At 40.0% G+C, this 278,167-nt stretch overlaps 1 protein-coding gene, 1 long non-coding RNA gene and 2 other non-coding genes across 5 annotated transcripts; 2 read left to right on the forward strand and 2 right to left on the reverse strand.

The window, feature by feature from the left end:
* The first annotated feature begins 27,003 nt into the window (after positions 1 to 27,003).
* LOC126184666 (protein phosphatase 1H) lies at positions 27,004 to 209,457 on the forward strand. 2 transcript variants are annotated; one of them, XM_049927147.1, is made up of 8 exons: positions 27,004 to 27,312; positions 60,982 to 61,195; positions 104,068 to 104,223; positions 140,110 to 140,307; positions 145,791 to 145,973; positions 160,619 to 160,726; positions 175,819 to 175,976; positions 205,423 to 209,457. In XM_049927147.1, exons 1-8 carry the CDS (start codon positions 27,062 to 27,064, stop codon positions 206,336 to 206,338), a joined length of 2,184 nt encoding a protein of 727 aa, XP_049783104.1. In that variant the 5' UTR covers positions 27,004 to 27,061; the 3' UTR covers positions 206,339 to 209,457. The 2 variants fall into 2 exon arrangements, with proteins under 2 accessions (XP_049783104.1, XP_049783105.1); XM_049927148.1 differs by having other exon boundaries at positions 175,819 to 175,970; positions 205,423 to 209,456.
* Trnaa-agc (transfer RNA alanine (anticodon AGC)) lies at positions 73,047 to 73,119 on the forward strand. Its single transcript has one exon. It is a non-coding gene; the product is annotated as a tRNA-Ala (tRNA).
* Positions 209,458 to 219,587: 10,130 nt separating the features above from the next.
* Positions 219,588 to 241,114, reverse strand: LOC126183681 (uncharacterized). Its single transcript, XR_007536790.1, has 3 exons — positions 241,008 to 241,114; positions 222,437 to 222,572; positions 219,588 to 222,359 (listed from the first exon to the last, which is right to left on the reverse strand). It is a non-coding gene; the product is annotated as an uncharacterized LOC126183681 (long non-coding RNA).
* On the reverse strand, positions 233,827 to 233,901 carry Trnal-caa (transfer RNA leucine (anticodon CAA)). Its single transcript has one exon. It is a non-coding gene; the product is annotated as a tRNA-Leu (tRNA).
* Positions 241,115 to 278,167: the final 37,053 nt, after the last annotated feature.

The raw sequence follows: 278,167 nt of genomic DNA on the forward strand, positions 1-278,167 counted from the left end.
GCTGTCTGCAGAGCAAGTTGCAGTTATACACATATCCTACTGGACTTCTTCGTGAATAAGTTGTAGCTTACGTCATTGAATCAGTGAGTTTCGGCTATTTCTACAGTTATTTGACAGTAATTCAAGTTGCTTGGTAATTTACTAATGCATGGAACGCAAAAATACGGCAATTATTTCGTTGGTAATTCATGTTGCTTGGTAATTTACTAATGAATGAAATGCAAAAATATGACCATTATTTCGTTAATTATGTAGAAAAGTAATTAAAAACAAACATTATGTGTACGACACATACACTCCTGGAAATGGAAAAAAGAACACATTGACACCGGTGTGTCAGACCCACCATACTTGCTCCGGACACTGCGAGAGGGCTGTACAAGCAATGATCACACGCACGGCACAGCAGACACGCCAGGGATGCAGTGTAGTATCGGCATAGGAGCGAGAGAGAGAGCTGAGGAGCGAGAGAGACCGCACAGCACTTCTCTGCGCTGGACTGCCCTGCGGTCAGATCCAACATAAACAAAATAACAGAGGAAGCGCACCTCTGTAAAAACAGGTCCATGAGCGGTAAAACAAGCAAACCATTTACTGTTTAGGTAACAACTAGTGTTCGTGTGGCACAAAGCTACAGAAAACAATATCCTAAACAAGAATCGAAGAATAACTTAGTAGTTTTCTGACCCACAGGCACATGCACACTCGTCATAGGTACCATAGGCATCTTCTGAAATATATATGTTTCTTAAATGAACTATTAATAAATATTCAATTTTAGAAATAATTTTATATAAGGGATATAGAGTCTCATTCTTACTGTTAATAATTACATGTTAATATTTTCTGTTGTACTTCATGCTACGGCTTTTTGTATCCCTTTTCACAGTTTAGAAATCAGATGCTCAGTTTGCTATTTTGTACGTAATAATTTTAACTAACCAAGTTTGAAAATTATTAAAAAATAAAATTAAGGTTATAAAGCTCTTTAATTCTTACAGTCAACATTGTTAAAGAAGACAATTAACATTTTACACGTTTTTCTTTTTCGAGGAAACGATTTTGTCTAGGTTTGGTAAACATTCCATGATACAGTTCTCCTCAAAGGATTTGTCAAATTTTTATCGCCAAGTAATGAACGGTTCTTAGTTTTAGCAAGGTTTAAAAGAGAAAAAGCGCTCACAAATATACGTGGAACCAAACACTGAGAGTACTTTGGCCGCATGCTTGTGCAAAAGATGATATTTCTCTCATGGAAGACAGCTGTAAAAGTCATCCAGAGTTTTACACATAAGAAAGCGGTCCTTCAGGCGGATATCACACTGCAGGTCAATCAGCTCTAGTTGAAGCACTAGTGAGACGTCCTCTGCCCAAAGGGAAAATGGGCTAACAAATATACCTAAGGCCGGCTGAAGCTCACTTATCTCCAAAAATTTATTTTCAAAGTGTTCTTGTTATTTGCAAATGATTTGAACGTAATCTGAAGAATCCACATCTTCTTTGGCGGTTTGTAGTGCAGGAAAGTGTCCACAATTTTTCTCGCACAACTGTTTTTCCCACAAAATAAGTTTTTTTTAAATGCTTCAATCGTCTGTACTAAATCAACAACAGAGTGATTTTCGCCCTGGAGTGAAATGTTCAAAGTATTTAAATGACAAGTAACGTCACTCAAAAAAGCCAAATGCGCCACCCACTTAGGATCACAGAGTAATTCTTCTACACGTCCTTTCATTTCCAAAAAAAAGTATTTTTTTCGCCCCTCACGGAGAAAAACTGATGAAGCATCTTTCCTCTGCTTAGCCATCTTACTTGGCGTGGTAGGGAATGTCCGGGTATTCCGTTTCGATATCAGCCAGAGATTCTTTAAACTGGCAATGTGTGAGTCCATGCAATCGCAGATAATTAACCATTCGAAGAACTGTGTCCATAACATTTTTTATGTTGACAATATTCCACAAAGTGCCTCCTGGTGTATCAGACAATGGGCTGCCGCGAATAAGGAACAGCCAACTTCAGCCATTCTTGACCTGACGTAACTCAGAAATCCAATGTGTATCCCTCGTAGCGCAGGGACTCCATCCATTGTTACACTGGTCAGGCGTTCCCATTTTAAACCCACTGCCTCGAACACGTTTTCCACGGCTAGAAAAATATCCAAACCGTGATTGTGTCTTTTAATGGTATAAGGTCGAGAAATTCTTTTGTGACACGCAGATTGTCGTCGACACCTCGAATGAATATGACGAGCTGAGATATGTCCGCAACGTCCGCGGACTCATCAAGAGCGAGAGAAAATGAAGTTTGCCGTTCTCTCCATTAATTACTGCTCCATATCAGAGGACATATCTTCGACTCGGCGAGCAACAGTTTGAGGCGAAAGAGCTAGTTTTTCAAATTTTTCCGTGAGGTCTGTTGGACAAATACAAGCCGCCGAGTCAACCAGGCAATCCTTGATGAGATTCCCTGCCGAAAAGGGTTTCCATGCTTTCACAATTCTCAGCGAGCATTTGTAACTTGCGCGCAAATTTTGCCCACCTGTTTCTTGCTCCTACCATGGCAAAAAAGAACATACAATTAATTTTGTACAATCCTGTTTTTTAAAACACTTTTATCATTTCAACAATTAATTGTTTCATTCATTGAAACTCAAATAAAAAACTAACAAAAAATTTAGGTTTTAGGTGCGTTCTCCCCCTGTTCCTCTGAAAAGCGGCCTTAGACGCTAGCAAGGACAGCGAAATGTGGTCGTAAAATAATTTTATATCTGTTAGAATATTTGCGTTTTAATTAATTGAAAACATAGATCAAACTACAACATATGTTTTCCCATCCATAAAAACACAAATATACAAAAACAAAGAATGACTCTTAATGACACTTTGCTGCCCGACAGAGCGTTTGTGACGGCTTTTCAGAAAGCGACAAAAAATACTACTCCTGAAACTTTTTCATATGTCTGTGCGACGCATTTTAATGCAACCCAGATATAAAAATTAACCGAAAACTAATGTTCCTTGTTGCTGACAATCTGATACTCGACAACTGGTACATTACTAAGTGACATATCACATTATAAAATATAGTTTTATTTATCATCTTTATAAATAATAAAGAGTCATATGATAGGAAACACTTACTTCACTGTAATGCTGCTTGAAATTTTCTTTCAGATCTTCAAGCTTTGACTGGCGTTCCTCTTGGGACAAATTTTCGAATTGATATTTGTGACAAGCATTAAAGTGCCATTCAATCGAGTACTTTTTTAAATACATGAGGTTCCGATGACATACTACACATTTGGCATGATTTTCGACAGCAGTACAAAGGAAATTATTTTCCCACTCGGGTTTCACTAGAGTGGATGCGCCGCTGCTCTTTCATTTTGTCTGCTGCTGTTGACCATCCATCTCGATCCACAGTAGCCTTACATCTGTTGACTAATGGCTCTGTGTCGCTTTTGACTGCTGTTCGTGCGGCGGTCTGTCGTCCTTACGAAGCGTGCGTACAGCTTCATGGCGAGGCTCGGCGGGCGGTCCGCACAGCCAGCTAAGCGACATGGTTCGGCCACTGCGACAACACGAATTCGCCCGGGGCGCTGGCCGCAGGCGATCGCGGGCGCTACCGCCCCAAGGGTACAGTTTGGACGAGCTTGGTCTAACCGATAGCATGGCTTCGTCGTGTTCGTCTCGGGAATCCACAAGCACAGTTTGTTGCATCACTCACGAGACTGCACGCTATCTGAACAGGGAGACAGAGACAACAGACATCACTGACAAGCCGAGTTTGGCGTTGGTACAAGAGGACGAGGACAATTTGGAGGATGAGGATAGACTGGTGACCGATGAAAGCAAGAAGGATACAGGAAAAACGAAAAGGATTGTGAGGGGAATAATAGTCAGTGTGCCGACTGTTAACTCATTTTCCATCCTGAGAAACGAGGAAGCAGATGGAAAGGTTAAATACAGGTAGCAAAACGGAAAAAGGAGTGAGTACCACTGACAATAGCCTATCTGACATAGGGGATCGCCTTTCTGATCAATGAATTGCAGGGAGTTCTGAAAGGGCGACTTATGTAGGCCTACTACTCCATCTTACTCTTGTTTTTACCATACACCAGCCTTTTACACACTGCTTTGCCCACATGCATGTATGACACGTATGTTTTAGACATCTCCTCTGCCCTGCTCTCTCTGTCCATCTCCTCCTCCCCTTTCTCTCTCTGAACATCTCCTCCTCCCCGCACTGTACATCTCCTCCTCCCCGTCTCTCTGTCCATCCCCTCCTACCCCTCTCTATTATCCATCTTCTCCTCCTCCTCCCTCTACCCACCTCCTCCTCCCCACTCTCCTCCTGCCTCCTATCTCTGTTCCTCCCCTGCTTCTTCCCTCTCTGTGTCCATCCCCTCCTGACACACTCCCTCTGTTACCATCGTCTCCTGATCCTTCTATCAGTCCATCTCATCCTCTGTCCATTACAAACATCCCCCAGCCATGCCTTCTTGCATATAAAGCCTAAGGGCCTATAAAGCCTAAAGCAAAGGGCCTATGACAATACAGACTGATAAAGCAGATCGATACTGCTGCCACAACACGTCGTTCATGCAGGGAAACCATCAAGTCAGAGGCTTGAAAAATGCTCTACTGCCACAGACATGTAGGCTGCCCTGCAAAGCAGGTCGACCAGGCAGACCCATAGTACTGAAACACAACATGCAGCAGTATTCTAAAATAGGACAGACAGGTGTAGTGTAACCATTCTCCTTAGTAGATCTGTTAAAATTTCTAAGTGTTCTGCCAATAAAACGCATTCTTTGGTTAGCCTTCCCCACAACATTTTCTATGAGTTCCTTCCAGTTTAAGTTGTTTGCAATCCTAATACCTAGGTATTTAGTGGAATTTACGGCTTTTAGATTACACAGATTTATCATGTAACCGAAGTTTAACGGATTTCTTTTAGTGGTCATGTGGATGACCTCACACTTTTCGTTATTTAGGGTCAATTGCCAATTTTCGCACTATATAGATATATTTTCTAAATCGTTATGCAATTTGTTTTGATCTTTGTTAGTAGATAAACGACAGTGTCATCTGCAGATAACCTAAGACGACTGCTCAGATTGTCTCCCAAATCGTTTATATAGATAGAGAACAGCAAAGGACCTATAACAGTACCCTGGAAAATGCCAGAAATCATTTCTGTTTTACTTGATGACTTTCCATCAGTTACTACGAACTGTAACCTCTCCAAGAGGAAATCAGGAATGCAGTCACATAACTAAGGCGATATTCCATAAGCACGCAATTTCACTACAAACCACTTCCATCGTGCAGTGTCAAAAGCCTTCCGGAAATCCAGAAATACGGTATCAATCTAAAATCCCTTGTCGATAGCATTCAACACTTCATGCGAGTAAAGAGATAATTGTGTTTCACAACAATGTTTTCTAAATCCATGTTGACTGTATGTCAATAGACCGTTTTCTTCGAGATAATTAATAATGTTTGAACACAATGTAAGTTCCATAATCCTGCTACATATTGACATTAATGATATGGGCCTGTAATTTAGTGGATTACTCCTACTAACTTTCTAGAATATTGGTGTGACCTGTGCAACTTTCCAGTCTTTGGGTACAGATCTTTTATAGAGCAAACAGTTGTATATGATTGTTAAGTATTGAGCCAGTTCATCAGCATACTCTGTAAACTTGCTTTTATTGAGTGAATCAAGTTGCTTCACTACTCTGAGGTAATTTATTTCTACGTTACTCATGTTCTGTTCTTGATTCGAATTCTGGAATATTTACTTTGTCTTCTTTCATGAAGGCATTTCGGAAGACTGTATTTAGTAACTCTGCTTTGGCAGCACAGTCTTCAAAAATATCTGCATTGCTGTTGTGCAGAGAATGAATAGATTGTGTCTTGTCACTAGCATACTTCACATACACGCAGAATCTCATTGGATTTTCTGCCAGGTTCCTAGACCGAGTTTCGTTGCGGAAACTATTATAAGCATCATGCATTGAAGTCCACACTAAATTTCGAGCCTCTGTTAAAGATCATCAATCTTGGGGATTTTGCATATGTTTAAATTTGGCATGTTTGTTTCGTTGTTTCTGCATTGGTGTTCTGACCCATTTTGTGTACCGAAGAGGATCAGCTCCATCATTTACTCATTTATTTGGTATAAACCTCTTTAGTTGCTGCCGATACTATTTCTTTGAGTTCAAGCCACATCTGGTCTATACTTATATTGTTAATTTGGAAGTAGTGGAGATTGTCTCTTAGGAAGGTGTCAAGTGAATTTTTCTATGCTTTTCTGAAAAATATATATTTCGTTTATTTTTGAAGGATTTGGGGGTTACAATATCTAATCTCACTACAACAACCCTGTGTTCACAGATCCCTGTATCCGTTATTAATTCAGGATTATTTGTTGCTAAGAGGTCGAGTGTGTTTTCACAACCGTTTAGTATTCGAGTGGACGCATCAATTAATTGCTCAAAATAATTGACAGAGGATGTGTTTAGCACAAGTTTGGATGATGTTTTGTTCATACCTCCACTTTTAAACATGTACTTTTGCCAACATATCGAGGTTAAATTAAAGTTACCATCAACTATAATCACATGAGTAAGGTGAAAATATAATAATTTAAAAAATAATGAAATTTCACATAGTTGAGAGGGTATGAAAAAATGCGTGTGCTATATCTGTTACATTAGCCCTTTTTAGATGCTTTTTGTAAATGTCCTTGGATTAAATATTTCATTCATATCACTGTATACATTTACTAAAAGCAGCAAAAAAGGACAAATGGAACAGATACATCACATGCATTTTTTCATACCACTCAACTATGTGAAATTATATTTTTTTCTAAATTGTTATATTTTCATTTAGAAGGCTTTCAAATTAATCTGGTATTGGAGTAAAATAAAATGAGTTAAAAGAAATAAGTACACTACTGACCATTAAAACTGCTGCACCATGAAGATGACGTGCTACAGACGCGAAATTTAACCGACAGGAAGAAGATGCTGTGATATGTAAACGATTAGCTTTTCAGAGCATTCACACATGGTTGGCGCCGGTGGCGACACCTACAACGTGCTGACATGAGGAAAGTTTCCAACCGATTTCTCATACACAAACAGCAGCTGACTGGCGTTGCCTGGTGAAACCTTGTTGTGATGCCTCGTGTAAGGAGGAGAAATGCGCACCATGACGTTTCCGACTTTGATAAAGGTCGGATTGTAGCTTATCGCGATTGCGGTTTACCGTATCGCGACATTGCTGCTCACGTTGGTCGAGATCCAATGACTGTTAGCAGAATATGGAATCGGTGGTTTCAGGAGGGTAATACGGAACGCCGTGATGGATCCCAATGTCCTCCTATCACTAGCAGTCGAGATGACAGGCATCTTATCCGCATGGTTGTAACGGGTCGAGCAGCCATGTCTCGATCCCTGAGTCAACAGATGGGGACGTTTGCAAGACAACAACCATCTGCACGAACAGTTCGACAACGTTTGCAGCAGCATGGACTATCAGCTCGAAGACCATGGCTGCGATTACCCTTGACACTGCATCACAGACAGGAACGCCTGCGATGGTGTACTCAACGACAAACCTGGATGCACGAATGGCAAAACGTCATTTTTTCGGATGAATCCAGGTTCTGTTTACAGCTTCATGATGGTCGCATCCGTATTTGGCTACATCGCAGTGAACGCACATTGGAAGCGTGCATTCTTCATCGCCATACTGGCGTATCACCCACCGTGACGGTATGGGATGCCGTTGGTTACACGTCTCGATCACCTCTTGTTCACACTTTGAACAGTGGACGTTACATTTCAGATGTGTTACGACCCGTGGCTCTAACCTTCATTCGATCCCTGCGAAACCCTACATTTCAGCACGATAATGCACGACCGCATGTTGTAGGTCCTGTACAGGCCTTTCTGGATACAGAATATGTTCGACTACTGTCCTGGCCAGCACATTCTCCAGATCTCTCACCAATTGAAATCGTCTGGTCGTTGGTGGCCGAGCAACTGGCTCGTCACAATACACCAGTCACTACTCTTGATGAACTGTGGGATCATGTTGAAGCTGCATGGGTAGCTGTACCTGTACACGCCATCCAACCACTGTTTGACTCAATGCCCAGGCGCATCGAGGCCGTTATTACGGCCAGAGGTGATTGTTCTGGGTACTGATTTCTCAGTATCTATGCACCGAAATTGCGTGAAAATGTAATCACATGTCAGTTCTAGTATAATATATTTGTCCAATGAATACCTATTTATCATCTGCATTTCTTCTTGGTGTAGCAATTGTAATTGCCAGTAGTCCATATTCATCTTACCAGTTATCTGAGTTCACTAGAAATGGTTTGTGCTTTTCAAATGCCACAAAATATTTTATAAAGATATTTTACTAATGTAATATCGCGCTAAACAGAATAAGCAAATTATCTATCTATCAGCATTTCCACCCCCCCAATGAACCATGGACCTTGCTGTTGGTGGGGAGGCTTGCTTGCCTCAACGATACAGATAGCCGTACCATAGGTACAACCACAACGGAGGGGTATCTGTTGAGAGGCCAGACAAACGTGTGGTTCCTGAAAAGGGGCAGCAGCCTTTTCAGTAGTTGCAAGGCAACAGTCTGGGTGATTGACTGATCTGGCCTTGTAACAATAACCAAAACGGCCTTGCTGTGCTGGTACTGCGAACGGCTGAAATCAAGGGAAAACTACGGCTGTGATTTTTCCCGAGGGCATGCAGCTTTACTGTATGATTAAATGATGATGGCGTCCTCTTGGGTAAAAAATTCCGGAGGTAAAATAGTCCCTCATTCGGATCTCCGGGCGGGGACTACTCAAAAGGATGTCGTTATCAGGAGAAAGAAAACTGGCGTTCTACGGATCGGAGCGTGGAATGTCAGATCCCTTAATCGGGCAGGTAGGTTAGAAAATTTAAAAAGGGAAATGGATAGGTTAAAGTTAGATATAGTGGGAATTAGTGACGTCCGGTGGCAGGAGGGACAAGACTTCTGGTCAGGTGACTACAGGGTTATAAACACAAAGTCAAATAGGGGTAATGCAGGAGTAGGTTTAATAATGAATAGGAAAATAGGAATGCGGGTAAGCTACTACAAACAGCATATTGAACGCATTATTGTGGCCAAGATAGATACGAAGCACACACCTACTACAGTAGTACAAGTTTATATGCCAACTAGCTCTGCAGATGACGAAGAAATTGAAGATATGTATGATGAAATAAAAGAAATTATTCAGATAGTGAAGGGAGACGAAAATGTGAATATGGATTGGGGCTAAGAAATGAAAGAGGAAGCCGCCTGGTAGAATTTTGCACAGAGCATAACTTAATCATAGCTAACACTTGGTTTAAGAATCATGAAAGAAGGTTGTATACATGGAAGAAGCTTGGAGATACTAATAGGTATCAGATAGATTATATAATGGTAAGACAGAGATTTAGGAACCAGGTTTTAAATTGTAAGACATTTCCAGGGGCAGATGTGGACTCTGACCACAATCTATTGGTTATGACCTGTAGATTAAAACTGAAGAAACTGCAAGAAGGTGTGAATTTAAGGAGATGAGACCTGGATAAACTGACTAAACCAGAGGTTGTACAGAGTTTCAGGGAGAGCATAAGGGAACAATTGACAGGAATGGGGGAAAGAAATACAGTAGAAGAAGAATGGGTAGCTTTGAGGGAGGAAGTAGTGAAGGCAGCAGAGGATCAAGTCGGTAAAAAGACGAGGGCTAGTAGAAATCCTTGGGTAACAGAAGAAATATTGAATTTAATTGATGAAAGGAGAAAATATAAAAATGCAGGAAATGAAGCAGGCGAAAAGGAATACAAACGTCTCAAAAATGAGATCGACAGGAAGTGCAAAATAGCTAAGCAGGGATGGCTAGAGGACAAATGTAAGGATGTAGAGGCTTATCTCACTAGGGGTAAGATAGATACAGCCTACAGGAAAATTAAAGAGACCTTTGGAGATAAGAGAACCACTTGTATGAACATCAAGAGCTCAGATGGACACCCAGTTCTAAGCAAAGAAGGGAAAGCAGAAAGGTGGAAGGAGTATATAGAGGCTCTACACAAGGGCGATGTACTTGAGGACAATATTATGGAAATGGAAGAGGATGTAGATGAAGATGAAATGGGAGATAGGATACTGCGTGAAGAGTTTGACAGAGCACTGAAAGACCTGAGTCGAAACAAGCCCCCTGGAGTAGACAACATTCCATTGGAACTACTGACAGCCTTGGGAGAGCCAGTCCTGACAAAGCTCTACCATCTGGTGAGCAAGATGTATGAAACAGGCGAAATACTCTCAGACTTCAAGAAGAATATAATAATCCCAATCCCAAAGAAAGCAGGTGTTGACAGATGGGAACATTACCAAACAATCAGTTTAATAAACCACAGCTGCAAAATACTAACACGAATTCTTTACAGACGAATGGAAAAACTAGTAGAAGCCGACCTCGGGGAAGATCAGTTTGGATTCCATAGAAATACTGGAACACGTGAGGCAATACTGACCTTACGACTTATCTTAGAAGAAAGATTAAGGAAAGGCAAACCTACATTACTAGCATTTGTAGACTTAGAGAAAGCTTTTGACAATGTTGATTGCAATACTCTCTTTCAAATTCTAAAAGTGGCAGGGAGCGAAAGGCTATTTACAATTTTTACAGAAACTAGATGGCAGTTATAAGAGTCGAAGGACATGAAAGGGAAGCAGTGGTTGGGAAGGGAGTGAGACAGGGTTGTAGCCTCTCCCCAATGTTATTCAATCTGTATATTGAGCAAGCAGTAAAGAAAACAAAAGAAAAATTCAGAGTAGGTATTAAAATCCATGGAGAAGAAATAAAAACTTTAAGGTTCGCCGATGACATGGTAATTCTGTCAGAGACAGCAAAGGACTTGGAAGAGCAGTTGAACGGAATGGATGGTGTCTTGAAGGGAGGATATAAGATGAACATCAACAAAAGTAAAACGTGGATAATGGAATGTAGTCGAATTAAGTCGGGTGATATTGAGGGTATTAGATTAGGAAATAAGACACTTAAAGTAGTAAAGGAGTTTTGCTATTTGGGGAGCAAAATAACTGATGATGATCGAAGTAGAAAGGATATAAAATGTAGACTGGCAATGGCAAGGAAAGCGTTTCTCAAGAAGAGAAATTTGTTAACATCGAGTATAGATTTAAGTGTCAGGAAGTCATTTCTGAAAGTATTTGTATGGAGTGTAGCCATGTATGGAAGTGAAACATGGACGGTAAATAGTTTGGATAAGAAGAGAATAGAAGCTTTCGAAATGTGGTGCTACAGAAGAATGCTGAAGATTAGACGGGTAGATCACATAACTAATGAGGAAGTATTGAATAGTTTTGGGGAGAAGAGAAGTTTGTGGCACAACTTGACTAGAAGAAGGGATCGGTTGGTAGGACATGTTCTGAGGCATCAAGGGATCACCAATTTAGTATTGGAGGGCAGCGTGGAGGGTAAAAATCGTAGGGGGAGACCAAGAGATGAATACACTTAGCAGATTCAGAAGGATGTAGGTTGCAGTAGGTACTGGGAGATGAAGAAGCTTGCACAGGATAGAGTAGTATGGAAAGCTGCATCAAACCAGTCTCAGGACTGAAGACCACAACAACAACAACAAGCATTTCCAGGAAATGTCGACATTCAACAACGAGAATGAGGTAAAGTCAGAGCAGCTCTGATTTATTCGCCACACTAGTAATTGGTGGGTTAGTCAGTTGCTGTTGCAACAGCTCCGTCCCACCTACTGGTTGGCATCAGGTCTGTTGTTTTTCGGCAGCATGCTGTCTCATGAAAAATTAATAAGGAAGTGCCCTTCGCTATGGATGTGGTTAAATTGTTGAATCAATGACGGAAATTGACCGTAGGATTGTATTAATTCAGCTCCACATACTGTATAATTCTCCATAAAAGTTCTAAAAATGTCAACAACATTCTAGGTACAACATATAATACTCCAAATCATGACCACTTGAAAGTATTATAGGATTCTATGCTGATATGTAACTTACTACTGATTTGTGCGCTTTGCATTGTTAATGCAATGTATAATGAATTCATTTGAAGCTAAACCCAATACTGAAATGCTAAAGCCAAATCCTAATAAACATCAACAGAATGGGAGGGACCATCAGATGACATCACCATCAAATGGTGGATTGACTACACTAGACATAATGTCAATACAACGTTGATTCCTTTAGCCTACTACTGAATAATGGAAGTGATATGATGAGATACCATCCGTGACACAAAAGATCGGAGTGTAGTGTCAGAGCTAAGGGACTAACAACAATAAAGTTTATTATCCCGAAAAGGCAGCGTCATAGATCATGTTCTTGATTAATTTTGAATGGCATATTGCTGACAAGTGAAACAATATTTTAAAACATCGACATTAATTTGATAGTGTAAATACATATAAACAACCACAGCAAAAAAATTGTAATAGAATAGGTAGAGCTTGTTTCTACACAGCGTATAAAGTCATAAACAACTGTTTTTCTCCTTTAATAGAGCTGAGTTTTTCACCTAAAAAAGTTTATTGAACGAAAATTGTGTCATCAATTTTTGTTCTTATTTATACACAATGTAGGAGTGAACTCCATTCAGTTGTTGTAAGATCTAAATCATTTTTCGCTTACAGATATCTGGTCTTTTTTTATGGAAGAACATATGATGGAAAAAATATGCAAATCATCATGGAACATTCGCAGTTCGTCACGAGCACAAAGCAAAATAAGGTTACGAAGTTGCAAAAGCACAGAACCCACTACCGAGACTTTAGTGAGCTTGGCGAATATCGCTTAATTTTAGAAGTTAGTGGACGACGACACATTTCTCCCCACTAGCATCAACATTACAAGTTTCTGTCAAAGAAATTTTGACAGTGAAATCCCGTTCTGATCCATCCCGTTTCATACTACTGTTATTCTGCCACTGAAATACATGGGACACTCAATAAGTAATGCAATACTTTTTTTCCTGAAGGTGGTTGGTTTTATTTACGGTTATAATCTAACAAGTTATTCCCTACTTTTTGGCTACAAAACCCGATTTTTTAACATAATCACCATTCAATGGGATGGCGTTATGCTACCTTACTGGGAGGGTCTGTATGCCCCCATGGTTCCACTTTGCTGGTCGACATAAGAACCAAAGTCCTGCTGCATTAATAACCTCACCATCATTCACGTACTGCTTTTCATAGAGGATGTCGTTCATTGGGCCAAACAGATGAAACTCAGAAGGCGGGAGATCCAGGCTGTAGGTTGGATGAGAAAAAACAGTCCAATGAAATTACAGCTGAGTTTAGCCAGCCTGCACATAGGAGATTGGACAGGTTTGCACAACCATGTTGTGATGATGGCAGATGCCTTGCCCAACGACTCATCATGCTTTTGTTCACTGACAGGTCTCTGTAAACATTCTGCAATCGCCTATGAATATCTGAAATGTTATCGTTTTCCGTCAAATAAAACCCGATGACAGCTCTGTGCCTGAAAGTCACCTCTATTACATACGCAATTTTTAAGGGAACATATAACGCCGCCAACAATTGGAATTTCATGAAATTATAGCTACTGAAGCGGGAATAGTTCACGATGTCACGCAATAAAAATTCTACATGTTTCAACTGAAATTGGCTGAGAAAAGAAAAGTGTTGCATTACATACAGAACGCCCATTGTACATTATGGCATGTTTTGATTTGAATTTCTGTTCTGTCAAGTACAGATCTGTCTTTAGCAGGATTAGATATGAGCAGCGACTGTATTTATCTCTTCGACCTAGTACATGCCACAGACTTTGAATAACAATTCAGAAATGTTCATCTATGTTTGGGGATGATCATTTCATGGTTCAAACGTGAATCCCATTTGTTAACACTGTTACTCTAATGTTTACATATAACTGTGGCCTGGTATATAAATAAGTAGTTTTCTTGAGATCTGTGTCTTTGATGATCTTAGGCTTTTGTCAATAATAAATAATAAGTTTACCATTGTGGCAACTACATCATTAAACAATTAAACCGAGCGAGGTGGCGCAGTGGTTAGCACACTGGACTCGCATTCGGGAGGACGATGGTTCAACCCCGCGTCCGGCCATCCTGATTTAGGTTTTCCGTGATTTCCCTAAATCACTCAAGGCAAATGCCAGGATGGTTCCTCTGAAAGGGCATGGCCGACTTCCTTCCCTGTCCTTCCCTAATGCTATGAAACTGATGACCTCGCTGTTTGGTCTCTTCCCCCAAACAATCCAATCCAATCCAATTCCTGAGAAATTTATCTATGCTGCTGGGATAGGTGATGGATGATGTTCATGAGTTGATGAACAGACAAGAGGCCCTACTGGGTAATAGCAAGCAGATGATAGATTTAAGCACATTACTTAACACTTATGTGAGGCAGATACGATGCCAAACACTTTTTTCCTTAAATGTATTTTCAATTCCCCATCTGGGGCGGGCTTGGAGAAGCATAGACGCTGCTCTTCAGCCTAGAGACGTTACAAGTGTGCTGGAGGACATTTAAAACAATAAAAAGGAGAAAACATGGTAGAGCATAGATGTAAAAAAGGGGGAACATAATGGAAGAAACTATACAAAAATTGTGGCTGTAAAATAGAGATAAAAAACAAAAAAGTGTTTTACACAAAAAACCACACACTGTAAGAATTAAAAGGCACAAAGCCGAGTATGGCCAGAGCATAAAAAGTCGGAGGGCTATTAAAATACTCATGCGATGGTTGGTGCAGCACAGAAAAACCAAGGACAACAAAACTATATACAAGTCAAGCACATGATTAAAAGTCACATCCCTTAAAGACACTGTAGAACTGTACCAAACACAACACTGATGCAGCACAATCGAGGATGAATAAAACAAACTGAAAGTATCTGCCAGGGGTGGGGATATGAAGGAGAAGGGGATAGAAGGGAAGGGGATGTGCTAGAAGGGGGAGAATAGAGGGTGATGTGGATGGGGGATGCGGTGGGGCACACCGAAGGTGGACGGGAAGGGAAGGATGGGAGAGGAAAACTGCTGATCAGGGAGTACAAAGACTCAGGGGGAAGGAGGAAAAACAGATCAGGACACAGTAGGGGATGGGAAAAGGGGCCTGGGGAGAGGGGGAAACAAGGCCGAGCTACAGTTGGTAAGAAAGGTAGATGCCATGTCAAAGTTCATCATCTGGAAGGTGGAGGTGCTGGAAATTGCCTTTATGAAGGATATGGAGGTAGTGGAGGTGGAGAGAGGGTGGGATACACTAATAGAGGTGCGGCAATGGGCAGGGGTGGAGAGGAAGGAGGAAGGAGGACACCAGGGGGTGGGGGATCAAGACTGCAGACAGTGTAAAAGATGTAGATGTGTTGGAGGAAATGGATGAGTTGCAGAAGGGGATGAGATTGTGCAGGAGATGTGATGGGGACAGGAGGTGGATATGGAAGGCAAGGTAGAGTGTGTGGCGTTCAAGTATCAATTCTTAATTTATAGATTTCTCCTACTATACAGAAAAAAATTGTTGAGAATTTTTTGTATATGTGAAATTGTTATGAATTAATGATTTCACATGTTATTTTCTCTACAAAAGTTCCTTGTATATACTATGAGATCCAACTTTTTGAAACTTATCTTTATGAAATACTTCAGTATTTTTATAGTAACAATTTGACTACACTGTCTGCTGTTGGTCAATAAAGGTTAGAAATATTGGCAAGAAAGTAAATAAATTCTTTCATAATAATTTTTCTCAGGCTTTCATTTAGTGACTTCTATATCGTGATATTTATTACCATCATTTTCAGATACTATTTTGATTGTATTACCTTTTAATTAAACTTTTGCACCTTGAAAAAATTGAAAATCCCAACCACTTATTGATTCCAAATATCTGTCTTCCAAATCACATTAAACTCATTATTTCACTCCATACGGAATTATTTTCCATAAGTAGAACTTATAAGCAAAGAAGGGAAGGCAGAAAGGTGGAAGGAGTATATAGAGGGTCTATACAAGGGCGATGTACTTGAGGACAATATTATGGAAATGGAAGAGGATGTAGATGAAGACGAAATGGGAGATAAGATACTGCGTGAAGAGTTTGACAGAGCACTGAAAGACCTGAGTCGAAACAAGGCCCCGGGAGTAGACAACATTCCATTTGAACTATTGATGGCCTCGGGAGAGCCAGTCATGACAAAACTCTACCATCTGGTGAGCACGATGTATGAGACAGGCGAAATACCCTCAGACTTCAAGAAGAATATAATAATTCCAATCCCAAAGAAAGCAGGTGTTGACAGATGTGAAAATTACCGAACTATCAGTTTAATAAGTCACAGCTGCAAAATACTAACGCGAATTCTTTACAGACGAATGGAAAAACTGGTAGAAGCCGACCTCGGGGAAGATCAGTTTGGATTCCGTAGAAATATTGGAACACGTGAGGCAATACTGACCTTACGACTTATCTTAGAAGAAAGATTAAGAAAAGGCAAACCTACGTTTCTAGCATTTGTAGACTTAGAGAAAGCTTTTGACAATGTTGACTGGAATACTCTCTTTCAAATTCTGAAGGTGGCAGGGGTAAAATACAGGGAGCGAAAGGCTATTTACAGTTTGTACAGAAACCAGATGGCAGTTATAAGAGTCGAGGGGCATGAAAGGGAAGCAGTGGTTGGGAAAGGAGTAAGACAGGGTTGTAGCCTCTCCCCGATGTTATTCAATCTGTATATTGAGCAAGCAGTAAAGGAAACAAAAGAAAAATTCGGAGTAGGTATTAAAATTCATGGAGAAGAAGTAAAAACCTTGAGGTTCGCCGATGACATTGTAATTCTGTCAGAGACAGCAAAGTACTTGGAAGACCAGTTGAACGGAATGGACAGTGTCTTGAAAGGAGGATATAAGATGAACATCAACAAAAGCAAAACGAGGATAATGGAATGTAGTCAAATTAAGTCGGGTGATGCTGAGGGAATTAGATTAGGAAATGAGACACTTAAAGTAGTAAAGGAGTTTTGCTATTTAGGGAGTAAAATAACCGATGATGGTCGAAGTAGAGAGGATATAAAATGTAGACTGGCAATGGCAAGGAAAGCGTTTCTCAAGAAGAGGAATTTGTTAACATCGAGTATAGATTTAAGTGTCAGGAAGTCGTTTCTGAAAGTATTTGTATGGAGTGTAGCCATGTATGGAAGTGAAACATGGACGATAACTAGTTTGGACAAGAAGAGAATAGAAGCTTTCGAAATGTGGTGCTACAGAAGAATGCTGAAGATAAGGTGGGTAGATCACGTAACTAATGAGGAGGTATTGAATAGGATTGGGGAGAAGAGAAGTTTGTGGCACAACTTGACTAGAAGAAGGGATCGGTTGGTAGGACATGTTTTGAGGCATCAAGGGATCACAAATTTAGCATTGGAGGGCAGTGTGGAGGGTAAAAATCGTAGGGGGAGACCAAGAGATGAATACACTAAGCAGATTCAGAAGGATGTAGGTTGCAGTAGATACTGGGAGATGAAGAAGCTTGCACAGGATAGAGTAGCATGGAGAGCTGCATCAAACCAGTCTCAGGACTGAAGACCACAACAACAACAACAAGTAGAACTTCCATTTTACACAGAAAAAATTAATAAAGATCATATAAATTTATTTAGTCATTCATATCATTAATTGTATATCAATTATTTAATTATGTAAAGCCGATAATGGAATTTATTTACTTTAGATTCGAAAATATACCTTCTATCATCATGTGCACTTAATATTTCTGGGTATGGCTGTCAGTTGTCCATCTTTAGCAGCATGGTCTCAAACATAGGATAAATGACAAATGTATCTGAATTTGCTGATAATTTTGAAATTAGAGATGAACCATTTTTTCTGGTAATTCTACTTTTGATACTTTGCTAACTGAACAGTTCGATGCGTAAGCATCCAATTTTTCCATATTGTTAAAACAGAGAAACATCTCATATGAATAAATTTCATGCTTAATGCTTTATATTTAAATCGCAGTTATATATATTTCAGTATCATCAAACACTCTTATCAATATTCTGAACCCATTTTATTTTTTACAGCATGTTTAATATCTACCTTCGATTTTTCTCAACATGCAGAAGCTTCAGTAAATTACTAATTTTATAAGCTTACATTTTTGCTATAAGATCACAAAATACTTCCATTATTTTTCTGTTGCATTTGCCCTTCATTATGCCTATAACTTATGGTGTAATTACTTTCTTTTGGATAATCAGTTGTATCAAATTTTTCACACATTGTCTTCATATCTTCATAAATATCTTCAGTTTCTATATTGTATGCATCAATGTCCATAAATGTAATTTCAATTTTTTCTACATATTTTTTATTGATAACACTATAGCAACAATCGTACATCAATCTTTAGGTAAATCAAGTATAGTCATATTAATATAAATTATCTTATTAAAATTAATTTTTGCTTTTTGTGTGTGTATTGCATCTAAATTCCCATTAAGTATTGTTTCTCCTTTAAAATCTGGTTTTGCTATATGTTTTTCACACTTATTTTCGTATAAAACTAATTTTGTATGTCTCTATTTCTAATGTCAGTTGTTTTTCCCAATACTGTGTTGTTCATCAACTTGTAGAGATCTTATTCGAAATCATTCTTTGCTTTTTTCTGGTCAGATTTTTAAAACTGTAAATTTCTGCTGTTTTCATTTCTAGAGATAGCTATTGTTAAAGATTTTTAATTAAACCACATAGTTTGTCAGTCATTGTAGTCAAAAATTTACTTTCTTTCTTCATATGGCAAACATTGCCTCATACCACAGTTATGTAGTTGTTTACATCTAAATATGCTAGATAATTTTATATCTTTTTAGATCATTTTCTTTTAAATATATGTTTTTGCTTTGATGTATCTATTACAACATTCAGATCCACAACCTCTTATACCACATATAATCGTAGCAACATACACTCTTTTCAATTGCCAGATCGATTAAACTTTCTGTAAAGAATTTTCTGATGTTTATTTTTTTTTTCTTTTTCAAACCCAATGAAAATTTGTCAAGAAATGAAGTCATAGACCTAAATATATCAATAAAATCTTCAAGTTTTCTGTTTTCTTGGTAAAAATGATGTATCTGTTTTTCATTATAAAGATGCTTTTTTATGAACAAATGTAAGTCATATCCAGATAAATTATGCAAATAAATGTTTACAAATGTCGGATTTTTTTAGTTTTAAGTTTCATGTTTTCCATTGTTGACTGATATATTTTCCAGCTAAATCATCATAGTGATGGACTTTTTTGTTTCTTGTGAATAATGGCATCCACACATTGAGTAACTTTTAGATTTTGCATATCTTGGTTGTTTTTCAGGTGTTATTGGTTTCATTATTTCAGTTTCAGAATAAATTCTTCCAAGGTGTTCAAACTCTTTTTTCACATGTATAATTAGATTTTATGACAGTTTGGTCCTCAATACAGAACTGGATCTTTATACTGTCCATTTATAGAGCTGATATAGTAACAAAAACGATTCGTCCATATTTTTGATACGTCATTGTATAAGAAGCTTCTTAGTTTGACTGGCAGTTCTCCATCTTTAAAAGCAAAGTTTCAGACTCAGTATAAATGACGAAATGGACTTTCTAAATTTGCAGACAATTTGATAACTTAGAGAAAGAGAATTTTTCTGCCTATTCTACTTTTAATACTTTACTAACTGAACAGTTTGATATGTGAGTAACCAATTCATCCTTTGTTAAAACGGAGGAAACACATATCACAAATAAATTGATCTGCTGCGTGTTTTGTAATTGGACTTGAAAGAAGTCTAGCTAAATATTTTACCTAACAATAGCATGAATGCAATTCTAAGTCTGCTCAAGCTGACACTTGTTTTCGTTACCTTTAAAATACAGGGTGATTCAAAAAGAATGCCACAATTTTAGGAATTTAAAACTCTGCAACGACAAAAGGCAGAGCTAAGCACTATCTGTCAGCGAATTAAGGGAGCTATAAAGTTTAATTTAGTTGTACATTTGTTCGCTTGAGGCGCTGTTGACTAGGCGTCAGCGTCAGTTGATGCTAAGATGGCGACCGCTCAACAGAATGCTTTTTGTGTTATTGAGTACGGCAGAAGTGAATCGACGACAGTTGTTCAGCGTGCATTTCGAACGAAGTATGGTGTTAAAGCTCCTGATAGGTGGTGTATTAAACGATGGTATAAACAGTTTACAGAGAATGGGTGTTTGTGCAAAGGGAAAAGTTCTGGACGGCCGAGAACGAGTGATGAAAATGTAGCACGCATCCAGCAAGCATTTGTTCGCAGCCCAGGAAAATCGACTCGCAGAGCTAGCAGAGAGCTGCAAATTCCACAATCGACTGTATGGAGAGTCCTACGAAAAAGGTTAGTTATGAAACCTGAACGTCAACTACCCGAGGCGATGGATCGGCCGCCAGGCAGCCCGTGACAGAACACTTCATCACTGGCCTCCAAGAAGCCCTGATCTTACCCCTGCGATTTTTTCTTATGGGGTTATGTTAAGGATATGGTGTTTCGGCCACCTCTCGCAGCCACCATTGATGATTTGAAACGAGAAATAACAGCAGATATCCAAACTGTTACGCCTGATATGCTAGAGAGAGTGTGGAACGAGTTGGAGTATCGGGTTGATATTGCTCGAGTGTCTGGAGGGGGCCACATTGAACATCTCTGAACTTGTTTTTGAGTGAAAAAAACCTTTTTAAATACTCTTTGTAATGATGTATAACAGAAGGTTATATTATGTTTCTTTCATTAAATACACATTTTTAAAGTTGTGGTACTCTTTTTGAATCACACTGTATAATAAATTTACACGTGTCTTTCTTACATTTAAATATTTTTAGTAAATTTAGAAGAAACTGTAAAATTTACTTTCAACAGGCAATGAATTTTTTAACTTTCTTTCTCTATTTTCATAATGTTTGATTTGATACATTCAACTAGAAACAAGTAAAGTAAGGTTGATCTCTATAGTTGTAGTTTGTAATCCATCTGCAAATGCTTTATCAACTAGATGATTACTAATTGTTTTTCAGTTTTTTTGTTTCCCAAATAAATTGGTAGAAATGGAAATATTTCTTTCAATCATTAAATTTTTCACGTTTGAAAATTCTATCACATCTTCAGTTTTTAGGTTTTACTGGATATTATGAAATTTAATAAGAAATGGAATCTTTTCTTAATACACTATACCAAGTAAGTTTTTTTCTTCTACTGTTATCATTTAGTGCAGCAGCTGTTAATTGTTCCATTTTTCATCTTTAGTCATGAGAATTTAATTTTAAGTAGAAGTTGTAAATGGTAAATTAAACTGGCCATATTTCCTATTCTAGGTATATATTCTATTCTCTTTTATATGTAGTTTTACATTTGTCTTTTGATGACAGATTTGAATAAGAACAATCTAAATCTTTATTTCCTAAGACCCAAAACATTTTCGTGTTGTGTTATCGCCCTGAAGGGCTCTAGGAACTTCGTTGTAGACCAAGGCTGCTTCAGCTGCCACTCATTTCTATCACACTCAGTTTGTTGCTCGTCGTTTTTCATTCACAAGAATATATTAAAAGATTTATGACTCATAATTCGTTTTAATTCTTCACATAATAATACGATGAATAATTTTTTCCCATGTACACTAGTAATGCATTTACTATTTTTACAGTTTTGTATGATGTCCCATTAAACATCTTCTACATAGTTTCTAATAAGAATTTGTTATGTATTTCTGTAAAATGGAGTTATCAGTTGACTTTTAAGTTTCATGAGTTTAAGAAGTTTTGGATTTAATCTCCTACACTTCAAAAAAGAAAATAATAAGCTAAGGAAACGAAAAAATTATAAAGCAGTAAACTCTTTTTATTATGGTAGGGTGTTTTTTAATACAGCTATTGTCTCAGGAACTGATGTAAATGGGTTTATGCAGTTTATGCCACTTTAGTTGCAACGACTAATGCATTCACTACATGGTGGAACTGTTATTTTCAAAAATACCAATAGTAGGATTACCTGCATCTATATACACTGAAAATGTCATCACATATTTGTATGGATGTGAATTTTCAGGAGATGAAAGCTTATGGAGGATGTTGTTTCGAGTCATCAACTTTTGAGTTAACTTAAGAAGGTGTTGTTTGAAGCATAGTGAATGGTCTAGGATGACACCAAGAAATTTTGGTTCCAATTATGACGAAGAATTCTGCCTCTGAAACTTACTTCCAATTTTACGTTCGCCAACTGATTATTTTCATGATGAAACAAAAGTAAAGCATAGTGAGCTAACATTATTGCTTTATTCCAGATTAATGCAGTGTTTGGATCACCAATAATTTATTAGCCACATCATCCTTTGATTTGTGCCAATTTATGATAAAATTCACAACTTAGAAATAACTATAACTGAATAAAATTATAATTTGATTCAATACAATGACGCTACTGTGACAGTTATTTTAGAATATTTTTAATAAATTCTTTCCTTTATAAATGAAAAAATTGAAAGGTATCTAAAAATAACCTACATGTTCCTAACAAAGATACAGAGGTTGACATCCATACTGGTGATGTTTCAATCTTTCCAAATTATGCTCAGCTGTACGTGAGCGTAAGTACTGTTCAAGTTAATGGCAGAGATTATCTAGCATATCAAAGCAAATCCAATAAAAAGCTAAATGATAATTCTGTAGCAAAGCTATTCGACTTGTAAACATAGAGAAAGAAAATAATATTTTATCTAGAATTGAACACCATTTTATTTCATCATCAGTTTTGCCGCATTTGTCTTGATCTCTCGCTGATAAAATAACCATAGAAGGTCATACACTTAACAACAATAGTATAAAAAAGGAAAAATATAGTACTTTATTTGTCAGATATGCATGGTGGATTTTTTTAAAGATTATAAATAAGAATATGACATAAATTTAATTTTCACTTGGTGTTTCAATAAAATTGATTCTTAGATGGGCCAATTACAATGAAGCTGGAGTTGAAATAGAAGATGCTCTTCCAACTGAAGGGAAATTATGGTAGCAAACATGGAAATTATTGTCAAATATGAATCTAATTCTGAGTTAGAACAATGAGAAATTGTATTGGAAAACCCTAAATTACGAATATTTTTCTATGAGTTCCATACTATAGAAGTATTTCCATTGAGTAATAAGAAAAAAAATAGTGTTGAGCCAAATATCTCAAATTACTATAATTCACTGAAATCTGATACGTCATTTTTTATACTTTTGTGTTTGAGACTAATAGTAAAATAACCAGATAAAATGAAAATGTTAACCTACATACACTGTGTATAGAACATGGTAGAAATGAAGAATTTCACCAAGAAATGTGCAATTTAGACCCACCAAATAATTAGTTGAATGCTTATGATGCTTTAAGTAAATTTAAATGTTACACAACTAAGAAGAGATGATGGTATAAGTCCATATAATTTCATAACAAATCTATCCTATCTATGTGATTAACATGACATGTGGAGAAAAGTCATAGCTACAAAAAAACCTACCATGATTTCAATGAGAAAATACCAATTGATACACTTGCCTACATAGTTATATACAGAAATAAAAATCTTACATATGATGTACAAAATACAACAGTAATTAAGAATTTTTAATTAATTGATGTACTTTAACATATTTTAGTAAATGGATTTTATTGAAGTACAGATGCAGTCCAAAGACTGCTCAGTTATCACTTATCGAAATAAGACCTCATTAGAACACATTAGCGTAGCTCCTGCTGAATGTGGTGTTACAGTCAGCACACAAGCGATGAGACACAGCGTCGCTGAAGTAGTGATGATGTGGGAATTTCCCCATATGACCATTTCATGAGTGTACGGTGAATATCAGGAATCCAATAAAACATCAGATCCCTGACATCACTCTAGCTGGAAAAAGATCCTGCAAGAACGATACCAACGACAGCTGAAGAGAATCTTTGAACGTCACAGAAGTGCAACAATTCAGCAAATTGCTGCAGATCCCAATGTTGGGTGGAGAACAAGTGTCAGCGTCTGAGTCATTCAATGAGACATCATCAATATGGGCCTTTGGAGCCAAAGGCCCACTCGTGTGCACTTGATGACTGCACGACACAAAGCTATATGCCTCGCCTGCGCCTATCGACACCAACATTGGACTGTTGATTACTCGAAACATGTTGGCTGGTCGGGCGCATCTCGTTTCACATTGTATCGAGGGGATGGACGTGTGTGGGTATGGAAACCAGCTCATGAATCCATGGACCCTGTATGTCAGCAGGGTACTGTTCAAGCTGGTGGAGGCTCTGTTATGGTATGGGGCGTATGCAGTTGGAGTGATATGGGTCCTTTGATATGTCTAGATACGACTCTGACAGGTGACAAGTACGTCTGATTACCTGTATCTATTCATATGCATTGTTCATTCTGACGGACATGGGCAATTCCAGGAGGACAATGTGACACCCCACACATCTAGAATTGTTACAGAGTGGCCCCAGGAACACTCTTCTGAATTTGAAAACTTCCACTGGCCACCAAACTTCCCAGACATGAACATTACCGACCATATCTGGGGTACCTTGCAATGTACTGTTCAGAAGACGTCTCCAACCTCTCTTACGGATTTATGGGCAGCGCTGCATGATTCATGTCGCCAATCATCTCCATCACTACCTCATACATTAATCGAGTCCTTGCCACATCATGTTGCAGCACTTCTGCATTCTGGTGTGGGCCTTACAAGATATTAAACAGGTGCACCAGCTTCTTTAGGCCTTCAATGTGTATATATATATATATATAAAATTTCGAACACAGCTACATTAGCCATACTCTCCTATATGCACTGACTGAAGCGAATGATCATACCAGTGATTAATATAACGCTATGTTTGGAGAGAGCTAGTCATTTGGTAAAACGATCTTCAACCCTGGCTATGTTCTTAATAACAGCACAAGTGAATGAAGAGCTTCAGTTAATTCTGAAGTTAATCTTCATATAGTGGTGTACATAGGATCAGAGGAGTCTGAAACATGTATAAGTTGTGTGGGCTGCCATGAAAGACTGTGATTAAATTTAAATTTTACTATTAAATCTTCTTCAGAAGCTAAACAACACAGTCTATTATAAATCTTCTAAAAAATTAGTGTGTTGGCAGTAAATGTTTTATATAACATTACTGAGTATTGAGGAAGAAGTTATTGAGGAGCTGAATGATGAGTTTAAAAATGCTTTGCCAGACAAATATTTGAATGGTTGGGATTTTCAGTATTTTGAAGATGGAAATGTAAAACTAAGATACAAAGGAAAGAAAAAGGTATGTGAAAATAATGATTATGAAGTTCTTGATTTAGAATTTTTAGTTTAATTTTTTACAGTGTTTTTACTATGAGAAAATCGCGATTATACGTATTGTTAGCGATTATTCTGTTCTTTGGTTCCTAAGTTCCTAAGCTGCAATGCTGGAACTTGCTGCATCGTCACTAACGTCTCCATGTAAAAGCCAAGTTTATTTTATCGTGAGTCTGGTATCAATGCTATTCTCAAAGGAGCAGTGGTGGCTACATTCGCTGCTTATAAAGTTTCAACTATTGCTATCGCTGCATACGAAAGCGCAGCTTAGATACTTCGTTGTAAGATCACTGAAATCCTGAGTATTGGTTTCTCTTCGTTTGACATACTCAGACCAGAAGTGGCGGTTACTTTATTAATTGTTGAGCCTTCTACACGATTGCAGAGGACGAGGAATCATGTTTCGAAAGTGGAAACGCGCATTAACGCACGCGTTTGGGCCACATGGCGATGAAGCTCGAATCGCTGAAATTCGACGTGCAAGAAGAGCAGCAGAAGAAGCTGAACTTAGAAAACCTTTAAAACATAGGTATCGAAGACCGCGTTTCTTAGACATTGGAACTCATGAAGATTTATTAACCTGCCAAGACCATGATGTACGCCCAGTCATATCACCTCGAATTGGTATTTTGATATGGCATTCCGGATACGCAGAGTAAGTAAAAGAATGTAAAATATTAATAATCTTTTTCGTGTGTTCGTTTGCTAGACATCTTAGTTCGCATTTCGATGTTTTTCGTTACGTTGAATTATGCAATGTTTTATTCAAGATGCAGTTTTTAGGAAATTTTCACTCGTAAGCAACTTACAGAAAACGGGTATTGTATGATCCCGCGCAAATTGTGGCGTGCCTTATTCATGTTTCAACCCTAACAAAAATTTATTTCCCTTGTAACTAAAACTTTGTTATCTCTCTTTGTTTTTTATTTGAATGTAAAATTCAACAAACATCGAAATAATTTATTTTATTATGTCCAAACTATAACGTCAGTATCACCGTCGTGTTAGTAATGGTTACGGGTAACTTTTTCTGACGTTGCATGACTGTCTTTGGACTTCAATTAAAGAAATAAGTTACGTCATTTAAAATCTTTTGATTGTACTTTATTCAGGCATACGATTTTTTTCTCCTCATAGTAAGTTTTAACTTAACTAACTAATAGAATCATATTCTATAGATTTTTAATTCTATGGACGTATTTTTGTTCAGTGGTTGCGGTTATGAATAATAGGAACTGGTAACATTTTTTTATATTTTTTTTAACAGGAAGTATAGGGCAAAGGTGTTTGTGCTCTTGCATGTGTAGCATGTAACACGTCCATATCACAAGAACTTTCTTTTTCATGCTGTATTTTCAAGTTAAGTACTTTTGAATTTTTTTGTGATTGTTTTTTATTTATATTCGTTCGAATGAACTTAACAATGCCGTTGTCCTATTGTTCTGAAGGTCTTTGGTGCGTTGCTCAGTTGTCTTATGTTTATATTTGTAGAGTCTTTGGGTGAGTGTTGTGTGATTTGAGTGTTGTGTTTGACATTAGTGAGCTAACAGTAGTGAAAAATGTTTAATAAACTGAAAGTTGCCGTTTTTAACGCTGTAAGTGGCACTGGCGATATAGATCAGGGTGCACAGCTAGGAATTGCAGACAAAGGACCAGATTTCGAGAAACCGCTTAAATTCAAATATAAGCGCCCCTTTTTTCTAAGTTTTACTTCTGACGAAGAGGTCCAGGTTTCTGCAGATCATCATTCGAGACCCATCATAGTACCACGAGACACCTCGCGTTTGCCTTGGCACAGTGGATATGCGGAGTAAGTATAACAAATAAGACTTCGCCATATAAGTACACAAGTAGTTGGTGTACTTGCCATTCACTCCCCGCTTGTAAGTGAAAATCTTGTTGAATGCACATGTATTGCCTTATTCCATACCTTTCTTGTACAGTTCACATTCAGTAGTTTTACTTTGCAAAGAGATCCTAAATAAAACTCTGCGAAATTAGCCACGTTCTCGCCCTCTTGTATGCTCTCGTCATGGTATCAATCAAAAAGTTTATATTTGCAGTCGTGTAGTTGATACTGATGAAATGTGAAGTATTTCAGAACTGGAGTCTGTAACGTATATGATCTGGGTGACAGGTAACACTATAGAACAGTTCTTTGTGAATCTGGAATTGACTTTTCTATGTAACTGAGGATCTCCCACGCCAGTCCAGATTTGTGATTTCCTTGTTTCTGAATTTCTTTTATGGGGTGTCTGTTTACATAATGCGCATGTTTGCTGTAGGCGTATGTAGCTTACTCTTAATATGACACTCTATTTTGCTACAGTTCCTGTCTTTGTCTTCAGTTCACTGGCTCATTTTTTTTTTTTTTTTTTTTTTTTTTTTTAAATGCTGTAACAATGAATTGCTTTAACAAAAATGCTTGATGATAGGGAGGTCAATGTAGATGCTGCTGTAAAAATTGATGATCAATCTTGTAGCGCATATTATAGTATTGTATTATGTGAATGCTGCTAAAAAAAAGTGGTTGCTGGTATGTTTCCAAAAAGCCGTATTCTATACTCCCATATTTCTGCCGTTGTTTGTTAATTTTGTTTAGTATAGTAACCGTCAGCAAGTTCTACCTCGAAGTTTTAAATATGTGTCATATAGCTAAGATAAGCTGGTCGTGTCACCCATTAACAATACAACAATGATAGTTCCACCCAAATTTGAGAGCTGATTTGGATTGCGATGATGCTACTAGGACAGTAAATTTATGTGTATGGAGTGATGTCATTCCTTTATAAATTGAGGTTCTGACTTGAGTTACATGGCTTGCTTGGTTAGTGATATTTATGCTGCATTGTCTAAGAAAGACAGGATTGTATGTCCCAGGCTGCCACACATTTTAAACTTGATACATTTAATCACCTTATTTTGTTATTTATGCTTTTAAGGGATTAGTTGTTTTTTGGTTTGATTGGTGTAATTACTCTTCTTTTTTGTTGTAGAGTTATTTGTCTTATTTTCACTGTGTTAAACTAATGTAGAGGTGTGTTCATTTTCCGTGAAGTGTTGTTTACAATATATTAACTGATTTGTCGGTTAAGTTGTGTATATTGATTCCCTTGTTCTTCTTATTCAATAATTGAGATTAGCTTCACCCATTCCATAGCTGTTAACCATTTTTCTTGTAGACTTTATGTTCTGTTATTAATTTTTGTGATTCTGGTTGTCTGTGAAATACCCATTCTATTCACAGTTTCGAAGAAACACCAATGACTCAGTTGAAGACTTTCTGTCCAGCAGATTCTAGGTGGTGATTTATGGGCTAGTGTCTGATAACTCTCCAATCTCCCTGAATTTTATGTAGTGGTGACGGACCATTATGTAGTGTAACTCCAGCACTAGTTTATATTGGAAGATAACAGTGGAGCAAACATCTGTGAATGTGAAATAGAACTTGTGATAACAGACTGATCTGAGACCAACTAAACCCACAGATATCTGGTGTTAGCTTCATTGTATGTCATAATGGTGTTGGGGTGTGTGATGTGTATAAATAGAACACTGATAATAATATTTTGCATCCATATTGCTTTTTGGGATGTAGATTGTGGTGACAGACTGATCTGTTGCATTGTACGTCTTGCAGGTAAGGTTCATAAGTGACATTGTGGTTGTGATTTGGCGAAGCCAACGAATGTGTGTGCGAAATGTTAGTTGAGGTGATATGCTGATCTGTTGCATTATGCTTTGTGAGTTGCCAAAGCATTATCAAAGGCTTCAATTTATCCCTTATCTCTGCAGTAGCCTGATGTCATGTTTAATAAACTTCTGGGAAAACTATGGAAATTGAAGATGGCGGAACAACTGAATTTCAGAATCACTGTTTATTTTTTATTTATTGTTTTAATCATGGTACTAGAGAGGTGGATTTTTGAAGATAAGAGATCAATTTTTATTATCAGAAGTAATAACACATTCACTCTTAATCATACATGCATTGGCATTGCCAGCATCTGCTCATGGGTGGCCCATTGTAAACTTCAGCCAAATTCCTTGTGGTAAAAAATAAAACTGCAAGGCCGTTAAAGATACATTGCATTACATAATAAACAAATCTCCAATGGGTATTTTTGGCATATGTCGGGCTCCAAGTATGAAAAAGGAAGGGGGGGTGGTGGTAGGGAGAGCACAACATAATTCTTACTAGCAGACACAATCTTGTGTATATCTCAGTCAAATTTATGGAGCAAGATGGAACAGCAGTTAAGAGTGGAATTGTGTTCAGTAATGATAGGCTTCATATCCACCTCCGGCTAGCATTATCTAGCTTTTCTACGGCTACTTAAACAAGGCCACACAAATTTTTATTGTTTACATATACTTGAACATTCAGAAGTAATGCTGTGTGCTGGTTAACCAGGGTTTCCGGGGGTATTTTAAGCCAAGTGCTGGTTTGCTTCCTGTTAAAGGGACACATTCAGCTTCCTTTCCAAATCAGAGATCCATCTACAGGATGTTAAACACTAACCTTCCTTTCCTCCTGAGGTTGATGTATGTGTTGTGTTTGATGTTGCCGTTCTTTGGGGGCAACGGAAGCGACCGATTCCACCTGTCTGCTTTAACCATGGCGTAAGGGTGTTGTTGGGTGTGACGTCATTACGATGTGGAGTGTATGAGTCGGTTGTGTTTGTAGATGTCATCTTGTTGTGTTTTTATTGTGTATTGAACGTGTTTTAATTTACTTAGGGATGTTTGGCTCTTGAATTTTTGAGGTGTCGTGGTTTTGGTTTTGTTTTTCGTAGTTGTAGATGGTAGTTTTTTCGTATCAATAGTTATGGTTGACCTATATAGGTCAAGGGAAGTGTCTGATTCTTGCAGATTTTGTAATTATTTTATTTTTATTTTATTTATTTATTTTTTATGTTTTTTTGGGATCATGATATGTCTTTTTTCCCGCTATATTTAGCTTGACCCCTCCCTAAAACCCTCAATTTTACGCGGCTGCCCCGTTAGTTTGATTGTATTTTTGGAGGGAGATGTTATTGTCTTATTTATGCATATTTTTGTGTTTTTTGCCGCATGTATGTAGTGGCATCATAGGCGCCATATTGGAGACGCTTAGAATAGCCATTTCCACCATATTGATGATGTCATGGGTGAAAGCAGGCAGGTGGAATCGGACACTTTGGTAATCCCGTTCTGTGTATTTATTTGTGGTAGAATTCCAGGCATTAAGGAAGCGTTCGATTCCACCTGTTTGCTTTGATCCATGATGTCATCAGGGTGGCAGCCACCCCTATTTCCAACATATGGCAACCATAACATCACTACATACGCATGTGAAAAAAACTAAAAATGACAAGACAATATTTGACACCAGCAATAAAATGAAACCAACAGGCCAACCACAGGAAGTAAGGGGTTGAGGACAAGGTCAAGCTAAATATAGGACATCTTCAACTTTTGTAGTCCTGTCTTCCTCAGTTGTGCGTAATATTATAGTATATTGTTAGTCTTTACTTGTTGACCATCTAACTGCAACTGAAACACAATTTTTGTGCCATACGTGTTTCGCCTTTATTCTCTGCAAGGCATTTTCAGTGGCCTGGAATATGTATGTATTTTTGCTATTTGGTTTACATATTGGGGCAGTGTATACATAGGTTATAAACAGTTCTGGTGGCTGGTTTTCTTATGGGGTAGTAATATTTAAAATTCTACTTACAGGTTCCGTGGGTGATTTTGTACGTGTTGTGTTTTAGTTCTGTTTGTGGCACTGTTGTTCTTCTTATAACTGCCATTTTGGGTTTTGTTTTCCACACTTCACATCACTAGGAACTGAACACTTGTTTCAATACTGTGTTTTGGTTTGTGTTGCCAGCTGTCAGATGTTACTGTCGAAGATCGAATGTTAGTGCCCCATAGATGCCAGATCCCTCTGTGCAGTAGGATTGTGAGTCAATGTTTGTGGATGTTGTTCCATCCCCACTGGTGACAGGCAATGATCATGCTGCATGACAGGTCCACCTGTCCTGCAGTGACGTGTTCATTTGGTGGTATTGTAATGGGTACTACTGTCACCTACTTTCACTACAACACCTTATTTCTTCTTCTTCTTCTTCTTCTTCTTCTTCTTCTTCTTCTACAGTGTGCATTGCTCTCGGAGAAATGCACCTCACTGATGACCATTCTCCAATGCTCTGTGGATATTGTGCATTCTGTCAGAATCTTGCTGGTCTTGGGAGGGATATAGATGTCATCAGTGAATGAATTCCACTTCACACCTTGTTGGAGGCAATAACGGCGTGAGTGCAAGCCAACCGCGGTGGCCACGCGGTTTAGGCGCTGCAGTCCGGAACCGCGCGACTGCTACGGTCGCAGGTTCGAATCCTGCCTCGGGCATGGCTGTGTGTGATGTCCTTAGGTTAGTTAGGTTTAAGTAGTTCTAAGTTCTAGGGGACTGATGACCTCAGATGTTAAGTCCCATAGTGCTCAGAGCCTCGTGAGTGCAAACAACCTCAGTGATTACCATTTGCAGTGTTTACCAACCTCCAGGCAGGCCACTTCCTTATGTTGAATTGACCACATTAATCCAACAACTCCTTCCACCCACCCAACATCTCCTTCTTCCTACTGGGGGACTTCAACCTGTACCACCCCTTATGGGGAATACCATTTTGGCTAGTAGTGGCCTTCTAATTCATCAGCTTGTTACAGACCATGATCTGCGCCTATTCAGTGATGGTTCTCCTGCCCACTTCAGGGCTGCCCGTGACACCTTTTCAGGTATAGGTCTAATGATCTCTTCCCCCAATTGTGTGGCCTTACTACATTGATCACTACAAGATAACCTTTGTGACAGTGACCTTGCTGCCACCAGACAAATCGGCTACTGTGTTGGGCACTTCCCATGACAAAAAATTGCAATAGCTATTCAGGATCACTGATGAGCCCTGCAGCGATTGAAATGACATCCTTCCCAAACCAACCTTATCACTTGTAATCAACTTCATGCTAAGTCTTCCTATGTAATCAGATACATTAAGAAGGAATGCTTGGAGTTCTCTGTCTTCTCCCTGGGAAAGTATGCCTCTTCATTTCTGGTATGGGCCACCAACGTTGAACAGTTGTTCTGGGTCTTGTCCTACAGGGTGGTCTTTGTATCGACTCATCAGTTCTTGCAGAACACCTTGCGAACCACTTAGGGACATTAGCAGCATCCTCTTCCTGTCCAGCTACTTTTCTACTGCAGATGCAAAAAGTTGAAAACATCCCCATACATTTCGCTGCCCATCAAGCTGAATCATATAATGAACCCTTCATTGACAGGGAATTACTTCAGACATTTGCCCTGTCCCATGACAGCCATATGGCATGATTAAATTCATGATCAGATCATCCAACACATGAATGTTCCCCAAAGACACCATCTCCTGAGGGTCTTAAACCACATTTGGCCCTCAGGTGTCTTCCCCTCGCAATGGCGAGATAGCATAGTTGTCCCAGTCCTTAAGCCAGACAAGAATCCAATGTATCTCGGCAGTTGTAGGCCTATTAGCTTGATCAACATACTCTGTGTGTTGTTGTTGTGGTCTTCAGTACAGAGACTGGTTTGATGCAGCTCTCCATGGTACCCTATCCTGCGCAAGCTGCTTCATCTTGAAGTACCTGCTGCAACCTACATCCTTCTGAATCTGCTTAGTGTATTGATCTCTTGGTCTCCCTCTATGATTCTTACCCTCCCCGCTGCCCTCCAATACTAAGTTGGTGATCCCTTGATGCCTCAGAACGTGTCCTACCAACTGATCCCTTCTTCTACTCAAGTTGTGCCACAAATTCCTCTTCTCCCCAATTCTATTTCATATCTCCTCATTAGTTACATGATCTATCCATCTAATCTTCAGCATTCTTCTGTAGCGTCTTGTCTAAACTCTTTATCGTCCATGTTTCACTTCCATATGTGCCTACACTCCATATAAATACTTTCAGAAAAGACTTCCTGACTATACTTGATGTTAACAAATCTCTCTCCTTCAGAAACGCTTTCCTTGCCATTGTCAGTCTACATTTCATATCCTCTCTACTTCGACAATCATCAGTTATTTTTCTCCCCAAATAGCAAAACTCATCTACTACTGTAAGTGTCTCATTTCCTAATCTAATTACCTCCGTATCACCTGATTTAATTTGGCTACATTCCATGATCATTGTTTTGCTTTTGCTGATGTTCATCTTCTATCCTCCTTTATAGACACTGTCCATTCTGTTCAGCTACTCTTCCAGTTACTTTGCTGTCTCTGACAGAATAACAGTGTCATTGGCAAACCTCAAAGTCTTAATTTTTTCTCTGTGGATTTTAATTCCTACTCCAAATTTTTCTTTTGTTTCCTTTACTGCTTGCTCAATAGACAGAATGAATAACATCGGGGATAGGCTGCAACCATGTCTCACTCCCTTCCCAACAACTGCTTCCCTTCCATGCCCCTCGACTCTTATAACTACCATCCGGTTTCTGTACAAAATGTAAATAGCCTTTCGTTCCCTGCATTTGACCCCTGCCACCTTCAAAATTTGAAGTCAACATTGTCAAAAGCTTTCTCTAAGTCCACAAATTCTATAAATATAGATTTGCCTTTCCGTAACCTATCTTCTAAGGTAAGTTGTAGGGTCAGTATTGCCTCACATGTTCCTACATTTCTCCAGAATTCAAACTTGTCTTCCCCGAGGTTGCCTTCTACCAGTTTTTCCATTTGCCTGTAAAGAATTTCTGTTAGTGTATTGCAACCGTGACTTATTAAACTGATAGTTCGGTAATGTTCACAATTGTCAGTACCTGCTTTCTTTAGAATTGGAATAATTATAGTCCGTTTGAAGTCTAAGGGTATTTCAATTGTCTCATACACCTTGCTCACTAGATGGAAGAGTTTTGTCATGGCTGGCTCTCCCAAGGCTATGAATAGTTCTAATGGAATGTTGTCTACTCCTGAGGCCTTGTTTCGACTCAGGTCTTTCAGTGCTCTTTCTAACTCGTCACGCAGTGTCATATCTCCTATTTCATCTTCATCTACGTCCTCTTCCATTTCCATAATATTTCTCTCCAGTACATCGCCCTTTTATATAGACCCTGTATGTACCCCTTCCACCACTCTGCTTTCCCTCCTTTGCTTACAAGGGAACCTCCCCATCGCACCCCCCTCAGTTTTAGTCATAAGTTGGCACAGTGGGTAGGCCTTGAAAAACTGAACACAGATCAATCGAGAAAACAGGAAGAAGTTGTGTGGAACTATGAAAAAAATAAGCAAAATATACAAACTGAGTTCTCTTTGCGCTAGATAGGCAACATCAAGGATCGTGTGAGCTCAGGAGCGCAATGGTCCCATGGTTAGCGTGAGCAGCTGCGGAACGAGATGTCCTTGGTTCAAGTCTTCCCCGAGTGAGAAGTTTAATTTTTTATTTTCAGACAATTATTATATGTCCGTCCGATGCGAGGTAACTGCTCTGTAGTATGGGGACACTACACCTAAACAAACATCGAAACACACGTCGTCAGTCGACTACAGCGCCCGGAAGAGAGAGTATTCCTGCTAACGAGGCTCCCTGGCTGGCAGTTGACTGTTCGCTACTTTGGACAAGAGTGCATTAAATACGTGAGGTGTATTCTGTGGGCAATATGAATCCAGCAAATATAGCTCGCGACTTCAATAACAAGGTCAATGAATATTTTCCGAACTTTAAGGAATTGGAAAGTTCCTTAAGGGATCAAACGATTGTCGAATATTTGTATGATTATTTCCTATATTTGTTGATAAACAGTACGTGTGGTGATGACGATACCTTGCTGATTGCTGCGGGGCTGTATGTACCAGATGATGAGATTGTTGACGATCTGTACGAAGAACACAAAGAGGAAATACTATGACTTCAATCTGATGGTATTTCTTTGGCTTACTTGAAGGAAATTCTCCAATACAGGTTACTGTCCAAACCAATTAAAAGGCACAAATATAGATTATGGAGTGAAGTAACAAATAAATTTAAGAAATTTAAAGGGTGGAGGAAAAAAGCACAATTAAACATTGCAAAGATGTCGTGGAATGAGGTGGAACCCGAAGACAGAAGTTCAGTGAACTAGAAAACTATATATACTGACAATTTGTTAAAGCCAGAAATGAAGTAAGTGCAGTGCATAATACAGACCTACAGATTTGGGGATTGCATTATGCTAAACAAATCTGCCTGGACTTCAAGGCTTCATCTCATTGGCTTGTCACGTTCAAAAGAAAATACAAAATTACGAGTAGGAATATTACGAAATATGTAAGCTAGAACTATGCGAATAAACTGGAAGAACTTTTGGAGTGTTCCAAGATGTTTGTTACAGAAACTAATGTCAGATTCCAACAGTATGAAGACACATATATTATCAACACACATCAGTCCAGTTTTAACTATGAAATGAAATCGACCCACACGTTATCGTTAGTTGGAGAAAGCGACACGGAATGTAATGTAGACCAGCTGCATGCCACTTCATATAGTTATACCATACAATATGCTCTGGACAAAGCAGGATTTTTTACCTGCATTTTATTTATGTTTGCAGGAAAAAAATGGTGTATTTGGATTGCAAGTTCAGCAACAGGTGAATAGGGTATTTGCGCAAACGCCGAATGTCATTGTGAATTGCAGTGCGTCAGGAAAAATGGAGAAAAGACTAGTGAAAGACTTTAATGAAGTGTGATTGCTCGTTACGCGGACACAGATTTTGCCTTACTCCTTGACAGCTATACAGGACAGAAGGCTCAAGCATTGTACAATTTTAGTGTGGTAGTAGATGTGATTACCATTCCTCCAGGTTGTACACCTCTTGTGCAACCGTTAGATGTGTGTGGTTTTCGCCAAGTGAAATACTTTGTGAAAAGATTCTATGATTTTGCAAAGCAGCACAGGAACACAGAGCAGTATTGTTTACGTGATCGTGTGTCAATTATCAAAGTTCAGGCACTCACACATAATCAACTTCACTCTCCAAAATTCCAGGACATGTTCAGATTTGCTTGGACATATGCAGGATTTGACGGTCTACACACGGAAAAATTTGAAAACGTTAAAAACATATGTTTTGACAGAGCACAGGGAAAACTGTGCGACTGTGAAATTGTTGCATTCATTTGTTGCAGTTTATGTGACAAACTCTTATGTTTTCATCACTTTTTTGGGAGTGATTGTCACATCCACAAGGAAACCTAAATTGGGCAAGGTAGAAGAATCTTTTTACACATTCGCCAAATGTACAAGTTAGGTGGGTGGACAACATATTCCTGTCATGTGACGCACATGCCGTCACCAGTGTCGTATAGAATATATCAGATGTGTTTTCCTGTGGGGAATTGGTTGGCCTATGACCTTGCAATCAAATGTTTTCGGTTCCCATTGGAGAGGCACGTCCTTTCGTCTACTAATCGCACGGTTTTGTGGTGCGGTCGCAAAACACAGACAGTAAACTTATTATAGTGAACAGAGACGTCAATGAACGAATGGCCAGATCATAACTTTGCAAAAATAAAGTAAGTAAACTTTTCACTCGAGGGAAGACTTGAACCAAGGACCTCTCGTTCCGCAGCTGCTCACGCTAACCACGGGACCACGGCGCTCCTGAGCTCACACTCTCCTTGGTGTTGCCTATCTTGCGCATGGACTACTCAGTTTGTATATTTTGCTTATTTTTTTCGTAGTTCCGCGTAACTTCTTCCTGTTTTCTCGATTGATATGTGTTCAGTTTTTCAATTCCTATCCACTGTGCCAACTTATAACTAAATCTGGGGGGGGGGGGGGTTGCAATGGGGAGGTTCCCTCGTTAGAACTGGTTTTCCATCTGAGCTCTTGATATTCAAACAAGTGGTTCTCTTTTCTCCAAAAGTCTCAATAATTTTCCTGTAGGCAGTACCCCTAGTGATATATGCCTCTACATCCTTTCATTTGTCTTCTAGCCATCCCTGCTTAGCCATTTTGCACTTCCTGACAATCTCATTTTTGAGACAATTGTGTTCCTTTTTGCCTGCTTCATTTTCTGCATTTTTATATTTTCTCCCATCATCAATTAAATTCAGTATGTCTTCTGTTACCCAAGAATTTCTACTAGCCCTCATCTTTTTACTTACTTGATCCTCTGCTGCCTTCACTATTTCATATCTCAAAGCTACCCATTCTTCTTGTACTCTATTTCTTTCCCCCGTTCTTGTCAAGAGTTCACATCTGCCCCTGGAAATGTCTTATAATTTAAAACCTGGTTCCTAAATCTCTGTCTTACCATTATATAATCTATCTGAAACCTTCCTGTGTCTCCTGGCTTCTTCCATGTATACAACATTCTTTCATGATTCTTCAACCAAGTGTTAGCTATGAGTAAGTTGTGCTCTGTGCAAAACTACCAGGCAGCTTCCTCTGTCATTCCTTACCCCCATTCCATATTCACCTTCTACTTTTCCTTCTCTTCCTTTTCCTAATATTGAATTCCAATCTCCCATGACTATTAAATTTTCATCTCCCCTCACTATCTGAATGATTTCTTTTATCTCATCATACATTTCTTCAATCTCTTCGTCATCTGCGGAGGTAATTGGCATATAAACTTGTACTACTGTGGTAGGCATGGGTTTCGTGTCTATCTTGGCTACAATAATGCGTTCACTATGCTATTGATAGTAGCTTACCTGTGCTCCTATTTTTTAATTCATTATTAAACCTACTCCTGCATTACCCCTATTTGATTCTGTATTTATAGCCCTGTATTCACCTCACTAAAAGTCTTGTTCCTCTTGCCACCGAACTTCAGTAATCCCCACTATGTCTAACTTTAACTTATCCATTTCCCTTTTTAAATTTTCTAACCTACCTGCCCGATAAAGCGATCATTTCACGCTCCAATCTGTAGAATGCCAGTTTTGTTTCTCCTGACAACGACGTCCTTCTGAGTAGTCCCTGCCTGGAGATCCGATTGGGAGACTGTTTTACCTCCGGAATATATTACCCAAGTACTCTGTAAGGCACTTGAAATGATGGTTGCCAGCAAGTTATGCTGGGTTCTCGAATCTCAGTGCCTTTTGTCTTCCTGTCAGTGTGGTTTCCAGGAGGGATGATCCACAACTGACCATGTGCTCAGCTTGGAAGCAGCAATATGACAGGCTTCATCTAAACGCCAACACCGTATCCCAATCTTTTTTCCACCTGCATAAGGTGGACAACACTGCTTAGTGTAATCACGCTTCATTTACCTTCCATGAATGGGGTTTTCAAGGCCCCCTACCGATTTTTATGCATATCAGTTTTTTATCCTACCGTTTGTTCCTGGGTCGAGTCGACACTTCACTCAGCTCCCCACAGGTTCAAGAGAATGGCATCCCACAAGGTTCTGTGTTGAGTGTCACACTCTTCCTCATCTCTGTCAATGGGCTAGTGATCTCTTTTGGGCCACTGGTCACCCCTGAGTTGTACGTTGACAATTTCTGCATGTGGTACAGCTCCAACTCGATAGCCTTTGCTGAACACCATCTCCAAGATGCCATTCAGTGGTCCTCTGCATGGGCTCTTTCCCATGGTTTACAATTATCTCCTATAAAAACACAGCTCATGCATTCCTGCTGTCATACCACGGCCCATCCTGACTTGGAACTCTAATTAGGCACCCAGCACCTGGAAATTGTAGCACGTTCTTGGGCCTGCTTGTTAACAGAAAGCTAACTTGGCTGCTCCATATTCATCACCTGATGGCTAGCTTCATGTGGAAGCATAATGCTCTCTGCTTCCTTGCCCACACATCTTGGGGTACAGACTGTGTTACTCTCATCCATATTTACTGAGCCATGGTTTTGACCTCATTGGACTATGGTTGCCAGGTTTATGGCTCGGTTCCTCCTTCAGCTTTGAAACTTCTTGACCCAGTCCACCTTTGTGGTGTGTGTCTGGCCACTGGTGCCTTTCAAACGAATCCTGTAGGCAGTCTCCTGCCAAAGCAGACATCTTCCCTCTTCATATACAATGGTATCAGCTGTTGGTATCCTATATAATAGCCATTCGACAGTTCCTTGGTCATCCCATGTATTATGTTCTTTTTGTGTGTGAGGGGTGTCACCCTCCTGAAACCCGCCCTCATGTAAGATTACTCCCCATGTTTTCTCATGCACTCCACCTTTTATGGCGCCTAGGCCACAGATTATGACCAGTCTCTCCCAAGGTACTAAAGTCTTGGTTGTCCCCATGACCTTTCAGCATCTGTTACGTCAAGTCCTTCAAGAGTTCCAGGGTGCTATCATCTTTTACACCAATGACTCTAAAACTGTGAATCAGATGGGATATGCTTTTACATCTCCTGCTGGTATGGAACACCACTTGCTATCAGGAACATGTCGTGTTTTGGCATAACTGACAGGCTGTAACAGAGCCCTCCATTTTATTAAATGGGCCTCCCTGGAATGTGTTCTGACTCAATCAGCAGTCTCCAGGTTATTGACCAATGCTATTTTTGCCACCCTTTGGGCTCCGCTATTGAAGACTTTCTCACATACCTCCATTGTGCTACATGCTCAGTTGTCTTTCTCTGGCTCCCAAGTCATGTTTGTATTCCAGGCAATGAATTGACCGATTTTGTGGCTAGAGGAGTACTTACTCACTCCCTGTTTGCTTTGCTTATCCCAGGTGCAGATTTGCAGGTTCACATGAGATCTCTGCTCGCTTGGAAATGGAACATCATCTGGTGGGGTACAGCCTCATCTAATAAACTCTGCACAGTCAAGGAGACTACTGCAGCATGTCGGTCTTCCTTCTGCTTGTCCCAGAATGAATCCCGACTCCTATGTTATCCCCACATTGTTCATACCAATTTAACCATGGTTTTATTTAGTGTAACAAGGCACCCCACATTGTGGTTGTGAGGGTTACAGACAATAGCGCATATCTTGGTGAAATACCCTCTCCTTTTGGCCCTCTGTGCTAAGTATGGACTTGTGGACTCATTGCCTCTAATATTGATGGACACTTCAAGATGGTTGACCAGGTTTTCAATTTTCTCTGTGAAAGTGGTTTTTATTCTCAGTGATAAGGTTTTAGTGTACCTCCAGAGCAGGGGTAGCGTGGTTGGGACGAGGTGTCTGCTGCTGCGTGCTGGGTGGCGGGGGGAGGGTGATTCCCAACTTTACCTTCTTGACCAGGCTAGTCTTTCATCCCTCTTTTACTTTGTACTAATTGCTTTTAGATTCAGTTTTTCCCTCTTTCTGCTGCATCCAATTTTTTATTCTAGGGGTCACACTCTTTTGAATAGTGAGTGCGCTTGACTGTAATGTATCAGGGGTGGAATTTTTCTTGGCACATGTGGAGCCCCGGTGAGCCCAGGTGCTGACTGCCTTATTGTGTCCATTTTGTTTTTATTATTGACAGTACCAAAGATATCTATTACAGTTTTAGCCTTATGTGTTTTACTGTTATGAATCTCCCAACTAGATCAGAAAACATTCTCAGTGAACGTCTTTACTTTACTTCTGGATGAACCACTCATGAATCAACAGAGTGATAACATTGTCGTTTTGTCTCCTCCCCCCCCCCCCCCCCCCCATTCAACCAACCAACCAATGATTAATAATTTATGTAAATAATCTCGTTGATTGTGTGAAATGTGTTGGCAGTGTTTTCTGAGAAATTAACACTTGTTCTTATTATAAATAAATGTAACATATTGCTCATAAAGATACATTAGTGTTTGATTGCGTGATTAGCAATAAGTTTCTGGAAACAGTTCTGAGCAGAAAATATGTTCAAGTATGTGTCAGAAATATTTATTAGTGGAACAGCCATATAAAACTAGTTCTAGGAATAGCAAATGTCAGACTGACTTTCATTGGAAAAACTCCAAGGAAATGTAATTCCCCCATGAAAGAGGTTTTGATTGGCTCTCCTCAATAACCTGTGGCAATAACTGGAGGTAGTGGAGGGGTGTCAGCTGCTAGACAAAAGGCATGCAGAAGTTAGCATTCCTATGCAGTATCAAGTATGAGATAAGATTTCTGCTGTCTCAATAAAAAAATAAAAAAAAAAAACGGGCAAATTAGCAATCTCTGATATTAGTCACTGACTTTAGTTTATAGAAGTTATAAAATCACAAATAGAGCAATCCTTGAAAATTGATCAAAATAATTAAAATACTAGAGAAAAGGAATAAGAGAATATATCAAATGATTTGTATTAGTGCTAAATGTATGAGGGGTGAAAACAAGAAGAAATAACTTTTCGGCCACAAAATGTAACAGGCCTGTGTTGTATGATCAGTAGATATGGCAGAAAAAATATACATGACCCTAGGAAAACAAGCCAGTTACACTATTAGTGGAGGTACTGATGTTGTTGTTGTTGTTGTTGTTGTTGTTGTGGTCTTCAGTCCTGCGACTGGTTTGATGCAGCTCTCCATGCTACTCTATCCTGTGCAAGGTTCTTCATCTCCCATAACCTACTGCAGCCTACATCCTTCTGAATTTGCTTAGTGTATTCATCTCTTTGTCTCCCTCTACGATTTTTACCCTCCACACTGCCCACCAGTACTAAATTGGTGATCGCTTGATGCCTCAGAACAAGTCCTACCAACCGATCCCTTCTTCTAGTCAAGTTGTGCCACAAACTCTTCTACTCCCCAATTCTATTCAATACCTCTTCATTAGTTATGTGATCTACCCATCTGATCTTCAGCATTCTTCTGTAGCACCACCTTTCGAAAGCTTCTATTCTCATCTTGTCTAAACTATTTATCGTCCACGTTTCACTTTCATGCATGGCTACACTCCATACAAATACTTAAAGAAACGAATTCCTGACATTTAAATCTATACTCGATGTTAACAAATTTTTCTTCTTCAGAAACGCTTTCCTTGCCATTGCCAGTCTACATTTTATATCCTCTCTAATTCGATCATCATCAGTTATTTTGCTCCCCAAATAGCAAAATTCCTTTACTACTTTAAGTGTCTCATTTCCTAATCTAATTCCCTCAGCATCACTCGATTTAATTCGACTACATTACATTATTCTTGTTTTGCTTTTGTTGATGTTCATCTTATATCCTCCTTTCAAGACACTGTCCATTCTGTTCAACTGCTCTTCCAAGTCCCTTGCTGTCTCTGACAGAATTACAATGTCATCAGCGAACCTCAAAGTTTTTATTTCTTCTCCATGAAATTTAATACCTATTCCGAACTTTTCTTTTGTTTCCTTTATTGCTTGCTCAATATACAGATTGAATAACATTGGGGATAGGCTGCAACCCTGTCTCACTCCCTTCCCAACCACTGCTTCCCTTTCATGACCCTCGACTCTTATAACTGCAATCTGGTTTCAGTACAAATTATAAATATCCTTTCGCTCCCTGTATTTTACCCCTGCCACCTTCAGAATTTGAAAGAGAGTATTGCAATCAACATTGTCAAAAGCTTTCTCTAAGTCTACAAATGGTAGAAACATAGGTTTTCCTTTCCTTAATCTTTCTTCTAAGGTAAGTCGTAGGGTCAGTATTGCTTCACGTGTTCCAACATTTCTATGGAATCCAAACTGATCTTCCCCGAGGTCGTCTTCTACCAGTTTTCCCATTCGTATGTAAAGAATTCGCGTTAGTATTTTGCAGCTGTGACTTATTAAACTGATAGTTCGGTAATTTTCACATCTGTCAACACCGTTTTGTTTTGGGATTGGAATTATTATATTCTTCTTGAAGTCTGAGGGTATTTTGCCTGTCTCATACATTTTGTTCACCAGATGGTAGACTTTTGTCAGGACTGGCTCTCCCAAGGCTGTCAGTAGTGCTAATGGAATGTTGTCTACTCCGGGGGGGCTTGTTTCAACTCAGGTCTTTCAGTGCTCTGTCAAACTCTTCACGCAGTATCATATCTCCCATTTCATCTTCATCTACATCCTCTTCCATTTCTATAACATTGCCCTCAAGTACATCGCCCTTGTATAGGCCCTCTATATACTCCTTCCACCTTTCTGCTTTCCCTTCTTTGCTCAGAACTGGGTTTCCATCTGAGCTCTTGATATTCATACAAGTGGTTCTCTTTTCTCCAAAGGTCTCTTTAATTTTCCTGTAGGCAGTATCTATCTTACCCCGAGTGAGATAAGCCTCTACATCCTTACATTTGTCCTCTAGCCATCCCTGCTTAGCCATTTTGCACTTCCTGTCGATCTCATTTTTGAGACGTTTGTATTCCTTTTCGCCTGCTTCATTTACTGCATTTTTATATTTTCTCCTTTCATCAATTAAATTCAGTATCTCTTGTGTTACCCAATGATTTCTACTAGCCCTCGTCTTTTTACCTACTTGATCCTCTGCTGCCTTCACTACTTCATCCCTCAAAGCTACCCATTCTTCTTCTACTGTATTTATTTCCCTCATTCCTGTGAATTGTTCCCTTATGCTCTCCCTGAAACTCTGTACAACCTCTGGTTTAGTCAGTTTATCCAGGTCCCATCTCCTTAAATTCCCACCTTTTTGCAGTTTCTTCAGTTTTAATCTACAGTTCATAACCAATAGATCGTGGTCAGAATCCACATCTGCACCTAGAAATGTCTTACAATTTAAAACCTGGTTCCTAAATCTCTGTCTTACCATTATGTAATCTATCTGATACCTTTTAGTATCTCCAGGGTTCTTCCATGTATACAACCTTCTTTCATGATTCTTGAACCTAGTGTTAGCTATGATTAAGTTATGCTCTGCACAAAATTCTACCAGGCGGCTTCCTCTTTCATTTCTTAGCCCCAATCCATATTCACTTACTATGTTTCCTTCTCTCCCTTTTCCTACTGTCGAATTCCAGTCACCCATGAGTATTAAATTTTTGTCTCCCTTCACTACCTGAATAATTTCTTTTATGTCATCACACAGTTCATCAACTTCTTCATCGTCTGCAGAGCTAGTTGGCATATAAACTTGCACTACTGTGGTAGGCGTGGGCTTCATATCTATCTTGGCGACAATTATGCGTTCACTATCCTGTGTGTCGGCCCCAACCCCTGCCCCCCCCCCCCCCCCCGCCTGCCCCCCCACCCCATGAACCATGGACCTTGCCGTTGGTGGAGAGGCTTGCGTGCCTCAACGGTACAGATAGCCGTACCATAGGTGCAACCACAAGGGAGGGGTATCTGTTGAGAGGCCAGACAAACGTAACACTAACCAAAATGGCCTTGCTGTTCTGGTACTGCGAAAGGCTGAAAGCAAGGGGAAGCTACAGCCGTAATTTTTCCCGAGGGCATGCAGCTTTACTGTATGTTTAAATGATGATGGCGCCCTTTGGGTAAAATATTCCGGAGGTAAAATAGTTCCCGATTCAGATCTCCGGCGGGGACTACTCAAGAGGACATCGTTATCAGGAAAAAGACAACTGGCGTTCTACGGATCGGAGTGTGGAATGTCAGATCCCTTAATCGGGCAGGTAGGTTAGAAAATTTAAAAAGGGAAATGGATAGGTTAAAGTTAGATATAGTGGGAATTAGTGAAGTTCGGTGGCAGGAGGAACAAGACTTTTGGTCAGGTGAATACAGGGTTATAAATACAAAATCAAATAGGGGTAATGCAGGAGTAGGTTTAATAATGAATAAAAAAATAGGAGTACGGGTAAGCTACTACAAACAACATAGTGAACGCATTATTGTGGCCAAGATAGACACAAAGCCCACGCCTACTACAGTAGTACAAGTTTATATGCCAACTAGCTCTGCAGATGATGAAGAAATTGATGAAATGTATGATGAGATAAAAGAAATTATTCAGGTAGTGAAGGAAGACGAAAATTTAATACTCATGGGTGACTGGAATTCGATAGTAGGAAAAGGGAGAGAAGGAAACATAGTAGGTGAATATGGGAGATATGGTACTGCATGAAGAGTTTGACAGAGCACTGAAAGACCTGAGTCGAAACAAGCCCCCCGGAGTAGACAACATTCCATTAGCACTACTGACAGCCTTGGGAGAGCCAGTCCTGACAAAAGTCTACCATCTGGTGAACAAAATGTATGAGACAGGCAAAATACCCTCAGACTTCAAGAAGAATATAATAATTCCAATCCCAAAACAAACCGGTGTTGACAGATGTGAAAATTACCGAACTATCAGTTTAATAAGTCACAGCTGCAAAATACTAACGCGAATTCTTTACATACGAATGGGAAAACTGGTGAAGCTGACCTCGGGGAAGATCAGTTTGGATTCCATAGAAATGTTGGAACACGTGAAGCAATACTGACCTTACGACTTACCTTAGAAGAAAGATTAAGGAAAGGAAAACCTATGTTTCTACCATTTGTAGACTTAGAGAAAGCTTTTGACAATGTTGATTGCAATACTCTCTTTCAAATTCTGAAGGTGGCAGGGGTAAAATACAGGGAGCGAAAGGATATTTATAATTTGTACTGAAACCAGATTGCAGTTATAAGAGTCGAGGGTCATGAAAGGGAAGCAGTGGTTGGGAAGGGAGTGAGACAGGGTTGCAGCCTATCCCCAATGTTATTCAATCTGTATATTGAGCAAGCAATAAAGGAAACAAAAGAAAAGTTCGGAATAGGTATTAAATTTCATGGAGAAGAAATAAAAACTTTGAGGTTCGCTGATGACATTGTAATTCTGTCAGAGACAGCAAGGGACTTGGAAGAGCAGTTGAACAGAATGGACAGTGTCTTGAAAGGAGGATATAAGATGAACATCAACAAAAGCAAAACAAGAATAATGTAATGTAGTCGAATTAAGTTGAGTGATGCTGAGGGAATTAGATTAGGAAATGAGACACTTAAAGTAGTAAAGGAGTTTTGCTATTTGGGGAGCAAAATAACTGATGATGGTCGAATTAGAGAGGATATAAAATGTAGACTGGCAATGGCAAGGAAACCGTTTCTGAGGAAGAAATATTTGTTAACATCGAGTATAGATTTAAATGACAGGAATTCATTTCTTAAGGTATTTGTATGGAGTGTAGCCATGTATGGAAGTGAAACGTGGACGGTAAATAGTTTAGACAAGATGAGAATAGAAGCTTTCGAAAGGTGGTGATACAGATGAATGCTGAAGATTAGACAGGTAGATCACATAACTAATGAGGAGGTATTGAATAGAACTGAGCAGAAGAGGAGCTTGTGGCACAACTTGACTAGAAGAAGGGATCAGTTGGTAGGACATTCTGAGACATTTAGGGATCTTCTATTTAATATTGGAGGGCAGCGTGGAGGGTAAAAATCATAGAGGGAGACGAAGAGATGAATACACTAAGCAGATTCAGAAGGATGTAGGCTGCAGTAGGTACTGGGAGATGAAGAAGATTGCACAGGATAGAGTAGCATGGAGAGCTGCATCAAACCAGTCTCTGGACTGAAGACCACAACAACAACAAGCTGTTTGTAGTAGCTCACCCGTACTCCTATTTTTTTTATTCATTATTAAACCTACTCCTGCATTACCCCTATTTGATTTTGTATTTATAACCCTGTATTCACCTGACCAAAAGTCTTGTTCCTCCTGCCACCGAACTTCACTTATTCCCACTGTATCTAACTTTAACCTATCCATTTCCCTGTTTAAATTTTCTAACCTACCTGCCCGATTAAGGAATCTGACATTCCACGTTCCGATCTGTAGAATGCCAGTTTTCTTTCTCCTGATAAAAACGTCCTCTTGAGTAGTCCCCACCCGGAGATCCGAATGGGGGACTATTTTGCCTCTGGAATATTTTACCCAAGAGGATGCCATCATCATTTAACCATACAGTAGGTAAGGCTGCATGCCCTCGGGAACAATTACGGCTGTAGCTTCCCCTTGCTTTCAGCCTTTCGCAGTACCAGAACAGCAAGGCCGTTTTGGTTAGTGTTACAAGACCAGATCAGTCATTCATCCAGACTGTTGCCCCTGCAACTACTGAAAAGGCTGCTGCCCCTCTTCAGGAACCACACGTTTGTCTGGCCTCTCAACAGATACCCCTCCGTTGTGGTTGCACCTACGATACGGCTATCTGTATCATTGAGGCACGCAAGCCTCCCCACCAACGGCAAGGTCCATGGTTTTTTTTTTTGGGGGGGGGGGGGGGGTTCTGAATCTTCAAAGGATGGAAATTTGTAACACTGGTTGAAATATGTTTAACAATGTGAGACTATGGTATCAAAGGATATAAGGAGATGAAGGGGCACACAACATTTAAGTTTGAACATCAATGATGAACAAGAAAAGCCCAGTTCATTTTTACATGTACACCATCACTGTGGGATATTTGGAGGAGATTTTAACAGTCCAACATCAGCCTGGGAAAATTAAAGTTGTAAAAGTTACAAAAGAGACAAGACTCTTCAAAATTGATCCACAACTTTCTCCAAAAGCAAAATAAGACAAACAGTTAAGAAACAGCCCATGGCGGAAAGTAAATTAATTTTTTGGTTATGAATAGTCCAGACTTCTTTGGGACTGTTTATGTAGTGAATGGGATCAGTGACTATGTTGCAGTTGTAAAAATGCCTGGCAAGGGACAAGGAGCTGTGTAAAGAAGCAAGAAAAACCTCCATATTCAGTAAGCTGGATACACAGACGATCTTGCCATATCTCAACTAGAACAAGAGTTAGAAATGTGAAGTTTTCACATTCAACTTGCAGAGATACTATAGCAACAGATCGTACAATTAGTTAGTCACACAAAGCATAAAGTGCACATAATATATAATCTCTCACTAATTACAAGGGTGTGTTGAAAAATAATTCTTCCAAATTTTTTGTGTGAAACCTCTTAAAGCTTTTTAAATAAAACAAATTTATAAATATTATACACCTTTATTCTTCATGTCTGTATACTTATTTCTCAAAATAGTCACCCTAGTGACAAACAGATTTCTCCCAACGAGAGACAGTTTGTTGTTACTGTCACAGTAGAATGTTTGACTTCATTGATGGACCCATAACCTTGCCTTTGCTTGCAGTGTTTCATCACTATAAAAATGAAATCCTCGAAGGTGTTCTTAAGTTTTGGAAACAGATGAAAATGGGATGGGGCCAAGTAGTGATTGCATGGAGGATGATCGATGACAGTGAACCGAAGGCGTCAGATTGTTGCAGATGTCACAGAGCTCGTGTGGTGTGGCATTGTCATGCTGAAGGAGGGGGACGTTCCATGTTTGGACAAACTCTTCAAATTTGAATCTCAATTACGGCGCCCTGTTTCTCATCTACGGTTGTAGTTATGTTACACGCCTCCACGTGACACACTACAGTTCGGAGCTCTATTGTAGCAGAGGGCTGCAGATGTGTAGGCATGAAGAATAAATATGTGGAATGTTAGTAATGTTTGTTTTATTTAAAAAGCTTTAAGAGTTTTCACATAAAAAGTTTGAAAGCATTACTTTTCAGCATGCCCTCGTAAAACAGTATGTTGGGTGTGATAAAATATTATGTAAGAAGCCTGTGAAGGGTAAATTGCAAAGTCCTCTCAGAGAATACACACCCTAAGACATTTTAATAGTATTTTGAGGATGTCTGTAGCACATTGTCCAGATCGGCGAGGTTGGTGACCAATGGATGAAAATCCACTGATGAGCCAAAACATTAGCATCCTCTAAGTCTTGTAAATAACTGTTTAGGCGTTAAGTACTCTTACATCAGCTTCACGATACACACACTGATGGACCAGAACTTAATGACCACTGCCCACCATGAGGTTGAATGCTACCTGGTGACTTTGTTGGAACATGCTGTGGTAAGCAGCATATGTAAGTTGAGTAGCGATGAATCCGGAATTGTTCAATTAACAATAGGGCTGTAAATGTGGAAAAGCTCTGACATGTGTGACTTTCACAAAGGGCAAAGGTTGCGAACGAGCACCTCAGAAGGGACAAATCTAGTCACCAGATTATGTGTTACTGTCCTGACCATGTATGGCATGTGGTTGAAAGATTTTGAAATGACAAGTAGACGAAAAGGTGTCGGACATCCATGCCTCATCAAAGAATGTGGTGCTTGGAGACTTGGCCACTGTGTAAAACAGGCTAGATGCCAGATGATCTGTGTCTGATCTGATGATAAAGTATAGTGCAGCTGCATGCACAGATGTTTCAGAGTGCACAATTCAGTGCGTATTGTTGAATACAGGACTCTGCAGCAGATGAGATGTGTTCCCATGTTGGCCCAGTGTCAACAATTTTGATGCATTGGACACAGGATCATCAAGAATGATCCTTGGATCAATGTAAATGTGTCACCTGGTCAGGTGAGTCATGTTTGTTGTTACACTATGTCAGTGGCTGTTTCCTGATGCCTTCATGAAAGCAAATGGCTGCACAAAACATCCATGCCACCATGGACATAGGCTAGTGGATGCAATAGGCTACTGTGGATATTCACCTAGGCCTCGATGGGACTTGTGCTAGTAATCGAAGGCCTCATGACAGCTGTTGACTTCATGGATATTGTTGTGAGCCTCCTGCAGCCCTTCATGCTTGATTTCTTCCGTGATGACAATGGCATCTTACTGCAGGGTAACTACTCATGTCACAATGCCAGAATCGTGCTACAGTGGGTTGAGAGCATCATGATAATGAACTCATGTTGATGTCTGGGTCACCAAATTCACCTTATGTGAAGACAATGGTACACACACAAGACACCATTGGGCACCGGCTCTGCACCCACTGATCAGTGCCATGCAGAGCAAGATGAAGCAAAGAAGGTGGCATATTTGCCCTATGCTGGTTTTGTTTCTGCCAGAAATAGCAGGATCCTCTGTAAACACAATATTAGGTGTGTTTTCTGTCCACCCAGCAAGATCGGGGGCTGGTGGGAAATGTTAAGGACGACCTGGGTTTACGGAAACCAGGGATTTATAATATATCTTGCCAATGTGGCATGTCCTACATTGACCAGATGACAAGAACAGTAGATATCAGGTGCAAGGAACATCAGAGGCACACCTGATTAAGACAGGCAGCAAAATCAGCCACTGCTGAACACTGTCTAGAGCTAGGTCATGCAATGAATTATGAAGAAACCAAGTTTCTAGCACAGACGCCTATGTTTTGGGACATTGCTATTAGGGAGTCAATAGAAATAAAAGTGACCGATAATCTCATTAACCGTGACACGGGGTACCAGCTAAATAGAGCCTGGGATCCTGCTCTGGAATTGTTGAAGAAGCAACGGGGACAGGTGCAGCACTCCACAAATAGAAGAACTGAAGGCGTGGACATGGAGAACGATCCCCATACAGAGATCCAGGCACACCAGACTGAAGATGGAATGCCCAGGGTTGGGTCTGATGGGCGCGGAATGCAGAGGGAACATCTAGAATCTCAGTGGACCGAAAATGGAATGACAATGCTCCATCAGATCACAGTGAGCGGGAGAGGACCACAGGGGGAATGCCTGGTACCACATATGGGATTCCTAACGCACCAGACCGAAGGTGGAACACCCAGGAGTATGTCTGGCGGGCACGAACTGCAAAGAGAGCACCCAGGACTGCAGCGGACAGAAATGGGAATGGCAATGCTTCAGAAGATCACAGTGAGTCAGTGCGGACCCCAGAGGGAGCGCCTGGTGAAGGGGGAAGGCCACAGGCATAAATACTGGACCAGGTCCACTCGAGGAGTAGTCTCAGGTCGCACCTGATGAAGGTAACAAGCTACATTACCGAAATATCGTGCAAGTATGATGCTGATATCTGGCAGAACACCTGACAACCCAAGATGTCATTAGATTGCTGGGAAAGCCTAAAGAATTACATCCTCATTGTGTTTTGAATCTTCCACAAATAAGAGTGGGAAATCATTTTATGTCTAAAAGGTTTAGTGATTTTTCTGACATGTATTCTCTGTAATAAACATACCTAGTGGCACACTAGAGAGATCTGAAGATATGACCTCTCATAGAATGCAGCGTTTTAAAACATTCTGTCGCAGACATGGTGAGCGTAATGAACATACCTGTTCCATTTTTATGGACTCTTTGTGTGATCCTGTCTTGATATTACTTGATGAATGGGAGTTCTAGGTTCTCACATCAGAAAATATTTCTTTCTGTCTCCCAAGAGAGAATTGGGCGTTTTAGTACCACTGTTGTCCATATCCCATACAGAAACAAAGTCTTCATCTTTGTGGAACCTATTGACAATGTATGTTACAGAACATCACGCTTTTTTTTTTTTTTTTTTTGTAAGTGTGTTGTGTCAGTCTTAAGAATCCCCAATATATGCCACTTATAGCTCACTTCCAGAATAAAAGTATTCTTGAGCATGAATTAAGTTGTTCTAAAATATTATGAAAATGTGTTAAGGAAAAAAAAAGATCACTGTGTCATTGGTGCAATTTTTGGACAACATTCCAATTGTAAAAGCAACTTCAGAACAGCTTCTGCAGGATGTTATGAATGTGTGCCTTCCATGATCAGTTCTGATCAATTTTCATTTCCAGATATTGGGTGTCTTCTGCTTCACTAATTGTGTTGCCATTAAGGAAGAGATTGTCAGGGTGAAAAGTATTGTCCCTGGAAGACTAGATTTTTTTTAATTGCAGTTCAGATTTAGCATATTAGCTGTGAATCATGAGTTGCTTCCCTCCAGAATATTATTCAGTTCCTGAGCTGAATATATAACAAACAAACTGATTTTTTTAAAAAAATCTATAGAGTTATCAGCCACAGTTTAAGAAGGGTTATTAATGTATTATGGGAAAAGAAGCAGCCATCCTATGGAATTCCTATGGAATACTGAGGTACACCCCATGTTGCAGTACTGCGGTGTGGCAGTTTAAAGAAATCTTCTGATTTATTCTGCCTGGGTAATACAGAAAGCAACTGAATGCATTACTTCCTGAGAGTTAAGATTTGTATATCAGTTACTGTGGTCTACACAACCACATGCCCCCCCTGCAGGTCCGGGGTAAGAATAGGCCTGAGGTATTCCTGCCTGTCGTAAGAGGCGACTGAAAGGAGTTTCAACCATTTTGGCCTTCAGTGTGATGGTCCCCATTGGGGTTTGACCTCCATTTTTCAAAATTCTACAGAAGTACCAGCCTTTTGGGGAAGGACACCTTACGTGGTGTATCACCGATCCTCAGTGCACTAAGACCTTGGCACTCATCATCGTAACGGCGTCGTAACTGCACCCACTGTTCATCAATTTGGGCCTAAACACCTGATGGGCTGCACAAGTTACGCCCATAGTGCGTCCCCATCTGCACCTACGATCATGATGGACTTTCCATGGCACTCGAAATCCAGCACGGTAGCCAGCCTGTTGTGGTGGGATCCTCATGTACCCTCTAGGTTATAGCCCCCTGACAACACAGGGATCATACTGGCGATACCTGAGCTGCACCCTCCCCACGTAAGCCATCTACCTGGTGGGGCATCAGGACTCCCGGCATCAGTCATCCTGCCTGGTGGCTCTTGCTGAGGCTGGGTGGCGCCCGTGGGGAGAGCCCCTGGTCGGAGTGGGTGGTATCGGGGCGGACGTTTCGCAGCTGAAATGTCAACATGCATCACGTCGCTCTGCAGCCGCATCTTCTAAGAGGAAAGGTTCTGTCTCTGTCTCTGGTTCTGGTTCTGGTACTTTTGCCTTTGCCCCTTGGCCACTCCCTGGAAGGAAGGACAGGCCCGCCGGCTTGGGGCAAAATACTTCCCCCGCTATTTAGTCTGTTCTCGGACCGATGGGGGGGACGTTCGCCACCTCCGAACCCATGTTCTTTGTACAGCATATCGAGGATATCTTCGGAGAAATCGAGGCTCTTAGTAAAATGCGTGAATGCCCACACCTACTACAGTAGTACAAGTTTATATGCCAACTAGCTCTGCAGATGACGAAGAAATTGAAGAAATGTATGATGAAATAAAAGAAATTATTCAGATAGTGCAGGGAGACGAAAATTTAATAGTCATGGGTGACTGGAATTCGGTAGTAGGAAAAGGGAGAGAAGGAAATGTAGTAGGTGAATATGGATTGGGGGTAAGACATGAAAGAGAAAGCCACCTGGTAGAATTTTGCACAGAGCACAACTTAATCATAGCTAACACTAGGTTCAAGAATCATAAAAGAAGGTTGTATACATGGAAGAACCCTGGAGATACTAAAAGGTATCAGATAGATTATATAATGGTAAGACAGAGATTTAGGAACCAGGTTTTAAATTGTAAGACATTTCCAGGGGCAGATGTGGACTCTAGCCACAATCTTTTGGTTATGAACTGTAGATTAAAACTGAAGAAACTGCAAAAAGGTGGGAATTTAAGGAGATGGGACCTGGATAAACTGACTAAACCAGAGGTTGTACAGAGTTTCAGGGAGAGCATAAGGAAACAATTCACAGGAATGAGGGAAATAAATACAGTAGAAGAAGAATGGGTAGCTTTGAGGGATGAAGTAGTGAAGGCAGCAGAGGATCAAGTAGGTAAAAAGACGAGGGCTAGTAGAAATCATTGGGTAACACAAGAGATACTGAATTTAATTGATGAAAGGAGAAAATATAAAAATGCAGTAAATGAAGCAGGCGAAAAGGAATACAAACGTCTCAAAAATGAGATCGACGGGAAGTGCAAAATGGCTAAGCAGGGATGGCTAGAGGACAAATGTAAGGATGTAGAGGCTTATCTCACTCGGGGTAAGATAGATACTGCCTACAGGAAAATTAAAGAGACCTTTGGAGAAAAGAGAACCACTTGTATGAATATCAAGAGCTCAGATGGAAACCCAGTTCTGAGCAAAGAAGGGAAAGCAGAAAGGTGGAAGGAGTATATAGAGGGTCTACACAAGGGGGATATACTTGACGACAATATTATGGAAATGGAAGAGGATGTAGATGAAGATGAAATGGGAGATATGGTACTGCGTGAAGAGTTTGACAGAGCACTGAAAGCCCTGAGTCGAAACAAGCCCCCCGGAGTAGACAACATTCCATTGGAACTACTGACAGCCTTGGGAGAGCCAGTCCTGACAAAAGTCTACCATCTGGTGAGCAAAATGTATGAGACAGGCGAAATACCCTCAGACTTCAAGAAGAATATAATAATTCCAATCCCAAAACAAACCGGCGTTGACAGATGTGAAAATTACCGAACTATCAGTTTAATAAGTCACAGCTGCAAAATACTAACACGAATTCTTTACATACGAATGGGAAAACTGGTAGAAGCCGACCTTGGGGAAGATCAGTTTGGATTCCATAGAAATGTTGGAACACGTGAAGCAATACTGACCCTACGACTTACCTTAGAAGAAACCTATGTTTCTACCATTTGTAGACTTAGAGAAAGCTTTTGGCAATGTTGATTGCAATACTCTCTTTCAAATTCTGAAGGTGGCAGGGGTAAAATACAGGGAGCGAAAGGCTATTTATAATTTGTACTGAAACCAGATTGCAGTTACAAGAGTCGAGGGACATGAAAGGGAAGCAGTGGTTGGGAAGGGAGTGAGACAGGGTTGTAGCCTTTCCCCGATGTTATTCAATCTGTATATTGAGCAAGCAGTGAAGGGAACAAAAGAAAAATTCGGAGTAGGCATTAAAATCCAAGGAGATTGCTGGCAGGTGCTCAGCTGGCCTGTCGTCAGCGGAAGATGCTGCCCCTCCTGCGCAACCCAGGAATGTGGCCTCAGCTGGCGATGACTCGTTGGAACAGGATCCGCCTCCTGACAGTTGTAGCGGTGTTCCCTCGAAATCTGGCCCTCCGCAGCCGCCGAGGTGACCAGCTCTTCACCCATTTCGTTCCCCCTTTCTCTGATTCGCGATGGCTCTGTTACTTTGGAACATAAGAGGTATTCGATCTAATCGGGAGGAATTACAACTACTCCTCCACCTGCACTGTCCGCTCGTCATTGGTCTCCAGGAAACGAAGTTACGCCCAACTGACCGTATTGTTTTTACCCACTATACCTCCGAGCGATCTGTCCTAACCCCTTTGGACGGTATTCCAGCTCATGGTGGGGTCATGTTGCTCGTTCGGGATTATGTCTATTACCATCCCATCCCATTGACCACCCCACTCCAAGCAGTAGCTGTCCGTATTACTCTTTCTGTCTTTACTTTTTCTGTTTGTACTGTCTACACTCCATCGTCATCCGCAGTTAGTCAGGCTGATTGCTGAGATTCCTCCGCCGTTTTTATTGTTTGGCGACTTCAATGCCCATCATCTCCTTTGGGGCTCTCCTGCATCCTGTCAGAGAGGCTCCTTCTTGGTGGATGTTTTCAACCATCTCAATCTTGTCTGCCTCAATACTGGCGCCCCGACTTTCCTCTCGGACTCTACTCATACATACTCCCACTTGACCCTCTCGTTCTGTTCTACCACTCTTGCCCGTTGGTTCGAATGGTATGTCATTTCTGACACCTTTCCCCTGTGTCGTTAGTCTCCTGCACCACACCCTATCCCCACGTCCCTCGAGCTGGAACATACTGAAAGCTGACTGGGGACTTTACTCCTCCCTGGTGACCATTCCGGACCAAGAGTTTCTCAGCTGTGACAGTCAGGTTGAATACCTCACGTCTGTTATCATCACTGCTGCCGAACGTTCCATTCCTCGTACTACCTCTTCTTCATGTCGCGTTTCAGTCCCCTGGTGGAATGAGGCTTGCAGAGACACTATTTGTGCTCGACGACGTGCTTTACGCACCTTTCGCCGCCATCCTACGCTGGCGAAATGTATTAATTATAAACGACTTTGAGCACAATGTCGTCAAGTCATCAAAGACAGCAAAAAAGCTTGTTGGGCCTCTTTCACAAGCTCCTTTAACAGTTTTACTCCCTCTTCTGTCATTGGGATGGCCTGCGCCGGCTGTTGGGCATTAAGGCCCACTCCACGATACCTGGCCTGACTTCAGGTAATGAGGTACTTGTGGACCTTGTGGATGTCTCCAATGCCTTCGGCCACTTTTTCGCGGAGGTTTGAAGCTCTGTCCATTACCACCCTGCCTTCCTTCCCAGAAAAGAGGCAGAAGAGGCTCGGCGACCTTCCTTCCTCTCGCTGAAGCTGGAAGATTATAATGCCCCCTTTACCATGCGGGAACTCGACCGTGCACTTGCACTGTCCCGGTCCTCTGTTACGGGGCTAGATGCCAGTCACATTTAGATGCTGACACACCTTTCTCCGGCAGGCAAATGCTTTCTTCTTCGTACCTATAATCGCGTCTGGACCGAAGGTCAGGTCCCCATGCGTTGGCGTGAGGCCGTCGTTGTTCCCATACCCAAACCTGGGAAGGATAGACACCTTCCTTCTATTTACCACCCCATTTCTCTTACAAGCTGTGTCTGTAAGGTGATGGAGCGCATGGTTAACGCTTGGTTGGTTTGGATTCTTGAATCTCGATGGCTACTTATCAATGTTCAATGCGGCTTTCGTCGACACCGCTCCGCTGTTGACCACCTTCATGAACAACTTTTTGCGAAAGCACCAAATGGTAGCTGTGTTCTTCGATTTGGAGAAGGCCTACGATACCTGTTGGAGAGGAGGTATCCTCCGCACTATGCGCAGGTGGGGCCTACGTGGTCGCCTGCCCCTTTTTATTGATTCATTTTTAACAGATCAAATGTTTAGGGTACATGTGGTTCCGTATTGTCCGACGTCTTCCTCCAGGAGAACGGAGTGCCTCAGGGCTCCGTATTGAGCGTAGCCCTTTTTGCCATAGCAATCAATCCAATTATGGATTGCATTCCACCTAACGTCTCTGGCTCTCTTATTGTCTATGACTTCGCGATCTACTGCAGTGCCCAGAGAACATGCCTCCTGGAGCGCTGCCTTCAGCGTTGTCTTGACGGCCTGTACTCATGGAGTGTGGCTAATGGCTTCCGGTTCTCTGAAGAGAAGACGGTTTGCATCAACTTTTGGCGATATAAAGCGTTCCTTTCACCATCCTTACATCTCGGTCCCGTTGTTCTCCCATTCGTGGAGACAATGAAGTTTTTAGTGCTCACACTGGACAGGAAACTTTGTTGGTCTTCGCATGTCTCTTATTTGGCTGCCCGTTGTACACATTCCCTTAATGTCCTCCGTGTTCTTAGTGGTTCATCTTGGGGAGCGGATCGCACTGTCCTGCTTCGCTTATTATATTGGTCCATAGTCCAATCAAAGCTGGATTATGGGAGCCTCGTCTGCTCGACCATCCCTCTTACACCGCCTCAACTCCATCCATCATCGGGGGTTACGTCTTGCAACCGGAGCATTCTATACTAGTCCCGTCGAGAGTCTTTATGCTGAAGCTGCCGAATTACCATTGACCTACCGGCACATCGTACTGCTTTGTTGGTATGCCTGCCGGCTGTTGTCAATGCCCGACCACCCCTCTTATCAGTCCTTCTTCGACGATTCTCTCGACCGTCAGTATGGGTTGTATGTGTCTGCCCTGCTGCCCCCTGGAGTCCGCTTCCGTTGCCTGCTTCGACAATTGGATTTTGCCCTCCCTACCACCTTCAGAGAGGGTGAGAGCCCGACACCACCTTGGCCCCAGGCTCCGGTTCACATTCATCTTGACCCCTGCACGCTCCCGAATGAGGGTACTCCGGATGCAGTGTATTGCTCACGGTTTGTCGAACTTCGTGCGCGACTCGCCAGTAACACCTTTATTTACACTGATGGCTCCAAAAGTGACGATGGTGTCGGCTGTACCTTTGTCATCGGGGACGTCACCTTTAAATACCGGCTCCTTGACCAATGTTCCAGCTTTACGGCTGTGCTTTTTGCTCTCTATCAGGCCGTTCAGTATGTCCGCCGCCACCGCCATTCTCCGTATGTACTCTGCTCTGATTCACTCAGTGCTCTTCAGAGCCTTGGAACTCCATATTCGGTCCATCCCTTGGTGCAACGGTTCCAGCAATCCCTCCATTCTTTTGCTGATGATGGCTCTCCTGTTCCCTTCATGTGGATTCCAGGCCATGTAGGAGTGCCTGGGAATGAGGCTGCTGATGCTGCGGCCAAGGCTGCAGTCCTCCTGCCTCGGTCAGCCTCCCTTTGTGTCCCATCGTCTGACATTAGTGGGGTTGTTTGTAAGAGGTTTGTGTCATTATGGTGGGATACTTGGTCGTCACTTCAAGAAAATAAGCTCCGGGCCATAAAACTGTTCCCAACAGCTTGACAGCCTCTTCCTGACCATCTCGGCGAGAGGAGGTCATTTTGGCCAGGTTGCGGATTGGGCATTGCCGGTTTAGCCACAGCTACCTGATATCCGGTGACCCTGCCCCGCAGTGCCCTTGTGGTCATGCATTGACAGTGCGCCATGTTTTATTGTCGTGTCCCCGTTTTAATCAATCTCGTGTTGTCCTGTCTCTGCCATCTACCTTACAGGAAATTTTAGCTGATGATGCTCGAGCAGCTGCTCGTGTTCTTCGTTTTATTACTTTGACGGACTTGTCCAAAGACATCTAGCTCTTTTAATTATTTTATCTGACTTTCTGGTGCCCCCCCCTCCCCCCCCCCCCGCCCCCCTTGAGTTTTACCAGATTATATGTGCACTTACATTTGTGACTAGGCATTAATGACCTTCGTAGTTGAGCGCCCTAACACCCCCCCCCCCCAAAAAAAAAAAAAAAAAAAAAAAAAAAAAAAAAAAAAAAAAAAAAAAAACCATGGCTTTAAGTCACAAAGGATATCCAAAAGCCATCTCTTTTCTCAGTACATTAAACTATCTTGAGGAAGGAGACATATTCACTCAGTTGCTAAGTTTAACTTAATGGAAACCTTTTAGTCAGCACTCATATAGTTGCTTGTTATTCTCTTAATACCATTACAACTGTTTTACATTCCATACCGAGTGGGGTGGCGCAGTGGTTAGACACTGGACTCGCATTCGGGAGGACGACGATTCAATCCCGCGTCCGGCCATCCTGATTTAGGTTTTCCGTGATTTCCTCAAATCACTCCAGGCAAATACCGGGATGGTTCCTCTGAAAGGGCACGGCCGACTTCCTTCCCTAATCCGATGAGACCGATGACCACGCTGTCTGGTCTCCTTCCCCAAACCAACCAACCAACCATATCTTCAACATGTCAAAGCTTTCATAAGCCACAAACTAATACACATTCCCAGTCAGTGAATCCTATAAGTAATCACACACTTTGTGTTACATTTGTTAATACATTTTCTTCACTTTAGGTGTTTAAACAGTTACATGTGCATTTTATTTTATTACAAACATTTTTCCTGCATTCACTGCCTATTGCAAATTGCCATTATTACTTCCAAACTAATTTAATTTAGTGACGGAGAGAATGGAGAAGTCTGCCCTGCAGCATAAGTGTTGTGTTTGGTCAAACTGCTGGTGGTTAGCAAATTATGTGATAACAGTTCTTTTAATGCTAAATATTATTTAATACAGCCAGTAGTCAGCACTTCACATTGTCACCACTGTGATGTACACTAAGTAAATAAATGTAATTTATTCTGAATAAGTGTATAGAAAGAAACCTTTGATGTTTGACTTCACCATTCTCAATCAATTGCTGGAAACAATCAAAGTTTGTGAAGTACCTAAAAATATTTATTCAGACTGCTTAAAAGTGAAATGATCACATAAAACTAACTACAGGAATGGTAGATGTAATATATAAGAAATTATCAGCCTTGATTGCGGTAATGAAACCAACCTATACCTAGGTTTCAGCCCAAATAATTGAGCCTTCTTCAGAAGACATACCTGAATCTACAATTTGTCTAAGAGGGCATGGTCTGGAAATAAAACTAGACCATGCCTTCTTTGACAAATTATAGATTCAGGTATATCTCCTGAAGGAGGCTCAATTGTTTCGGCTGAAACCTAGGTAAAGGTTGGTTTCATTACCGCAGTTGAGGCTGATAGTTTGTTATATATTAGATTATCATGATTGCTGTCTGGGCTGCAATGTTGAAAGTACAAAAATGGTAGATGTGATTGAGATATGTTGAAGGAATCCTAAGGAAAGGTAATTCATCCCCACAAAAGAGAGCTTATAAAATCCTCATTCAGCCACTTCTTGAGTATTACTCATCAGTTTGGGAGTGTTATTGTGTAGGATTAACTGCAAAGACAGAAAAGATTCAAAGTACTGCTGTGCATTTCGTAACAGTTGCATTTAGTCTGTGCAAAAGCATCATGGAGAGGTTTGCTGCTAAAATTTAGAGTACACATTTCAGGAAGAGTCAAGGAACACATCACTTCGTACCACTAATGTCACATGAAATGACCATGACAGTGAAATGAGAAAAAAAAATTGCTGGTACAGTGGCTTACTGACAGTTGTTCTAGCTGCCCATTATTCATGAATGGAGCAGGAGGAAGTGAAAATCATAATGGTACATGATGTATCATCCCTCTAGACACTAAAAGTTGGCTTGCACAGTTGAATGTAATCTATATACTTGCAGTTGAATATGTTCAAATTTTTACTCTTTCTTGACTGTTTGTACACAAATTCCCTAATTGTAATTATCTGTGGATTATTATTAAATTGGCATGGTATGCTCCCTTTTTTTTTTCCAGAGCGGTAAATGCGGGGAAATCAACGTGGAATGAAGACCAGGCATTCCTAGAAAGACGAGAGCTGCGCAGGGCAGGAGAGTCCTCAAAAGCCTTAGCCACATCATCTATTGGAAATGAGATGTCCCTGCCCTACGTATATTTCGGCTTGTTTGATGGCCATGCTGGGTTTGGAGCATCAGTAGCTGCAGCAAATCAGCTACATCATCTGTTATACGTAAGTTTTATTTTGCCGAGAGGTTAGGTGTCTGAACTTGTGTTACTTATTTTTAATCTCTAAAATAATTTAGATTTTAAAAAGTTTAAAAGTATTTGTGCTAACTGCTGATTTGTGTAAATTTTGTGTGGTACTTTTTTATTTTGTTTGATCTTGGTGGTAGTAGCTGTGAAAAAGTTTGTGAGCAACTTTTCCATATAGTGGTAAAGCTGCAGAATGAAATGCAGCCTCATGACATTTTTGGTGAAATACGAGGGTTGGAACTTTAGTAGTGGCAACAATTTATTTACAGCTCGTACAAAATAGATACGTGTTTCAAAGTTTTACTGACCTTCAGAGTAGTCACCAGCATTGTGTATAACCCATTGCCAGTGATGTGGAAGTCGTAGGATGCTCTTAGCAGTGCCAGTTGTGTTGACAGTTTGAACGGCGCGTTCTGTTGACTGACGAATTTGTAGCAGTTCTGAGGTGAATGCCATGAATTGTTTCCTTCAGTTTAGAAATTGAGTTGAACTTACGAGGGCTTAAGTCAGGCGAGTGCAGTAGGTGGTATAACACTTAGCAGCCCCATCAGTCAGACAAATCAGTAACAGCTTGCATTGTACGTGCTTGAGCATTGTCCTGCAAAATGATGGGCAGGTCCTGCAGGAAGTGTCATCACTTCTGTCTCTCAGCTGCTCGTTTCTGGAACACAACCTATGACCAGCCGAGAGACAGAAGTGATGACACTTTCTGCAGGACCTGACCCTCATTTTGCAGGACAATGCTCAAGCACGTACAGTGCAAGCTGTTACCGATTTGTTTGACTGATGGGGTTGCTAAGTGCTATACCACCTACTGCACTTCCCTGACTTAAGCCCTTGTGAGTTCAACTCAATTTCTAAACTAAAGGAAACACTTCACAGCATTAATTTCAGAACTGCTAAAAATTCGTCAGGCAATAGACCGCGCCGCTCGAAGTGTCAACACAACTGGCACTGCTAAGAGTATCCTACGACTTCCACATCACTGGCAATGGGTTATACACAATGCTGGTGTCTACTTTGGAGGTCAGTAAAACTTGGAAACCCATATCTATTTTGTATGAGCTGTAAATAAATAGTTGCCACTATTAAAGTTCCAATCCTCGTATTTTCTACTAGATAAAAAATAATCAGAATTTTTTTGACAACAACATAATAAAAGTGACTAGTGACTGGTTGTGATGGTATATTAATACCTAAAATTAAATTGAAACTTCCTGGCAGATTAAAACTGTGTGCCCGACCAAGACTCGAACTCGGGACCTTTGCCTTTCGCGGGCAAGTGCTCTACCAACTGAGCTACCGAAGCACGACTCACGCCCGGTACTCACAGCTTTACTTCTGCCAGTACCTCGTCTCCTACCTTCCAAACTTTACAGAAGCTCTCCTGCGAACCTTGCAGAACTAGCACTCCTGAAAGAAAGGATATTGCGGAGACATGGCTTAGCCACAGCCTGGGGGATGTTTCCAGAATGAGATTTTCACTCTGCAGCGGAGTGTGCGCTGATATGAAACTTCCTGGCAGATTAAAACTGTGTGCCCGACCGAGACTCGAACTCGGGACCTTTGCCTTTCGCGGGCAAGTGCTCTACCAACTGAGCTAGGAGTAGGAAGGTAGGAGACGAGGTACTGGCAGAAGTAAAGCTATGAGTACCGGGTGTGAGTCGTGCTTCGGTAGCTCAGTTGGTAGAGCACTTGCCCGCGAAAGGCAAAGGTCCCGAGTTCGAGTCTCGGTCGGGCACACAGTTTTAATCTGCCAGGAAGTTTCATATCAGCTACACTCCGCTGCAGAGTGAAAATCTCATTCTGGAAACATCCCCCAGGCTGTGGCTAAGCCATGTCTCCACAATATCCTTTCTTTCAGGAGTGCTAGTTCTGCAAGGTTCGCAGGAGAGCTTCTGTAAAGTTTGGAAGGTAGGAGACGAGGTACTGGCAGAAGTAAAGCTGTGAGTACCGGGCGTGAGTCGTGCTTCGGTAGCTCAGTAGGTAGAGCACTTGCCCGCGAAAGGCAAAGGTCCCGAGTTCGAGTCTCGGTCGGGCACACAGTTTTAATCTGCCAGGAAGTTTCATATCAGCGCACACTCCGCTGCAGAGTGAAAATCTCATTCTAAAATTAAATTGTTTCACTACCCCAAGATCTATTATGATAAAGTGCCATTGTTTCAAAATTTTCAGGGAATTTTCTTGCAAAATTACATGAGAAAGCAAATATAATTTCTTACATAGATATGGATTGTGTAAAAATAATGGCTGTTGTGATGCAGAAATAACAACTGGCCGCTTATTATAGTTGTAGCTTGCAGAACAGTAAGTTACTTTTTCTGTTACTTAAGGGAAAGAGGAATAAAGGTAAAAGTGTTGGAGGGTGCAAGGCTAGCCAGAATCTCAGGTCAAAATATACCTACTTATTGATACATACTAATGTTATACAGCCAAATGAGAGGGTGTAACATCAAAAGAAGTTAATTATCTAAGTCTTTAGTACTGAATATTGGTGAAGTGATTATGATACATGAGATAACTATGAAGAAATAATTCGTCAGAGAGGGGATAAATAACGAAGACAGCTGCTAAACGAAAAACATAACATTTCGGCATATGTATTGGGTAGGGGCCGTCCGCACACTAACCTCGATGTGTTTGTTGGTAACACCTCTCGCAAACAGTCATGGGAAGTTTAGGTGGTGGAACAGCTGATTTTCATAGCCAGTCATGTAATGATATTTTTCATTTCAGTTGTGGGAAACTACTAAGTGTTTAATGATACAACCCCCCTCAACATACTAGGTTTAGAGTGTGATCAGACTGAATTTTTGGAGAGAAACACTTCATAAGCTAGGACACATACACACAAATATGTAATAAATAACTTAAGACTGACTTCATTTTCTTCTCTCTGTTTACTTGTGTCTACAGTCCTCTGTGTGTATGGGAGGGAGGGGAAGTAAGCAAGTAAACAGAAAGTAATGGAAAATCAAACTATCAATTTCCAGGCTAACATAGACCTCCAGCTACGTTACAGATATGAGTCTTTTACCTCGACCATAATTTAACTGTAACATTTGTTGGCTTCGCCAACTTGCAATCAAATTGTCACCTTTCATCCTAACCTAGACCTTGGTCTACACTACAGATCAGTCTGTCACTGCAACATAGATTATGCTAAATATTTTTTATTCCAGTCTTTGATCACAATATCAATTCCTTTGATGATGACCGGTTTCAGTCAGTAATGACCATCTTCCGATCTACAATATAAAAATATATACACCTAGTGGGAAGTCTGTCTTTCAACACAATACAACATTACATATCACAATATACTATCATATAACCAGGGAAATACACAGATAAAATATGGTAAAGTGTATCTCTTCTACACAACATCCTAATGTGGTAAGGCCATAATGGCATCGTTAAAACATATAAATATACTCAGCATGGCATCGTCTCATAGATCTAAAATATGGTGTAAAATAGGCCACATCGTCCACACAGTCATTTTGCAACTGGCTACTGAAGTGCAGTAGCTGCCAGAAATCTGTTTGCCTACATCCTTCATAGATGTCGCTACTGTGGGCTTAGATGTAGTCATCATTTACGTAAGAAACATAATCTAATAAAAACACGTTAGGTAAAATACATGTAGCAGACTTTTAAATATCGATAACTGTTATAGAAACCAAATGTGACTCAGTAAAAGACGAATACAGTTACCCATATAAAATTATTAAAAGGAAATATATAAAGATAATAGGTCTGACACTTTGTTGGTGAATTTATGGTCAAAAATAAAATATACATAATACATTGTCTGTAGCAACCTATAGAAAGATAAGACGTCTATATGACTAAATAACTGAAGAAAAGACAGATCAATGATCAGCACCCTCTGTTGGGTTGGCCACCCAGATGTTACATAGGCATGCAGTGATTATAAGAACTTAACCACTAAAGGGCTTTTCAGACATTGTTATATGTCTCCCACAGAAAACCTTTATACAACATATTAATAGTCAATAAATAAAATTATATAGTGTGGCCATACAATCCATGAATAGGTAGGATATAATCAGTTACAGGATTAGAGCGATGAATGTATGGAAGTAAGGCAAATGCATACTGTTCTCAACATAAACCACCAAACAAGGCTAGGTATAAATACATGAGGCATTAAATGATTATCGTAGTATGTTATCAAACAAAGCAAAATAGTCGTTGGGCACAAAATCACTTTGTCCATTGAGTACCCTAGTGGGCTCATGCTTTTTGGCCTTGTAAATCTCCAACAAGTCGAGAGCGCGACCCTTCTCTGCCCTGTGTAGAATACGCATACAAGATTAGTACTGCAGAATACACAAAGCCCTGTGTAGAATACGCATACAAGATTAGTACTGCAGAATACACAAAATTAATAGAACTTTTAGAATTTGCATTAACTTATAACTATTTTACCTTCAGTGGCAAAATATATCAACAAAAAGATGCTCTTGGGATGGGTAACAGTTTGGCTGGTAAGTTAGCAGACATTTTTATGAACGACTTAGAATGTAAGTTCTTTGCTAAGTTACCACGACTGAAAGGCAAGACATATATATTATAAACGTAATGTCGATGACATCTTGTTACTGTTAGAGGGGGCAAGAACGAGGTTACCCCATTTGCTCAAGCCGTAGACAGCATGCACCAAAAAATAGTGTTTACTACAGAAATGGAAGAAATTTGCTCCATTAACTATTTAGACCTTATTATTAAGAAGTTTGGTAACAGACATCAATTTTCGATTTTCAGAAAGCCTACATGTACAGACACTATTATCGGTGTCAGTTTATGGCATCCGCCATGATTTAAAAGGGCCTTTTTCACCTCTATGATCCACCGACTCTTTCGATTACCATTGGCCAACAATGAAACATGCTAAGAACTTAGTATATTAATGCAAATTGCAGTAGCCAACGGTTTGTCAGCAAATGATGTTACACACCCATACAATAGGATAAATAAACAGAAAGTAAATAGTAGGCAGACCCGCAATCATCCAGAAAAAAGAAATAATAAAGAAAACATGAAAACTATTCCAATGAAATTTTACGGAAAAATGTCCCAACAAATAGAAAAGTGTTTCAGTAAATCTAAGGTTAGATGTAGTTTTCAAGTTAACAACACTCTGAAACTCCATGTAAAACATAATTTGAGTAATGATTCTGATGAATTTGATGGTTCTGGGGTTTACAAGATCGTTTGTAGTAGTTGTGGCAAATTTTATATTGGTTAAACTGGCCGTTCTTTTAAAATAAGATTCAGGGAGCATTTTCAGGCACGTAACAAAACTGCATTGGGAATGCATTTGGCAGAAACTGGCCACACTGTAGGCAATATTGAGAGTTGTATGTGTATTCTACACAGGGCAGAGAAGGGTCATGCTCTCGACTTGTTGGAGATTCAAAAGGCCAAAAAGCATGATCCCACTAGGGTACTCAATGGACAAAGTGATTTTGTGCCAAATGGCTGCTTTGCTTTGTTTGATAACAAACTACGATAACCATTTAATGCCTTGCGTATTTATACCCAGCCTTGCTTGGTGATTTATGTTGAGAACAGTATGCATAGGTAATTTATAGGTCGATACAGGCAATGTATTACGTATATTTTATTTTTGATCGTAAATTCACCATAAAAGTGTCAGACCTATTATCTTTATATATTTCCTTTTAATAATTTTATATGGGTAACTGTATTCGTCTTTTACTGTGTCACATTTGGGTTCTGTAACAGTTATCGATATTTAAAAGTCTGCTACATGTATTTACCTAATGTGTTTTTATCAGATTATGTTTCTTACATAAATGATGACTACATCTAAGCTCACAGTAGCAAGGGTGTAGGGAAACAGATTTCTGGTAACTACTGCACTTCAGTAGCCAGTTGCAAAATGACTGTGTGGACGATGTGGCCTCTTCTACACCATATTTTAGATCTATGTGACGATGCCATGCTGAGTATATTTATATGTTTTAACGATGCCATTATGGCCTTACCACACTAGGACATGGTGTAAAAGAGGTCCACTTTACCATATTTTATCTGTATATTTCCCTGGTTATATGATAGTATTGTGATATGTAATGTTGTGTTGTGTTGAAAGACAGACTGCCCACTAGGTGTATATATTTTTATATTGTAGATCGGAAGATGGTCATTACTGACTGAAACCGGTCATCTTCAAAGGAATTGATATTGTGATCAAAGACTGGAATAAAAAACATTTGACATTAATGGATCACTGTTCATATTCGCAACTATGTCACAGCTGATGATAGATTATGCTTTTGAGAAAAAGAAAAAGAAAAAAAAACATAGATAATAGTTCAACACAGACATTGTAAGAGTGTTGCATAAATCAATAAAATAAGCTCTTGTATGCAACAAAAGGGGAAAATAGAAAAAGAGCAGTCCACATAAGGTGAGTAATCTATATCATTTTGTCACTACAACAAAGATCTGTATATTTCAGACAAACTGTAACACCGATAAATACACATGCCTGTATATATATATATATATATATATTCCATGTCGATTTTCCTGCATTGACAACTCTGGGAAAGGAAAAAAAAGGGAACATACCATGCCAATTTAATAATAATCCACAGATTATTACAATTAGGGAATTTGTGTACAAACAGTTAAAGAAAGAGTAAAAATTTGAACATATTCAACTGCATGTATATAGATTACATTTAACTGCACGAGCCAACTTTTGGAACCACAATAAACTATTAACACCAATCCTAACTCTAAAGAACATGACAAAATTGAAATAGTTAAGCAAGTTAAGATATTTAAAAGAATTAAGGATCCAGAGAAGATGGTATAATTGCAGAATTACTAAAATCAGCTGGCCTAACACTACACAAGAGATCACTCAACTAATAGGACGTATCTGGCAATCTGAAAAAATACCTGAGGACTGGAAAACTGCCCTAATACCTCCATTGCATAAAAAAAGGGGATAGAACCAATGTTAATAATTACCGAGGAATCTCTCTCCCCCCAGTCACATACAGAATTCTCACGCAATGTTTACTTGATTGAGCCCAAGAACAGTTAGAACCTAAAATTGGTGAATACCAAGCAGACTTTAGACCTTATAGATCTTGTCCGGAACAAATTCTTAATTTAAAACTAATCCTTAGGCACCAAAGGATTTCTGGAAACAATATTGAATGTACAGTCTTGGACATAAAAACTGACTGCCAGCTGGCACCCACAGAGACTAAGTCCGAGTCGTTCACTTAAGGTGGGCAACATAACCAACAGACCCTGACAAAACTAGGTCCGGCAATCTGCACAATCTGGCAACACTGTAAAATGTGGAAGTGGCGGGAGGAAGTGTTGTCTACTTCAGATATGTTGTGTTGTGTGAGCCCCTGGTGTAGTGGTAATCGTCATGCATTCTAAACTTACAGTCACGTGTTCGTGTTGAACTGTATTTTTCTTTTCTTTTCTTTTTTTTTCTTTTTTTTTCCATGTTTCGGCCCTCATCTAAAGTTATGAGTCTGATTGAACATCGAAGCTAATTCGTTTCACATTCTACCCACCAATAATTACAAATATTTCCAGAAACAATTCCTCAGGACAGCTTCTGGCTGTGTCGCAATCAGAATAGCTTACGCTCAAGCGTTTCCTTGTGCTGCAGTGGCTACCAGCCACTGGCCAGATGCCACCCACCACCCGCAATCAGGTGCCGCCCATGTGAATGTGGCATGCACTGTCCTTGTATGTCCCTACTGTCATTTTCGAATATAAAGTTCTAGTTATCATCTCGCAGTGAAGCATTGGATTTTGCATACTTGAAAATCATGAACTACAGTTAAGCGTTGTAAAATTGGGTTGCAGGTGGTAAAAGGTGTAACATCTTCAACACAACATTTACTTTTTGTGTAATAGGGGGGTGAATGCAGAGGAGGCAGCTCGAAAGATTTGAATTGTGTGTGGAACAACTGCTTTTGTTTCAACAAAAATTGTTCTGGCATGAATGATTTTCCACATTAAAGATATTTCAGCTACTGATATAAGTGATGGATTACCATTTAACCATCATGTGACATTTGCATTCAACAGGAAAGCTTCAAAAGTCTGGTGTAGTAGTAGTCCATGCTCTAATTCAAAACAACAAAAATCAACGGAGTGACTGTTATTGCAGTTTTGCTTGAACGTCATCAGGTCACTCATTGAACATTCCTATGTAATACTGTTACTGGTGACGAGTTATGATGCCTTTATCATCATCTTCCTAAGAAGAAATGAAAGACTGAGCCGTCCCAAAAGACGTAAACTTGAGCAGAGAGTAGTGTGAACATAATATTTTCTATCTGAAAGCTCCAAGAGTGTGTTTTGCTTTTCCCCAAGGGTGTGTCCATCACAGCTGGAATTTGTTGTCAACAATTGAGACAAAACTACATCACGTGTGCTACTGCATGATAACGCACTCTGTTGATTTGAGAAACAAAACTTTCCAAGAGATTGTTAGGGAAGTCATCTTTCGGGCACTTATATTGATAGGAAAGTCATATCTCAGGTACTTATCCCTCTGATTGTATACTTGTAAACTTTTGCCTTTCCCACTCTTGATCAGTCAACTGTCAAGGCAGTTCATTTCTAGATGAAAATGCTCTTGAAGCTACACTGGTGTTATGACACTGTTAGAACCAGTAGGTTTCTGCAGGCGTAGAATTTGTTAACTACTTTAGCATTGTCAGATTGTTTTAGATGTTGTGAAAGAATATACTGTTGCTGATTAACTTCTCTTTTTTGATTACTCTTGTGTTCAATAAACTAATGGAAAATGCAATTAAAATACTCACTGTACTAATCCAAATTAGATTCAACTTACTACAGAAACATCATGATGGCAGTCTACCTTGTCTGTAAGACGAATGTGCCTATTTTAACATGAAATAGTAGGATATTACTGACTTTTGACTTTGAAAAGGTCTGTATTTACTTCATGTCCTGTATTATACTCAAGTATTATGTAAATATGGCAGTTCATAGCTACAATTATGTATTTACAACAACAAGAAATATGTCGACAGAAAACAAAAGTGGCATAATGACTTTTGCAGTACCATTAGGTTTTCGCTCTGACACTAAGGGGTACTGAAAGTAGCAAGACGAAGTTTGCTCGAGCATTGTTTTATGATTCCCTTATTTAGCTTCTATCTGCCTGCTACAAAAGAATTAAAATTATTGCCTTCTGTGAGTCTCAAAAGGCAAACGAAAGCAGCCTGCACCTGGTAGGCAAGCACGTTACCTCGGAGTTAGTGAAGATGTGCGGCGTCTGTGTCTACTTATTGACCCAGTAGGGCCCAGTAGCCGCTACGACAGATAACTCACGACATAAGGGCCGAGACTAAGTGGTATTTCCTGTGTGAAAAAAATTTCGTGTACTCTAAAGTATTAACTGATATACTTATATCACATCTCAAGAGAAAATCACTCATGTTTTTCAATTGAAATGACACAATAATATCAAGTGAATTTAGCAGGATAGTTCTGTGCCATCAAGGAAGTAACTCGTCGGTCACAGTTACCAAACATATTCTGCATTGTTGCCAAGTTTCAGTTATACTACCAGGAAGGATACCAGCTGATGTGTTCTGTGAGTGACCCCGGAAGTGACTATAGCTTCGTCGCAAAGTTGTGGGTGGCAAGGGCCGGAACATCCTCATTATATGTCAGTGAGTCTTATTCGCATTTCTGTAACTAGGTTTAGGGGCTTGAGTGTAATTACTTGTAATACATCAATATACTGTGTGCAAACGAAATGTCATAAATGAATAACTGTGACAATTATTTGTGTATTACTGTCTTAATCGGACCAAGGCCTTGAAAGCATATTCACCAGACACAATTAACAATTTTGGAGCTTCTCCAGTGGTTGAGTTGGCAACGTATCTTTGCTATACAATATTATTATTGAGATCACTGTCATTGGCACACCGGCCAGAAGACATTCATGAACGACTTCTTGTTGTCAGCTTTTCTGACGGATATTCTGCCGTTGCTCGAAACGTGAAGACGTAAATGTGAATTCGAATATTCTACATGGCGAATATGTGATGTTTCTATTCTTCCAGCTCTAACATTCGAAAAATAGTTACAATAAGTGGCAGAAAAGTGCCTGTGAACCTACAATTACTAATGCAGTCATAATTATTGGAATCTGATAAACTCCATCTGTCATCTGATAATTGTGAAAAAACTACTTTTTCATCAGCACAGCACCACAGTATGAACTCAAGGGTTTCCTAGGATTCCTATACTTAATTTCATTTTGATAGTTTTCAATGAGAGTACAGGAGGAGCAAAACCATCTGACTTGAAATATAATTTTCTAGCAGGATTTGAATCTTTGGCTACAGTTGCAGTAGCACATCCAGTGAGGTACCAAGAATGCTGTAGTATAGGCTAGGGTAGAAAGAAGCAGGTTTCCCACAAAGTAAATGATGAGAGACACTGTAATTAACATATAAAGTAACCATCTCACAAATGTAAATTTTCCAAATCGCTATCATCTATCATGTATTAAACATCAATTGTTCAGAAAATTACAACTATATCCAGTCAAATGAGTAGGTTAATGCAGCTCCAGTCTGTCACTATCACTGAGTTGTCAAACATTTTCCGAATAGCACTTAAGACAGAAATATGTGTGTGTGTGTGTGTGTGTGTGTGTGTGTGTGTGTGTGTGTGTGTGTGTTCTTTTGGACATGTATGAAAGAACAGACACAAGAATCGAAACAGACAGCCTTGTTAATCAAAGGAGGAATATTAGACATTTTAGCAGGTGGTAGTCTAGAAGAATTCCATATAATTGTGTCCGCTTTTTATTGAGTACAGAGATGTCTGAAATAACAGACACCACACATACATGCATGTACAGGGTGTTTCAAGAGTAATAGTAGACATTTTAGCAGGTGGGAGTATAGACAAATTGCATAAAAAATTCCATATAAATGTGTCCTCTTTTTATTGAGTACAGAGATACAGCTGTTAGTATGTAACCCTAACAAACTCGAATCAAAGGCAAATGGCGTTCAAAGATGATTTTCAAAAATTCCCCCACCAACTTCCATGCACTTTTGACTTGTCTTGATAACACCACGTGTAGCTCTTCCGAGATCTTCTTTGTGTTCTTTTATGAGAGCTGCACTATTCATAATCCGAATGATCAAATCAACTCATGGGTTTACTTTTTCTTTGTAGCCTTCACCTTTCAACCATTTCCACAGGCAAAAATCCAAAGAGATAAGGTCCGGGGACCTTGGTGGCCAAGAAAAGTGCCCACATCTACTGATCCATTTTCCAGGAAATGTTAGGTTTGCATGATGTGTCACCTGACGACTAGAATGTGCAGGATCCCTATCATACTGAAGGAACATATGCATTCTTGTAGACAAAGGAACCTCTTCCAGTAATACTGGAAACTCATTTTCAAGGAAGTGTAGACAACAGGGTCCTGTAAGGACCAGTAAATGAAATGAAAATGCATTGAACACAGCTATATATACTCAATAAAAATTGGACATATGTTATATGTCATTTTTCTGCAATTTGTTTATACTACCACCGCCTACAATAGTTACTATTCCTCCTGAAGCATCTTGTATAATTATTCAGGTCTCGATGGGCCAGAGTATCTGTGAGCGAGTGGAATAATGGACAGGGAAGGGGGCGTACCGCATATGTGGTATGCAGGAAAGATGAGAATTTATGTCTGATGAGGAACGTGTGTAGATAGGTCCTGCAGGAAGGTTGGCTGTTGTCCCGATAGTGCAATGGTCAGCACTTCTGCCTAGCAAGCAGGAGGTCCAGGTTCGAACCCTGGTTGGACACGAATTTTCACCCAATGCCGTTGCTGTATTTCAACGCCCTGTGACAGTGTGGATGTCTGTCCTTTAATATTTAAGATACAATTGGTTTTTGAGCCAATACAGGTGATTTGTGAACATTTATCTGACCATCAATGAAACGGGACTTCAGTGGCATCCATTCCCTAGTCATTGCTTTGTGATGGCGCTAACCCATGTCATATACATGCCAATCAGATTGCAATGCATATTTAGTCAAATAACGAATGGCCAGTATACAAATATTTGTGAATAGTAGAAGCAGGATTGCAGTGAACTGATCACTTAACCAAGTGCAACAAAAGAGTACTTGGGTAGTGACTCATTTCAGCTGCATAGCTGACAGTAATATTTCTCATGCCATGTACTGCAGAATTAATGTAATACCCACACGATGATCTCTGTATTGACACTTTATCATTAGCAGCTCGTGAATGGAGTACTAAGTTCATTAAATCAGATTACTCAAGCTGATGCCAAATAAAGAGAAGCGACGACGCCACCACACTATCTTTACTTAGGTAGTCGGTGCTAGATTTTGTGCCCCACCATTAACGTTACTGTAAGCAGTTGGACAGCATAACACCAGCACATCCACTGACAACCTGTACCATCCCCCCAGGGGGTCCACAACTCTTTTGTGGATACGTGCGTGGCGAGCACGGGGCCCCGAGCTATTGCAGCCTTCCTTCTTTCCAGGGCTGCATTTCCTTCCCCTTCCCCTCCTTTCCTCTCCTTGCTCCTTCCCCCTCGCCCTCTCCTCTCCCTCTCTTGGTGTCCTTTCTTATGTTGGCCCCTGCTATCCTCCTGGTAATGTTGGTTTTGCAATTTAGCTTTGTTGCGTAATCACCTCCTCCTTTTGGCACTCCCTGGTCCCCCTCTGGGGTTTGACCTCCATTACTAAATTTCTTTTCCGTAGTGTGAGCCATTTGGGGAAGAGCACCTTACCTAGTGTCTCTGACGTGTGCCCTCCTAGTTCATTCCACCTTTCCTTTCACGTCGTCGTCTGATGCTAGGGTGCATAGCCAGCACGGTAGCCAGCCCGTGTGGTGGGGTTGCTATGTACCCTTTTGGTTGAGCCCCCTGAACACACAGGGATCACACTTCTCCTCATGCAAGCCTTGGAGTGGTTGCTCGTCATCCTGGAGCCCTGGAGCATCGGAACTCCTGGCAATGGCCACCGTGCCAGACAGCCCTTGCTGTGGCTGGGTGGCGCCCGTGAGGAGAGCCGCTGATCGGAGTGGGTGGTATCAGGGCGGACGCTATGGAAATGAAATGCATACGGGTCCAGAACTGCGGCCATTCTTCTGCGGCCGTCTCTCTGCGTGGAACTGGTTCTTCTAGTGCTGCTTCTCCTGCCCCTTCGGCCTTCCCTTCCATGGCTACCCTCGGGGAAGAGGATCAGGCCCGTTGGCTAGGGGCAAAGCCTTTCCCCCACTATCTGGTTTGCACCAGGACTGATGGGGATACTTTCACCAATACCAAACCTTTATTCTTTGTGGAACACATTGAAGACAAGTTTGGCGAAGTGGACTCGCTGAGCAAGATGTGGTCGGGTTCGTTGCTGATCAAAACTGCTTCAGCTGCCCAGTCTGCGGCCCTTCGTGTCTGTACCCATCTTGGCACAATTCCTGTGTCCATTACCCCCCACCAGTCTCTAAATATGGTTCAAGGTGTGATTTTTCACAGGGACCTCATCCTTCAAACTGATGAGGAACTTCGGGACAATCTCAGATGGCGGGGTGTTCACTTTGTTCGGCATGTTCAGAAGGGTCCTAAGGATAATCACGTTGATACTGGTGTCTTTATCCTGGCCTTTGAAGGGGATACCCTCCCTGAGAAAGTAAAGATCATGGTTTATCGATGTGATGTGAAGCCGTACATCCCACCTCCTATGAGGTGTTTTAAGTGCTTTCATTTTGGACACGTGTCATCCCGCTGTTCGCAGGCCCCTCTCTGTGGTGATTGTGGACGTTCACTCCATGAGTGGAGTTGCTGTGTTCCCCCTCCTGTGTGTGTTAATTGTCATGGCAATCATTCTCCACGTTCACCAGATTGCCCAGTATATAAGAAGGAAAAGAAGATACAGGAGACTAAGTCTCTTGATCGTTTAACCTACACAGAGGCTCATAAGAAGTACACACGTCTTCGCCTTGTGTCCATGATGTCTAGTTATGCTTTAGTTACATCTTCACCCCTTCCTTACCCAAATCCCGGACCCCTCTCCTCCCCCCCTCCCCTGCGGCTCCCACACCTTCTCCTCTGGGTGCTGCTCCCCCTCCCCAGCCGGAGAAGTGTCCCACTCCTTCGGCGTCTGCTGGTCAAGGGCACCCCTCCCGGGATGCCCCTTCCTGGCACCTTCCAGGCCAAAGGTCTGCTGCCACGCGACGACCGCGAGAACCACAGTCTGTCGGCCCCCAGGTCGCCCGATCTCTTTCTGTTCTCGATCTTCCTGCGGCTGGCTTCTTTATGCCACACAGCCCTCCTCGTTCTCAACCAGGAAAGAAGAAGAAACATAAGTCCCGGGACAAAGAGCCTCTGGTGTCACCAGCTTCACCGCCAGATTCTGACCTGTCGTTCATGGATGTCGCCCCCTCCTTGTCGGTGACGGGTGGTGACCTGGCGGTATGACTGGCTTTAGCCTGTTCAACCCCCATTTAAATCATCATTTTGTGGTTATCCAATGGAATTGTAATGGATACTACCGTCACCTTCCGGAATTGAAATCCCTTATTTCGTCTTACTCTGCAGCTTGTGTGGTTCTACAGGAATCTCATTTTACTGATGATTACTCACCAACCCTCTGTGGGTTCCGTGTTTTCTGTCAAAATTTGGTCGGACCCCTGTGGGCTTCTGGTGGCGTTTGTACGCTGGTCCATACAGACATTGCTAGCACGTGAATTCCTCTTCAAACTACATTGGAAGCAGTTTCTGTTAGGGTCCACCTGGACTCTGAGGTCATGGTTTGCAATCTTTATCTCCCTCCTGAGAGGACTCTTACACCTGTTGCCTTAACTGCCCTTCTTCAGCAACTTCCTCCTCCCTTCCTCCTTCTCAGGGATTTTAATGCTCATCATCCCTTGTGGGGCAGTGCATTTCCATTTAGACGAATTCTTCTCTTAGATCAGTTTATTACAGACCACGACTTGTGCCTTCTTAATGATGGCTCCCCTACTCATTTCAATGCCGGTCATGGTACCTTTTCTGCCATTGATCTTTCTCTTTCTTCTCTCTCTCCTCCCTTCACTACACTGGTCACCACACGACGACCTTTTGATAGTGACCATTTCCTGTTGGTTCTCTCTCTCCCTTCCCGCTCTCCGATAGACAGGTTACCTCGTTGGTCTTTCCAACGCGCTGATTGGCCTCTATACACTGCACAGGTCGTGTTTTCTCTCTCTTTGTCGGGTCGTATTGATGACGTCCTACGTGACATGTCTGACGCGATTGTTCGCGCTGCTAGCCTTGCTGTACCGCGCTCTTCTGGACCATTTCGTCGCCGGCAAGTCCCGTGGTGGAGTATGGCCATTGCCATTGCCATCGCCATCCGTGATCGCCGTTGAGCTTTGCGACACCTTAAGAGGCACCCATCCATCGCCAGCCTTATTACCTTTAAGCACCTTCGCGCTAAAGCCCGTTATTTAATCAAACAGAGCAAACAGATGTGTTGGGAACGGTTTGTTTCTTCCCTCGGTTCTACTGTCCCTATGTCACGGGTATGGGCTACACTTCGCTCTCTTCAAGGTTGCCATCGGCAGTCCACCCTCCCAGGCCTTCACGTCACAGATGGCCTTTGTACGGACCCGTTGATTCTCGGGGAACATCTTGCGACCCATTTTGCAATGGCATCAGCATCAGCCTCCTATCCGGCTGCTTTCCTTCACCGGAAACAGCGGGCCGAAGCTTCCGCCTTATGTTTTACCCCTTGTCAGTCAGAATCTTACAACGAACCTTTTACTGAATGGGAATTTCTTTCTGCACTTTCTTCTTCTCATGATACTGCCCCTGGCCCAGACTCCATTCATAACCAACTGCTTCAACATCTTAGTGCTCCACAACGGCAACATCATCTCCGGGTGTTTAATCGTATCTGGCTCCAGGGTGACTTCCCTTCTCAGTGGAGGGATAGCATTGTGGTTCCTGTCCTTAAGCCTGGTAAGAACCCTCTATTTGTTGACAGCTATTGGCTAATTAGTCTGACTAATGTTGTTTGTAATTTACTTGAATGGATGGTAGCCCGTCGGTTCAATTCGGTCCTCGAATCTCGGGATCTATTGTCCCCTTACCAGTGTGGCTACCGAGAGGGACGGTCTCCGATCGGTCATTTACTTCGCTTGGAATCCGCAGTTTGGCAGGCTTTTTCCCAGCGCCGCCATTTGGTTGCAGTATTTTTTGACCTTCGCAAGGCCTATGACACAGCCTGGCGCCATCACATCTTACTTACACTTCATCAGCGGGGTCTTCGGGGCCCACTCCCAATTTTTATCTGCCAGTTCCTGTTCCATCGGTCATTCAGGGTTCATGTTGGTACTGTTTTTAGTTCTCCACGGACCCAGGAGACAGGCATCCCACAGGGTTCTGTCTTGAGTGTACTTCTTTTCTTCATTACTATCAATGGACTTGTGGCCTCTGTCAGTCCTTTGGTCGCCCCTGCCTTGTATGTGGATGATTTCTGCATTTGGGTTAGTTCCTCTTCGATGGCCTCTGCAGAGTGGCAGCTCCAGGTAGCTATACGGCGTGCCTGTGCATGGACCCTCTCACACGGGTTTCAATTATCTGCTGTAAAATTGAGAGTGGTCCACTTCTGTCACCGTACTACGATCCACCCTGATCCAGAGCTCTATCTTGATGCACAACGATTGACTGTGGTCCCACAGTTTCATTTCCTGGGTCTTCTTTTCTACAACAAGCTCACTTGGCTGCTCCATATCAGACTTCTGAAGGTACGATCTTTCCGTAAACTCAATGTCCTTCGCTTCCTTGCCCACTCCTCTTGGGGTGCGGACCGCTCCCTCCTTCTCCGTCTTTATCGTGCTCTAGTTCTGTCTCACTTGGACTATGGTTGTCAAGTTTATGGCTCGGCTGCTCCTTCCACACTGCACATACTGGATCCAGTCCACCATCGTGGTATCCATTTGGCCACTGGTGCCTTCCCTACTAGCCCTGTTGATAGTCTCCTGGTTGAAGCTGGGATCTCCCCCCCCCCCCCCCCCCCTTTCTGTTCGGCGGTCCCAGCTTCTGGTGTCTTATGCACTCGCTGTCCATTCCTCTCCTACTCATCCTTCCTATTCTATCCTGTTCCCAGACCGTGGACGTCGCCCACCCGATTCCCGCCCTCGAGCGGGTTTACCGGTTGGGGTCCGCCTTCCGTCTCTTTGCTGTGATTTTCAGCTTCCTTCTTTGTCCTGTCTTCCTTGCTCCCTCCCCTCCACACCCTCTTGGTTAGTTCCTCGGCCTCGAATTCGGATGGATCTTCGCCGAGGTCTGAAAGATTCCATCCCCCCCGATGGTGTTCCGTTTCTTTCTCCGCCGAATTTTATGGGAGGTTCGGGATGCTTTTGTTTTTTACACTGATGGCTCTAAATCTGCTGATCATGTGGGGTATGCCTTCACATCCTCTGTTGGAACGGAAAATCATCTGCTGCCACCTACATGTGGGGTGTTTACAGCAGAATTGACGGAAATTTCCCAGGCCCTTACCTTTATTAAACAACCGCGTTTTGCTATGTACGGACTCAATGAGTGGCCTTCTGGGTATTGATCTGTGTTTTTCGCGCCATCCATTGATCTCTGCCATCCATGACCATCTCGCTGATATTCACCGTGCTGCTTGTTCCGTTGACTTCCTTTGGGTCCCTGGCCATGTTGGTATCCCAGGTAATGAGCTCGCTGATTGTTTGGCTGGGGGAGCTGTCACTTACCCCCCGTTTTCTGTAACCCCTCCTGCAGCTGATTTACGGCTTCACATCAAATCCCAGTTCGCACAATCATGGGCCAACTCTTGGAGGCTACTCCCCTGTCTAATAAACTTCGTGCGATTAAGGTAACACCAGGCCCGTGGCGTTCTTCCTTTTGCCTCTCCTGAAAGGACTCAATCACACTGTGTCGTCTCCGCATTGGCCATACCAGGTTGACCCATGGTTTTATTTTGCATGATGAGCCACTCCCACTTTGTGGTTGTGGAGCCTTCCAGTCAGTAGCCCACATTTTGGTTGAATGCCCCCTTCTTTTGGCTCTGCGTGCTCAGTACAGATTCCCCCGCACTTTACCTTTGATGTTGGCTGACGATTCCCGGATGGTCTCCCTGGTTCTCGGTTTCCTCCGGGAAAGTGGTTTTTATTCTCAGTTTTAAGGTTTTTAATCTCTCTCAGGTGTTGGGGCAGGGCAGTGAGTGTTGGTGTTTTTCTCTCTCTCTCTCTTTTTTTTTTTTTTTATTAAAGGATTGGTTAGTCTCCTTTTCCCATACGTACTTCTACATTCTAGCGGTTGCACCTTTTAAGCCGCAGGTGGTCTTGCCTCTGCTGCTTCAGCATAGCGTTGGGTTCGTTCTCTTGCTGACTTCCCTCATATTGTTTTTACCATTGACAACATGACTGCCCTTTTACATTTTTAGCCTTTTGCCTTTTATTGTTCTGACTTTTCTGAGATGTCGCACTAGCGGAATGGACCACATTTGAAACAAGGGACTGATGACCTTGCTGTTTGGTCCCTTAAACCCCAACCAACCAATTTGTACCATTATCATCACACAGTTGTTACTCACAGTGATTACAAGTTGCTGATGTTTGTCAAGAATAGCGAAAAGTGCCTCATGAATGTGAAGTTCCATTTGCATTACGCAGAGAATGGAGAGAATACTAAATAACAGTAAAAGGTTACCCAGCGAAGGGAAGAGTCCACATATTGTCTCAAGTTCTTGCAGTTTGATATTAATGTAGTTCCTGATGGTTTCACACTAACGGGTTCTTCTGGCTATTGGAATATTCATATGGGAACACTCAACTATCTTAATAACACCTCATTTTGGATTGAATATGACTCAGGAAGCGACATTAATTTGACGTTTCAGTCTGTCTCCTGATGACTTACTGAATGAAGTCTGAAGAGCACTCACAGTTATGTTACCTGCTCCTGTCTGTGATGCAGCGCCAAGGGTAACCACAGCCACGGTCTCCGAGCTGATAGTCCATGCTGCTGCAAACGTTGTCGAACTGTTTGTGCAGATGGTTGTTGTCTTGCAAACGTCCCCATCTGTTGACTCAGGGATCGAGACGTCGCTGCACAATCCGCTACAGCCATGTGGATAAGCTGCCTGTCATGTCAACTGCTAGTGATACAAGGCCGTTGAGACCCAGCACGGCGTTCCATATTACCCTCCTGAACCCACTGATTCCATATTCTGCTAACAGTCATTGGATCTCGAACAACGCGAGCAGCAATGTCGCGACATGATAAACCTCAATCGCGATAGGCTACAATCCCACATTTATCAAAGTCGGAAACGTGCTGGTACGTATTTCTCCTCCTTACACGAGGCATCACGACAATGTTTCACCAGGCGATGCTGGTCAACTGCTGTTTGGGTATGAGAAATCTTTTGAAAACTTTCCTCATGTCAGCACGTTGTAGATGTCGCCACTGGCGCCAACCTTGTGTGAAAACTCTGAAAAGCTAATCATTTGCATATCACAGCATCTTCTTCCTGTCGGTTAAATTTCGCATCTGTAGCACGTCATCTTCATGGTGTATCAATTTTAATGGCCGGTAGTGTATTTCCTTGTGTGTTACCACTGCGTGTGTGAGAGCTCTCCAGTTAATTTTTTTGTGTTGGATAAATTACTTTGTGAAAAGGTTCCTATTTTATTGGGATTCGAATAGAGTGGACATTTCATCACTGGTTAATATTCTGATGACTAATGACATGACACCCGTTCCAATTACTCCATGGCACCTGTGAGTAGAATCTCATTTTGGTTACTATAAGAACATTAAGGCGGTGATGTCCGTTCGCTGCAGTCAGAGCCAAGATGATTTGTTTATGGCAAAGCATCTGCTGCAGTGTCCACGCTCAGACAACATATAGAAATCACGGTGGCAATGTGCACTGCTAATCGCTGCACTTGTTGCGAGCTGCGACAAGCGTGCACTGTCTCTGCTAATGATATTATGGAGTTAACACATCTTACTTAATGTAATATGCAAGACATGGGTTGGGTAAAAATTCAGTTTTTAGCAATTAGCTATTGCATTAAAATACTTTACAATTATCTTTGATGCAATATTTATTGTTGCTTGTCTCTCTAATGTTAATAGTATTGATTCAGATTGTGCGTGGACACGAGAAAACACACACACACACACACACACACACACACACACACACACACACACACACACACACACACAGAGAGAGAGAGAGAGAGAGAGAGAGAGAGTCATTGTTTCCAGTGATAGTGACAACTGCTGTGTGTTGTACAAATTCTAGCTGTGCGGGGCACACCTTTGGGGAAAAATTCATAGTGAAAAACACTTTTGAGCACTCGCTCCACACACAGTTCAAACCTTTCGAGCTGCCGCCTCTGCATTCATCCCTGTATCATACAAAAAGTAAATGTTGTGTTGAAGATGTTACACCTTTTACCACCTGCGACCCAATTTTACGACGCTTAACTGTAGTTCATGATTTTCAAGTATGCAAAATCCAATGCTTAACTGCAAGATGATAACTAGTACTTTAAATTCGAAAATGACAGTTCAGACATACACTGACAGCGTCACGCTGCATTCGCCTGGGCGGTGCCCGATTTCAGGTGGCAAGTGGTGGCCGGTAGCTGCTGCAGTAAGAGGAAACACTTGAGCGTAAGCTATTCTGATCGCGGCACAGCCACAAGCTGTCCTGTGGAATTGTTTCTGGAAGTATTTGTTATTACTGGTGAGTAGAATGTGGAACGAATTATCTTTGATGTTCAATCAATCTCATAACTTTAGATGAGGGCCAAAATGTGGAAAAAAAAAAGAAAAGAAATATGGTTGGATGCAAACACGTGACTGTAAGTTTAGAATGCATGACAATTACTACTAGACCACGTGCTCACACACCACGAGAACATCTTGGAAGTAGACAACACTTCCTCCTGCCACTTCTCCATCTTACAGTGTTGCTAGAATGTGCATATATCAAGGGCGATCGGTTTTATTGGCCATCTTAAGTGAACAATTCAGACGTAGTCTCTGTGGCCGCCAGCTGGCGGTCAGTTTTTATATCTAAGACTGTACATTTGTGGATTTTAAAAAGGCCTATGACTCAGTCAATCGTGAATCTCTTTTTTCCAGATTTTAAAGGAGCAAGGGCTAGATAATAAAACTCTAACACTGATTAAGGAAATGTTAACAACACTAGCTCAAAAGTTAAATTCATGGGAGAAATTTCTGAACCATTTGATATAAAGACTGGTGTTAGACAGGAAGATGGATTCTCCTCATTAATGTTTAACTGTGTTCTGGAAAAGGTAATTACAGAATGACGAGAGCAAAAGTCAAGTAAAAATGTAGAGCAATCAATCAAGTTAGGCAGAAGTAATATTAGAATAGATTGACTTGCTTTTCCATATGATTGGGAAATTTTAACTAAGGATATTACCACAGCTCAAAAACAAATTGAAATTCTTAAAGGAGTCGTGGAAAAAGTAGGACTACAAATATTATTCGAAAAAACAGAATATATGATATTCAACAAACAAGCACCAACATCTTTGAACACAAAATATGGAAAAATAAAAAAAAAAGGTTTCTCAGTTTAAATACTTTGTGGAAATCATACAAGAAAACGGTCTGGAAAAAGCTACCAACAAAGATCAACAGTCAAAAAATGGCAGTTGCATTCAGATTAACACAAAATATTATTCTAAAAAATCAGTTTCTAAATTTAGTAAACTTAGGCATTACAGCACTGTAATCAAACCTGAATATCTTTATGGAGCAGACACATTAATTTTAAGTAGAAAGAGGGATATTGAAGAAATTCAAAAGAAAGATTATTAGGAAAATATTAGCCCCCAAAATTACTGATGGAGAAACTTACAGGCTGAGAAGTGATAAGGAAATAGAAGAATACGCAGACATATATGGTGACATGAGAAAACTAAGACTTAAATTTTATGGGCACATTAAAAGAATCGCACCCACTAGGTTGATAAAACAAATAGCAGAATTCTACAAAAACGGAAGTACGACCAAAACTGATCCAGTTAAATGGATTGCTGCGATTAAGGAGGATCTTAAAGTAGCTGGTATAACTCAGGCAGACATTACAGACAGAAAAACATTTGGGCAAAAGATATTTGCTAGGAAAGTTGGTCAGAGGGAAATTAGAAAAGAGACTGGAACACCATGGTCTAATGAAAGAAAGAAACTTCATTCTGAAAGGATGAAACAAATTTGGACCGAAAAAAGTAACATTGATGGATTGCACCTTGCATAGTCCTATTGGGCCCATACGTGAACAATAATGGTAATAATAATAATAATAATAATAATAATAATAATAATCAGACATTTTGTGTACTGTAAATAACTTGTGGGAAACTTGTTGGTATATCAGATTATTTTGTCAACTGTATAAAAAGAAACACACATGAGAAATAACAAAATAGGATTGATTCTGTGACATTATCTTTCAACAAGATAACACAAGACTGCATTCTGCCAACGCTGTTCTGACCTATCTCAGTACAGAGTTTGTTTGACAACTGCCCCGACCTGGACATTTTCCAGAACTCTTACCCACTGAAGACTTCTGGTTACACTTTGCCAAGAGACTGGCGTGTAACAACAGCCAGCCACTACAATTTATTATCTCTGGCACAGAATGGAAGCAGCATGACGTGACATCCAAGTTCACCTTGAAGCTCAGCCAAGCTAGAGCCATTGTTGCTGCCAGTAGTGGCAGTCCTAAATTTTGCACCCTATACACCCGTAAATCACTTACAGATTTAATCATGGATTCTTCTCATTATACTGTACAAGCAAAATTAGTAAAAATTCATTTATTTGCTACTTTTACTGGTGTTCCAGATTTAATAGGCGTGAGTGTAGTTGATACACATGCTTATTTTTATTTTCTTTTGGCATCATTTTATGCTATGCCAATAATGTTGTTATTGTTGTGGTCTTCAGTCCAGAGACTGGTTTGATGCAGCTCTCCATGCTACTCTAACCTGTGCAAGGTTCTTCATCTCCCAGTACCTACTGCAACCTACATCCTTCTGAATCTGTTTAGTGAATTCATTTCTTGGTCTCCCTCTGCGATTTTTACCCTCCGTGCTGCCCTCCAGTACTAAATTGGTAATCCCTTGATGCCTCAGAACATGTCCCACCAACCGATCCCTCCTTCTAGTCAAGTTGTGCCACAAATTTCTCTTCTCTCCAGTTCTATTCAATACCCCCTCATTAGTTATGTGATCTACCCATCTAATCTTCAGCATTTTTCTGTAGCACCACATTTCGAAATCTTCTATTCTCTTCTTGTCTAAACTATTTATCGTCCATGTTTCACTTCCATACATGGCTACACTCCATACAAATACTTTCAGAAATGACTTCCTGACACTTAAATCTATACTCGATGTTAACAAATTTCTCTTCTTCAGAAATGCTTTCCTTGCCATTGCCAGTCTGCATTTTATATCCTCTCTACTTCGCCCATCATCGGTTATTTTGCTCTCCAAATAGCAATACTCATTTACTACTTTAAGTGTCTCATTTCCTAATCTAATTCCCACAGCATCATACAATTCCATTATTCTCGTTTTGCTTTTGTTGACGTTCATCTTGTATCCTCCTTTCAAGACCATGTCCATTCCGTTCAGCTGCTCTTCCATGTCCTTTGCTATCTCTGACAGAATTACAATGTCATAAGCGAACCTCAAAGTTTTTATTTCTTTTCCATAGATTTTAATTCCTACTCCAAATTTTTCTTTTGTTTCCTTTACTGCTTGCTCAATATACAAATTGAATAACATCAGGGATAGGCTACAACCCTGTCTCACTCCCTTCCCAACCACTGCTACCCTTTCATGTCCCTTGACTCCTATAACTGCCATCTGGTTTCTGTAGAAATTGTAAATAGCCTTTTGCTCCCTGTATTTTACCCCTGCCACTTTCAGAATTTGAAAGAGAGTGCTCCAGTCAACATTGTCAAAAGCTTTCTCTAAGTGTACAAATGCTAGAAACGTAGATTTGCCTTTCCTTAATCTAGCTTCTAAGATAAGTCATAGGGTCAGTATTGCCTCACGTGTTCCAATATTTCTACGGAATCCAAACTGATCTTCCCCGAGGTCGGCTTCTACCAGTTTTTCCATTCGTCTGTAAAGAATTCGCGTTAGTATTTTGCATCCGTGACTTATTAAACTTATTGTTTAGTAATTTTCACAGCTGTCAGCATCTGCTTTCTTTGGGATTGTAATTATTATATTCTTCTTCAAGTCTGAGGGTATTTTGCCTGTCTCATACATCTTGCTCACCAGATGGTGGAGTTTTGTCAGGACTGGCTCTCTCAAGGCTGTCAGTAGTTCTAATGTAATGTTGTCTACTCCGGGGGCCTTGTTTCAACTTAGGTCTTTCAGTGCTCTGTCAAATTCTTCACGCAGTATCATATCTCCCATTTCATCTTCATCTACATTCTCTTCCATTTCTATAATATTGTCCTTAAGAACATCACCCCTGTATAGACCCTCTATATACTCCTTCCACCTTTCTGCTTTCCCTTCTTTGCTTAGAACTGGGTTTCCATCTGAGCTCTTGATATTCATGCAAGTGGCTCTCTTTTCTCCAAAGGTCTCTTTAGTTTTCCTGTAGGCAGTATCTATCTTACCCCTAGTGAGATAAACCTCTACATCCTTACATTTGTCCTGTAGCCATCCCTGCTTAGCCATTTTGCCCTTCCTGTCGATCTCATTTTTGAGATGTTTGTATTCCTTTTTGCCTGCTTCATTTTCTGCATTTTTATATTTTCTCCTTTCATCAATTAAATTCAATCTCTCTTCTTTTACCCAAGGATTTCTATTAGCTCTCGTCTTTTTATCTACTTGATCCTCTGCTACCTTCACTATTTTGTCTGTCAAAGCTACCCATTCTTCTTCTACTGTATTTCTTTCCCCCATTCTTGTCAGTCGTTCCGTAATGCTCTCCCTGAAGCTCTCTACAACCTATGGTACTTTCAGTTCATGCAGGACCCATCTCCTCAAATTCCCACCTTTTTGCAGTTTTTTAAGTTTTAATCTACAGTTCATAACCAATAGATTGTGGTCAGAGTCCACATCTGCTCCTGGAAAAGTCTTACAATTTAAAACCTGGTTCCTGAATCTCTGTCTTACCGTTATATAATCTATCTGAAACCTGTCAGTATCTCCAGGCTTCTTCCATGTATACAACATGCCAATAATATCATTACGAAATGACAGCTACAAACACAGTTGGGGAAGAATTGTAATCAATGAGGCTGAAGAAACAATCTTGGGGTTAATTTATTAAATTTAATCGTATGGCTAGGCTCCCCCAATCGGGCAGACCGTTCACTGGGTGCCAGTCTTTCAATTTGACGCCACTTCGGCGACCTGCAGTCGGTGAGGATGATAGGATGATGATGAGGACAGCACAACACCCAGTCCCTGGGCGGAGAAAGTTCCCCGACCCCGCCAGGAATCGAACCCAGGCCCAGAGGATAGACAGTCCGTCACGCTGACCATTCAGCTGCTGGGAGCGGACAGTCTTGGGGTATGCCTGACATGATTCCATGAAGAATGTAAGCCAAAATGAGGAGAGTAAAAATTGAAATACAAATGTCGTTATGCAACTTGACACCATCTTAGTTGATAATTAGAGATACTGTGTAAAGTGCACTCCACTAGTGACTGAAAAGTGTTAATGTGCATGAGAGAAAGCTAAAATTTCTCACTCTGAATATAAAACAACAGTGATTTTGTAACCTTTCTTTTTTTGATGTTGCCCTCTTTTACTTCTATGCACTTTATCCACTCCCAGTCCTTCCACCCTAAAAATGTGATTCTGGAAGGTCTGGAAAAAATCTGCAATTACTCTAATCTTTTAATTTTCTAGCATGAATTTCTTGAAACGTGGGAAGAAAAGGAATGCAGGAGTTGACAAATCTGGTTAATATAGTGGGTGATTTAACAATTTGTGTTTCATGTACTTCAGTTCTCCCACTGCTAAAACATGTATATTATCCTAACGAAAAAATTTTTCTTTGACATTAGTGGTCATTCTTACATACTTTTTCAGTCAACTGATTCAGAAGACTTTTGCAATTTTACCATGTATTATCCCTTCAAAATGTAATAAATAAGAATTTGAAACCAATGTAAGCGCTAGCCATAACTTTGTCGCTCATACATGGATACGATTGTCATGATACTGTACGTAGAACTGGGACGCTACTGAAAACATGACAGAGTGCCACTCGTGTCAAACGTTGTTGTTGGATGCACCACTGTCAGTGCACCTCTCTGCAATGCAGCCTTGACAGTTCATCAATGCACTGTCAGTGTGGATACTAGTGCACGTGAAAGAAAGCCCATATCCTGGCTGAAGTGTGTGATGTGATTATGCAATCCTGCATGGCTGAGTGAACATTGTCTGACATCTCAGCCTTTAATTGCACAGTGTTGAGTGTAGTCGTCCTTAAAACATTGATTCCATATTTGAATGACAGTCTGGATATCTTGTAAATGCAAGCAACGATGTTAAGGAAAAATAAGCTGCTGTCTCAGTAGGTCATAATCCTGCTGCTGTCGAATTCCTACATGTGCTCTTAGTCATTTATTCCTCTTACATAACACGTAACACAATCTGTTCATAAACAATAAAGATTCAAGTGGAATTTCTGAATGAGAAATCCACTGCGTAATCTTTCTTTATATGCAATCGAAAATCCAGGATGGAATAATGACAATATTATGAAAAGGATAGATTGCTGCTCACCATATAGCGGAGATGTGTCGCAGCCAGGCACAACAAAAAGACTACTAAACACGTAAGCTTTTGATCAGGCCTTCTTTCGAAATAAACAAATCAATCTCTCTCTCTCTCTCTCTCTCTCTCTCTCTCTCTCTCTCTCTCTCTCACACACACACACCACACACACATTTACACGTGACCACTGGCTACTGGGTCCATCTGTCACCTTCCCTCCTTCTGATGTGTTCATTCCAGTTCCTTCTATTTTTTTCATCTAGAGATATTAATCCTAATTCTGCTCTTATTTCTGTATTTTGCTTTTGATATAAACTTGTTTATCATACTACATATCTAAGAACCCTTGTTTCCGCACCCTGTATTCTTAGTGTGTCCTCATTTGTTGTTATCCATACATTACAACTGGGAGTGGCAAGGTTTTACAACATTTCATAAGCGTTTATTTTTTTCTTTCCATTGTAAAGTTTGTTTTATATGCATCATCATCATCATCATCATTGGGATAATCTTGAACAATTTACTGCCCAGGCTAGGCCTGTGTGGAACGTAAGCCTCACCATCTAGTCATGTTTTCCAACCATCTTTCTGTGTTCACTCTGGTCCAGTCATACCTCTTTTTTCAACACACTTTTCCACACCTTTCAGCCACCTATCCATTGGTCTTCCACTGGGTCTTTTCCTTCGCACCTCCATTTCATGTTCCCTCTTGGGACTCCTCTTATTTACTGTTCTTTTTAAGTGCCCATACCATCTTAGCCATGATGTTTCTGTTCTGCTATGCAAGGGTTCCTCTTTCACTGTTTCCCTTATCATTTCATTCCTCATTCTGTCTCTTCTTGTTACTCGTCTTAAAGTATGTTTAATTCAATTTTTCTATCTTATTTTGAAAATTAGTTTCACCTTCATGTGGAATTTCTGAATGAGAAATCAACTGCATAATCTTTCTTTATATGCAATCGAAAATCCAGGATGGAATAATGACATCCCAAGTATTTAAAATTTGTTACTTGCTCTACTGTTTTCCTGTTTATTGCAATTTGGATCTAATTTTCTTTTCCCATAAAATGTCATTATCTTTGTTTTTATCAAATATCTGCAAGCTGCCTGAAACACAGATTCTTTGTATTTGATGTGCTGCTCTTTGTAGATTATTCTCACTGTTAGCAGCAATCACCTGGTCATCTGCAAATAACGTTGTCAGTATATAGTCTGGATTTTTTAAGATTCAGAGAGTAAAATGGTAGTTTATTTATGTATTCCCAAAGGATTTTGTTTTTGTATATATTAGAAAGCACATGTTATAAACTGCACCCTTGATGCTGTCTGTATTTGGATTACTTTTGGCTGCAATAGATATATGCAACTCTTCATACATTCCTTTTATGACTTCTCTTAAAAGTTTAGGGGAACCACTGCTGTCAAGTATTTGAATGGGAGAAACAATACTAAAAATTATAAGAGTCCCCAGAGGAGAGAGAGGCAGCTATGAGACAGAATTGTGCAAGTGTGTGGTGGAGGTGAGGTGGGAGTCCAGGAGGCTGTGGGCTCCAAAGATAAGCAGTAGCGAATGTAACAAGTTCTGTGTTGATGCAGCTGTGCTGCTTGATACACTGGGTCAGTGGCATGCTGGCTGCTGAATTCTGCTGTGTTAGGTGCGTGCACATCCCACGATTCTGAGTCTCCGAGTGCCAGTGGCCTCATTACAAAGCTGGCTGTGCGATTTCTGTGCCTACAGTGTGTGTACTTAGTGCTGCTATATATGCTGTAGCTGCATCACTGTGGCGGGTGCCCACCACGATTAGACACCCATTTTGCAATGGCAGTAGACAGCTTGTGTGCTCCGGGAGTGACCTACTGCCCCTGGGCAGGAACTGGTCATGCTGCTGGAGTTGATCTGGGATGGACAGCTGTGCTGTGGCACTTAGTCCAGGGAGGGACTTAATGCATATAGCTTTTACCCTGTTGTGGTCTCAACCAGTGACTTATGTTAGCTGGCCGTGTGACGAACATGTCCAGCACAGCAAGACTTAACAACAATTTTGTTGGAAAAAGATCCAGTACTTATAGAAGGCAACGGTCCACTTGTTATGAATATGTGCCACTACCAGTCACGTAACATAAAGTACAACTGTCGCTGCCAATGTGTAAATCTGCCTTGTGCCCCTTGCTGCAGTAGTCTGTGCAGCACCTCTGAGTTCACCATTGCAACAAACTAATCTGCTTCATAACATTGGTTTGGCCTTGTTGAATTATTACAGTGACAAGATCCTGTGCTCACTTGCTGTCAGCGCTGCTGCAGTAAATCATTCGGCCTCACTAATATGCCCATGTATGGTTGGTACGCTACATAAACCCCTTTTATGAGCAAGGACTGGTCCCTCAAATCAACCTTAAAACCTATTTAAAATTATTCTGCATATTCGTACAAAATACAGAGAAATTGATAATCAAAAGAACTAGTGATTTGTCCACATGGGTTAGATACTGTGTCCAGTCTCCTTAGTATGCTGCTTATTGCTGCTTGCTTATAAATTTATCACACTCGTTGGCACTTCTGGCAATTTAACCTTCATGACTTGTCCCTTTGCTCTGCATCTCCATGTACATTTACATTTACATTTACATTATTACTCTGCATTTCACAATTAAGTGCTGGCAGAGGGTTCATCGAACCACCTAAGCTACTTTTGTACCATTCCACTCTTAAATAGCGCGTGGTAAAAACAAACACTTAAATCTTTCTGTGCGAGCTCGGATTTCTCTTATTTTATTATGATGATTATTTTGCCCTATGATAGTGGGCGCCAACAAAATATTTTTACACTCTGAGGAGAAAGTTGGTGATTGAAATTTTATAAGGTCATGCCGCAAAAAAATGCCTTTTTTTTTAATGACGGCTACCCCAGTTTGTATATCGTATCGGTGGTGCTCTTTCCCTTATTTTGCGACAATACGAAACAAGCTGCCCTTCTTTGAACCCGTTCTATGCTCTCTATCAGTCCCTTCTGACATGGATCCCACACTGCACTATAGTACTCCAGAAGAGGGCGGACAAGTGTAATGTAAGCAGTCTCTTTAGTAAACTTGTTACATTCTCTAAGTGTTCCACCAATAACTTACAGTCTTTAGTTTGCTTTCCACACAGAATTATCTCTGTGATTATTCCAAAAAGTTATTCGTAATTGTAATCTGTAAGTATTTAGTTGAGTTTACAGTCTTTAGATGTGTGTGATTTATCGTGTAACCAAAATTTAGTGGATTCCTTACTAGAAATCATATGGATTACTTCACACTTGTTATTATTGAGAGTCAGTTGCCACTTTTTGCACTGTACAGATATCTTGTCTAAATCATTTTGCAGTTCATTTTTATCATGTAATGATGTAACTAGACAGTAAATGACAGCATCACCTGCAAACACTCTCAGATTCTCTCCTGAATCATTTATGTAGATCAGGGACAACAGAGGGCCTATTACACTTCCTTGGGGAACGCCAGATGTTACTTCTGTTTTACTTGATGACTTCCCATCAGTTATTCTGAACTGTGAGCTTCATGACAGGAAATCACAAATCCAGTCGCACAGCTGAGATGAGATGATACCACATAGGCACGCAGTTTAATTAGAAATTGCTTTTAAGAAACAGTGTCAAAAAGCTTCTGTAAATTTAAAAGTATGGGATCAATTTGCCACTGCCTGTCAACTGCACTCATTACTTCATGAGAATAAAGAGCTAGTTGTGTTTTACAAGAATGATATCTTCTGAATCTGTGTTGGCTGCTTGTCAATAAACCGGTTCCTTTGAGGTAATTGATAATGTTCGAGCACAGTATTTGTTTCAAAGCCCTACTGCAAGATGAAATTAGTGATATTGGTCTGTAATTCAGCATTTTACTCCTATTGGTGTGACTTGCGCAACTTTCCAGTCTTAGAGTACGCTATCTTTCTACAAGTGAATGGTTGTATACGATTGCTAAGTGTGGATCTATTGTATCAGCGTACTCTGAAAGGAAGGTGATTGATATGCAATCTGGACTTGAGGCCTTGCCTTTCTTAAGTGTTTTTAGTTGCTTCATTACACTTTTTCTCTTAACCTGATATGTACATCTCTTCCATATTCACACTATAAGATTACACTTTCATGCTGTCGTATGCTTTAGGGATACATTCTACTGGAATCTGGACTATTGGTGGTTTATGCTGATGGTAGGATCTTCCCCTCAAAACGATAAAAGTTACACACAACAGAGTAACAGCCACTGCTGCACTTGGTATTGTGGCACTCAAAATCGACGTCTCATGTCATTGTCCCCGTCTGAGCTGCTCTATGTGCTGCATTAATTGCTCAGCTGAAGTATGCCCTTCATGCATGCCAATGAATTGATCCAGGAAATGGATTAAGTCAGGTTGTAGGTTATGATTTAGGAATGTTGTATTCAGTGCTGGCAATAATTTCAAAGGTACATCTGGCCAAAACAACTATAGTTGTGAGATGTTCACGTCCATGATTTCCATTATCGCCTTGGTAGATGGAAGGTTGACCCTGGTATGTTGCAGGTAGTCCCATTTATTAGTAACCACTTCCCTTCAGTTCACTCTGTCTCGCCTCCATGAGCTTCCTCAGCTAATAATAACTCACCTCTATTATGATGTCATTATAAGTGTAGTAAATCCAATGAAAAACTGCTTGCTGGAAAGTCAATCTTGGTTCCGTGATTTTCCTCGGACAATCTAGTCCCTTCTGTCTGGCTAAGATGAATTACACTGTGCATGCATTCTGGCTTGTTTGTAGTACATGGTCGAGCACATAATGACTTTCCCCATTCGACAGTGTTGCAACTCCTTGTGTGTCATTATTGCATGCTTGCTACCATCTTCCGAAATTAACAATATCCCATAGATCCTCATGTGCACGAATTTTGCAAAAACTCCCTACTTCACTAGATATGTGTGAATGGCATAACACTTAAACTGTGCATGCCTTCCTGTCACTGGGAATCAAATTAGAATACACTTGGTCAGTTTCCACTTCCACTGATGCTGTGTGGTAGTACTAAGACAGGTTTTGTCTCTTGTGTTCTATGATTGGGCTTAACTCAGGCCTTAGCTCATATGTGTTTTCTGTAATTCCTATAAGTAATGTTCAGGTGACAAAAGATTAGCACTCACTCGTCCATGCAGCAGGTGATAATGGTTTTTTACAAGTTTGACACTACCCCTTGTGCACCCTGTGTGCTATCGGCTAATGCTTGTAGCATTCTTGTCACTACAGTTCCCTTGTCCAACATTTCAGCCTGTGCTTGCAGCATTACCAGCTTCTGGGTCGTTGCCTCCTCTGATGCCCCAGTATAATCCATTACTCTGCCTCTTCTAATTTATGTAACAGCCATGCATTGTTAAACTTCACTTCCTAAATGCATTATCTGCGTAGCGTGCCATTCTTCTGCTGACCTAGTTACCTCTGCTCACATTTTTACTGCCTCCACAATTTCATTTAATTCTCTAATATCACACTCATCTGCCAAATGTTTTTGTTGTGGTCTTCAATCCGAAGAGTGGTTCATGCAGCTCACCATGCTACTCTATCCTGTGTGAGCCTCTTCATCTCTGAATAACTACTGCAACCTACATCCTTCTGAATCTGCTCAGTTTATTCATCTCTTGGTCTCCCTCTATGATTTTTACGCCCCCACGCTTCCGTACAATACTAAATTGGTGGTCCCTTGATGTCTCAGAATGTGTCCTATCAACCGAGCCCTTATTTTGGTCAAGTTGTGCCACAAATATCTTGTCTCCTCAGTTCTGTTCCATACCTCCTCATTAGTTACATGATCTACACACCTAATCTTCAGAATTCTTCTGTAGCACCACATTTGAAAAGCTTCTGTTCTCTTTTAGTCTGAACTGTTTATCGTCGATGTTTCACTTCCCTGCATGGCTACCCTCCAGTCAAATACCTTCAGAAAAGACTTTGAAGCACTTAAATGTGTATTCGATGTTAATAATTTCTCTTCTTCAGAAATGCTTTTCTTGCCATTGCCAATCTACATTTTATATCCTCTTTACTTTGGCCATTGTCAGTTATTTTACTGCCCAAATAGTAAAACTCATATACTACATTAAGTGTTTCATTTCCTAATATAATTCTCTTAGCATCACCTGATTTAATTCCACTACATTCCATTATCGTTTTATCATTATTCTTTTATTGATGTTTCATCTTGTATCCTTCTTTCAAGACACTGTTCATCCCGTTCAACTACTCTTTCAAGTCCTTTGCTGTCTCTAACAGAATTACAATTTCATCGGCAAAACTTTATTTCTTCTCCCATGACTTAAATTTGTTCACCAAAATTTTCTTTGCTTTCATTTACTGCTTGCTTGCTACAGATTGAATAACATCGGGGATAGGATTCAAGCCTGTCTCACTCCTTGACTACTGCTTCCCTTCATGCCCTTAGTCTCTTATACTGCTGTCTGGTTTTTGTACAAGTTATAAATAGCCTTTCGCTCCCTGTATTTTAGCCCTGCTACTTTCAAAATTTCAAAGAGAGTGGTCCAGTCAACATTGTCAAAATCTTTCTCTAAGTCTACAAATGTTATAAACATAGTTTTGCCTTTCCTTAACCTATCTTTCAAGATAATTCATAGGGTCAATATTGCCTCACATGTTCCTACGTTTCTCGGGACTCCAAACTGGGCTTCTACCAGTTTTCCATTCTTCTGTAATGAATTCATCATGTTACTGTAGTATTTTGCAGCCATTACTTATTAAACTGATAGTTCAGTAATTTTCACACCTGTCAGCAACTGCTTTGTTTGTAGTTGAAATTATTACATTCTTCTTGAAGTCTGAGAGTATTTCACCTGTCGCATACGTTGTTCATATCAGATGGAAGACTTTTGTCATGGCTGGCTCTCCCAAGGCTATCAGTAGTTGTAACAAAATGTCATCTACTCCCAGAACCTTGTTCCAACTTCAATTTTTTCATGCGCTGTCCAATTCGGCTCACAGTATCATATCTCCTGTCTCATCTTCATCCAACCGAGCGAGGTGGCGCAGTGGTTAGCACACTGGACTCGCATTCGGGAGGACGACGGTTCAATCCCGTCTCCGGCCATCCTGATTTAGGTTTTCCGTGATTTCCCTAAATCACTTCAGGCAAATGCCGGGATGGTTCCTTTGAAAGGGCACGGCCGATTTCCTTCCCCATCCTTCCCTCACCCGCGCTTGCGCTCCGTCTCTAATGACCTCGTTGTCGACGGGACGTTAAACACTAATCTCCTCCTCTTCCTCCTCCATCTTCATCCACGTCCACTTCCCTTTCTAAATTTAGACCCTTTGTATACTCCTTCCACCTTTCTGCTTTCCCTTCGTTGCTTAGGACTGGTTTTCCATCTGAGCTCTTGATATTCCTGCAGCTGCTGCCTTTTTCCCCAGAGGCCTCTTTAAGTGGTATGTCTTTCCCCTAATGAAACATGCCTCTAAATCCATACATTTCACTTCTAGCCATTCTTGCTTAGCCATTTTGCATTTCCTGTCAGTCTTTTTTTTTTTTTTTTTTTTTTTTTTTTCTCCATTCCCTTTTGCCTGCTTCATTTTTATATTTTCTCCTTTCGTCAGTTATATTCATTATCTTATGTTATCCAAGGATTTCTACTAGGCCTTGTCTTCATGTTTGGTGCTCTGCTGTCTTCACTATTTCATCTCTTAAAGGTATCCATTCATCTTCTACTGTATTTCGTTCCCCTGTTATAGTCAACTGTTGTCCAATGCTCCCTCTGAAATTTTCATCAACCTCTGGTTCTTACCTTTTTCCAGTTTCTTCAACTTTGCACTACTGTTCATAACCATTAAATTGTGGTCAGGGTCCACATCTGTGCCTGGAAATGTATTGCAGTTTAAAATCTGGCTCCAAAATCTCTGGCTGGCCGGAGTGGCTGTGCGGTTCTAGGCGCTACAGTCTGGAACCGGGCGACTGCTACGGTTGCAGGTTCGAATCCTGCCTCGGGCATGGATGTGTGTGATGTCCTTAGGCTAGTTAGGTTTAATTAGTTCTAAGTTGTAGGCGACTGATGACCTCAGAAGTTAAGTCGCATAGTGCTCAGAGCCATTTGAACCAAAATCTCTGTCTTTCCATTATATAATCATTATGAAACCTTGTGGTGTCTCCAAATCTCTTCCATTCCATATAGTGTTTTCAGTATATTATTCCAGTGTTCAGCCATTCTCTCTTCCACTGTGTATGTGGAACAACTTCCACTACCTGTTTAATTTGTTCGTGTAGTTGCTCGTAGGATCTGTGCAGTTTATCACACTCCACTGACACTTCCTTGAGCTCCACCCATGAAATTCTTGGAATCAACTCTGGACTACCTCAAAAAGGTCATAGACACCCAACATGTATTATCGTCATTGTCGTTGGCAGCTGAAGTTTCATGGTAACTTACAAAGTAGTCTCCACCACTTGAGAGGTTCCTTGGTATCTAGTGATAAATTTGTTTCTCCCTTTGGTGTGTAAGGACTGGATAACATCACCTGTTGCCCTAGTTGCCCTACTTTATATTGTGTTAAACTTGCTGTATGTTTCACTGATTCCTCCTGTTTCTCTAACACCTTTGGTCTGTGGGTGAAGAGGACTAGTTCTTTACTTATTCACATGTAATAACCAACACAGAACCTTCAGTAAGTCTGACGTGAAATTCGTACCCTGGTCTGTAATTATCATACCATTGCTTGTGCGACAGTCACTGCCTGCTGGTTCAGCATAGCAACCATCTCCACATACCAAGAAAAGTGATCTATTATTGTTAACGTGAATCGGTTCCCTTCTGGTGTTTGATTGAATGGTCTTAATACATAAAGCCCAAGCATTCCAAGTGATTTTGATGCTTCTGTTAACCTCTGCAATGGAACTCGTGTATGAGTCAAGTTAGTTCACAGTTCCTCACATATTGATCCATGTCTGCTTCCCTTCCTCTTCACCAGTATCTCTCAGCCACTCTCTGGATTGTTGTTCTGCGCCCTCCATGACCAATTAGCACATGGTCATATGCTTCCTTTAAAATCCCCTCCTCAAACTTCACTGTTACTACTACACATGGCCCTAGCCTTGTTTCCTTGCACAACGGCCCATCACATGTGCTATACTGTGATTGCATCCTGTACTTTTTACTGTCACTGTCTGTGCTCTCTGCTGAGTGCCGCTCTGCAAGAACATGACCCAGAACTTCCTGCTTAATGCATCTGCATTCCCGTGCTTCTTCCCTGGCATGTCTACTACTTTGTAGTCAAATTTGCTGTGTCAGGGCCATCTTGTCAACCTGCAAGATGTGTCCTTCAGTCCCTATAACCACTTCAAAGTAGTGTGATCGGTCACTACTTGAAATTTTTTCCTGGAAATATAACATCTAAAATACGTGACACCATAAATGAAGCTCAACATCTTTTTCTCTCCATCATTGAATTGTTCTTCTCCGTGGCATTCACCTGTGGCGATGCATAGGGTACAAGATACTCTTCACCATTAATCTCCTGTCTTAAAACACATCACAGAGCACGATTAGATGCATCACATGAAAGAGTAAACACTTTCTGAAACTCTGGAAATTCTAGAAGTGGGCTAAACTCTCTTCAATTCATCAAATACACCCTGACACTCTTCTTCCCTTATGAATTTCACACCTTTTCTTAATTGTGTGAGAGGTCGTGCTATGTCAGCAAACCCTTTCACAAATTTTCTATAGTAATTTGAGAGCCCCAAAAAAGATTGCAGTTCCTTAATTGACTTAGGCAATGGAAACTCTTGTACATCTTGCACTAGCCTCAGATCTGTCCTTGCACTAGCCTCAGGTCTGTCCTTACTCCGTCTTTACTAATTACATGACAGGTATACCCTTTGTCTTCTAATGCAAAATGATACTTCTCTGTGCTCAGCATAAGGCGTGCAGCCCTCAGTCCCTCTCTTAAACACTTCCTTTACACATTGTCTATGCTTCTTCATGTCTTTTGAGAATACAGTGATAGCATCAAGGGTAACTAGACACTGATGCAGTTTCAACCTCTCAACACACCATCCAATATCCTCTGAAATGTTGCATGTTCATAATGCCCCCATGGTACTGAAAATGCTGTCTGCAACTGGTCTTCAGGAACAATGTCCAATTGATGGTAATTACTCCTCATATCTAAGGTTGAAAAGTACGTTATCATAAGTTATCGAAAGTCTTGGGGCTGGGGTATGCATCCATTATGGTCTTGCTATTAGATGATGGTAATCACAGCAGAATCTGTATTGTATACAACCATCCATAGACATTTTTGGCATGACCTCGATTCCTGCACCCCATGGACTCTCTTCAGTTTTCCTGTCAGCTAGCTGATGGTTAATAAAATGTTCATAATCAGCTGCAGATACCTAGGCTTGTGATATGGTTTCCAATACACATGTGCTTCATTCCCTGTTGGTGTTGAGTCATGTATGTTGCTGGCAACAGACCCCATGAAAAAATAAATCCTCAGATTCAAATAGCAATTCTTCCTTTTGCTCTCTGTGTACTTCCTTTAGATGCTCCATGTTGCTACCTAATGCTGTCTAAACGGCAGCTTGCTGCTGCTTGTGGTTCACACTCTTCGTGCACTACTCATCCTCATATGGAATGTCCAAATTTGCTATTAAACACCCCCTTCCTTTTCTTCAGTTCCTTTTCGCCAAAATTATCTCTATTTACACGTACCACTCTCCTGCCATACCTTTCTTCTATGCATACAACACTTCTCGTAATAGAACTACTTCTGGATCCAGTATGTCATTATCTCCCAGAGGCCCTCCAACACATAACATACTCACAGTTAGACACAGCTTCATATCCACCCAAAGTGACTTTTGCTACCTGGCACACAGTTGTGTGAATTGAGCCTTAGTGCAATTGTATGCTGTTCAACTTGTTTGTCCAGTACACTGTATGCCCCTTGTGACAGTTCTACAATGGCAATGGCTGCCCTTAGCTGCAGTGTCATTCCACTAAGTTCTGCTGTATGTTGCCGAAGGCCAATTTTAGCACAGTGTTGATTCAAGAAATCTAACCCCAGAACCATGCTTTAGTCCTCACTTACATGTGGTACCACCTCTACACACTGCTTAAATCAAACAGCTGCTATATGAAAATCTACGTCTTCTGACCTCAATAGTCACATATCATTATCGCTGACCCCACATAACCTATAGCTAGGGAAGTTCCATTGCCTCCAACCTACTGAGTTTCTACTGGCAATTGACACGCACCCCATTGTGTCCAACAAAACCCTATACTCTTTATTTCTTACAACACCCATAACAGCACCCTCCACCTCTGCATATGTTTTCGTTGCATCTGATTTTAGTGGGTATACCTTTAATTGGACTTCAGGTTCCCCCTTGCATATAACAGCTGCTTACCATCTCCTCGTCCACCCTTACAGCCATTACCAAAATTCTGCTGCTGACACCTTCTATTTCCTCTATTTTCCCTGTGGCTGGCGACACTACGTTTGTAAATGCCCCTTTTGTCCACACCTGGATCACTTAATCTTTGGAGAAAACACCCCACATTTATCTCTTACCCATACTGATATGTCAGTTTCTTTGCATTCCATCGCAAACCTATTAGCAGACTGCAGGTCCTGTGGTGCACCTGTACACACCCTTCTTTGTAAGAACGACTTCATGTTTTTAGATGATTTTCCAGACAATGGAATAATTAATCATGCGGCAGATTGATCTGCAGCATGCTACAGTACTGGAAGCAATGCTAACACTTTGCCCCTAGCTGTCAACTTCCCATGTAGCTGTGTATTACCTGCTGTTACCTGCACTACCATTTATAAAAATGTCTGTACTGCTTCCTGCTCTGGCAAACCTTTTGTCACAGACTCTGCACTGTGATACTCTTAATCTTAATTACATCCAATATTCAGCAAAAAATTACATCTGCAAAAGATCATCACAGTTTAGTCTTTACGTCATATCATGAGCCGCCTAGACACTCTACATTGCCTTACTATATGACCATATTGACAACATGTATAACGAAGTAGAGGCACTGACTCCATGTATGGCACAGTATTCCCAAGCAAATTACATTGTGAACACCTTACAGACACCAAATACTGCTCTCTACAATTATCCTTTAGCCCAGATAAGTCAGTCAGCTCCTCTGACCTAAAGAAGGAAACCTTTAAATTACGATGACAGCCAGGTCTCACTTCCATGTCTGTTACACCTTCCAAAACATAACGAAGTGGTTCACCACTCACATCACCATGTCGACACCGCAGGTTATAGCCGAGGTGCCGTGCTGAGTGAAGATGACAGTGCAAATTCTGACACCAAACTATAGCACCCCCAGTAAAGAGAGATGCGGCTATGAGCCAAGATGATGTGAGTGGGTGGTGGAGGTGAGGTGAGAGCCCAGGAGGTCCAGAGAAAAACAGCTGCTATGTAAACAGGCCACACAGTTTCTGTGCCAGCCGCGTGTGCACTTGATATTGTTGTATCTGCTATGTTCCTGGGTGGTGCCCAGCTGTGTAACTAAAGTGGATGCCCACCTTGATGAGATGCTGTGCTGCAATGGTGATAGACTCCCGGTGTGCGTGTGGAGTGACCCGCTGTCCCCTGGGCAGGAGTTGGCTGTGCTGCTGGAATTGACCTGGGAAGGCCAGTTGTGCAGTGGCAGTAAGTCTGGGGAGGCACTTAGTGCCTAGAGCTTTTTCCCTGCTGTGGCATTGACTGGTGACTTCTAGTGGCAGCTTTGTGTGGCAACCTCATGTAGCTCAGCCTTGTCATCCTGATAAGGCTGCAGGACTAAGAATAATTTAGTTACAAAAATGTCAAGTACTTATATTCGGCAGCAGTGTGTTTGATGTGCATATGCACACTACCAGTCATGTATCCTAACCACAGCCACTGTCAGTGTGGAACTCTGCCTTGCCCTGTGCTGCGAGCTAGTCTGTGCAGTGTAGCTGAGTTTGCAGTGAGAAAAAGCTAATTTGCCTCACAACATTGGGTTGACCTTGTTGAATTATTACAATGACAACATCTTGCACTCGCTTGCTGTCAGTGCTGCTAAGTTCAGTGGCAGTGGTAAACCTCACATCAAACATATGTACAAGTCATAGTAATACAGAATTGAACATTCATCTGAGCACTTTTGGTGGGGAAAGAAAATACCAGATTGTCATGGAATAGCTCTGAGGATGAAGATGTTTGGTGCACATAACAAGAAAGTCTCTTACAAAAATGTCTTATTACTCAGTCTTGACTAATTTCATGTGTATGTGCTGCCTCCAAATCAAACATTTAGTTTGTTAGGAAATTCAAAGTAACTTAGCAGTCTGTGGTCTATTTATTTAGTCATTGTCAATGCATTTCAGAAATACCTGATAAAGTTCATTTGGAGACAATCATGCATAGCGCTGTTCTAAAATCTTACAGAATCTGTCATTGAAGGGTAGCCACATAAAACATATCTACCATGTAAATGAGTGTTATGAATAGAGCACAGTTATGAGCTGTAACTTTTTGCCACATGTATATTTCTGCAGATGGCAGTTATTTTTCCACTAAATGTGGTGCAGCATATCGTGCTATATGCTCTCCATCACATTAAGTGGATGCAGTTTGAATGTAGTTATTGATGTAAGGGATGGGTAATGAGGTTATGAGTTATCACTTTGGTAACTCAGATGAACAATAATCATGTTGTAAAAGAATGAAGGAAGAAGGCGAAGATGTTAATCTTGGCAGAACATGTTAATAACCAAAAGAAAAAAAGGCTTTTTTGTGTTATGTAATTATTTTTATTTTTCACAAACTGTTTTTCATCTTTTTTAGATCATTGGACATGTTTTTTTGTCTCCTTGTGATTGTTTTTTATTTTTCACAAACTGTTTCTCATCTTTTTTAGATCATTGGACATGTTTTTTTGTCTCCTTGTGATTGTTTTTCAATATTTTAACTTGTGATTTTTCAGGGACAGAAAAGCCAGTGATTTTGCAAAAAAGTTCCAAAATTCTAAGAATAGTAATCTGAATTAAGTACCAGATAAATTTTAAATAAGACACTCAGAAGTGAGGGTGGATGTAGCTTACAAATCAGTTGATGTGTGTTGCTAAATTACAGATTCTACCAACCTCTGAGCAAACATAGTGTAGTAAAATTTGAAAACTGGCACTGAGTTAGTTTGGTCTCTTCGAAGAAGAATATATGTCAAGAAAACTACAATTTTGAGTTGAGGAAGGACCTTATGTTAAAGTTACACTGATTGACATTTAGTAAAAAAAAATACTTGCAGTAACATATATTTTTTGTTGTGACAAAATAGATGTTACAGTTTATTAGTGAATCTGAGAAGAAGCATGCCAAAAATAGCAATATATTAATGAAATTGAAGAAGTAGTAGTAGAATTCAGTGAAGATATGTTTCATATATGGAAAGTCAATACAGTAGTGCAGATGTAAACAATGAAGAAACTGAGATGCTATGTTTAAGTATTGAATGTGGACATAACAGAAAAAAATCTGGGATTTGTCAGATTTATCAACTTTCCAGACTAATTGTATAGCTTACATTGCTGCTGAAGCTTTCATCCTCGTTAGACAAATCACATAAAGTTAGTGAATATATGACAGTAATCAATTTTTCCTTGTGGAATTACTAACTACCCCTACTAACTACTCATTCCAAGAGCTGATCCACCAGCACTGTTTGGTGCTGTTGGGCATTGCTGTCCATGAAAATGAAGTCAGAGCTGAATACACCCCTGAAAAGATGCACATGGGAAGGAGTACCATGTTGTAATAAGAATGACCAGTGAGTGCGCAATGTTCAAAGATTTGGAGATCAGTACACCCATGCAACATTATGCCTCCTCACACCACAACACTTGGACCATCAAAATGATCACATTTGACAATGTTCCTTGGTGTATATGAAAGTACGTTGAGTATCTCTACTCAGACTGAATGTGCTCTCATCTGAGAAGAGCTCTTGGGACCATCACAAACAGTGCTGCTGATGTGTGGGTGTCAATGAAACACGATGTACTACTCGTCTGACAGAGAGACCATGCCATGCAGTCACCATGTGTGCCTGTGGTTTGGAATGTTCCCCATGCATGGGAAACAGTGCTGTGAGCAATACCAAACTCCTGGGGTGCACTCATCACACTTTATCCTCCTTCCAGTTTCTCAATGATTTTTCACCCGTGATGTCATCCAGATGTTGTCTTTGGGCCATTTTGTAATGAAGTACAGCACCACAGTGCACCATAACTGCTTACTAATTGACACACACTGTCTTTTCCTTTTCCTTCAACTGCCTCGTTTTGCAGGGCTAGTTTCATTTGGTGCTGTAATCTTGCTGACGTCATACTGTGTGACATCCAACTTTCTGTGCACAACTGGGAGACCTCTGAAAACATGCTCCTGCACTTTCCTTCATTTCTACTTAGTAATTATTATGTTATGGTACTTTATTTATCATGTCCTTAAGTTTTCAGAGCAGTGTAGTTATTGATTAATTTTTGTTCTATTTTGTTTTTAGACTGGAGATGATCATTACATTTGATTGAAACTACTTATTAAGTGTGACTATTTGCAGTTGAGACTGTTATAATAAATGTTTTAAGAAATTTAAACAGCTGTACAATCTCTCATAACAATATGTCATCCATTTTCCTCTTTTACAAAGAAAATTACCTTTCACTTAATTTGAGCCAAAAAATTTTGTGTTGTACATCAAAAAAATTTTGTATTCTACATTTAAAAAAATCAGTAATCACACCGCCTGCTATAGATCTGGCAAAACTCTTCTCTAGATGCAGTATTCATTTGGTGAGCAATAGCAGTTTACAATAGTAGTTTGTAAACATTTTGCACTTTGAATTTTGTATTGTATTTACAGGGCAGGTTAATGGATGTTGTCGAACAATTACTACCCAGACTAGAAGATATTGTAGAGCCTGGCAAAAGAGGAGGAATTGCCATGTGGGTTCCAGACAAGGAGGCCGATAAGGAGATGCTAATAAAGGGAGCTCTGGAGTTGGCTTTCCACGATATGGTAAGATAAAACTATCTCTTCAAGCCTGTAACATGGATTCATTGTAGTATCATGGGGAGACATTGAACACACTTGTAAATACAGAAAGTTCCCGATTATTTGGTTTCATGCAGACCCGATACTGCACAGATGACTGAAAAATATGGATAATCCCAAGTACACATGTGTTTTACTGCATGCTTCTGTATACTATATTTGCAAAACATGCTACTTATCAGATTTCATAGCCTGCTGCATTACTTCCTCATTTCTTGCCTGACTCAGTGGGTTTGGAACTATTGACCTTCATCTCCTAGAAAAAGGACTAGACAAACACATGTACAGGAAATCAGTCATGGGTATGTTAAAATCATTGAATCTTCACATTTACCTGAAGAGTAAATGGGACACAATGTGAAAATAATTCAGGGATGTCCAGTGGTGGGATTGGTGCCCACGTCATCTTCTGCTGTTGAAACATAAGTCACATGCGTAATAGTGTATGCTGTACGAAAATATAACAAACTACTTTGGGCTGCACCCCCCCCCCCCCCCTTCCCCTATCTCTCCAAAAATTGCTAAACCACACCCAGATAACTGAGAGCTTTCTGTATTAGATGAGATGAAATAGAATATCGTGGAAGATGTCTCTGTCCTTATCTTTCTCGTCAGTCTCCTCCAACTTGTCTCTGTCTCTTAACCTGTTTTCTCCCTGATAGTATCTTTCCCACTGCATTTTGATTCTTAGCAATATCCCTCCCATTCTTTTCCTGTAGCCTCTTCCACTTTCATTCCCGGCCGAGCGGTTCTAGGCGCTTGAGTCTGGAACCGCGCAACCGTTACGGTCGCAGGTTCGAATCCTGCCTTGGGCACGGGTGTGTGTGATGTCCTTAGGTTAGTTAGGTTTAAGTAGTTCAAATATCTAGGGGACTGATGACCTCAGATGTTAAGTTCCATAGTGCTCAGAGCCATTTTTTTCCTCTGTCATGTCCAATTTACTTTGTCCTTCTGACCAAATGAGATGGTACAGTAAAAGACACTCCACTCACTTTTGAGAGGAATGGCGTTCAGGTGCCTATTTTCCTATCAAGATAGGTTTTCTGTAATTTTCATAAATAATTTAAGGCATATGGTTTGATTGCAAAACTTATGATCAATTTCCTTTCCCAGCTTTGTCCAGTATAAAATTAGTGCGCCACCTTCCTTTCCTCATCATTTTTTTGCAAATCCTCCATTCTCCCCTCCACCTCTAATGATCACACAGGGTTTTTCACCCTTTAATATGTGATATAATGTGTTAATGTTTCTTTGGTGTCTTCTGAGATCATGAAATAGTTATACATAGGAATGCGAGATAAAAAATTATTCACCTCTAGGAGACATCAAGCTATTACTGTAAAACCCTGTTTCTAGCCATGATAATAGCACCAAGCAAGGTGGTGCAGATGTTAGCTCACTGGACTTGGATTTGGGATGACAATTGTTCAAATACCTGCCTGGCTATCCGGATTTAGGTTTTCTGTGGTTTCCCTGAATCACTTAGGGCAAATACTGGTACGGTAGACATGGGCAAAACTGTTCGTTTCAGAGATTGGATCAGAACTGTTCACTCCCTGAAATGAATTAGCTCTTTTTCATGACTCACCACTCATTTACAATAGAAAATAAATGGAAGGCACATTGCCCTTTAAACTTGGTTTATTCCAGTACTATACCTGTATTTTGATCTTATTTGATCCAATTTTGAAGTAACACAGATAATGAGTTAGAATTTTGTATTGTTTATTGAAATTTCCACGATATGACAAAGTTTTGGATTATTGATTTATTTTGCACTATCGTGGTTTTTTGGGTGATCGGAAAATGTTGTAACTTGAGATTTACATTAACAATATATTTGGCTATAATGTATTAAAATTTCATTAACCTCATACAAATACATCGCAAGCCATATATTTTTAAAGTGAACGTTTCCTTCCGAAGACGCCTAAAATCGCAAAATCCGTACCAGAATAAGAAAAAAAATATATAAATTTGACTGTAAAACGAAAGTGCTGCATATAGCCTTACGCAGAATAAAACAAGGAAAATATTGGTGTATCACATTTTGCGATACGTTTATCGATTCGCTCGTAATTAAAGCGTAAATTCGAGTGTCCATAATAAAAATCCTATAGTAAGAGGAGTCGTCAGGAACCTAATCTAATCAGTTTAAACAAAGAAAAATAAAATAAAAACAATTGATGTATACATAACATAATAATGTAATATACATAGCGGTATTACTACGAACAACAATATCCAGTAGAGACGAACTCCGATGCAGAGGCGCTGAGTCGAGCAGGTCGAGCCGCGAGCTGTATTACTGTGTGAGCTGAGACCGCAGAGACCAGAGTGACACCTGAGTCGCTTTTCTTAACGCTCTGGCTAGAGTCGAGACGGTGGGGCGAGTGTTGAGCGGGCGAGTTCCGAGGGTGGGGGGAGCGGTGAACTCACCCGCTCCGAGACAAATCGTCCGTTCCCTTGCGAGCAGGTTGTTGCAAGTAGTTCCTATGTTATCCGCTAGGTGGCTCTCTGTCCTGTTGCTCGCATCAACTGCCCAGAGGGCAGGACGTGCGACTGAAACGATCGCCGACAGAGTGCGATGCGAAGTTACGCTGCGCCAGACACTGCAGGCGGCAGACGACGCACAGAGACGGCACGGCATATGTGAAACACAAAATCCAATGGGGCACTGCACAATGCAGGCAGCCAAGGTAGAAGCAGGGCAGAGGCCAGCGCTGGCTGTGTTGTGTGGCGTGCACTGTGCTCTGACCAGCAGAGGCGCTGCTGATATGCTCCGTCTCTCTCTCTCTCTCTCTCTCTCTCTCTCTCTCTCTCTCTCTCTCTCTCTCTTTCTCTCTCTCTCTGCCGTGGGAAACGTTTGGAGCTACCGTTCTTTTTTTCTGAATCACTGATTGTTCACTCCTTTGAAAGATGCAACTCTATGCATTAGTTCAAGAGCGGATCCCCCATCTCTATGGTACGGTTCCTTTAAAATGATGTAACCTATTTCCTTCTGAAGCCTTCCATAGTCTGAGTTTGTACTGCTTCTATAATGACCTCTTTGTTGAATGATGTTTAACTCTAATCTCTGATCCTTCATTGCTTCCTTTGTTGATAGTCTCAGTTTGATGAGGAAGAGAGATTAAAATTTTCTTCAAATATGCTGTATCCATCCGAAGCAACTCGCAGATGATTAGATCCTGTAGAGCCACCAAAGTGCGAAGATGTTGATTGATCATTACGTTTTACCTGCTGTTCCAAATAGTCCCAAACATTTGTGTGGGGTTAAGATTTGGTGACTTTAGGGGAGTTAGAAAGGAAAAAAATTTTTTTTCACATTTTCGGATTTTTATTTCATTATAAAATTTGCAATTCTCTGAATAAAATGCTATTATATATATCACTTATTATCTCACATGGGAAGTATTTTATTTTATTATTTTTTTTTAAATATAATTTACACCGGTTGAAAATATTAAAATTTTTATGTGCAATACTTCAAGATCTAATAAAATCAGCAATTTTTTATATAGAAGGCTGTGGATTGCTGTGTTATAAAGGTTAAATTACGTGTTTGTATTGGTAGAACCGTCAAGAACAGTATCATAACATTTCATAGTATAAACATGCATTGTATGTCGAAGTGCTAATGTTTTTTCACGGAAAAGTGATGAATAAACTGGTAAATCTCTCAAAAAGTAAAGTATGACGCCAAAACGAAGTGTTTTTAAGAAATGTGGGTTTCATGGTAATAGATTTTCAAATAAAGGGAAACATTGTGTTCAACATGTCACGTATGAAGTTACAGACAATGAAATACAGGCAAACTTGTCGGTATCTGGAGAAACACCCAGTAGTGCTTCGAAGATTAAAATAAAATTTTAATTTTAATAATCAACAGTCTCAGTTGCACCATTTACCTAGAATTTACCTAGGTTTTACCTTCTTCAGAATAACAGTAACTACCATTTGTCCATAGGGGACATCGTCAAGCTAAAACTACAAATCCATAAATTATCGTCAGACTGTAAAAACTTATCTGAAACTGCCTCGGTCCCACTTTGCAACCGCGATACGGCAGCCACGAGTGCCATACTGCTGTACAGTTCCAGTACAGCACTTGTGGCTGCCGCATTGTAGGTAAACGGTGCAACTGAGGCTGTTGATTATTAAAATTAATATTAATATTTATACAGTTGCTGACAGGGCTGTGAAATGATGAAAATATTAAAATATAATGTTGTGATACACAGTTTTCTTAAAACGGAAGTGATGTAAATGGTAGGTTAGGTTATATTCTGTTAGATTTACACATCCTAACAAGGGTGTTAGGTTAATGTGTGTCGTGTAAAATATGTGGAGGGCCAGTTAGTTTAGATGAAGACAGTGATGTATGAAATGGACTAGTCAGGAAACTTATTATTAATTGTGCCAGTTGTAAATATACTCATTCATTTTGGAATTCTGTAATTATTTTGAAGTAAATGTTTGGTGGTTTTATGGATTGAGAGCTATTGGCAAAGGACACACTGCAGCAGAAACAATGTGTGCCGTGATGAATATGCCACACCCACCTTGTAAAATCGACAAGTATGCAGATGCTGTGGAATCTGTTGCATGTGAGTCAATGAAGGGTGGTGCAAACAAAGCTGTTGAAATAAATGATGGTATGACTGACATACCAGTAGCTTTTGATGAGACTTGGCAAAAGCGTGGCTACAGTTCTAAGAATTCTGTTGCTACGGCGACCAGTGTGGATACTGGAAACGTAATAGATTTCCAGATTTTAACCAAAAATTGTTAGAAGGGTAAATCAGGGAATGAAGAAGGGCATGTCAGTGACAGAAATTAAGAAGGAACAAGTGGTGGTATGGAGGCCTCTGCAACTATTGAAATTTTTAGTCGATCTGTGAATGAAAGGGGAGTGTGTCACACTAAATTCTTAGGTGATAGAGACTCAAAAGTATATAACAGTGTAGTAGCCACTCAGCCTTATGGTGAGAAGATGATCACAAAACTGGAATGTTTTGGTCATGTCTAAAAGAGGATGGGCACCACGTTGAGGAAGTTGAAACAAAGTTTGAGAGACAAGAAACTTTCTGATAATAAAACCATAAGAGGCAGGCAGACAGACAAAATGCTTGATGAACTACAGTAGTATTATGAGGTGGTAGTTAGAAATAATACTGAGGATTTGTTGAAAATGAAGCAGACAGTATGGGCTACCTTCTTCCACAGACTGTCAACTGATGAAAAACCAGTACATCACCTTTGCCCTCCTGAACCTGATTCATGGTGCAATTACCGCAATGCCCAGTACTCAAACAGTTCATACAGCCATAAACATTCCTTCCCAGCAGCAGTCATGGATATCATAAAACCTATTTACAGAGACCAGGCAAAGCCTGAATTACTGAGGAAGTGTCTGCATGGTCAGACTCAAAGTCCCAATGAGTCGTTCAATAATCTTATGTGGACTCGCTTACCAAAAAATGTTTTTCTTGGAATGAAGACACTAAAGGGGGGGGGGGGGCAGTGATGCTGTTATTGCTTTTAATGACGGCAACGTTGGTAGGGTGAAAGTGCTACAGCATATGGGAATTAATCCTGGAGCAAACTGCATCACAGAATTTGAACGGATGGACAAGGTTCGCATTGATAAAGCAGAGTATACAGCACAGTTGGCCATTAAGGGGTCCAGAAAGAAGAAAAGAAGAAAGAACTTGGAAAAAGATCAAGAGTCTGATATACAGTATGGTGCAGGGTGCTTCTGAGTGACTAAAAATAAAAAATTAAGCATATATTAAGTGAGTTACAGTCTTTTGAAACTTTAGAAGCCGTTCCTGAAAATTTACGTTTTCCATTGCATTTTTCCCTAAATCTCAGAAACCACTTTGAGCAGAGTATTCAAATTTTCAGGGAGTAATAACATACATATCCTGAGTCTACTGAACTAAAAGAAGTATGTATAATTAAAATTATTTAGGATAACGTACAAAAAAGTACACAAAATTTTAACTGTGTAGTTAAAAAATTGTATTTCCAAAAGCAATGGCTGAAATGCAATTATTGTAGTTCAGTAGAGCCAGAACATACAGTTTAATGTCCTGTAAAAGTTTCTTGACAATGGCTACAGTGGTTCCTGAAATACAGGGAAGCCAAGTCACTAAATTTAACGTTGTCGGGATAGAGTGTTCCAACTCCCCTTAATGAGCTAATCGAGGTACAATAAGATACCTGGATGTTCATCAAACTAGGAATATTATCGTGCAGCTGTGTGAACATGGCTGTCGCCATCCGGGACAGCGGGAGTACCCACAGCATATTCATTGTAAAGATGTAGAAGAAAGGGCAACGTTTTGTCACCAAGAATTTTGAAACAAACCTCCTGGTTCTGGATGAGTGGGCCAACTCATGGTACAAAAAACACACCCAAAACACCACAGAACCACCTCCGGCCTGAAGGGCACCATCCTCACGCTGTGAGTTAAACATCATGTTGGGCCGTCTGTCCACGTGACACGTCACATTATTTGAAAGAGGCAAAATTTTAAACATCATGTTGGGCCGTCTGCCCACATGACACATCACATTATTTGAAAGAGGCAAAAATGCAACCCTCTTCACCACAATACACGCCTACAGTTAGGTACTGTCCAGTATCTGTATTATTTGGCTCATTGAAGACATGCAACTGTATGTGCCACTGTGAGCACTGGCCTTTTGCGAGATATGTGACTCCTTGTGTCCATTGCCGACAGTGCCCTTCACTGTGTTACATGGCTGCTAGTGTTACACAATTCTTTGTAAAAATGTTGGATAGTCTGTGTTGTTATACCAACAGTTCAGGCAGCTTCATTCGTGATGTGGTCGCTGGTATAACCAAATAAATAACTCCTTCCTGCTATTTTGTCACATCTCCACATGAACCTAATTATGCTGATTCCATACAACTGACTGGCACACAACACTTCAATTTATGTCAGTGGTGGAAGGTCATATGTCTACCTGTTATCAGTTCTACACAGTCAACAGCACTCTATAAAGTGACCAACTGTGCTCTTTTATGAGGTGACAAAATTTAGTTCAGTGTTTTTATTGTGCATTTTCCATTCTTATTTATACACAGTGGGACATTAATTCTCCATGTTTGTGTATCTGAGAGTATTTCAGGGCTTTATGTGCTGGTTGATCCACAGTATGCCATAGTATTTAGAGTGCTTAGGTTTAGTTTTCTCTCTTGTTTGTGCTGTTACTATATTACATTCACTAAATGTAAGTCAATCAGTCATATACTTCAGTGCAGTATTTCAAGAATGAATATACTGAAATAAAATAACCATGAGAATTGTAGACAGGTTGCAATATTTTGTTGATATTGTTGCTGGTTACACAATGCATGAGCAAGGACAGTAGTTAAACATGAGAAACCTAATGAGTGAAATTGTGTGATACAGCATTCAGCAGCTTGTGTAATCATGATTACCTAATGAGTAATGACCTTTGTAGAAACAGGAACACTCATTCAACTTCTAAATGCTGTTACTAACATGGTTATATCAGCTGTGCTTTTGGCACACAACAACATTGACAGTGAGAAACTATCAGAATGAGGAAGAAGATGGAGAGAAAGCTGTTTAACAGTTAAAATACGTTTTGACCATAAACATATCGCATAAGTTGGATTGGCTGCTGACCCAATTGTGATGTACTCTCAGTTTTGCTGGAGCTTACTTTCAAGGCCCTGCTGATACTAGTGGCTACTGCTGTATGAAAATAGCACAGGGATTCACTATTGGATTTAATCCTGTCTCTATGGACTCCTATAAATTAAACTTATTTCAGTTTAGTTTCATTTTTTTCCGTTGTTACTCTGTTACTGCCTACAGGTTAGTAGGAAATCGGTAGTGACAGGCAGAAGTTCTCAGATACAGACATTCCTTAAGCTATTTCTTTTGTATGACTATGGTGTACACAGAAAATTGATCCACATATCCATTCACATTTTCCTATAAGCTGACTTTACTAACAGTAACATTACCCCACTTTGCAAATATGAAACAATGTGTCGGCTGCCCCATGTGGTTGGCTGAGCTCATTGTCTGGATAAACTTTACATTTATAATAATATTCACAATACAGCTTTGGCTCTGTTCAGTTGTTATCATACATCATTAATATTCATTTTTTATTACAAGTAAATGACAAAAACAAGTAGTTGTTAATAATAGGTACAGGAAAGGTGACTTCCAGAAACTTGTTCATAACTTTGTACGAAAATGAGTTTTCATATAATTCCTTTTTCCCAGTGCAATCTGCTTCCAGAGATTTTATTGACAAAATGTATCATTTTAGCTTTACATTTCTCATACTGCATTTTGCATCTATATTGTTCGGTGTAGTCAAGGATCGCACTTTGAGACCTATGTTTGATGGTACAAACACTTGGATATAATTGCTGAATCTTAAACTTTTGAGGGGCATAATGCTTACCTCTTCTATAAAATTGTCTAAGATACATGTACTCCCTGGTAAGTGGAAAATGGACAGCATACAAATGAGCTATATACCAATAGCTGAATTTAGGTTTGGTGACTCCAGGTTTTTTGAACTGGAGACTAGTGTGTTGTCACAAGCTCAGTACTTTATTCACAGCTAACCAGTGATAGTAGAAAAAATAGGCTAACTCTGTAATAAAGTTGATGATTGTTGAGGTGATACAATTAATAGCTGCCCAGTCATGTTAGACTCTGCATGTTTCAGCTTCTCTTTCTCAAGTTACATATGGATTGTACGTGAATCCTACTAGTTCTGTAAAAATTTGCTCCCAGCATCTTATGGGGTACATTGGGTAGTACCAACACCCAACCTACAAAGATCCCTCCTGGGGACTCTTTAGAAGATTAGATTGGTAACAGGATTCTATCTGGTGAAACGGGCTTTTCCTGAAACCAATTTTAAAAAATGGTAACAGGTCATAGGCTGTGGATCTGAATGTATTATAAAAAGACAGGAAATGGTGTTTGAAAAATACGTAAGGATCCGACGTTCTTAACCAAATACATTTTTTCAGGTGTCAAAAATACATTTACACAATGCAGAAAGGAGAGAGAAATTTTGTTACTAGGGGAAGTTAGAAAAGAAGTCCTACAGTGTTCAGTTAGGACTCTTCTATTGTTCGTAATATGTGAATGACCTGTGACGTAACATATATCAAGCAGAGTTGGTACTTTTTGCAGATGCCATAAGTGTTATGATTAATCTTGTTGGTAGCAAGGGGCTGAAACATTTGTCAGTGAAGTTTCCCAAAGATACACTGAGTATGGAGTCTCTCTTAATTTTTATAGAAAAAAGGAATATATTCAGTTTTATGAATGTTACACAGAATGTTAAGATATTTGTGAGTGTTGATTTTGACGAAGATTTGAACTGGCAAACACATTATGAAGCTTTCCAAACAGTTAAGTCCATTAGGATCTCACTGTTGTCTTTTGGCATAATTTTCTTGGATCTTTGTCCTTTTAAAAGATAATCCCATAAAATATAGCTTTGAGAATATTATAGGGTACTCAGTTAAAGTCACCTTGTCAATATCTTTTCAAGGAGTTCAGCATTCTACTTGCATCTTCTCTGTATTGTGTGAGGTACCTAAGACAGGCTACCCAAAATATATCCACAATGAGTATGTATATCAAGGTGTAGTTTTCGCTAAGCTGTACTGTAGTGTATAATGTGGTGAGTTTTCTGACGTACACAAGTAAGTTTTAATGTTCACAGCTTCCAAATCATGGCACTTTTTTTAGTGTAACTGTATACTTTTTCTCTAACATTGGAAAAAAACATTCGAAGAGGACTTCAGTGGTATAACATTTGTGGAACTTGATCAAATAAGAACAAAAACTTTGTGCTGCACACCACTGTCAAGTCATAAGGAGAACATGTCTCTCAAACATCTACCTTACTGTACCAAATGTTAGAAAATATGAAATTCAGGTTGTGTGTTTACATTTGCTCTGGAAGTCTGTGCTCTGTTGTAATGATTAGACAGCTCGCGAAGTTATTCAGACTTTCACAATGTATGTGATTGTCGAAAAAATGGATTTAGTTTTCACTTTTCATGCTTGCCAGGCCCTCACAATCTGTCTGTGCAAACTTCATAAAACAATTTTCAAGCAACTGGAAGTGCGAAGAATGAAATAGTCCAACAAAAAATAATAGCAACAGATGAGAAAAATGTAACCAACACTTCAGTAGTGGTAACACACAATCCATATGTTACTGCGAGGCAACTTGAATGGATGAGTGCTACCAGCCTAAGCAGTGTTCTGTGAATAGTACATTCAAATGCATTTCATGTTTTTCAGATTTTGTTCCATCAACTACTTCATTACAATGATTTTCATAGTTTTTTACACTTCGTTAAATAATGCTTATGAAAACTGTAAAGTTAAGGGATCATTTCTATGCAAGATTTTTTTTACAGGTGAAACATTGTTTACAAGTCTTGGGCAACTCACTCTTCCTAATATGCACTACTGGACAATGATAATCCACACTGGCTATTGGTAGTGGATAACTATTGAGCTAGGTGAGGTGCAAGCAGTACAAGAACCACATCATTGCTACCTGTTTTATTGATGTGACTCTAAATAGCCACAAGAACCTACAGTTCCTAACAGATATTCAGCACATATAGTGGAAGGAATTCCACGTGATATAAGACGGTCCATGTGGTACCAACACAGCATATGTTGTGCTCATTCCACACTATTAATTCTTCACAGAACATTTTAAGATTGTTAAAACATCAGTTGTTGGGAAATGCAAAATAACCTTCATGTTCACCAGATGTAATACCCCTGGACTTTTTTGCCCTGTTGGGAAAGTTAAAACAAAGATAAAACAAAGATCTACAAGCAGTAATCATTGAATCATGAAGACATGAAATGCCTTATAACATGGATGTTTGCTCTTATATGTCCAGATGAAATTCAACTTGCATTATTGTCCATTCTTCAGGAATTGGTTTATAGTCAGTGCTCAGGGTCAACTTTTTGAGCATGTGTTATGACAGCCAAAACAATAAACACACGATTTATAGCTGAATTATACCTGTTTCTTACATCTGGTGCATTAGTACACATGCTTATGGGACCACTTCTCCTGATGTCAGTCATTTGCAGTTCTGTTATTTTGTTACTAATTGCTCTAGTTCCACACATTTTGTATTGTTGAAGTCCTCTGTAAATACTCTTTCCAATTCTGCAGAAAAAGTTACAGTTACATTATAAAAATATGAATTTGGTGTCATAATTTGACAGTTATAAATGTTAAAATTGCCTAAGCTCTGTAGGAAATTCACCTCATGGTCTTCTATAAGTTACTGAAATCTGGGTCGCAATGTATTTACTCATTCTTGATGTATTTTGGGAGGCCTTGTGTATATATTCAATATATTCACAAGTAAAGGTAATTATAAATAATCCATCATAGTTTGAAAAGAGTAGTTGTGTCCAAAGGTACAAAATAATTGCCCATACTACTGATCTCTGCATTCAATATGTAGCCACAAAAATCTTTAATCATTTGCCTATAGTCAGATTTAAATTAGTTGGCATATGACATTTAAGGTCCAAAATCACAATGTTGTCACAACGAGTACTGTTTACAGGCAGCTGCCACAACTCTACATTCTCCACAGTGTTAGAAAATCACTTGACAGTCTCAGTCTCCTACAAATATCATGTAAAAATTTTAAAAATATTGTATGTTATAGAGCTTCATATTTTCTCTAAGTATGTAAAAAAATCTTTTCTTAATTTTAATTGGTGACATAGTTGTGTAATTTTTTTTTGGAATGGATGAAATGTTCCCTTTTGGGAAACAGTTTCAAACTTATCATCATATTGTGAAAACTATCAAGATCACAAAAATAAATTTATTTATTTAATTATTTTAACTACCAAAATACCTTGTCCAGTGAAAGCTTTGGAAAATGGCTTTTTTGTCAGTATTTAACTTGTAACAAGTACGAAGTTTAAAGTGTGTCTCCTACAAGACACAAGTGAAAATTCTGAAATTCACTTATGGTGTAGATCTCTATAGTGTCTCTAAGGATGTGAAAATCTGTTCATAATTTTAACTGGGACCAAAGTTGAGATTTTACTTGAAGTAGTTGAAATTTTAGTATCCACAAAAGTTACTTTTACTGAGAACTGGCAGGCACAATGCTTTGTGCAGTGGAAGTAATGTCCACTGGGACAGTGCCAGGCTTCCATTGGTATATTGGTGGCAGAAGCAATCCAGCTCATCGTCAAATGGCACCTACTTTAAATCAGACTGTAGCAATAAAAAATGATTGACAGGTAGCAAAGCAAGCTTTAAATGCAGATTAGAATTTTTTGTTGTGGACAACTCTTGCTGTTATGTAGAGAAATTTATAATAAAAAATTGAATAGCATGTGCAGTATAGGTGGCAAAGATGTTTAGTTTGGTTATAAAACTTAAGGGCTGTATGGCAGTAACACAATTAGTGCATAGGACTAATTGCTGGCTATTCAGCATGTTTGCCATCTGTAAATAAGCAAGTGGCCATCTGTACACATAAACAAATCATTTTTGGGCAATCTGTAAACTGGTGATTCTACATTATTTTGATAGAAATCATTTAAATTTTCTATGAAACATGGAATTAACTACCTTGCTATAATCATACCACACTTACATGTAAAGTACATGCAACTGGTGGAAAGGCTGGTTACAAAGGAGAATGTACTCATCTCCAAAATTTTGCATGCATTGTGCAGTAATGTGAGACTGCATTTTCAACATATATGCCCCCCCCCCCCCCCCCCCCCCAGCTACACCACATATATTTCTACAATTATGGAAAAAAGAAATTCAAAGCTGTACACCTCTGTGCAAATGTGGGCTTGTGATACCCATCTCAGGTGGTGTGCGAGTTATAAAGCAGACAGAGGGTGAGTATTTCAGTATCACCAATTTGCTTTCTGTGTCTGTCTCACAGGTGCTCCAGCTATTACCTCAACTGGCAACCATATGGGTAGGGGACAGGAGTGCTCTAAAAGAGGACTCTCTTTCTGTTTGGACACTCTCCCATAAATAAAATTATGTACCCAGAAAACTTATCACTAGCACTTGTTAATGTAACACTTGTTGTGTTTGCTTTATGTCATCTATAATTAATACAGCAACTGCTGAGTAGTCTGACCATATCTATAGTAACATGAACCTGTTCATATAGCTGTGCATGTTAAAACACTGCTTCTGGAACAAGGAGATGCACCAGCCCTAGTTCAAATCCACCCGGCGAATTTCATTGCGCCTGTCAGGCTGGATGAGGTTTTTAGGCAGTTTCCCACATCCCACTAGGTAAATACGTTGCTTTCAAGAACTTACTTGTTGTCCATGTTTTTATTCTATGTAAGAATTCCACGCAGTTGTTCAGAGCTTCTTGCTTCATAGTGTTAATTAGATGCATATCCTGTAGTGTATCTGTTGCTTCAGTCGTGAGGATTTCAATTAAAGAAACCTATCTCTTTTACTCTGATGACAGAGGGTATGCATTGTGGCATGAATGCTGTGAGACACTGAAAGAATTGAGAAACCATCTTGACCCATGACCATTTACTCGCCATCCAAAACATAACCGAGCTAGGTCGTAGCTGGACCCAAAGAATACATATCCCTTAATGGCATCCCAGGTGTTTTCAGCACTTAACGTCATGTGACAAAGGAGCCACACAAGCACCCTCGTTTGTGTAAAAAGTCCCTCAGACTATTTTGACACCATTCAAGTGCAGTGGGATGATGCATTTTCTTGCTGAAAGTTACTGGTTGCTTGTGGGGAAATGTAGGTGAACAAACACATCTACAGGGTCAAATAGTATGTTCCTGCATCATGTGCTGATCAGAGGCAGTGACAGTGTCTCAGGGCTTCATATCATACTATGAAAAATTTCCTACAATATAATACTTCAACCACTTAACACGTCAAATCCTGATCTCTGTTTGTACCCATGTGTACCATGATTTGCCTTTCCATGCCTTATTTTCCCATGCTTTTTCCTGTCATGGTGTTTCTGCATGCGTGTTAATATTTGAGCCCTGTGATGTGGGTAAGCAGAGGTACATGCATGAGGCTCTGGCTTCTGCAACCTGACAGCCTGGAACTGTTTCTGAGTGATATGACTGCTCACTGGACGGTACTGTCTGTCCAGTATGAAATCAGTGATTTTTTTTTCTGTGGTGTGGTCCATTTATCTTCGGTTTCAGTCTTCAGTTGTAGACCACAATCCTCATTGCTGCCCTTGTTGGTTAATTCAGTTAGTGACAGTTTTCCCAAAACTGCACCCTAAACACAGTGGCAGGTAACACATGCTTGCTTTCTCCACTCATTATTAGCTGCCCATAGAGAGGTGTCATGAGACCAGTTGGAGTTCCAAGGCATGCTGAATAAACAGGTGTATGATATCAGCAGAGAAATGAGTGGAGAGAGCTAAATCCCAGGTTGTACTCACTCCTGCTCAGTTGAAGTAGAGGTAGATTTTTGTGGTGGTGTGCCCACACACTCCAATCTGCAGAGGACTGTCCTACAACACTCTGACAGATAGCAGTGTTCGCCACACCTATCACGGTGGAGTTCGATGATGCTCACCATCAGGGGAGATGCAATGATGAGTTCTACCACGGCTAGCTATGAGAGGTCAAGTACAACTTCACTCTGAAATCTGTGGAGGAAGATCTGGTGTGGGTCAAACTTCCTCACCTGTGAAGATTACAGGAGTGTGACCACCACAAAAGTGGCCACACACCAGTGGCCCTTTTACACACATGCCACACATACAGACAAGGTGATCAAAGCTATTTTTCGTGGCTTCCCACAGTCTATGAGGTCTGATAATGTTAAAGCAGAGCTTTATGACCTAGAGTTCGAGATGAAATCCCTGAACGCGACAGATGATGGTCCTCTCCTCCTGGCAGTTGCTTTGGACAACATCAAAAATGGGAAATTATTCCAGATCACCCTGGTGGCAAAAATGGCTGTCATGGTGGAGAATCTGAATTCAAGGCGAGGGATGCCTCATTGTTTCAGTTGTTAGCATGCTGGGCATGTGGCTTGCCATGGCACAATACTCAGTGTCTTTGTGAAGTGCACTCATGGCCACCCAAGCCAATGCTGCCCACTTCCCAGGCGAGAGAACCAAAATGTGTGAACTGTGGTGGGAAATGTAGTGAGTTGCTGTGGCAGTGAGAAATTCAAAGTTGCATTAACTAACAGAAGGCAGTGACTACAGTCTGCACCCCATCAGGTGCAAGACGTCAACAATGTGAGGGAGCACTCTGTCTGATGTCTGCACCCATACGGACCACTGAGTGCAAGCCAGGTGGGGGAATTCACTGGCACAGAACTGCTGCAGCTGACGACCACAGATGCAGCAGCCGTGGCATAACAGCCCCCAGAAGAACGCACACATACACCAGAAAATGCCCACTACAGGTATGGAAGGACAGCCCACATGAACTGGATTTGCAGTGCGGTGCACAAGCAGCAGAGAAGGCAGAACTGGAGACCACAATCTCCACCCCCTAGAGCCAGAAGAAGGCTAGGTGGGATATCGGCCTCGTGGAAGGTGGCGACAGCGGCCACACTTTAGTCAAAGGCCTCAACAATGTAACACCCAACACCAGCTATACTTATATTGTGAGAAGTGCTGACATTGGCAGTCTGGTTAAAACAGCTGTTGCAGCATGCCTGCTGTCATGAAGATTGCTGGAGAAACAGCCAAGCTGCTAACTGCTGGTGGGCTAACCTGCCACCCTTCGTGCCAGTGCACTCGTCGAGCTGTGTGATTGGTCAGACTGCTGGCCACCGCTGTGCTGTTGCTGCTGACACCATTACATCAAGAAAGCCTCAAAGGGCATTTCTAAGGCAACCACAAGAGAATCTACACCTGCATTCGCCTGCACTGGAGGCACAAAAGCTATGTGTTTTGAAACACCAACATACACAGAGGCTGAAGGGGACTTCTGTGAAGAAAGCCAAGTCATGGCTGGTAAACACCTGCTGCGTGATCTTTGAGATAGTGTGTCCATCCATCAGGCACCCACAATCTTGACAGGCTCAAGTGTTCTTACATAGTTCCTCTTGCTGTTACACTCAGCTGTCACACTGACAGCCAGTAAAAGATCTGATAACACCCCGTCATGTGATTTGGCTAATTGTTCTATCTGCTGGGGCAACATTGGTTTTCTCTCTCTCTCTCTCTCTCTCTCTCTCTCTCTCTCATTTCACTCCTCATGTGGTTTGATCCTTGATGATGTTGATGTGTCCATATAAATAAGTCAATAAAAGGAAATCCCCTTAAAGTTTGTTGAATAGTAACTAACTATTGGGCACCTTAGTCATAAAGAAGCAAGATATCTGTTGCTGAGGTGTATGGTCTTTAAGATACTGATTTCCAAAGTCAGGTGTAGAAATTCTTTCTTGCTAGATGAGATGTGAATTGATAACAGGTCAGTTTGTCAGACAAAACATTAAATGCTTATATATATGTGTAAAAATGTATATACTACATTATGTGCCATTACTCATCATCACTCCATGCAACTACTACTCCACAGATCAATGATCCCATTCCTCATACTGCTGTAGGCGATGCCACTCATTTGTTATAATGGCAAATGGCTTCTGTGCTGCAAAACCGTCGTAAAGCCAAATCCCATAATCTTTCTTTGGGGATATCTATCATAGGCCTTTGAATGCTATCTATAACAGAAGTCCTCTCCAATAGTTCACTATTATATTGTTTCATACAGTTCACTTTATAGAGGACTAGAATTTTCCCTGCAGCTTCAACCATATTGGTGTATGACATATATATTTCCCATGCCTCCTGCTCCCCCTTCTGTGGCCACCTCTTCCTCCGTCTTGTCTCTCTGTCCATCTCATCCTCCCAGCTCTCTCTCTCTCTCTCTCTCTCTCTCTCTCTCTCTCTCTCTCTTTCACATATGTTCCATCTCTTCCTCCCCTCTCTTTCTGTCAATATCCTCTGCCCTTTCTCTCTAACCATATCTTCTTCCCCCCTCCCTCTGGCCATACCTGCCTCATTCCCCCCTTCCTCTGTTCATATCCTCCTCCTTCCACCCCTTCCTCTGTCCATATCTTTCTCCTTCCACCCTCCCCCTGTCCATGTCTTCCTCCTCCCACCTTCCGTCTGTTCATATCCTCCATCCCCTCTTCCTTTTTCATCTGACCACTACTACACTACACTGTCCTCCTTCCACCTGCATCTCCCCCTTCTCAGCTTTCTCTGTGTCCATCTCCTCGGCCTTCCTCTCTATGTCCTCCTCCTCCTCCATCACACTTTCTCTGGTCCTCTCCTCTCCTTCTGCCTCTCCCTGTACATCTCCTCACCTCCGTTCCTCTTTCAGTGTCCATCCCCTCCTGCCTCCCACTTCTCTGTACATCCCCTCCTACCCTTTTTTCCTATCCGTCCCTTCCTTCCCCCTATCTTTGTCTATTCCTTCCTCTGTCAATCTCAATATTCCCCCAAGTGTACCTTCCCGCATGTGTAACCCCTGAAAAGCAGGTCAATAAAGTAAACCGATACACTCCCATAACATGCCTGTTGTGCAGGGCAGATTACATGTCATGGGCTTGAAAACAGTTTTTTGTTCCTGACGTATAGGCTACAGTGCAAAACAGATCAATGCTACTCCAACACAACAACTTGTCATGCAGAGCAGACTGCTACTTTGGGGCTGGAAAAGCCTTTCTTGTCCCCAGCATTCAGGCTGTCCTGCAAGCAGGTTGATACTATTCCCCCACACAACGTGCCTGTTGTGCAGGGTACCCAGCACTGCAAGGGCTGAAAAAACATGTTTTTGCCTGTATCTCTGCTCCTACTGGAGCTAGGAGATTGTAAATCCCACAGTGCTGATATTCATGAAGTTTGCTCTTTGTGTGCCAAATTTGGTTGAAACCAATCCAGGGAATTAAGAGGAGATGCTAGACATACATACTGCTTTACACACACACACACACACACACACACACACACACACACACACACACACACACACACACACACAGAGTGTCTTAGAGTCATCAGCTACATTATCTCTGGTGTTTCAGTAAATATTTGCAATTTTGCTTTTGCAACGCGCAGCGGGAGTCGGTCCAGACAGATACTGCTTATTACATTTTTTGTGTGACGTCCAGTGTCAACAGAAAGTGTCAATTTGTTTCCCATTACAAACAGAATTATTTTTAAAGTGGAATTTTTCACATGCCCATTTGGCAGAGCAGTCCCAAATTAGTCTAGTGCAATATTCATGTTATCAATGTTTATTAACAGAGAGAACATGAAGAATAACCAGTACTCCAGCAATGATAGCACCACCCTATCCTGCACTGACTGCTACCACCATGCAGAAGCCCTGCTGAGTTGCTGTAAGAGTACTGTTTATTCTTTGTGTTTTACTCTTCCTGTTAATACACAATGATAAAATGAATATCACTCTAGACTAATTTTGGACTGCTCTGTCGAATGGGCATGTAAAATTCCACTTTAAAAATGATTTTGTTTGTAATGGGGAAACAAACCAACATTTTCTGTTGATGCTGGGCATCATATGAAAGATGAGATGAGCAATACTTGCTTGTCCTGACAAAACTCATCCCGAACAGGTCATGAAGGCCCAATGGTATCGACTGGCTGCTGTGTCATCCTCAGCCCATAGGCGTTACTGGATGCGGATACGAAGGGGCATGTGGTCAGGACACCCCTCTCCCAGCCGTATATCAGTTTCCGAGACCGGACCTGACTCCAGCTCCATGTTCCAAAAATAAAATTGCAAATATCTGTGGAAACAGCAGAGAAAATGCACCCGACAACCCATAGGAAAGATACTGGGTGTATATAGAAAGATTTCTTGGAGCAATGATTGAGTTTTTTGCTTCCCTGCTCCTTTCAGTTCTAAATAACATTCCTAAGGCCCAATTCACACAGAAATGGCATGGTGCAGATGCGTGGTGGTCTCAAGACATGATTTGGTATGGACAGGGCATGAGCAATTCACGCTGAAGTGGCACTGTCAGAGAGGTGGGGAACAGCCCCACTACGAATGGATCAGAATATGTCTTCTTTATCAGGTGAAGATGCTGATGCATTGGATCTTTTGTAGCGCGTAAATGTTAAGCAGCAAATAAGGTATTGGGTTCATCTGTTATGGTTGGGAAAAGGGAAGAAATACGGCACATTTGATGTAATGAAAGGACTACATGTGTATCCCAAAAATTTCCAGCATTTTTACGGAGTGTCTCAAAAGTCTTTCTATATTGTGTTAGACAAAGTGAAGGACAGAATTCAGAGAAAAGCAATGAAACTGGAATGTTTTGATCATAATACCGGTTTCTCAAGACTTTCATGTGAACGTAAACCTAAATATTGCTGAATTTGTAAGAGATGTTCAAAATATTAGGGCAATTTTCCACAATCTGATCATCCATAAATATTTCACTGCTGTAGACAAGAAATTCCTAGTAACAGGGCATAGTTTCCTATCATGTGATAAAAGATTTTGCCCTTATATAGAGGAACAAAATATCCTTTCACCCAGAAAACTGGATTCCAGACATTGCTAACTCCAAGGACAACGGATTCCTTCTGTGCGAGATGGAACCAGAGGATTTTAGGGATCTTAATGCACTAGACCATGGGTTGCCCAGAGACTCATTCAAAAAAACTAGTAAACTAAGGGGAAGGAAAAGTCATAACATCTAGCAACCATGGATTTGTAAAAGCATTGCAAAGAAGCCAAGAGATACTGGAAAAAGAAATCTGACACTAGATAACATTTCAGTTTTGCGTATTGTGTGTGATAAAATTCTGCCAGTAAAAAGTGGCAAGAGAAAGCATTACTTGAAATGTGAGAGGATATCCCAGCTGTAAAACGAATTTTGTATGAGCAAGTATCGACTGAATAGTGGATTTTTGCATGTCTGCCCGGCAAACCCCATTGATTAAGGACAGAAAATGTGATGCTGACTGTACACGTGCAGTATAATTTTAACACGGATAGCATTAAATTTTTTTGTATCTGCTGCTACCAGTACTGGTTGCGCAGATTTGGTATTGCAGTAAACAGTATGTGTTTTGACCTGTGTTGTACTTTCTCAAAATAAAGTTTAACTGCACAAATTCAATATTGTTCGTCCAGGAAAAAAAAAAAAAAATAGTGCTACTTTTTCAAAGATAATGTAAGTAATTGTGTAATAACTCTTAAAAAATATGCAAAATGGTGTTTTACCTTGTATACACTGCCTGCATCAAGAAATCCTAAATATGTAAGCATAAAATACGTCAGCAAATAGATAAGCATAAAACTTCCAGAACACAGAATACTTTAGTTATATCAGTAACAGAATCTCATTTCGCAATCATTGCTCACTGGAACACATGCCATTTGTTCGACAATATGTGAACAAAAACAATTATTCAATGTTTTGTGAATGTAACTGTTAGTGCAGACAAGAAAAATTTACGTATACAGTATATAGTGAACTCTGTTGCTGGGTGTGCGATTGTCTACCTCTAGTTTTGTGTGAAATAGTGCCACATACCTGCCAGATGTTTGCACCACACAAATTCTGTGTGAATTTGGCCTAACAGTGGGCTTTAGCACATGTACCTACTGTGAAATCCATGTGAAAGCATTCTCGTACTGTTCCTTCACTGATGTTCAAAGTCACTGAGTTCTTTCCATTTACTCATTTACATATCCAATGCACTGATGTCTTGTGCCTGCTCTTGTATGTATAGCCTCATATAACACATTCATTGGTTCCTCCGAGATTGCTCCAGTTTTTTATACTCTCATTGTATAGATCAAAACACAAAAACAGGAGCACAGTATTGCTTTCAGTGCCTTTACAGTGTTTAAAATTCACTGATTTAGACTGATTTAGCATTAGAAAGATGATGGCTGCACAGAACACTATGCACTCTATACATGATACATAGTTCACGGTGACTCCTGTGATTGTGCAGTACAGCATGGATAACAATATTCTGCTTATTTGTTAGTATCTAAATTCTGTGGATATTTTGCCCTCTGATCTCTGTCTCTCCTTGAATAAAAAGAAAGTCAAAAGTCTGTGACACATGGAAGTATATCATACCCAGTTTCAATGCATTTGCTGAGACCAGTTCTGTTGGAAGCATTCCAGACCAGACTGCAACAGTGGAAGGGTTTCTGGACAGTATGTGTAGAAGATTGAAGGTATTAGAGAATTGAGACTAAGAATGTATGTGCCAGGATTTCATGTGTATTGTTTTCAGAGTGCCCTTGGACTAGATTTGTACTTCGATAAAAGACCAACAGTTGCATCAAATCTATTTTGAGACTTCTTTGACAATGATGTCTTGTATTAAAGACCAAATGAGAAAAAGGAGAAGTTTGTAGAAAAGTGGTAACAATTAAGAAAAGGATGAATCCTTTGTAAAGCTACATGAGGAAAGAGAACGGGGTGTGGAATAAAGGACTTTGTGTCATACAGTGCAATTCATAATTGATGACATGTCTCTGGAAATTGTGATCTCCATTGGTATAATGAATGAAAAACATTGTCTGGATCATTAATAAAAAATAGTGATCCAGGCTGTGTTTTTAAGTACTGTATAATGCACTTTTCAAGCAATGGAAGCAAATATTTAGTAATTAGAGAAAAAATTGTAACAGTAAAGGGAAGCAATGTAGTTTAAAGAAAGTTGTCATTTGTACTGGTTTAGTAAACCTGTTGCATGTTGACAGATTTGCACATCCAAACCTAATTAATATCTGAGAGCATTTGCCTTGAATATCTTCTGTTGTTGTTTTCAGTCCAAAGCGTTGTTTGTTGAAGCTTTTTTCTTCACTTGTCTATCCAGTCTCTTTGTACCTGCGTAAATATTTGAGTATTGTTCAATAGGAAAAATGTTGATTTCTTTATTTGCATGACTGTTCGTCTGTAAAATCACCAAAAGTAAACACTAAGTCTATGAATATGTCATGTGTAAACATTATTTTGCATTTGTAAGTGTGTTTTACTGACTGCTGTGTAACTGCCGCTTTATGTGACAGCTCTTGATGAAGAAGTTAATGATAATGCAATTTTGTCATATGATGACATGTTGGAGACCGTGGCTGTTTTTGAAGACAAATGTTGATGGTGTTAGGACAGCAACCAGCCACAAATTTACTTTGAGTTCCTGCATACTTCATAAGCCATAAATTAAAAGACCTCATTACCAAATACTATACATTTGAAAATAACTACACCATACATAACACACATGAACTCATAAGCTTAATTAAAGACATCCACATCCCACCAACAGCTAAATTAGCATCACTAGACATAGTCAACCTGTACACGAACATCCCTGTAAAAGAGACTATTAACATTATAAGAAACAATCTGCTTAAATATAAGAAAATTAGTGTTGCAGAGATCTGTGAACTCATAGAAATACTTTCACTTATTCTAGAGCATAATTACTTTAGCTTCAACAACAAACTGTACCAACAACATGATGGTTTGGCAATGGGAAGTAGCTTAGCTGGGATATTGGCTGACATCTACATCAACCATATAGAACAAAAATTCTTTTCTGCCAACCAGCACATCTCAAACAAAATAATATACTACAGAAGATATGTTGATGATACAATACTGCTTTTTGATGGTACAAGCAATGAAATAGATACATTAGCAGCAGATCTTAGCAAAATGCACAAAAATATTAAATTCACAGTTGAACACGAAACTAATAAAAGCATTAACTTTCTTGACCTGAAAATTTGCAATAGTAACAATAAACATCAATTCAGTATTTACAGAAAACCTACCACCACAGATGTCAGTATTAGCAACTCATCTTGCCACCCCCGCCAACAAAAAATGGCATATTTCAGAACGATGCTACACCGAATTAAAAAAGTACCAATGAGTGACACTGACCAACAAAATGAAATCAATATAATTAAAGCAGTTGCTCATAATAATGAATATAAACACACAATAATAGAAAAACTCCACAACAAAATGCAGACAAAACCCACAGATCCACTTCACAGCAGTCACTTCAAGCCAAATCAGTGTGCCACTGAAGCCAAACCTAAATATGCTACTCTCCCATACATAGGCCCACTTTCATACCAAATAGCAAACTTATTTAAAAAGAAGAAAAATATCTGAATCAGCTTTTCCACAAATAATAAATTACAACAAAAAGTAATCCATGATGTAAACACCTCCAAGAGTCCCTACCGTAAATCAGGAATATACAAACTCAAATGTGATACATGCCCAAAATTCTACATTGGACAGACAGGCAGAAGTTTTGAAATTAGATACAAAGAACATATTGACGCTCTAAGACTTGGTAACTTGAACAAATCAGCATTTGCAGCCCATATTGCTGAAGAAAACCATTCACTGGGAAACATTGAGGACAACTTAAAGATTTTGCATCTAACAGAGAAAGGAGCCACTATGAATATATTAGAAGAATTAGAAATACACACACACAAAAACAGCACCCCAGACTATATCCTTAACGAACAAACAGAGTTGGCTAACACCCCTTTCCTGAACAATTTCCAAAAATTACTTTCCAGCCTCCAAAGCAAATAATATTAATACACCTATCTGCAGATCAAGTAGAAAATTTATATGTTACTATAATTCTCATGCTGCCAAATGTAATAAAATAATATACTATTTTACCTATACAGTTCTAAATATATATAAAAAACTTTATAATTAAATTAGCAATAACAGATATATATAAAAAAAAATTCAATCTCTCTGTACTAATGTAAAAGACATTACAGTTTTGTAAAAGAATATATGATCCTTTCCAAACATAGGACATCATTGTCAAATGTTACGATATATCATAGCATCTGTGACACCCATATGTTTGTAAACTCTTTGTATGTACCAAAACATGTGGTGTGTGGTTGGAATGATCTCAGTGACAAATCTAAAGTGTACAGTGAGAACTATTATGTGTGCAACAATGAGGATGCAGTGGAAATGCATTTACATCGATTGGATGAACGTTATGGAAACAATCACTCGAAACCGACGTTTCACGTAAGTCACATGCAATGAAAATCTGCAACGCAACCATCTGTGTGTGGCGTGTTTGTAATTATGTTTTATTTATATTTTAGGACAATTAATCTATAAAAACACACCAAATGTCAGAAAGAAAGCGTGTAAACCGTCTGATGATGAATCGCAACGATTCGAAACCGGTAACGGTTTCCTTTGAATAAAGGAACTCAAAGTAAATTTGTGGCTGGTTGCTGTCCTAACACCATCAACAGTTAATGATAATTAATGAGAAGAGCGTAGAAATGCTACAAAAATTGATAAGTTTTTCTTTTATTAGTATTATGTCATATGCTGTGATAAGATCCGTTAATACAGCTACATTTCAATATTTTCAAAATATTCTTAGAATGCATGTGAAGTCATACTGCCATAAATATTGGACAATTTGCTAATAAAGTGTTTGTATTATCACTAATAATGGTTCTTTCTTGTAGAAATTTGATACAATGTACATCCTCAGTAAGAATGATTACTACGTCATGAAAATTTGATGATATTCCACTTGATTAATTTGATGATTACTTCAAAGAATATCTCCCCCCAAAGCCAAGTAAAATCCCTGTTAACTGATTGTCAAACACTAACCTAAATCAGTGCAACTGTTTCTGCAGCCCTTAATTATTGTGTGTGTGCACAGGCACGTGCTGTGCGTGTTGATCAGTCATTGTATCAGTCCTCCATTAAAGTAAGATGCTTAGCATTGTGTTCGGGTGGTGGCAATTGGTACTATTAATAGCCTCACCCCCACACATTTTCCTATTTGATTTGTGGTTGCTGCATGGATAGAACAATTAAAGACACAGATTTTTCTACATGTCCTCCAAGTTCCCTAATTTTAGTTATTATGAGCTAGGAATGTTTTTGAAATAAAGATGATGATACTTTTGACACAGATGTTCTTAAATAGAACAAGTTTTCCAGTTTGTGAGTGAACCATAACTAGCAAGTTATGCCACTTTTCACTTCAAAATAACATTTAAATTTTTCAGTGAAAACAATCAATTTTTGACAATATAATGTAATTGGATAGATAAACCTACTCACCAAGTGGTGGCAGAACAAGCACATGAAAGGAGGTTATAATTACGCAAGATTTCAGAACCAGTGGCTTGTTCTTCTGGCCGATTGTCTAGCTCGTTCTTCCGGCAGATTGTCTACCTTGCAACCACTGTATTGGCTGCTAATGGCAACAGGGGGCAGGACTGGAGGTATCCAATGGTGAGTGCATTGTGAGGCTATGGAGTGTAGTTGAAATACGTAGTCGACAAGTAACTTACAGGAATGCTACAGTGCTAGTGGTGTTGATACAAAGCAGAGTAATAGCAATGATAAACAAAGCAAACATTGCATTATATCTACAACAACAATTGCTGAAGTTGACATTTCACCATAAAAGAACCCAAGGAATTTCACAGAGTGAGAAGCAAGTGGCAGATGAAATATTAGCATTTTTGCAAGATGAGTGAGTGGAATGTGTGGTGTTGAATATGTTTAGTACATGAGGAGTACAATGATGCTGATACATGCATACCAAGTGAAAGTGATACTGAAACAGGTGTTGAGCCATGTATTTCATTATCCTTGTCAGGCAGGGAGCCACAAATCCTGTGTCCAGTGAAATCTAGTAATGGATAATTATTGTCCAAGAAGTGGGTACTGTATGTAATTATGTACATAGAAGGGCATCCACAGCATAGTGAAAAAACGATTATGAACAGATTTTGAATAATTCTGCAGCAATATAACCATGTAGTGTATAAGAAAAACTACAGATATTCAAGGGAGGACAAGGGGCACATGTCACAAAAACTATGTTTGCGCATTTCGAGGATGCACGATACAGTTTACTGGACGTGCATGATAGTGACCTACTACATTATGAACATCAAATTGCACATGATGTAGATTAAAGTGATTTCCTGGAAAGCAGTGGATGGTTGCATAACTTCAAACAGTGCTACAGAATTGAAAGATGTAAGATAATGAAATTTCATACAAAGCATCAACTTGATGATGCACAGCAAACTGTGGAATTGGCCAAAAAATTTGTAGCTGAGATGAAAAAACTTATCCTGTCGTTCAGTAATGAATTTGTTTTTAACTCTGACCAATCGGGATTTGAAGAGAGAATGCATATGAAAGGAGACCCTGGAAATATAGGTATCAAGAGAGATGTATCAAGATCAACTAACATCACCTTAACGGATTCATATACAATTATGCTGACTGTTAATATGGATGGTAAATTGGCTGGGAAGTTTTATTGTTCTGCAAACAGTGGAAGTGCTCTACCCCCTGTGATTCCTTCTCATGTGCATGATCTTGCATGAGCAGTAGGGAATATTTACGCCACAGCAAGCAAGAGTAGGAAAATGGGCATAAGAGAACTACAGCTTTTGTATGAGCACTGCTTTTTGACCACCAGCTGGTCAAAATAAATTGCTTTTGCTTGACTCCTGATCTGCATATAAAAATCACACTTCTTTAGAGCAAACTGTTCCTCCTGAAAAGTGTGTGACATTGCAGTTCATACCACCTGAAACCATTGGACAAATTCGTCCTGTGGATGTTTATTTTTTCCATGCCTATAAAACACATTATCGCACTATCTGCAGCTACTTCTTAAAGTATAGCCAGTTTCATGATACGTTCCAGGACAGGCTGTTTCTTATTGGGTTGTGTGCCATCACATTCCATCAGTTCTCATCACCCCTTTACACAAGTATGATTTTATGCGAATTCTTTAAGAGTGGATACCTAGCTGAACATTTTGCATGGTATGTACCTCCAAAAGAGTTTGCCTTCAGTCTTGATGATGTGAACCTTTGTGATGAGTGTGGCACACCATTCTTCATTTGGTGTTCATGGTGCAGCTTAATGGTTTGTTTTGAATATTTTTTGAATGTCAATGGTGGCCATTTTGTGAAGTGTAATACATACATCCCATAGAAGGCTGCTCTCCGCAAATCCAGGACACTCATTTTCAGTCACCCTCTTGATGCACATGGTAAGTCATTGGCAGCTAATAATTTTTCTGTCATAATTGTCAACATATCACTTTCAAATGAGCCTTACTAAGATCTCACATGCAAGAGGTTTCTTTGTGCATACTCTTTTTGACCACAGGAAATTGCTATGTACAGCCTCCAGAGTAATGTAGGGCAAAGTAAATTTGCATTCTCACTGCAGTTCAGCAGGGTGTCCTGTGTTTTGAGTCATAAACAGACAATGTGTCTCGTGAGCACTGTTCAGTACATCAACATGCCTCATAGTATCATTTCAAGTTGTGTGCACACGTGTCACTTTGTAGTAAGAAAGGCTGTGAATGAAGGCAGTTGCCTTCCAAATTAATGTACTTTACAGTGAAGTTATGTGCACATTCAGCCCTATTATGAGACACAAAGCATTGAAGATAAGCCTCATATTGCCCACCAGAAACACCAGCCGATAACCACTACTTACAAATTAAGGCACATAGTTACCTCAAGGAGAATACACTACTTTTGTCAGATATCTGTAAGGGATATGATGACCCAGGTATCCATTACTAACAACAGTATGAAACTCTCAGCACTGTGGTGCATGGATAATGTGGGCAACAGGTCACCTTCACTGAAAGTGCAGGATTTGTCAGACTTTTGATGATTGTTATAGAAGAGTGTGGGAGTGGCCAGCTACCGATGACTCTCATGTGGAGTTCCACAGTTTCAGCAGCAAGTTGTGTCAGTCATGTTTTTGGCCAGTATCATGTATAGGTTGCTAGATAGATGTGTCTCATTATTACCAAGGGAAATTTTAGGGCCGGATCCCGCTACTTATTGTCCAACTCGTCAAGCCAACATTTTGGTATTGTGTTTGTCATTCGGTATGATAATGCCCATGTACATTGCATCCACATTGTGAACACGAATCAGCTAAGTGTAATGGCCTGTGGTACCTGCTATCATGAACCCAATTGAGCACATTTGGAATTGGTGGAAACTTCCAGTGTACCCTCACAGGAACCCTCAGGTGGAACAACACTGTCCCAGTTACCCTGTGGACAACATGCCAATGAGGATCCAAGCATTTTACAGTTCAGTAGTTGGTTTGGGGGAAATGAGGGGTGGTCTAGCAGGGTAAGGGGATGGGGTAGTAGGTGTAACAACACGGTATTTAACGGTACCCGAAGCCTCTCTTGATTTCAAAGATGTTCACCTTCAAACAGGCTGACTTTATTTTGATTTATTGTTTTGTTTTTATTTCAGAGTAAAGGTGTTATTAATTTCATAATGCTTACTCCCTTATTCCTTGTCCCCTTGAATCTAAGCCCACATACATTAGCTAATATTTAGGGAGTGCAAAGCTTTTTGTGAGTACCTAGTCATGTTAAGGTGTCCACAAAGTGTCACTGTTGGAGTGTCCTTGGCCAAGTGGTGTACTGAGGTAGTCATTGATGTGTGCATTGGAATAACAATTGTTTGTTTACAATGGTCGCACAAGGTAATGGGCTCTTGGACAGTTGAGCAGCAGCTCCAGTGAAGTGGGGCCTTCTGGAGCAGCTGATGGGTGTCAAATGGCTGCAATCCTGGTGAACATATGAGAAGGCACTGTCTGATGGCGGCAGCAGCAGCAAACAGTGTGATCTGAAGCGTAGGCTCAAGAGTGGTTAGCAGCTGTGTTGGAATCTGAAGTTGAACTGGCTGTTGAGGGGCTGGGCTGAGCAGCAACTGTGGTACAAAGCATAGGCTTGAGGCTGGCTGGTAATCAGTCTAGAATCCAAAGCTGAACTGGCCATTGAGGGGCTGAGCAGTGACTTAAGTACCCATCAGCGAGGAATACAGGTGGGGTGTCACGTGGACACAAATAGGTTCTTGCGACTGCAGCGCTGTTTACCATAACCTGTGCATCATGTATTGGTGTGGTTTGTGCCCCCAAACACTTTAGTTGGCTGCAGGAGGCTTAGAGGTAAACAGCTCAGTGACTCTACTGTTGACAAACAACCTCCTGAGGTAAGGAAGGGACCATACCTGGCCCGCAAAGCGTGTATCCACGAATGTGGTGGCTGAATATGCAGTGGTGCAGCTCTGCATATACCACAGCTATCATTGTGAAAAACCATAACTTGGACACTCTTAGAGACAGAGCATCATGATTTGTTGTAAAATCTTAAGTTGCTCTCAAAGTTTTTTCTGTTATGCCAGAATTTCAGTGTGTGCTACACTCATTGTTTGTAGAACATCAAGGCAATATTCAAATTCTGCCCATGTACAGGTCAGCATTGCAGCATCAACAGTTCTGATGCACAAAGGTTAGCAGTATCATTGACACATTTTCTATGCACGATTCTTGATGTAACCCCACAAAAAGAAATCTAGTGGCTTGACATTGGTAGAGATAAGTGGCCCTCAGCAAATGTGTAATTTATCACATGCCGCTTGTTCAAACTCCATTGTGGGGGTGTATCATAATGCTGGAAGATGGATGGCGGCAGCTCTTCATTCTGTGGTAGCAGGAACTGTTGGAGCATGTCCAGGTAAATATTTCTTTTTATGGTTTTCTATTCAAAGGTAAATGGGCATATCATCCTATTGTACATTCAGCCCATACCAAACATTAAACTTTGGGCTATCACAGATGTGTTCTTGTTCTTGCATGCTGTATAGGTGTCTAGAACTCAAAATCATAATTTTGTGGTGAGTCACATGTCCAAAAATGTGAAATATTGCTTCATCTGAAAATGGGCACTTTTTCGTGTAAGTATTTTCAGCATCTATGGAGTCAGCATGCAACATATAACTGCATACTGTAGATGATGATCATTTGGCTACAATGCTTGGACCATTTGCAATTTGTACACAGAAAGACATAACCACTTATGTAAAACTTTATTGGCAGTTGATATTGCTTACTGCAATTCGCGTGACGCATGACGAATTGACTTCTGAGGGCTGTGTTGAAATGCAGCATATACTCTGTCAATACTTGCTGAAGACACTGGGGAACTGCCAAATCATTGTGCCAGTGGTGCCCTCCTATACTTGTCAATAATTCCACAGTACTATTGCCACAGATTTGGGTTCTACATACCATATGACACATTGCATCTTCTCCTGCTCTGTTGCCATTTTTATGCACTCCTACGCAAATGTGCAACAAGGGACACAGGAAAAAGAAAAGAACATTGAGAGCTGCTAAACGTTTTACAACAAACTATGATTCTGTATTTCTAAAAATTTCCAATTTATATTTCTTGGAAATGTCAGAGGGGATTTGCAGACACCCAGTATAATTCAAAACAGTATTCAAACAGTAGAGAGAGATGAGAAAAGTCAGATGCTTGAGAAGTCAATGCAGTGGTGACGCTGTCTAAGAAAGAGCAGTTTTAGTTCTCTTGTTTCCAGAAGTACTTTTTCCTGCCACTCCCTTGGTCTTAGATTCACTCTTCTACTCCTGTGCTGTTTTCATCCTCTTCTCCACTTTCCTTCATTTCGTTACCTGTTCTGTAGCTGTTCCATACTCATTCTGCGTTGTGTTCTCAGCCCTTCCTTCCTTCTTGCTTTCCTAGGATCTTACTGTATTTTTTCTGTCCAGACTGTTTCCCCTATGTTCCCAAATTTTGATTGTGACAAATTTGTTTACAGTAGTTTCATTTTCAATCTTGGAAACCACTCTTGCGTATTGACTTTTCTTGGTTTGCTCTCATAACTCTTCAACTGCCTTTTATAAAATAGTGTTCTGTTAACTTAACAAGAAATTATTATTATCTGTAGTCTGACAGAATTTAACACCACAAGCATTCTGCTACTTTCCTCCCTCTCATCATTTAAGGGTCTGCGTGACTTAGCTTTTATTGACCCCATTTTCCTTTTTTCCATATTCTCTTCAGTTGCAGAAAAACGAACACGTGGTTTCAAAAGCTCAGTGTTTTGCCTTCTTTTTCATTGTACTTGGTAAGTATAGTAATTTTGTCTGCCTGTAGTGCTGCTTGATTTTTTCTGCCAGTTTTTGGATGTTGTGTTAATGCATTTGTCTTTGTCACTTACAATTTAGTAAACAATATGACCAGTGGAAAGATCACCACCATTCAATCGCAGTCTCACTTGCCTATGTTTCTGTTGTTTGTTCTGTGTAATTAATACATATACATTATAGACTGTTTACTCAATGTACATGTTCCCATATATGAAGAGCTGAGAGACAGAGTGGACAAATCTAGGTTTCATGTTTTTGCAGCTGATGCCATCTGTGGATTTTTTGCTGGATTAAGTGCTTCACAAAACTGTTAGCTTGGTCTAAATTCCTCATAATGCAGTATAATAACAGAGTAAAGAAAACAGTCTCTATAAAATCCCAATTCCCTTACAAGCCATAGTGGACCATATCCAAGCAGCCAATCGGAACAAATTACTCGTATCATGTGATGTAAATATTCAAGATGGCTGACATAATGCAATAAAATAGTGACATAGTTACAGAAACAAGGAAACATGTGCAAAATAGTGATCAGTGAGTACAAAATACTAGAAAAAGGAAAAGAAACATGGACCAAGAGTATGTTAATTCAAGTGAGAAATGTGTATCTGTGAAAACATACAAAAAACAGGGGTTGTAAATGTGACTTGCGATGTTTCATATGTTTGTGCAATACAAATTACAGGGCACGAGTACACAGTACATTATGGTCCATTGGTGATTTTGACCAGTAAAATGCATATTTTTCAGGTATGGTTCATGTAATGAATATTAAGATTCAACGTGGAAATACTAATTGAGAAGATGGTCATAAGCAACATTCACTTGATTATTACGTCAGAGGGGTGCCAATGAAATGGGATCATGTCTGTTATCTTACCGTGATTCAGTAAACACAAAAACTGACCATTTAATAACATATTCTGACATATTTGGTGGAAAAAACAGTAACAGTACATAGCTTCACTGTGGGCCTGTCTTGTCCACCACCCTCAGTTTAAGATAACAGATCAAAAATTTGTAGAATCAAGTTATTCTTTCCTCCCTAATGACAGGGTCTTCAGTAGTAATGAATCTGCTGAATGGAAAACCCAATCTCTATTTTCAGTTGATGATTATGTGGATCTCATAAAGTACTGCAGGACAAAGAACCCTTTTACAGAAAAAAAGAAACAGTCCAACTTTTTTGATATGAAAGATAATACAAAAATGTAAATTTTCAGTGTGCAAGGAAACAGTAGATGGTGGAAAGGCACAGTGGTTCCAAATTAAATGGATGATGTTTGAAGCATCTGAACCCATGAAAATTAAATGCCACTTTACTACATAAAATAGAAATCTGGAAAATTATTGGTGTTTCACCAATGAAAAGGGGCAGCTACACTGTGAAGGCTACATTCGCTATTCCTTCCCATGGTGCCTGCCACCAGATTATAAAAGAGCAGTTAAAATAACTAAAACTAAATATGAAGACCTAATGTCTTTGTTACCTTATATTACACCAACTTCTCATCAATTTTTCCAGAATTTGGAGATGGAAAACTAAACAGCAAGAGTGAGTTTGGAGATGACCCACATATGCTTTTTCTAGTTTGACTTTAAAAACTTAGTGCCGTAGTGGGTCATCTCCAAGGGTCTGAAATATATATTACTTTGTATTATTATTTTTAAGACAAGATATTTGTTTTTTAGTTTCATGTTGCAAGTATAGTTTCACCAATGTCTACTTTGCATAATAATACTAATAATTTCAAATAATATGCATTCAATAAATCATGTGATGTACTAAACTGTAGATAAATTTTTCTCTGTTTCAAGAAAGTTGCATTTGGCCCACTCTGGCTCTCAGTTCCACATGTAGTCTGAGGGAAATTTGATACCAGTAGAGCACACACATACTATTTCTCAGTTTCTTTTGTTCACAAGGTTAGACTTCACGATGCAGGAAACTGAAGGCTGTAGGAAAACCTTTAATGACCTAGATTTAAAGAATTTGTGACATTTTTGATATCCTCTTGTGGTCAGATTAATGTTTATTAAGAATCTAACTATAGTGATGGTGCCGAACACAACGAAAGTACATTAGAACATAACAGAATTATGTTAGCCAACTTCGAAAGAATCTAATCTATGGAATGACAAACCCTAATTGACAACATACTGTGGGACATAATGCACTTTTACAGTAAGGGGCAGTTTATGGGTGTGCATGGCACTATATAGACACTGATTTACCTGCCAGTACTACGCCCTTACAGGCCAACCACACCTCATCTACCTTGAAAACCTAACAGACGTACAGCTAGTGCAATTATCAATACACTGCACTCCAAAATGTAAATTCTGCTCAGTTAAGTTTTCAAGACAACCATACTTGGGGAATTTTAATATCACTATGAATGAATAGCAACAAATTATGGTAGAAGTGAACTACATTGTGGAGGCCAAGAGCCCTATGATTAAGTGGTTGGGCATTCATAATTACATCGAAACAAATTCAAAGATGGCACTTATCAGTATTCACAGAGCTTGCTCAAACAGGAGTGTGCTGCTACCAGTGGTACATAGGCCTCAAATAAGAATAAGAGTTTGTTTTGAAAATGCCGCAACAGAACTAATCTATGTTGGGGAGATGCCAATAATGATCTTTGGCACACGGGAGTTTTTGCACCTCACCAGGATAATCAGGAAAACCATAAATAAATAATTTTATATTCTCGAAGCAAATAAATACCACAAATTGTGAGTCACGACCAAAGGATCATCGGCAATGGCAGTATTACAACACCCGAATAGCTAAGAGTTTGCCAGTTCACCGCGCTCACCTGTCTTCAGGCATGGGAGTGAACATTGCACATGCCATAAGCTTTGTTCATTAACTATTCATGTCTAAGCCTCTGCAGGTTGTCAGCAGAAATATACTTAGACACAGTCTTAAAGTTCACTGCCTGTGAGAGTTTACTTAGACAATGTTACTACCACCGTATGTGCCCAAAGCAAGCTCATTGTGCATTCAGGACAGAGCAATACTCAACAGATGTCTTTCCCACTCAGCTGCCAAGCCAGATCTCTCCTAACAGTGGCACATTGTGCCACTTATCACAATTCTTGGTGGCAGTGACACGAGATACTATGGTTTACCAGATATTAACTCTGCTTGTAATTATATCATTCTCTACTGTCTACTGACCTGGAGACCAACTCTAAATGTTACTTTAACAAACACTCTGACTTTCCTACAGTCCACCACAACAGAAAGTAAGGTGGACTATTTTTCCTGTGGGCAGTGTCCACTGATGGCCTCGTCCACCAGAACTGAAGTGAAGGCGTAACCACCCTTATAAACTGTGTCTTAACTTTTATTGTGGGTTCTTTCTCAGTATCCGTGCACCTGCTACTCCCCTTTACAGCCCATGCTGGCTCTACCAATTGTGCTGACTGGTACTATTAGGAGCTGTCAGCCACATCAGCCCCTGAACGCACCATCTGGAACCCTTGCTTCCAGCCACCTCAGTAAATTCTGACAGACTCTTGGAATTAAAGCACAAGTATCTGCATTATATGCACTCCAATTTTCACGCAGTTTTCGCCATTTTTGGTGTAATAAAATACTGCATCAATTACCGTGTTTTCCAAATAATTGCTTTTGTTAATTATTATGCCTAATTGGGTAATTCATTTAATTATCCACCCACTGGAGTGTGCACAGTGCTCCAACAGTACAGTACCACATCTCAAGATGGTCCAATAATCAACGTATATTGGCTGGTGAAGGCACAGATTTATTTTTGTGGAATGGTTTTATCACAGTAATGACAATTCACATCTGTTCCTCCTCAGCTAACATGGAAACCTCCAGTTTCCATGTGTTGGGTCAAGATCATTTGTCGTATCTGTATCTGTTACTCACCAAAGCCAGATTCTCTTTATATGTTTTCATTCCCACCCTTTTCTAACAAAAGCTTACATGGTATTGCTTTTGTGTGTGTGTGTGTGTGTGTGTGTGTGTGTGTGTGTGTGTGTGTGTGTGTGCTATTATTGTATGTCCAAGCAAAATTAACACTTCCTGCATGGACATAATAAAATGAGTTAAATATGTAGCATACTGTCATGTATGACTGCAAACTGATATTCCAGTTTCACTGTAGTTTGGCTCATTTTGTGCACTAGTGAAGTGTCAATTTCTGTTATATCTCTAACACATTTTGTGACTTTTCACATATTTATAGGGGCATTGATTTCTCTGTGCCAGTATTACTAAAATTAACTGCAACTACCGTAGATGTTTTTTAGCTTTGTTTTTTTATGTAATATGGTTGAAAAAGATACTATTACTTCTTTAATACTGAAACATAAAATAATTTAAGAAACAAGGACGAGCTACAGAAATATGGTTTATAATTAGATTTTGTACTTCATTCTCTAAATCTTGTGGCGGCTATGAGTTTTACACTTCTGCATATTGTTATTTGTTGCCTGGTGTGTGATAATGGCTGTAAGTAGTCTAAATGAAATCACTTGTAGACCATACTCATGTTTTACTTCTCATCATTATTTTAATCATGCACTTATTTTCAGGAAGAAAATGTGCACGTTTTATAGCCCAAATAAGTTTTTTTTTGTTATTTTATAAAGCTTTCCTTAAAACACAGAGAAATGTTTGTTATCACATGCCTATGTTTATTGTTGGTTCAGTAATTTTTTTTCATTAATATCAGGACCAAATGATTTTGGAGGATAAAAAGAAATACAGAATGAAAGGTGGATGCACAGCTTTAGTTGCCCTGTTTATTCTGGGCAAATTATTTGTGGCAAATGCTGGCGATTCGAGGGCTGTTCTATCGAAAAATAGAACAGTCATTCCAATGTCACACGATTTCACGCCAGAATCGGAAAGGGCACGAGTAAGACACTTGGTATGTATAGCACATTAGTTGAAATTATAATTCTCATTCATGATAAACCATAAAAACTGCAATATTGTATTTTCCAGTATAAAGAATTACTTTTTATATATTTGCATTTCCTGTATTATTAGAGAAAATATTGGCACTAAACTACAAAATTTGTGTATGGGTGGAGGAAATTCAGTAAGAACTTCAATTTCTTGAGCTCATAATGATTCTTTTAAATGCCATGTCCCAGAATATAATTAAAAAGCAAACCAGGGCAATTCACAAAATAATTTGAGGAAGAAACTAAATATGTTGAGTTCCTTGTTAACATGGCATTGCTAATAAACTACATATTTCAATTATATGAGTTGTTACACATCTAATGGCATGAAGCATGAAATACTAGCAATGCTCCTTGTGACTTTTATGATTTGGCCTCAGTTGCTGAGAGTAACTGTATAATATCTGATTCTGACTTTGTCATTAAAAGTAGTCTCTGCACTACATGTTTTGTGTTTGAATCATCCTATGCTTAAAATTTTCTTCTTCATGAGTGTTCTGTAGTTTTTGAAATGCTGTAAGTAATTTACTGTAATGGCATTAGCAGAGTATGCTATAATAAAGAAAGATGCAAACCATGAGTTTAATAGAGACAACTCCCCACGTCCACCACCATATAGACATTCCAGAGCTCAGTTGCTGATGGAGAAGCAAATGTCATTGTAGCTGTATGACAGATGGTATTCTGCAAGCTTCTAATGCCTCTTCAGTATTGTCAGCTTCATGGGCACATTCAGTATAGGTCTGCATTTATGCTGCGAGTGTTCCAGGCAGAAACGGAAAGCAGAGGGACTGCAGAACCTCATGATGTACTGCTATCCTTTCTCTGCCCTCATCAGATAGTACTGTCATGTGGAAGGCTGGCCTTCATCACGACTTTAACTGTACATTTTGTCCTTTAAATTTTACATTGTGCAAGATGACACTTGGGTGCATAATGCCCCAGTTACCTACTGTGGCAGAGACACAATGTGTTCTCTGATGAATCTTGCTTCCATGTAGATTCCAGTTAAAGTCACAGTACGGTTTGCTTCCATAGGAATCAGTGTGATACTTTGGTAGTGATGTGTGACTTGTTGGACATCAGACAATACCATAAATTCCTGAATCTTTAAAGAACTGAACTCCCATGTGTAAAAACAGCTTCAAAGTTCTGGTTACCTTACAGATGAGTTAATATGTTAGATATTTGATGTTAAACATGCAAGTGAGAATGTTTAAAAATGGTTTGAAAGCATGCTTAAAGTTTTTGGAAGTCGCTAAGTGCTCTCATTATGAGATGCTAGGTGAATATAGTCTGGGTAATTTGCACTCCATTTTAAGTAAAAGTAAGTTTTTCACACATCTAAATGTTTATGATGTCATATCTCCTGAACTGTGTGTTCTACAGTAATATAATTTTACAGGTACATGCATTGATATATGAACACACATCAAAAAAAGTTTTGCATCACCATGGTTTCGAGAACTCCTGAGGATAGACGTTGACTGTAGATATTGTATCACAAACACAGTCGCTTTGACTGTTCGGAGATGTCACTAATCCCATGCAAAGATGTAAACAACCATACATAAGCGCCTATTAAACAAAGCGCCTATTAGACAGAGGAGGTCCAACAGCCGATCAGTTCTAGTCATTCCACCAGGAAGGGGGTACATGGCTCATGTTGTCTGTAGTTTAACCATGCCTAGACAGTCAATACTGCAGTTCGATCGCATCCGCATTGTTACTTTGTGTCAGGAAGGGCTCTCAACAAGGGAAGTGTCCAAGCGTCTCGGAGTGAACCAAAGCGATGTTGTTCGGACATGAAGGAATACAGATAGACAGGAACTGTCGATGACATGCCTTGCTCAGGTTCCCCAAGGGCTACCACTGCAGTGAGTGACCGCTACCAACGGATTATGGCTCGGAGGAACCCTGACAGCAATGCCACCATGTTGAATAGTGCGTTTCGTGCAGCCACAGAATGTCATGTTACAACTCAAACTGTGCACGATAGGCTGCATGATGCACAACTTGACTTCTGACGTCCACCGTTCAGTATTAGCATCACGTTCTTTTCACCGATGAGTGTCGCCTATGCCTTCAACCAGACAAATGTCGGAGACGTGTTTGGAGGCAACCTGGTCAGGCTGAACGCCTTAGACACACTGTCCAGCGAGTGCAGCAAGATGGAGGTTCCCTGCTGTTTTGGGGTAGCCTTATGTCGGGCTGACATGTGCCGCTGGTGGTCATGGAAGTCGCAGTAACGGCTGTACGATACATGAATGCCATCCTTTGACCAACAGTGCAACCATATCGGCAGCATATTGGCAAGGCATTCATCTTCATGGATGACAATTCGCTCCCCATCATGCACATCTTTGAACGACTTCCTTCGGGATAACGACATCACTTAACTAGAGACTAAAGTGGCCAGCATGTTCTCCAGACATGAACCCTATCAAACATGCTGGGGATAGATTGAAAAGGACTGTTTATGGACAATGTGACCCACCAACCACTCTGATGGATCTACGCCGAATTGCCGTTGAGGAGTGAGACAATCTGGACCAACAGTGCCTTGATGAACTTTTGGATAGTATGCCACGACAAATACAGGCATGCATCAATGCAAGAGGACATGCTACTGGGTATTAGAGGTACCAGTGTGTACAGCAGTCTGGACCACCACCTCTGAAGGTCTCGCTATTTGGTGGTACAACATGCAATGTGTGGTTTTCATGAGCAATAAAAAGGGCAGAAATGATGTTTATGTTGATCTGTATTCCAATTTTCTGTACGGGTTCTGGAACTCTTAGAACTGAGGTGATGCAAAACTTTTTTTTATGTGTGTATATGCTGCTTGCAAAGTGTGTCATTAATGGAGTTGCTAGTAAAGAAGTAATACATTGAAATGTCACAGGAAAGTTCCTGTAGAATGTAAATACTTTTGGATTAAAGGAAACCACTAACCACAAAGCAGCAGCTTTGAGTTGTCGATAGGCACACACAACAGAAAGAAAACTTGCTTGCAGGAAGGACCGATGTGGGAAGTCAGTGAAGGAAGTGGTTAGTTTCTTAGTTGTGGGAGGTTAGGTTTCAGTCAGTTGGTTGGAGGTATTGGTCAACAAGAGCAGAAATTCTTTCAGTGGGAGCAAAATAACCACCGACAATGGGGTGTCCATGATTTTTGGGTTTATGAATTTTGGGGAGCATTTAGAAGGCAGGTGAGTGGGGTGGTGCTATGGTGAGTAGGGAGTGGATTCAAGTGAGAGGTTCTTGGAAGGGCCTGTAGATTTCAGGAGAGATTGGAGGTTCTGTTGGACTTATAGGATGAGATCAATCTGGCAGAAGTTGTAGTGGAGGAGACAGCCAGTCAGCAGAGGCCTTCCTTCAGGCAGCGGTTGTGACCTATCATGACAGTGGTAGAGAGCCTCTACCTGCAGGGGCAATGATTAGGTCAGCATCTGTTTTGAGGTTGTAAATGGCTGTCTTTCCTTCTGCTGAAAGGTCAGTGTTCTTTGGAAGGGATCTTGGGAAGGTTAAGTAGACCAAATTGGAGGTAAGGTATTCCCAGATGCTGACTGGGGATAGTTGGGTGAGAAGTTGTTGGGGGGGGGGGGGGGGGGGGTGGCGGATGGTCGTAGTTGGGTAGTGGTATGAACTGGGAGAGGCAATGTTCAGTGTTGGGATTAGGTTGGCTTTGGTTGGAGGTATTAGTAGCAAAGAAGTGTTTCCACTCTAGGGATCAGGAGAAGGAGAGTAGCTCTTTGATTAGTTCAGCATAGTTAAAATTCGGTGTAGGGCTGAAATGAGGAACATCTTAACCAATACTCTTCCAGCCCTTTCTAAAGTGGTGTTCTGTAATCCATCCAACCTACACATTATCATAGTCCATCCCTATGCCAATCTCACTCCCAAACCCTTGTGACAAGGATCATGAGTGGCCTCTACCAAACTGTTGTCAAGAACAAAGTGGACCTCACGGTGGCACAACACAGAGTGGAGCACAACATGATCAATTTCAGTGGCTGCTTCACGGCCTGAGCCATCTGGATCCTGCTCTCCACCACCGGTTTCTCCAAACTGCGCAGATATCCCTCACTCCCATAATAACCCTGGTCTCAGTCTCAGGTAACCCTCTGTCCCCACACCCTCCATGCAACATTTTCCCCATTCCTCTGTCCTTTCAACCCCTCCCAATTGACATCCCTATCTCGCCTTCAGCGTTACCACTTCCAACAGCCACTACAGTTATGCCGGCCCATATACATGCCCTCTCTCCCTCATTCCTAGCTGGCAAACGAGCTGTGCCCCTTCACGCCACTAGCCATCCACCTCCAGTCCCTCTCCCTGCCTCCTGCCTCCTTCCTCCTTCCTCCCTCTCCCTCTACCCATCCTACTCAACATTACCCCCACGACAACCAGTCCACCTGCCAAAAAATAGTTTTAGTCTAGCTGGCATCACATAGGGGTATAGGCGTGTGTGTGTGTGTGTGTGTGTGTGTGTGTGTGTGTGTGTGTTTCGTTTTACTTTGACTCATCGAAGGATAAGCCTCTCTCTCTGTGTGTGTGTGTGTGTGTGTGTGTGTGTGTTTCGTTTTACTTTGACTCATCGAAGGATAAGCCTGAAAACTATCAAGGTTCCATTCTTTTGTGTGTGCCTACCGACGACTCAATGCTTCTGCTTTTTGGTAAGGGTCTCCTTTAAGTCAAATGTATTTATAATAAATTAAAATTTCATGTCTGATGCTGAAGTTTTACTGCATGAACAGGGAAAATTTAGTAAGTGATAAACTTCTTTGCTTTCATCATTTTGTGAAGCTGTCAACGTGAAAAAGTTTCATAAACATTTGAAATTAATTGTAAAGTTTCTTGGAAGTCGCTTAATGTTCTCACCCACAAATACTGTATGAATAAAGTCTAGGTATTTGCATGCCATCAGTTATGCTTGCTTAAGACGAACACACAGTTTCTTACTGTAATACTTGTCTTATTGTGTTAAACTTTTAACATAAGACTATACCTCTTCATGAGTAGACTATGACGACATTTAAAAATATTTAATACGGTCAGTAATTGTGCAAAATATTGAAAATCAAATTTTTCTCCAAGGCATACCCAGCTCATTGTCCTGCATGATAAGGCATGTTCCCATTAATTTTTCTAAACCAAGGGAGTTCTGTGGTGTAGACACAATTGTTTTGACCTGAAAGGTTACCTGACTATTCCTTGGCTGAGCATATATGGGGATGTCCCTTTGGTCGTTACTAATTCCATATTGGTGTGACATGAGGTCACGTTCATATCTACTGCAAGTGGCTCTTTTTAATGGAAGCTATTTCCTTATTGATTAATTTAGTATACATGATGATGAACATTTTCTGTTTAAAGAGTTTGATATCATTTACATATTTTGAATTTCATCTTTCTAAAATAAATTATGTTTTTCTTACTGCAGGCTGCCCTGAAACCTGAGCTGTTGGGTAATGAGTTCACACATCTAGATTATATTAGACGACCCACAGTTCACGATTTAGGGAAGAAGATTTTGTATCGAGACGCATTCATGAATGGATGGGCATACAAAATTGTTACCCGAGATGATTTAAAATACCCTGTTGTTGTAGGTGAAGGGAAACGGGTATGTTATTTTTTGTGTATAGTCAATCTATTTTCCTTCTCTGCAGCAGTGCAGAATTATTGTGTGAGTTATTTGGTTTGAAGTAGTTGTACACAAGTTCTCCATTGAGTCAAAAATGGAATTTTGAGTGAAATGACTTCACAAATTAGAGATTAATCAGGTCCTAATGTATTCTTTGAATATTTGTCTATATGAAATGAAATGAAAAATGAATCCTAGTGTATCACATCATGTGGAATCATTAAAAGAACTTGGGATCCAGGTGTGCTACTTTGTAATAGTAGAGAATGGTCCATAAGTGTGGAATCACCCTTCCAAAACAAAAACAGGAAGAACAGAAATTTAAATTCAAGTAGTATGAGATGGGAGAGGGAGAAAACGTGATGCTGTAACCACCCTCTTGGGTGGAATTCATAATTTTTCAATGGAAAGACTATCATATGATATACAAAACAGATAAATAATTACTCGATACAAACAATGGTCCTTTAATTTGAGCATAACTATATTTGTCTACAAGTTAACTCACATTGTGTGTGTGGCCGAAATTATTATTTTTGATGTACAGCTGACCCCTGTTTCCTGCAAGGTGCGACGAGTACTGCCCTCTGGACTCGTACTGAATGTTGCCAAAAGAGCAGTTGATGTTGCTTCGTCCATAGCAGTTCTTGTTCATCCAGCTTATGATTTGCCTGCGACAGAGACAATTTCATGGACTTTCACAAGAAGTTTCATCGTTGCACTGTGGGTAATGTGTGATCTGTCTAGGAGGCATTGATCCTCTGTGGTAACACGTGTGCTCCTCTCTCCTGATATCAGGACGATCTCAATGCATTCAACATGTGTTAACACTGTCAGCTTTCACGTCACCTGTGAGAAATAAGCTTCAGTCATAACTTAAATAAAGCAGTTTTCACATGAAAGGCTTAACTGTTTTTCTCCTGTTATTCTCTATCTGTTTGGTATGTCACTTGGCCCCCTTTTCATTTGAAAATTACGAGTTCCGTCCAAGATTGCAGCTTCAAAATGGCTGCCATGCTGGTAGCATAGCCTGTCAGATTTTCCCCTTCTCCCATCTCCTACTGATTGACTTTAAATTTCTGTTTTTCTACATGGTTTTGCTTTAGAGTGTGGTTCCGCATCTGTGGAGTTACCTCTACCCTGTAGGTTTGATATTTTCCATGCACAAGGCCACAAGGCAAATGAAGTCGCTCTTCAGGATTTTTAGAGTTTGTCTATACTTAGGTGTTAGATTGGTTGTGAATGCTAAAAAACATTGCATATATTTGTGCTGCAGCGGTCTGTAAGAAGTGAATATTTTATGAAAAACTAATTGCGTGGAAACATACATAAAACATTTTGAAGCTGGAAAAAAAAAGTCCAAGAATGAAAAGAACAAAATTATGATTGTTAGTATGACAATGAAAAAATCCTGTGTGGTGTATAAAACATGAAGCAAGGACAGAAAACATTCATTACAAAGAGACAAAATAGGCAGATGTCCCTATTATAAGGCAGCAAAGCAACTGTGAAGGTTAGCTATATTGTGTCAAGCAGCAGATCCAGCAGTCGGGTGGCAACATTGGCCATTCATATAAATTGACTCTGTCATGGTAATGCATGTAAATAATGTATCACAGCTATCACACCAAAGTTGTTATATAATATGGTTTTCACAAGTGGAATGTAACTTTTAGAGCCAGGACTGTTGTTGTTTATAAGGTTAGTACTTCTCTGTGACTTGTTAGAAGAGATACAAAGGTTTTGGGGAGCCTAAAAAATTTATTATGGAGCTATTGTTGGTGCTGTGTGAAATTTATGTCAGGAGAGGTTATACGGAGTCTTTACAGATATGCGAATAGACATTGGAAAGGATGGGTTGTTGGGCAGAGGAAATGGAAACATAGCAAGTTTCTGGAGTTATGAAAAGATTTGTGTCTTATAAGAGACAAAGATGTCTGGATATATCAAAAAAGGAAGAATCAAATGATGTATATGGTAAAAATTTACAACAGAAACCACATTAAAAACAATCATTCAGTGAGGGAGAAGGGGAAATAAATTGAATATGCCATAAAATGTGGGAGGGATGAATTATAGATAGCTGGAAGTTGGGGAACAAACTTACAGCAAGATGGTGGGAAGAGAGAGGATGGTGTTAAGAGAGGAATTAAGAGATTAAATATATTTATATAGCAAAATTCTGGTACTTCAGAAGTAAAGGAGACTACTCACCATAAAGCAGAAGCATTGAGTTGTTGACAGGTACACACACAAAAAAAGACAGAAAACTTGCTAGCTTTCAGAGTAATCTTTTCTCGAGCTACATTATAAGCACACACAAACACAAGCACACATATGCTTGTGCCTCTACATAGTGTCGGTTGGATGCACGATGCTAGGAGTGCAGTTCGGCTGGTGGACTAGGGTGAGGTGAAGGTTTGTCATGTGGGGTGGGTTGAGGAAGACAGAAGTGAGAGACAGATAGAGGGGTTGGGGTGCGTAGCTAGCACTTAGAGGGAGGCAGTAGGTTGGCTGGCTAGGAATGTGGGAGGGAGGGGTGGCAGGTGCATGGGTTAGGCATCTGATGCACAGGACTCAGAGCCCTGGGGAGCAGTGCACCTGGAGGTGACACGGAGAGGTGAGTGGGGATGGTGTGATGGACAGGGGAAGGGAGTCTGTTGGGTGGGCAGTATGGGGACAGTTGGTTAACAGAAATTGAGGCCAGTATGGTTCTAGCAACATAGGATTTGTTGCAAGGATGACTTCCATCAGCATAATCAGAAAAGCTGGTGGTGGAGGGAAGGATCCAGATGGCTCAGTTCATGAAGCAGCATGTCGCATTCAGCTGCATGTTGTGCCACCGGGTGGTCTGTTTTGTTCTTGGCCACAGTTTGGTGGTGGCCATTCATTGTTGTGAACTGCTGGTTGGTTGTCACTGACATAAAAAGCTGTACAGTGATTGCACCAGAGTTGGTATGTGACATGGCTGCTTGCACTGGTGGCCCAACCTCTGGTGGGATAGGATAGTCAATGACAGGACTGGAGTAAAGGTGCTGGGTGGGTGGATTGTACAGGACTTGCATCTGGGTCTTCTGCAGGCTGTGAAGGTCCTCGTGAGACCTTCAGTATATTGGACAAAGGAGTTCTCTTTTGTGGGTGGCCAGGCTGTATGGAAGGGATGGCAGTAGTTGGAATGCAGGTACTCTTAGGTACTATTGGTGGTTTGTGGGTCTAACATGAATGGAGGTGTATATGGGGCCATCAGAGAGGTGGATGTCAGCAGCCAGGAAGGCAGTGGCACATGTGTTGTAGAGGACCAGGTGAAGCAGATGGGAGAGGTTTTGAGGTTGTGAAGGAATGAGGATAGGATGTCTTGGCCCTGAATCCAAATGATGAAGATATCATAAATGAACCTGAACCAGACAAGGGGTTAGGGGTTTTGACAGGCTAGGAACGTTTCCTCCAGACAGTCCATAAAAGAAGTTGGCATAGGAGGATATCATGTGGATGCCCATGGCTGTGTCATGGATTTGTTTATACATCTTCCACTCAAAGTAGAAGTAGTTGTATTACACATACAGTTTTTAACGTGTATGAGGATTGAGGTAGTGAGTTTGGAATCTCAGTAACATTGGGAAAGGTAGTGTTTGATAGCCGCAAGTCCATGGGCATGAGGGATGTTGGTGTATAGGAAGGTGGCTTTAGTGGCGACAAGTAGGTATCCAGGAGGTAAAGGGGTGAGGATGGTGGAGAGTCAGTGAAGGAAGTGGTTAGTATCTTTGTTGTGAGAGGCTGGGTTTCAGGCAGTTGGTTAGAGGTGTTGATCAACAAGAGTGGAAATCCTTTCAGTAGGAGCACAATAACCAGGTACATTGGGACATCCAGGATTATTGGATTTATGGATTTTGTGGAGCATGTAGAAGATGGGTGTGCAGTGTGTCATTGGAGTGAGGTGGGAGGTGGACTCAGGGGAGAGGTTCTTGGATTGCACTACAGGTTTCAGTGGGGATTAGAGGTTACAGATATTTGGCGGAAGTCTTCTGTCAGGCAGTCACTACAGTTCATCATGGCAGAAGTGGAGCCTTTGTCTGCCAGGAGGATGATTAGGTCTGGATCTGTTTCGAGGTTGTGTGTAGCTCTCCTTTCTTCTGCTGAAAGATTATTATTTTTAGGAAGGGCCTTGGGAAGGATGGTGAGGCCAAGTTGGAGGCAAAAAATTCCTAGAATGTGACCAGGGGGTGGTTAAGTGGAACGGGGCTAGGATCACTTTTGGATGGTGGAATGAACTGGGAAAGGCAAGATTCTGTTCTGTGATTAGGTTGGCTATGGTTGGAGGAACTGGTGGCAAAGAAGTGTTTCTATTGTAGGGATTAAGAGAGGAAGAGAAGGTCTGTAACGAGTTCACTGGGGTTAAACTTGGATATGGGACTGAAGATGAGACCTTTGGATAGGGGATTGAGGTTTCTGGTGGAAAGTTTAACAACAGTGTTTTGGGTCTGTTTGAGTTCTGGGCTTCGTGGAGTGTTGGGAGAGAGTGCTACAAGATGTGGCCGTTTGAAGAGATCAACTGGTCAGGGTCTGGGTGCTACAAGGGGTTGATGAGGGGCTTCACTATGGGTGGGATGGATGTTGATGGGTAATGGTGCTCCAAGAGTAGGATATCAACAGGTTGGCTAGTTATGGAGGTGTTGTTTGGAATGCACTTCCAGATGTTGGAGGGTAAAGGTTTCCATTTTGGAGATGTGGTTTATATAGGTAGTATTGCACAGTAACAGTATCATGTGGAGGGAGCAGATATGATTCTGGGATGCCTGTGCCATGGTGCTGTGTTTCTGTAATACCACACTGCCTGTGAAAGTAGCCAAATTACATACCAACTCTGCTGTCATCACTACACAACTTTTATGTTGGTTTGACAACCAACTAGCTGTCCACTAGAATGAATGGTCACTGCAAATTTGTGGCCAAGAAAAAAATAGACCACTCAGTGTCACAAAGTGCAGCTGAGCACAACATGCTTGAATTCAGTGGCTGCTTCACGACCGGGCCATCTGGATACTTCTCCCCATCGCCAGTTTTTCTGAACTACACAGATGGGAGTTATCCTTGCAACACATCCTGTGCTGTCAGAATCATCCTGGTCTCAATCTCTGTTAACATTGTCTCTTTCACGTGTAAGATATAAATATCCATGTTCATGCTCTATAGTGAGGTTCCATGTGTGAAGTTCCACCATTCTAATATCAGAATGAGGGGGAGGGGATGCTGATGGATCTACATTATCTTTGTCCTAAAACAGCTGCAAATATTCCTGCAATGAAAAAGTCCTGCATGGAATACAGAACATGAAGCAAGAACACAAAACATTTACCATACCAAATGGTGTGTTCTTGTTTCATGTTCTGTATTCCATGCAACAAAAATTGAGCATTGAAGTAAAACCCTCAGTTAGGCTATTTTGGAGTCTTGTGAGTGATAGTTATCATTTAGTAATTTAATATATCACAGTTAATAAAGTTATACAGACTTAATAGATTATGCATTATCTTCAGATTTTCAGCTCCCTGTGGGCCTACATACTGTGCTAGTTGACAAAACAAGCGTTGCCCTCTGAATCTCAAGTGCAGTAATTAATGTAAGCAGTTTGTATGAGGGGCATTCAATAAGTAATGCAACATATATTTTTTTTGAAAGCAGGTTGGTTTTATTCAAGATTCCGATACACCATATTATTCCCCACTCTTTTGACTACGAAACCCCATTTTTCAACATAATCTCCATTCAATGTGACGGCCTTACACGACTTTACTGGCAGGTCCTGTTTGCATGCATGGTACCACTCTACTGGTCAACATTGGAATCAACATCTTCGTGCATCAATAACCTCCCTACCATCCATTTACTGCTTCCCACTGAGTGCATCCTTCATTGGGCCAAACTCGTTGCTCTTTATGGCCTTCTGTTAGGCGGCAAAGAACCCAGCGGGCGCACACACACCTTTGAGTACCCCAACTGTTGGACCAGTGTGTCAGCACCTCGAACAGAGATGTCCAGTTGTTCAGTGAGCTTTTTAATTTGGTCTGTCAGTCACTCTGAATGAGAATGTCCTCACATTCCAACAATGCGAGAGTCACAGCTGTGTTTGACCAGCTGGCACACGGGAGATCGGTTGGGTTTTTGCATGACCTTGTTGCAATGACGACAGACGCCTCACCCAATGGCTAATTGTGCTTTTGTTCACTGCCAGGTCTCTGTAGACATTCTGCAGGTCCCTACGAATATCTGTGGCGCTCTGGTTTTCCACCAAAAGAAACTCAGTGACAACTCTCTGCTTGAAATCCATTTCCCTGACAGACTCCACTTTCAGAGCCAGATGGCAGTTATAAGAGTCGAGGGGCATGAAAGGGAAGCAGCGGTTGGGAAGGGAGTGAGACAGGGTTGTAGCCTGTCCCCGATGTTATTCAATCTCTATATTGAGCAAGCAGTAAAGGAAACAAAAGAAAAATTCGGAGTAGGTATTAAAGTCCATGGAGAAGAAATAAAAACGTTGAGGTTCGCCGATGACATTGTAATTCTGTCAGGGACAGCAAAGGACTTGGAAGAGCAGTTGAACGGAATGGATAGTGCCTTGAAAGGAGGGTATAAGATGAACATCAACAAAAGCAAAATGAGGATAATGGAATGTAGTCGAATTAAGTCGGGTGATGCTGAGGGAATTAGATTAGGAAATGAGACACTTAAAGTAGTAAAGGAGTTTTGCTATTTGGGGAGCAAAATAACTGATGATGGTCGAAGTAGAGAGGATATAAAATGTAGACTGGCAATGGCAAAGAAAGCGTTTCTGAAGAAGAGAAATTTGTTAACATTGAGTATAGATTTAAATGTCAGGAAGTCGTTTCTGAAAGTATTTGTATGGAGTGTAGCCATGTATGGAAGTGAAACATGGACGATAAATAGTTTGGACAAGAAGAGAATAGAATCTTTAGAAATGTGGTGCTACAGAAGAATGCTGAAGATTAGATGGGTAGATCACATAACTAATGAGGAGGTATTGAATAGAATTGGGGAGAAGAGGAGTTTGTGGCACAACTTGACAAGAAGAAGGGACCGGTTGGTAGGACATGTTCTGAGGCATCAAGGGACCACAAATTTAGCATTGGAGGGCAGCGTGGAGCGTAAAAATCGTAGAGGGAGACCAAGAGATGAATACATTAAGCAGATTCAGAAGGATGTAGGTTGCAGTAAGTAAGGGAGATGAAGAAGCTTGCACAGGATAGAGTAGCATGGAGAGCTGCATCAAACCAGCCTCAGGACTGAAGACAACAACAACAACAACAACTATAGCGCTACCACCTATTGTAACTTCATGAATCTACAGGCACTAAAACAGGAATATGCCACGATATCCCACAACAAATTCCACATTTCTTCAACCGAAATAGGCTGAGAAAAAAAGTGTTGCATTACTTATTATTACATGTGTATGTTAGACAGTAAACCTTGAGCACATATTATAGGAACATGTATTAAGTGCCAAATGAGAGTCCACAGTCAGTCGGTCGCCTGCTTAAAGCAATGGTCACAATTTTTCTTGTATATGTGAGGTGTGTGCTGCTGACTCAGAGCTTCATGTTGCACTGACTGCAGTTCTGAAAGGATATCATCTGACTGGGGCAGTGATAGTGTTTACACGTGGTTATTAGTTGCTCCCCATACTTTCTGGCAAAGCATTTGGCTGTGAAGGGCTGTAGTCAGCTAGGGCATGTTGTCATGTGGCTGCAACAGCCTGGTTTATTTCTGATTGTGCCATCAGCAGCCTGAAGGAAATCGGGTTGGGAGTGCATACCGTGACTTGGACCAATAGATTTCCATGCCGGTATGTACTGCTAATGCTGAGGTAGGACAACATTGCTCTTACCATAAAGGGTAAGGAGGAAGGGACTCACAGGAGAGACTGAAATGGATCTTTAAAATAAAGGATTTCAATATTTACGACCAATGCTCCCATTTATAAAAAAATGTATTGACAATAATACGGTTGTGGTGCACACGGTTCCCAATGGAATTAGACATCAATGGACACAAGAGAAGTGTACAGTGACATAAATAGCCACAAAGGCTTTATTGATGAGGTCATGATCTTAATTGGAAACAAATATTGAAAGAGAGGCGTTCTTCTTGCTTACAAAGATGGAATTAAGGAAAAACTCTAGGACTTAGCATTTCTACAAGCACAGTTACAAGGCCCCGTAATGGAGCTGTGCCAAGAGACTGTAAAACTTGGAAATTAGCTGTCTTAAGATTTGCTCTCCTGTCATTAAGGCAAGAACTGAACTGTTAAGAGACGAAAATAAGTTTTAAGGATGAACTTGGAAGACTCACCATAGTATGAAACTGGAAATTGTACAGCCCATGGTGTACAACGTTTACCTTTGAAAAATACAGGGTGAGTTTTTTCCACTGTGTACAAACTCAAGGGATTGATCAATGAGAGGATACGGAACAAAAAGGGTCTAATGAACTTATGTCCAGAAATGCATGGTTTCCATGCTAGAGACCATTTATTCAGTCCCACTTTGTTACAGAGACTGCAGGCTAATACACACTGTACCATGTATCCACAGCTACAGTATGGATGGTTTCCTTCTAGAGGGCGGTACTGTACCTCATACGTCATGTCTTTGTGCCCTCTCCTGCTACAGTAATTGGTAATGTTGTGTCTGATTCACTTCTCTTGCTGACTCATGTTGTAGTGGATCTGATACAGCATTGTACACAATGGTTCTGTATTCGAATCGAGAGTTTGCTGACAGGCTGTTTACTTACAGAAAGGCAAATGGCAGTGGGGGAAGGCAGCAAGGTTGTATCAGGAGACCTATCCCCATTGACAACAACCACAGCATTCACTGTTTGCAACAGTGTTTCACCGTTTGTCTGAGACAGGTTTGTTCAGGAAGCAGGAAATCATGAAGGACGTACCTGAAATGTTTGTACCCAGACTTGGAGGAAAATGTGATTAACACTGTGGAAGGCAGTTGGCCTGCCACTGCAGAGTAAGCCAGATGACCCACAATTGTTACTACCCTTATCACTTACAGCATGTGCAGGGCTTACTAGCAACAGACTTTCTACACTGGAAGAAGTTTTGTCACTGGCTTCACAGAACCCCCATGATATGGTGACAGCAAATCATTTGCATCAGTGCAGCTGGAATTTGTGAGCTGGGATAATTGGTGACTGTATTTGGGACCAGTCTTCCTTCCATGTCATCTAACAGGCCGGAACTATTGGTATTCCTTGCAGGTGACTGTGTCTCTCCTGCTGGAGGAAGTGCCATTGATGATTCAAAGGGTTAAGTGGCTGCTATATGATGGCACTCCAATCCACTTTGCTGTTAATATCCGGACGCATCTCCAGTTGCATGGCCTGCTCATTCACCAGATCTCAAAACATGTGATTTCTGGTTATGGGGTCATCTCAAAAGTATCATGTATGTAGAGCCCATACCAGCCTGGTAAATGTGAACGTGTGAGACAGAACATGCTATGGTGTGTACATCCTTGCATTGAGGCACATGGAAACCATGCATTTCTGGACATAAGTTCATTAGACCTTTTTTGTTCTGTATCCTCTCATTGGTTAATCTTGAGAGTTTGTACACAGTGGAAAAAATCAGCCTGTATATCAAGGCTGTGGACTCATGTAAAAACCAGAGTAACTGATGGTTTTGACAACACTTTCATGGTTGATATAAATATGGCTCAGGGATGGTGACAAATGAGAATTTCCACTAGGCAGTATCCTCCCTGGGGACATACGGTGAACTGACAAGCCATAATATCATAGACTAAGAGCAAATCTGGAAGATACTTACAATTAAAATGTAAGGATGCCCTCATTCATGTGAAACGACATTGCAAAGACATTAGCAAAACTTAAGCCTAAGAAGGCCCCAAGTGCTGCTGGTCTTCATCCCAAAGTTTTGCATTAAGCAATATGACAGAGTGGCCCCTTTGGTATGGAGCTATTCAACAATTATCTTGGACTGGGAAGAGTTCCAGAGTGTTCAAAAACTTCAAGAGTGGTTGTAATTAAAAAGTCAGAAGATACGGTCCCAGCAGCTCGTAAGTCTCATAGACCTTCTTGCCCCCCAAGGCACTGGACATGGTTCAGCAGCATCTCCTGTGTGATGTATTGCAGAAATATAGTGAGCTACATGACCATAACCTGTGGCACTTTGTTTCAAGAAGAGATGCCCTGTTGATGCCGCCATTGTGCTCGTCTTAGTAACTCAACCCACAAATGCATATTTGCAATAATATTGGACATTTCGTGTGACTTTGACAACCTGTGGTGGTCTGTAGTGTTTGCATGCCAAAGATAATACTGATTCCAGATACTTTGTACCTTTACCTCCAGGGAAGAGTACTAAAATGGAATGCGAGCAATTTTAAGATAATCAAATGTTCACCAAAGGATGCCCACAAGGACTGATCTGTGGCTCAAGTTTTTGGAACACATGTATCGAACAGCTCCTCACCATTGTGGATGTGTATAAATTAACTGAAGGTATGGTGGCATATGTAGACAACTTGCTTGTAGTGGTGTCAGCTGATTCTCAGGCAATATTAAGAGCAAATACAGTTCTTGATTGAAAGCAGCAGTGGTGCATTGGCAGTTAATTGCCTGTAGCAATGAGCAAAATAATATTTTATGTATTTAGCATTTGATATTCCTAGACAATTACAAGTACATCAGCAGTTACAAACACGTAAATTGTAAGTAGCCAGGTAAATAAATGAAAAGAAGTAAATCAAATATTAATGTCAAACTTTTTCCAACCGCACAGCACTTTAGAGCCAATTAGATGCAGTTCTCCCAGCAGTCCAGTGACAGCATGTTGGGGCAATTCTCAATGGTCTGTGCTACCTTGTTGCAGTCACAGCTTGAAGAGCTCACCATAACCAGCTGTAAAGTGTTGCAATTGTTCCTCCCATCCCACATCTGATTCGATTCAGTTTGCGCCAGGTGACATGAAGAAGTGTAAAGCTACTAGTTAATAGTTGAGTTTTCGATCCGAGAGAAGACTGCACAGGGTGAAGATGACCACTCTGATTTCCAGGCAGTCACAGAATTTTGAAACCATTGACAAATAGGACCATGGCAGGCATCCAGGCTGCTGGACAAGACTTAGGACCTTGTTAAATGATTATGTGTATGGGAAGAGACATTCTTATGTACACACACACTGGTGTCCAAAATTAAAGCAACAAACCACAATTTCCCTGCCTTGTGTCTAATACCTCATATATTCATACAAACTGTCAACAGATGTACATACAGTTGTGTTAAGCACAGAAAATGGCATTCTGGTCAATGGACAACCACGTCAACAATGATGTCAGGGCACCTATCAAGTGGGGTTGTGTTTGCTGGGTAGCCCCACAACCACAATTTCTGTTTATACAGTCACTGACAGTGCAGTAAGGCACAAAGAAGACCTGACTCTCTGCAGTGGAAGGCCATAAGATGAATGAAAGCAGGAAAGTCACAAACTGATGAGGTCCGAAGGCTTAATGTGAACCATTCTGTTATTTCTAGGATGTGGCGACAATTTATAGAGACCCCCAAAGACCAGGGCAGGGCCGACCACGTGTGATATCAGAAAGGGAGGACCGTTATTTGGATGTAAGGGCACAACAGTATGACCTTATTACTGCATAGCACCTGGCATCTGACCTCGCAGCATCCACTGGATGTGTTGTATTGAGACAAATGGTGTCCAGAAGTCTTTGGCAGAGTGGCCTTTGTTGTTGGAGACCTGCTGTATGTGTACCTCTGATGTGTATTCACAGAAGGAAATGTCTAGAGTGGATTCGTCAACATGCCATCTGGGCGTTCGAACAGTGGGCCAGTGTTCTTTTCACAGCTAAGTCCTGATTTGGTCTGGAAAGTGATTCACAGCACATTTGCATCTGGAGGGAACATGGAACAAGATTTTGGGACCCAAACATTATGGAAAGAGACCGATGTTGAGAAGGATCCCTAATGTTGTGGGCAGGGATTATGTTGACCACATGTACACCTCTTCATGAAATTGTGTGGGTGAATCAGCAGGGTTTAATTGCTGCCAGGTATCATGATGAGATCTTGGGACCTTGGTTGTTGGGAGGTGGAGCATGCTCAGACTTTGTATTCATGGACTATAATGATCGACCTCATAGAGCAAGAGCGGTTGATGTTTTCTTGTAAATGGAAGATATTACATGGGTGGCATGGCCTGCTCGCTCTCCCAATTTGAATCCCATAAAGCATGTCTGGGATGCACCAGGGAGACAAGTTGCACCATGTCGGCATCCAGCGACCATTCTCCAAGACTTGCGACCAGTTTTCCAGGAAGAATGGGTGTCATTTCCTCAACATGAGATTGATGATATCATTCACAACATGCTCTATCATTGTCAGGCTTGTATTGCTGCAAGAAGTGGTCACACCCCATAATGAGCGCATTAACCAGTTGTCGGAATGTGTGTGCAAATCCATTAAATTGGAAAAAATGAAGAACATTTTTGTCTACCATTATGCATGTTGCAGTTGTTTACATTCTGTATTCTTTACATTGTTTCTGCTTTACTATCACCTGTTTATACTGTTTTGCGGCAGAATAAACAAAACCTTACAAAATTTCTATCCGATGCTTTAATTTTGGACACCAGTGTATTATGGTAGGCCAAGTAACTTTTGTTGAATACTGTACTAAACTTCAAAGTGGCACAGAAATGTGACATTATGTTTCAACATGGTCACCAAACCTCTGTAAACAACAGTCTGAATAGTCCACCAGTTGTTCAATTTCTTGGCGATAGAAATCCACTCCGTGGTCACAGAGCCATTTGAGAACTGCAGTTGATGTTGATAGCTGTTCTTCCCAATCAACATGGCCCACATCTGTGCGACATTGGACAAATTGTTGACACCATTTCACAACAGCTTGATGCAAAATATCTTTTTGTCCATATGCTGCCAGAATTTCATAGTGTATCTGTGTGAAATTTGGATGGAGTTTTATGGATGATACATCTGAAGGGATTGTGGAGGGTTATAAGGTCTCTCAAAGTTGGTGGAGAGGTTTGAGTTGATAACAAAGTAGTGTAATTAGTATGGGATGACTGTGTGGTAAAATTCCTTTTATTGTGATAAATGGCTTTTGAAAATCATTACTCTGGTAGAGAAAAGAGTCCTTATGGCACTAGAATGAGAGACACTTTGTGTATTTATGTGGTAACCTGCATGCACCACAGGTCCCATCACTATGTGATAGTGAGTTTTTCACATAGAAACCACAGCAACTCTCAAAATGCAGATGTTATTTAGTGATCTTTACACATGTTGACGTATGTTGCTGACTGTCAGTGCAATACAGGTCAATGTTGAAGAAGGTGAAACATGCACTGGAAAATTACTGTTTAATTTTAACTGAGAAAATATGTTAAATTAATCTCAGTGAAGGTCCAAGCAAACCAGTTACATGAAAGAATTGTAGGTCCAACATGCTAACACTGGGCAGCCTGACTGTTAAAATATACATGGAATTGGTTAGCCCAGATAATGGATGAAGTAAAGGCAGCGACTAACCTTATAATTGAGCCACTGAGTGTCAACAGGCACATAAATAAGATAGCCTTCTGTGTGACCCCATGATGTAAAATGGTTTTAATCACATCTTGTGTGGCAGACAGTCCAAGTTGGTATCATCTGGGTTTTAACAGGTGTCATAGCTGTCTTTGTTGTCACATTAAATTCACTTGTGTTCACAGAACTCATAAAGGCAAAACTTTACATGGTTCAGGGGAAAGCACATTTAGTAAGTTTTGATGAAATATAAGCTAATATGTAAATGGGAGTAACTGTCACAACTTCTTTTTCTGTCCTTGAAAAAGAACTCAGTCAAACATCAGTCAGTGCACTGATCAGACAGTTGTACAGCCAGGTTACATGTGATCAGCATGTTGACCATTCACAGTATTTCATCACATGTGTTACCCTAAACGTTAATTGGGAATCAGTAAAGTAGCTTATCAGTTGTCCTTAGATTTGTAGTTGATTCTGAAAATAAGTGTTTCAAATATTTGACTCAAATAACATTCTTGAATTACAATTAAGGAAAGAAAAGATTAGCAACTATATTATTAGCTGCCATTTATAGCAAGTATATTGAAATTATTTTATAAGAGTATTCAGATAATTAAGAAGGTGCTAAAGGAATCAAATGAGAGTGAAGACAAATGTTCACAAACAGGTTGTGGCACAACCAAACCATTGGTAAAGAACAGAACTGAATCTGAGTTCTTGGTCTGCCATCAGCTGGTAATTACTGAGAATGTTGCTTCTACTTATTATTATTATTATTATTATTATTATTATCAGTCAGATCAGTGTTTTATTTATTGGTGAGCGTAACTTCTTGTACATCTTCATTGCTTTTTCTAAATAATTTTCTGACCACCACCACCATTATTATTATTATTATTATTATTATTATTATTATTATTATTATTATTATTGTTATTGTTGTTGTTGTTGTTGTTGTTTCTTTCAGCTTCTCTACTTCATCATGTCTCATTAATTTATTTTTGCTTTAGAGCCGAGTCTTGGGAACTATCGGAGTGACCCGTGGTTTTGGTGACCACGATCTCCGGGCTGTTGTGACTGATGTTCCTGTCAAACCATTCTTATCATCTCAGCCTGAGGTGTGTGTTTTGGTATTTCGTTATATGCAGAACCATTTTTATGAATGTTTACTTTATTCAGCAATGAAAAATTTTTGGCAGTTGCAAAAGCAAGTACAAGTAAATGAGGGCTGACACATCCAAATGAGAAAAGTGTATTTTTATTCCTTCCAGAATTAGTTCTTTTAGAGGTTCAGTGATTACTATTTATGAATGAGCACATGTGGGCATTTGCCACAAATAATGATTGAAACACCAATTCTGCTTTGTAGTTCTGGATGAAGTGGTATAATAGAAAGTTAAGGTGTTCTTTCATGCTTCATTACAGTTACAATAATTCAATTATTGAATTGATATTTTAGTATAGAAATAAGAAAAGCAAGAAAATACCAAAACTGAGAATACTTATTCTGCAAAGAAATAACTATAGGTTGAAGAGTTTTCAAAGACTCAAAATAAACAGTTTATGTAATATATTTGTTGAATTAAAAGAGCAGTATAAGGAATGTAAGGCTTAAGAAATTACCCATTTGGAGACTTCTATTTGACTGGCTCTGTGGAGTGAGATAGTGAGAGAGACAATTGAATTAAATGTAATTGTTGATTTTTGTATTGGCCCTTCATTTTTATTTGGCTTTTCGTGGAGCTAGACAAGTCTTGGTATGAGGCTGCTGTTGGTCTTGTGAAATGAAATGTGATACTTATTAAGGTGTTGCAGCATACATTGGCACACCAGACTTGCTATAGCATCATAATGAAATTACCATATGCCAGTCTCACAATTAGCATAAGTAATTGGTGTAGAGAAATAATAGAACTCTATAGAGGTTCAATGTCTGTGTTAGAACTTCAAGTTTAACACATATATTTCGGAACGACACAACAACTCGTATAAGTCACAGAGTAAGTTGACAAGTAAGACATGTGTACACATTAGCATTCGAATGAGCACTGAGTCCCAGTCTAGTGGCCGCTGCTCGGCTGGCCGCTAGGTGGCGCAGCTGCTGCATGGCTGGCAGACAGCGCCGCACGTAGAGGACGCATGTAATTGCGCGGCGGCACTTTGAATGATCGGCGAGTCACAATACTTTTCCCCCCTTTGAAATTGTTGCACTGGTCTTGATGGAGGTGTCCTGGAGATGGCTAATGTCCATAAGCGTTGTTTGACTCGCCGTAAATTCTCGAGGAGGAGGCTTCCCGTACGGACGGAAGTGTCCCTGATGATAACGGGTCGAGATGACAGGAGACGTAGGGGTCGAATCTGCTGGGGCCCCATGCACCAATCTGGCCGTTGCGGCAAGTCCAGTTGATATGACAGGAGACATGGGCGATGTGTCGGCGTCCATTGGAGGAGGAGGTGAGTAGATTTGCTCTGACAGAGGATGGTCCTCCGGTTCCTGCATGGGCACGTCTCCTGGTGGCATCCGTTCTGGTGCTGGCATAGCGATGATGGTGAGAGGGCTGCATTGTGAGTATTGAGAGATGCCAAGATCCCGGGCGTCAGGTAGAGCCAAAGGTGGTGTTGCGCCATTCGGAACAGGCGTTGCTGGCACCCGAGGCCGAAGCTGGTCCGAATGATGCACTGCAACACCCATGTCCATCTGGATTTCATACAGGCGTCTGCCACGGTGTCTTAAGATGCGGCCCAGGCTCCATTTTGCCCGCCTGCCATATCCCCGTACCCAGACGAGGTCGTTGGCGGTGAACCGGCCAAGTGAAGGCACCCGCGGCCGTGAGGTGGGAGGCCGTAGAAGATGAAGTAGCATGCGGGGCTGTCGGCCATGTAAGAGCTCAGCCGGGCTGTGGTCGCCCATGGGGGTGAAACGGTAAGACGCCAGAAACTGGAGGAGCGCATCAGCAGCAGCAGAAGAAGTCAGAAGTTTCCGCATCTGAGCCTTAAATGTTGCGGACCAGTCGTTCAGCCTCACCGTTGGATTGTGGATGGGACGGCGGGGCCGTGACATGCGTAACGCTGTGACAAGCACAAAAATCCGCAAATTCGGAAGAGGCAAATTGCGGACCATTATCAGTAACAAGAGTAGAGGGGAGGCCTTCCAAAGAAAAAATGCGGGCGAGAGCACTGGTGGTTGCCGCGGTGGTAGGTGACGTGCAATGGACAGTGAAAGGAAAGTTAGAGTAGGCGTCAATTACGAGGAGCCAATAAGTACCTAAAAAGGGTCCCGCAAAGTCAGCATGAATGCGCTCCCAGGGCTTCTCAGGTGAAGGCCATGGTGACAAAGATGACTTCGGGGCAGCGGCCTGTGACGCACAAGGGCCGCAGGCAGCGACCATGTGTGCTATTTCAGAGTCGATGCCAGGCCAGTACACATGACGGCGTGCCAGAGATTTTGTGCGAGACACACCCCAGTGCCCTTGGTGAAGGAGGCGCAAGACCGAAGCACGCAAAGACACAGGTACCACAACACGCGCCGAAGCATTGTCAGTGGAGAGGAGGATAACACCATCCCTAGCCGTGAGGTGGTAGCGCAAAGTGTAGTAGTTCCGCAACGGATCAGAAGTCTTAGCGGATGGGCGATCTGGCCAACCCTTCTTAATACAGCGTAAAACCCGGGAGAGGGTAGGGTCAGAACCCGTAGCAGCCGCCAGCCTGTCCCCAGTGATGGGGAACCCATCCACAACCCGCTGCTCGGCAACATCCAGGTGGAAACACAAAAGTTCGTCCCTATTGAATGCCTGATCAGGACCCATGGGAAGGCGAGACAGAACATCAGCATTTGCATGTTGAGCCGTTAAACAGGAAAAGTAAAGAGCCCAACGCTGGAGGCGGTGTGCAGCCTTGTCTGGAAGTGACGTTGATGGATGAAACAAGGAAACAAGTGGTTTGTGATCCGTAACAAGATGAAATTTTGAGCCAAAGAGAAAAACACCAAACTTATGAAGAGCACAAATGATGGCCAAAGCTTCTTTCTCAATTTGAGAATACTTTTGTCGGGCATCCGTGAGCGTTTTGGAGGCATAAGCAATGGGTTGTTCCGAACCGTCAGAAAAACGGTTTGCAAGGGCTGCACCGACACCGTATTGAGAGGCGTCTGTGGCAAGAACAAGATGTTGGCCAGGTCGATAAGTAGCCAGGCACGGGGCCTGTTTCAGCATAGTCTTCAACTTCTGGAAAGCCTCTTCACATGACGCGGACCAGTGAAAAGGCACGTTTTTATGCAACAGGCGATGCAATGGCTGAGCCACCGAAGCCGCAGACGGTAAAAACTTGTGATGGTATGCTATTTTCCCCAAGAAGGCCTGCAGTTCCTTAACAGATGTAGGGCGAGGAAGGGCATCGATCGCAGCGACAGTTTGTTGAAGCGGACGAATACCATCCCGAGAGTGTTGAAACCCCAAGTACGTGATAGATGCCTGAAAAAAATTTTGATTTCTGAAGATTACACTTAAGACCGGCAGTCTGTAAGACATGAAAAAGTGTGTGGAGATTTTGAAGATGTTCTTCAGTGGTGGAGCCAGTGACAACAATGTCGTCCATGTAATTGATACACCCAGGGACAGGGAGCAATAATTGTTCCAAGAATCGCTGAAAGAGAGCAGGGGCGCTAGCAACCCCGAATGGCAAGCGTTAGTATTGATAGAGGCCGAAAGGCGTGTTAAGGACCAGAAACTGCCGGGAAGCAGCGTCGATAGGAAGTTGATGATAAGCTTCTGACAGGTCAATTTTAGAAAAATACTGGCCTCCAGCAAGTTTAGTGAACAGTTCTTCAGGACGGGGCATAGGGTAAGTGTCAATGAGGCATTGAGCATTTACAGTGGCTTTGAAATCGCCACAGAGATGAATATCACCATTTGGCTTAGCAACTACGACAGGAGAGGACCACTCACTGGAAGTGACAGGAAGCAAGACCCCTGAAGCAGTGAGACGCTCCAACTCCCGGTTTACCCGATCACGAAGGGCCACAGGAATGGGCCGAGCCCGAAAAAACTTAGGCCGAGCAGTGGGTTTGAGCGTGATATGAGCTTCAAAGTCGTTTGCACGGCCTAACCCATGAGAAAAAAGGGACGAAAATGTCGTCGACAAGGAATCCAGTTGAGCATAAGGAATAGCATCAGAGACAATATTGACAGAGTCATCTATGGAGAACCCAAAAACGTGAAAGGCATCGAAACCAAAAAGATTTTCTGCATTGCTCTGGTCGACCACAAATATGGGAACAGTGCGAACGACGGATTTGTAAGATACCTCAGGATTAAACTGTCCCAAGAGAGAAATCTTCTGTTTATTGTACGTCCGTAATTGCCAAGTGACAAGGGACAGGAGTGGAGAACCCAGCTGAAGATACGTCTGAGAATTAATTATAGTGGCAGCAGAACCGGTATCCACTTGCATGCGAACATCTCGACCAAGGATTTTGACAGTGAGGAATAACTTCCCTGAAAGGGAAGAAGTGCAATTGACAGACAACACAGAAACAGAATGTTCATGAACATCATGTATGCGGTCGGATTTGCAAACAGAAGACACATGACCTTTCTTTTTGCAATTGTGACACACAGCCCAACAATGGGGACAATCCTCGCATGAATGTTTCGTAAAACACCGCGGACATGAAGGAAGTTGCCGGGGGTTTTGCTGCAGTTGTTTACGGCTGGGCCGAGGCTGCGCGTGGGAGCGCACTGCAGCCACGTCGGCCAGTGGGGACACGCCGCACGCGTCGTCAACAGCGCACAGAGGTTGTATTTCCCCGACATCACCCAACGCCTCTATTTGCGCCCCAGTGGCGCGAGAAATTTCAAAAGACTGCGCAATGGAGAGAACTTCATCTAGAGTCGGATTCGCCAACTGAAGGGCACATTGCCGAACTTCTTTGTCGGGCGCCGACCGGATAATAGCATCCTGTACCATGGAATCGGCATAGGATTCTTTGTGAACGTCAGTAACAAATTGACACTTTCGACTGAGGCCGTGAAGTTCAGCAGCCCAAGTGCGATAGGATTGATTTGGTTCTTTTTGACAACAATAAAAGGCAACACGAGAGGCTACCACATGCGTTTGATTTTGAAAATAGACAGACAGAAGTGAGCACATTTCAGCAAAGGACAAAGACGCAGGATCCTTCAAAGGAGCCAATTGCGACAACAACCGATACATTTGAGGTGAAATCCAGGAAAGGAACAGAGACTTACATGGTTGTTCGTCCGTGACATGAAATGCCAAGAAGTGCTGTCGAAGACGTTTTTCATAATCAGACCAGTCTTCTGCCGTCTCGTCGTAAGGAGGAAAAGGAGGTATAGCCAACGACGAGAAACGCCCCGCATTTGACGCCGCGACGAAATCGCGAATCGCCGCTGTTAGAAGCATTTGCTGTTCAAGGAGATTTTGCAATAGTTGCTCAACAGTAGCCATGGAACCCTGTGAGTCAACGGTGAAAAGGAAAAATCCACTACCTCGTCGCCAATTGTTAGAACTTCAAGTTTAACACATATATTTCGGAGCGACACAACAACACATGTAAGTCACAGAGTAAGTTGACAAGTAAGACATGTGTACACATTAGCATTCGAATGAGCACTGAGTCCCAGTCTAGCGGCCGCTGCTCGGCTGGCCGCTTAGGTGGCGCAGCTGCTGCATGGCTGGCAGACAGCGTCACATGTAGAGGACGTGCATAATTGCGCAGCGGCACTTTGAATGATCGGCGAGTCACAACAGTCTGATTGAGCTTTTTAGTGAAATGAGTGTGCACAATTTGATTGTGGTTCATATAAAAATTACTCTCTCTTCCCCCTTCACAACTAATTAATTCAAACTAAATACAAATACACACTGTAAAACTCATACAAATGCTGTAAGTTTGGATACATTATGCATTTTGTGTAATTCTAATGCTAAAAATAATTCCAGAAACATTACCAGAACTTTCAGATGTTTAGATGTCATATCAGAAATAAATAATTTTTCCAGAATAATTTTTGTTGTAATGGTAAAAATGAGGCATGGTTTGTGCCTTAATTCAAAGTTAAAGAGAACAAACTAATATTATAACTTGTTTTATCCATGGCAGTGGTAGTTCAGTGCTGCCATACGTACATAAATCTCCAATATTAGCTAATTTTGGCATCCCACTGCAATATTTTATGCAAAGTATGAGATAATCATCAGAGTGTAACTTAACACATATGTCAAGAACAGATACGTAATGGCCCTGTTGGTGATCAGACACCACCTGTAGACCCAATGAATCTAGTGATGTGAAATAGCTGTACCATTTGCAGTAGCAAAGAAAGTTACAAATACATGAGTTCCACCTAAGGCACACACTGTCTAAATACTGACTGATAGAATCCCATATGTATGCATGTGGTAATATTACAGAGCTATTGAAAGTTAAACCAACGACCCTCAAATAGTGAACCATTGCACACTTGCCAGTACTTTTCTCAAATGCCACCTGTAACTAGTATGAATCTGTTTTTGTTGCATAGTTATAGCAGCTGCAGTAACAAAGTCAGCTATAAAAGTATAATCTCTACCATGCTGTGCAGAGAATAGGTCTTGACTGACACTGTCCTGTTTGTCTTGGAAGGTTTGCAAGTCTGTGCAGTGGATTTGGAATTTATGCATTTATAACTTCTGTTGCTAGCACAGTTGTTACAGCTATGCCTGAGACCCCTTTTGCAGATGTCATCTGAAAAGACAAATGTGATATCAGGTTTGATCTTCTTCTGCAGAATATCACCAAGGGAAGGATACACTATTGCAGGATATATGTTTTGCATCTAATTCTAGCTGTATGTCAAATAATCCTGCTTCATATTGGAGCAGGCAATTGCATTGCTTTCATTTTTATCTGTCTTTGACCTGTGGTAATACAGTCTGTAATAGTTCTTGAACTGTTTCACTTTTCCTTCTCCTAGTCCAACATTTGAGAAGTCATGGAAAATGCTGTTCACTGGCAAAATGAAGGACCTTTTTTTACCATGAGTAAGAATATTGTTTATATATGCTGAGCAAAGTGGTGCAATGGTTAAGACATTGGACTTGCATTTGGAAAGAGATTGATTCAAATCATCATCTGGTCACACTGGTTTAGGTATTCTGTGGTGACCCAAAGTAACTTAGATGAGGGGTGGGACAGTTCATTTTGAAAGGACGCAGGCAGTGTTGTGCTGTCTCTTTCTCAATCTACGAGGGCTGATCAATAAAGATTGATCATAATTTTTAATGGTCAAAATTTCTCACACTAAAATTTAATCTAATGATATTCTGTAAGCTTAATGTGCAACAAACATGCCATAGTAGTTTCATTGTTGGGACTCCTAGTTCCCACCTGTGAGAGGCAGGCAAGGTCAGACATGTTCAGTATCGCCTACCACTGCAATGGAGGTAACACGCGAGGAACAATATGCGCCTTTGAAATTCTGCTTTCGTCTCAACAAATCTTCAGCTGAGGCCTGTACAATGTTACAGGAGGTCTATGGAGAGTCTGTTCTTCCCTACAGCACAGTTCGAAGGTGGTTCAAAATGTTTAAAGAGGGGAGACAATCAATTTCAAAGGAAGGTGAACCCAGTGCTCCAGTTACTGCTCTTATGGAAGAAAACGTCAACACTGCTGCTGTTTTGTGAGAGAGGATTGATGAATTGCCTTAAGGTCACTTTCTGAAATACTGAACATTTCATTGGGTGCCACCCACACATTGGTGACAGAAAAATTACACACGACACATGTTTGTGCGTGACAGGTTCCAAGACTGTTGATTCCCAAACAAAGGAACATTCTCATGCAGGTCTGCATGCAGTTAAAGTTGATGTTAGAGGAAGATCCACAGTTTCTTTCAAGTTTAATCAGTGCTGATGAACCTTGGCTACATCATTTTGATCCTGAGAGCAAACAGCAAAGCTCAGTGTGGAAATTTTCATCACCAATCCCTAAAAAAGCAAATGTGGTTGCTTCTCCTGGGAAAGTTATGGTCATCTCATTCTTTGATAATTATGGAGTGGTTTATCAGCATGTTGTACCTGCACACACATCAGTAACTGGACAATACTACAGGGATGTCCTGAAAACATTGCAAATCGATATCAGGTGCAAAAGACCACTTTTCCGTGAAGCAGGCTGGATGCTGCGTCACGATAATGCGTGGCCGCATATTGCCAGTGTTGTTGCTGAATATCTTGCAAAAATCAACGTGAAGCGCATCCCTCACCTTCCCTATAGTCCGGATGTAGCCCGTTGCGACTTTTTTCTATTCCCTAACATGAAGAAACACCTTCATGGGAGGCATCATAAGCAGTGCTGAAGGCTGCGGAGGCAATTTTGAATGATCTGTCAAGAAATGTTTCCAGCATGTATTTGAAGACTGGCAGAAATGCTGGGATAAGAGCATCGCATTCAGGGGAGACTATTTTGTGGAGGACCATCAAAATTATAAGAATGAGTTAAGGTATGTTGTCAAAAAAAAAAAAAAATTATGATCATTCTTTATTGAACAGCCCTCGTAACTGTGCTAATCTCTTAATGACTTAATCATTGACTTAATGTGAAATCCTGAGCTCGTTCCTTCTGCGATTGTTTATGTAGATTTTAAATAAAATTAGAGTGAATATACTTTTATTGTAGCAGGCAGATTTTGTCTTTCTACATCTTTTCCTTGGTGTCAGGTGTAATAATAAATCAAGTAAAAATATCTTACTCATTGATTACTTTTTTGTTTGTAGTCTTCTGACATTGATGGAACTGTATGTAACAGTTTCATTCACTGAAGGCACACAGTAATCAATATTTCAAAATTTGGTAACAGCTCATTGTATCGGGATTGAATTTTTACTTTTGAATGGAGTATGGACTGATTTGAAATTGCCTGGCGAATTAAAACTGTGTGCTGGACTGGGACTCGTATCTAGAACCTTTGCCTTTTGTAGACAAATGCTCTACCAACTGAGCTATCCAAGCATGACTCACAACCTGCTCTCACAGCTTTTCTTTTGCTAGAGCTTCATCTCCTACCTTCCAAACTTCACCTAGATTCGAGTCCTGGCCGAGCACACACAGTCTTAATATGCCAGGAAATGTCAACTCAGTGTAGAGTGTAGGAGTATTTCACATACACGTACTGATTTATAGAAACACAGTTCATTGTAATTGCACTGTGTGACAAAAAAGTGAATTATGCCAAACACCTGTTTGTATGTCAATGTAACTTTTTACATGTACACACCATCAGTTGGTATGTAAATGATTCAGGTTCCAATTTTCTATGACAGGTAAAATGCCCGTTAGAGTGCATGATTGTTTTTTGTGTTTAGTGTTGTCACTGGGCCAGGTAGGGTATATAAGGGGCACGAACAGCATCAGATGTTGAGTGCACTCTGAAGGACATGGAAATACTGCGTACTTGTGTGAGATAGTATTACAGACTCCTTACAAAGTCGCAAAGGTGTGTCATTGTGGATCTCCATTGGGTAGCTGGTCAAATCATGTACGATACAGATTTGTGGGGCTTTCAGATGTGACAGTGGCCCAGTATTGGACTGCTTGGGAACATGAGGACAGGCATATTTATCATCGAGGTTCCCGGTCAGCCACCACAAGGAAGGATCATCATATTGTACACCAAGCATGTCATAACCGCTTTTCATCTGTGCAGCCATCTGAGAACAAATAATGGTATATCCGCAACATTCTGTGTCATTCCGCACCAATAGTCGGACACTAGCAGCATGTGGACTAGAGAATTACTGTTAGGTGTGTAGGCTGCCGTGAACACCACAACACAAACAGCTGTCTGACCACAAGCATGTCGTGCTGGTGAATCGTGGTTCCGCACTATGTGGATGGGCATTGTTGGCGAGTACTGCTGCGACTTGGGGAAAGGCACCACAGTGTTACTATTGACATTGTAGTGTGGGAAGTCATTGTGTATGGCTTCAGCTCATGGCTGGTAGTGATCGAGGGAACTCTGACAGCACAGTGGTACATCACAGACACTGTGTCCTCATGTCTTACCTCTCCTGCATCAGTATTGGTTTGTGGGACAAAGCTCATCCACACATTGCCTGTGTCTCTATGAACTTGCTCTGTGATGTTGAGGTACACCTGTTGCGAGCAAAATCTCTATATCTGTTCCCGATAGAACGTCTGTGGGTCACTAATAGAACATGTGTGGGACCATCTCAGATGTCAACTACATTCAGTATCCAGATGAGCAAGGACAAGTTACAATATTTGAGGGCTAACGTGCCCCAGGAGAAGATACTACAGCTATATGACATCTTTTCCAATCAAATGGGTGCGTGCTTCTAGGTTAGAGTCATAGGGATAAGTGGGCGCTTATGCCAAGTACTTTGTAAATTTGTCTTGATTTTGAAATCACTGAAATAACATCACATACTCTCCTCTCAGTCCGTATAGTTTTGTTTCTTCCTCTCCTTCTGTGTGATTCACTTTTTTGGCACATGGTGTATGTAGTTGTATAATGAAACAATGGAAAGTCCAAGAGGGAATAACAACAATATGGAAATGATAGATTGCTACTAACCGCGTGGAGAAAGTGTTGAGTCACAAACAGGCACAATGAAGAGAATACTTGAAATATTTAGCCTTTCAGACAAAGTCCTTCCTCAGAACTAGAATACTTTGAAAGTGTAAATATTTCTAGTATTCTTTCAATCATGCCTGTCTGCAACTAAACGGCCTCTCTATTCAATGAGTATCAATATGCGCTTGTAGTTTTGTCAATGATTTTAACTCAAACAGTGGCTGTAGACCATGAGGCATGCATAGCGACTTCTGTGCCTACATCTTGCTGTGTAAAGCCTGGTGAAATTAACAGTAACAAGCACCATAAAAAACTAACTTCTACTACTTTTTATTTGGGGCTGTAAATATCAGGACTGCTGGTTGTGAAGACAGGGTAGTAGAAATGGAAGAATTAAATAAGATCTATAGCATATACTAGGTTTTTGCAAGTGAGGTGAAAAACAAAGACAAGGTAATAACAGGGGGATTTTAAGGTGAAAATAGGATAATTCTTTTTTTGTAAAACTTTAAATATGGTATCAGAAATGTCAAAAGGGTATATGTAAGTAGACTTAGTCAAGAACAACATTTTTGTACAGAACACATTCTTTCAGAAGGAAAAAAACAATAACTTGATGAGGACAAAATGAGTTTTGAAAATTAAGTTCACTGCATTTCATCAAATAATAAAGAATAGATTGTACAGTATGTGACAGTCCCAGACCACATTGCAAATTATTGTAGACTTGTAAGATCCAGAGCAAATTAAGATTGGGGGGAGGGGGGGGGGGGCACCCACAGACTCATAAAGCAGGAAGTCTGAAATGTAGATTACAAGAATATCTTTAATAATAGGGAGATATACCATATTAAATAAAAAGTTTAAAAATTTAGAAAGTAAAGTTTCTGTAGTGGTAGACAAGTAGGTAAATTATTTAACAAACTTGCTTATGCAAACAGCAGAAGATGTGAATTAGACACCAAATTTCATCAGTTTAGATGGCCCCAACATATCAAACATAAAACAGTACTAATTAACATCAAAGTCATACAACCATTTGATGAGTTTCTGTTTCTAGGGTAGTTGAAAACAATAACTGAACATGATACCAGTACCCCAAGAGCAAAAATAGCTGGTCTGCAATAACTACTGGGTGGTGTAGAGTCCTCCCTGGTTCAAGGAGGGAGATGCTTCACAAGTCAGGAGAGTTCCCAGTCAACCATATTTTGTTAAAAATCACCTGCAGATTAGTTTTCCCTGCTTTTTAAGATTGCATCATGCTGTTCAGGATTTAATCGTTTCTGGTGCAGTTTCCTGGTCCACAGGCAGTGTGAAATCCAGTTTCCTCATGGAAAAGGCCAACTGTGTTCCTTATTGATGCTGGAAGAGAAATTCCAACCTGTCTCTATATATCAATATTTCATAGTGGTTAAAAGGTAGATATTTGTATTCTATGCCAGTGATCAAAATGTAAAGATCCATCATTGCCTGTATGATTTATCCAAGTATAGTTTGAATGCATCTGTGCTTCATTGCAGCAGTTATTGGCTACCTTATCTGTTTGCCAGAAATACTACTTATGGTTTCTTGAACCCAGAAACATTTGTCATGATCTCTGCTTATTCTCTTTGTTATTCCTCTTTGTAAACTTACAACCCAAAAGACTGAGAGGTTCTGTGTAGATGGTCTGCATTTGATCATCACAAAATTATCCTCCTGACCCCAAATGCTTAGTGATTATTATCACCCATTGGCTGTTGGCCTAGGGTCTTTGTGATACGTACTTTAGTGGTGGATCATGCAGTGTGATCCACACAGTCCTTAATGCCGTCTTAATTTTTAAAAACTTCCAGTGTACAGTGTCCAGTTTGCACTTCTGGGCATCCATTGTGCTGGTTTCCTTTCTGGGACTGCTCTGAGAGTGGGACCCAAATGGGGAGGTGGTCACTTGAATATGAATTATCAACTACTTCCCACTCAACAGCATCTGCAAAGGCACGACAACTTAATATGAGCCCAGTGGCAGAAAATAGCCACACAGCAACAATAAATTGCAAGTTTGCCACTTGGACTCTTCTCATGCAGTGAGATTCTCGACAACTCAGTCCTTGAGATGTATTTACCTGGATCTCTGTTGCACATTATGTGCATTAAAAATCTCTTACTCGCAGGAATGGTAAACAGCAAGGTGGAACAAGGTGAAATTGAGCTTTTCTATCCAGAGTAGAGTCAAAAAGCATTATGCAGTGCAACATTACGTAATATTGCTCTCTTCGGTACTGACTGCTTAAATAGCTGTTGTGAAAGGAGCAAGCGGAATGGTACATATCATTCACAGAGATGACCACCCTGTCTTTTGCCCTACAAATAAATTCATCCTCCTTGTAGAAGCTATATCCTTGGAGCGCAGTGGTGGCAGTCAGTTTAAAATGTGTCTCCTGTGTGGAGAGTAGCAAAGTCTTTCTCTTGTACCTTTGATGGTGCATTTGTAACATTTGCAAAGTATAAAAGTATTTGAGTTTCCAGCTAAGACGGAAGTTTGACTTAATGAGGTTCACTCCCATCGCCTTCTGGCAAAGAGTTCTCTCAATGATAATGGAAATGAATCTGATTTAAGTGTCACATATTTTCAACAAACGCAGTCAGATAGATATGTGAGCTGTTTTTCATTATTTTTGATAAGTCTGATGTATTATTAATTCTATAGTATCAATAATAGAAAGAATATCTGAAGTTTTAATTGCATCAGTTCATGTTTTGTCTCCAATTACGTATTCTGTGTAAATTAAATTTTTTTGTAGTTTTTTATTTTAGCCTGTATGTAGAGAAAGTAAATTTCATATTGAACTTGACCACCAACATGCAACCTCATATTACAACACTTACTTGCACCGAGCTTTAAGGAGACTAAAAATAGTTTACCATGATGGAGATGGTTGCAATTCTGCCCAAGCATAAAGATTTTTTTTCATTCAGTACCTATGACACTAACCTGTCAATTTGCTTTGTGTCAAATAGATATTTCCAATTAAAGTTTGTAGCTTTCATTGTCATATAAGTGTCATGGGTTGACACTGAGCTATCACTGCCACAAACCATGTAATATGTGGAAACAGAGATTGACCTTAAGTCGATAGCGAAAATTGCAGTAGAGAATCATCATTATGACCAAAAGTAACACAAGCTCAAATCAGTATCAATGAATGAAAGTGAGAATTGCCGTACACAACAACACAGAGAGTTTCAAAATCAAAGCCCAGGTCAAGATAATAGCTATATTTTAATGTCAGCAAAACTAAGTCTTCAATAAGGGAATATGAATTGCTGATCAGCCCACCGTACCAGGTATTTACTTCCAATAGATGGCTGAAACCCATCCTCAAGTGACATGTTCATTTTGGCTCCTTTACTTGATACAGAACTAGCAGCCACACAAAAAATATCACCTTCACTTGCTGAATATCACCATATTATAAGAGTGGTGGGATATTAGAGTTGTTATTTCTCAGTGGCAAATAATAAATTATCATCAAGCTTCCCCAGCGGATGTGCTGTAAATAGTCTTCACGGGTTTGCCGTCGGATCATGTTGTGCAAATTCCACAATATTTCCTTAGAGCAACTGTCCAACATCTTCAGGTGGTTCAACCTTGCTCGTGGCTAGGTACGACTGACAGTATCTGCACACTGACGCCCCATTTTTAGAACACGTGCACGAAGAATGCACAGCTGGGGAAATCTCGCATGCGCAGTGATTTGCCATATTCAAACTCCCGTGCCGAAAATCGCAGAGCGGCTCTCCCGCACGTGCACTGTACGCTGCGTTTGTCAAGTGCGGCCAGACGTTACTCACGAACGGCCATACTAGGCCAGTATTATGATGGGCCTGTTAGCGAAGAATCTTGATTTTTGCATCATGATTTAATAGCAGCCATTGCAGGGTTCCAGGCTGTGCTCAGTTGAAATCCTGCATCCTTGTTGATGAGATTATCGGCTGTACGGATATGTATTGCTTCCTTAATGACGCAGTCCCAGAAAGATGATGCCAGGGATAAAACATCTTTCTGGGACTGTGTCATTAAGGAAGCAATACATATCCATACAGCCGATAATCTCGTCAACAAGGATACGGGATTTCAACTGAGCGCAGCCTGGAACCTTGCATTGGCTGGAGGTTATTGTTATTGTCAACAGCAAGTACCACAAGTGAAAGGAACAAATCTGTGTCGAAACAAGACACACACTGTATACTGTCAACATTTTGCACTGTTTAGCAGATATTTACAGTACTATTCTGATATAAAGATAAATATGGGTAAGAAATCAGTCAAATTGCAATGCAGTTGTAATGTACCACCAGAGACCACAAGTATCTTAAACCAAAACATTCAGAAAATATCTCTAAACAATCTCTGAAATTTTCTTGATGGACTTTTGGGTTCGCTCTGTATGATTGGTACTTGGTGTGTTCATGTGCTACTGTAATTTTTCAACACTTTCAGCAGCAGTGATGACACATTGATACAATGACGCTTTTATCTCTGGACCACATGACTATGTAAGTTTGGGAAAACAAAAATGAAAATTTTATGGAATTGCATTAAATTTGAAATGCACTGTTTGATTTCATTGCAGATCGAAGTATTTGATATTGAAGAAGAGGATATCACAGAGTGGGATGTTCTTATCATGGGAACAGACGGGTTATGGGACGTAACCTCTAACGAAAATGCTATTGAAATTGTGCAGAAAAACTTAGCACACTTTAGAGAAGACCAGCGTGCAAAGTACGGGTAAATAATGAATACAAAATTTATTTAGTACATCCTTTTCTTTTGTTGTTATAGTTGTCCATGTCTATACTTCACATTTTATATTTTTAATGTGTGTTATTATCATGCTTTTTGAACAGCGGTATTAAAATAAGGCTTTATGTCAAAAGTATTTCATGCTTATAGTAAAAAAGGGGGCACTCGGTAGAAAGTAAAACAAAAACTGAAACCATTTACATTATATGTTTAAGAAAATTATTGGAAGTTGTGAGAAAACTGAATGACAGAGGGAGATGTTCTCAGCAGAATATTTTTATATACGTTCAGTAAATATTAGAGAATAGAACAAGAGAGTTAATAAACGGCGTTTTAAACCCCAGTTCTGATTAAGGTCTTCAGTGTTTCCTGTCCCAGATCTAATTAAGGTTTACAGTGTTCCCCAGATGAACAACAGATCTGTTTGAATAATAATTCCTTGATTCCTTTCTCCCTTAATAAGAACCTTTTGATTTTTAAAAACTGCAATCTACCGCTATAAATTACTGTCAACCCAACAGGAAGAGAGGAAAGGTTCTTTCAAGTGCTGCAGAAACATGACATACACAAGAGACAGGCTGGCAAGTGGAGAAAGGAAATAACACAGTCTGACCATCCAAATCATTTCATAACTACAACTATAAGTCACAATTGATTCTCTACATATTATTTGAATATTCACAAATCCTTCTGTGGTGGCTGGTGTAAAAGTTGAATCACGGAATTATATTACATTCAATATTGGTCAGCAGTCCAGGTTTTCTGAACCTTTCACTCCTCATGCCTCTTCTTTGACCTCACTTGGTGTCCAAGAAGTTTGGGAATTGTAGCACACCACCATCATATGTCTGCACAAAGTTGATAATGTGCTGGCTGATCACACAAAGGAATTTGACTGTCTGATATCAGATGGGCTTTGAGACCAGAAAAGCAACGGGAATAAAGTTTATTAAAATAATGTTCACCAGGTACTCACAGTAACAGAAAGTAAAAAATGTATGATGGGCAGACACTCTAAATCAAAGATGTTTGCTGTTTTGTCAGAAATTGACATTTTGAGATCATGGTTGTGCACAAAGTACATGTTGATTCTTGCAGATATTTTAATGATTTTTTTACGTTGTTTTCAATTGTTATTAGGTACAGTGACAGTACACATGAAATAGCCTAATTTTAAAACATTTTCCTGTTCATCAATCACAAATTTCAGTGAAATTTGATGTGGACATTCACCCGTCTCCACAATGAACATTGATAAAGTTTAACGCTCGTTTACCAGTACTGGCTGAGATATAGTCATTTGTGTGACGCCATGCGCAACTTTGCACAGAGTGAGTGTGAATTTCTGTCAACTTTCAGCTGTTATATTGTGGGCAGTATTTTGTTCAAAGAAATGAAATTTGCCCATCATGTACAACTTTATGCATTCTCTTAAGAATAATAATGGAAAGAATTTTGTGAGCCATATTCAACCAGAAATTTTTAGACAAAATCACTCGAAAAAATCATTACCTGAAAAAATTTCAAGGTTTGCCTTCTTATATCTCGGGAACTAAAGGTGTGACAAATTTTAAACATGGTACGTAGTAACCTAACAACATAAGGATATCAAATATAAAATTTCATTTATGTACTGCTTTCCAATAATGAATAGATGAAGTGCAAAATTTGAGATTTTGCAAAAAGATAATGCAGTATTTTTAACATTATTTTTTTTGGGGGGGGGGGGGGGGGGAGGAAAGTCAAATTCTTATATTTCATAGAATAAATGCATGCTTTACATGAAACTGAATGTGCAGTTGATCAGTAGTATAACTCTTTGATGCATGTAAGATTAAACTTTCCTCAAAATCTGCAACTGTTCAGCACAAAATAACAAAAAAGACCACTAATGTTTATATGAAAGTTTAATTTCAGATATTAATTTCACATAATTACAAAAGTATAGGTGGTATTCTCACAATACCTCTATGTCATAAATGCCTTAAAATCCTACACTTACACACAAACATATGCCATACCATATTATAATCTGAAGTGCAATGTCACTGCTTCCAAACAAATGTAAAAATAGTTTATTGCCTGTGATAATCCAAAAAACAGTTTTTCTTGTCTCGGGACACAATGCAACACCACATGTTTTGCAAGACCACCATGAACACTGCTGATTTGATGATGAACTGCAGTTGGCACATCCCTTCCATGTTCCTCTGACTGGTAGGTACTTATTCTCTGTAAACCTCACTCCCTGCGGAATCTTGGGCTTAAATTTGTTGATTGTTGCCTTCATCTTTTGCGTCTGGTTTGGTGTGTCCAGTGGCAGGAATCCATCGACCACAGCTAATCTCAAGTCTTTCAAGCTCATCAAGTTTTCATCACTTCCTTCAGAAAATATTATATATGAGTTGAGAACTGCGACATCCACAAAGTGCCATAAGATATGTAAATACCATATCTTACTCTTCCCGTTAATCCCATAGCATGATTTCACCATATTACTTTTGTCTACATACCCTATATGAGCATTACAGTCTTTGACAAGCAGTGGGCAGTTCACTGACAGCTCTGTTCCATTCTTCTGTCATCTGGTTGTAGTACACTTTTTATCCGGTGCATGAAAATTGCTTAAGAAATGTATCCCTTTCCTACCCTTCCACTTGAGACAGAGAATTCCTGTTGGGTTACTCCGCCAATCTGAATCTCCTCTTTGTAGTTCCTTGTCATCTTTTAGATCCTTTGGCAGTTGTAGGTGAAGTCATTGTTGAAGTACACTTCATAACCTTTCATTTCTAAGTCTTTGCAGAGAGTTTTTACAACCCATCCTCCTAAGTCTTTCTCAGTGGCCTCTCCTAATTTACCAGTGTAAATTTCGAACTGACACACATACCCTCTTTGGTTTGCACGCAACCAGACTTTATAACCTCTCTTGATCGGCTTAGGTGGCATGTATTCCTTCGTCATTGGACTGTTGTTGGTTGGGCTTGTAGTAATCCCTGAATCTCTTTGACAAGACATCAAGAACGGGTCTCACTTCATACAGTTTGTCATAGTTAGGAGAGCCTTTTCGAGGTTGTGCAGTTAAACCCTTAAAATGAATGTGGGATAGGAGCCATGAAAATCTGTTGACAAACATGTAACTGCTTATGTATGAGTCTCGGAGTTTCATGTTAGACAACCAGTAATCTCTGAAACTAGGTAACCTTTTCAGTCCCATAAGAATATTAATTGCCAAAAATGATATTATATCAGTACAGTCTGTTGGAACTTGATTTATGCCACCACTCTTCTGTGTTGCATACAGTTTGGTTTTGTACACAATTCTTTCTACTAGGATATCAGGAAACAGGAAAGAAAAAATTTCAGCAGGATATTCTATGTCATCAGAGACTGATGGCCCAGTCGGTTCTGTGAAAAGGAATTTCTGTTTTGTGTTGTTTACTTGTGCCCATATTTTATCACAATCTATCCTGTATATTAGTGGCAAGTCATCTTAAGTCGGACTCAGAATCATCTCCCATGTCTAAAGGCACATCAACAGTAGTGTTACACACTGAGTTATTGTGATTTACAGTAACTGGAATGCATGCAACTGGGTCACCTAGGCCTATATCACCAACAGAGATGGATGTATCACCAATAATTGCTTCAGGGTTCTCATCAAAAATCAAAGGTGATGAAACTGCTTCATTCATTTTTGCAGTTTCTTCATCATCAGATGATAACAGATCATCATCTGATCCCCCACTGGGTATATTTGCGAAGAGTTCCTCCACAAAGGCTTCATCAATTTCACAAAATTTCCAAGACATTCTATTTAGCTTCGCCATTTTTAACAATGACCTTCAAAATAATTAGTTATGTAATACACACTTACATATATTAACTAAGTTGTACCTATTGTTTGTATGATGCTTTGTAAATGATCAAAAGCATGATACATCGTAAATCTTATTTTCGGAAAATACTGTTGATAGTTGTAATAGGTTATACTGGTATTGTAACGATATCACCCATGATTCCGAACAGAGAAACAAAAGGCACTCATAAATTCTAAATATCAGTGTTGGATATTATTATTGTGTATATTAACAATAAATTATGCAAACCACTTACATTTAGTAGTATTGACAACAGATATATAGATATTTATTCCACGTGACATCAACAGCCGCAGGCACAGGCACTCACTAGTAATGCACACTTCGGGACAACTGCTAAGCGAACAGTAGCCATGAAATTTACGACGTAGTTCCAAGATACACCACTAGATGGCACCTGCTGGCAGCTACTGAACATGGTAACTAGGCAATACCACTATGTTGAAAAGGCACAGAAGGTTATAAAATGGTGATATTGTAAGAATACCATTGCGGAGCAAAGGGATAAGGCTGTGGAATACCAAATTCATTCATTATTATTTTCCAATGATCTACAAATTTGTAGAAAAGATACCGATTTTTGTGGAAGGTGAAAATAGGGTATATTCAACACTGCTTTTATAATACCACTTTCAGTTAAAGCTAAAAACCAGCCTTATACGAACAAAACTTATTGCATTACCCTCCCTCCAGAACAGTGGATTTAATTTCCAACCTGGGCTAACAATGCTACATAAATTGAGGTAAAGTAACCGGAAAAATCACACTGCGAATAAAGTTTTAAATTTGGCTTCTTATATATCCTTGATTAAAGGTATCATAAATGTGAAACTTAGCACACAACAACTTAAACGATATAGTAACATAAGATAGCCCGATGTAAAATATCATTCACATACTGCTTTCTAAATTTCCACATAATAAGTTAAAACTTCATGTTTTTCATAAAGATTATAAAAATAGATCACATTCAATCTGCTTTTAGAAAATCTGTTCTCCATAACTGACTTCAGACTAACCACAATTGGAATAACCATGTTTTCAAGCATTCAGAAAATCACGTTTGATTTTCCAGTGTGCGCTAACAATACCTGAAAATGACAGACAAATTTGAGGGAATGTACCATGGCAAGATGCTACATTGCAGCAATCTGCTGTTCATGTTTCATTGGATGTGGTTTTTATTTTTAAATTGACATGTAATATCTCGGTATATTCCCTTGGTCCATGGTGACATTGTCACTACTGGTTCAGGAATATGAACTGGTAATCCCATTGCCATTGGGGTAATGCCCAATAGTTGTGCAATATCAGCCACAAGTGAGTTTCTTCATCCATGTTCCCAAACCTGTAATTTCATTTCTTAATTCAGGCTCCAAAGCCTTGTGGTAATACCTGTCTGCTTAAAAAGCCATTTGCTAAGTATCTTACTTGCATTGCAGTTTACATTTTTTGAAATTTTTAGCCACTTTCTGCATTTGATTTCCTGGAAACTGTGACTGTTGGTCAAATGTTGATACTGAACAAAGAGAGAGTATCGAAATGAGAGGTTGTTCCGGTACACAACAAGCATCATGTGTTTGGTGCCAATAATATGAGTGAGAAGGGCCTAGAGGATGCATAAATTTTATCAGTGCATCATTTTGTTCCTTTGATAAATCAGTAACGTTGCAATATTGAGAAATTTAAAATGGAAATTGATATTACTTTTTGCTTGCTCCCTATGTGAGATAGTCCTACAGATTTGAAAACTGGAGATGAGGTACTTAGCCAATGGCATTGTAAGCGGACAGGAACCACCACAAGACTTTGTAGCCTGAATTAAGAAACCAATTTACAGGCTTGGGAACCTGGATGAATAAACCCACCTGTGACAAGTGTTGTCCAGATATCGGGCATGGCCGCTATGACAATGTGGTTGCTGGTACATGTTCTAACACGGGCACTGACAATGTGTCACCATGGGCCAAGAGAATGTGGTGAGATGTTACTCATCAGTTTAAAAATAAAAACCACATGCAATGAAACATGGACAATGGGTTGATTAAATTTATCATCTTGCCATGGTACATTCCCTCAAATTTGTTTATAATTTTCAGGTATTGTTAGTGCACAATGGAAAATCAAATGAGATTTTCTGAATGCTTGAAAACATGGTCATTCCAGCTGTGATTAGTTTGAAGACAGTTATGGAAAACAGATTTTCTAAAAGTAGATTTAATGTGATATATTTTTGTAATTTTTATGAAAAAATGATTATGTGAAAATTTAGAAAGCAGTATGTGAATGGTATTTTATATTGAAAAACTTTATGTTAATAATTTGTTGTGTAGAAAATTTCATGTACATCATACCTTTAATAAACAATATACACTCCTGGAAATGCAAAAAAGAACACATTGACACCGGTGTGTCAGACCCACCATACTTGCTCCGGACACTGCGAGAGGGCTGTACAAGCAAGGATCACACGCACGGCACAGCGGACACACCAGGAACCGCGGTGTTGGCCGTCGAATGGCGCTAGCTGCGCAGCATTTGTGCACCGCCGCCGTCAGTGTCAGCCAGTTTGCCGTGGCATACAGAGCTCCATCGCAGTCTTTAACACTGGTAGCATGCCGCGACAGCGTGGACGTGAACCGTATGTGCAGTTGACGGGCTTTGAGCGAGGGCGTATAGTGGGCATGCGGGAGGCCGGGTGGACGTACCGCTGAATTGCTCAACACGTGGGGCGTGAGGTCTCCACAGTACATCGATGTTGTCGCCAGTGGTCGGCGGAAGGTGCACGTGCCCGTCGACCTGGGACCGGACCGCAGCGATGCACAGATGCACGCCAAGATCGTAGGATACTACGCAGTGCCGTAGGGGACCGCACCGCCACTTCCCAGCAAATTATGGACACTGTTTCTCCTGGGGTATCGGCGAGAACCATTCGCAACCGTCTCCATGAAGCTGGGCTATGGTCCCGCACACCGTTAGGCCGTCTTCCGCTCACGCCCCAACATCGTGCAGCCCGCCTCCAGTGGTGTCGCGACAGGTGTGAATGGAGGGACGAATGGAGACGTGTCGTCTTCAGCGATGAGAGTCGCTTCTGCCTTGGTGCCAATGATGGTCGTATGCGTGTTTGGCGCCGTGCAGGTGAGCGCCACAATCAGGACTGCATACGACCGAGGCACACAGGGCCAACACCCGGCATCATGGTGTGGGGAGCGATCTCCTACACTGGCCGTACACCACTGGTGATCGTCGAGGGGACACTGAATAGTGTACGGTACATCCAAACCGTCATCGAACCCATCGTTCTACCATTCCTAGACCGGCAAGGGAACTTGCTGTTCCAACAGGACAATGCACGTCCGCATGTATCCCGTGCCACCCAACGTGCTCTAGAAGGTGTAAGTCAACTACCCTGGCCAGCAAGATCTCCGGATCTGTCCCCCATTGAGCATGTTTGGGACTGGATGAAGCGTCGTCTCACGCAGTCTGCACGTCCAGCACGAACGCTGGTCCAACTGAGGCGCCAGGTGGAAATGGCATGGCAAGCCGTTCCACGGGACTACATCCAGCATCTCTACGATTGTCTCCATGGGAGAATAGCAGCCTGCATTGCTGCGAAAGGTGGATATACACTTTACTAGTGCCGACATTGTGCATGCTCTGTTGCCTGTGTCTATGTGCCTGTGGTTCTGTCAGTGTGATCATGTGATGTATCTGACCCCAGGAATGTGTCAATAAAGTTTCCCCTTCCTGGGACAATGAATTCACGGTGTTCTTATTTCAATTTCCAGGAGTGTATAAGAAGCCAAAGTTAAAAACACAGTATGATTTTTGTGGCTACTTTGCCTCAATTTATGTACCATTGTTAGCCCGTGTCGGAAAGCAAACCCACTGTTTTTTGTGGGGGGGGGGGGGGGGGGAGATACATTGTTTTGAATAGGGTTGGTTTTGAAGCTTTAATTGAAAAGGGTATTTGTGAAATCAGTGTTGAATATATCTATTTTTACCTTTTCACAAAATTCATCTTTTCAACAAATTTGTAGGTCATTAGGAAAATAGGAGGTAAATGAAATTTTGTATTCCATGGCCTTGTGTTACTAACCTACTGCACATTAAGTTTCACATTCAGTATGCATTTACTGTATGAGATATAAGAATCCAAATTTTACTTTTTTTTCATGTCGCGATATTCACACCCAACTTCAGTTCAAATTATCTAGCATTGCTAGCCCATGTTGGGTAATCAAATACACTTTTTTATCAGTTGAAACCATGGTGTTTGTAATGAGCCCAGTTTGGAAAGTTTTGAAGGACAAAGTTTTCTGCAGAATCAGGTTGAAAATATTGCATTTTTTATCTTTTTACAAAATCTCCAATTTTGCACTTCATTTATGTGTTATTGGAAAGCAGTACGTAAATGAAACTTCATTTTTGTTCATTGTTGTTAGGTTACTACATGCCAATGTTGTTAGGTTACTACATGCCAAGTTTCACCTTTGTCATCCCTGTAGTCCCCTAGATATAAGAAACCAAACTTAAAAATTTTTTCGGGTGATTTTGTCTAAAATTTTCTTGTTGAATATGGCTCGTAAAATTCTTTTCATTATTATTGTTATGGGAATGCATAAATATGTAGAAGATGGCCAAATTTCATTCTTTTCGACAAAAATTGCCCAAAATGTAACAGTTCAAAGTCAGCAGAAATGAATGCTCGCTCTGCATAAAGTTGCACATAGAGTCAAACAAATGTCTATATCTTGGCCAGTATTACTTTGACAAACTTAACAACTGTTTGTTGGGAAAATGTGTGAATGTTCACATAAAATTTTGTTGAAATTTGGGATAATGGGCCTATTTGAGTTGACATGGAATGGCCAAACCTTATCTCACATTGTGTTTTGACTGTAAGGCACCAGCTCTGCAAGGATTTTTCACCACAAGAGGGAAAAAAAGTGAATACTAATGTAAACAACAATAAATGTGTAGCGATTCAAAACTGGTAATGATGCTGTTATGTGAATAAATAGGATTATTAAAAGTGGCTTGTTGGTGTTTCTTCTCTGCAAGAATCAACCCGTATCGTAGTTGCCGTACTATAGAGTAAATTTTGTGACGTAGACTCCTTAATCGGGGAGAAATCTGGGATGATTGAAGACGTGAAAGACATCAGCATACTTGAACACCTTAATGCTTATAACCACTGTGAAGCTGTCTCCTAGTTTTGTGATTATATTTTGTCCTTACAACACATCCTCCACTCCCGTAATCGTGATGGCCTCAACCTCCAGTAATCCACTGTCCCTGCACTCTCCACCCAACAATTTCCCTTTCCTCCATTCAGCCACTCCCTCCCAATTCATGTCCCAAGGTCACTTTCAAAATGCACCGCTCCAGTGACTCTGACAACCCTCCATCACATGCTTAGTCCGTATACCTACCATTCCTCCCTCCAGCATTCCTAGTCAGCAAACTGACTGCCTCCCTCTGAGCTGTTAGCCACCCATCCCCAATCCCTCTCTCTGCCTCCAGCCTTCCTCTTCCTCTACCCACCACAACCTATTATAGCTCGTAAAAGGATTACTCTGAAAGCTAGCAAGTTTTCTTTCTTTTGGTGTGTGCCTATCGATAACACAACATTTATTCTGTTTGGTGAGTGGTCTCTGCAAAGTTGCATTAGTAGGACTAAAAAATATGTGTTCATTAATGTTAAAACTACTCATGTATGCTCTGAGGTGACAACAATCATGGGATAGTGATATGCACATACACAGATGGCAATAGCATCGCGTAAATAAGGTATAAAAGGGCACTGCATTGGCAGAGCTATCATTTGTACTCAAGTGATTCACATGAAAAGGTTTCTGACATGATCGTGATTGCACAACAGGAATTAACAGACTTTGAACACAGTATGGTAGTTGGAGCATGGGGCATTCCATTTCGGAAATCGTTGGGGAATTTAGTATTCCGAGATCCAAGAGTGCACCAAGAATACCAAATTTCAGGCATTACCTTTCACCATAGAGAACACAGTGGCCAACGGCCTTTGCTTGATGACCAAGGGCGGCAACGTTTGTGTAGACATATCAATGCTAACAGACAAGCAACTCTGCATGAAATAACCACAGAAGTCAACGTAGGACATACGACGAACGGATTCATTAGGAGAGTGTGGTGATATTTGGCATTAATGGACTGTGATAACAGACGAGCAATGCGAGTGCCTTTTCTAACAGCACTCCATCACCTGTAGCGCTTCTCCTGGGCTTGTGACCAAATTAGTTGGACCATAGATGACTGGAAAACCGTGCCCTGGTCATATGAGTCCTGATTTCAGTTGGTAAGAACTGATAGCAGGGTTTGAGTGTGATGCAGACCCCTTGAAGCCATGGACCAAAGTTGTCAAAAAAGTGCTGTGCGAGCTGCTGGTGGCTCCATAATAGTGTGGGCTGTTTTTACATGGAATGCACTTGGTCCTCTTGGCCAACTGAACTAATCATTGACTGGAGATGATTATGTTTGGCTACTTGGAGATCATTTGCAGCCATTCATCGACTTCATGCTCCCAAACAACAGTGAAATTTTTATGTGTGACAGAGTGCCATGTCACCAGGCCACGTACATTCTGGACATTTCGAGCAAATGGTTTGGCCACCCAGATTGCCCAACATGAATCCCAGCAAATATTTACAGTACATGATCAAGATGTCAGTTCATGCACAAAATCCTGCAGCATCAACACTTCTGAAATTATGGATGGCTATAGAGGCAGCATGGCTCATTATTTCTGCAGGGGACTTCAAACAACTTGTGCAGTACATACCATATTAAGTTGGTCCACCAGGCAAAAGAAAGTCCTACACAATATTAGGAGGTATCCCATGACTTTCATCACCTCAGTGTTCATATCGTGTATCCGGGTGTTTTGTTCCAGATAGTGGCTCAAATGGATACTTGTGGTCCTGTTGGTCAGGTTCAGTTTCAAAGGAGTGGGAAGAGGGGGAGGGGGTTGTGAAGAATTACTTATATACAAGGGAAGCACCATGGCCATTATAAGACATACGTTTAAAAATGTCATACAGTCAACATCAAAGCAGTTTCATAGAGTGACAAAGTGGGTACATTGTATCTACAGCCCTTCAACATTGTTAGTGGAGAAGGGTTTATTAGTCTTTCACAAGAACTAATCAGCACTGGTGCGAAGTATGGCACAGTGAGGGCTGAAGAGAATTTGCATTCACAAAGAACTGTATCTCGACATACACAAGAGATTGCCAATCAAGTGAGAAGTGAGATCTTACCTAAAGTAAAGAAAACTATTGACCAGAATGATTACACTATGATTTGAAATCTCTGGTCTGACAATAATGGCAAAATACATTACCGTACTGTTATATCCAGTATTATTGTATTATTGTCAACTGAGGACAGGTGTGAAGTAAGAAACAATGTGCTTCTCACAGCAAAGTTTCCAGGTGTTACAGAAACAAATGAAAATATTCTTTTAGAATTATATAAAAAAATGTCTTGTCAGGGGAAATCACGGTAGTTGTCATGGAGAATAGAATGAAACTAATTTTGTTTTTTTACTGATTAGAAAGAAAAACTATTTGTAAAGTTTTATCTGCCATGGTACAACAGTATTGACAGAGAGGCGATGAATAGGTGGAGCAGTAACAGGTTTCCTCTCTCTATTAAAACCGTCCGTTTACATATCACTCTGCATGCAGTGCAGTGGCCACAAATTTCAGATGGGTTTCTGTTTTCTGTTAGAGTAGATCAGATTATCTTTGTGGTGTGGAAGTGTGTTACAGTGTTAGTAAGTGTTCCACTGTGGACAATGAGACAGGCAGTAATTGTGGAGCAGGCCGCGATGGCCGAGCGGTTCTAGGCACTTCAGTCCAGAACCACGCGACTGCTACGGTCGCAGGTTCGAATCCTGCCTCGGGCATGGATGTGTGTGATGTCCTTAGGTTAGTTAGGTGTATGTAGTTCTAAGTTCTAGGGGACTGATGACCTCAGATGTTAAGTCCCATAGTGCTCAGAGCCATTTGAACCAGTAATTGTGATACTTTTGGTGGAGTACTTTGGTATTACAGAAGACGTATCTACAGTAGAAGAGTGTGTTATTTATGAACAAATAAAGCAACAGTTGTCGAAGCTGATGCTGTAATTGCAGAGGTTACTACACTTTTGATAGATGAAGAGGCATCATATGAAGAAAATGATAGTGCCATGACAGTGAGGGATGAAGCACGCCAGTGGCAGATTTCCAGAGAAGCAGTTGTTCATCTTATCAGCCATTACCTCTAAGAAAACGAACAAAATTTCCAGAAGAATATCTGCTGATGCATACAAGATAGGGACAAAACAACCAAGGGAAAGAGATGTAAATGGTGATCCTTCTGTCTGTTTTGTCGTGGATTAACAATTGATATGACACAAAGCCTGAAAATTACAACAGTGCTGGCACAGAAAAGAAAAATAAAGAGCAACATTGTGTTACAGAACTTTGAAAACAGACTAAAACATCATTTTTAAGCTCCAAAAATTCTGCAGGATATGACAACTTTGCCTTGGAAAAAGTAAGGGGTGACACGTGCCAAACCAGAGAAATGGAGTTGGTGGGAGCAGACACAGTTCTGGCATTTGCTGATGATGTTGTGATCCTTGGCAGCACTCTAGAGCAGATGTGTGCTGATACTTCCCAATTCCTCCAAAATGCTAAGGAAATTGTGCTGGAGGTGAACGAGGGCAAAACTAAATACCTTGGAGTATCACATAGTTGAGTTCTCCCACCTTCGATTGTTGTAGGCAGGCATACATTTGAACGAGTTGAAGAGTTGAAGGGCTCAATATTAACCAACAAAAGTGAAGTTACGAAAGAAGTACATCAAGTGCCAATTTTGTGTTCTTTAGTCTGAACAATCTTTTTAAATCTCGTCTGATATCCCATAAGAACAAAGTCCATCTGTACACGACACTGGTGAGGCCAGTACTTTTATATGGTTGTGAAACTTGGGCAACATCAGCAACAACAGAAGATTCAGTATGTGCGTTTGAAAGAAAGGTACTTCGAAAGATCTGTAGACCCGTCTACAATACCATGGAAGGTAAATGGGAAACTAGAAAGAAAGAAGACCTGTACCAGAGGTTTGGAAAGCCGCACATTGGACCATTATTGGGACAGAGGTGACTACAATGGTTTGGCCACATCTTGCAAGTGGATGGATCCCTTCCTGAGAGAATCCTCCACTCTCAACCCATGGGAAAATGCCCGAGATGACACCCAGGAACGCAATGGAAGGATCGAGTGACGACCATCCTTCAAGAAGTGGAACTGGCAGCCTTAGAGAATGGTGCTAGAGACTGGAAAAGATGGAGTACCATCTGCAGCATGTACCTCCTCTCTTGTGATTGACAGACATTTTTTCCCTGTTGTTCTTCTGTTGTAGGCCTCAAAGGCCCATTAATGCAATAAATAATGATGATGATAAATTGTGTATTACATGATCATTTTATAGCAAATAGACAGAGACTTTCTTGGTGTACTTCAAACACTCTTGGAGTACAGCTCCGAAGAAGGATTAACAGAAGAGTGTTTTCATGAGAACTGTGACCAACCTGCTTTCATCAAATGTGTACACTTTCAGAATTGAATATCCATTGACCTTGCTGTTATTGCTGACTTGTATATTTTTTGTCTCTGATAGTGTAATCAAGTAAGTAAACTCTGGTATAGAGTCTTAATGTCATATTATTGACTGTCTCACATAATCCATTTGTGTAATACATCATTCATACTTACAGTATTCTAATCATAACTTTGACAACTGTTATCTCCTGCTTTAATAGTCCATAACTGCTACAATTTTTATGGTGTAGGTATATTTGCTTGCTCTATTAACAGTGCCATGTATGAATATAATTTTCATGACAACATACAATGACCTTCCCTTGTAGATAGATATATCTCCTCCTGGAACTAAGAAAAGTGACATTTGTAGCAGATGAAGGACTGAACATAGACAAAGCTCTTCAACACCACAAATGTCTGCCATGGGCAGTGCACTGTATAAACCCAGCATTATAGCACACATAGCATGAAAAGTTCCTTAGTCAGGAATTGGCTGATATTGACAAATCCATCCAGACAATGCATAGAACTATAAGATGTATGAAAAACTCTGGTTTGGTGGCAAGATTAGAAAAAAAAATGAGATCAAGATGCTGGAACTAGATGGAATAGCATCTACATGATGTTTAATTCATTTCTTCCACAAAAAAATGAAAGTGAGAACTTGGTATTGGAGAGCTGACTGAAACCCGAATAGAAAGCTCTAAAACATTTAACAAGGTATACAACATTTATCGACAGGCCAGATTGAACGCCATAGGAGGGATAGTGTTCAGTACTGTTCACAAAAATATTGTCTATGAAAGTCGAAATTAAGCCTGACAGTGAAGTTACATGGATGCAAGTAGCAGTTCTAACTGAACTAAAGTTAATTATTGTAGGTTTTTAGCGGCCAGTTGATTCTGCCATAACAGTTGTAGAACCATTCAAAGAAAGTCTATGCATGGAAATATGCAGATCGTGCAATATATAGTTAGAGGTGACTTTAATCTTCTGAGTATATTTTCACATAGAAGAAGGTGTAATTAGATGAATGACAAACACTAACTTCACTTAACAAAGGTTTATTCAGCACTTGCACATACAAGAGCGTGGAGTGAACTGCCTCCAGCCAGAACGCATATGGTATATATACAGTTAAATAACATTTCAGTACAATGAGTCTTGACATTTGTGGATACTTCTAGAATGTACTCGAACTGAATATAGAAATTAAAATTGTACAGTCCAGGTGAGTTTTGAACTCCACAACCCTCCATGCAACAGTCTAGTATCATAATCACTACACCACGGTGACTGTGCTACTCAGCTTCTTCTGTGACAATATGAGTAGCCTGGGAAGTGTATGGATTCGTTGTAGGTGGTATGGACAGATGATTTTGTGAAGTACTTTTGAACACATTTTCCGAAAAGTATTGTCAGTAGCTGGTTCAACAGCCCACATACAATCGAAATATTTTAGGTTTTGTACCTATGAATAGGCCTGACCTTATCAACAGTGGCACTTTAAAGCCAGAATTAGTGGTTCTGTTATCATCATAACAATTATGGCTATTAAAGTTAATAAATCCATCGAGAAATCTGGGAGAGTATATACACTAGAAAGAGCAGATAAGCAGTTGTTAGCATCCCACATAGAAAGTGAATGAACATCATTTAGTTCCAGTATGTTAGTTGTAGAGGAATTATGAGCAAAGTTTAAACTGATTGTAAACCACATTATGAAAAGTATATGCCGAGTAAATAGATTTAAGGATGGTAAAGACCCAACGTGGTTTAATAATAGAATTTGGAAAATGCTGAGGAAACAGAGATTGATGCACTCTCAGTTGAAAAAGAATGCACAAATGTCAACAAACAAAAGATAGTAGAAAGTCTTGCATCTGTAAGACTGTCGATGTGTGAAGCATACAACTTCCACTGACATACCTTAGTGAAAGATATTGCTGAGAACCTGAGCAAGTTCTGATTCTACATAAACCCACTAAGCTGGTTGAAGGCAGTCACTCGTCGATCAGTCTGGTGCAACAGTGGGATAGCAAAAGGGAAGCCGAAGTTTTAAATTTCACGTTTTAGAAATCATTCACACAGGAGGATTATACAAACTTACCATTACACAGACTCCCATATTAAGGACATAGAGATAGACGTCCCTGGAGTAGGGAAGCAACTGAAAGAGTTGATAACAAGTAAGTAGTCAGGTTCTGGTATAATATCAGTTCATTTTTACAGAGTGTATGCTTTGGCATTGGCCCCTTACAGAGCTTGCATTTATCATAAATCTCTCGCCCAGTGCCAAGTCCCAAGCAACCAGAAAAAAAACACAGGTGGTTCCTGTACACAAGAAGCCTAAAAGAATGGACCCACATTATTACAGTCCACTATCCTTAACATCAGTTTGCTGCAGAATTCTTGAACACATTCTCAGTTTGAATATAATACATTGCCTTGGAGCAAAAGGTTCTGCCCACAGATCAGCACAGATTTAGAAAGCATCACTTTTGCAAAACTCAGCTTGCCTTTTTTTTGGCACAGTATCCTGCAAACCATGGATGAAAGGTAACAAGCAGATTCCATATACCTAGATTTCTGGAAATCATTTGACATTGGTGCCGTGAGCCGCTCAAAGACTTCTAAAGTAATAGAACACAGCATGTTGTTATGGTATCAGCAGGAAAGCCCCAGGGAAGTGTGATTTGACCACTCTCCTTCTCTATCTACATTAATGATGTAATGGACAGGACGAGCAGCAATCTGTGCCTGCTTGGCGATGATGCTGTGGTGTATGCAAAGGTAATCATCGTTAAGTGACTGTAGGATACAAGATGACTTGGGCAAAATTTCTAGTTGGTGTGATGAGTGGCAACTTGCTGTAAATGTAGAAAAATTATAGTTAATGCAGATGAGTAGGAAAAACTATCCCGTCATGCGAACATAACATTACTTTTGTGCTGCTTGACAAAGCCACATTGATTAAATATTTGGGTACAACATTGCAAAGCAATATGAAATGGAATGTGCACATAAGGACAGTAGTAGGGAAGGCGAACGGTCAACTTCAGTTTATTGGGAGAATTTTAGGAGAGTGTAGCTCATCTGTAAAGGAGAAAGCATAAAGAACACAAGTGCGACCCATTGTTGAGTGCCGCTTGAGTGTGTGACACACCCAGCAGGTTATATTAAAGAAAAACATTGAAGCAATGCAAAAGATTTGTTGGCAGTAGGTTCAATCAGCACACAGGTATTATGGAGATGCTTCGTGAACTCAAATGGGAATCCACGGGAAGATGATGATATCCTTTTCATGAGGCATCAATGAGGAAATTTAGAGAACTGTGAATTGAGGCTCACTACAGTACAATTCTACTGCCACCAACATACATTTTGTGTAACGACCATGAAAAAAGAGAAATCAAGGCACATGCGGTGGCATGTAGATGGTTGTTTTTCCCTTACTCCATTTGCGAGAGAAACACCAAAGGAAATGGCCAGTAGTTGTACAAGGTACCCTCCACCATGCACTATTTGCTGGCTTGAGAAGTATATATGTAGATGTAGAAAAACAGTCAGAAAATGATATCTTCATGGCATGCTGATGTAGTCGATGGCATAATTAAATTGCTTAAACCTTTTAAAGGAGCCACAGATAACCTGGAGGGTGAAATAGACTTGCCTTTTGCAGTGCTGTGGGAATTTATTTTACTGGATTCATGCCAAAGTGAAGATCACAATGCAGTAGTTAAATTGCTGAAAGGATGTCAGAAACTTTCTAAAAGGAAAAAGTTTTTAATTAACTGCAGGATTCTCATTACATTGGTACAGTTTTTCACACATGCTTCTGGGAACTATTAGTACCGAGTGAAAAAAAAAGAAAATATATATCAAACTGTTCATCAGTAGTTAAATAGTGTAGTTGTACTAGAAGAAAAAGAAGATCCCCACCCCCTCTCCTATAAAGAAGTTCTGGAGCCTGGCCTTCATCAACTTCTAAGTATAGAAATGAACGTGAGAGATATTTGAATATGAATGGCCCTGGTGATACTTTCAAGAATGTTGTGTCTTGGTGGAACACCAATGCTTGTGTTTTCCCCAAGGTTTTCAAAGTGGTGAAAGAAATCCTGTGTATTCCTGCAAGAAGTGCTGCAAGCAAAAGAAATTTAGTAGGACAGGCTTAGTTGTATCAGAGAAGCACTGCTGTATCCATCCAGATCATGTCAGTGACCATCTGTGCTCAACCCATGAGATTATCGCTGCCTCACTCCTGTGCAGCTGTCAGGGTCATGAGTAAAGACCAAGCTGGACGCATGTCTTGACTGCCTCTCCTAAAACATTTATACATTCATATAGATGTTGCATAATTACTAGCAGCATATAAAGCTACAGATTGAGGTTCAGAAAAGTTATGTAACTATAATGAAATAAGACACGAAATGTTGGTATAGACAGGTGATCATTCTATTAAGCACTTAAATATAGGGTGGTTCTAATTAAACTTCCACTACTTGAAAGGGCTCCTCATGAAAAACAGTGATCGTAGGACAATGAAACTTTTTGAAAACATTTGTAAGGACATGTGGAAGAGAAATAATCAACAAGCCATTGAAAGAAACGGGTTTTAGTTTTCGTATGAGAGGGTAACATTTGTTAATTGCTTACCTTGTTTACATTTTAGGTTACAGATGTTGATCAGTGTGATGGCCATCTGTATCCATGAAAGCCTGGTACTGCACTAGAGATTGCTCTGCTGCTGCCCAAACCATCTCATATTTGGTGTAGGCTACCTCTCATGCTATACTCAGCTTCAACCTCCAACATGTGTTAGTGTCCCATTGATAAACTCTGTCCCCCAGGTAGCCCCACAGCCAGAAATCACACGGATTCAAATCTGGTGATCTTTGTGGCCATGTAATTTGGAACAGTTGGACCAAGATTTGCTTTTTTTCAAATATGTTTCACAGTAACTGAGTGACCCTATGAGCAATGTGAGGTGGAGTTTCATTGTGCTTCAAAACAGTTGAGTCCAAAGCACCTCTCTCCCGTAGAGCACAGATCACATGTTGGCATATCAGATCACTGTGATGTGTGCTGTTCACACTGCATGTCCTTGGTCTCAGGGGTCCGAGTTCATCAAAAAAAAAAAAAAGAAACAGTCATGAGCTGTGCCGTGAAACCACACCACACAGTGATGCATGCACTAAGCAGAGGAACTTCACGAATATCATTCACAGTAACGATCCCCAAATGCCACAATTGTGAGCCTTCACTGTCCCAGAAAGCATAAAGTGTGCTTCATCGCTCCACAATATGTTCCGAGGCCACATGTTGTGAACTTTAACTGTGTCAAGGAACCCAAGAACAATGTGTACTCAAATGTCTGCATCGCATGCAGAAGGTGGTGAGTAATGTGAAGTTTATACAGATATAGTTTTACAGTTTTTCGCAGCACTTTTTGAATGGTGGACCACGAAATGTTCAGCTCCCATGACTCAGCTCATGCGCTGCTTGAAGTTTGCTCATTGCTTCCAGCATTCTCAGTCATGCCAACAGTAACTTTTTCGACAGTTTGTGCTGCAATTGGTCGTCAGCCTTTCCCAGGAGCAATTCCCAAATTGCCAGATATTTTGAATTTTCAAATCATGTTTTTCAACCCTGGTGCTGCAAGAAGACCTCTTCATATTCCTTTAATGCATTGGTACTCGTGAAGATCAGCAGCTTTGTTGCCATTATTTTGATAAAACAGCTTTATGAGTAAAGTCCTGCCCACCTTGTCCAGCTTCATGATGACTGGCCGCAACTGTAGTGCACACTGATGCTTGTGTTTCAAACGCATCTCGTGATACCAGTACTGGAGCTTAACAGCAAGGCATGACAGTGATGACACTACTAACACTGCAAATCCTGCAGTGTCTAATCTGACCTTCATTCCTTTAAAGTTGGATACCCATATGGTAAATAGTTTTATCTCGTCTCTGGCTCGAGTTGCAAAAATTGAATTATAACTGCCCCATAATTTCCATAAAGTCTTGATTGCACAATGATTTGTCTTCGTTTTACATGCGTCCTTGCTTCCTCCATAATCAGAATCTTTGTTATGTTGAAATAACAAAAATAACAGCACAAAGTAGTTAAGTGTAAACCATAACACAACAGAGGAATTAATATATACAAATGAATAAAAGTATATTGGTTCACAGTAGAGTTAGTCCTCATTTTTCTTTAATTCTTCATTTCTGGTTAAGGTTACTTCATCTGCTTTATTCATAATGGCATGTTATTTTTTACATCCCTGAATTGCTTTTTGCATATGATATTCTTCTTCTGCTACTTTGTCATACTCTTCATTTTTGTCACCTGAAACAGAAAAAATTTCGGTACCTGTCGAGGCACTGCAAACTTCCACATGACTGTCAACATGTGTGAAATCATCAAATGTCACATTGTCTCTTAAGTCAGGAAAAAGGCACCATGTTCATGAACACAAGTCCATTTGTGTGCTCTCTTGTTGTTGCAGTTGATTCTGTGGCTCCTTGATGAATCCGTATTTCTTGAAACAGATCGAAATCATCATCCAGAATTGCTACGGAGTGGCTCCAGGAACACTCTTCTGAGTTTAAACACTTCTGCTGGCCACCAAACTCCCCAGACATGAACATTATTGAGCATATTCGGGATGCCTTGCATCCTACTGTTCAGAAGAGATCTCCACTCCCTTGTATTCTTATGGATTTATGGACAGCTCTTCAAGATTCATGGTGTCAGTTCACTCCAGCAGTACTTCAGAGATTAGTCGAGTCAATGCCAGTTTGTGTTGCGGCACTGCTGCGTGCTTGCAGGGGTCCTACATGATATTAGGCAGGTGTACATTTTTCTTTGGCTCTTCAGTGTAAATAGATCATTCCATCTTTTGTTTTTTAACCAACAGATCGGCATTTTCAAATGTGTAAATATTATGATAGACAAATGAAAGTTTAAATTCACATGCACAAAGATTCCCAGTGGCAAAAGAATGATAGGGAGGAAAAAAAAGAGTATTTGAAGAAGTTAAAACTTTGATTAAAATGAGGTGACAAAAGAATACAAATAAAAGGAATTGTGTGTAAATTAGTTACTTAAAGATAAATAGTGATCAAAGTCATTTCAGTAAAGATTTTTTTTAAAAAATCAATATCTAACAAGATTCGGACCAACAACCTTTTGCATGTCAGGTCAGTACCCTAACAGTTACACTATGCAACCAGTTAGTGAATTATTACTATTCTTAAACCTACAGAGCATCACTCAAAATTCTGAAATTTTTGTTCACTGATAACTCGCACCACCAGGGCAAGTGGTTGCTGTGGGTGTTTTTCGGACTTTAACCTTCATCGCCTTATAGATTGTTTCATAATGTCAATCCCATTGCTGGGGAACCTCTCCTCGTCAGTCTTCCTTGACTACTACTCCCAACTGGCTTAAATCTTCTTACCTAAAGAAGTAATCTTTCTCCACACGTTCTTTTGAGGTGTTCATTCCAGTTTCTCCTGTTTTCTTGTATTTTATGGAAGATGTTAAATATATTCAGTTGTTCCCTAATTTCTGAATTTTGAAATCTGTCAGCTCTTGTACATCCGTCTACTGCTCCTAGAAATTTCACCTCTGTTGCTTGCATGTGACTTTTTCGATATTTACCTGTAGCCCCCATGGTTCACATCCGTAAGCAAGCATCAGAACTGCCATTGTCTTATAAAATTTCAATCTTGTTTCTTCCGTAAGCAAGCATCAGAACTGCCATTGTCTTATAAAATTTCAATCTTGTTTCTTTTGGTTTATTTTTTAGACATCTGCGTATTGTTCCATATTTATTTCCAAGCTTTACCAACTTCTTCTTTATGTCTTTTTCATACTCATATGTGATGTCACAACCTAAATAGTTAAAATGTTTGACCCGTTCTATTGTGGCCTACAATTTTTGTCCATACAATGTATTTCTTTTTAAAAGCCACTGATTTTGTCTTCTTTTCTGAAATCATCAAATTGTACTCTTCACAAACCTTACCTAATAAATATATTCCCCTTTGTAGGTGATTTTCATTCTCCACCGGTATTGTGGTGTCATCTGCATATAAAAAATAATTCAAGTGGAATTATTGTTAATTTTAATTCTCCCATTAAAAATCTTCTTCAATTTCCATGTTGTTTCATCTAAATAAATGTTAAAAAGTGTGGGTGAAATGATGCACTCTTGTCGTACTCCTTTTGTTTGTGACTGTAGGCTGCATTAGAGTGTTATTTATACCTAAAATTACAGTTGTGTATTTGTACAGACATTTTTAAAATGTTTATTAGGTGTTGTGGGTATCGTCTTTTCCTCGTAATTCTCCACAGTTTCTTTCTGTCAAAATTATTGAATGCCTTGGTAAAATAAATGAATCCTTAATGGGTTTCCCTATTGTACTCTTTCTGTTTTGTGTTATTTGTTTAATTATGAATACTGCATCTGTTGTCAATTTGCCCCTCCGAAATACCATTTGTTCTTCGCATGATAAACTGTCAGCTATAGCCTTTGCCCTCTTGTTCTCTGTTCTAGCATAAGCTTTGTATGTGGTGTCCAGTAAACTCATTTCTCTATAGTTCTCGCAGCTATTGCGGTCTCCTTTTTTAAATAGTGATATCACCTTTGCTTGTGTCCATGTTTTTGGAGTAGTTCCCTGTCTCCAGCACATATTGATGTAATCTCGATGTAATTCTTTAGGCTTTCCCAATGATCTAATGACATGTTGGGTTGTCAGGTGTTCTGCCAGATATCAGCGTCGTACTTGCATGATATTTCGGTAATGTAGCTCGTTACCTTCATCAGGTGCGACCTGAGACTATTCCTCGAGTGGACCTGGTCCAGTATTTATGCCTGTGGCCTTTCCCCTTCACCAGGCCCTCCCTCTGCTGTCCGTGCCCACTTGCTGCCATCTTATGGAGCATTGCCGTTCCCTTTTCCATCCACTGTAGTCCTGGGTGTTGTCATTGCAGTCCGTGCCCACCAGACACGCTCCTGGATGATCCATCTTCGGTCTGGTGCGTTTGGAATCCCGTCTGTGGCACCAGGCATTCCCCCAGTGGTCCTCTCCCGCTCACTGTGATCTGCTGGAGCATTGCCATTCCATTTTCAGTTCGCTGTGGTTCTAGATGTTCCCTCTGCGGTCCGCGCTCGTCAGACCTGACCCTGGGCATTCAATCTTCGTTCTGGTCCGCCTGGAACTCTTCTGTATGGGGATCGTTCTCCATGTCTACGCCTTCAGTTCTTCTATTTGTGGAGTGGTGCAGCTGTCCCCATTGCTTCTTCAACAATTCCAGAGCAGGATCCCAGGCTCTACTTAGCTGGTACCTCATGACACGGGGAGGGGGGGGGGGGGTGATGCCTGGTATCAGAGACGAGATTCCAAATGCACCAGACCGTAGATGGAACACCCAGAAGCGTGTCTGGCGGGCGCAGACCTCATAGAGAACACCCAGGACTGCAGTGGATGGAAAAGGGAACAGCAATGCTCCAGAAGATGGCAGCGAATGGGCGCGGACTGCAGAGGGAGCGCCAGGTGAAGGGGGAAGGCCACAGGCATAAATACTGGACCAGGTCCACTCAGGCCGCAACTGATGAAGGTAACGAGTTACATTACTGAAATATCGTGCAAGTACGACGCTGATATCCGGCAGAACACCCGACATCCCAAGATGGTGTAGTAATCTCACTTACAGTAGGGTGCCTCCATATTTTAGCTGTTCAGCACTTATAACATCCATACCAGTAGCTTTATTGACAAAAAACTGGACACAGAAAACTGTGTCTAATTCCTTGGTGTTGTTGTTGTTGTTGTTGTTGTTGTTGTGGTCTTCAGTCCTGAGACTGGTTTGATGCAGCTCTCCATGCTACTCTATCCTGTGCAAGCTTCTTCACCTTCCAGTACCTACTGCAGCCTACATCCTTCTGAATCTGCTTAGTGTATTCATCTCTTGGTCTCCCCCTACGATTTTTACCCTCCACGCTGCCCTCCAATACTAAATTGGTGATCCCTTGATGCCTCAGGATATGCCCTACCAACCGATCCCTTCATCTAGTCAAGGTGTGCCACAAATTTCTCTTCTCTCCAATTCTATTCAACACCTCCTCATTAGGTATGTGATCTACCCATCTAATCTTCAGCATTCTTCTGTAGCACCACATTTCGAAAGCTTCTATTCTCTTCTTGTCTAAACTATTTACCGTCCATGTTTCGCTTCCATACATGGCTACACTCCATACAAATACTTTCAGAAATGATTTCCTGACACTTAAATCAATACTCGATGTTAACAAATTTCTCTTCTTCAGAAACGCTTTCCTTGCCATTGCCAGTCTACATTTTATATCCTCTCTACTTCGACCATCATCACTTATTTTGCTCCCCAAATAGCAAAATTCCTTTACTACTTTAAGTGTCTCATTTCCTAATCTAATATCCTCAACATCACCCGACTTAATTCGACTACATTCCATTATCCTCGTTTTGCTTTTGTTGATGTTCATCTTATATCCTCCCTTCAAGACACTATCCATTCCGTTCAACTGCTCTTCCAAGTCCTTTGCTGTCTCTGACAGAATTACAATGTCATCGGTGAATCTCAACGTTTTTATTTCTTCTCCATGGATTTTAATACCTACTCCAAATTTTTCTTTTGTTTCCTTTACTGCTTGCTCAATATAGAGATTGAATAGCATCGGGGAGAGGCTACAACCCTGTCTTACTCCCTTCCCATCCACTGCTTCTCTTTCATGCCCCTCGACTCTTATAACTGCGATCTGGTTTCTATACAAATTGTAAATAGCCTTTCACTCCCTGTATTTTACCCCTGCCACCTTTAGAATTTGAAAGAGAGTATTCCAGTCAACATTGTCAAAAGCTTTCTCTAAGTCTACAAATGCTAGGAACGTAGGTTTGCCTTTCCTTAATCTTTCTTCTAAGATAAGTCGTAACGTCAATATTGCCTCACGTGTTCCAGTATTTCTACGGAATCCAAACTGATCTTCCGCGAGGTCGGCTTCTACTAGTTTTTCCATTCGTCTGTAAAGAATTCGTGTTAGTATTTTGCAGCTGTGGCTTATTAAACTGATTGTTCGGTAATTTTCACATCTGTCCACACCTGCTTTCTTTGGGATTGGAATTATTATATTCTTCTTGAAGTCTGAGGGTATTTCGCCTGTTTCATACATCTTGCTCACCAAATGGTAGACTTTTGTCAGGACTGGCTCTTCCAAGGCTATCAGTAGTTCTATTGGAATGTTGTCTACTCCGGGGGCCTTGTTTCGACCCCGGTCTTTCAGTGCTCTGTCAAACTCTTCACGCAGTATCATATCTCCCATTTCATCTTCATCTACATCCTCTTCCATTTCCGTAATATTGTCCTCAAGTGCATCGCCCTTGTATAGACACTCTATATACTCCTTCCACCTTTCTGCTTTCCCTTCTTTGCTTAGAACTGGGTTTCCATCTGAGCTCTTGATGTTCATACAAGTGGTTCACTTGTCTCCAAAGGTCTCTTTAATTTTCCTGTAGGCAGTATCTATCTTACCCCAGTGAGATAAGTCTCCACATCCTTACATTTGTCCTCTAGCCATGCCTGATTAGCCATTTTGCACTTCCTGTCGATCTCATTTTTGAGACGTTTGTATTCCTTTTTGCCTGCTTCACTTACTGCATTTTTATATTTTCTCCTTTCATCAATTAAATTCAATATTTCTTCTGTTACCCAAGGATTTCTACTAGCCCTCTTCTTTTTACCTACTTGATCCTCTGCTGCCTTCACTACTTCATCCCTCAAAGCTACCCATTCTTCTTCTACTGTATTTCTTTCCCCCATTCCTGTCAATTGTTCCGTTATGCTCTCCCTGAAACTCTCTACAACCTCTGGTTCTTTCAGTTTATCCAGGTCCCATCTCCTTAAATTCCCACCTTTTTGCAGTTTCTTCAGTTTTAATCTACAGGTCATAACCAATAAATTGTGGTCAGAGTCAACATCTGCCCCTGGAAATGTCTTACAATTTAAAACCTGGTTCCTAAATCTCTGTCTTACCATTATATAATCTACCTGATACCTTTTAGTATCTCCAGGGTTCTTCCATGTATACAACCTTCTTTCATGATTCTTAAACCAAGTGTTAGCTATGATTAAGTTGTGCTCTGTGCAAAATTCTACCAGGCGGCTTCCTCTTTCATTTCTTAGCCCCAATCCATATTCACCCACTACGTTTCCTTCTCTCCCTTTTCCTACACTCGAATTCCAGTCACCCATGACTATTAAATTTTCGTCTCCCTTCACTATCTGAATAATTTCTTTTATTTCATCATACATTTCTTCAATTTCTTCGTCATCTGCAGAGCTAGTTGGCATATAAATTTGTACTACTGTAGTAGGTGTGGGCTTCGTATCTATCTTGGCCACAATAATGCGTTCACTATGCTGTTTGTAGTAGCTTACCCGCATTCCTATTTTCCTATTCGTTATTAAACCTACTCCTGAATTACCCCTATTTGACTTTGTGTTTATAACCCTGTAGTCACCTGACCAGAAGTCTTGTTCCTCCTGCCACTGAACTTCACTAATTCCCACTATATCTAACTTTAACCTATCCATTTCCCTTTTTAAATTTTCTAACCTACCTGCCCGATTAAGGGATCTGACATTCCACACTCCGATCCGTAGAACGCCAGTTTTCTTTCTCCTGATAACGACATCCTCTTGAGTAGTCCCCTCCCTGAGATCCGAAATGGGGGACTATTTTACCTCCGGAATATTTTACCCAAGAGGACGCCATCATCATTTAATCATACAGTAAAGCTGCATGCCCTCGGGAAAAATTACGGCCGTAGTTTCCCCTTGCTTTCAGCCGTTCGCAGTACCAGCACAGCAAGGCCGTTTTGGGTATTGTCACAAGGCCAGATCAGTCAATCATCCAGACTGTTGCCCTTGCAACTACTGAAAAGGCTGCTGCCCCTCTTCAGGAACCACACGTTTGTCTGGCCTCTCAACAGATACCCCTCCGTTGTGGTCGTACCTACGGTACGGCTATCTGTATCGCTGAGGCACACAAGCCTCCCCACCAACGGCAAGGTCCATGGTTCATGGGTGGGTCCTTGGTGTATTAATAGATAAAAATATGTTGTGGAGTTATCATGTGGACAGCATACATGGTCAACTGAACAGTCTCGTGTATGTCATGAATGTCTTATATATCACTGATGGAGCTGAAAAAAACTGTTTTTTATGCATGTCTTATTCTGTAGTTAGTTATAGTATAATTTTCTGGGAGTCTGAGAAAACCAATCTACTCAAAGCTTTTAGACTAGGAAAAAAAAGAAAAAAAATCATCTGAGCCATAGTGGGAGCTAAAAAAGAACAACACAATAAACCTTTGTTTCAAAAACTAGGTCTAATGTACATTCCAATCCTGTGTGTGTGTGTGTGTGTGTGTGTGTGTGTGTGTGTGTGTGTGTGTGTGTTTGTACTCCACACTATATGGGCATGAAATTTGTAAATAAAATCTACAAGGAGAAGTGTGCCCCAAATCTAAAAAATACTGAAGGAGACCTGGAAAAATATATGAAAAGTAGAAGTCATTATATTGTAGAAGGTTTTCTTGAATGATAACCATGAAATAATTTTTTTTAGTGATAACCATGTAAAGTAATACTTGTCTGAAGAAGATACAACATATGTAGTTTAAGAATCAGCAAGTCACTTATTTGGATGACCAATCTCCAAGTGAGGTGGTGCAGTGCTTAGCACACTGGACTCGCTTTTAGGAGGATGACGGCTCAAATCCACGCCTGGCCATCCTGATTTATATTTTCCATGATTTCCCTAAATCGCTTCAGGAAATCCTTTGAAAGGGCATGGCTGACTTTCTTCCCCATCCTTCCCTAATCCGATGGGACTGATGACCTCGCTGTTTGGTCCCCTGCCCTAAATCAGTCAATCAACCAACCAACCAGTCCCCAGCCACCCATCCAGATTTAGGTTTTCCATATTTTCACTAAATTGCTTAGACAAAATGTTTAAATGATCCCTTTTAAACATCCAAGGCCAAATTCCTGTATTATTCTTGTCCATAACAAGTTTGTGTTCCTACTGTAATGACCTTGTCATTGATAAGATGCTAAATTTTGATCTTCTTCTTCTTCTTCCTCCTCCATGTCCAGGGTCATTCTTTCCTTCAATGAAGATGAAAGTTAAAGTTGGTCCAAGTACTCAGTACCAGCTTATAATGAAGAAAATGTGCTTTGTATTTGGAGTGCGATAGCAACTAACACCAAGTTCAATGTGCTCTTAGGATCAGATCAGCATATATCTCATGAGATCTTTCCTGAGAGTAGTGATGTCAGGAAAAGTTGGAGATGATGGATACCACGTGGTATAACTGAGGAATTAGAAGCTTAATATTTGGAGTTTTGTCAGCAGTTGCTTTAGAAGTTAAATTATTGGAGGATACAGTTGATATTCAACATTGCAACTTGTGCCATATTGACCAGGGGGCAAGGTGGCAGTCATGTATCAAGATTTTTCCTGGTGACATGGATCAAACAGAAGCTGTAAATAGTTACATTTTTAATGAGCATTCTTTCCCACCTAGTGACACAAATTTATGTTATTAATTTTTCAGCCCAGTTTGTTTTTAGGCTAACGATAATTAATTCACAATGATGTTATTAGAAACATAGTATTTAATCAGTAAGGAAGTATGTGAGAAGGAATTGGTCACCACCTCTTTGAAGAACACTGGCGCTTGCTTAAAATAATTTAAATCATTATTTGGAAACCTAAATAAGTACAGCTAGTCCACCAAATAAGATGGCACAGTGTTTAAGGCACTGGGCTCACAATTGGAGGAGTAGGCTTCAAATATTAACTTAGCCATATATATATGCAACGTCTCCATAATATTTCCTAAATCAGTTAAGATAAATTCTGAGATCGTTCCTGGAAAAGGACATGGCTGATTTCCTTGCCCTATCCAAGCTAGAGCTCTGCATCCCCATTGTCCAACTTTGTGTAATTTCATTTTAGCATAATTGTCTTTAATTATTTGTGACAGTTCTTATGTATTTTGATTTGTTGTGCCATTCAATAGCACACTGTACTTCACGGCATCTTCTGTGACTAAATTAGAAACAAGTTTTCGCGTGAACATAATAAATGTTTCATAACATTGCTTTTTTGTTTGTTTGATAATTATTTGAGTAATTACAATGATCATTTGCACACACAAAAATTATTTCACATATTTATACCACAATTTTTCAGTTTGAATGAAGGGATCATAACAGACCAGAAATTACATTGTGCATATACAGATAATTTTTGTGTTAATTTTGGATAACGTATTGTATTAATTAATTAGTGTTTTTAGGTTGCAAACTATTTGTTTAGTTTGTTAAGCACTTTTGTAAATCTTATGTTTGAAGAATGAGGGAGTTGCCAGTGTAAATGTAGGATACACGAACACATTCAAATGTTCTCACAAATTAACAAGCCAGACATACTGTTTCCAATCCTTGAATTTCTTCTTGTGTAACAGCATTGGTTTTCTTTTTTTCCGCCCTGATAATTTGTGTGTTGTTTTCTCTTCATCACTGAGGTGATTCAGGTAAAAAATTAATAGGAGTTTTAAATTATCATAGAAATTTAGTAGTCTGTTATGTAATTTTAGATGTAACTGTCTTAATATGACCACAAAGTCCATTTATGTGACATCATTGTTCAAGCATTTTCTGTGCATCAACCTTTAATGTTCAGAGCATTGGCACTGTTTATTCTTTAATTCTTGTCTGGTGAAAAATTGCTACAACTTCCTGCATTAATGTTGGTGCCTCTGTACCAAAGCAGTAGCTTTAACAGTATGCATATTCACTTTCAGGTACACATCAGCAGCGCAAGATTTGATAATGCAGTCCAGAGGGAAACTTGTTGGAGACAATTGGAGAACACACGAAGGCCGACCTGGGAGCATCGACGACATATCCGTGTTTGTAATACCTTTACTCCCGTATAAAAAAGAATATACTGAGTGGCATACTATGTTCGATGCGGCCTGGGGTATCTGTGAGCCTGATTCCCAGAACACTTTCGGGAAGTTATCACTTAGGACATCGCCCATCCCGTCGCAGAGACAGGATCTGACCAGAAATGGTGGATCATTAACTGTTCGCCGTTCAGTTAAATCTCCCTCTGACTCTACAGAGGAGGACGTATGGGACTTTGATGAGGATGCTGAGGAGATTGTGGTTCCAGTGAGCCCTGATGATGGAAGTAAGTCCACAGAACAGTGGCAGGAGTTAACACGCCGTATGGGCGTTATAGATCTTACGGATCCTGAACTATCTCCAACCAAAAAAGGGTATCGAAAGGACTTGTATGTAAAACCTCCTCCAAAGAAGTTAAGTAACAAAGATGCGAATATTCCTTGTGTTCCTCAGGGAACACAATCCTACTCATGTGGTGCAAGAAAGGCAAGCCACACTAGTGATGATGTGAGCAATCCTGAACTATCTCCAACCAAAAAAGGGTATCGAAAGGACCTGTATGTAAAACCTTCTCCAAAGAAGTTAAGTAACAAAGATGTGAATATCCCTCATGTGCCTCAGGGAACACAATCTTACTCATGTAGTGCGAGAAGGGCAAGCCACACTAGCGATGATGTGAGCAATCCTAGTAGCAGGGAATCATCTCCAAAGACCGTATCATCTGAAAGTGCTAGTGGCCAGGGACTACCAAGCAAGACAGTGCAGAGAAGTCGTGAGAGACGTGACTCACAAACTTTTCCACCTACTTAGAAAATGAACTGTAAAAGTACCTGAAGTAAGATTTCCCTATAAGAAGACTGATATTATATTAATAATTACAAACTGCCTGCACATGGTAACAGCAGCAGCTGTTCTATGATATTATTTTTGTTGAAGTCATTGTTCTGTGTTTTTTTTGTTCTGTTCATTACTTTATTATTGAATTTTTCTCGTCTTTCTTTTCTTGATACTGATTGTTTATTGAATTAATTTTCTTGTTAATGAATAAAATCATTACTTTTGTGTTGTAATGTGTGTGTTATTGTTGATTTCAGTTTCTCCCCGTGTTAGGTATGTAACTGTAAAAAAATTGGTTATCGGTCGCAATTTAACATTTTCAGTTCAAAGTTGGTGTTCTTGATGGCAGTGAGTGATGAATATACTTGGAAGGTTGAATAGATTCTGGAGGACAAATTGGAATTAATTGAAACAGCAAAGAGCTTATGGTGACATATTATTACAGTCCAATTTGTGGTTTATTTGGTGTGGAACAGAGAAAAGTCAGGTAACCAAAATGTAACATTGACAATGAAGACATATGCCACACATGTGATAGATAAAGACAGCAAAGATGTATATGGGAAGGTGGTTGTATTTTAGGATCAAAATACTTCCAGTTCTGAAGTGAAGCTGAGAAATTTCTATGTGTGTGTGAGGGAAGGGGGGAAGGCAAAGAGGAAAGAGAAAGAGAATGAGAATATCTGAAATTTTAAAACTGGAAAAAATTTATGTAATCCAAGTCTCACAGGATACAGATTTCACAGTCTAATTATTAAAACTGAATTCTGCACCAGAACCACTGTGTACAGAATTTTTCCATATAGGCTATGCCACTGTTGGAACACAATGAAAGAAATTCAGTTAATCCATGTACCATTCAATATTTTTTTCTCACAGCATACAGATTCCTCCTAAAGCAGAACATGATATTCCTCTTAGGTATGTTTGCTGGTACATTAAGCTGTAAAACAATCAAAAAAGTGAAGCTTAATGTTGTTCCTAAACTTTGAAGGTCTGTCACTTTTCATTGCCTATTGTTTATATACTAAACATAGTACTTTTGTTCAGAGGGTTTAGTTTAAAAAAGAACAGCTGATAAACAGTGTCTATTAACCAGAGGCTAAATTGACTAACGTGTCACTGTCATCCCTGAAGGAAATTGTTTCATGAAGTCAAAAATACCATATGAAAGCTCTTTTGTTGCTCAATACTTGCCAGCAGTGACTCTTTTATGTACCTTTTGCTATTAAATTCAGCCAATGATGGGGAAAATATCACAACACATAAAGATGATTAATGTATAGTAATGAAGTTTAGGGAATACATTTACATAGGTAGAATATTTACTTGATTAACATTTCAAAGCCATAGGTTAATGTAAGAGCGAAATAAGCCATTGCAAGTGTAAAATACTGTAGTATTGAACATATGTAACTTATTTGGTTAATTTAATGCAAAGTTTAATAGAGCTATGTTGAAATTCTCCCAGTGGCACCAGTCCAGTAGGTATACTACCAGGAACTTTTATGTGACGTCAAAAGCTGCATTTTACTTCAGATATATTTGACTGATTTTTAGTTAATGTTAGTTTTGTGCAGGAGATAAACTGATAGTGACCTTGACTGCTAAGGAATTTGCACAGTATATAATTGTTCCCTTCATGTTTAACCCTTGTTTTTCATTAAATTCATGAATTATGAACATAAGTATTTTGAAAGCTAGATTATAAATTCTTGAAACTGTAACATAACATACGAAGGCGCACGCTCACTCAGTCTTTGGGACACTTTATAATAGTACATACCTTTTTTAGGTGCCCATTCTGATGGGCTGATCTGATTAAATTGGAGCCATGTGCTTCCAGTATTTTGAACCTGTTGCCAGAAAACCATTTGTATTAATACTGTCCACAGCTGTAACCATCCCTTCAACTTAACATTTACAAGTCATATCACTTTTTGCAGTAAAAAAGAAATTTTATGTTTTAATAAGATAGCAAAGTCTGTATCATTACAGAGTTTATATATTTTGCGAATCTGTAAGTTATTTGTATGTAGCTGATTGAGTTTTGGAAGAATAAATAACAAGAACCAAAGAGAACGTAGTCCTTTGCCTACCCAGATATAATATGGAAAATGCTGTCTACAGTTACAAAATTGAGTGATTCAAACAGGAAAGATGTTCCTTTTCTTTGATAACATTAAATTTTATTGAAAATGATATAATTACATGTTGAAAATGTTATGCAGCTCAAATAATTATGTTAGAACTGCTTATTGTGTGTTAGTGAAACATCTTATGTCTTAATTTGTGTTTACCTGTTGTATCATGTTTCAGTTTTGCTTGTGATCTGTGGAGCTTAGTTCTGTTGTGAGTGGAGCTCTAAGATTTTCAGTACGATTCTGAGGAGGAGAAAAGGGCTAATGGGAAACTTTTCAAACACATATAAAGATATATTTTTATAGGGAAAATAAAACACCTGAACTTTTGCAATTTTGCTAGTATTGACTGGCAGTTGTGTGCAGTACAATAGTAAATTTTAACAGAGAGAGGCAGGCGCACCTGTGATAAAACATTCATTGAATGTATTCAGTATTAACTGCATTGTGTATATTGTGAGGGGTCAAAGACTTTACAAATGCAGCAATTAACAAAATAAAAAAACTTGACAAGTCAGTCATTTTTTACAAGTGTGTGGAAGTAGTTTTCCTGGCATATTTGCTGTGCTCTTACACATATTTAATTTTATGTGTGATATTGTTTTAAACAAAAAAATTATAATTTGTTGTGCGGTTGTTAGATAATGTGTAGATTGCATTTGCTGCAAAAGTTCCATAGCTTGCCACCTCATATGTGTTAGGTACTTTAATCTTAATTTTTTACTTTATTAGTAATTCACATTGGAGAGAGTTGAGAATTTTTATCATCATGATTATAGATGTGATTATATTTCTGTTTTAAATGCTGTTTTAATTTCTTTATTCTTTGTATTGAAAAACTGTGTTGTGGAATTTAATGAAACAGTAAGACAGACACAGGAAAGTTGCCTCACAGTAGTGAATATACACTTAATGTACACTGATTCTCTTGAGCAAGAATCAGTGTTGAATCACTTCATTTGGTTGTGATTATGCAGCATATCAGAAATTGCCAATTTTTATATTGTGTTCTAGTGAAATAAATAAATTTTACATTTGTTTTGATTTCAAGTGTGTTGTATATCACCCCAATCACATTTTATGTAGCAAGAAAACAAGAGTAGGTGTGTTGACTAAACCTCACCATTTTGTGCTTGCTCAGTGGCACTGGAAACAATTTTACCTTGGTAAGTAATGTTCTAGGTGACTTGCTCCCCCATACCTCCCCCCCCCCCCCCCCCCAAAAAATCTCTTTCTTGTTTGTGACTGTGGAAAAAACAGACTGTTTTGAAAATGCATGTGAATATGAAGCTAATCACACAATAATAAGTGACAATCAGGACATAGTCTTTTAAAGATATGCAATACATGCTAATGGAAGCTGCAGAATGGAGCCATTTCTGATCTGCCTCTCAGAAAGTGGACAGTGTTTTCATCTGTATCAGTGTAGCTAATCATATAGTCTCAAAATGACAATGCAATTAGCTGTGTATCAAAGCTTTGATTTTTATGTTGTATGACTGAAGTTTCTGTATGTGTGTTTCTGTCTCTCTCTCTCTCTCTCTCTCTCTCTCTCTCTCTCTCTGTGTGTGTGTGTGTGTGTGTGTGTGTGTGTGTGTGTGTGTGTAATTTTGTCGTTGTATGAATGCATAGCAGTATGAATAAATTTGCTCTGCTGACTGTGCTACCCAGGCATGTCTCACAACGCAGGTTGGTAGATCACTTGCCCATGAAAGGCTAAGGTCCTGAGTTTGAATCTCAGTTCATCGCGCTGTTTCAATCCGCTAGGAAGTTTCATCATCATCATCATCATTATTATTCTTTCTTTTCTCAGACGTTATGTCTGGTCAAAAATGGAAAGTGACGCAGACCTTGATCAAGCGTAACTTCCTTTTAACTGTACGGTATATGTTATATTGCATTTAGGAACTTTCGGGTGATTGAACATGTATCAATAATTACGGATTTCTGTAGTTGTATATATAAGTTTGGATGTAGCTGTATTGCATTGATGTACTGGTGGATATTGTGTGGTATGACTCCTGTAGTTGATAGTATAATTGGTATAATATCAACTTTATCCTGATGCCACATGTCCTTGACTTCCTCAGCCAGTTGGATGTATTTTTCAATTTTTTCTCCTGTTTTCTTTTGTATATTTGTTGTATTGGGTATGAATATTTCGATTAGTTGTGTTAATTTCTTCTTTTTATTGGTGAGTATGATGTCAGGTTTGTTATGTGGTGTTGTTTTATCTGTTATAATGGTTCTGTTCCAGTATAATTTGTATTCATCATTCTCCAGTACATTTTGTGGTGCATACTTGTATGTGGGAACATGTTGTTTTATAAGTTTATGTCGTAAGGCAAGCTGTCGATGTATTATTTTTGCTACATTGTCATGTCTTCTGGGGTATTCTGTATTTGCTAGTATTGTACATCCACTTGTGATGTGATCTACTGTTTCTCTTTGTTGTTTGCAAAGTCTGCATTTATCTGTTGTGGTATTGGGATCTTTAATAATATGATTGCTGTAATATCTGGTGTTTATTGTTTGATCCCGTATTGCAATCATGAATCCTTCCATCTCATTGTATATATTGCCTTTTCTAAGCCATGTGTTGGATGCGTCTTGGCTGTGTTAGATGATACGGGTGCTTGCCATGTAGTGTTTTCTTTTTCCAATTTACTTTCGTCATATCTGTTGATGTTATGTGATCTAGAGGGTTGTAGAAGTGGTTATGAAATTGCAGTGGTGTAGCCGATGTATTTATATAAGTGATTGCTTTGTGTATTTTGCTAGTTTCTGCTCGTTCTGGAAAGAATTTTCTTAAATTGTCTACCTGTCCATAATGTAGGTTTTTTATGTCGATAAATCCCCTTCCTCCTTCCTTTCTGCTTAATGTGAATCTTTCAGTTGCTGAATGTATGTGATGTATTCTATATTTGTGGCATTGTGATCATGTAAGTGTATTGAGTGCTTCTATGTCTGTGTTACTCCATTTCACTACTCCAAATGAGTAGGTCAATATTGGTATAGCATAAGTATTTATAGCTTTTGTCTTGTTTCTTGCTGTCAATTCTGTTTTCAGTATTTTTGTTAGTCTTTGTCTATATTTTTCTTTTAGGTCTTCTTTAATATTTGTATTAGTTTTTCCTATTTTTTGTCTGTATCCTAGATATTTATAGGCATCTGTTTTTTCCATCGCTTCTATGCAGTAGCTGTGGTTATCCAATATTTAATCTTCTTGTTTAGTGTGTTTTCCCTTGACTATGCTATTTTTCTTACATTTGTCTGTTCCAAAAGCCATATTTATATCATTGCTGAATACTTCTGTTATCTTTAGTAATTGGTTGAGTTTTTGATTTGTTGCTGCCAGTAGTTTTAGATCATCCGTGTACGGCAAATGTGTGATTTTATGTTGGTATGTTCCAGTAATATTGTATCCATAATTTGCATGATATATCATGTTGGATAGTGGGTTCAGAGCAAGGCAGAACCAGAAAGGTCTTAATGAGTCTCCTTGTTATATTCCAAGCTTAATCTGTATTGGCTGTGAATTTGTTTGTATATTAAGTGTGGTTTTCCAATTTTTCATTACTATGTTTAGGAACTGTATCAATTTAGGATCTACTTTGTATATTTCTAATATTTGTAGTCACCATAAGTGGGGTACACTATCAAAAGCTTTTTGGTAACCAATGTATGCGTAGTGTAGCGACCTTTGTTTAGTTTTAGCTTGATATGTCACCTCTGCATCTATTATCAGTTGCTCTTTACATCCTCGTGCTCCTTTGCAACAGCCTTTTTGTTCTTCATTTATAATTTTGTTCTGTGTTGTATGTGTTATTAATTTCTGTGTAATGACTGAAGTTAATATTTTGTATATCGTTGGTAGGCATGTTATGGGGCGATATTTAGCTGGGTTTGCTGTGTCTGCTTGATCTTTAGGTTTCAGATAAGTTATTCCATGTGTAAGTGTATCAGGGAATGTGTATGGGTCTGCAATGTAACTGTTAAATAATTTAGTTAGATGTGAATGTGTTGAGGTGAACTTCTGTAGTCAGAAATTTTGTATTTTATCTTTTCCAGGGGCTTTCCAGGTGTGAGTAGAATTAATTCCTTGGGTGACTTCATGTTACAAAATTATCACTTCAGTCATCCGCGGTATCATCTTGTATGTGTCTGTTTCTGCTTGTATCCACCGTGCATGCCTGTTATGTTGTACCGGGTTTGACCATATGTTGCTCCAGAAGTGTTCCATGTCTGTTATGCTTGGTGGATTGTCTATTTTAATGTGTGTGTTATCTATTGTCTGGTAAAATTTCTTTTGGTTTGTGTTGAATGTTTGGTTTTGTTTCCTTCTATTTTCACATCTTCTAAGTCGTTTGGCCAATGCTTGTAATTTCTGCTTCTTTTCATCTAATTGCTCTATTGCTTCTTGTTGTGAGATTTTACCTAACCTTTTCGTTTTTTTTCTGACATTTCATTTCTTATAAATTGTGTTAGCTGTCCGATTTCTTTTCTCAGTTTTTCTATTCTGATCTGTAGCCTGTGTTGCCATGCTGGTTTTGTGGGTTTCTTCTGTGTGTTGGTTGGTTCTGATCTCTGCCTAGTGTGTATATTTAGTGTAGTTATTATTATTATTATTATTATTATTACAGATTCATGTATTTAGAAGAAAAATTGTGAACATTTCTCCTCTAAAGTTGTTAACTGTGCATTACTGAACAGGAAATTCCCACCAATACTCAGCAAGTAGCTTACCATGAACATGAGGCAGGAATGAAGTTTACATCATGCAATTTACTGTCTGTGGTGAAAATTTCATACATGAGGATGGCTGTGCCATGAATGCAACAAAAGGGTCTGTAGCGCCATTATTTTGCATAGCAGGACCTCTTCCATGGCTCTTTTACAGCACAGTAGTACATAAACGGTATTTTGCACCCCGTTTTGTTACCCTTCATGGCAAGCCATCTTGAGCTTTTATTTCAGGAAGATAATTCCCGTCCGAGCATGGCGAGAGTTTATACTGCTTGTCTTCATGCTTGCCAAACCTTACCTTGGCCAGCAAGGTCACCAGATCTCTTCCTAATTGAGAACATTTGGAGCATCATAGGCAGGGCCCTCCAACCATCTTGGGATTTTAATGATCTAATGCATGAATTGGACAGAATTTCGTACAGTATCCCTCAGGAAGACATCCAGCTACTCTGTGAATAAATGTCAAGCCACATAACTGCTTAAAAGGGCCAGAGGTGGACCAACACATTATTGACTTGCTCAATTTGTGAAGCTCTTTCTCTTGAACAAATCATCCATTTTTTCTGAAATTTTAATAATTTTTTTTGTCTGCACACATACATCTCATCTACTGATTTCCACCCCATTTGGATAATTCCTTCATGGTGCATTGTTGTCATCGTCCCTCCTTCCCCCCCCCCCCCCCCCCCCCCCCCCCAAACCCCCCCCTCCCTCCCCCAAATAGAGTGTATTTAAAATGTTAAGCATAAATGACTGTTTGTGATCACACGACTTGCTGAGCTGAGGGTGCGGAGAGAGTTTTTCGTGGTCTTTTTCTGATGGATGCCAGTCTGGTAAGATCGTTTAGGTGGCAATGTGCCGCGTGTGTATGTGTGCCGAGAAGGCATTTTCAGGTGTTTGTGTTTTAACTTTTAAACTGTGATTTATAGATTTAATTGGTTTTATTAAGTGGTTGAGATATCAGTAGCCCCTTTCTTTTTTATGTAGCATTTGAGATTCACATAAATAATTTGCCTACAAACTGCTCTACGTGCACTGCTAGACATGTGACCAATTCAGTTTCAGCTTCGTATGATAATATTGAATAGATTCCAATCATTTCTTGAAATCATAAGATCTCATCTATTTCATTTTATATCCTTGTATCGATGTATCTTGTGTTGAGACAGCACTTCCTCTGGGAAAGTACCGTTAGATAGTTGTTTCTTCTGTCTCATTGCAGCTTGGTTGGCATGACAGAGATTTTTTTGAAAGTGCATACTACTTTCTGAGTACATTGCATTTTACTTTTATCTTTTCTTTTAATTATGATAAAATATTTAATTTGTGTGATTTTTTGTTCATTAGATCATCATTATTTATTTTAGTAAATTGTAAATCATGTTTAAGATAAATTTTTGTTATTGATTGGGGTGAAAAGAGACACTTGAAGGTCTGCCATAATTTATTATTCATCTTATTCTGGCTAATATAAAACTAAAACTAATTCCAAATATCAATTACAGGGTAGTTGACTCCATATGGCACAAAATGTCTAGAACTTAGAAACCTAACATAAAAGGTAACTGGTTTGTCTTAAGCAGCAGAGAAATACAAAATCCCCAGGTTAGTACTGCAGAGACACACGAAATGCTTTGGATCAAATACAGCACCTCTTAAAGTTGGTGGTCAGCCCATACTGCAGAGAGAAGTGGGGAAGATCATCTTCTGCAATACCTAATAACACATGATGAATGGGGCTACCCTCAACATGCCTATAATTTAAGATGTGTAGTTACGGCATATTTGGAATCCAAGGGACAAACTGTTTCTAAATTTATGAACAGTTTTTCAGAAAAAGATTTTGCATATTGTTTCCTGGAAGGTCAAAAAGGGGACTTGTCATAAAGGATATGCCAAAACATTAAGAGACTCAGAGCTACAGTTACCCCTGAAACATTGAAAGTTTATTTCATCGGGTTTGAAAACACTAAAAATATGCCATCACGAAGTATTATAAACTATGATGAAGCTAATTTATCGGATGATCCTGGATTAAAGAAAATCATTATGGGACGTGGGACAAAATGTCCTAAATGTGTAGTTAACCATACTGAAGTATTTATGTCAGTAATGTATGCTGCTACAGGCGATGGTGTGCTTGTACCAGAATACATTTTATATAAAGCTTTGCATGTTTGACACTTGGGCAATCGGAGAAGCAAGAAATGCCAGATAGAGCAGAAGGGTATCTGGTTGGTTTGAGACCATTATTGTTTTTGAGACTGGCTAAAACAGTGATCATACCATATGCTTCAGAATTACTGGGCCAAAAAATTCTTCTAGGTGACAGCTTATCATCTTATTGTCAGTGGATGCCATAGAGTTATGTGAGCAGAATGGTACTGGTTTTGTCTTCCTACCCAGCAATTCTACCCATCCTATTCAGCCACTTGATATGGCTTTTTCCACTCTTAAAGTCAACAAGGCATCAAATATTTGAGAAACAGAAAAGAGGTCCTGGAAGAAACCAGTCCTCTCTTTCAAAAGAGGCATTTCCCTAACTTCTTAGGTAGTTAAGACAGCACATGATGGGAAATGCAAGAGAAAACATTATGACTGGATTTCAAAAATCAGGTGTGAGTCCATTAAATCCTCAGATTGTACTAGATAGGCTTCCTGCTGCTGATGGTTATGTAAATGTAGATAAAAGTTTAATGAATGACTCCATTGTTTCACTATTCATATGGTGGTCCAAAGGTAAGAGTGCCCAAGAAAAGAATATATGTGGAACCTGTTAAGAGTGTTTATGGAGTTGACCTGAGTTGAGATGTCAGTGGTGAAGAGTCAGAAGATTAATGCCAGGTATCATCAAATCATGGAACTTCAGACTCAGAGTCTATCCTTGAGCAAGAAGTTGTAGAACAAAGCAGTTATGTGTACCAGTTACAGGAGTGTATTAGTGTCAGAAGATAAAATCTTAAAAGAAAATGGCTGAATTGTGGTGGGCTTGAGTGGCTGTTGAGCTACTTCATCTACTAAGCTCTGTCACACGTGTTTCATGGGTGTGGTGACAGATGTAAGAAATGAGAAACACACTGAAGCATCATTTCTTAAATTCACTGAAACAAAATGAACTCAGGATCAGCTTTGAAATGGCCATAGGTAGAAGACTAGTACCCAGTCAAGAGACACAGGGTTATAGATGGTCTACTTTATCCACAGCTCCTACAAAGAGATCTAATGAAGTTCAATGTTAATTTCAGTGAATGGTAGTAGTCATTAAGTTTGTGTACTTATTTCATCTTTCCTGAATTTCAAAGCCATTAGCTTTTTCTCAGTTTCCTGCTTATGTTGTAAGCTGCAGTTTAATGGTATTGTTAGCTTAAAAATTAAATTTATTCAGCTTGATGTACTTAAACTTTATTTTAAAACCTTCTCGGGTGTCTTTTTCATCCTGGTAAGTTATGCATTTGTGTGATGAAGGGCACAAACACTATTTGTAGAAATATATATGGTGGTATTTTAACTAGAAATTATACAACTACATAAATAAGTGCCTTATAGGGATGAACATCATATGGGTGGAACATTAAGTCAAATTTTCTTCCAAATATGTGGTTAGTATTTAAAAACTACAAAAAGTGTCCCTTTTCACTCCATTCTGTGATACATTCTAAGTTTGGTGCTTCTGTTTTCTGTCCTCTTTGCTAGTCTTTTGTGTATAGAACAAGAAATTTTAAAATAAGAATTAAATGTATTTCAGAATAATCCCCATATGTGTGATTTTATATTTTACCTTGTGTATTTTGGAATATGTTAAGATATTCAGGTGGGTGGCGTCATCCAGATAGTGTGATATTTAGGTAAGCAGACTCGTTGCCATCGTGAGGCAGTCCGTATCGCACTAGTCTTTCTTGCCAGACAGAATAGTTCAACAAATACAGGGTGGGGCATTATTTCTCAGTTCTTACTCATACACAATACAGTACAAGCATGCAACCAATCACAATAATGCTAATGCTCTCTCATTCTCTCTACAAGCCCCTGACCTTGAGTTTGATTAGCAGTAGGTTATGTGCTTCAGGTTGCTTGAAACAGCATGCTGCGCTCTTCAAGAATTGCCAATAGTAGCACCACTCCCTTGTAAGACCCCAGTTTGAGTACACTGCAGGGATACTGGATACCCAGCAAAGATAGCTGCCAAATCAGATAGGAGTGCAACAGAGGGCATCCAGGCACATAATGGGAGACTGCAGAACAACAACTAATATCATGCAAATGACTAAGAAATTGAAATGCAAAAATCTCACATGAAAAAGACTAAGAACTAGACTTGGTGGAATTATCAAGCATGTATGGGTGATGATGCATGGGTGACATGGGACAAGAAATGGTCACTCGTGGAGTATATGAGGGAAAGAAAGATTATCAGTATAAAACAAGTGTGAAATCATGAACCAGTAATGCAGGTAAATAGTCTTAAGTAGAAAGAAATGTAAAGGAATGGTTTGTAGTCTGTTACAAGAAGGAACATTACATCATACAAATAGGTGTGGAACTTACTTTCTGCATTTATGATCACTAATGTCTCTACTTTTATTTGTAAGTAGTTACACTGGTCAAGTGTGATTAATTTCTAATGTATACAATAGGATACTCAGTTCATTTTTGTCTTTATATGACAGAAGTGCACCAATGACATAGCTAGATGCATCTATCCAATGGACAGGGGTTTCTCTGGGATTATACATGACAAAACGAGGAACTGAACAAAGCATAATTTTGATCTTCTGAAAGCTTTGACACACACTGTGGATCACATGAATGTCACACCTTTCTTTTGCAGTGTGTTTGATCTATCTTATCCTATCCCTACTTCTATATAAAGGCAGGCTGTAGTTTAACATTGTTCCCAAAAATCTTGAAAAGTTCTTGACCGATTTACTTCAGATTTTTACGTGATACTCTAGTAAATATTGACACGGACATAAGCTACACATTTTTAATGCTATGGTATGTAGATACAAATACTATATAAAAGGAAAAGATTTTCAGCAAAAATCTCAGAAAGTTGTTGACCAATTTACTTCAAATTGTTACATCATACTCTAATAAACATTCGAATAGACATAGACTACCCACTTTTTGAATATATACGAGATATAATTATATACACACTATATAAATGGGAAAGGTAGCTAGCAAAAATCTCGAACATTTCTTGATGAAATTACTTTAAATTTTTACGCAGTGTTTTAATACACCCTCAGACAGACATAGGCTACATATTTTTATAAATATATACAGTATATAAATTGATACTACTACATAAAGACGAGTCATCATCTCAAGTTGTTACTGAAAATCTCGAGGCATTCTTGATCAATTTACTTTACATTTTTACACAATGCTCTAATAAACATTTGGACAGACGTAGGCTGTTATACTTAATGTTTAAAGACACGTCATTGATTGATGTTGTTAGCAAAAATCTTGAATTGGACTTGGCCTATTTACTTCAAATTTTTCATGTACTCTAATAACATGAGGAGAAACATGGACTACATATTTTTAATATATGCGGTACAAAAAAATATACATGTAAAGTATGAAGAGGAAACTTTAGTAAATAAATTGAAAAGCTCTTGATGGATTTTGTTCTCTATTTTTACACTACACTGCTATTAACTTTTGGATGGACATATAAATATATATGTAATACATAAAAGGGAAAAGTTGTTAGTAAAAATTTTGAAAAGTTTATGGCCAATGTATTTCAAATTTTTACACAATGCTCTAATAAAAATTTGGACAGACATTAGCAATACTCTAATAAACATTTGGACGGATGTAGGCTACATACTTTTTTAATATATATGTGGTACATAAATACATATGTCATACGAAAAAGGGAAACATTGTTAGTAAAAATCTTGAAATGTTCTTGACCAATTTATTTCAAATTTTTCCATGGTGCTCTAATAAATATTTGGACAGACATTGGCTGCACATTTTTTAAATATGTGTAATATATAAATATACACTTCATATATCAAAGGGAAACATTGTTAACCAAAATCTCGAACAACTCTTGACTGTTTTATGTCAAATTTTACTTGATACACTACTAAGATTCAGACTGAAATATACTGTTTTTTTCAACAACAATGCACAGATTTTCTGTTAAAATCCCACTGTAAGAAAGAAAATGCTGTGCTGTGAAAATGTGTGGTTTCATTTCCTTTTTCACAGTCAGATGCCAGGCCATGTAAACCATTAGACAAACTGTTTCTTCCACATGTATTTTTAAAAAATTGTATACACAACAGTGTGCTGGTTTTTTTAATTTATTATTATTTTTTTTTTATTCATAGCAGTCAGTTTTAAGTGGAAAGAGGAATGTTGTTTTCATGGCTTACAGACATATGATTAGACTACTACTATGGAATGTAAATTATCTGAAACTTTGCAGCCCTACCTATTCACAGGTTAAAAATATGAGAAATACTGTCATTCAAGAAACTATCCGCACAGATCCGGCAGCTGGAGAGGTCTCTCCTGTGTCCCTTATATTAATTATACCAGCTGATTTACCCATTCATTTTAAGTGACTTCATTTCCCAATCAAGGTTTCATTTGGAATAACAATAAACAAGGCTCGAGGTCAGATAGGGAGAACAAGAGGACATGGACAGAGATTGGAGTGGGGGGGGGGGGGGGACAGACGGACAGAGAGGGAGGGGTGAGGAGGAGATGGAGAGAGATTTTTTGGGGGGAGGGGAGGAAATGGAAAAAGAGAGGGGGGGAGAAGGACATGTGCAGAGAGAGGGGCAATAAAGAGTGTGTGTGTGTGTGTGTGTGTGTGTGTGTGTGTGTGTGTGTGTGTAGTTTCCATACACATTTAGCAACAGTGGGTTCACTAGTTCATACATAAATTAAAATCCACGGATGTGATTTTTCTCTGTGTGTTTGGGCCAATCTCAGGAACTACTGTAGGGATTTTGATACTATTTGCATTGATAGACTGATTTATCTGTGTGAGGGTAGGCTGTGTATATGATTTATAAATATTTTTGTGAAAATTGTCTGAACTGTGATGAATTGAAGTCCTCCTGGCACTGTGAAAATGATATTGCCATCCACCAGTGAATGACAGTAATCGTAGAAATCAGTGGAAGGCCACCCAAATGCAATCCCAGGCTTGCATGGACTACCACTGCAGGGAGGTCAGATATAAATAACTAAATAACTCAAAATGTAAAGAAAGAAAACTGGAGCGCTTACATCTTGAGCAATGGAACATGCCAAAACAAGGCAGACAATGAAGTATGATGATATGTTTTTGAATGGTCAATGCCACTGATAATTTGCAGCCATGGGTAAAAGGGAGTGAGGGGAAAAACTGATTCACAGTCTCACACACACACACACACACACACACACACACACACACACACCGCTCTCATTTCTTGCAGTCCTCTTCTCAGCAGCCTACTGTACATTCAGGGGTAACTTTTTTAGAGTCTGAGGTGAAGAGAAAGGCAACCGCATGTGTATGAAACACCAGGTCTCTATTTTGTATGTATCTTCTACCTGCGTTTTAATCATAACTCTACGCAGCAGCCCATAAATGAAATTACTGCTGCACCACGCAAGTCATCTCACTTTAGATACTTAGTGCTACCTGTGCAAAGCTAGAGCGCATCTAGTGGTTTTTAAATGCAAGCCACATTTGGGTAAAACAACTGCAATAGTTAACCTTTTTCAGCAAAGCTATTTAAATTCTAGGGGAGTGTCATCTCAGCTTTGTGGGTCATAGTTTGTTTTGGGTTACAACAAACCCTATGTACTGCATTGAGTCTTGAAAGAAATGGCACCTCTGTAGGCTGTACTTTGACAAGGCTGTCTGTAATGCATGAAACAACTTTTGTTGAGTCTGCAGATGTTGCAGAATTTAATCTGGGACAATGATGTTGTAACTGAAATGTGTGGTTTTGCCACTCATATGTCAGTTGTCCAGTGAGCCATCTTTATGGCTGCACCCAAGCACTATGCTCAGGTAAGAGACTACGGTGACAGCTTGGTGACAGGCATTGACAGAGTGCATGTTTATCATAAATATATTTATTCTACACTGAAGAGTAAATGAGCCATGCAATGTCTATTAACTGGCAATCATGGTAAGGGTGTTTGCACAATAGATCAACTAGAACACTGAGCCAAGGAGAGTGTAAACAAATCAGTGATATGAGTGGGTTGCCTAATGATGTGATCTTGGGAGACTAATGGATGTGTGTCCAGAACAGAGCAAACTTTCTTTGCGATTGTGGGACACTGTGTACTTCACAAATGCAATGAAACAAAAGCAAAAATGGGTATAGAGTGCTAAACAAACTTCTGTGTGCTTCATTGGGGAGCCCATGTTGGGCTTGACTAGTGGTCTATGGCTTGCAGAAATAGAATCTGGAAAAATGCATCTGCACTGTATAGTGGCTCAGCTTGCAGTGCTTCTTGGTTTCTGCCGACCTGCGCCCATATGCGCCACACTTTTACAGAATTTTGCCCTTCGGTAAATGTGAGTGCCGCTAGGTACCTGACGCAGCCTATCTGTGCCACCTGTGAGCAGCTGTGGTCCATTCATACAATTCTGTGGCACGGCTGCCAGACTGTCATCCAAACAATTACCACATTGTAGAATGCAGTTGTTATAGAAATGTTTAAGAAATTATTGGAGCACTAGCTAACCTGAATGGAAGATGTGGATACTTGGATAGAAGAAATGGATTCCTCAGCACTAGAAACTTTTGAGATTATTCATATGACAGTAATTAAAGATAAGTGTCCACCAGATCTATCTTAAGAAATTTTAATCCCTGTTAATGTGAGAGAATATATCTTCTGAGAGTGTTACAGGGAATGTGGCTGCAACACTTTGTGTATTCACTACATGAAAGTCATTGCCGTGGCGCACACAGGCACACAAACGCAATGGTCGGCTACCGCATCAGAGTTAAGCGGCGCCTGCAACTTAGTGCTGGCGCTCGAGCCTTTTTCCAGTGCGGATGGTCACAATATGATATCGCCATCCACCAGTCAGGGATCACCAACGGCCGCCAATCATCACTCTGGAATCAGCCGAGGAAGACTGTAGTCACCGTGTTAAATAGCAGGAAGAAAGGGAAACAGGCGTCTTTCGACCCACCGCGGACTGCCGCCCGGAAGATACTTCGACGCAGCTGGAACGTCCAGGTGCCACGTCTTCGCTACGCCAACCATCGGGCCCGGACTCTGCGCCTGTCTACTTCCTCGGCATCCGCCAGAAAGTGTCGAGAGAAAATCTGACAAAGGAATGTAAATTCAGTTCAGTTGCTAATATTTCAATTCAGTAAGGTGGCATATTCTTTGGCCTGTTATAAGATTTTGGTAGGAGAGGAAGCCTTTTGTTTTCAAAGAAAGTTTATCTTTTTGTAAAATTAAGCGGGGGCCTTGCTCCACCTAGTAAAATTTTTTTTTCGCACATGGGTGTTAATCTATGGATATAACAGTCATCACACAATCTAAGGGACCAATTAATGTTCTTTTTTATTGCCATGACATGTGGAGAAGACCAAGAGCTTGTTGTAATGAACATACATACATTTTGCTACTGTAGCCTGTCAAGTTCGTCATTTATGGCTTTGTGTAAAACATGAAGGACTGGGATGGGCACTCACAAACCTTGATGTTGCTGATGGGAGCATGTCTATTTGCACAACTGTGTCTTTTGTGCAGCTTATCCCTGAGGAGAATGACTCAAGAAATGAGCCGCACAGATTTTCTGCAGCTTGATGATTAATCTTCATAGATATCTCTTCACTGCCTCTTGAAAAGATAACTCAAACAATTTGAATGCATCTATATTTGTTTGCTTGACAACCAGGAATGTTATTTCTCCTGTAAGGTGCAGTCAATTGAAAACCAAACATCTGCCATAACAGGACCATGGAATGGTTCCATCCAAAAGTATTCACCAAACCCTGCAGTGAATCTTCTCATTTCTCTTTTAAAAAGTAAATGATGAAATGAAGAAATAGGTTCATTTCTTTGCCTGTGTCAAGTTTCTATAGACAAAGAGATCTTATAGGGTCGCTTCCACCTTCCATGGAAGATGTGGATTTCACAATGAATTTTTCAGTTCAAGAACTTTGATTAGTCTGGTTAGTTCATGGACTGTGTATACACTGTCATGCGTGGGCTGTGTATGCACTGTCGTGGTTGGCTAGCATTTGCTTGATGATTCTGAAAGTCCAGTTACAAGGAAAAAGACTATGCTCCCTCACAAGAGAGAATTGCTGAATTTTGTGAAATTTCCCAGAATCTTCAAATGTAGCAAGTATTGACATAGAATATTACTTTTATTTTGGGTTGTACAGTTACTGAAAAATAATCTAAATTTAGTTATTATTAAGGCATTTCACTTAAGTAGTTTGCTAGAAAGATAGATACTTTGCCAGGTCTTATGAGTCCATTTCCTTCACAATTATTTTTCGTGTCTTGAATGGCAGAACACATTAACTGTTAAGCTGTCTACAGGAAAAGACCTGTTATACAGAGATAATATGGTACTCTCCTTTTTCCCTCATGTGAACCATTAATTCAGCTGTTGCATTATGCTTTATTACAGCATTCAGATGGAGATATTGTAACTCCACCTTCAGCATTTCACATGTGCAGCATGGGTCCATGTGATGTCTATCAAACTTGTAAGTGAAGTTCTTGTAGTAGTAATCCAAGTACCTCCAATAACTAATGCTCACATCTGTCTATTTTTCACAGAATTATTTCTACACCTTTATTGACAGTTCATCACTCTAATTCCGGGGCATCTTCCAACAAAAATGGGACTCCTTTCAGAGAGCAAATCAATGAGCTGTCTTATTTTCATATAAACAGCTTACAAAATGGCCTTTTGTTTAGGTGTATTGCTTTTGTATGGTACCTGTTCAATGCTTGCAGCGAAAACTGTGGGAAATGCATTCAAACACACCTCCTCCGTCTTCATCCTATTGAGCATGTGTTCATTAAAGGGAGCTGAATCTGATTGGCATGTCTCAGATTATGGACTCATATGCTTAACTTTGTGTATGTCAATTAATCCCTGAAGATATAGGTACTACCCATATTTTGGGGTAATAGAATTGAACTTTAAAATTTGATTTAAATAAGATTTAAAATACACTGCCAAAAAAGGACATACAATTCAGTAACACAAAAAATAGATACAAACAATGCAGAATACCTCAATAAAATCCATTATAAAGCAGCAAGACAACAAATTTAAGAAGTGATTAGGTTACTGAAACTGGGTGGCCACTGAATGATATATGGTGATCCAGCCACTATGCACCACATTAAAAAACCCCATCCAATATTTTGAGGAGACCAAACAACTCACAAGACCTTAAAATCCACACCATACTTGTCAAATAGTTATTTAAAATAGTGATAAGTACTGTGAAAACACAGACCAGCCCTCAGGTCAGAAAATAACCCACATTCAATTAAAAAACTGTATTTCAGATCCATTTTCACTCACTAGTGAATCCTGCCAGCACATGGTCCTCCTTATCAAATATATGGTGACTGTTCACAGGGGTAATAAACAAGGAGAATGTCATAGAACGCAGTTCTTATGTGCCTTGGATAATGCAGCAGAAATATATTTCCTACTCGTGCCCTTGAAAGATATGCTGGATATCCTGGAGTATCCCAACTGCTGGGTCCATCTGTCCATCTGTGAGAATGGTACTTTGGAAGACAGAACAGATGAGGAATTTCTAGCCATGATGAAATCTCATCTACTCTAGTGCTCTCAGAACAACAAAAAGTGCTGCACAAGATACAGAAAACTGCTGTAAGATCCCTATCCTGCTCATACATTTAGCGAGTGTTACTGAGCAGTGTATAATGTCCCCATGCTTAGATCCATTAGTGTAAACATCAGCAAAATCTGTGTGACAGTCTAAAAACTCTTTCAAAATGTGATCTAAGGTACAGGTGTTCTTGTAACCCATCAGTTCTGAAATCAAGCTGGGCTTGCTTGGTAGACAAGAGGATCCCATACTCAACCCCTGACTTTTGACCTTAATTCCATAAACTTATAAGATCTTGAGGCATTCACACACAAGTAAACTAAATGATCTCATTTCCTATTTCCAGTGCAGGTTTGGCAACAGTGATGGCTGCTGGTGATTTCTGAACAAACAAGCCTCCTTATGATAGGTGCACTATGTCAATAAGCCATTGTGTGGAAAGTGAGGCCAGTGTCCTTCCACAAGCTAGAAATTTAGCTTGTGTGATAAGGCTTTGTTGATAACACAATTTCCATATGTTGTACTGTATCCAGCAGTTTAGGGTTCAAAGATCTCTCTGATTCATAAATCTACATCCACATATGAACTGAAACTGCACAAAGGCTTTATGAAATATCATTTGATGTCCTTAATCTATTTATTTATGTATTTGCCATACTATGTAATGTTTGCTACACAGTGACAATGGCAAACCATGCTAACAACAACTACTACTACTACCAAAAAAGAAAGAAAGATACACTATAACTTAATAACATAAATTACAGCATAATATATTACTCATCTACTTCAAGATATGCATTATAAATTGCTTGTATGAAGATTAATTTAAAATCATGCATAGTTTCTAATTACATTACCACACTCCCCAAAACTTTTTATCAATAATGCATTTTAAAATATTGAAAGCATTGAAGAATCTTAATTTTAGGTCATTGAGATATGGGAGTCAAAGTAGTCTTTCATCAAATCTAAAGTCCAGAAATTTCATCTTTTCCTTAAATTTGATATCAGTATCACTCAGCTTTCAAACAAGTAAGATAAAAAGAGAATGAGATCGACGACACTGGAGAAATCATTAAGAAAAGGCACTATATAGGGCTCATTACAGCTGGTGCAATACTGTTTATCATGAGAAATTCCATTTTAAACAATCCCTTGAGGGATTTTATTTTCCTCCTTAGAAACATTCGAACAATCCGTACTGAAGTCTGTACCTAAAAATATATTTGCAATAGCAATGACCATGTGATGATGACGAGGCATCCACAGAAATGGTGTTTTTGGAGCTGCAGCAGAATTTTATACCTCCAGGTAGTATCATAGGCCTTATCCAGATAAAATAATACATCTAAAAGTTGTTGGTACCACTGAAAAGCCCATTAAATTACCTCTTTCAGATGGGCCAGGCATGTTAACATACCGAAATCAACTTACTAGTTGCTGGGATTTCAGAAACACACACAGTAGGCACAAGTTGACAATACGCTCCAGTGTCATCCTTGTACACCTACTGAGCCAGATGCTATGGTAACTACTAGGGGAAGTGTGGTCCCATCTCATTTTTAAAATTAGCATTAAAATTGCTTCCTTCCTGGCATCAGGAAATATTCTTGTCAACTAAATTATAGTGAGAGAAAGCCATATCCTGACTGTAGCTGGCTGTAATATTCTTCTAAAATTCATCCATTGTTTGGGCAATACCCCTTGTGTTGGTAGGATGTTGTGCAGGTGCTACTGACAGTTGTGACTGCTGTTTGGAAATCCTTATGGCTTCCCCTAGTTTACCTACAGATGTTGATCTTTTGAAAGTATTTAGGAACTCATGCTATGACCTCTGCTTGCTGTCTTTTGATTATTCTCCTTGCATTTGCTGTTGCCACCAGAAAGGTTTTGGCGTTTTTGGTCATAGAGCATTAATTGACTACTCATCATTCCACCAAAAATCAGACCACCTCTATATCTACAGCTACAGTCATACTTGGCAAGCTACTGTATGGAGCATGGTGGAAAGTATGTTGTACCACTACCAGCCATTTCCTTTCTTGTTCTGCTCACAAAGTGAGGGAAAAATGACTGTCTGTATGGCCCCCTACAAACCCTAATTTCTCTTATCTTATCTTCATAGTGCTTATGTAAAATGTGCACTGGTGACAGTAGAATTGTTCTGCAGTCAGTTCCAGTTGCCTGTTGTCTAATTTTCTCAGTGGTGTTTCATGAAAAGAATATCATCATCCCTCAATGGATTCCTATTTGAGTTCATGAAGTATCCCTGTAATATTTGCATGCTGTTTGAACCTAGTAACAAATCTGGCAGCTGGCCTCTGAATTCCTTCGATGTCTTCCTTTGATCTGACTTAGTGGGGATCCCAAACACTTGAGCAGTACTCAATAATGGATCACACTAGTATTCTGTATGTGATCTCCTTTGCAGATGAACCACATTTGCTTAATATTCTCCCAATAAACTGAAGCTGACCATTTATCTTCACTATTCTCATCCTTATGTGCCCATCCCATTTCATATTGCTTTACAGTATTGTGCCTAGATATTTAATCAATGTGACTGTCTCAAGCAGCATACTACTAATGCTGTACTCGAACATTATGAGATTGTTTCTACTACTCACCTTCATTAATCTACATTTTTCTACATTTAGAGGAAGCTGCCATTCATCTCACCAACTAGAAATTATTTAAGTCATCTCATATCCTCCTTCAGTCGCTCAACAATGACACTTTCACATGTACCACAGCTGCATCAACAAGCAGCCATTGATTGCTGCTCACCCTGTCCATTAGGTCACTGAAGTACGTAGATAATAAGAGGTTCTATCATGCTTCCCTGGGGCACTCCTGAAAATACTTTGTCTTTGATGAACATTGACCATCAAGGACAGTGGCCTGTATTATATTACTTAAGAAGTCTTTGAGCCACTCATATATGCAGGAACCTATTCCATATTCTCATACCTTCGTTAGCAGCCTGCAGCTGGGCACTGTGTTAAACACTATGAATATGGAATCTGCCTGTCGACCTCCATCCACAGTTTGCAGGGTATCATGTTAGAAAATGGCAGGCTGAGTTTCACATGAGCAATGCTTTCTAAATCTGTGCTGATTTGTGGACAGAACCTTTTCTCTCTCAAGAAAATTTGTTATATTCAAACTGAGAAAATTTTCAACAACTCTGCAGCAAACTGATGTTAAGGATATTTGTTTGTAATTTTGTGGGTCCATTCTCTTACTCTTCTTACATACGGAAGTCACCTGCACTTTTTTTACAATTGTTTGGGACTTTCTGCTGTGTGAGACATTCATGATAAATGCAAGCTAAGTAAGGGGACAATGCCATAGAATATTCTCCATAAAACCAAACTGGGACTCCTTTCAGACCTGGCAACTTACTTATTTGCAACTAGTTCATTTGCTTCTGTAGATGTCTACTATCATCTCCTCCATACAGGAGTCTGTGTGGTGGTCAGTTGACAGTATGTTTGTATGATACTCCTATGTGAATGATTTCTTAAATGCAAAATTTAAAACTGACATCTTCCTTTTAATGCCTTCGTTACCACACCCGACTGGTCAATGAGTGACTGGATAGAAATCTTCGAACCACTTGGAGATTTTACATAGGACCAGAATTTTCTTGGGTTACTCCTAGGTTTTTCTGCTGACTAAGGAGTATATCCATCAGCAGCCTGTCGTTCACAGTTGTAACGTGATCCATCCAGTCTTGGACACCTTTATATTGTTTGAAAACAGGCTACTGCCTGTAAAGCATCCTGGCAGCCTTGCTGATCATCCATCTCAGCAGCCTCTGCTTGGTATCTGCTCCATCCGTTAGATGGGTTGAGATAGGGAAATTCTCGCTTCGATGCACATCTTGATCTACTTCTCATTAAGCAGTACATGCACAGAAAGGTGAGTAAAATGAAACATCTATGGCTGTAGACAGCAATGTAGGAATACTGAAATGAGTAACATGACCCATATTCATCAACATGATGTCCTCAGTTTTTTGAGGTTCTCTGTTAGTTGACCCCTGGACCAGATTACGATACAGTATACTACATATATTGAAATCCCCTAAAATGAGGAAGGTAAGCCATTTGAAGGTATTACCACCAATATACATATGTGTTAGCAGGTACACTGAGAACATGGGTATGAACCAAGACAGTCACTGCTTGTAGTGTTGTGGTTAAGAGCACAAGTGATGAGTGGTATGCGTCCTTGATGAACATTGCTACTCTCCCATTGGCCTATCATCAATAAGATCATCTTTTCTATGGAAGCTATAGTCTCCAAGTAGAAAAATTTTAGTAATTTTAAAATGTATCTTTTGAAAATACATTCAGATAAATCTTTCCTGTACAATGAGTCTCATTTCTTCCACGTGTGTCCTGAACATACTGACACTCCACTGGAGTGTGACAACTAATATAGTGGTATGGTTTTTCTTGTGAATGATTTCTTAAATGCAAAATTTAAAACTTAAGCCTTCCTTTTAATGCCTTCTTTTACCATACCAGTGGATAGAAGTCTTCAAACTACCTGGAGATTTTACATAGGACCAGAATTTTCTTGGGTTACTCCTAGGTTTTGACAATCAACCTGAGCACGAGTTTTTCAAGAATTTTTGAAAAGATGGTTAAGAGGGAGATTGGGTGATAGTTTGGAACATTGTTTTTCTCAACTTTTTTAAAGAGTGGTATCACTACAGCCAATTTTAGCCTGTCGGGGACTATTCCTTCTGGCAGAGATGTATTGAATATGTTGCATAAGACTGGACTTAGATATTTATAGCAATATTATACTGTTTACAGGAAATATTGTCCACACCAACAGACTTTTTATTTTTTAATTAGGTAATAATTATTCCAATCTCTTTTACTGTAACATGAGGTAAGGATAATTGTGGAGGTCTATTACTGATAGCTTTCTGTAAAAGAGCCAATTCCTCGTCCACAGAACCTTTACAGCCTGCCTTCTCTGCTGCTGACAAAAAGTGCCTGTTGAAGATTTCTGCAACCATTTCAGGTTTCTTTACAATATTGGTACCTTGGTTAATTTCAATGGATGTACTGTTCCCCGTTTTTTGTTAGTTTCCTGCTTTATTGCATTCCAAATTGTTTTTATTTTGTTGTCGGACTTACCAATTTTAGACTTAATGCACATATTTGTTGACTTATTTATTACCTCCTTTAGGATGCTACAGTAAAGTTTGTAGTGCTGACATTTCTTTGGATCATTACAAGTTCTGAGAGAATAATATAGCGTCCTCTTTGTTCTGTAGGATGATTTTATTCCTGCAGTGTTCCATGACTTATTGACAGTGCTTACATGACTGTTTCTAATTATTTTTTGGGAAATGTGGCTTCAAAGATAGGCATAAATTCATTCGGAAATGTATTATACTTTTTGTTCACATCTGTTTCATTGAAAACTGGACTCAAGTCTATCTCTTGCAGGCTGGTGTTGAAATTTTGGACGGTTTCATCATTTAAAGTTCTATGTACTGACTTGGCAGAAAATCCTAAGAAATTTTGGTCTTATGTCAAAGCGGTAGGTGGATCAAAACAAAATGTCCAGACACTCTGTGACCAAAATGGTACTGAAACAGAGGTTGGCAGACTAAAGGCCGAAATACTAAATCTCTTTTTCCAAAGCTGTTTCACAGAGGAAGATTGCACTGTAGTTCCTTCTCTAGATTGTCGCACAGATGACAAAATGGTAGATATCGAAATCGACGACAGAGGGATAGAGAAACAATTAAAATCACTCAAAAGAGGAAAGGCCGCTGGACCTGATGGGATACCAGTTCGATTTTACACAGAGTACGCGAAGGAACTTGCCCCTCTTCTTGCAGCGGTGTACCGTAGTCTCTAGAAGAGCGTAGTGTTCCAAAGGATTGGAAAAGGGCACAGGTCATCCCCATTTTCAAGAAGGGACGTCAAACATATGTGCAGAACTATAGACCTATATCTCTAACGTCGATCAGTTGTAGAATTTTGGAACACGTATTATGTTCAAGTATAATGACTTTTCTGGAGACTAGAAATCTACTCTGTAGGAATCAGCATGGGTTTCGAAAAAGACGGTCGTGTGAAACCCAGCTCGCGCTATTTGTCCACAAGACTCAGAGGGCCATAGACACAGGTTCAAAGGTAGATGCCGTGTTTCTTGACTTCTGCAAAGCGTTCGATACAGTTCCCCACAGTTGTTTAATGAACAAAGTAAGAGCATATGGATTATCAGGCCAATTGTGTGATTGGATTGAAGAGTTCCTAGATAACAGAACGCAGCATGTCATTCTCAATGGAGAGAAGTCTTCCGAAGTAAGAGTGATTTCAGGTGTGCTGCAGGGGAGTGTTGTAGGACCATTGCTATATGGCCTTGGGGATGACATCGGAAGTTCACTGAGGCTTTTTGCGGATGATGCTGTGGTATGTCGAGAGGTTGTAACATTGGAAAATTGCACTGAAATGCAGGAGGATCTGCAGCGAATTGACGCATGGTACAGGGAATGGCAATTGAATCTCAATGTAGACAAGTGTAATGTGCTGCGAATACATAGAAAGATAGATCCCGTATCATTTAGCTACAATATAGCAGGTCAGCAAATGGAAGCAGTTACTTCCATAAATTATCTGGGAGTACGTATTAGGAGTGATTTAAAATGGAATGATCATATAAAGTTGATCGTTGGTAAAGTAGATGCCAGACTGAGATTAATTGGAAGAATCCTAAGGAAATGTAATCTGAAAGCAAAGGAAGTAGGTTACAGTACGCTTGTTCGCCCACTGCTTGAATACTGCTCACCAGTGTGGGATCCGTACCTGATAGGTTTGATAGAAGAGATAGAGAAGATCCAATGGAGAGCAGCACGCTTCGTTACAGGGTCATTTAGTGATCACGAAAGCATTACGGAGATGATAGATAAACTCCAGTGGAAGACTCTGCAGGAGAGATGCTCAGTAGCTCGGTACGGGCTTTTGTTGAAGTTTCGAGAACATACCTTCACCGAAGAGTCAAGCAGTATATTGCTCCCTCTTACATATATCTCATGAAGAGACCATGAGGATAAAATCAGAGAGATTAGAACCCACACAGAAGCATACCGACAATCCTTCTTTCCACGAACAATACAAGACTGGAATAGAAGGGAGAACCGATAGAGGTGCTTAAGGTACCCTCCACCACACAATGTCAGGTGGCTTGCGGAGTACGGATGTAGATGTAGATGATTTCCAAGAATTTTCAGAACTATTCCTCGGATTGATGTCAGTGAGAGTAAGCAACTGACCACCATGATCAGAAAGGCTAAGAATTGGATGTATACTTATATTGTTGACTCTTGACTTATATATAAATATATTATCAGTCAGACTTTGACAGTTCTCAGTAACTCTAGTTGGAAAATTTACTATGTCATCAGATTATAAGAATCAAGTAGATGTTCTAGATCTGCTTTACCATTGCTTTCATTTAGGAAATCTACAATGAAATCACCTGTAATTATTAGATCCATAGATTTTGAGTACACTTGTGATAAGACAGAATCTAACTGCCTCAGGAATACCTTTATGTTCCCTGAGGGAGCTCTGTATAGTGCTAACACTACAACTGTACGGTCACTTACAGTAATTTCTATGCCACATATTTCAATATCTTGTTCAATTCAGTGACTCTTTAAATTCAATGTGCTATATGATATGTTATTTTTTAAGGAAATTACTACTCCACCATTCTTCATGATAGATCTACAGTAATGTGTTGCTAGATGGTAACCACTGAGCTGTAACATTTCAACATTTCTCACGTTGTGTTCACTAAAGCATAAAACATCAGCATCCTTTATCTCTTGTGGGTCATCTTAAAGAACAGAAATTTCATTAACTTTGTTTATAAGTTCCTCCTACATTATGGTGAGAAATTTTCATAGCTTTGGTATTTGCTGAAAGCGGCTGCTTTCGCCTAAAAAAGTATTTGTGAGCTCAGGGCTCATTGTTATCTGTTTCGTGGAAATTCTGAGTTTGAAAATTAGTCTGATGGAATTGCTGGAGCCATTTTAGGGTAATAGGTTCTGAGTGAGGAGATATTTTGTTGATTTCTTTCATGGTTGTTCCATTTAAAAGAGTACCTAAGGTTTGTTTACCTGACCTGTTAAGATGCATGCCATGTCTGGTAAACAACTCTCTTTGAAAATTACTCGTATCTACAACACAAGTATTGGTAACTGTTTACAAGTCTTTGCTAATTTAGAGTTCGTTTGAGAGACAGCTTCAATTTATACAGGACTGTGGCATTAAGTCGTGTCTCTTTGGAATGTTCACAATAAATACCTTAGAATGCTGGAGTACCATTAATTTCTCCTTGAGTGATCATGTAACATCAAAACCTTCATTGCAGGCTACATCGTTCGAATCACCTATTATAATCACATAATTGTTTTTTACTCTTTCAGACTGCTACGACTTCCTGAATTTTTGCACCAGGTTTCATGATTCCAGAAGCATCAGCACTATTAAAACTGTTTTTTACCATTTTGGCCATACCTCTTCCATGACTGTCTGTAAAAATATGAACACACTTTGTTGTTTTATTCACAGCAGAAATTTCTCTTCTCGGCACTGGAAGTTCAGGCTTTGGCAAATCAAACGTAACTTGAATGAAATTTTCATCCTGTAGTGGAGAGTGCGCTGATATGAAACTTCCTGGCAGATTAAACTGTGTGCTGGACCGAGACTCGAACTCGGGACCTTTGCCTTTTGCGGGCAAGTGCTCTACCAACTGAGCTACCCAAGCAAGACTCACGACCCTCCCTCACAGCTTTAATTCCACCAGTACTTCATCACCTACCTTCCAAACTTCGCAGAAGCTATCCTGCATGCCTTGCAGAACTAGCACTCCTGGAAGAAAGGATATTGCAGAGACATGGCTTAGCCACAACCTGGGGGATGTTTCCAGAATGAAATTTTCACACTGCAGCGGAGTGTGCACTGATATGAAACTTCCTGGCATATTAAAACTGTGTGCCGGACAGAGACTCGAACTCGAGACCTTTGCATTTTGCGGGCAAGTGCTCTACCAACTGAGCTACCCAAGCAAGACTCCCGACCCGCCCTCATTCTGGAAACATCCCCCAGGCTGTGGCTAAGCCATGTCTCCGCAATATCCTTTCTTCCAGGAGTGCTAGTTCTGCAAGGTATGCAGGAGAGCTTCTGCGAAGTTTGGAAGGTAGGAGACGAGGTACTGGTGGAATTAAAGCTGTGAGGGCGGGTCGTGAGTCTTGCTTGGGTAGCTCAGTTGGTAGAGCACTTGCCTGGGAAATGCAAAGGTCCCGAGTTTGAGTCTCGGTCCGGCACACAGTTTTAATCTGCCAGGAAGTTTCAAACGTAACTTTTTTATTACAATGCTGTAGAAGTGACTTCTAGAATGCCCCAGAGACTCTTGCTGGGATACTTACTGTTCGTGTTCTGTATTAATGACCTGGTAAGCAATATTAATAGTAAGTTCAGACATTTTGCAGATGATGTAGTTACTCACAATGAAATACTATCCAAAAGAAAATGCACGATATGCAATCAGCTGTTGAGAAGTTTTCAAAGTGGTTTAAAGACTGGCAACTTCTTTTAAAAGCCCAGAAATGTGAAATTGTGCACTTCATAAAATGTGAAAATAGTAATATCCTGTAACTACAATATCAGTTAGTCACAACAGGATCAGTCAGCTTGTGCAAAGACCTGGTTGTAACAATTCGTAGGAATATGAAATGGAATGATAACATAGGCTCAGTCAGGTGGCAGACTGTCAGTTCACAGTTAGTGTACTGTCAGTCTATAAGACAAAATACTTGCCTGATCCATTCTAGTAGTTCACTTAGGTATGCAAGAAACATGCTGAATAAGTGTAACATTGTGTGTTGAATGTCTGCAAGTAATGGCAGCATGAATGTCCAATGTTTGTCTGACTCATGGGAGAGAGTCATGGAAGATCTGAAAAAGTCTGAATTGGTAGGCACTTGAAGATAGGCACCAAATATCCAGTTAAATCGTATGTATAAAGTATAAAGTAAGCCATGTTAGAAACCACTATATATTGTTTCCACATGATCCATGTAGACAATATTAGACTAGTCACATCACACATATAGGCTTCCTTTCTGATGGGCCCACAACACGTATTAGGTCAAAGAACGATGTGTTACATAAATTCTTCCAAGTTTTTTGCTGCTTTTTTATTGACACTTTATTAATTTGTTATGTGTCTATCATGACAAGCTTGTTTCAGCATTTCTGCCATTTTTAAATGATCTTCCAATGAAGGGGCATGGGAAATTCTGAAGAACTATGGAAACAATAACTCTGTGTCACAGAATCAAAGTATCATGATAGTAGGTGGTGCAGATGATGTTCATAAAAATGATCTAAGAATAGCAACCAGAGTATTAAAAGACACACTATGTACATTGTATCTTTTTGTGTATATTTAAAAAAAAAAACACACACACACACACTGGGCAGGGTAGCACAGTGGTTGGCACGCTGGACTCACATTTGGGAGGACGACAGTTCAAACTCGCGTCTGGGCATCCTGATTTGGGTTTTCCATGATTACCCTAAATTGCTTAAGGCAAATGTTGAGATGGCTCCTTCAAAAGGGCATGGCCACTTTCCTTCTTCATCCTCCCCTAATCCAAGCTTATGCTGCATCTCTAATGACCATGATGTTGATGGGATGTTAAATACTAACCTCCTCCAACTCCTCCTCGATTAAAAAACCAACAGGACTTAGAAAAAAGTTCTGCTATTCCCATTTTAAATGCTGTTTCTCTCACCTTAGATTGTCAGGAAAATAAGCACTTTACAACACATAGACTACCTCTAAGAAAATGGGGAAATCACTACTGAGCCAGAGGATCAAAATGTTTGTGATAAGTGTTTTTTCTAAAAATGAGAAATATGACACAACTGTGCTGCCAGTAGGAGAGGAGACATGCAGAGTATCTTGCATTTAAACAGACAATGCTCAATGAATTTTAGTAAAATGATTACAGACATCTGTAAAATCATTAAGAACAAGGGAAACTGATGCCATGTGAAAGGTGTGACATTTCAAAAGCGACAATTTAAAATTTTAAAAAAAAAAAAAAATCTCCCAGAGAGCAATTCTGGTATAAATATAAGTACTAAGGACAGTAAGTTTCAGAACTCAGATTTAACTCCAAACCTGGTAGTATTTCATCAAAATATACAATCACTATCCAACAAACTAAATGAATTTCATGTTTTGTTAGAAAATGACATGAAAAACACGTCTGTGTTACCCATTCCAAATGTTGTATTGGATAGTTATTTTTGTAGGAAACTGTATAAATATGGTGATAGTTGCATTTATGTTAAAAGGGCATAAATTTTAAATGTATACCTTACTTAGAAAAATTATCCATAGAGACAGATATTGAGGTAAATGGAATTGAAATCATTGATGAAAAAAATAGCTATAATTTGTTTATATAGGGCACCAACTAACAAAATTAATGTCATGTTAAAGAACCTTGAAAATATTTTACAAAAGACTGCAGAAAAAAACAGAAAAGTAATTGTATGTGGGGATTTCAAAATTGACTTTGCAAGTGAGTCTAAGCAAAAAACTGTTTTACTGAACCTCTTAGCAATTTTCAATTTAAAGATACTACAGAAACACCAATACACATCATATAAACCTCAGTCACAATCCTTGATCAAATACTTACAAATGTGCCCTTGAAATATTCAACACAAACCTTCAATATAGGTTTTGTGGACCACACATCCCAAGAAATTAAGATAAATGTAGGAAAACAGCTTGGTTCAACCAAATGCCTAACAACTACATGCAGAAAATATAATAACCAGAACACACAATATTTCCTGTACAGTCTGAGTAAAGAAACTTGGGAAGAGATCTATGAATGTAAAAATGCAAATGATAAGTTCAGCAAGTTCTTAAATAGTTTTAGCTATTATTCTGAACTTTGCTTTCCACTCCAAAAAAAGACAATCACAAAAAGGAATTTGAAAATAAATGGATCACAACAGGATACAAATATCTGTGAAGCAAAAGAGATTACTTCATGACATATATAGACAACACACATCATCTCCAGAATTTGATTCCTATTTTAAGAATCACAAAAATATTTCAACTAGAGTCATAAAAGGATCAAAAAGAACTGCAAATAGTTCCTTCATAGAAAAGACTTCAAATAAGATGGAAGGCACAGGGGACATTGTAAGATAAGAAAAAAGAGTAAAACAGAGAAAATACCATAACATTAAACTGAAAGAATACTCATTTTTCACTGAGGCAGCTGAGATTCTGGTGTAGCAAAACTTTCAGTATGCTCCCAGTGAAACCAGATTAAAACTATTCTAGTAATAAGTCTCTCTTCTTGTTTGCAACAAATGAATGGGAAATGCTAAAAACAATAGAGGAGTTAAAAATCAAAATCTTCCTTTGGGACTGACAACATACCAGGCCATATCATTAAAAAATGTGCACCCTTAGTAGTTAGGCCCATGGTTGATACATGCAATAGCTCACTTTTTGAGGGAATCTTCCCAGAAAAAATTAAAAATAGTTAAAGTGAGGCCATTGTTCAAAAAAAAGGTGAAAAATAGATGTAAGAAGTTATAGGCCAGTCTCTCTACTATCTGTTCTTTCTAAAAACCAAAAAACTCTTTTGCAAAAGACTCATAGATTTCACTGAAAAAATAAACTTTTCTTGACCACACAGCATTGATTCCAACAAGTAAATCCACTGAGACAGCTATTATCAATTTCCTGAATGAAACTTTGAACACATTAGACAAAAAAAACAACACACAGCAGCAATATTCCTAGCTCTTTCAAAAGCATTTGACATCATTAACCACAGTCTAATGCTGAGAAAGTGTCAGAGGACCAGCCTTTGAGTGGGTAAAGTCATACCTACAAAACAGACAACAAATAGTTGACGTCTTATACAAAGAAGGAAAAAATTTAATTTCCTATCATTCTGAAAAACACTGTGATAAATACGGCATGCTGCAGGTTTCCATACTGGGACCAATCTCATTCTTACTGTTTGTAAATGACTTGGAACCAACCAGCCCTAACAATAAGTACATTAAATATGCTGATGATATAAATATTCTCATCAAAGGAAAGACCCCAGAAGAGCTCCAAAATGAAATAAAAGACAGTACCTCACATATATCAGAATGGTTCACAATGAACAATTTAATAATAAACACACAGGAAAGTTAACTATGAATCTAAAAAAGAAAATGTTCTTGGTGTTCATGAATGGAAAAAAAAAATAGAAAGAAGTTACCTCTACAAAATTTTGGGATTACAGTTGACAATAAACTCCAATTGAGACTATGTCTGCTGCAAATAAGAACCATAATATTTATTGAGAGACAGCAAGGACACTGTGCTAATAAACAACTCCTAGGTATGGTGCACCATGCTCTATTTTAAGAATACTTACTGTATGGAATGACTGTTTGGGGAACCTCTCCATGGATAACACAAGAAGAATTTTTGTATTGCAAATAAAGGCCATTAGGACCATTTGGAATTAAAAAGGCAGACTCATGCAGACCTGTCTTTCATAATCTAAAAATATTGACTTTTCCATCCATTTACACATACAAAACAATAATTTCATTAATGAAAGGCAATAAATTACTAGGAAAAAAATGCATATGTACAATTGGTAAAGCATCTACCCAAGAGTCTACAGTGCAGTGTGAGTGAAAGGACACTCATGAAACTTCAAAAGGATTAGTTATGGAAAAAGTATTTTACAACGTAAATCAGTAGATATGTAGAGAATGAGGAATGCTGTTATTACTTGTATCTGTGAATTGTAAGATATTGTATTGTGATGTATGTAAATAATTCATAATATGTTATTTTATATTGTAAATGTAGACTAAATATTTTAATATATTAGGTTATGTTGACCTGTCCTATATTATAAGTAGACACAATATAATCAGATGGGACCAAATAAAAATAAGTCAATCAATCAATGACAACAACACAGTGATCACAGCTAAAACTCCAACACAGTTGACAGGAAAGGCAAATGCAGCCCTCATAGATTTCTACAACTGGTCAATGAAAAACAAACTGGCTCTAGTCATAAAGAAAACTAACTGTTAAATAGAAAACAAAATATTGCTAGATTAAAAATTAGTGATGATGTTTTAGAATACATTGTGGGTACCAGATTCTTAGGGTTGAATATAGATTGCCAGTTGAAATGGAAAGAAAATGAGGAGGATTTAGCAAAGAGACTATCCACAGCATGTTATCCTCTGTGAATCCTTGCAACAGTGTGCAATATTTCATGCATCATATTATTTACGTATTATGTGAGCACAATTACCAATAATTAGTGTTACCCTTAATCAAATATTACAATCCATGAAGAACTATATATTCATGGAATGCTATGGTGATTTTCAGTTTTTGATTTATTAGCCTACAGACAGCTTCCTAGCAGCAAGACATTATCTGCTGTTGCTTAGCTACAGTAAATATATTGCAGCTATTTAAATACAATTTGTATTGGTTAATATATAACTGCATAATTACATACTACAGTAAAACCACATTGCAGTTAAATGTATGGTACATAGGCTAAATTTAGTTATGCTATACATTTTTGCAATACACACACCTATTAGAATAATAGGGGCAGTAGCTATTTGTTTACAGTTAAATTAATATATCACTTACACAACTATTTACAGATTAATCAGTAATGCAGGAAGCTTTCTCTTTCAACTAGTATTCTACAGTCTTTTGCAAGTTTTTAAGTTTCAACTGGTAATTTATAAATATAAGATTTTCCTACTTGCAGAAAGCTTTTTTTTAAATATTTTTGTTAGTTCAGTCCGCAGAGTATTCAAAGAGTTTCCGTCTACAGTTCTGTGAGGATGGATATCTGAACTTGTTTCATGCTCATCTCAACTAATCTTTGTATGTATAAGAAACTGAAGTGCAGTCAACATTTTGTTTTGAATGAAATACATTTTGCAGAATGCTTTGAAATGTGCTCCATACATGCCTCAGAAGGCTTTTTACTGCCAAAGAAATATTCATCTGCCTCCAACAGAGTTACCTCACATGACTGTGCCAAGTGCATATGCAGGATGGTGTGGAAAAAGCCATAGCATCCCAGAAGTAGCTGTTTTCCACTGACAATGGGTTTTTGATTTTCTGACAAGTTACAACACATACCATAATTTGTTGCATATTTTCTCTGTGTGGGTATTCCAAGTTTGGTCTCAAAATGGATACTCATTACTGTTATTTTTTAGAGAGAATACTACACTCCCAGCTTTGCCGTTGTTTAGTGTTAATTCATTTGCCCGAAACAGGGAAGATGTCTTCTCCATCATCTTTCTCCATAGCATTTGTGCCTTTATGGGAAATGATAAGTGTGATATCATCATCTTACATCACTGTTTTGAAAGATAGCAAGCTAGGCAGATCATTCACATGAACAATGAACAAACATAGTCTGCACACAGTTCCCTGAGGTACTTCTTTCATGACATTTAGAAAGTTTGGCTCATTATTCATATCATATTTAGCTGCCAGTAACTGAAATCCAATGCTGCCAGTGGATGTATTAAGCATTTCAAATGACAAAGGCATTTAGAAGTTACTAATGCCTAGCTGCTATTGTCTGTTCATACAAGAGGGTTTATTGTTTCTTCATCTCTAGTTACGTCCACTATAGTTCAATTCTTTCATCTTGGTGGCTCGCGCATGCCCGCCCAGACGCGGGAGATTGCTGCGTTGCCAGTTGCACACGACGCACGCGCCAAGAGAAGCAGCGCCATAGTATAGCATAGTTCGCAAGCTTACGTTTAGGGGGGAGCGCGCAGTTCATGAAGTAAAACCACCACGGCCGCATTAACCCTTTTGCTGCTACAAAGACGTGCTCCCTGCATTCCGCGCTGTTCGCGATTTTGTCACTGCACTGCTCGCCTGTGCAGACACATCGTGTTCCGACTGCTTTGACACTCTTATCAATCGATTCCACAAAAACTATTTGGCCCAAAAATTAGATTTTTACACATCTTCTTGAATGATACCTTCCCCCCATAAATGACTTAATTTTGTTTCGATGTTCAACGCAGTTATTATGCAGCATTAAATATAGTAAACCATTGCACGAAATTTTGAAGAGTTTGCAGAGGTAAAAAAGTCCATAGAGTATACTTTCCGTATGGTCGATTTTAGTTGGCACAATGTTGAGAATGAAATGTGGACAAGATACCTAAATTTCATATAAAATTTGATGTATAACAATAGCTCATTTAAGTACCACATAGGTGTCGTATGTAATATTGAGAAATATTCCGTCTTTCGCGACTGTAACAAAAGTTTTATTTACACTGAGCACGTTTGGCTTTATTTTAAAGCACTTCAATCAATCAAAAGGAAGTAGACAAAATACACAAACAAAACTGTGGACTTACAAAAACATTAGGACTTGAATCTACCGTCTATCAGTGAAGTGCTCTGAGCTATGTCAAATATAATTTTTGTGTGTGGCACACACAAACATCATTTATTTGCTAAAACACTGATCTGCCAACACAAATGTTGAATATTGTGTTACCGCAGCACAAAACTACGAAAGATGACTTGGCAATGGAGGAGACAAAATACTGTCCACTGAAGATGCTTCAAAAGAGAGAAACGTGTCTGGTCTAAATAAGTCCCGAACGAAAACAAGAAAGAGAACATGAGTACCATTGTGTATGTGCCATACCTTTCCTTGACTGAAGTGCTTTAAAATAAAGCCAAACGCGTCCGGTGTAAATAATACTTTTATTACAGTCGTGAAAGACGGAATATTTCTCAATATTACATACGACACCTATGTCGTACTTAAATTAAATGAGATATTGTTATACAGTAAATTTTATATGAAATTTAGGTATCTTGTCCACATTTCATTCTCAACATTGTGGCAACTAAAATCGACCACACGGAAAGTATACGCTATGGACTTCTACCTCTGCAAACTCTTCAAAATTTCGTGCAATGGTTTACTACATTTAATGCTGCATAATAACTGCGTTGAACATCGAAACAAAATTAAGTCATTTATTGGGGGAAGGTATCAGTCAAGAAGATGTGTAAAAATCAAATTTTTGGGCCAAATAGTTTTTATGAAATCGAATGATAAGTGTGTCAAAGCAGCACGCAAAATACTGACAAATACTGTTCGTATGACTATGAATTACTCACGCTTCGTCAAAGTACAGTAGGAAATAAGCAATTACTGCTGTTCTTTATTGTGAAAAAGCAGTTCGTGAGAGTGATATAAACACCTTTCCTTGCTATCGCCTGAATTTGGAGTCTTATTGCTTGTTTGGTTTAAGTAATTAATAGAATATGAAGCAATTGGTATAAAGAACGCTTTTTCCAAACTTTCTATAAATGAATGTCTGCTATCAAGACATTGCTTTTGTTCTATTACTTTATTTATGACTGAACATTTCTAAAACTGAAGACACTCGTCCATGCTCTGCACAGCAGTCAAGATCTGGCAACGTCGTTCTCTGTTCATTGGCTGACTGTTGTGTGACGTCAGATGCGCAGAACGAACCTAAACTCGGCCGCCAACATAAATGACACGCACTTTATTTATTTATACACTGAGGTGACAAAGTCATGGGATACTTCCTAATATCGTGTCAGACCTCCTTTTCTCCAACTAGTGCAGCAGCTCAATGTGGCATGGACACAACAAGTTGTTTGAAGTTTCTTGTAGATATATTGAGGCATGCTGCTTCTACAGCTGTTCATAATTATAAAAGTGTTGACAATGCAGGATTTTGTACATAAACTGACCTCTCGATCATGTCCCGTAAATGTTCGATGGAATTCATGTTGGGAAATCTGGGTGGCCAAACCATTTGCTTGAATTGTCCAGAATGTATGTGGCCTGGTGACATGGCACTTTGTCATGTGTAAAAATTCCATTGTTGTTTGGGACCATGAAGTCCATGAATGGCTGCAAATGGTCTCCAAGTTGCCAAACATACTCATTTCCAGTCAATGATTGGTTCAGCTTGACAAGTGGACCCAGTCCATTCCATGTAAATACAGTGCACACCATTATGGAGCCACCAGCAGCTTGCACAGTGCTTTTTTGACAACTTTGGTCCATGGCTTCAAGCAGTCTGCATCACACTCAAAACCTATCATCAGCTCTTACCAACCCTAAATCAGGTTGTACCCAACAAGGCCACAGTTCTCCAGTCATATAGGGTTCAACTGATTTGTTCACAAGCCCAGGAGAGGCACTGCAGGTAATGTCGTGCTATTAGCAAAGCCACTCACGTCAGTCTTCTGCTGCCACAGCCATTAATACCACATTTTGCCATACTGTTCTAATGATACATTTTTCGTACATCCCACATTGATTTCTCTGGTTATTTCCTGCAGTGTTGCTTGTCTGTAGCACTGACAACTCTTCACAAACACCACTGCTCTCAGTCATTAAGTGAAAGCAATCAATCACTGCATTGTCTGTGATGAGAGGTAATGCCTGAAATTTGGTATTATTGGCACAATCTTGACACTGTGGATCTTGGAATGAATTTTCTAATGATTTTGAAAATGGAATGTCCCCTGCATCTAGCTCCACCTACCATTCTATGTTCATATTCTGTTAATTCCTGTTGTGTAGCCGTAACCATGTCGGAAACTTTTTCATGTGGATGACCTAAGTACAAATGAGAGCCCTGCCAATGCACTGCCCTTTTATACCTCGTGCAAGCAGTATGTATACATATATATGTACATACTGCTATCCCATGACTTTTGTCACCCCAGGATACTTTTCCACCTACAGAAATGGTCTTTAAATGTGCATATTCATCTCATTTTTTTCCTCTTTCATATAGTCCTGTCTTATAACTTTATTTAGTTCTTATTTTATTCTTGTCACAGCCATAAAATACACCACAATCAGTTCTGGTTTTTTACTCTATGACCTTCTCGCCATACACCACCTCCAAATGATCACTTGCTTGGGAAATTCCACACACAGTAACTTTTTAGTTTACATCTACCCTCTTGATAGCCATGGTTACTTCATGGATAATACACCCCACCAATAGCAGTGGCTTCAGGTACAATCCACTCAAATACAGCAGCTCTAATATGCCACCTCCTTGGGTGCTCTGCACACCTGTCTGCCAACTTGTGCTGCTTACACATGCATCAGCCACATCTGCCTTTTATAGTAGCAGTAATTGTAGTGAAACAGTAGACCACATATCAATGTTTGGTAAGCTATGGATGACTTGCACAATCAGAAGAATTTCAGTATCCACTTCTCAGATTGTTTTTCTTCATTTCCAGTTTCACTGTCACAAACAGCTCCTTGATTGCAGATACAGGTCTACTGGCCCACAGTACCCCAGTGCCCATATTGTTTATTTAATTATTTTAATTGTGCATAGCAGCACTTTGTTAACTTCACAGGTGAATTCCAAAGTATACACAAAGTATAGCCATCCTCACAGGGTACCAGTTAGCTCATGTTTATGTGGAGATGTATGAATTTTAATGTCACTTCCTGTTATTTCATGTTGAGAAGGCATTGGAGCTTGTGAAACACAAATAAGTTCTGGGGGATATCTCAGCAATATGCTTCAGAAGGTTGAACCAATAAGCAGCAAGAACACTCTCTATGTCACAACCAGAACTTGGTAGGCACCATATTGAATTTCATTATTTTCCACTGAAGCCCATGTTTGCTGGATTTTATATTATAACTTACATCCTACTAATATATGCTGTTGCAGAGTACCATGACATCAAAGCTCTTTTGAAAAAGCATTGTTATTGGCACAATTTGTTGTAACAAGATGACCAGAAATGTCACACTGACAGTTAAAGAATTTTTGTTTGCAGTTATTGTCATATTACAACTTGTGTGTTTTGAAAGTATGCCGTTTTATGCAAAGACGTGTTAGGATTAACCAAAAATGCATTGTTCTTCATATTATTTGTTATAATTAAATGTCAGTTAGTAACATCTTGGCAGTTAAAGTCTTAAGGAGATTGTAACATTAAATACAAGGTTGCATTTTACAGAAGTTCATCATAGCATACCACACTAGAGGCACTGAGTTATGAAGTAATATGTAATAAGTTTGCATCATGCTGTATGCAATTTTTTCACTATTACTTTTTCTGAGAGGATGTGGGAGTTTCTTGTTAGTTTAGAAGAAGTATTTTCTGTAATGTTCTGCAAATATTAGTTCACTTTCTCTCAGGAGTGAGTTTCTTCGATTTTGTGAACTTTTATAAGCTGGTGTCCTTTCTGATTGGACATGGAACTTTCCTTTTTGTCTTACAACTTGTTCATGAATACTGAAGTTTTTATTTATATCTAAAAACAAAGATGATGTGACTTACCAAACAAAAGCGCTGGCAGGTTGATAGACACACAAACAAACACAAACATACACACAAAATTCAAGCTTTCGCAACCAACGGTTGCTTCATCAAGAAAGAGGGAAGGAGAGGGAAAGACGAAAGGATGTGGGTTTTAAGGGAGAGGGTAAGGAGTCATTCCAATCCCGGGAGCAGAAAGACTTACCTTAGGGGGAAAAAAAGGACAAGTATACACTCACACACACACACATATCCATCCGCACATACACAGTCACAAGCATACATTAGATGGAACAATGGACCTAATGTAGAAATTTTACTTGTGTCCATTTTCGTCAAATAATTGTGTGTCTGCGAACCAGATGCAGTCAACAGTTGCCACTACAGAGCACCACAGTCACAGCTCACATTAACCAGCAGATCCCATGGAATGTGAGTGGTGTGTTTCATGCAGTTGGATATGGCTGAAGCCTAAACATTGCACATCATCACAGTATATGACAAGGATGTGTAATTGGGCATATTTTATTGCTATAATATGAAAATGACTTGACATCTAATGAAAACTGTCAAAATATTTTTCAGTCAGCAGATGACACAGTGATGAGAATGTTAAAACAATCCACAATACTAAACCTATAACAGGAACTTCTCAGCGGTATCTGTACAACTGTGTCAACAAAAATTAAACTGGCTGTAATTGGGGACACCACTATAGCACTAAACTCCCATAATCCAGAGAACATGAAGATAAACATAGAGTGGAATGAAAACTGGGAGTAGAAGCTCAATATTTCTTGGAATTTGTCTCCAAGATGATCTTGTGGCGTAGAGCGCCATAAATATTGATATTTGTTCTGTGCATAAGTGTGCTATCTTTGAGGAGAGGGCTTTGGGGAGGATGTTGGACGCTAACGGCAGTTAGCCTCCGGACTTGTATCTGTGTAGAAGCTAAGTGTGAATAAATCTGTATCTGAGAGAATTCTAGTTGTTAACCTACAACTATACCATATTCCCTCAATCTTATATGGATTACAAATGTTGAAAATATCTCAACAAAGCAAAGTAGGCTGCTACATGTTTCCTTAAGCGAGTGGTGGCCAAGACTTCGGCTCATGGGCCATGCCCTTGCATGAGTGCCACAGCACTCAGCCTCACTGCACACTTCTCCCACCACCACACCATGCTGGCTGAGTGCTTGATGGGAGGAGATGGGGAAACTGCAGATGCACTGCATACATCTTGGTTTAATATTTCACCTTTCTCTACAACATAGATCACAAAAAAATTCAGTATTACCATATTTAATTATTTTTGGCACATTGAACACAAAATGTAATTTTTATTGGGTACAAACTGTTTGTATACACAACAGAACACCATTGCTTCTGCCAGTGTGGTACATTAAGTGTAATCGTTAATGTAAACTTGGGATAGTATTGTACCCAATGCATAGCAATCTTTGTGTTTACATACTCTTGTTCTGAGAGATGCTTACTAATCCAGTAAATGTTTCAGTAATCCATTCCATTCTGTTTTCTAGGTAAGACAGAAACCATTTCCTCACTATCTTTAACCGGTGGTGGAGTGTTCGTTGCTGTTAGTAGTAGTTTATCCTGTAGTGAAGTAGAAGTGGATAGTTCCTGTGAATTATTATGGGTGGAGGTTACACTCAACAACCGAGCTAGGTTAATAATTGGCTCCTTTTACCGACCCCCCGACTCAGCAGCATTAGTGGCAGAACAGCTGAGAGAAAATTTGGAATACATTTCACATAAATTTTCTCAGCATGTTATAGTCTTAGGTGGAGATTTCAATTTACCAGATATAGACTGGGACACTCAGATGTTTAGGACGGGTGGTAGGGACAGAGCATCGAGTGACATTATACTGAGTGCACTATCCGAAAATTACCTCGAGCAATTAAACAGAGAACCGACTCGTGGAGATAACATCTTGAACCTACTGATAACAAACAGACCCGAACTTTTCGACTCTGTAAGCGCAGAACAGGGAATCAGTGATCATAAGGCCGTTGCAGCATCCCTGAATATGGAAGTTAATAGGAATATAAAAAAAGGGAGGAAGGTTTATCTGTTTAGCAAGAGTAATAGAAGGCAGATTTCAGGCTACCTAACAGATCAAAATGAAAATTTCTGTTCCGACACTGACAATGTTGAGTGTTTATGGAAAAAGTTCAAGGCAATCGTAAAATGCGTTTTAGACAGGTACGTGCCGAGTAAAACTGTGAGGGACGGGAAAAACCCACCGTGGTACAATAACAAAGTTAGGAAATTACTGCGAAAGCAAAGAGAGCTTCACTCCAAATTTAAACACAGCCAAAACCTCTCAGACAAACAGAAGGTAAACTATGTCAAAGTTAGCGTAAGGAGGGCTATGCGTGAAGCGTTTAGTGAATTCGAAAGTAAAATACTAGGTACCGACTTGACAGAAAATCCTAGGAAGTTCTGGTCTTACGTTAAATCAGTAAGTGGCTCGAAACAGCATGTCCAGACACTCTGGGATGATGATGGCATTGAAACAGAGGATGACAAGCGTAAAGCTGAAATACTAAACACCTTTTTCCAAAGCTGTTTCACAGAGGAAGACCGCACTGCAGTTCCTTCTCTAAATCCTCGCACAAACGAAAAAATGGCTGACATCGAAATAAGTGTCCAAGGAATAGAAAAGCAACTGGAATCACTCAACAGAGGAAAGTCCACTGGACCTGACGGGATACCAATTCGATTCTACACAGAGTACGCGAAAGAACTTGCCCCCCTTCTAACAGCCGTGTACCGCAAGTCTCTAGAGGAACGGAAGGTTCCAAATGATTGGAAAAGAGCACAGGTAGTCCCAGTCTTCAAGAAGGGTTGTCGAGCAGATGCGCAAAACTATAGACCTATATCTCTGACGTCGATCTGTTGTAGAATTTTAGAACATGTTTATTGCTCGAGTATCATGTCGTTTTTGGAAACTCAGAATCTACTATGTAGGAATCAACATGGATTCCGGAAACAGCGATCGTGTGAGACCCAACTCGCTCTATTTGTTCATGAGACCCAGAAAATATTAGATACAGGCTCCCAGGTAGATGCTATTTTTCTTGACTTCCGGAAGGCGTTCGATACAGTTCCGCACTGTCGCCTGATAAACAAAGTAAGAGCCTACGGAATATCTGACCAGCTGTGTGGCTGGATTGAAGAGTTTTTAGCAAACAGAACACAGCATGTTGTTATCAACGGAGAGACGTCTACAGACGTTAAAGTAACCTCTGGCGTGCCACAGGGGAGTGTTATGGGACCATTGCTTTTCACAATATATATAAATGACCTAGTAGATAGTGTCGGAAGTTCCATGCGGCTTTTCGCGGATGATGCTGTAGTATACAGAGAAGTTGCAGCATTAGAAAATTGTAGCGAAATGCAGGAAGATCTGCAGCGGATAGGAACTTGGTGCAGGGAGTGGCAACTGACCCTTAACATAGACAAATGTAATGTATTGAGAATACATAGAAAGAAGGATCCTTTATTGTATGATTATATGATAGCAGAACAAACACTGGTAGCAGTTACTTCTGTAAAATATCTGGGAGTATGCGTGCGGAACGATTTGAAGTGGAATGATCATATAAAATTAATTGTTGGTAAGGCGGGTACCAGGTTGAGATTCATTGGAAGAGTCCTTAGAAAATGTAGTCCATCAACAAAGGAGGTGGCTTACAAAACACTCGTTCGACCTATACTTGAGTATTGCTCATCAGTGTGGGATCCGTACCAGATTGGGTTGACAGAGGAGATAGAGAAGATCCAAAGAAGAGCGGCGCGTTTCGTCACAGGGTTATTTGGTAACCGTGATAGCGTTACGGAGATGTTTAACAAACTCAAGTGGCAGACTCTGCAAGAGAGGCGCTCTGCATCGCGGTGTAGCTTGCTCGCCAGGTTTCGAGAGGGTGCGTTTCTGGATGAGGTATCAAATATATTGCTTCCCCCTACTTATACCTCCCGAGGAGATCACGAATGTAAAATTAGAGAGATTAGAGCGCGCACAGAGGCTTTCAGACAGTCGTTCTTCCCGCGAACCATACGCGACTGGAACAGGAAAGGGAGGTAATGACAGTGGCACGTAAAGTGCCCTCCGCCACACACCGTTGGGTGGCTTGCGGAGTATAAATGTAGATGTAGATGTAGATGTAGAACATTTAAAGCATGTCAAGTTTCTTTAACAAAATTTGTTGGTCAAAGGTTCTTGTTGGTTCTAGGAAGATGCCTGTTACATGTTTTCTTCATTTAACATTTTACAGAAATACTACCGGTATTATAAATGGTGCCACCACATATGTTTTACATTTTCTGAATCTGAAGTCAAATCATTCTTTACCGGGAAGTCTGCTGTAAGTAATTCAAAAGCCTGTTTTTTGAATAGTTTTTACTATCTTCATGAAAGATTACAATGCTGGGAATTGTTGTAATTTCCTACTTTCTGACTGCCACCTAATATGTGTGTGCAGTAAGAAAATTAAAGTGTTTGAAATGTAGTGGGTTTGTAATTGGGTATCAGTCGTATATTAACATTGTCAAATAAAGCTCTTCTGTCCTGTTAATCGATTCTGTTGGCAAGTACACTGTTGTTTAAAGCTCTAGAAGTTTTATTTTTAATACTGAACACTCTAGCGGTAACATAGAGTTATATGGTGTACAGTGGCTTGTGTTAGTAAATTGTGTTGTAGGTAAGTTTCGCCGCTGTTAAAGCATTTGTTTATAAAATATTCCAAGTTCTTAGGATTAAGTATCACACTAACATTAATTTTAAATATTTAGCTACTTTTTAGTTTCTTGTTATGAGTGTCCTGCTGGACATTATTCCATGGCCTTAATTGACATGTGTATAGTGAAAATGAATTTCAATTACTGTCCCAAACAAATCTGTATGTCTATATTTTTTATGCACTGTATGTTGTATTCTGTTTCTGCTGTTTAATTAAAGCCGTAATAAGGGTAATATGTCTGTTGTTAATTACTGACAAATAGAGATATTGCATTCTATTTTACTCACTAGCTTTAATTGCCTACATTCTTACTGATATACACTTTGTTCTATATCTATTTGTTATGCTGAAAATAAAGTAACAAGTCTGGGTCATTCTGTGTGCTCTTAATAAGCTTGAAGATACTTGGAATTTCCAGAGGATTTCCTGTTGCCAATAATCACCCTACTCTTGGACAATCTCATTAAATATTTCAGGAAATGCTTCATCAAATAATTGTTTGAAGAATGCCATGAACTTCCACATTTATACATTCATGTCTCATTATGTTCTACACCTCTTTTTCTTTCTGCCTTTGACTAAAATATCTTTAAGGTGGGTGGAGACAGTGTTTTCTGTCTGCCCACAATATCAGACTCCATTTTATATATATATATATATATATATATATATATATATATATATATATATATATATATATATATATATATATATATTTTGCAAGCAGTGCTAAATGATGCTAAACCTGCTTCACCTTGTGAAAATGAGGGGACACACACACACACACACACACACACACGGAGGGGTATCTGTTGAGAGGCCAGACAAACATGTGGTTCCTGAAGAGGGGCAGCAGCCTTTTCAGTAGTTGCAGGGGCAACAGTCTGAATGATTGACTGATCTGGCCCTGTAACACTAACCAAAATGGCCTTGCTGTTTTGGTACTGCGAACAGCTGAAAGCAAGGGGAAACTACAGCCATAATTTTTTCTGAGGGCATGCAGCTTTACTGTATGATTAAATGATGATGGCGTCCTTTTGGGTAAAATATTCCGGAGGTAAAATAGTCCCACATTCGGATCTCCGGGTGGGGACTACTCAAGAGGATGTCGTTATCAAGAGAAAGAAAACTGGCGTTCTACAGATTGGAGCGTGGAATGTCAGATCCCTTAATCGGGCAGGTAGTTTAGAAAATTTAAGAAGGGAAATGGATAGGTTAAAGTTAGATATAGTGGGAATTAGTGAAGTTCGGTGGCAGGAGGAACAAGACTTTTGGTCAGCTGAATACAGGGTTATAAATACAAAATCAAATAGGGGTATTGCAGGAGTAGGTTTAATAATGAATAAAAAAATAGGAGTTCGGGTAAGCTACTACAAACAACATAGTGAGCGCATTATTGTGGCCAAGATAGACACGAAGCCCACGCCTACTACTGTAGTACAAGTTTATACGCCAACTAGCTCTGCAGATGATGAAGAAATTGATTAAATGTATGATAAGATAAAAGAAATTATTCAGATAGTGAAGGGAGACGAAAATTTAATAGTCATGGGTGACTGGAATTCAAGAGTAGGAAAAGGGAGAGAAGGAAACATGGTAGTTGAATATGGATTGGGGCTAAGAAATGAAAGAGGAAGCCGCCTGGTAGAATTTTGTGCAGAGCTTAACTTAATCATAGCTAACACTTGGTTTAAGAATCATGAAAGAAGGTTGTATACATGGAAGAACCCTGGAGATACTAAAAGATATCAGATAGATTATATAATGGTAAGACAGAGATTTAGGAACCAGGTTTTAAATTGTAAGACATTTCTAGCGGCAGATGTGGATTCTGACCACAATCTACTGGTTATGAACTGTAGATTAAAACTGAAGAAACTGCAAAAAGGTGGGAATTTAAGGAGATGGGACCTGGATAAACTGAAAGAACCAGAGGTTGTACAGAGTTTCAGGGAGAGCCTAAGGGAACAATACACAGGAATGGGGGAAAGAAATACAGTAGAAGAAGAATGGGTAGCTTTGTCGGATGAAATAGTGAAGGCAGCAGAGGATCAAATAGGTAAAAAGACGAGGCCTAGTAGAAACCCTTGGGTAACAGAAGAAATACTGAATTTAATTAACGAAAGGAGAAAATATAAAAATTCAGTAAATGAAGCAGTCAAAAAGGTATACAAACGTCTCAAAAATGAAATTGACAGAAAGTGCAAACTGGCTAAGCGGGGGTGGCTAGGGGACAAATGTAAGGATGTAGAGGCTTATCTCACCAGGGGTAAGGTAGATACTGCCTGAAGGAAAATTAAAGAGACCTTTGGAGAAAGGAGAACCACTTGCATGAATATCAAGAGCTCAGATGGAAACCCAGCTCTAAGCAAAGAAGGGAAAGCAGAAAGGTGGAAGGAGTATATAGAGGGTCTATACAGGGGCGATGTACTTGAGGACAATATTATGGAAATGGAAGAGGATGTACATGAAGACGAAATGGGAGATATGATACTGTGTGAAGAGTTTCACAGAACACTGAAAGACCTAAGTTGAAACAAGGCCCCCGGAGTAGACAGCATTCCATTAGAACTACTGACAGCCTTGGGAGAGCCAGTCCTGACAAAACTCTACCATCTGGTGAACAATATGTATGAGACAGGCGAAATCCCCTCAGACTTCAAGAAGAATATAATAATTACAATCCCAAAGAAAGCAGGTGCTGACAGATGTGAAAATTACCGAACAATCAGTTTAATAAATCACGGATGCAAAATACTAATGTGAATTCTTTACGGACGAATGGAAAAACTGATAGAAGCCGACCTCAGGGAAGATCAGTTTGGATTCAGTAGAAATGTTGGAACACGTGAGGCAATACTGACCCTACGACTTATCTTAGAAGAAAGATTAAGGAAAGGCAAACCTATGTTTCTAGCATTTTTAGACCTAGAGAAAGCTTTTGACAATGTTGACTGGAATACTCTCTTTCAAATTCTGAAGGTGGCAGGGGTAAAATACAGGGGGCGAAAGGCTATTTACAATTTGTACAGAAACCAGATGGCAGTTATAAGAGTCGAGTGGCATGAAAGGGAAGCAGTTGTTGGGAAAAGAGTGTGAGACAGGGTTGTAGCCTATCCCTGATGTTATTCTATCTTTATATTGAGCAAGCAATAAAGGAAACACAAGAAAAGTTTGGAATAGGTATTAAAATCCATGGAGAAGAAATAAAAACTTTGAGGTTCGCCGATAACATTGTAATTCTGTCAGAGACAGCAAAGGACTTGGAAGAGCAGTTGAACGGAATGGACAGTGTCTTGAAAGGAGGGTATAAGATGAACATCACAAAAGCAAAACGAGGATAATGGAATGTAGTCGAATTAAGTCGGGTGATGCTGAGGGAATTAGATTAGGAAATGAGACACTTAAAGTAGTAAAGGAGTTTTGATATTTGGGGAGCAAAATAACTGATGATGGTCGAAGTAGAGAGGATATAAAATGTAGACTGGCAATGGCAAGGAAAGCGTTTCGGAAGAAGAAAAATTTGTTTACATCGAGTATAGATTTAAATGCCAGGAAGTCATTTCTGAAAGTATTTGTATGGAGTGTAGCCATGTATGGAAGTGAAACGTTGACGATAAATAGTTTAGACAAGAAGAGAATAGAAGATTTCGAAATGTGGTGCTACAGAAGAATCCTGAAGATTAGATGAGTAGATCACATAACTAATGAGGAGGTATTGAATAGAATTGGGGAGAAGAGGAGCTTGTGGCACCACTTGACTAGAAGAAGGGATTGGTTGGTAGGACATGTTCTGAGACATCGAAGCATCACCAATTTAGTATTGGAGGGCAGTGTGGAGGGTAAAAATCATAGAGGGAGACCAAGAGATCAATACACTAAGCAGATTCAGAAGGATGTAGGCTGCAGTAGGTACTGGGAGATGAAGAAGCTTGCACAGGATAGAGTAGCATGGAGAGCTGCATCAAACCAGTCTCAGGACTGAAGACCACAACAACATCATAGTCTGAAAGTTTAAAGACACCTGAAAAGTCTGAGAAGCACTTTAAGATGCTATAAACTTGAGCAATGTTCATGCTTTACTACTGTCATCTCTGTAATGACAAATGGCTAGAAATATATTCTGCATCATCTAACTTAGAAATAGGCTGAGGCATTATGACCAAACGATAAAAATTGGCAATCCCAATCAGTTGTAATAGAAAAGGAGCATGAATTTAACACACATTTGTGTTGTTAAAATCTTATCTCTTACATAATTTCATGATGCAGGATAGCTACTAATTCCTTAATAGCATATGTTCATAAATTTTCTTAGGTTATTCCTGTAACCAAAATTGTTTGCCTCTTTACTCACTGAAGTAACTCCCAGTTTCAGGCACCTGTTCTTGTTTACTTGTAAAATCATCGCACCAACAAGAATTGCAATGTACTGACTTTTTATGTACTATATTTCTTTAAATTTTTGTGCTTCTCACCAGAAGGTTTTTTTTTTTTATGAAACCTGTATCCACCAGTCCCCACTGGTAACGGAAAATTTGTGACGTTAATTTAAGGCTATTTGCGAACCAGAACACAAGGCAATCTTTTTTGTGTTTCACTGTTTATCATCGCCTGAGTTCCACACGGATAAATTTTTAACATATGTTTTTCGCCTGGATGCGTCAGCACTATTCACTTGAAAACTTATTGCTGAACAAATCGTCTTTGATAACTTTTCCGTTCTGTAGCGTACCACGTCTGCAGATTTATTGTCTGAACTGAGATTGTAATATTTGTTAGAATTAGTTTTTTATTATGTTTGGTCGTTATTGCAGTGCATTTAACATCGCCTGATATCAGTAATGTTTCGTAATGATGAAGTTACCCATGCATGAGAAGCAATCAGTCTAAGAGAATGCCTTATGAATACTTTTTGTCATGTCTTCAAACATTTTTGCGCGTCACAAGTGGTACACTCCTTATGATTTTATTTTATCAGACTGATGTGCTATATATTTTTAATGTTTAGCAGTTGAGATAGAAAACAAATCCCACAGGGCCTATATTTGTTGTTTACGTTCTTGTTATTGCGGCTATCTGTTTTGAAACGAGCTTCAAAGCAGAAATATCTAGGTGCCGAATAGTTTTCACATTCACTGCAGGAAATTGTGCTACCAGGGGTGTATATTACTGATCTGGTAAGCATTCAATCGTTCGAAAAACGTTTACTTGAGTATTTCTCGCAATTTCATCTCGTGTTTTTGTCTGGGGGATAAAGGTATTTTCTCGGACTTTGCATTCCACTATCGCCCGTTCGAAAGTTTCACCTGAAGTTTGACAGAAACATGGCCGCCGTAGCGGCGTTGGCCTCTCTGTAGATTTAACATACAGAACGTTGACGTATTCCGCTAATTCTTTTGAACAGTGTTCATTCTGGATTAGAGCATGCTGTTATACTTTTTGGACAACACAGCATGAGGTTCGAAAGTTTTTTGGGATGTAAAAAGAATTTCAACACTTAAAAAGAGTACAGAAAGTAAAATTTGCTACTTGTTATTTAATTATGTGCCTATAGCATCATTTAAAACAGTACCATTCTCGTCATATAATTTCTCGACTGACTTCTCGCTAAGGTACTATACAAATCCGATCATTTATTCATTTCTACGGAAAGTGAACCACGTAATCATTTCTGCTACAGAAGCAAATAATATTTTTGTTTTGATGTGAAAAAAACATTCTGGTTTGGGAATGTTGAGAAGTAGTTCGAAGTACTCGTATTTAAACATGTTCATTTTCTGGCACGAATACAGATACTGCTTTACACTCTACAATGCTTGCACGTGCAGTGTAGTCAGTGCCTGTCTAATAAAGGCCCAAATCTCTGTACATGCAATAAGTTGCAGCCAATAACGAGTGTTTACTGCTGGCCAGGATAGATCTTTCAGCGGCAAGCAGCTACCCTCTCGTGAAAAATATACATTTCAGTACACTGTAAGGCAGGAAATTCTGCTGTGGTCGGCGTTCACAGCTCCTCTGAAAGAAACTGTTAACAAAGTGTCAGAGGCAGAAAGAGCGATCTATATGGTCAAGAGAGTGCCTGCCTAAGAAACGTCAGTTTTCACTTATTAAATTACTTTACAAGTTACGCGGCAATCCAGACAATCAGCGAAATTATTTTCGAATGGACATTGAGACTACCTGACAAAAAAAGAGAAGCAACTAGGCAGCAATTACAAAATCGGGTCAAATTTACGAAGATTTTGGCAGTATGAGCGCACTTTTGAGTGTGACTTTGCATGTCAACAGGCCTGGTTGCACGCACACATTCAGTTGGGCAGGGTGTCATAAATTCATTGTATCCTCCCCTGAGGCAGTAAGGCCCTCGACTGTTGTAAGTGGTTAGCTGGTCCTCGATATCTGGATACTGGCACTGGGGTGGAATTGATGTGCAATCTGGCCCAACATAAATTCTGTCGGGGACAGACCTGGTGATATCCCTGGTCACAGGAGTACCTCAAACATAATGCAAGCCGGAGGCGGCCGAGAATTCTGCTTGCAAGCCACGCTCCGGCAAGAGTACCAACTTCACCGCCCATTCCTTCCACCCTCAAGGCACACTTTCGGTGCATGTGCAGGGGGAAGAGGGGGAAACTGCAGACGCACCAAATTTAAATGGCAGTACAGTCATACAGCATACGACTTCGTTTTATATTTCACATTTTGCAACGACATAGATCAAACACAAAACAAATTTTCAGCATTGTTTAATTCTTTTTTGGCTTGCTGAATACATAATATAATTTCCTTCAGGTAGGAACTATCGTCATATGGACAGAGGCAGACAATTTCACAGATTTTTGCACTCAGGCTTCCACGTAATCGTCACTTATTTAGTTCTATAATCTAAAAAACCTCTTTCACACAAATACGTCTATCGAAATACTGTTGCACTTTTGCAACCACATTATGGAGACGTGGTAACTCTACCTGAGGAAAACCAAGTAGATGTCCTGGTCAGTTTTAACATAAAAGCGTTCGTTGTTAAAAGGGAATTCAAGTGCAGGTTAATCAGTCACATCTGCTCATGTACAGATGCGCTTTCGGCTGAAACGGCAAATGGCCTCGCAAACGATTGTAAGATCGACAGTGTCCTCGAAACTTCTAGGAAACATCCTTGCAATTCTTTCCAGGCCACAATGAATTCCTCAAACCTCGCGTTTTATTTAAAAGCAGCGAGCTTAGGGAAGTGGACTTTGTTTGTCCGAATGTATCTCTGCTATAACGCAATTTTATTTTTAAATGCTTCCCTATCAAATCAGAAAGAAGTTGCTTCTCGCCTTGAAATGTCTTACTGTGGGCAGTGTGCAGTCAAGTCCACTTAAAATGCAAGATCTGTGATCCATTCCGCATGTTCTAATTTTCGTCCCTGCACACATTTTTCCTTCATAAATTCCACAATAGCGAGCTTTAAATCGAATTTTTCAGTAATACATAAAGCCTCTATACTCCTTATTCAATTTCACTGAAAACTGTTGTAACTAGTATAATGCATGTCACTTCAGAAATTTTTCTATTCATACCACCAATTCCTTCACGTGCTACATGCCTGCAAATTGAGCACAAATGGCTTCTTGATCTTCTGGACAATGAACCCTATCTGCTGATTGTTGCAATTTTTTGCTCTTTCACCATCAACTAAATCTTTAAATTCTTTCTTCATGGCACTGTAATATCGTTTCATAGCAAATCTGCAGTACTCACTGCTTATGTTATTGCATAATAGATACTGAGAATCCTCATCCCTGACTTCAGACATTCCCATCCATTTTTAAAGGCTTGTGATGACAGGTCACTAGACTGCACCTTTTTGTCATTGGACCTGTGAACATTCTTCATACCACAAAGAAATAGTGAAGGGTAAACAGCACAGACACCATGACTCTTCCGAGGTGAAGAGAGCTGTACCGCCTGAAAAATACCACACTGTAATACTAAAAGTAATGTCCCACTGTACCAAGTACCTCCAGGAAGGAGCTAGCAAAGCCAAGACTGGTCGAGACCGCACACTACCCACACACAGGGCCCATGTTAAGTTTGGCACGGTTTGGCCAGTCCTGATGTAAACAGTTCATAGAAACATGTGCCACACATGAATGACCACCGTCCTGTTAAAGAATCTCACAGGACTGGGGGGAGGCGGGTGTCACATGAGAGATGACACATTAAGACTCTGGATGTCTGATAATACTGTTGTGAAGCCAGGGTTCCCTCAGTCACTATTACCCATGACCTTAAGTCATAGCCAATGGCTCCCCACACCACGACACCAGGAATAACACTGTTATGGCTCTCCGAAACACTGGAAGAATGTGACCTCACCCCAAGTCACCTCCCCATTCACTGGTGATGTGACACTATTAATCAGCATGCTTCCAGGTCGTGGCACCACTGCAAAAGCAGACGTTCATTTTGTGATGTTATTGGTACCCTACATTTGTGATGGTAGTTCCCTAGTCCTGATGCTGCTAGTCTCTGACCAATAGTTTGAGATGATATAGAATGTTGCAGCTGGGAATCCATTACTTGTCCTCAGATAGCAGGCGCAGATGTAAAGAGGCTATGATGTACATGATGCCCAATACGATGATCCTCCATTGTGGTATTCAGACGTGACCAACTGGAACCTTGACAACATATATGCCTGCGCTCATGTTCCCATGCATCTCAATATTGTGCCACTGTTACATCCAAATACAACACAAACATGGATATTGCATGTCAAAGGGAGACACACAATGAGGCCACTTTCGAACACTATCAGGTGTTGAAACGATGTCTGATACAAATACATAACATTTTTATGTCCTTCACAGTGATCATGCAACATGTGACACCATTCACAACATATATACCATACCATGCTTGCTAGCAACACTAAACACAAACAATACTAATTCACACTGGCATCCATTCTATTTGTTGCAGAGAATTACATTGACATCTGACGATGGATTTTGGGTGTTTCACTTTCTTCGTCAGGCAGTATGTAAATGTCATAACAGCTCGTATATCGTCATTCTTTTTTTCTGGCTGTATCCATTATCTTCACTGGTTTGGCATGTTAATATGGATTTGGCAATGTTAGAGATATATAGTGGCTGGAGGTCAATCCTGTCATCATCCCTCTCCTTCCCAGACTAAACTTATATACCCCATCTCCTGCATCTAGATAAGTGGTAGTCATACTGCGGGCCATGGGCTACATGTCACCCAAATCAATTGAATCTCTGATTGGAAAAAGGAAGAAGTCCAATAACCCCTGTTTAGAGTAAACTAAAAAAAACTTGTTGACAGTTACAAGATTGTTCCTATAGTTTTGTGATTCATTACAAACTAAATCAGTCAGTATCTGCACAGCAGACCGAGCACATACAGCAGCTGCTTCCACTAACCTGGTGTGGAAGGTGTGTGTTTGGGAGCAAAATAAGAAGTGAGTCTGGTATCAAAGGGACACTGGCACCTAAAGCTTTATTAGGGGATTAAGTACCAGGCGAACGGTGGCTGCTACCGATGGCAGCCCGGTAATCCCGCAGTCACTGCCCGCTCTTCTACACACATGCTGCCACAACTCCTTCAGCACTCAGTAGTCTGATGACAGAGTACACAAAGAAGCAAGTGTGTGTAATCAGAAAGTTGTTTTTCCAGCAGATATGCTTAATTAGATTTGCAACAGTGTAGTTACATGTGGTGAATTACGTTGAATTCGATTTCATCATGGGATTCCTTAGAGGATCAAAAAAACGATCTATTTACATATTTAATTAATTCTTTTCATTGTATTTTACAAGACCTGCATCTTCCAAAACAACAGAGAATGATGATCTTTTTCCACCAAATAAAACACAGATCCAACCCTTGTAAATTGAATTTTATAAATAAATAATATATCATTATTATTTATTATTAAATGTAATTCTTCAATGTAACTGAATTTCCTGTTGTGAGATGCTTCCACTCAACCATCTCGGCGATTTTTCCCGCCAATTTTTTTGGAAGGGGTAGGGAGGGAGATGGTGTGGTGAGGGTGGTGGGATATCCTGTGGTAGTGGAATTATGCACTAGCTCAGTTGATCCCTGCACGTCAAGGTGAGGATACATATGAAAATTTTCGAAGAAGACAACACTTCCAATTTTAATCAGTGTAATTATGTAATTAGAGTATATAGTTGCTGCACAAGCTAATACTTGCACCTTCCAATCCAGATGCTGTCCACAGACTGTGTGTTTCTCACTATTTCTCCAGGTGGCGGGGGTGGGGAGGCGAGGGACTGAGCTTTTCCCGCCAATTTCCAACAGGGCAGCACCCAAAATAAAGAAAATAAACTCCCTATGTCCTTCCTCTCCAGCAGCTCAGCGCAGACCGAGTCTATTTATGCCAATTCCCAAATGAGTGTGGGGAGGATGAGTGAGGGGTGGGCTGGGGGGGACGTCGCAGAGGAGGGAGGATAACTAATTGATTGGTTTAATATGGGCAAGGGTGTTGGGGAGGGTTGGAGGTTTCCCAGAGTGGTGGGGGGTTTCTCAGAATCACGGATTATCCCAATGAGTTTATAAATCAACTCCCAGTTGCTCATAAATCAATTCACATAACAATAGGTTTGCCCCTGGATGTATGCTTGCGTCTGAATGTATGCAGCCTGCACAAACAAAGTGTCACAGTACTGCCATTACCAGACTACTATGGACTAGTTTTTTTTTTTTTTTTTGCACAAAATATGTATGTGAATAGGTTTGTGTTGGTGTGAATCACGTATTTTCACACGCCACTATCATGGCGCATTTTCGATTACACTTTGGTGATGTATCTTTGGTTTATGGTTATCCTACATGTTCCATTCCAGTCCATACCTCTTTTTTTTTTAAATTATGGACCTGTTCTTCTTTGTATGTCACCTCCTCAGTTAGCATAGTATCTCTACAAGGGGCCACCTTCACCAACTCACATCGCCAGTGGCCCAGGAGAAATCTGGACCCCATGCTCCAAGTGCCTGAGATGCACGGACATAGGAGCTATTCTACAAACATGCAGGGATAGCCAGGCAGCTGGCCTCACCTCACCTAAGAATGTACACCTTGGAAAGAGCCTGGTGGACAATGAAAAGCGTGCTGAAAGCTGACAGACCACTGCAGTCATTGGGACAGACCTTCAGTAATGCACTTCTGTATGTGTGTGGATTCTTTTGGCAGAGAGCAGCAGTTTTTACCAGTCTTAAAAAACAAGAAAGTGTTGAAAATTCAAGCACATCTTGGGATCCATGCGGAAGTGTACACACAAAGTGCCAAGAAATACGCACAGGGAGGCTTGTGAGACTAAAGAAATACGTAAGAAGTCAACCTGTTTAACATGGTGTTTTCTGGACAAGAAGAACATTGATAATGAATCATGAATGGCAGCAGGTTCATAGACAAAGCACAAACATGAGACTCTCCAGGTCTCACAAAGAGATAGCAGTTACAAACAAGTGTTGTGTGGACGCTTTTACAGCAACGCAGGAATGCAGAAAAACATCTAAACACTGTGTGACCACAGTTGGTAACAGCCTTGACAGTGAAACTGTGGGAAATACTATAATTGCTGAGTCACACAACAACCCAGGCAAGATGAGAAATTCCACTCTGCTGAAATAGCAATCAATAATTGGGCTGCATTCCAAATGTAATCTGCCAATGACAACACCGAGAGGAGAAAAATTGCGAGGAGTGGTTGAGCTTAGAGATGGATGAGGAGTGAAGAAAGGGGAGTCAGTGAGACTGCATGGAACCAAGAGAACATGGAGGCTCTTCCATCCATTGTCAACACCTGTCTTCCATCACTACAATAATGCTACTTTAGCTGTGACAACACACGACAATCTGTAAACTTGGAGACCCCTCTGGGCACTCACTGCACAGATGCCACACACAGAAGGAGAGGTGCCAACTTGCACTGCACAGCTATGAGGCGACATGCCGTCCCAACACAGCGGCTATTGCTGTCATCATCATACACAAATGACTATGAAAAATGGTGAGATAATACATTCCACCCTCATTTCCCTTAATAACTGAGTTGTGTTTACAACCAGTCCAATTAGGTCTGAAATTTGTAATTCCTCTGTTTTATTTTGTGTGTAAAAGTTACCGAAATAAATGTTGTCAATTAATATTTTATTCATCTAAACCAAGTTTGGTCAACCCTTTTAAGCTTCAGATCTACTACATATAATGTAGTCCACTGACTTAAAAATTCATAATGGTTAAGCACAAAATAACACTGTAGCCAAAATAAACCATTCTAATTACACAAAACAAATAAAAGGTAATTTTCCCTCTAGCAAAATTTGACGGCCTACTACTCAATTATCAAGATATTATACGTGTGAAAAAATTAAAATGCACGCCATCATAAATATTAAAAAAAGATTAGTGAGATAGTTGGCTTTCCATATTATTGGAAAGTTTTTTTTTACAATCTGCTGAATAATTGGTCACAGGCAAACGTACACAGTCTGAAAGACGAGGATCAGTCAATTTATTTCTACACTTAGATTCCACTATGTTCATCGTTGAAAACACTGCTTCATAAAGGTAAGTTGATCCAAAACTGATAAAACATACGATGCCACTTTCACAATGTTGTCATACGTTTTTACACTCACTAATTTTCAACTTTTATCTTCACTGTATTCTGACTTTAAAGAAATGTCATTTTGAAATCGAATTATTTCTTGTTCCAATTCAGTCTCACTACAAGAGAAAAAAGTACTTGTTTTACTAAAAATATCTTCCACATCCACTTTTCGGAAAGGCTGAGCTATGAAAGATAGAAAACGTTTCATTACTTAAATCTGAAAATCTGTCTTCAGTGCTTACAGGCTGGCTGTATACTTCTTTGAAACTTCTTGATCCAATGATGTTTCCTGATCTGACAGTTCTGACTGTATCTGAGGAAAGTGTTTCACATTTAATTTTTGTAACTGGTGTATCCAAAGCTCAATTTCTTGCACAAAACATTTTATAAGAAAAGTAAGAGTCATAATGAATTGTTTTTTTTCTTTGAACTTCTTTGCTTAACTCATTTAGTTAACTACTATATGTTTCCAGAATGAGATTTTCACTCTGCAGCGGAGTGTGCGCTGATATGAAACTTCCTGGCAGATTAAAAGTGTGTGCCGGACCGAGACGCGAATTCGGGTCTTTGTCTGTCACACAGTTTTAATCTGCCAGGAAGTTTAACTACCATATGATTTACAAATGCCAGAGCCAACAATGAGCGCAAATCATACAGTAGTGAGTAATCTTCTTCTCTTTCAGACACAAAAGATTTTATCATTGGCAGAAGTTCTTTAATTCTGTTTAGAACCATACCTCTACTCAGCTATTGAACTTCAGAGTGCAATATTAGGTCTCCATACTGGCTTTCTATTTCTTCTACGAGGGTTGCCCAGAAAGTAACGCACAGCACTTTTTTCTTAAACAATGCTTTATTGAACATAATGAGAATTACTCACACGAAAGAATGGTGTTTTATTTACACGCCTTATTCTTCCATGTAATCGACATCCCGTACTTTGGCCTTCCTCCAGCCAGAATGTCTTCTACGAATGGCATCCTTTAACGGCGAATAACAACATCAGCTCGCTGCAACATGTCAGGTGTGACAGCTGTGGATGGTCTTCGCGACCGTTGCAAATCGTGTAGCTCTACAGAACCGCCTTCTAATGACATCACCCTCTGTGCCCAGCGACTAACTGTACTTCTGACAGCAGATGCTCCACAGACTTCACACATGTGTTTGTGAATATTCCCCACTGTTTCTTTCTCTGAAGTGAGAAATTCAATGATGGCGCATTGTTTGTAACGTACGTCAGCTACAGACGCCATTTTGAAACTGTCCTCTCGCTACGCTATCTGTTGAAAGAGACAAAATCTTGGCGCGCTCACTCAGGTGACTTCAAATTATGCATAGGCAGCATTTCATATTTGTAGCATTGTTTTCAACCGAGAAAAAAATTGCGGTGCATTACTTTCCGGGCAACCCTCGTAAAAGAGCTCTAAACTTTCTTCTCTGTAATGACTGTGAATGAAGTGAATTCACGATTTTTGTGACAGCACTCAATATATGTACCACATTCTAAATTTGTATACAAAGCACTTGCTTGTACATGATACAGTGATACTTAAAAAAAAGCCAGTGAAAATTCGTCAGTCGCACACAAGCTAACAAATCATTTGTGTTTACCTACCGTGCAAAGGTGCTCCATCGGTAGTAATAAACAGAATTTTCTGAAATGGCAAATTATATTCATAATCGAAAGATTTGGAAGCGTTGCAAAAATCTTCACCTTGTGTAGTAGCTTTCAAGATCAAAATTGTAAGCAAGTCTTCTTTCATACTGAAATCCGAAAATATAGATTTTACAAAAGTCATAACTTGAGGTAAATCGTGTCTGTTTACTGACTACTCTAACGCAAATGGAAAAGCACAACCAGGATTGAAAATCTGTTATATTTTCCGCCATTAATTCCACTTTTCTTGTCACTGTAGCTCTTACAAAGTCTTTGTTGTAAATCTTGACAGAACCATGTCTCTGATGGCTAATATTATCTTTTACTTTTTTTTAAATGTTGAAATCGCCCCCTGCCAGAAAGCAGTCTTAACAACTGCGTAATCGTCAAATGGTTTTCATGTTTCATCAGAACTTCTGATCCACGAAATGATGCTATACTTGATGAAAGACTTTTTTTGTACAGGTTTTAGAAAAAACGTTGGCAGCGACTATAATTTAGTTTTAAGATTTAAAAGTTCCATCTTCCTCAACTCACCGCCAACAGTTCCTTTCAATTTGAAGTCTTTGCAGCCTGCTCTAAAATGGCGTTCAGTTTTCCCTTTTTTAGGTAGGGCTACAGTAGCACTGCATATCAAACGTATACAACTATCTTCATGCATTGTAACAAAAAACTGTTCTTCCCATCCACTATGGAATTGGTATTTTTCCCCCCGTGTTTAGCTGCACTCAGTTTTCATAAAAACATTACTAAGTGAGAACTATAACTTGGTGTATAGGCTGCCTAGTTGTGACCGGTAGAACTCAGCAGCGGTTGGGAGATGTTCCTTGGCAACTGCACAGCACACCTTCGCCGGGGTTGACTGCGTTGATCGCGATTGTTTCAAAAATGAGTGCTGAGACGATTATTTGACATGTCAATATAGACAGCAATCTCAGTTTCGATAGTACAAAGTATTTAACCGATCATTACCTTTGTCATCCATATTATTGTTTCAAGGAAGCTCGAAATCAGAATGAAGCCGGAGGCGGCACTTGCGGAAATATTGGCCACTAAAGTGACACTTCCGGCGGGTCGTATATCACCTAATTTATTGACGTATTCATGCTACAACTTATTCAAGCCTAAAACTTATGCATTATTTATGTATCGAAATCAATAAAAATAAAAGTATATGAATATACAACTTACGACATTAAGAACCGAAAGTCAAAAACATGTTTTTAAAATCTGTTTGAGCATTAAATTTTTTAAACGCAGCACAGCAGTAGTTTTTAGAAAGTGTAATTAATTGTGCCTACAAGAACTGTCAAAATGATGGTCACTAAAGATCATTGTCATTTTTGTTTGATTCAAGATCATCATCATTATCATCATCATCGCTTGAGGGCGTGGTATTCGATAACTTCATCAATGGCCATTTCCATTATTCCGGCTCAACCGATACTTTTGTTCCAAATGCTGCACATTCCTGCGCTAAGGTCGTGTGCAGTAACTGAAAGGAAAGCAACGTTAATAAAATTCGCAATCTTTCCTTCTACATGTCATCATGACCCTTTTCTCCTTGAAATTGTGTTTTATTTTGGCCTATGTCAGTTCTACCGGATTTAGATAGCATTTGAAGGGCGATAAATGCACTACTTTTTGATCTCTGCTGTCAGCCGTTTTATCCACGATGTAAAATTTCATGACTGGTTTGTTTTCCTTTATTGTAAATAACAGTTCAGCCTTCCTCATTGAGTCGTTGCAGTATATTTTTCCATCTTGCAACCACTCTAACATCGTAATCCTGAAATAATACTTATTAGGCATTCTATCGAACTTCCTGCTGTGGTATGGTGCATTATTCATACAATCATAGAATTGGGTGGAATATTACGATCCACCATATCTGCAATCCCCCTCCCGTTGATGTGCGCTAGTATCGTCAACATCAACAAGTTCGCAAGTTAATGGAAACAGTTGCTTGCATCAGACTTCCTGACAAAATTAAAACGATGTGCCAGATCGGGTTCCCAGGTTCGAGTCTCGGTCCGACACACAGCTTTAACTTTTCAGAAAGTTTCAAATCAGCGCACACTCCGCTGCAGGGTAAAATTCGTTCTACTTTCTTGCATCTAGCTGGAAATACTTGCCGAATTTGTCTTTTCGTGGAAGTTCTTATCAAACTTACAGAAGTACTGTGTGTTCAGTAGCGGTGCGAAAATATCATCGCCGAAAAGGAGAATGGTCTTCCTCTCTTCCTTGTTCCCTGGGGATTCCATTCCAATGCTTTTTTCTCGATGGCTCCATCTGGTTTTCTCAAGGTGTGCCCCAACCAGCCCCACTTTCTCTCTCGTATCTGGTCTTCTATAGGTATCTGGTTTGTTATTCGCCAGAGGAAGACCAAGGGGCACATGGAAGAGGACAGTGGAAGGGGAAGCAAAAAGAGTTGGCAAGACCTGGACAGAATTGAGGCAAATGGCCAAAGACAGAGACGGATGGCGAGTTCTCCTGGATGCCCTATGTCCCCATAGGGGCCAAAGGAATTAAGTCAAGTAAGTCAAGGAGAATGGTAAAAATACAGGTGGGCCCAAACAAACGTACTGTTGGAACCTCTAAGCATACATAATCGGCATCACCAGTCAAGGAACTGAGAAATGAGTATACCAATCAATTTCTTTTAGCCGAAGGGAAAGGAGAACGACAGTACAGACGTTTTTAAGCTTTAACTGATTTTTTTAAAGTTACCATAAGCATAAATGCATTATATTTGTGATGAAAGTAGTAAATACTGATTACAAAAATCGAAGAGTAATTAAAAGGCAGTCTCTTGGTGAGATACTGTGCGTCATTTTTGTTTCTTCTTATTGAATACTTGATTATGCATTAGATAAGAGTTGTTCGGAATTTGCGTATGACATTCAGAGTTTTTAATCTAAGTGAAGGCCTCTAATTTTAGTTAACTGAATAACGTTTCTTGCCACACGGGGTAGCCACGCGGTCTCAGGCACCCTGTCACAGTTCATGAGGCTCCCCTTGTTAGATGTTCGAGTCCTCCCTCAGGCATCTGTGTGTGTGTGTGTGTGTGTGTGTGTGTGTGTGTGTGTGCATGTGTGTGTATGTGTGTGTGTGTGTGTGTGTGTTATCCGTAGCGTAAGTTGGTTTAAGCTAGATTAAGAAATGTGTAAGCTTAGGGGCAGATGACCTCAGCAGTTTGGTCCCATAGGATCTTACCACACATTTCCATTTCCAGTAATATTTCTTGGTAACTTCAATATGTACTCTCTACTTTTTTTCTGCTTCGCCACGATTTTAATTCATTAATAATAATTCAACAACAGTGGCGACTGCTCTGGTTTTTAACAATGACTGCGCTTCTGTAACAAGTACTTGCGGCGAGTTCCTGAAATAAACTTGCCCCAGTGACTGGAAGAAAGAAACTTGAGTAACTTTTTGATCTAATGAAAACACCTCAGCAAGTTCTTACAGAAGTTACTCGTTAGTGAACGCAAGCATAACTAGCATCTAGCGGCAGCTTGACATTGGCAGCGCTCGGAGATAAATGAATATCTTTCAGGTAGTGCCCATTTTCTCCAATTCTGACAGCTCTAGCGAAAACGCCAAGTTATTGTGGGCAAACAGTAAACTGACTTTGGACGACGATTTTGAAAGATCAACTCATAAACCCCATTGAGTACCCCTGACTTAAACAATCTGTTCCATTCGTTTATCAGTCCCCTAATCTCATAACCTTTCGTGTTTGATTTCACTTAATTATTGATGTCAGTTAATGTTTGGCGCCCAGTGTTGAGCAATCTCATTAGTAATTTGCATACTATGTGATAACATAGAGTTTTGAAGGATTTACTGCAATTTGACGCTCATGGGGGACAATGTAATTAGTAATTTACATGTCAATTTATGCAAAATATCAAGGAGTTCTCAGACCACTACATTAGTTCGTTAGTTTCATTTCCATGGATCATTCTGCATGATAAAACACAAGAATGCAAACAGTTCATTTTACATCCACATCACACACTTATTTGTAAATATGGCTACATTCCAAAAATTTGTAAGATTTTTTTGTTTTAAATGTGCAGATGTTAGTAATTCCTATCCACCACCTTTTACAAATTACGATATGTAATAGAAGGAGTTCTCAAGGAGATACTTTTTCAGTTTGTCTTTAAATTTTACTTTGCTGTCTGTCAGACACTTTATATCCACATCTAAGTTATCAAAAACTTTTGTTGCAGCGTTCTACATCCCTTTTGTACTAAAGGCAACCTTAATTTGGAGTAATGAATGTAATTTTTCCTTCTGGTACTGTAATTATGTACATCAATGTTCCTTTTGAACTGTAGTGTTTATTTACAACAAACTTCATGAGGGAATAAATATACTGTGAAGCAGTACTCAGAATGCTAAACTCCTTAAACAGATGCCTACCACATGATCATGGGTGAACACCATATATTATTCTTACAGAACGGTTTTGAACATGGAGGTAAGAATAACCTCCGTGGTTTTTAACACTGAAGAGTTTCTTTCTTAAAGATGGGTTACTCCAGAACATTATTCTGTACAACATTATCGACTAAAAATACGTAAAATATGCCAACTTACTGATTTGACTCTCCCCAAGGTCTGCAATGATTCTAAATGCAAATATAGCGGAACTAGGTTGTTTTAGGAGTTCCAAAATGTGTTTTTAGTTTAAATTCTCATCAATGTGGACAATTAAGAAGTTTGAAGTTTCCGATATTTTTATTATTTCCTCACCGTGTGCTACACTTATCATTGGTGTGGTACCCTTAGATGTGCAAACTGAATATGATGTGTCTGTTTAAAACTGAGTTTGAGATCATTTGCAGAAAACTAGTCAATAGTAGTTTTAAGAACATTGTTTACCATTTCTTCTGTTTCTGTATGTATGACACATGCTAAATTTGGTTTGTTTGCAGATGACACAAACGTTGCAATAAGTAGCAGATCGAGTACAGATTTAGAAGTGGCTACTAATAAAATTTTCACTGACATTAATAGATGGTATACAGCTAATTCACTATCATTAAACTTTGAAAAGACACAGTATATGCAATTCAGAACCTGTAAGAGATTTCCTTCCAGCATGTGTATACCATATGAAGACATGTAAATCAAAAAGGTTGAAAGTGTTAAATTTCTGCTATTACAACTCGATAATAAATTTAGAATGGAAGGGCATACCACAAAATTGTTGAAGCGCCTGAAGAAGCCTGTATTAGCAGTGAGAATGATGTCAGATCTAGGAGATATAAATATAAAAAAAACATGAATGCTTTGGTTACTTTCATTCTATTATGTCATATTTTTACTCACCAAATCGAGCGAAAGTTTTTATGGTGCAAAAGCTTGTAGGAAGGCTGTTCAAGAAACTTCGTATTCTAACCAGTGCTTCTCAATATATTTATTCCTTAATGAAATTTGTTGCAAGAAATATATCTCTATTTCCAATCAATAGTTCAATAAACTGCCTATTGGCTTCTGTCTCGGATTCTTCGGCCGACGTTCATCTAATGATTTTTCTGACGTTTCGCCAACACGAGTGGCTGGCATTGTCAAAGCTTCACCCTCCATTGCTGGTGGTGAACTGGAGGCGAGCTCTGCTGCTGCTCTCACCTATTTCTTTCCCCTCTTTGGGGAAGTGTGAGGGGGAGTTTGTAGCCTTTCGGCTTTTACTCCCCTGTGAACGTGTGTGTGTGATTTTTCTATAGTTTTTTGGTGTCTGTGATTTGTGATGATTGTTGTGAGTGAGTCTGGTACTTGCCTGAGGTGGGCGAAAAGATTGGTGTTATATAGGAAGGAACTGGATTAGGGATTGGGTATTGGGATTTTTTCTTCGACTTAATCTTCGAAGATCGTCATAGGGCGCTTATGCTTATCGCGGGACATGTCATACCGACCTAGGGAGTGGATGTGTGCGTTTCCAGATCTGGAAGAACCCTCATAGAAGGCCCTTGCCAGATCCTGGAAATGCTCTCTCAGGAGTGGGCTTTCGGCTGTGGCGTGCAAGTCGTCTGTGGGGAATCCAAGAGGTAGGTGCAGTGCCCTTCTGAGGGCGCGGTTCTGCAGCCTCTGGAGTTTGTCCAGGTGCTGCTTTGTCGCGTATCCCCAGACAGAGCACGCATACTCCATTACTGGCCGGATCAGGGCCTGGTAAACATTTACTGCTACTGGGCAGGGAAGGGAGCTGGTTGTGTTCAGGATAGGGTATAGGATGGACATTCTGGCGCAGGCCTTCCTGTGGACTTCGTCTATGTGGGGTTTCCACGTAAGACGAGAGTCCAAGGTTACACCAAGGTACACTCCTGGAAATTGAAATAAGAACACCGTGAATTCATTGTCCCAGGAAGGGGAAACTTTATTGACACATTCCTGGGGTCAGATACATCACATGATCACACTGACAGAACCACAGGCACATAGACACAGGCAACAGAGCATGCACAATGTCGGCACTAGTACAGTGTATATCCACCTTTCGCAGCAGTGCAGGCTGCTATTCTCCCATGGAGACGAACGTAGAGATGCTGGATGTAGTCCTGTGGAACGGCTTGCCATGCCATTTCCACCTGGCGCCTCAGTTGGACCAGCGTTCGTGCTGGACGTGCAGACCGCGTGAGACGACGCTTCATCCAGTCCCAAACATGCTCAATGGGGGACAGATCCGGAGATCTTGCTGGCCAGGGTAGTTGACTTACACCTTCTAGAGCACGTTGGGTGGCACGGGATACATGCGGACGTGCATTGTCCTGTTGGAACAGCAAGTTCCCTTGCCGGTCTAGGAATGGTAGAACGATGGGTTCGATGACGGTTTGGATGTACCGTGCACTATTCAGTGTCCCCTCGACGATCACCAGTGGTGTACGGCCAGTGTAGGAGATCGCTCCCCACACCATGATGCCGGGTGTTGGCCCTGTGTGCCTCGGTCGTATGCAGTCCTGATTGTGGCGCTCACCTGCACGGCGCCAAACACGCATACGACCATCATTGGCACCGAGGCAGAAGCGACTCTCATCGCTGAAGACGACACGTCTCCATTCATCCCTCCATTCACGCCTGTCGCGACACCACTGGAGGCGGGCTGCACGATGTTGGGGCGTGAGCGGAAGACGGCCTAACGGTGTGCGTGACCGTAGCCCAGCTTCATGGAGACGGTTGCGAATGGTCCTCGCCGATACCCCAGGAGCAACAGTGTCCCTAATTTGCTGGGAAGTGGCGGTGCGGTCCCCTACGGCACTGCGTAGGATCCTACGGTCTTGGCGTGCATCCGTGCGTCGCTGCGGCCGGTCCCAGGTCGACGGGCACGTGCACCTTCCGCCGACCACTGGCGACAACATCGATGTACTGTGGAGACCTCACGCCCCACGTGTTGAGCAATTCGGCGGTACGTCCACCCGGCCTCCCGCATGCCCACTATACGCCCTCGCTCAAAGTCCGTCAACTGCACATACGGTTCACGTCCACGCTGTCGCGGCATGCTACCAGTGTTAAAGACTGCGATGGAGCTCTGTATGCCACGGCAAACTGGCTGACACTGACGGCGGCGGTGCACAAATGCTGCGCAGCTAGCGCCATTCGACGGCCAACACCGCGGTTCCTGGTGTGTCCGCTGTGCCGTGCGTGTGATCATTGCTTGTACAGCCCTCTCGCAGTGTCCGGAGCAAGTATGGTGGGTCTGACACACCGGTGTCAATGTGTTCTTTATTCCATTTCCAGGAGTGTACTTGGCGTTTCTGCGCCAGGGGAGTTGGGTTCCATTTAGGTGAAGGTGGAGGGGGGGACGTTGAGGAGGTTCGCGCCTTCCGAGCCTGCGGGTAATCAGCATTGCCAGCGTCTTCTCGGAGTTGATGGTGATGCGCCAGCGACGGGCCCAAGTTTCTGTGTCATCTAAAACCTTTTGTAGCCTATGGATGACCAGATCCTTGTTCGCGTTTCTCGTGTAGAAGGCTGTATCGTCAGCGTACTGTGCAGAGTGCACCAGGGGGGCCGTTGGAGTGTCCGCAGTGTACAAACTGTACAATACGGGCCCCAGGACCGATCCCTGTGGCACCCCGGCACGAATACGCCTTCTGGTGGAAGTGTCAGTTTCTACTTTGACGGAGAAAGTCCTATTCGTGAGATAGCTCTTGATCAGCTGAACTATACTCCCGGGAAACCCTTGTGTGTACAACTTGTAGAGTAGCCCTCTATGCCATACTGAATCAAAGGCTTTGGCTACGTCTAGTAGCACTATCCCACAGTAGCCTCTGTGGTTGAAGCCCTCTGTGGCTGCTTCAACCATTCTCATTTCCTGTTGTGGGGCAGAGTGGTTCTGTCGGAACCCAAATTGGAAATCCGGCAGAATTTGCTCTCTGGTAATAAGTTCTTGTATGGGTCTTAGCAGGAGGCGCTCATAGATCTTGCTGAGAGTTGGCAAGAGGCTAATCGGCCTGTAGTGCTGCGGGAATAGAGGGTCTTTCCCTGGTTTGTGTATCGCGACCACTTCCGCATGTTTCCAGCAAGCTGGGAAGACACGGTATCGAGTAATCTCGTTGAGGACGTTCGCGAGGTGTGTGATTGCTGTGGGTGGGAGTTTTTTGACTAACTGATTAGTGACACTGTCGTGCCCTGGTGCCTTTTTTGTAGGGAGGGACCTGATTACTCTTGCCACGTCCTCGGGGGCAAAATGTATGGGTTCGTCCTCTGGGTCTTCCTCGGCATTGTGGAAGTGTCGTCAGCTGTCATATGATTGTATGTTATGAGAGTTACTTTTTCAACACACTGCTGTGATTTTTCTCATGAACTGTTTATGGTTATATTTTCTACTATATTTAAGAAATAATTATTAAATTTGTTAGCTACCAGTGATTCATTACTTATAGCAGTTCATTCAGTTCCATAGCAATGCTACCCTATTCCGTGGCTGACCGCCTGTCTCTTGTTTCACCACCTTCCATATGGCCTAATTCTGTTGTCAGAGTTAGTGATTTCTGACACTGCATGCATGTTCCCTGATTTATGATAACATTTCTTAGTACTTCTAAATAGCTTTTGTATTGTAAAACTACTGCAGAATCTCTATTCATTCTTGTTAACAGATACATTTAGTGTTTCCTTTCCCAAGATAGTTCAATCCCTCTATTGTTCCATGGCTTTATAAAATACACTATGAGAAGATAAACTATAGTATACATATTAAGCACAGCAATAATAAAATATACCACAGGAAGATTTCTGACAGATAGTGTCTATAAACTATATTATAATGTAGTATGGTATGATCCCTGTGCATAATCATTGGAGAGGGTATACATGAGATAATTATACAGGACTTAATTACACAAGACATAACCATAGCACATAATAATACAATAAAATATAGGAAAATTTATTAAATGCTAATATCCTCCTCACGAATCTCAAAGAATTCTTTGATATGGTAAAATGGGTGATCTGATAGCCAGTTATACTGCTTAGTTAAAAATGTTTTTAGATCTATGGAACGAACATTGATTGACAATTTTGAGTGGTTTCAGAACTTGCAGTTCTTGCTAACCTGTTCCTTGTATGTCTAAATTAGTCTTAGCTCTAATGTTGTGTTCGTGAATTCCCCCCCCCCCCCTCCCCAGGTGCAAATTCTCAAATATTATTTCTAATATAGAGCACAGATGTATACATTTACAATTGTGAGTATTCTTAACCTGAAAAAAGAGGACGACAGTGCTCCTTGTGATCTGTTTTACACATTATGTATAAGACTTTTTTGTATTCTTAAAATATTCTTGATGTGAAGAGTGTCTCCATATGAACAGACCATATGACATATGTGACAGAAATAGTCCAAATTATATCACCCTAAGGTGATCCAAGCTCATTGCATCTGTCAGTTTCATAATGGGGTATGACATACGAAATATTTTTTCACTTATGTGATATATTTTCCTCCTAGTGGAGTTTTGAGTCAACATAAATAGCTAAAAGTTTTGCTGACTTATTTTTTATCGCATTTTACAGTCCCATTAGAAGTTTTTGTCTTTTATTGTGATTACAGAGGAGTTAATTAGAAGCAAACTAATCCAATTCCATACCAAGAGTTTCTTTTGTTATCTTATTCTGATCTGAAATTCTCTGATGTGTGGTAAATGGATGTTGTATCATCGGCACAGCATATCACAGAGTGAGCTACATCATTAGGTAAATCATTAATTGCTGCTATGAAGAAAATGGTCTAGGAATAGATTCTTGTGGAACATGTGTGCTGTTTTCCATTCTTAAGGCCCGTCCACACGCAACGATCTGTCTGCGCTCATCATATCTGCGCAGACAGATCGTTGCGTGTGGACAGAAGATTTGCACCAACCTGAGGTGTGTGCCAACCCGGAAGTTGGAGGTTTGAGCGAAACCTCTCAAATCTGTGGGTTCAAACCACATCTGCGCAGACAAGTTGGAACGTGTGGACAGGAGATTGCCGCAAATCTGGCGCGAAACAGCTGTTTGCTCAGTCTAATGTTTGTATTTGTGCACACAGGGCATTAAAATGGCTGATACTCGTCAGTGTTCTCGAGAGTTTGTAAGTGAATTCATTGAAATATATAGAAACCACCCATGTTCGTGGAAGATTAAAAGTAAAGAATATAGTGACCGAGACAAAAAGACAGCAGCATACAATGCTTAATTGAAAAATTGCGGGCAGTTGACGCCTCGGCAAACAGAGAAACGGTAATAAAAAAAAAATCTTTGCAAACTGGCGAAATTATTTGCGGATGGATGTCGAGACTTATAATTATCTCTTAAAGCTTGTAACCCCTCATATTATGAGAAAAAATACTTGTATGAGAAGGGCAATTTCTCCTCATGAACGGCTGGCGGTAACATAAGATTCCTAGCAACAGGAAGGAGCTACAAGGATTTGGAATTTTGAACTGCAATATCGATACAAGCGCTGAGTAAAATAATACCCAACACATGTGAAGCTATTTACTCTGTCCTGAAGGATGAGTTCATGAAGGCAAGTCAAGTAAATTAAGTCTGTCAGCGAACTGTTTACCGAAAAGATTTATCCAAAGTTCAGAAATATAGAAGATCTGGTGTAAGAGTAGGTCAAGTATACGAGCCAACGTTATGGTATTTTGATCTGCTTGGCTTTCTTAGTGATCAAGAAACACCAAGACCAAGCAGGAGTACAATTGAAGATGAAATTGGAGTGTCAATGTGCCAGGAAATGGAACACGATGTAACGTAAAACAAAACAGGTTGGCCCTGCAACTCTCACAGTAAATGTATGTGAGAAAACTGCTTTCGCTTTAGCAGCCACTGTCTACACCATTTTGACCACTTTCTCTGTTTCCTGCGGTTGGTCTGAATGTTTTTTGCAACCCAAGTTGCGAGCACAGACCACAACAGAACTTCCTCCATTTCTGTATTTCAAAATAACTGAATTAAATTTTTGACGTTTACGGGGAGCGTAGTCACTTTCCACTGGTATTTCTTTTCTACACCGACAGATGGCGGGCGAGTAGTAAATTGGGGTTTGTGTCGTGTGAACACACCCACGGCCGCCTGTATTAGAGGCCGGAAGACTGAAATGTGGCAACATTTCGTTAAGGCTTACCGCATGGCTGTGGCTATAAGGTAGCGAGCGGAGGCAGTTGTTTACAAACTTTGAATATGAAAAGAAGTTGCGTATAATGAGTGTTTTGGGAATAAAGTCTGCAAAATATGGCCCAGTAAAATTTTCTCCAGAAATAATGAATGACATAAGCATCTCAGATGTAATGTCTATGGATGTTGACGTGAATCTGTTTGGAAGAGTTTTGAACAACATTTTGATGTACACCAATCTGTGCTTCTGTATGTTTGTGGTTATGCAGCACACAAAACAACACAATTTCTCAGTTGTACAACATGCACTGATTTTGTTTTAGGCACACACACCACAGATAAATATTTTGATAACCTTGTCCGAAGTGGATTGACTGTGCCATCAGATATTGTTGTGGAACTTGGCACTTTTGTATATACAGTTATGCAGCTTTTAATATCTGGAGAGTATGTAACAAAATTCCTCACTTGTCAAAATCAAAAGCAGTTACTACACAATCTGGTTGGCCAAGGAGATGAACCACATGTTTCTCTGCAAATATTTGTTACAGATTCATTTCTCTGTGGAAGGTCACTTACTGATATCTACAAAAAGCTGGTTTCCATTATGTGTAACATATTGTTAAACAATTATACCAACCTCGAAAATGATCATTTAATGTGTTCCAAGAAGAAGGGAGTTAATAGAAAATTAAAAAAATTACATAACTTTTGACACAAAACTATGAAACTTCTTTCTTACCCATAACGTCAGTCCTTAAATGCTCTGATTAGTACTGGCAAGGAGGAGGTGGCCACTATGAAATAAACTTTAATGCACTGATAAATTTCAGATATGCTTCTTATGCAAATCCTACAGCAAGGTCCCCAGTTCATTCTGACTCAGAAAGATGTGTGAAAGTATTTAAATAGATTGTGTATGACCTGTGATTTAAAAAAAAATCTAACATACTAATGAACAATACACAAAAAACGTTCGTTAAAAATTATTATTATGCCACCCTCATATATAAAGGTGTGAAAGATATGTTGCAGCTTTCGTCAGAAACTTTTATATTAGTTTGTCATTTATATAGGAAGGAACATGATAATACATTTCAAATAACAGACTTAAATAATTGCAAGTCTGCAAATAATGTTAGTCGGCACCTCACAAAATTGTTTGCTGAACTTCTATCTCCAAAACGCGGGTAAGAAACGTCATAATATACTGCTATGAAGCACATGTGAGTTATTGAAAAGTTCATAGTTGCAAGGAAACGAGAATAAAATGCGTAATTCCGACATAAAGTCGGCGTAATACTGCGAGAAAGTAGCTTTTCTAGGTTACTGTGTTATTTATAGGGACCAAATCCACAAAAAAGAAAGTGATTGCGTATTTATATCTGACACGTCGTCTGCATTCGATGAAATCTAAACTTCAGTCTCGGCCTAGCTGGTCACGCTAGCCGGCCTACTGACGTCACAGGTTACGACGTTGTCAGCTTGACGACTCCGGCCTCTAATACAGGCGGCCGTGACACACCACATTTGCAGCGATCTTTTGCACGTACAGACATCTGCGCCGATGTCTGCGCAGACAGATCGTTGCGTGTGGACCGGGCTTAAAAGGTGCCTGAAAAATCGTTGAAAATATTAGCACAATTGAACTGTTCTATAGCTTTTGGGACGCTTCTTGTCATCTTCTTTAAAAACTGGGAAAACTTTTAATACCTTGAGTGAATCCATAAATACACCAACTGCAACACATTTAAGGCTAATGGTGTAGAGACTTAGTGTATTGTCTTTTTAATGACATAATTTGAAGCCAATAAGAGTTCATAATTTTAGAATTTGAAAATTTGGAAACAGCTTTTATAATATCAGCAGACGTGACAACACTCCATTGAAATGCCTGTCGCTTGGCAGTG

This window comes from Schistocerca cancellata, chromosome 4 (genome assembly GCF_023864275.1).
Source record: "Schistocerca cancellata isolate TAMUIC-IGC-003103 chromosome 4, iqSchCanc2.1, whole genome shotgun sequence".
Taxonomy (NCBI): Eukaryota; Metazoa; Arthropoda; class Insecta; order Orthoptera; family Acrididae; genus Schistocerca; species Schistocerca cancellata.

Coding starts and splice junctions, on each gene's coding strand:
- LOC126184666 (XM_049927147.1), top strand. CDS start 27,062: ATGTTTAATAAACTGAAAGTTGCCGTTTTTAACGCTGTAAGTGGCACT. Junction 27,313..60,981: donor TGGCACAGTGGATATGCGGA/GTAAGTATAACA, acceptor TTTTTTTTCCAG/AGCGGTAAATGCGGGGAAAT. Junction 104,224..140,109: donor AGTTGGCTTTCCACGATATG/GTAAGATAAAAC, acceptor CATTAATATCAG/GACCAAATGATTTTGGAGGA.